The following is a 288,358-nucleotide window of genomic DNA, read 5'->3' on the forward strand; positions in this document are numbered from 1 at the left end:
TCAGGATGATACAAACTTCTTCGATAACATTTATACCAATTTATTGAACTTACAGGCAGGCAACAAATGATCAAATCATTATGGTAGGAGACTATAACACAGCGTTAAGTACCTCAATGGACCGTAAAGGTAATCACTCTACAAACTATCATCACCGTGCCCTTTAGGAAATCACAAATATTATGGACACATTAGAAATAGTGGATATTTGGAGACTAAAAATCCCCAATCTAGTGAGATATACACTGCTCAAAAAAATAAAGGGAACACTTAAACAACACATCCTAGATCTGAATGAAATAAATAATCTTATTAAATACTTTTTTCTTTACATAGTTGAATGTGCTGACAACAAAATCACACAAAAATAATCAATGGAAATCCAATTTATCAACCCATGGAGGTCTGGATTTGGAGTCACACTCAAAATTAAAATGGAAAACCACACTTCAGGCTGATCCAACTTTGATGTAATGTCCTTAAAACAAGTCAAAATGAGGCTCAGTAGTGTGTGTGGCCTCCATGTGCATGTATGACCTCCCTACAACGCCTGGGCATGCTCCTGATGAGGTGGCGGATGATCTCCTGAGGGATCTCCTCCCAGACCTGGACTAAAGCATCCGCCAACTCCTGGACAGTCTGTGGTGCAACGTGGCGTTGGTGGATGGAGCGAGACATGATGTCCCAGATGTGCTCAATTGGATTAAGGTCTGGGGAACGGGCGGGCCAGTCCATAGCATCAATGCCTTCCTCTTGTAGGAACTGCTGACACACTCCAGCCACATGAGGTCTAACATTGTCTTGCATTAGGAGGAACCCAGGGCCAACCGCACCAGCATATGGTCTCACAAGGGGTCTGAGGATCTCATCTCGGTACCTAATGGCAGTCAGGCTACCTCTGGCGAGCACATGGAGGGCTGTGCGGCCCCCCAAAGAAATGCCACCCACACCATGACTGACCCACCGCCAAACCGGTCATGCTGGAGGATGTTGCAGGCAGCAGAACGTTCTCCACGGCGTCTCCAGACTCTGTCACGTCTGTCACATGTGCTCAGTGTGAACCTGCTTTCATCTGTGAAGAGCACAGGGCGCCAGTGGCGAATTTGCCAATCTTGGTGTTCTCTGGCAAATGCCAAATGTCCTGCACGGTGTTGGGCTGTAAGCACAACCCCCACCTGTGGACGTCGGGCCCTCATACCACCCTCATGGACTCTGTTTCTGACAGTTTGAGCAGACACATGCACATTTGTGGCCTGCTGGAGGTCATTTTGCAGGGCTCTGGCAGTGCTCCTCCTGCTCTTCCTTGCACAAAGGCGGAGGTAGCGGTCCTGCTGCTGGTTTGTTGCCCTTCTACGGCCTCCTCCACGTCTCCTGATGTACTGGCCTGTCTCCTGGTAGCGCCTCCATGCTCTGGACACTACGCTGACAGACACAGCAAACCTTCTTGCCACAGCTCGCATTGATGTGCCATCCTGGATGAGCTGCACTACCTGAGCCACTTGTGTGGGTTGTAGACTCCATCTCATGCTACCACTAGAGTGAAATTACCGCCAGCATTCAAAAGTGACCAAAACATCAGCCAGGAAGCATTGGAACTGAGAAGTGGTCTGTGGTCTCCACCTGCACAACCACTCCTTTATTGGGGGTGTCTTGCTTATTGCCTATAATTTCCACCTGTTGTCTATTCCATTTGCACAACAGCATGTGAAATTTATTGTCAATCAGTGTTGCTTCCTAAGTGGACAGTTTGATTTCACAGAAGTGTGATTGACTTGGAGTAACATTGTGTTGTTTAAGTGTCCCCTTTATTTTTTGGAGCAGTATACATGGAGGAGACTTAATTAAGCTAGTCGTCTTGACTACTTTCTTGTGTCTTTCTCACTTGCATCAAAGGTTAAAATAGTTTTAATAGGAGACAGAATGCGATCGGATCATCATCTAATTGACATTCACATAACTCTTATAGATTTTCCACATGGACGGGGATATTGGACATTTTATCAAAGTTTACTAGAGGACAACTTATTTTTAACTAAGACAAAATAATTTATAACTGCATTTTTCCAGTACAATATAGGTTCAGCAAATCCCCTCATTATTTTGGATACCTTTAAATGTACCTTCAGAGGGCATTCAATTCAATATTCATCAATAATGAAAAAAAAGCAGTTTCTGGCTATAGAGACAAGACTAACAATGGAAATCCATGAACTAATAGTACGGGTAGATATCAATAAAAACGATACTACAGAGATACAAAATAAGTTAGAGAAAAAACGAAAAGAACTTGAGGAACTTATTCAAGAACGATCTAATGTAATCTGTTACAAACATAAAGCAAACTGGATGGAATATGGAGAAAAATGCACAAAATTATTCCTGAATCTTCAATACAGGAACGCTAACAAAAATAATTTGCAGAAACTCGTTACTGAAGACGGAGTCACCTATGATTCTCCGAATGACATTTTAAAAGAGGAAGCTAATTATTTTAGGCAGATGTTCCCTTTTCCGTCTCATCCTCTCCCACTGAATGAAAGTTACGGTAAGGAATTCTTTCCAAATAATATACAAAATGGAAAATGTTCAAATGTACAGAAAGATCAGTACGATGGCCAAATTACAGAGGAAGAACTTTTTGAGGCTATTACATCCTTACAGTCTGGAACAACCCCAGGGCTTGATGGCATACCGGTAGAGGTATATCAAGCCTTTTTTGATAAACTAAAAGCTCCATTGTTAGATTGTTTTAACTACTCCTATAGAAATGGTAGTCTGTCAGGTACTCAGCAGGAAGGTCTGATTTCTATATTATTAAAACAAGACCCAGATGGCAAATATAAAGACCCAGTCTATCTAAAAAAACTGTAGGCCCCTTACACTTCAATGTTCTGATGCAAAAATACTAACGAAATGCATAGCACTCAGAATTAAAAGTGGTTTTCCAGGTATTGTTCATCCTGATCAGACAGGTTTTTTTCATGGACGATACATTGGAGATAATATACGACAACTACTAGAAATAATAGAACATCATGAAACATCTAACAAGCCAAGTCTGGTATTTATAGTGGATTTTGAAAAGGCATTTGATAAAGTAGGACTGGATTTTATTTATAAATGCCTGGATTTTGTCCATTTCGGTAATTCTCTTATGAAATGGGTAAAAAAATAATGTATAGCAACCCCAGGTGTAAAATAGTAAATAACGGCTACTTCTCATAGAGTTTTGAATTGTCAAGAGGAGTTAAACAAGGGTGTCCGCTGTCACCATATCTATTCGTTTTGACCATTGAAATGCTAGCTATTAAAATCAGATCCAATAACAACATTAGAGGATTAGAAATCAAGGCTTAAACACAAAGGTGTCCATGTATGCCGATGACTCAAGTTTTATATTAAGTCCACAAGCTAGATCCCTGCAATGTCTCATTGAAGATATAGATAGCTTTTCTGTACTCTCTGGACTAAAACCTAATTATGATACGTGTACAATATTACGTATTGGATCTTTAAAAAATACAACTTTTACATTACCCTGCAGTTTACCCATAAAATGGGCTGATGGTGAAGTAGTCATACTTGGTATTCATAACACAAAAAATATAAATAAGCTCTCCACAATGAATTTCAATATAAAACTTGTAAAACAAGACAAGATCCAGCAACCATGGAGAGGTAAATAACTGTTTATTTATGGAAAAATTGCCCTGATTAACTCCTTAGTCATATCTCAGTTTACTCACTTACCTATGGCGCTGCCTACTCCTGATGATTCGTTTTTCAAATCATATGAGCAAAAAATATTTTGTTTTATCTGGGACACTAAAACGTGCCTATCTATAAAATGAATATGAATTGGGTAGGTTGAGCTGATTAAATATAAAAGCAGTAAATCTCACTCTAAAAGCTTCACTTATTTAAAAGTTTTACTTGAACCCTAAATGGTTTTTAAATAGATTACTAAGAAAAGCTCATCCATTGTTTGTGCAGATTGCCATGTCTCATTTTTGATTAATTTTAAAATTATACTTTTTTCAAAGTATCTCTCTTTTTCAAACAAGCATTGCAGTGCTGGCTACAATTTCAATTTCATCCCCCTGAAAAGAAGGAACAAATATTACAACAAATATTATGGCTGAACTCAAATGTGCTGGTTGATAAAATACCTGTATTTATGGGAAAGATGTTTGAAAAGGAACATTTGTTCTTAAATGATATTGTAAATTGGAATGGCAGAGTTATGTCCTTCATGGAGTTATCAAAATTGTACGGGAAGGTCTGCTCAATCCAAGAGTACAACCAATTGATTACAGCACTACACCAAAAATGGAGGAGGCAGGTGGCAGCGGTCGGAGGTAGGGAACTGGTCTGTCTGCCCAATATAAAGGATTAAAACTGGCGGAGGAATAAAAATAGCATAAATAGGAAAGTACACCAGTTTCATTTGAGGACCAGGATGTTGACAACTGTGCCATAGAGATTTCAAAATAGTTGGGAAGAGATTTTTGATGTACCGATTCCATGGTACAGGGTGTATGAGTTGATATACATTGCTCAAAAAAATAAAGGGAACACTTAAACAACACAATGTAACTCCAAGTCAATCACACTTCTGTGAAATCAAACTGTCCACTTAGGAAGCAACACTGATTGACAATAAATTTCACATGCTGTTGTGCAAATGGAATAGACAACAGGTGGAAATTATAGGCAATTAGCAAGACACCCCCAATAAAGGAGTGGTTCTGCAGGTGGTGACCACAGACCACTTCTCAGTTCCTATGCTTCCTGGCTGATGTTTTGGTCACTTTTGAATGCTGGCGGTGCTTTCACTCTAGTGGTAGCATGAGACGGAGTCTACAACCCACACAAGTGGCTCAGGTAGTGCAGTTCATCCAGGATGGCACATCAATGCGAGCTGTGGCAAGAAGGTTTGCTGTGTCTGTCAGCGTAGTGTCCAGAGCATGGAGGAGCTACCAGGAGACAGGCCAGTACATCAGGAGACGTGGAGGAGGCCGTAGGAGGGCAACAACCCAGCAGCAGGACCGCTACCTCCGCCTTTGTGCAAGGAGGAGCAGGAGGAGCACTGCCAGAGCCCTGCAAAATGACCTCCAGCAGGCCACAAATGTGCATGTGTCTGCTCAAATGGTCAGAAACAGACTCCATGAGGGTGGTATGAGGGCCCGACGTCCACAGGTGGGGGTTGTGCTTACAGCCCAACACCGTGCAGGACGTTTGGCATTTGCCAGAGAACACCAAGATTGGCAAATTCGCCACTGGCGCCCTGTGCTCTTCACAGATGAAAGCAGGTTCACACTGAGCACATGTGACAGACGTGATAGAGTCTGGAGATGCCGTGGAGAACGTTCTGCTGCCTGCAACATCCTCCAGCATGACCGCTTTGGCGGTGGGTCAGTCATGGTGTGGGTGGCATTTCTTTGGGGGGCCGCACAGCCCTCCATGTGCTCGCCAGAGGTAGCCTGACTGCCATTAGGTACCAAGATGAGATCCTCAGACCCCTTGTGAGACCATATGCTGGTGCGGTTGGCCCTGGGTTCCTCCTAATGCAAGACAATGCTAGACCTCATGTGGCTGGAGTGTGTCAGCAGTTCCTGCAAGAGGAAGGCATTGATGCTATGGACTGGCTCGCCCGTTCCTCAGACCTGAATCCAATTGAGCACATCTGGGACATCATGTATCACTCCATCCACCAATGCCACGTTGCACCACAGACTGTCCAGGAGTTGGCGGATGCTTTAGTCCAGGTCTGGGAGGAGATCCCTCAGGAGACCATCCGCCACCTCATCAGGAGCATGCCCAGGCGTTGTAGGGAGGTCATACAGGCACGTGAAGGCCACACACACTACTGAGCCTCATTTTGACTTGTTTTAAGGACATTACATCAAAGTTGGATCAGCCTGTAGTGTGGTTTTCCACTTTAATTTTGAATGTGACTCCAAATCCAGACCTCCATGGGTTGATAAATTGGATTTCCATTGATTATTTTTGTGGGATTTTGTTGTCAGCACATTCAACTATGTAAAGAATTTTTTTTTAATAAGATTATTTCATTTATTCAGATCTAGGATGTGTTATTTTTGTGTTCCCTTTATTTTTTTGAGCAGTATATAAAACAACGCAAGATTCAAGACTTTGTGCTTTTCAGCTGAAATTACTATATAGAATTCTTGCCACCAGCAAAATATTGAATATTTGGGGCATAAAATCATCGAAGGTCTGCAGATTTTGTTGTGAGGACACAGAATCAATAGACCATTTATTTTGGTATTGCCCTCAGGTAGCCTGTTTCTGGTCTCAGGATCAGGAATGGCTGAAAATTCATAGCATTGATCTAAAATTGACCCTAGAAATAGTACTGTTAGGCGATCTGGAGAGACTGGGTCAGTCAATTACTAATATACTAATACTCTAAGTAATAGTTTTTATCTTCAACTCGCAATCTGTTCAAATCAAATGTATTTATAAAGCCCTTCTTACGTCAGCTGATATCTCAAAGTGCTGTACAGAAACCCAGCCTAAAACCCCAAACAGGAAGCAATGCAGGTGTAGAAGCACGGTGGCTAGGAAAAACTCCATAGAAAGGCCACAACCTAGGAAGAAACCTAGAAAGGAACCAGGCTATGAGGGGTGGCCAGTCCTCTTCTGGCTGTGCCGGGTGGAGATTATAACAGAACATGGCCAAGATGTTCAAATGTTCATAGATGACCAGCAGGGTCAAATAATAATAATAATCACTGTGATTGTTGAGGATGCAACAGGTCAGCACCTCAGGAGTAAATGTCAGTTGGCTTTTCATAGCCAATTCTTCAGAGAATCTCTACCACTCCTGCTGTCTCTAGAGAGTTGAAAACACCAGGTCTGGGACAGGTAGCACGTCCGGTGAACAGGTCAGGGTTCCATAGCCGCAGGCAAAACAGTTGAAACTGGAGCAGCAGCACGGCCACGTGGACTGGGGACAGCAAGGAGTCATCAGGCCAGGTAGTCCTGAGGCATGGTCCTAGGGCTCAGGTCCTCCGAGAGAGAGAACGAAAGAAAGAAAGAAATAGAGAAAGAAAGAGAGAAAGAAAGAGAGAAAGAGAGAGAGAATTAGAGAGAGAATACTTAAATTCGCACAGGACACCAGATAAGACAGGAGAAATACTCCAGATATAACAGATTGACCCTAGCCCCCCGACATAAACTACTGCAGCATAAATACTAGAGGCTGAGACAGGAGGGGTCGGGAGACACTGTGGCCCCATCCGACGATACCCCCGGACAGGGCCAAACAGGCAGGATATAACCCCACCCACTTTGCCAAAGCACAGTCCCCATACCACTAGAGGGATATCTTCAACCACCAATTTACCATCCTGAGACAAGGCCGGGTATAGCCCACAAAGATCTCCGCCACGGCACAACCCAAGGGGGGGGCGCCAACCCAGACAGGAAGATCACGTCAGTGACTCAACCCACTCAAGTGACGCACCCCTCCTAGGGACAACATGGAAGAGCACCAGTAAGCCAGTGACTCAGCCCCCGTAGTAGGGTTAGAGGCAGAGAATCCCAGTGGAGAGAGGGAAACCGGCCAGGCAGAGACAGCAAGGGCGGTTCGTTGCTCCAGTGCCTTTCCATTCACCTTCACACTCCTGGGCCAGACTACAGTCAATCATAGGAGCTACTGAAGAGATGAGTCTTCAATAAAGAGTTAAAGGTTGAGACCGAGTCTGCGCCTCTGTTGATTCTACTTGATTAGATAGATTGAAATTGTACGTTAAACATCACAGCATAGTTGAAAGATATGTGTTGTGTAGAAACCCAAAGTGGGTGGCCACCAGAGATAGATGGGATGGGCTGAGGGAAACTAAGGGTTGGGATGTGGAATTGGAGACAAGTGGGAGGGGAGTTGCTGTGTGGGAGATAGAATGATGTTCAAAGATAAAAGTTGTTTTTTTAAAGTCTAAATAAAACATAATAAAAAGTATGTTTGAATGACACTGAGGGGCAGTGTTTTTACAACTAACGGCGGTTTGCCTGAGGCTGATGCCGTGTAGGTGTTTGTACACATGCATATACAGTACACACACTCTTATTCAAATAAACGCAACAAGAACTCACACATACATATAATAGTGCCAGACATGCACACAAACATATACAGTTGGCATTGCTGTTATGATTTTAGTTGTCCTTGATGTCTTTTCTTTAAAAACAAAAATGTTTTCTATTGCATTGTTGTTGACTGTTTTCTTCTGTCTTTTCCTTTTTTCTCTTTAGTTCATTCTCTTGGTTGTTGGTGCATTGGGGGGTTCTTGGGGGTGGGGAATGGAATTAATTGTATTTTCTATTTTTATTTGTATTCTTGGGGGGGGACTGTGGGAGGGGTCTCGAATGGTTGAGGGACAGCTTTTGGGGAACTGTGGGGGGGATCTTGGAGGGTTCGGGTTCACGTTTTTTGGCCTAGTGGGAGATCTGTCAAAGTGCCCTTGAGCAGGGCATTGACCATAGATGCTTCTGTATGTCGCTCTGAATGGGAGTCTGTTGGATGACTGGTATGATGCAGTTGTTGAGCGGCATCACTGCAAGTATATTGTATGTATCGGATATTCAAAAAAAAAAAAGTAAAAAAATACACGAAAAAGAAGCGCTGTTTGGCAGGTCATGTTTCGGAGGACGCATGACCCGACTTTCGCCTCCTGAGCCCGTTGGGGAGTTGCAGCGATGAGACAGGGTTGAAATTGGGGAGAAAAAGGAGAGAAAAACAGAGCTCTCCCTAAAAACAGAGCTCTCCCTTTTTTACCAACCCGCTAAGGCTTTCACTTCAGGTCCTGTGGTTAATACCACCAAGCCAATTGGGTATCTACTGATGTTTTTAATTACAGGTTCATTACTGTTGATATTAGAGCTCTACTGGATTGTTACAGAACATTCTAACCAATAAATGAATTCATTCGAATTCTCTTTTTAAGCGTATTTTTTTGAAAAACAAGTGCAGCACATTAATTCTCTGCGGTAACCTAAGCTCCAATTTCCTGTCTAGAAATATGTTGCAGAGCATCACAAATCCAACCTGGACTCAGGGGTAGACGTAACATATTAACAGTAAATCCAGGAGACTCCAATTAGTATGATATGTTACATTTTGTATTGGTTTGTATTAGTTTGTGGATGTCCATCAATAATTTCATATAATATGTTATGAAGTGCAATTCGTACAAAATGTTACGAATTTGCAAAACATATGATATGTTACTAATTCCAATTTGTTGTGGCTAATGTTAGCTAGGTGGCTAGCTAGGGGTTATGGTTAGGGTTACGTTTAGCGTTAGCTAACATGCTAAGTAGCTGCAAAGTAGCTAAAAATGTAGTAAGTAGTTGCTAATTAGCTAAAATTCTAAAGTTACCCTACTTTTGTTTTTTGCCATAAGTAACCTTCTGTCTTATGTAACCATGCCAACTCACACAATTCTTCACTCAAACACAAAGCAAAGCAATCTTTTTAAAAATGATAAAATCAGCACCATGTGGCTGAACCAAAACAACCAGCAGACTCATACTATCAGTCACATCAGTCTATTCACTCCCACTTTCAGGTAAAATGAGTCAGATGTCTCCGAAATGTTTTTCTAATCATATTTACAGGTCTTCTACCCAACATAAAGCATATACATTCCTTTATAAGTAATCTCATACCTCAGGTATTTCCTGTGTTGTAATTTCCTATGCTGTGTAAGACATCCATCAGAGCAGATGTTGGAGGATGGCGGCAGGTAGCCTGGTGGGGAGCAGCGATGGGCCAGTAATCAAAAGGTTACTGGATCAAATCCCCGAGCTGACAAGGTACAAATCTGTCATTCTTTCCTGAGCAAGACAGTTAACCCACTGATCCCCATGGATGTTGATTAAGGCAGCCCCCTGCACCTCTCTGATTCAGAGGGGTTGGGTTAAATGTGGAAGACACATTTCAGTTGAATGCATTCAGTTGTACAATGTGCAGAGAGCACTGAGACACAGTTACAGCCAGGTCAGCTGTCCCCTGCCCTATGGGACTGCCAATCCCAGCCGAATGTGATTCAGCCTGGATTTGAACCAGGGACTGTAGTGACATCTCTTGCACTAAGATGCAGTGCCTTAGACCGCTGCGCCGCTCAGGAGCCATGGACCATACATAAAATTAACCATACATTCTTAGAAAAAAAGGTGCTATCTCGAACCTAAAACGGTTCTTCGGCTGTCCCCATAGGAGAACCATTTTTGGTTCCATGTATAATCCTTTCCACCGAGGATTCTACATGGAACTCAAAAGAGTTCTACCTGGAACCAAAAATGTTTCCACTTGGAACTAAAAAGGATGCACTTATTTTTTCTAAGGGTGTAGACCCTGGGCCATTCTAACAGTTCTAGACATGTCTTCTCTTCTGATGGGCTCATTCTGATCCTGCTGTCCATTTAAATTCTGCTTGAATGACAGGGGATGTCCCTGTCCTGTCCTTTACTGCACAGTCAGCCGTATGTCTACGTTGTCTAGGTGGGATGTCCACTTGGCGACACTCTGGGGGCAAAGAATCAATTCACCAGTCAGGCATTGATGTAATAAATGTTTGGTATGATAAAACAATGGGTAACTTTACACATTTAACCTGAGCTTCTAAAATCTACAACAAAGGAAACAACAATAAATATGTCAGGAGCAGAACGGCACAGTATTCCAGTGGTGGCTGGTGTCTTTTTAAATTGGAGGACGGGCTCATTTTAATGTCTGGAATGAAATAAATGGGACTTTATCAAACCTATCAAACACATGGTTTCCAAGTCATTGATACTGTTCCATTGATTCCATTCCAGCCATTAATATGAGTCGTCCTCCCTTCACTAGCCTCCTCTGATGTATTCACATTAAGACTTTAGCTGTAACACAACTAGTTTGTGACAGATAATCAAGTTAGGCAATAGTACCACCTTGTGACCTAAATATGTAGATAACTCAACATACAGGGTCATAAGAGATGGGATCATTACGCGTGGACATCAAGACGATTCACTATTACATTGATATGTAAGGGATAATCAACGAGGAATTATGTGTTCTATGGAAAATAAGGAATGACGTGAAAGGTGTTTCACGACGCGCTAGCGGAGTGGAACAGTCCTTCCAGGAGTATGTGCTTAGTCCCCTCCTGTACTCCCTGTTCACCCATGACTGCGTGGTCAAACACAACTCCAACACCATCATTAAGTTTGCTGACGACACAACAGTGGTAGGCTTGATCACTGACAACCATGAGACAGCCTATAGGGAGGAGGTCAGAGACCTGGCAGTGTGGTGCCAGGACAACAACCTCTCCCTCAATGTGAGCAAGACAAAGGAGCTGATCGTAGACTACAGGAAAAGGGGGCCGAACACACCAAGACAGTCGTGAAGAGGGCACGACCAAACCTTTTCCCCCTCAGGAGACTGAAAATATTTGGCATGTCCCCCCAGATCCTCAAAAAGCTCTAAGCTGCACCTCCGAGAGCACCCTGACCGGTTGCATCACCACCTGGTATGACAACTGCTCGACATTTGAACGTAAGGCGCAACAGAGGGTAATGCGTATGACCCAGTACATCACTGGGGCCAGGCTTCCTGCCATCCAGGACCTATATACTAGGCGGTGTCAGAGGAAGGCCCAAAAAATTGTCAAAGACTCCAGTCACCCAAGTTGTAGACTGTTCTCTCTACTACTGTATGGCAAGTGGTACCGGAGCGCCAAGTCCAGGACCAAAAAGCTCATTAACAGCTTCTACCCCCAAACCATGAGACTGCTGAACAATTAATCAAATGGCCACCCGGACTATTTACATTGACAACCCACCGTACTGAAGAGCTCAGTGACTTTCAGCGTCGCACCGTCATCGAATGCTACCTTTCCAACAAGTCAGTTCATCAAATTTATGCCATGCTAGAGCTTCCATAGTCAATTGTAAGTGCTGTTATTGTGAAGTCTAAACGTCTAGGAGCAACAACGGCTTAGCCACGAAATGGTAAGCGAAGCTAGCTCACAGAATGGGACTGCCAAGTGCTGAAGTGCGTAGCGCGTACAAATCGCCTTTTCCTCGGTTGCAACACTCACTACCGAGTTCCAAACTGCCTCTAGAAGCTACGTCAGAACAATAACTGTTTGTCAGAGCTTTATGAAAAGAGGTTTATGGCCGAGCAGCCGCACACAAGCCTAAGATCACCGCCTAGAGCAGTGTAAAACTCACCGCTATTGGACTCTGGAGCAGTGGAAACGTGTTCGCTGGAGTGATGAATTACGCTTCGCCATCTGGCAGTCCGACGGACAAATCTGAGCTTAGCATATGTCAGGAGAACGCTACCTGCCCGAATGCATAGCGCCAACTGTAAAGATTGGTGGAGGAGGAATAATGGTCTTAAAGCTACAGCGTAAAATGACATTCTAGGAGATTCTGTGCTTCCAACTTTATGGCAAAAGTTTGCAGAAGGCCTTTTCCTGTTTCAGCATGACAAAGCCCCCATGCACAAAGCGAGGTTCATACTGAATGGTTTGTCGAGATCAGGGTGGAAAAACTTGACTGGCCTGTACAGAGCCCTGTCCTCAACTCCATTGAACACCTTTGGGATGAATTAGAACGTCGACTGCAAGCCAGGTCCCCAACAACACTATATATATTTTACCTTTATTTAACTAGGCAAGTCAGTTAAGAACAAATTCTTATTTACAAAGACGGCCTAGAGGCACAGGGGGTTAACTTCCTTGTTCAGGTCCAGAATGACAGATTTGGTGGTAACCTTTCGGTTACTTGCCCAAAACTCTGACCACTAGGCTACCTGCCGCCCCAATGGAATGGAACCAAGTCCCACAGCAATGTTCCAACATCTAGTGGAAAGCCTTCCCAGAAGAGTGGAGGCTGTTATAGTAGCAAAGGGGGGACCAACTCCATATTTATGCTTATGATTTGTGATTGAGATGTTCGACATTTGGCCATGTAGTGTACGTTTAATCTGTTTCTGATGATCAATGGGAAATCATATCCCTCCTCTGCCAAAACTACCAATGTATATATTCCCTGGGGATTCATGCGGAAAATAATGAGTATTGATCTGTTTGGATCTGTACAACTTCTGATGGTTACTTTTACATAAGAGTAATTCTGAATTCTAGAGGCTTGATCATAGCATACAGGAAATGACAGTCACCTGGGAACTAGCTGCAAGGGCTGATCTGTTGTACACTGATATGGCCTGATCAACAGCTCCATGCATGCTGCTAGATTAGCAGTAGTCTACCATCTTCAGGAAACCTGGAAACAGAGAGATCGCCTGAGTGCCAGTCTGTGCCAACTCCTTGTCACTCCTGGTCATGCCAAATGTTTGGCTTGACAATGACAGCAATGGAGTTTGCAGGAGCCCAAACAGATCTGGGAACAGGCTAACAGAGAGACAGGTGCTTTATGTAAACTAGCTTTTCCACTAGTGACTCGAGGCTTTGTGATGACATTGTAGTCTGTAAGACAGAAACTCACCAGAGTCATGTGGGGCATAATTCATTGTGGAATGGTTGTAATAGATCCATTGACAGTCATAGCTCTCCTTCATTTCCTGCAATGAAAAAAGAGTGGTAACTCAGGTGTAAGTGAAGGTATCATAATGGCTTATGGTCATTCACGTCCCTTTCTGTTAAGGCCTTGTATGTCTCAAATGAATGCTTCTCTACATCTGAACTAAATTATTTTAGAATAATATGAGAGATGATGTAACTTTGCATAAGAAAATTGGATTTAAAATGCCAGACACCTTACCTCACATAGGTAGGCAACATTATTCTGTGCCACAACCAGACCTGTTGCTGCTGCCAGAGCGTACCTCACCAGAGCCTCACCCCTTTAGGAAGAATAATTACACACACACACACACACACACACACACACACACACACACACACACACACACACACACACACACACACACACACACACACCGTAACATTGGCAATTTGATTTGCGAAATCAAATCAATGTGAGTCAAATTGGACGGATGTTCTAGAGTCTATTTTGCTTCCCTCACCAGGGAGCCCTGGAGGTAGGCTTGGAGAGCCTCTCTGACCACATATCCCAGGTAACCGTTCTGCTCGCAGATCAGTTTTAGCATGCTGGAGGACAGAACAGATAATAAATGATACATGAAAAACCTAATTGAACCACTTAGGAGGTTCATCACATATCGAACTCAGCTAAGTATTGTTATTACATTATCATTATTACCATGACCTACAATAACCTCAGTGATTAAAGGTTTACTCTTGCATCAACTAACTCGTTACTCTTTAGAATCTAAGAAAATGTGTGGGACACTAACTGCTTCATCTGGGGATTCATAAGACATGTGTGCCTCAACAATAAGCAGGGTCATTCTCTCTCTATGCCACACTATGACATGGCACTTATTCTTAGATATGCAAATACCCAAGACCTGTCCTAGAATTAGCTCTTGTCATTGAGTCAGATGACACTTTGCTGCAGGCTACCCTCCGGTGCAGTGGATCAAACAGGAGCTCTCTTCACTCACTGAGCGGATACAATACTAATATCACAGCCCTCTTTGTGTCCTGGGAGACCCTGTCCAGGTTTCCTGTGGACAGGTACCAGGCTGCCTCCACTGCCCCGTCCATGTGGCCATACAGGGAGGAGTACAGGGAGTACAGGAAACACACTGATTATTAGACCTTTCATAAATCTGTCAAAGATGTTCAACTTAAAACTCAAGTTGATTTTAAAAATGAGCTGTGGTCCTACCTCATTCTTCTCTGAGTGGTTTGGGTTCTTTCCATTTGAAGTCCCATCCTTGTATAGGACATGATGCTTACCTAAAGTAATAAGATTGAGTAGTCATACATGGCTGAAGAATCCTCCAGCTCCATGGCACTCTTAGCGTACCACTTAACTGCATTCCTTCCATCCTTAGAGACACCCTTTTCACCCCAGAACAGAAGCTTTGCTAGATGTTTCTGCATAAATGAAGAGTTATGTCATTGTCAAATTTATTCCCTTGGATCTTTCCTAATTTGACATAGAAGACATTTCGAGCTAGTGTAGTCTAGAACTAAAGCTAAATTATGCATTTGTCTTTTGATATACATGTGATTCAACGTCTCCTCTGAAACTGAAAGGTGTCACCTGTCTCATGAGTCAGGCTGTTCAGATGGTCCTCGTTGCTTATATGAATGTGCTGAGTTATAGATTGCTTGGAATGAGAAGAAATGTGTGGTTAACGTTATACTCATCAAACACAGTATAACTTAAGTCCCTCATTTCTCTCTATAAACTCACCTGTTGTTCCAATACCATCCCTTGGTCAATAGTGGTCTGTGCCCCAACATTGGAGTAGTAACCATATGCCATGTCAAAGTTTTTGTAAATTCCTTGTGTGTGTTTGTAGCCCAAATGCATGAGGGCTTAATGGTTGTCTCCCAGTGCACCAATCAGACTGTAAATATGACCCTGAAATACACAGAGGTCATAAAAAGGTCATTCATGGGTCAGGGGTCACACATACAGCTGAGGATAGAGGTGCCATTAGTAGCAATAACAGCAGGTGACTGTTGTGTGGTCCTTACCTGCTGTTGGTCCACAGGGACCCCCAGGCCAGCCATGTGGATGGTAGCCAGTAACAGGGAGGCGTGGTGGTGGAGGTGGTAGCCAAAACAGGAGGATGTCTGGCTCAAATAACTTAGTTATTTGACTGTTGTAGGCTATAGAAAACATAAGCACGACACAAACAGATTGTCTAGCAATTTCATGTAATTTTTTCAGGAGGGGAGTTACATGCAGCTATTTAGGCAAGCTATACATTATGTAGCTTACACAGCATAACAAACAAGCAAGGCACAGATAGGCAAACAAAAGCGATTGAAAGTTCTTTTTTCAATATCATTGCAAACATTGGCTAAACAGGAGGCAGACTCCTGGCTATATGACAGCATAACTATAAAGATTACATCATCACACAAAACACAATTCTTTTTGCCCCAATGCAATGTGTAGACTGCGTATTTTTTTGTGCTATGGCAATATCCGTTACAACAGACAGAGAAGGTTGAAGCCTTCATATATATTTTTGGAAGGTTCTTTCAAATCGCAGCTTTTCATAAATATGAGGCAGAGACATAGGCTATACCATCATATCGATGAAATTGGTTGAGGGTTCAGAAGATGGTGAGTAAAGAGAGAAACGTGAAAGTGTGTAAATAACACATCTGCAGAACGTGATTTGGATCCTTAGATTAGAGAAAGAAGTTTACAGAGGGGTATGGCAGGGTGGAAACTCTGTTTTCGTAGCCTCAGCCTAATTCATTATAAGTGGCAGCAGTAACTGTATGGTGTAAATACTGTACATGTAACCAAGAAAATTGGAGATGCAGTCAAACACTACCTGCAGGTTATGTAGGTTTGAGTAAGGCACCTGCATGAAATGGGCAGCCCATAGGGAATATACCTGTGGTGAAGTCATCTTGCTAGGTCAAATCAAATCACATATTATTTGTCACATGCGCTGAATACAACAGGTGAGGAGGGGACGGCGACAATGCAAATAGTCTGGGTAGCCATTTGATTAGCTGTTCAGGACTCTTATGGTTTGGGGGTAGAAGCTGTTAAGAAGCCTCTTGGACCTAGACTTGGCGTTCCGGTACTGCTTGCCGTGCGGTAGCAGAAAGAACAGTCTATGACTAGGGTGGCTGGAGTCTTTGACAATTTTTAGGGCCTTCCTCAGACACCGCCTGGTATAGAGGTCCTAGATGGCAGGAAACTTGGTCCCAGTGATGTACTGGGCTGTACTCACTATCCTCTGTAGTGCCTTGTGGTTGGAGGCTGAGCAGTTGCCATACCAGGCAGTGATGTAACCAGTCAGGATGCTCTCGATGGTGCAGCTGTATAACTTTTTGAGGATCTGAGGACCCATGCCAAATATTTTCAGTCTCCTGAGGGGGAATAGGCTTTGTCATGCCCTCTTCATGACTGTCTTGGTGTATTTGGACCATGATAGTTTGTTGGTGATGTGGACACCAAGGATCTTGACGCTCTCAACCTGCTCAACTACAGCCCCGTCAATGAGAATGGGGGCGTGCTCAGTCCTCCTTTTCCTGTAGTCCACAAAAATCTCCTTTGTCTTGATCACATTGAGGGAGAGGTTATTATCCTGGCACCACATGACCAGGTCTCTGACCTCCTCCCTATAGGCTGTCTCATCATTGTCGGTGATCAGGCCTACCTCTGTTGTGTCGTATGCAAACTTAATGATGGTGTTGGAGTTGTGCCTGGCCATGCAGTCATGGGTGAACAGGGAGTACAGAAGGGGACTGAGCACATACCCCTGAGGGGCCCCCGTGTTGAGGATCAGGCTGGCAGATGTGTTGTTACCTACCCTCACCACCTGGGGGCGGCCCGTCAGGAAGTCCAGGATCCAGTTGCAGAGGGAGATGTTTAGTCCCAGGGTCCTTAGCTTAGTGATGAGCTTTGAGGGACTATGGTGCTGAACGCTGAGCTGTAGTCAATGAACAGCATTCTCACGTAGGTGTTCCTTTTGTCCAGGTGGGAAAGGGCAGTGTGGAGTGCAATAGAGATTGCATCATCTGTGCATCTGTTGGGGTGGTATGCTAATTGGAGTGGGTCTAGGGTATCTGGGAGGATGTTGTTGATGTGAGCCATGGCCAGCCTTTCAAAGCACTTCATGGCTACCGACGCAGGTTACCTTCACTTCTGGGGCACAGGGACTATGGTGGTCTACTTGAAACATTTAGGTATTACAGACTCAGTCAGGCAGAGGTTGAAAATGTCAGTGAAGACAATTGCCAGTTGGTCCACGCATGCTTTGAGTACACGTCCTGGTAATCCATCTGGCCCCGCGGCTTTGTGAATGTTGACCTGTTTAGAGGTCTCACATCAGCTACCGAGAGCGTTATCACCCAGTCATCCAGAACAGCTGGTGCTCTCGTGCATGCTTCAGTGAAGCTTGCCTCGAAGCGAACATAAAAGGCATTTAGCTCGTCTGGTAGGCTCGCATCACTGGGCAGCTCGCGTTTGGGTTTCCCTTTGTAGTCCGTAATAGTTTTCAAGCCCTGCCACATCTGACGAGCTTCAGAGCCAGTATAGTAGGATTCAATCTTAATCCTGTATTTACGCTTTGCTTGTTTGATGGTTCGTCGGAGGGCATAGCGGGATTTCTTATAAGCGTCCGGATTAGTGTCCTGCGCCTTGAATGTGGAAGATCTAGCGTTTAGCTCGATGCGGATGTTGCCTGTAATCCATGGCTTCTGGTTGGGATATGTACGTATGGTCACTGTGGGGACGACGTCGTCGATGCACTTATTGATGAAGCCGATGACTGAGGTGGTATACTCCTCAATGCCATTGGGTGAATCCCGGAACATATTCCAGTCTGTGTTTGCAAAACAGTCCTGTAGCGTAGCATCCGCGTCATCTGACCACTTCCGTATTGAGGAGTACACTGGTACTTCCTGTTTTAGTTTTTGCTTGTAAGCAGGAATCAGGAGGATAGAATTATGGTGAGATTTGCCAAATGGAGGGCGGGGGAGTAAAGGTGGTCTAGAGGTTCTGAGTGTGGAGTAAAGGTGGCATAAAGATTTTTTTCCGCTGTTTGCACGTGACATGCTGGTAAAAATTTGGTAAAACTGATTTAAGTTTGCCTGCATTAAAGTCCCCGGCCACTAGGAGCGCCTCTTCTGGATGAGCATTTTCTTGTTTGCTTATGGCCTTATAGAGTTGGTTGAGTGCGGTCTTAGTGCCAGCATCGGTCTGTGGTGGTAAATAGACAGCTACGAATAATATAGGTGAGAACTCTCTTGGTAGATAGTGTGGTCTACAGCTTATCATAAAGTACTCTACCTCATGCTAGCAATACCTCGAAACTTCTTTAATATTAGACATCGCGCACCAGCTATTATTGACAAAAAGACACACACACCCAGCCCTCATCTTACCAGACGTAGCTTCTTCTCTGTTCTGCCGGTGCATGGAAAATCCCGCTAGCTCTGTATTTATTATCCATGTCGCCGTTCAGCCACGACTCGGTGAAACATAAAATATTACTGTTTTTAATGTCAAGTTAGTAGGGTAACCGTAACCGTAGGTCATCAATTTTATTTTCCTATGATTGCATGTTAGCAAGTAGAACAGATGGCAGTGGAGTTTACTCGCTCGCCTACGGATTCTCAGAAGGCAGCCCGACCTGCGCCCTCTTTTCCTCCGTCTTTTCTTCACGCAAATGACGGGGATCTGGGCCTGTTCCCGGGAAGCAGTATATCCTTCTCATCGGACTTGAGAAAGGAAAAAGATTCTTCCAGTTCGTGGTGAGTAATCGCTGTTCTGATGTCCAGAAGTTATTTTTGGTCATAAGAGACGGTAGCAGCAACATTATGTACAAAATAAGTTCAAAAATAAGTTACAAACAACGCAAAAATACTAACAAAATAGCATAGTTGGTTAGGAGCACATACATACTGTATGTTGTTGCTGTAGTGTCCCTTGTGGGATTAATAAAGTGTATTCAATTCAATTGTATGGTACCTTAGAGCCTTGTATGAAGCAGTCTAGCCTAATCCATGTCCAGAGAGGCAGAGATGTGAGGGCTCTGAATGCCTGCTCTCCCCTAGACACCACACACACCTGAATTAGGATCTCTCCTAAACAGCAGACATGATGACATGTCCTTTATTAAATCATAAGACATAATGTACATCTCCCATAATGCACGTTGATATCCAATCATACATACCACTACCTATCTCACAAGGACAGCTTCATCACATTCACAGCCTAGCATGGCATCATAAGTATCAAGTGAGAGCAAAACTCTGACAAATACACAGTGACATCCTATCTGGGGAATCCACAACAAGCTGCCATGCTATGCCTCGCCTGGTTAGTGAGCTGCATCAGAGGAGTGTCATATTTACTGTTCTGATCAACGTGATGGAGGACCTTCTTGTCACACCACTACACCAGATAGACCCACATAGACACTGTTACCCTGGGGAAAAGGAGATTAATGACATCTTTCACATTCCATTTCCTGTGTCACTGTCACTGTTCCATGGCTGCCTCAGGGAGGAGATTGAATGAATTTGTGTCATTGTAAACTGTGATTACATCTTGACTTGATCTTAGATTATGCATCCATCCTTAAGCATCCATAAAACACACCCACCCACTGGTATCATCTTCTACATATGTTTTTTTGCTGATCTTTCAAAGCATCTTTTAAAGCATGTAGACAATAAAGTACATTTAAATTTGTACATTTTAGTCATTTAGCAGATGCTCTTATCCAGAGCGATTGGTAAAGAGGATGGCTCCGACAGATATGGCAGCTCTGCTTCTAGCAACTTTGCAGTATCCATTTTTTTTGTGTGTTATTTTTTTTTTACACGCATTTCGCTACACCCCCAATAACATCTGCTAAATATGTGTATGCGACCAATTAAATATGATTTGATTTACAATTAGGCCATTCACCATAAGTTAGCTAGGTGGGACAACCACATATCACAGTCATAGTAAGTACATTTCTCCTAAAAAAAGTAGCTATCAGCAAAATCAGAGCTAGTAAGGGGAGAAAGGGTCAAATGAGTGTTAGTTTATTAAAGGCTTTTTTCTTTTTTTTAACTGTACCATGTGGAAACTGATCTGTTAAGTGAAATCAAAAATGGAAGTGAAATGAGGTGTCAGCCTTGAAACGAGACACAGATCTTAGCCTACTGTAACGGACCTAAGGGGGTTAATTTGGAGTCAGAAACTTTGGATTGCAGATGCTATCATTTTCAAAGTGCTAGTTCATGGCCTTTTTTAGTTTAACTTTAAATGAACCCACTGTGTAAGAGGCCACAAAACGGTATAATTAATTTGGCATTATACCAGTTATAACTATTCATGTTGTGAGTATTTCCAGGTGACATTGTCATTACACAAGCAGAGAGCTTATGGCCCACAAGATTACCCAAATTATTAGCTGTCATGACAATGTAAGGAAGTTTGTCATAAATGTAAAAAAATTATACAATTTAGAGGGAAGTCAGATCCAAACTTGGGCTGCTCCACAGTGAGGAGGCGGCTTCTCTCAAGATCTATGTTGATGAAAGATGGATCTTGTAAATCACTTCAAAACTCTCTCCAGTGCTAACCAGGGCACCGATGACGTGGATGTCGATTAAGACAGCCCCCCGCACCTCTCTGATTCGGAGGGGTTGGGTTAAATATAGAAGACACATTTCAGTTGAATGCATTCAGTTGTACAATTGACTAGGTATCCCCCTTTCCCTTTACCATTGGGAATGTCAACATATCTAGTGTCTACAAATCAATGAAAGGAAAACAAAACATTAGTATACACTACAACTTTAAGGACTGAGGACACCATGTTTAACCAAATAATATGTCAGTGCTTATTTCCAGTCTCAATTCATGGTGAAAGAGAGCATCTCTCTGTTTGGGTTGATCTGTGACCCACTAGAACCTTCTCTGGTAAGAGGGGAATAAGGCAACCTTAGAGTTACACACACGGATACTTTATTTATTTATTTATCACACACTGATAAAATGAACATGGAAAGGTAGTGGAATGGTAGTGGTTCTGAAACAGGAGAAACAGGTAATGAATGCACTGTACACAATACAATAACTTATAGCACAAGTAGAGAAACACGTTTTTTATAACAAGGGAAGGACTGTATGAAAAACATATTACAACACAGCTATACACAAAGGCAGCATACAACAATAGTAAGAACAGCCTAGCCTAGCAGAGGGGGTGGGGAGCCTACTGCAGGAGCTAGAAAGTTGCAGAGTTTGTGTCTCTGAGAGTGGGCTGTGAGATGGTGTGCTGAGAGCCTCTGGTAGGAAATTCATAACACATGGGAACCTTAAACTGTTCAAAGTACAAGTGACAGCCAGGTGAGTTTAATTTAAACACACATAAACAAAAACATGATTGGTTGATTTAGACATGACCGGACTCATGTGGGCAATGGTGGACTCTGCTTCTGGTCAGCTGCCACCTCAGATCAGCCATCCACGAGGGACACCCAAGGTAAGTCTGACTGGACTCTTAGAGGGCGGTACTGCCTGGAGCACCTTGAATGACCTCACCAGGGACCCGTGGTATGTGCTGTTGGTCCCATTGCCTTTGTCTCTATTGGCTTGGTCGAGGTGGTCCAACCAGGCTCGAACCATGACATTACGGACGTCCGATGTGCGCCTGATGAAGAAGTCCTCTCTGTAGGCCATGTCTGGAGGGAATGTGATTTTCTGAATGTGTTCCATCTCCACTTGAAGACCCGGACTCCTGTCTTGGTTTGTGTGGAGACCATCACCTCCACTCCCATCTCACAGGCCCTGGAGCACTGGTACCTAACTCTGACCACTGAGCCATCCGTCATGTCTGGGGCCTAGTCAAACTGTGTGGAATCATCATGTAGCACTGTACTCTCTCCAGCTGGGGATGAGGACATAGACGTGGTGTGGGATGAAGACTTACATAGTGACTGGGAGTATGTCCATCATATGCTCGCTTGGTGTTCATAAGGCCTCTCCTTGAATGGTCTGTTATAACAAACTATAATACATGGGTATTATCCTTTATCAAATCAAGAGAAATAATGAGTAAAGCCTCAGGACTTTTCCTCACTTAGTATAACTTGTTTGTAAGATTCATTCTGAGATGCCTACGGCACTGGTGACTAGCAGTGTGTGGCTGGAATATCATCTATTTTGTTCGAATTTTAAACACTGGTAAGACGCATATGCATTCAGATTTAAATTGATGAACAGTGCCAGAAGGATAGTGGGCCTAGTATGGTATCTACATATTAAACATCATATGTTGAACAAATATCATATTTTAAACAAGGTCCATTTAATGACCAGGAGCTTAATGTGACATTTGTGATATACTGTAAGATGTGAGGAAAATAAAGTGATGTGTGGGGGTAGCCTGTAAACATAATGATAGGAATAGTTGTAATACACACACTAGACAAATATTTACACACGTTTGCAACTTATTTAAATAGACTACCCAGAAATTGTTTGCATTCTTCAAGTTTAAAATTGCCTTTGGACTAATCACTCTACCGCATTTGAATTATATAAGATAGTCAATCATTTGTATTTCTTACAAGCAAGTACAAAATAACAACAGTGATAGCATATCCACAAGGGTTACAACTTTAAAAAACGTTCATTTTCAAGAGTGCACTTCATGCAATGCTTGACATTCTGTCTTCCCGAATTTGTTCCAGGACTGAATCGAATGTTATTGAATTCACAATCAATTCGGGGTTAGAATTCATTGAACTTAAAATAATGTGATATTTTTTTGGTCCAAATGCAGCTGTCTGTAGCCTTGTCTCTACTCATCAGTTCAGTGAGACAGGTGGAGTCATGCGGTGCCACCTGTTCTGCAAATCTATTGTAGTATATGCAGTGCCAGGTAGGCTACCTGACTTTTACTTTTGCAGAGAACACCTGGGCAGAGAGCAACATTTGCATATTCATAGAATTAATCATAGAAATAAAATGAACAGAATGGACTTGGAAGCTCTAACCCTGGCAATTTGACTGGTACACTCATGGGCAAACTCACAATGGCTGCCTGGCATTGTGATGCAACAATACAATCCATTCTCTATCAGCTAATGCTGGATTGCCATGGTAATGTAGAAAGTGAATTCAAATTATGTGAACTGATGAGGCTCATGCAATGGAATGTATTTTTTATAATGTCAGTTGAGTTGACTCAACAAATCACAGCACAGATTGAAAGGTACACTTCCTGCTTTTACTTCCTGTCATAGGTACACTCAAAATAGCTGCCAGTCCATTATGCAATCATTGACTTAAATGGAGACTCCTTTTCTATTCATTACATTTTTATGGAATGATTGCTATAGTCTGGTTGCCTGGCTACCCAATCACAACCCTCTGGCCAAACGCCACGCCCACTAATGTTTCCTGTATGGTGCCAAAAAAATGTCTAAAGAGGATCATTGGCAAAGGTGGTCAAGAACCTCTGTGTTCTTCAGACGTCCCGACTCGGAAGTCACCCAATGACTGTATGTGAATAGTAGTTAGGGGAGAATGACTGCCACCTCTCATTGAAGCCACGAGGTTCAAGGCCAACCGCTGTACTGCAGGAATTGTTTGCAGAAAACAGGATCCCCTATTATAGTGAATGGGAAAATGGCAATCTTCGTGGTCATTCTTCGTGTAAATAAATATATGTTTCGAAGTCAATCATGGTACCAATAATTGATTCAATTACACCAGATGTATGTCTTTGAACTGACTATTTTAAAATCGCACACAGAAGAAGTTACAAGGATAATTGAGTTGCTAATGGCAGCCTGAAGTACAGTGTTGGCCTTCAACTTCAGCTACTCAATGAGAGGGGGCAGCACTGATCTAGCCTGCAACTAAATTTCCCTAATAACTTCTTCAGTGTGCCATTTTAAAATAATCAGTTCAAGGACATACATCGTTCTTGAACTTCATGGCTTCAATGAGGGGGCAGTCGTTCTCCTCTGGAAGTCACCTCATTGAAGTTGAAATTTTAAATGGTTAAAGTAAGGGGGTTTGGTAAGGGTTAAGGTAAAGTTTAGGGTTTAGGCAAGGGAATTTCCCAAGGATTCCGGATAGCACTAACCCAGCGAATTTAAATTCAGGATGAGTCATCAGACAAATAGTCTGCCTCTGTACACAGGCCAATGTGCAGCCTACTTTTTAAACACAGGTGTGCATGTTTTTGGCTCACCAATAGGGGGATAGACTGAACTACAGACACAATCTAATTTCATAAATCTAAATCAACACAAGTACAATCAGCATACCAATATGATTTATGAGACAGGTATCATGTTCAGGCACAGTTTTTGATGACTGGCGTGGTTTACTCCATATTTATTGCATCCCAGTAATGAGGTAACGTAATGCTATTGATATCGCGCTACTTGTTTAGACAATACAACTGAGGGATCATTTACTATTTAAAAATGATCATTTTTATTACATTTAGATCAGTGCATCCCCACTCTCAGAGACAAACAGACCTCGACTGACTCTCATAGACTAAAAACATTAGAATCAATAATTGACATTGGAGAGGAAATAAATAATCAATAAATAAGTTATTTTACATATTAACGGACCCATTTTTTCAATAGCATTACAGGATCTGTATGGTTTCAAGGACTCTTTCCTTGCCTCCAGATGAAATTTTCAGCTTCACTTCAAATAGACCAGGAAAACACCTCCTTGCATTTTGGGAAGAGAACTAGAGATACAACAAGCAGTGACTTGTCGTGGAGCTACAGTTGAAGTCCACTGAATCTTTATATTGATACCTCAGTGAAAGCCCCATACAGTTTGGCCAAATCAACCCAAACATTGCAACAAACCCCATCACGTCTGCCGACTGTGCCCTCTGGAGAAGGATTCTGACTCAGGAACTCCGGCTCTACCAGCTTCGCCACGCCAGGAGACTGTCCACAGCTGGTGCTGCCAAGCTGCTAACCCACATGATGCACCCGTTAAGGGCACTGAGCTGTGTGTGGCGGCCACTCTGTGTGGCTGTGATGGAAGAGAGGTGGAGACACGTCCTCTTGAGCATGGCAGCAGAGGGATGGATCAGGAGAAAAAAATCAATGATGGGGAGTGAAACAGATGATCAGGCAAAGACAACTGCAAGGTGAACCAATCTCTCAAGCAGAGGGACAGGATAAGAGGCAGTGCCTCTCACCAGCCATGAGTGGGCAGCACTGTTCAAGTTTCACATTGTTAATGTCAAGCGCACAAGTACAGTGAAATGTCTGCTGGAGGAAGAGGTAGGCAGGTGCTCTCTGGCCTGAGCCTGTAATATGTCTGCAGTGACGGGTCACGGCTGCAGGGAAAGCTGTTCTCTGTGGGCTCCAGCTCACCCTATGCCTACTCTGTGCTGGATGGAGGGTTGCAGTGGGGGCTGGAGGAGCTCCTCACTGGCCAGTAACTTTGTGGATGTGTACCATGTCACCTCACATGGGTGAACTTGCACGGACAGAGAGGAGCTGAGAGGGGAGTATTACAGAGAGAACAAGTGAAGGTAAAGGAGAGGAGGGACAGAGAGGGGGAAAAGGATGAGGAGATCGGTAGTTAGGGTAATAAAGAAGGCCAGTGTGAGGAGAGAGAAGCTTAGCAGAAGAAAGAAAATAAGAAATGTATATGAGCCAATAATTGCAGCCTTTTAGAGTATTACTGAAATGAAATGTTAGCCTACATTAATGTTAATCATTTTTAGAATCATCAGAGGGAATGTTTTAATTTACTTTAAAACCTAGTGGACCCGCTTGAAAGCACGAGACTCCCCTCTGTTCATAATAACAACATTATTCACATTATGTAACCTAGGAAATCACATTTTAGACTTAGATTAGCTAGAAGTACTTGATTTAGAAATCAGTCTCGGACAACAGTGACAGAGTTAAGAAAATATTTTATTTCTGAGAAGTCATCAGATTGATAATTTCAGAGAATTGATAAGAAGTCTCTGGACTAGAAGCTTCAATGCAAGATGTCCCTGGACTGCAGAAAGAAAATTGGGCCACAACCTGGTCCTCAGATATCCCTAGACTGCAGAAAGAAAGTTGGGCCACAACCTGGTCCTCAGATATCCCTGGACTGCAGAGCAGAAGCTGGGCCACATCCTGGTCTTAAGCTTGCGTCTGCCCCCTTCCCCCTCATCAAAGAGACAAACACGGGGAGTCTGCGGTAAAGCTGAAGGATCTCCCTTGGGGTCGGCTCAGGTTGCATGAGGATGAGCAGGCCTTCTCCATATCGTAACACATGCTGGAGGCTTGGCACTTGTCACTGGGCCCTGTCATAGAGGAACACATGGGAAGTCTGGTTGTCAACGAAGCTCACCTCTGGGGTTGTCTCATCTCCCTTGTCCATATCTCTCCACATGCTGGAGGCTCAGCGCTGGCGATGGGGTGAAGGAGGGAAGCCAGGGGAAGTAAGTCCAGGACGTCTCTGCTGGGTACGCCGGCTCATCAAAGGACATCCATGGTTCCTTGGAGCAGTAGGGTTGAGACTTCCAAGACTCAACAGAGTCAGCAGCAGACAGGTAATCTCTGAAACTTTCCTGATATTTGTCTTTGACATCTTTGTTTGCTTTGGCAGTTATCTGTCTTTTACTGTATGTGCATGGACTCCATCTTGTCTGTGGAGCAACCACACATCAAAAAGTTGTATCGCCACAAGAATGTTGCACTCACACCTTTCCTCTTCATAGTGAAAATTGGAAATTCATTTATTGGAATGACAAGTTTCTTGTCTTTAGAAAATTAGACCTTAGCAGCATAATTGCCAGAGACCAACACTGCTTTTATGACACTAGAATTGTGATGGCATTCATTGTTTAAGTATACTGAGGGAGGGGGTGGGGCGAATACATTTAAGTGACTATGGGTAAATCACAGTGTGTCCAGACAGAGATCTTTAGTAATTGAAAAACTACATGTATTTATCTCAACAAATAATAAATATGTATCTTATAGGCTAACACTGCATCATTGTGAACCATCACATTTTTAAGAGTGTTTCTTTATCAGAGGTAAACAAATGTTTACATAAGCCCATAGTGAACATTTGTAATCGATATTGCGAAGTCAATATTGAACTATTCGGCTGCCATCTCGAAGAAAACTGAACTAGGTGCAAAACTGCAAATCTGTGACGCATTTCCTTTACCGGCAAAACTGTTTTGATAACAACGGAAGTGGTATTTTCATCATTCTTATTTAAAGATGGCTCTTGCTAATGTTTTGCAGAGTGAGTTAGTAGACTTTTCAAACTATGGTCGCAAACGTCGTGGCTTCGCCAGTGGTTTGTATGAAACAGAGTTGGGTTTGGGGTCTGTAGGGGGAGATAGCCTGTCTTTCGCTGTGAGAACCGCCTGCTCTGACGGAGATGGGCCAGAAAGAAAGATAGAATTCCTTCATGGCACAACCACATTAGCCTTCAAAGTAAGTGTACTCGCTACCAAATATGGTGGATAAATGAAGATGTCCCACTCAGGCCGTTTACCACTGGAAAATAAAACATCAGTTAAGGTCTGCTTAATAATGGGTGGTTTAGGCACCAACGCATTAGCGGCTGGTCTGCTTAGTTCAGTTCGTTTACTGTATATAAACCAGAAAGAATTAGGGAGTGGGATGTCTCGCTTCGTCTTTAAACCGTTTGCACGATATGCTAGCTAACAAGTAACCATTGTTTGAGAGCAGTTAATCGCGCGCTCACATAACGTTACAAATGGATTCCCCGTTGGCTAGCCATTTAGATCTTTATATGGACCATTCATCCAGGCTGTATCACAACCGGCCGTGATTGGGAGTCTAATAGGACGGCGCACAATTGGCCCAGCGGTGCCCGGTGTAGGCCGTCATTGTAAATAAGAATTTGTTCTTAACTGACTTGCCTAGTTAAATAAAGGTTGAATGTAAAAACATTTTTTGCAGAATATTAAATACATCGTTCCAAAACAAAGCATTGCCGTACCAACGTGATGTGCATTCCGTAACAAGCGCATCTCACCTGTGCTAACTCTTACTGGTCAACTGTGTACGCAATCACGTTACCAGTGACCTATAACCCTGCGTAAGTGTCCTTAGGCAACTGAAGATATAAACAACACATTAAATGAGCACATAAGCAGGCAAAAATTATTACTTCATGCCAATGGCCATTTTAGCTAGTCAGATAGGTAACTAACTAAGTTTAAACAAGAAGTAGCCTAACATTAAAGGGTTGCTAGTTATTCTGAAAATAACTTTAAACAATGACATCTGAAATAATCAAGTCTATGGTTATATAGGCCTAGCTATTACCCCTTGGCTAGCCATTGTCTAACTTCTGCCTCCATGTCCTTTTCTCCTCAGTTCCAGCATGGCGTGATCGTGGCGGTGGACTCCAGGGCCACAGCAGGCGCCTACATCGCCTCCCAGACAGTGAAGAAGGTGATAGAGATCAACCCCTACCTGTTGGGCACAATGGCTGGAGGGGCTGCTGACTGCAGCTTCTGGGAGCGCCTGCTGGCCCGCCAGTGCCGCGTCTACGAGCTCCGCAACAAGGAGCGCATCTCTGTGGCAGCCGCCTCCAAGCTACTGGCCAACATGGTGTACCAGTACAAAGGCATGGGCCTCAGCATGGGAACCATGGTGTGTGGCTGGGACAAGACTGGACCAGGTATGGATGTGATATGATGCTGTATAACTGGCGTCAATGTGCTAGTTTAGCAGTAAAGCTTCTTTCACTGTCCCTGGCCTCTTACTGGGCTAGAACTAGTGATTCTCTGCTTCGCAAACACATGCTAGCCAGTTGCGTTGCCAAAAAGCTAGCAATTCGGCGACCCGAGTGGAGATATTTGAAGCTGTGGAGTGAGCTTATAGTACGCATAGCCGCAGGAAGTAGTTTGGGGGTGGGGATGCTGGGATGCTGGGATTTTTTGATGTGATGCAGAAATATTTTTTTCTTAACCAGCACTGAAGATGTCTACATCAGTCCGCTAATACAGGACTAGTAAAGGGCCAGTGCACTATTTTTGTGATCATGTTTATAACTGAATTTATTTGTATTTGAGTGTTTACCAGCATTTCTAACTTCAATCTGATAATTTCCTGTACAAAACAGTTAATCTGATAATACTTGTGAAATATAAAAATACTTGCTTGATATGTTTTCCAGTTTCTTGAAATACTTTGCAAATGCAACTTATTTCTATGTGTAAACTGAAATGGTCCATTCATTCCTTTTACATTTTAGTAGATGCTCTTATCCAGTGCAAGTTACAGTAGTGAGTGCATACATTTTCATACTTTTTTTGCACTGGTCCCCCATGGGAATTGAACCCACAACCCTAGCGTTGCAAGCACCATGCTCTACCAACTGAGCCACATCATCACAAACCACTTAACTGTATTGTGCAATTATTTTTCTTCGTGGTAATGGAAGGTCTACAGGTACCAAACCTAGATGACCAGCCTATGTACAATACAGTAATGTACATATTTACATTAAGTGGTTTGTAAGGATGGTAAATTAATACTGCACAAAAAGTGGGTGTTTTCCACGTTATTTGATCAATGTAGTTTTTTGAATTTGATGTGGATGTTTTGTCTATGACCATAACGTTGCAACTTTTGATATAAATGTTTGAGGACAAGGTTTTGTTCTTTCTGTATACCATTAGAATGACAATCGCATGACACAAATTCTGAATTTTCAGGGGGTGCTGCAGCACCCCTACTTCCTGCGGCTAAAATAGTACGATGTTATCGCTGTTACATCAGAGATTACCATAAACTATGTTAATTTGTTTTGACTCTAGTGTTCCATTTTACATGTGTATTTGCAGGACAGAACAAAAATAAACCGAGCCAAGCGTCACAAAGTTCTGCTCGCTAAATTCCTTTTCCACTAGCTCTCACTCAATTGCGTTCCGACCGCTCCCTCTACACATACGTGCTGTGTGCGCCTATAAAAAATGTATCTATCTGATGGGATACACAAGCTACATTCCTTGCCAAATGATGACAGTTTTATCACAAATTCAAAATGGACTGGTTGACTGAAGTAGGGAAATATGTCTTCCAGCAGTGAGCTGCAGTTGTAATAATTGGGTCATTTTCCGCTTAGGCTACTTTGCGATTGTCACTAGTTACCATAACCATAAAGTAAAAATGTCTTGTAAAAATTCATAAAAACCAAAATATGATTTTTAGTCTTAATTAAATGTTAGGCATAAGGTTAACAGTGTGGTTAAGGGTTAGGTTTAAAATCGGATTTTAAGAAGGGAAATTGTAGAAACAGGCTAGGGTTTATTACTTCATGGCTGTGACTACCCTACTTTGCATACGGCTAGTGGCAAAACATTTTAGTGGCCCCCCTCGTGACAGCGAAGATTTAAGAAAAAAAAGTGTTTTAAAGTTAATTTCTTGCAATTCTTCTACAAATGTTTCCATGAGGCAGAGGGAAGATTTTGCTATTGTATAACAAATTTCATGCAATTCTACTCATTTTGCCATGAGGCCGGAGAGAGAAATGATCTGTTTTACAGCTAATTTCCTGTAATTCTACACATTTTGCCATAGGATGGATACAAATATTAGCAGTTTTTTCATATGATAACTGATGATCAATGTGCCCCACCCCGGTCTGTAATTCGACCACACTTACTTCAAGTTTGAATAGCTGACCAGTAGACTAACTTGCCAATCTCAAAAGAATTGCTGACATGTGCTAATTGAGTGACTGCTGATGCACAACCATATTTCCAAATTCAACCTTGTGTATTCTATTATTCTAACTCTTCAACAGTAAGTTGAGACCCCGACTGAGTTCCAAAAAAACCCCCTTTAAAAAAAAATAACAATTTTTTTAGAAGTTGCCGGCCCATCTCTGGCCTAGGCTATTACCCTCTTCTATTTGTTATCTAATGGTTATAAATTAGTTATTGTTGCACACTGTTGGCACATTAACAAACATATTACTCTCAATTGTAAATTTTTAGCTTGACTCGTTATAACTACTTACATCTGCTCCCCGTAATGTTTTGTCAGCCGTCTTTGTTGAAGAAAGCCACCAGGGACGGCTCGCATCAAATTCGTCATTGGAACCACTCGATATGATTGGTCATATAAAAACCTTGGGACCCAAATGCATAATGAGTACTCTAACTCCCCCTTGTGGTGGTCTGGAGCAATGAAGCTGTGATGCTGGATACATCTAAGTCCCGCGGTGTAAACTCGCAACTTTTAAAGGAGGAACCACTGTAGATAAATGTGCAATTTGTTTTTCTAGTGCGGCCATCATTCTAAAAAAATAGAATTTTTTTCCATTTGATGAGTCAAGTACTCTGGAAAAAATCATGTGAGTACTACAGTCAAAAAAGGTCAAAGGCCCATCCTTACACACATGTGTAAGCTGGACAGGGACACCATATAATCCATTCTGTTACACACAGGGGACCAGCCCTGATATACTGTCCCTAGTCTCTATCAGATCATGCTGTCCTAGACTGCAAAATTAGATAACTAGAGATCTGAATTTTGTATTGTACATGTGAGCCACATAAAGCTTGCAGTAGCCTAAATGTCATATTTCCCATGAGTTATGAATGTATGGCACATCCTTCCCCTTAAAAAGGAGAGGTGCCTTTCCTCCCTATCACGCTGCATATTAAAGTTGTTGTGACTAAGGAGTGCAGTATAGACTACAATAATAAGAGACGGGACACACCATAACGACCACAGAACATCAGCCGCATGTCTCTTTCGTCGTGATGTGTGTTGTCCTATATTTTTAACCCCAGCCCTCGCACAAGGTCTTTTGGTAGGCCGTCATTGTAAATAAGAATTTGTTCTTAACTGACTTGCGTAGTTAAATAAGTTAATAAAATGGTATTTTCATTTCCCGGTGATTCTACATGTTGAATTGCCACCGTCTGTTGACGCTCAGCCTGTGATATACCATACACGTCCGTTGGAACCAAAATGCCAAGCATGTGCAAAGCTGTCATCAAGGCAAAGGGTGGCTATTTGAAGAATCTAAAATATATTTTGTTTTGTTTAACACTTTTTTTTTTGGTTACTACATGATTCCAAGTAGCAACCAGGAACCAATACATAAAGTCAGTTAGGAAAGCAAAGGCTAGCTTTTTCAAACAGAAATTTGCATCCTGTAGCTCTAACTCCAAAAAGTTCTCGAATACTGTAAAGTCCATGGAGAATAAGAGCACCTCCTCCCAGCTCCCAGGCTAGGAAAGACTGTCACCACCGATAAATCCACGATAATCGAGAATTTCAATAAGCATTTCTCTATGGCTGGCCATGCTTTTCTTCTGGCTACCCCGGCCAACAGCTCTGCACCCCCCGCAGCTACTTGCCCAAGCTTCTCCACCCAAATCCAGATAGTAGATGTTCTGAAAGAGCTGCAAAACCTGGACCTGTACAAATCAGCTGGACTAGACAATCTGGACCCTCTCTTTCTAAAATAATCCGCTGCCATTGTCGCAACGCCTATTACTAGTCTGTTCGACCTCTCTTTTGTATCGTCCGAGATTCCTAAAGATTGGAAAGCTGCCACGGTCATCCCCCTCTTCAAAGGGGGTGACACTCTAGACCTAAACTGTTACAGACCTATATCCATCCTGCCCTGCCCTTCTAAGGTCTTCAAAAGCCAAGTTAACAAACAGATCATTTCGAATCCCACCGTACCATCTCCACTGTGCAATCCAGGGTCCGAGCTGGTCACGGGTGCACCTCAGCCACGCTCAAGGTACTAAACGATATCATAACCGCCATCGATAAAAGACAGTACTGTGTAGCCATCTTCATCGACCTGGCCAAGGCTTTCGACTCTGTCAATCACCGTATTTATATCGGCAGACTCAACAGCCTTGGTTTCTCAAATGACTGCCTCGCCTGGTTCACCAACTACTTCCAGATAGAGTTCAGTGTGTCAAATCGGAGGGCCTGTTGTCCGGACCTCTGGCAGTCTCTATGGGGGTACCACAGGGTTCAATTCTCGGGCCGAGTCTTTTCTCTGTATATATCAATAATGTCGCTCTTGCTGTTGGTGATTCCTTGATCCACCTCTATACAGACGACACCATTCTGTATACATTTGGCCCCTCTTTGGACACTGTTAACAAATGAGCTTCAATGCCATACAACACTCCTTCTGTGGCCCCCAACTCCTCTTAAATGCTAGTAAAACCAAATGCATGCTCTTCAACCGATCGCTGTCCGCACGCACCCGCTCGCCCGACTAGCATCACTACTCGGGACGGTTCTGACTAAGAATATGTGGACAACTACAAATACCTAGGTGTCTGGCTAGACTGTTAAACTCTCCTTCTAGACTCATATTAAGCATCTCCAATCCAAAATTAAATCTAGAATCGGCTTCCTATTTCACAACAAGGACTCCTTTACTCACGCTGCCAAACATACCCTCGTAAAACTGACTATCCTACCGATCCTCGACTTCGGCGATGTCATTTACTAAATAGCCTCCAACACTCAGCAAATTGGATGCAGTCTATCACAGCGCCATCCGTTTTGTCACCAAAGCCCCATGTACCACCCACCACTGCGACCTGTATGCTCTCGTCGGCTGACACTCGCTACATATTCGTTGCCAGACCCACTGGTTCCAGGTCATCTATAAGTCTTTGCTAGGTAAAGCCCCGCCTTATCTCAGCTCACTGTTCACCATAACAACACCCACCTGTAGCACACGCTCCCGCAGGTATATCTCACTGGTCATCCCAAAGCCAACACCTACTTTGTCCGCCTTTCCTTCCAGTTCTATGTTGCCAATGACTGGAAACGAATTGCAAAAATCGCTGAAGTTGGAGACTTATATCTCCTTCACTAACTTTAAGCATCAGCTATCTGAGCAGCGTACCGATTGCTGTACATAGACCATCCAACCAACTACCTACCTCATCCCCATATTGTTTCTATTTACTTTTTTGCTCTTTAGCACACCAATATTTCTACTTGCACATCATCATCTGCACATCTATCACTCCAGTGTTAATTTGCTAAATTGTAATTACTTCGCTACTATGGCCTGTTTATTGCCTTACCTCCTTACTCCATTTGCACACACTGTATATAGATTTTTCTATTGTTATTGACTGTACTTTTGTTCATTCCATGTGTAACTCTGTTGTTTTTTGTGCACTGCTTTGCTTTATCTTGGCCAGGTCGCAGTTGTAAATGAGAACTTGTTCTCAACTGGCCTACTTGGTTAAATAAAGGTGAAATAAAAAAAAATATGTGCTATTTCATAGTTTTGATGTCATTATTATTCTACAATGTAGAAAATAGTAAAAATAAAGAAAAACCCTTGAATATATGTTCTAAAACTTTGGACCGGTAGTGTATATGTATAAAAACAAAATATGCTTCTTTAGGGGTTCATACACAATAACATATTTTTTGTCACGTTATACATTTAATTCTTTGTGTATATTTTACCATTTGCTCACACCTTGTGCTCACGTCGCTCTGCTTCCTAAAATAAGGTCCCTCCCCCAATTTATATCATACCAACTTTTGCACCTCATTGGATTGGGTACAGACATTATTGTCATGTGTAGGAATACAAACAAAAATATATGGAGGGGTGTGAGGGGCAAACGTTTTTCTGTTGCCTGAGGGCAACGATGTACAGTAGTAGAGGGTTAATATTTCACCTTCTAACGCTTTCCAGGCCTCTACTACGTGGACTCTGAGGGGAACCGTGTCTGCGGGGACCTGTTTGCTGTGGGATCTGGCTCCATGTACGCATATGGCATCGTGGACAGCGGTCTGAAGCAGAAGGACCTGACTGTGGAGGAGGCCTGTGATCTGGGCCGCAGGGCCATCTACCAGGCCACTTACCGCGACGCCTACAGTGGAGGACAGGTCAACTTGTACCACGTACACAGTGAGGGCTGGAACAGGGTGTCCCAGTCAGATGTCTTAATGCTGCATCAACAGTACCAGGCAGAGAAGGCATAGGAGGGGGAGGGATAAAGAATGATAGCCAGAGGGACCATTCAGTTTATAAAAAAGTGTTTACACACATCCAAACTTGGCACAGTATCTGGTCTATTGAAAAAGGACCTTTTTAAAGAATATAAGTAACCTTGCTGTCACTACACGTTCCATACTGTGCCTGGGATAAAGGCATGTTCCTTCTGTTAACCAGTGGCTTTGCTGACTTAACTCAGATTTCTTTCCTTTTGACTGCTCTAAAGTTTTCAATAAATGTTCTCATTCATTCTCATCTTTCTAACGTGTGCTTTTTTTTTATTGGTAGCAGTGAATTGAACAGACCAGTAATCATTTACAGATCCCATTATTGCCATGAAGGATTAAGGCAAAGGAGATGCACTACATGACCAAAAGTATGTGGACACCTGCTTGTCGAACATCTCATTCCAATCATGGGCATTAATATGGAGTTGGTCCCCCTTTTGCTGCTATAACAGCCTCCACTCTTCTGGGAAGGCTTTCCACTAGATGTTGGAACATTGCTGCGGGTACTTGGTTCCATTCAGCCACATGCATTAGTGAGTTCGGGCACTGATGTTGGGCGATTAGGACTGGCTCGTAGTCAGCGTTCCAATTCAGCCCAAAGGTGCTCAATGGGGTTGAGGTCAGGTCTCTGTGAAGGCCTGTCAAGTTCTTCCACACCGAACTCGACAAACCATTTCTGTATGGAGATCGCTTTATGCACGGGGGCATTGTCATGCTGAAACAGGAAAGGGCCTTCCCCAAACTGTTGCGACAAGGTTGGAAGCACAGAATTGTTTAGAATGTCATTGTATGCTGTAGCATTAAGATTTCCCTTCACTGGAACTAAAGAGCCTATCCCGAACCATGAAAACAAGCCCAGACCATTATTCCTTCTGCACCAAAACTTTACAGTTGGCACTATGCATTGGGGCAGGTAGCGTTCTCCTGGCATCCGCCAAACCCAGATTCGTCCGTCGGACTGCCAGATGGTGAAGCATCCCAGAGTCGCCTCTTCACTGTTGACGTTGAGACTGGTGTTTTGCGGGTACTATTTAATGAAGCTGCCAGTTGAGGACTTGTGAGGCTTCTGTTTCTCAAACTAGACACTAATGTACTTGTCCTCTTGCTCAGTTGTGCACCGGGGCCTCCCACTCTTTCTATTCTGGTTGAAGCCAGTTTGCGCTGCTCTGTGAAGGGAGTAGTACACAGCGTTGTACGAGATCTTCAGTTTCTTGACAATTTCTCGCATGGAATAGACTTCATTTCTCAGAACAAGAAGACTGATGAGTTTTTCAGAAGAAAGTTATTTGTTTCTGACCAGTTTGAGCCTGTAATTGAACCCACAAATGCTGATGCTCCAGATACTCAACTAGTCTAAAGAAGGCCAGTTTTATTGCTTCTTTAATCAGGTCAACAGTTTTCACCTGTGCTAACATCATTAGAAAACCCTTTTGCAATTATCAATTACCTAATCCAAGTTTATCATTTTAAAAGGCTAACACAACGTGCCATTGGACCACAGGAGTGATGGTTGCTGATAATGGGCCTCTGCGCGCCTATGTAGACATTCCATAAAAAATCTGCTGTCTCCAGCTACAATAGTCATTTACAACATTAACAATGTCTACACTGTATTTCTGATCAATTTTATGTTATTTTAATGGACAAAAAACGAGCTTTTCTTTCAATAAAAAAACAAGGACATTCCTAAGTGACCCCAAACTTTTGAACAGTAGTGTATATTATTTTTCATTCAGTGAAAACAGCCATAGTGCAACTCTCCCTTTTCAAGGCTGAATTAATGTACCAGGAAAAGTAAGGTTCAGTACACAGACCAGACATAACAATTACAGCCAACAGGGGTTCCATGCACTTGGGAAATTGTGCAGAATTGCTAAAAGTTTTCCCCCTGTGTACACATGTCATGGTTTACTACCACATTAGTATAGGCCTAATATATGTATTCACGACTTCAGTTTTACTCAACTCAGCATTTTCCTTTGTCCCTCTTTCAACAGCTATTGAAGAAAGAGACAAGTGAAGAGTAACTGATGGGGAGAGGACTACTGCTGAGCATTCTTATTTAAGAGTACAAGGCTGCAAGCTGACAGTTTTAGAGCCAGGAAAATAGTCTATTTAACTTTCCCATAACAAAAAAAGACCACATTGTTTACGTTTGGCTGATGCATGCAACCACTGGACTGCAGTGATAATATGTACTGGGTCACAGGCATTAGGATGAGAAAGTATAAGAATACGATACGCAATTCACAGGATGCAAAGCAAACATGCCCACGATTACATTGTGGCATGAAGGCTGAAAAAATAGTAGCCTAGTCTACAATATCCCCAAAAACGAGAATCAAACTGTCAGCCCCGCGAGAAGGATAGGGGTCTGTGAGGATAGAGGGGGAGTGATATGTCATTTACTGGAACAGTCTCACGAGCACCAGAGTGAGAGCGCGCGCTTAAAGGCACCCAGTGAAGAACACCGGCTTCTTTCCCACTTTGGAATCTAGTTGTCTTTCATTCAGTGCGTTCACTTAAATCCCTGGCAGACGAAGGAGCTACCCAATTATATCTATATTAAAAGGTAAGATTGAAATTCGTTTGAGAAAAATGCATCGGGACAAAACGTTTTCTTTTTCATAATGGGATTCAGTTTTATTTGTAGCTTACTTTCACTGTAGCCGATGCATTTTACGGAATAAATGGGGTATCAGTTATTGAATTTATTATAGCTGCTGTTGACAGTCTTATGCATGCGAATAAAATGTTTCTTCCAATGTCGATACATGTTCCATGGTGGTGAATCTGACATATAGCCAAAATTGTGTGGCGCGCGCGCCGATGTCAAATACAATGTGCATAAGAATGTTTGTCTTCAGATGTCAGCTGTTTTAGCAGACATAACAATGTAGACATAATACAGAGTTATCCAGGAGATCCGTTTGAAGGGACCAAACTGCGGATGTTCTGGTTGACTAAACTACGCGCGGAGATTTGACATATGGTACCTATGGGTTTCCACAACCACAAATATCGTAAACATGAATGAATGAATTTTTTTTTGCTTTTTGGTCTTAATTAAGCTTAGGGTTAGGCTTAAGGTTAGCACTGTGGTTAGGTTTAAAACCAGATTTTAAGAAGATAAATTGTGGAAATAGGTGGGCTTTATGACTTTGTGGCTGTGGTAACTATTAACGACTGTTTTAATGTGATAGTCAGCTTCCCTTCCTATCCAGACAAGTCACTATTACGCTGAACAAAAAAATATAAACGCAAAATGTAAAGTGTTGGTCCCATGTTTCATGAGCTGAAATAAAAGATGAAATGTTCCATACACACAATGTTCCATACACATAATGTTCCATACACACAATGTTCCATACACACGATGTTCCATACACAGAAATGTTCCATACACACAAAAAGCTTATTTCTCTCAAATGTGTGCACAAATTTGTTTACATCCCTGTTCGTGAGCATTTTAGCCTTTGTCAAGATAATCAATCCATCCATCTGACAGGTCTGGCATATCAAGAAGTTGATTAAACAGCATGACCATTACACACTGTGCTGGAGACAATAAAAGGCCACTCATGTGCAGTTCTGTCACACAACACAATACCACAGATGTCTCAAGTTGAGGGAGTGTGCAATTGTCATGATGACTGCAGGAATGTCCACCAGAGCTGTTGCCAGATAATTCAATGTTTATTTCTCTAACATAAGCCACCTCCAATGTCGTTTTAAAGAATTTGGCAGTACGTCCAACTGGCCTCACAACCGCAGACCACGTATAACCAAGCCAGCCCAGGACCTCCACATCCGGCTTCTTTACCTGCGGGATTGTCTGAGGGGCGGGGAGCTGAGGAGTATTTCTGTCTGTAATGAAGCCCTTTTTATGGGGAAAACTCATTCTGATTGGATGGCCCTGGCTCCCCATTGGGTGGGCCTGGCTCCCAAGTGGGTGGGCTTATGCCCTCCCAGGCCCACCCATGGCTGCGCCCATGCCCAGTCATGTGAAATCCATAGATTAGGGCCTAATTTATTTATTTAAATTGACTGATTTCCTTATATGAACTGTAACTAGGGCTGTGGCGGTCATGACATTTTTTTTGCATGATTGTCATGCAAATAATTGCCGATCTCACGGTATTTGACTGTTTATTAACAAACACATTTAGCATCTCCGGCTTCCACGCATAGCCTACAAGCCACTGATGCGCACCTATGGAGCGTCAACATTTTAAAAAGTCTAATAAATGCATTTAATATAGCCTACACCATCACAATACATCAATAACTTATTTTAGGCCGGTCTAAAGAAACAATATGATATGAAGAAAATGTAACCTATTTCAGAAGAACAGAATAGAATATTCTGAGTTGTCCTTATGTTAGGCCCTAGTCTGCCAATGCCATATAGCTGTGGGCTACACTAGTTCATTTAGCAGGCAAGAATTGCTTATAATTCCCATGGCATTATTTTATATTGTTTTATAGTGAGAACAATAAAATGGAACATAACTGAATAAAATAGAAAGGATAGTTTCCCCAAACGATTTTCGAAGGAGTGCGCACATGTGGCTATGCTGTGTTGAGCGGTTAACAAAGAAACAGGTCCTCCTATATGCTTCATTTAGAGTTAGTTATGCAACTTTAGTTGTTCTACAAGCGTTAGGCTATATGTTTTGATTTTCTAATACAAAATAATAATTTGAAGAAAAGTTGCATGAAAGGCATGCGCTCTGCTCTGTTTCTTGCACAGGCTGCACATTCTGGGCATCATTCACAAGTGATAGTATTCTCACTCCAATCAGACTATTCTCAATTGAATCTAGTCTGTACATACACTAAATAATATATGTGTGAAATTAGTCTGGATTTAGAATGGGCCATTATTATCTGTTGGAACAGGTGCAGGGGGGAAAACGCATTGTAATCCGTGTGCACTTGAATAGGGAATGGAGGACGCTTTTCCCATGGTTCATTTTCATGCCAGCCAGGTAGGCTACTCCGGCTGTAAAGTGAAACGTGCTTAATATCAGGAAAGATAATAAATAAATATAATAGGCCTAGCGTATAGAAATCTGATTGGATCCTCTTTTTAATAGAGGCCATCAAAACTCTGTTTTGTCATGCAATTGCATAGCATAGCCTATAGAAATGTTGAGCAACATGGGCTTATAGGAACACTTGTTTCATTCCATGCATCAACCAGCTATGAGGAGCTGTCTCTCACTGAGCAACAGGTGATCCTATTCTGCTCAAGCTCTGAATGCCAGGGCTCTCATGAAGTGTTTGATTTGATTTTTGATTGCATTTGCGTTGCTATCAGAGTGATTAGAGAGCGCTGAGTACAAGACCATTAGCAACTGTCGGTTAGAAAGTTTTGTAGGCTACTAATGATTCCCAGTTACCGCCTAGTTACCGTGACTAAACGGTCACATGGAATTTGACTGTGGTCATGACTCGTGACTGCCAGTGTGGCGGTTATATGGTCACTGTAACAGCCTTAACTGTAACTTAGAAAATCTTTGAAATTGTTGCATGTTGCGTTTTATATTTTTGCTTAGTATAGATGTCCATCCATGTCTGAGGACATCAACAGATGAAGTGGAAACCGGCCACTAGGGGCAACAGTGAGGGTGTTGGGGATGGTGGATGGGCGTAAGCATCTGCCTCTGGTGCAAGAGATTTTTGCTATAAGCCTATCCCAAACCTTAACCCTTACCTTAACCATTCAGAGTTAATGCCTAACCTTAAGATTTTGAAGTTAATGGATAAACTTAACCTTAAACACTTGGAAATTTGAGGTTTGGAACAACTTCAAAAGGAAACGTTTGAGAGACATGGATGAACGTCTCATTTTAACTTGAGACTGCGAGAGCTTGTTGTCCTTCCTGGACTCGTGCGTTGTGGAGCGCGCTAAAAACGCTCACCTGCAGACCGAGCTGGTTCTGCACGGATTTGCGCTGGCGTAACGAAAATGATGAGCTCGCCGCCACGTCGCCGGTAGCTCGGAATTGTTAGCGTTGCATTCATTATTATAGTTAGACCAAGTGTGTAAATCACATTAACATGCGTCAGAGGGGTCACAGCTCCAGAATTCTCTAACAAGACAAGGTTATGCTCCAGGCTGTTCAGTGTAGGCCTATCTACAGTATGCTAATGAACAGCTTTGAAGAGTGTGCGTGTGTGTTTGTGTGTGTGTGTGTGTGTGTGTGTGTGTGTGTGTGTGTGTGTGTGTGTGTGTGTGTGTGTGTGTGTGTGTGTGTGTGTGTGTGTGTGTGTGTGTGTGTGACACAAGAGGAGAGGAAGTAGGGAGAGAAATAACAGACCCTTGGAATAAGACACCATGTACCACATTTGCACGTCAACAACACTTTGACTTTGGACATCAAAAAGGAGAAGAGAAGATCATTATCAGCCATTTCCACTCAGCACATAACACACACACACACACAGCCAGTATAGATATTCCCCAGTCCCCACTCACCGGAGTCTTTGTTGAACTCATTAATTTGTCAAGTGAGTGTACAGCTGAGTCATAAACACTAACACATTGTTAGAGCGAGCACACGTCTGCCACAACACAGCACTTTGATTTGGGAGGTTGTCAAACCACTTAGGCTTTGACTGACTGTCTGAATGTCAGATGTTGACAATAGCAAGATGAGTGATGTGCTGAGTACAGTCACAGTGAGGCCTCTCATCAGTTTGGTTTGGACAGAATGGGAGGACTATCTACACACAGAGAGAGAGAGAGAGAGAGAGAGGCAGAGCAGTCTTAAAACATTAAGATGAATGGAAGGAAGAAGAGAATGTCAGGGAGATGCACGGGTGGAGCAGAATCTCTTTGCCTGTCTTCGTTGCTTAAGCCAGCCAAGCTCTCCCTTCATCACATACCCCCCTCTCTCTTCTCTTCTTCCTCTATCTCCCCCTCGCTCCCTCCCTCCCCTCCCTCCCTCCCTCCCTCCCTCCCTCCCTCCCTCCCTCCCTCCCTCCCTCCCTCCCTCCCTCCCTCCCTCCCTACCTCTCTCTGTATCTCTCTCTCTCTCTCTCTGTATCTCTCTCTCTCCCCCTCTACCCCCTCTACCCCCCCCTCTCCTCTCTCTCTATATATGTAAAGGCTTGACATGCACAGTCTATTTTTAATAAAAATGAAACAGCTTTCTTGCAGTGAAGCGAGACACAGAGTGAAGTGAGACTGAAACAGCGATTTGCAATTTAGGCCTGTGTGACACTCATCATCCCCCTCCGAGCCAGCAACAGTAAATTCACCCTCAGTCTTTCATTGCCTATCTATCTCTATCGCTCTGTGTCTCTCCAGCTATCCCCTCACACATGCTTCTCACTAACACTTACATCTCAAATGCTGAAAAATAATATTAAATGACATGTTTTGTTCTGTAATTGTGGAGCAGTAGACATGAGAGCAATATGAACAACACTCAAACGAACTGTTTTAAAATGGGCCAGGAAGTATTATTAATGGATTCAAAGATGCAGCAGAAGAAAGGGAATGATTGTAAAAGCCTTAGTGGAGAAACAGTATATGGGATGGTTTAAAGATGAAGGAGCAGACATATCGGCTCAGAGAGACTGAGTGCACATCTGGCATTAATATTGATGAAGTGGCATTAATGTGTGCAAAATACAAAAAAGAGAGCATTATTCCTTTTAAACAGTTAATTTTTCTCTTCGGCAAAAGAATTCATGTGGAAGGGAGGAGTAGAACAGTCGAATATATAGCTCACATTAGTTCTTTGTTATCAAGCATTAAGAAACTAGGGCAATTGCTGAATGGGAATGAATGAGTATTCTGTTCCTGTCGTAAACATAAAAACATTTAATAAATTAAACATTCTGATAAGTATTACACAGTCATTCTGGGTTAATAGTGTTTTAACTTAGGCCCTCATGTGCATCTAAATGAATGGGTTTTGTAATACAATTGCAGATGTTTTAATTACACAGTAAAATGGAGCTCAGATAAGGTTATTCAATATAAACATAGGATTTGGGCATGCCAAGTCAGGGATTGTAGGTTGGCAGCCATTCTGTTCTTATAGACAGAAATAAATATGTACCATTGTATATGAGTGTGTGTTAAATGAGAGAGAGGTGAAATGTAAAGAGTGACAGTGACAAATTCACACCGCGAGAGAAAGAGACAGAGAGAGAAAGAGAGAGAGAGAGAGAAAAATGCAGAAAGGAGAGGGAGAAAAATGCAGAACGGAGAGAGAGATAGAGGAATTGTGATTACACATTTTCAGTCTTAAGTTGGTGACAGCCTTCATTGCACAAAGCCTGGAAGATCGATGGCTGGGGTCTGACTCTAATACTAACGAAACTCGGATCGTTAAACTTTTGGGAAATGATGACAGAAATTGATTAAAATATGTATGAGTCCAATTAATCTTTGAAGGGGGACTTCTTCCACTACTTGGCATTGAGGCATGAGGAGGCCATCTTTAGGACGACATCAATCATCTGATGGACTGGCAATTGTGTCTGACACAGTAAAGTAGTGGAGCTGTGCCTCACCCTCAGCCCTTCAGGTCCAAACTCAGCCTCCAGAGACAAATCTCCTTTACACGCATTATAATGAGCTCATAACCTAACACAATAGTCTCATTACGCTATGCCCCATTCTGTTAATAAGTATTCAGTGACGCTTTAAACCAAAAGATGTATTGCTTTGTTACCAGTTACGAGCATCTATGAGCCCTTGTAATGTTTTATTATGTTATAAATAGATAATAGGTATTTATATGCTGCAATTTTACAACAGACTGAACATAGCCTCTTGTTTTCTATAAGCTGACGACTATGGTGTCTAATCCTGCAATTCACTAAACACTAAACGATGGACAAATCTCCACATAGACTGTATGCAAAAACACAGTGCAGACAGTTCAGACTATCGCAATATATTCCCCACAATGTGGAGTTGTAAAACGGCAGCCAGTTCTCCTCAGGTCTCGAGGAGTTAATGAGAATAGTGTCAACATCTCTGCATGTCTTCATGCCTCCTGCACCTCGGAGCTGTTTGCTCTCATTTTAATTAAAACAGCTAAGATTACTCTAATTATCTCTCTACTCAGGTAATCCAGCTCCGCTCTGCTGCGGCCGTGGGAGGGAGTCCTGCATCATTTGTACAGCAGAACGGGAATGAGTTAGTGTGAGAGTGAAAAGTAAACCACAATAAAGACTGACCCTGTGGATAGCAAAGGAAATCACAATGTGGGGAGAAGACAAACAGAATCCAAGGAGAGGATCAAAAAATCTCTGAATATATATATATATATATATATATATTATTTTTTTATTTTATTTTTTTATTTTTTTAAACGAGTTGATTAACACACCACCTCCACTATGACCACCCCAACGGTGCTTCTTCTTGTTTTGGTTTGTATGTGGGAGGAGCAGCGAGGACGTAGTTCACTAACTGTTAGTTTACCGATTACAGCTCGGAACAGCCAGGAAGACCTAATTGAACTGAGGGCTGCAGAAAACTTTCTGGTGAATCATGGTCAGAATGCTGAGGTTCCTATGACAACCCACATCCCACTGACTCCTGGATTAACAGACAAAGAAAAGAATGGCATGGATGAAATAGTACAGATATCAACTCAAACTCCAGACTTTACCCTTCAAACCACTTTGACTCGAAAGATATGGAATGTAATTACATCCAAGAGTGACCATGTGGATAATGGGGATAATGTTCACACTCAGTCACTTGAGGCCCAGCAGTCCATGGAGGCAGAGGCCAATGGAGACCCCAATCATCATGTGAAACTCCAGACTGTCTCGCATCCAGAGTCCAGAGTTCTTCCAGAGGGTATCTCTGGGCGGGGCTTAGTCTCTCGGGGGGAGGGGTTAACTCTAACAGGGGTGGGGCCTCACTCTCGTCGTAAGCGGAGCTGGCAGTGGAACCAGTTCTTTGTGATTGAGGAGTACAGAGGACCAGAGCCAGTGCTCATCGGACGGGTAAGACCTCATCACAACCAATGTCATTAAAGTACAGTATGATTTCAGTGTTATCAGAAATATCCATAAATGTATCTTTGGTAAATTCCTAGAACAACAGCCTGAGGATATAGTGCACCAAGGGGTTCCCAAACTTTTTCACTCAAGCCCCCCTTCTAGCATTCACGGTGAACATCCGGCACCCCCGTCTATTTCTATAGGCACAAGCACTGTTTATGACACACACTGTTCTCACCCCTCTTGTTGGCAGAGAGACAATTTTGCAGATTTAAAGCTTATTTCCTACAATTCTACACACGTCTTAAATGAATGTATGTGTGTTGATGTGATGTTTGATTGACCCAAACATTACAACAAAATCTATGGGCTAAAAAACCTGGCTAAAAAGCATTAGCTGACATGGGCTAGTTGATCTGGAAATGATCTCTCCAAGGCCTGCAATGACTGACATGACGAGGGAAACTGCTGATGCACTACCCAATTTGTAAATAGCACCTTGTGCATTCTACTACTACAACTTCCAGGAGTAAGAGGGGCGGGGTGGTCCTTCGCCCCACAGTTTGGGAACCACTTCAGTACACTACTAGTCAGTTGACATACTTTACTTCATTAAGGTTAGCCAATAAGTACGGTAGGTTGCACCACGCCAACAACACCGCAGAGCTGACAGGAAGTCAGTATTCAGCCAGTGTGATGATGAGATGATTGGAGGTGTTTTAAATCAGAGCACACCTGAACCGTCTAGATCTGTGGAAGTTACTTGTAGCACTTCACAGGCAAAGTGTTGGGCTGCTAATGCATCTGCTGGCAGCTTTAGTGTGTGTGTGTGTGTGTGTGGATTATATTAGCTGTGACGCTTATAGGGAACTCTGCCAACTCACAGTAGCAGGCAGCATACTTTATTGTGACACCACAGTTTGGAGCCTCCCCAACCACTGTGTTCACCTCGTAAATGTTTCATCTTCCTCTCTGCCTGTTATTGATACAGTCAGGGAGGGATGTCAGTGCGGTCGGTGGAGACATAATACTCGTTCTTGTTGTTGTAGATCGTGCACAAGTCTGATTCAGGGCTTGAGATGGCTAGGATGTTGTTTGGATGTTATGCCAAACATGTTCCAGCTTGTTAGGGCTATGAGTTTGATAAGATCATACATACATCAATGCCCAGATTCACATACATGTATAGAGTGTATGTGCTATGCCGTTTGAAAGACATTGCTAGAAACGTTGAAAGGGGTAAGATACAGTACATCATGGAAATGAATGAGAATTTTACTGGGAGAGAAAATCAGCAAGGTGAAGATAGACTGAAGATCCCTGCCACACTGTAAGAGCAAGGAGAAGAGAACATTGAGATGAAAGAGAGTGGGGGAGAGTGACAACGGCATGGGGAAAGTAGCCGTCTAGGAATTCTATCAGAGATCATTTCAACTAAAAAAAAAATAATGTTTTTATGGATTGGATAAGTTTCAACCCCACAGAGGATTTTTTTTTGGCCATGGCGACTGATGCACAGCAGGACTGAGCTAGCAATTAGATTGAGACTAGGAGGGTAGGGGTTGGTGAGAGACAGGGTGGGGGCTAGGAAGGAAGGGTGTTAGGAGAGTAAGATAGGGAAGGAGACTGACAAAGATGTCTCTCGTGGTGACGTATGGGATCCGAATCAAAACAGATTTAAGGAGGAAGAATATATAGCATTTCTTACTGTCTGTTATCATGTGTTTCTTTAATCCCTAACTGCACGCTCAACTACACACATACACACACTGACTCGCTCTCTCTGACACACATATCACACTTGCACACAGACACACTTGGCTGTATACACCCAGGGTTTATGAATTACAGTTGACATGTATACCAATGTTTTTATGCACCATTTTGGTATTCTTGGGTAGAAGAAATACACATCTATGTGATTAAAGGCCTAGGGACATAATACTTTCTTACGCTTGCTCTCTCCAGGCTTATGTCACATAATAATATTAACAATTTTCCTTGCCCATGGCTTGGCTTGTTCGTAATTCTCATGTGACAAATATAATAACCACAGAGACCACAAAGCTGTTTCTATATGAAAGAACCTACAGTATATATACAGACCTTAATTGATGTGAAAACCTGCAGTAATATTGCTCAGCAAATATCAAACAACCCATGCTACTCACTATAGTTAAAAGAATGGGTTGTGGTTCATTAGACAGAGGTTGTGTTGGTCTAAGATGGAGGGGAGGAAAGGATGTGAGTAAGCCTAGTGGATTATGAGCATGTGCAGATGTGCCTTAAGGAGAGCGAGATGTGAAGGTTCCTGGTCAGAAAGCCTTCCCTGTGTGATGAAGGCTGAGTAATCTCTTTAGCTTTCTATTTCTGTGTGTCTGGCCTTTTACCCACCAAGCTCCCTGTAATATCCCCCTACTGCTATTAAATACTGAACAAGCTAGCACTCTTCACAGCAAAGTAAAATGGGCAGACACACAGAGACAGGTAGACAGACAGAGAGAGAGAAACAGATGGGCAGCTGGACTGTCAGAGGTACGTTCTCAGAGAGAGAGAGAGAGACAAATTTTACCCCAATAACTACCGTGGGATATCAAATCAAATCACATTTTATTTGTCACATGCACCGAATACAGTGAAATGCTTACTTACAAGCCCTTAACCAACAATGCAGTTTTAAGAAAAATGCCCCCCCCCCAAAAAAAACTAAGAGATAAGAATAACAATAATGTGCATCAACAGCAACCGTGCGTTGTCATTAACAGCAGACTAGAGGATTTCCACAGTGAAACCAATGTACTGAGCAAATGTCAAATTGGCTTTTTACCAAAATACCTTATGACAGACCACATATTCACCCTGCACACCCTAATTGACAAGTAAACAAACCCAAACAAAGGCAAAGTCTTCTCATGCTTTTTGATTTCAAAAAGTTTTGACACAATTTGGCATTACGGTCTGCAATACAAATTGATGGAAAGTGGTGTTGGGGGAAAAACATACGACATTATAAAATCCATGTACACATGTACACAAACAACAAGTGTGCGGTTAAAATAGTCAAAAAACACACATTTCTTTCCACAAGGCCTTGGGGTGAGACAGGGATGCAGCTTAAGCCCCACCCTCTTCAACATATATATCAACAAATTGGCGAGGGCACCCGGCGTCACCCAACTAGAATATGAAGTCAAATGTCTACTGTTTGTTGATGATCTGGTGCTTCTGTCCCCAACCAAGGAGGGCCTACAGCAGCACCTAGATCTTCTGCACAGATTGTGTCATACCTGAGCCCTGACAGTAAATCTCAGTGATGACAAAAATAATGGTGTTCCAAAAAAGGTCCAGTCGCCAGGACCACAAAAACAAATTCCATCTAGACACCGTTGTCTTAGAGCACACAAAAAACTATACATACCTCGGCCTAAACATCAGTGCCATAGGTAACTTCCACAAAGCTGTGAATGATCTGAGAGACAAGGCAAGAAGGGCCTTCTATGCCATCAAAAGGAACATCAAATTTGATATACCAAATAGGATCTGGCAAAAAAAACTTGAATCAGTTATAAAACTCATTGCCCTTTATGGTTGTGAGGTATGGGGTCCGCTCATTAACCAAGAATTCACTAAATGGGACAAACATCAAAATGAGACCATGCAGAGCAGAATTCATCCGATACCCGCTAATGATCAAAATCCAGAAAAGAGCCATTCAATTCTACAACCACCTAAAAGGAAGCGATTCCCAAACCTTCCATAACAAAGCCATCACCTACAGAGAGATGAACCTGGAGAAGAGTCCAATAAGCAAGCTGGTCCTGGGGCTCTGTTCACAAACACAAACAATCTTCACAGAGCCCCAGGACAGCAACACAATTAGACTCAACCAAATCATGAGAAAACAAAAAGATAATTACTTGACACATTGGAAAGAATTTACAAAAAAACAGAGCAAACTAGAATGCTATTTGGCCCTAAACAGAGAGTACACAGTGGAAGAATACCTCACCACTGTGACTGACCCAAACTTAAGGAAAGCTTTGACTATGTACAGACTCAGTGAGCATAGCCTTGCTATTGAGAAAGGCCGCCATAGGCAGACCTGGCTCTCAAGAGAAGACAGGCTATGTGCACACTGCCCACAAAACTGTACACTGAGCACCTCTTTAACCTCCTGCCAAATGTATGACCATATTAGAGACACATATTTCCCTCAGATTACACAGACCCACAAAGAATTAGAAAACATATGCAAATTTGATGAACACCCGTGAAATACCACAGTGTGCCATCACAGCAGCAAGATTTGTGACCTGTTGCCACAAGAAAAGGGCAACCAGTGAAGAACAAACACCATTGTAAATACAACCCATATTTATGTTTATTTATTTTCCCTTTTTTACTTTAACTATTTGCATATCGTTACAACACTGTATATAGATGTAATATGACATTTTGAAATGTCTTTATTAATTTGGAACTTTTGTGAGTGTAGTGTTTACTGTTCATTTTCTATTTTTTATTTCACTTTTGTTTATTTTCTATTGCCACTTGCTTTGGCAATGTAAACACGTTTCCCATGCCAATAATGCCCCTTGAATTGAATTGAATTGAATTGAGAGAGAGAGGGTGACAGAAAGACAAAGGTAGAGATACATAGACAGGCAAACAGATGGACTCAGGGGGGAGCAAAAACAGACAGATGGACAGAACAGAAGACAGACAGAGTGACATTTGGGGGCCACTGTCCACAGTCATGTGCTCTCACCCCCTAACAATCCCCGGTGGCCTGCTTGGTCCAATGAGTTAATTAGCTGTACGCATCAGTACACATTCTGGTCCCCTCTGTCCCCTTCACACCTGGTGCCATTCCATTCACACTCACTGAACACCACATCTTGGACTTGATTCAACCTCTGATTTCACCATCTATTGTTTAGGTAGATGATCAATTATGCTATTGAGGGATGCATTTTCTGAGTCAGTGGTGGCTTGGACACAATATGTCAAACAACAAAGCATAAATTCAACTGTAAACCCTCTTTTTAGAGAAAAGATCATAGAGAACTAAAGCCACTCATTAGGCTAGGCTCAATGCAGAATCCATATATATTTTATGACTTTATATTTCTCTCTCTATACACATATATCTCCTGCAGCTGCACACAGATATGGACCGAGGTGATGGGCGTACCAAGTACATCTTAGAAGGAGAGGGGGTGGGGTCTGTGTTTGTCATCGATGGGAACACGGGCAACATCCACGTCACCAAGTCCCTGGACCGAGAAGAGAAGGACCAGTACCGCCTCATCGCCATGGTAACCGACCGCCAGACGGGCCACGCCCTCGAACCCTCGTCCATGTTCATCATCAGAGTGCAGGACATCAATGACAACCCACCTGTCTTCCAGAACGAGCCATACAGCACCACCGTGCCCGAGATGGCCAATATAGGTATTACATGTGACAGACAGGGCTTCGGTCTTGATCTGTGATTTACATTACAGTCTAGACAAGCTGCCTCGACGGCTTATTATTCATTCCTGAAGTCTCACCAATCCATCTCTCTCTAACAGGAACATCCATAATCCAGGTGACAGCCACGGATGCAGACGACCCTACGTATGGTAACAGTGCCAGGCTGGTGTATGCTGTGACCCAGGGCCAGCAGTATTTCTCTGTGGATCCTCAGACAGGTCTGATGGGCCTACAATGCAGCCTCTTATCAAGCTACATGTTAACCATATGGTAGTCATGCTGATGAACTGACACTACAGTATGCCCCTTTGATCTGTAAAGATATCATATGGTGTACTTCTGTGGTCTGTATGTATTCTGTGTACTCTACATAAAGCAGGGGTCAGCAACAGGCGGCCCGCGGTCCACAATCTGTTATAATAAAAAAAGAGAGATATGTAATCATGTCTTAATGTAAATACAATCTCATTTGGGCTTAGTTGTGTTCAATTTGTAGTCTAAAAATATTATAATTATGTTCCGGCTCCCCAGAACATCCTCTCCGACAAAAACAGCCCGGGGTTGAATCTTGTCGCCTACCCCTGACATAAAGGCTTGTGACATAGCTATATGTGACATTAAAGCAGGTGACTCATCCCACTACAGCATTTAGGTCTGCTTGTCCCTTCAGCTGTGATGTAATGTAATGCATCATGTGCTTATTTACTGTCCTCTCATCGTCCTCTCTGCCAGGTGTCCTGCGTACTGCTGTAACTGACATGGACAGGGAGAATCAGGACACCTATCTGGTCGTCCTCGAGGCCAAAGACATGGGGGGTCACCTGGGGGGGATGTCAGGGACGACCACAGTCACTGTGAGGCTGAGTGACGTCAACGACAACCCCCCTCACTTCAGAAAGAGTGAGCAACATTACAGTTACGGTTTTATTGGCCGGCGTCATGCTATTCCGGTTATAGCTTTCAACTTCTATAATTCCAGTTGAAACATTCTTCGGACATATTTGTGTATTCTCTCTCTCTCTTTGTGTGTGTGTGTGTGTGTGTGTTTCTGTGTGTGTCTGGTCGTGATTTTGCGTGTGTGTGATTTTGTGTGTTTGATTTTGCGTGTGCTTGTCTGATTTTGTGTGTGTGTGTGTGTGTGTGTGTGATTAGAGTGATGAAATGCCTTGCAATGTGGCACTTGTGATGGTGCACTGATCTCTCGCTGCTACTAAGAGTGCCTTTAGGATCTTCTCTGCCAGGATTGTCACACAGCAGCGCTGTGCTTATAGTGGATTTTGAAGCCATTTTATGGAGTGTTCCTTGATGTGTGCATATGACTCGGGTTTCCTCATTGCAAACTAATGAATCAATTCCATGAATGAGCTGCTTATCTCGTCTTCCTCCTCCTCACCATCATCTTCATCACCATCATCAATCTGAGTTGATAACATATTTTGAGATTTCTCTGTTAGGTTTCTCAACACTAAGCTCTTCCTGAAAAACAGTGAGAGATCATGGTCAAGTCTTTTCTTATCCAAATGCTTCTGCATTCTATTCTATTCGTATTTTATCTGCCATCCAGTCGTTTTTGCTCCAACAGACAGTAGAATCACTGCAGAATATAACATTCTCAGTCATACAATACATTCCTCTGTAATATATGCCCCTCTTTTTCTGTCTCACTCTCCCCTTCCTCTCTTTCTTGACTTCACCCCCCCCCCCCCTCGCTCTCTCTCTCAAGCAATTTCATAATTCCAAATGCACAGTATTTATTAGGCACTATAGCTGTCCTCCTACTGTAGCTCACTGTGTGTATGTTCATGATTCTCTATCTGACACTAATGCAGAGTGAGTCTAAACAAACCTTTTTTGTTTCATCTGTGGAGATAGAGACGTGTGTGTTGAATTCGCAAAGCTTTGAATTATTAACAAGTGTCATTAGATGAAGGTGTGTCCTTTCCATACTGTTTAGAGGGAGACCATGGTGTGAATACTACAGTTAGTCACTTACTGTGTAGAATCAAAGAGAGACAGACAGACTCATCGCTGAGAGCCAGGCAACTGCCAAACCCTGCTGTCACAGACTACTGCACTTTGGCTGCCGTTTCCTTGGATACAGGACACTCAGAGAGAAGTTTGTCTTTTGGTTTTCATCATTACTGTAAACATTTTCCCTGAGGACTACTGGAATGACTACTCTCATTTTAGGATCTAAATGGTATGTCTATGCCCTGTCACTCATCTGTGTGGTCTCTCTCTTTCTCTCGCTCTCTCTCTCTCTCTCTTTCGCTCTCTCTCTCTCTCTCTCTCTCTCACACACTCTTTCTCGCTCTCACTCTTTCGCTCTCTCTCTCTTTCTCTCGCTCTCTCTCTTTCATTCTCTCTCTCTCTCACACTCTTTTTCTCGCTCTCTCTCTTTCGCTCTCTCTCTCTCTTTCTCTCGCTCTCTCTCTCACTCTCGTTCTCTCTCTCTCACTAGGTGCCTGGTCATTCTCTATCTCTGAGCTAGCAGCACCAGGGGTGGAGGTGGGTCGCCTCTCGGCCACAGATGCTGATCTGGGAGAGAACGCCATGCTGGAATATACCATTCTGGACGGAGAGGAGGGGGACACATTTAACATCACCGGAAGAGACCAAGAGGCTGTCATTGTGTTAAACAAGGTGGGCAATAAATAAGGGAGACCAGATATATAGCTCTTAATCAGACTCAAGTCAAAAAACATCCACAATGGTGTAAAATGAGAGGCTAAACTAAGCATTACTCCTCCAAGCCACTCTAACCAGGAAGTTAATTCAGTGAAAAACATAGAAAACAGCAGGACAGTGTTGCCTGCAGAGACTTCAGTCAGCAACAATCAGGTCTGATAATAGGATGCTTTGAATAAAGAAATATTTGGTCTGGAAACAGTATTTTAACAGTTTTTCATCAGTCATTTTTCCTAGCAATCCTGTTGTGTGATTGCAGGCAATGTCACAAACTTTAATTCACTTAAACAAAACATTATCTCACCTTGGTTTGCTTGAAAAAAGAGATCCAAATACCCTGGACTTTATGCACAACTATTTGAAAAATGAAAGATTCCATCTAGCAGTTGAATTGAAATCGCCAACCAGAAAATAGTTTGTGAGCCTGTGTTTTCCTCAGTGTGGTGTCAAGTACATGGGGCATCGCAAGCTCCATTTAACAAAGTGTGTGAGATGAGGGTAAGAGTATGAGATAGAATGTGGGAATGATGAATCAACATGGGAGCAAATGAATTATGGAACAAGGGTAGGGGAAGGGGCACGGTGAAAAGAAGAAGAAAGAGAGAGTGTTCGAGCAACGGAGAAAGAGAGAAAAGTGGTTATAGGAAAGGACATAAGTCAAATCTAATTGGTTGTACTGTATTTCTCTCCTCAGCTGCTCGACTATGAGAGGTGCGGTTCCTACTCGTTCTCAGTGGAGGTTATGAATCCCGTAGTGGACGCACGGTTCCTACGAAAGGGTCCCTTTAAGGACCGGGCGACCGTACGGGTCATGGTCCTCAATGCAGACGAGCCACCCCGCTTCTCCCGGTCACGTTACCGTCTAGATGTGCCTGAGAACTGTCCTCCTGTCTGCAGCGTGGGTCGGGTGTCTGCTGTGGACCCAGACACGGGACAAAGCTCCAACATCAGGTAGCCTACACTCAGCCAGTCAGTCCGTCCGTCAGTCAGTCAATCTGTCCTTCATTCACTCACATTTTCTTTTCTCAAACTATTCCCCCCGTCACTCTCTCAGGTACTCTATTGACCCTCAGTCTGACCCAGAGGCTCTGTTCCGTATTGCTTCTGACAGCGGCCTTATCACCACGGTGATGGAGTTGGACCGGGAGCGCGAGCAGTGGCATAATATCACTGTCATCGCCACACAGAGAGGTATGAGGCTCTCCCCCCCCCCCCCTCTCCTCTCAGCTTCAGCCGCCCCCCAGGAAATACACGCACTCTGGCTTAGTAGAGTCATGTTTTCCCCCCATATCACTCATGGTAGCCCTGGGGTGAGAGCTGTGAAAAGCTGTAATGAAGTTGATGTTGAACTCACCAGGCACTCCTTTCCTGTTCCAGACAATCCTAACCTTGTGACCAGAGTTGTGGTTGCCATAGAGACGCTGGACCAGAATGATAATGCACCAGAGTTGGACAGGCAGTACACGACGTCTGTGTGTGACTCCAGTACCCCTGGACAGGTCAGTGCTGCTGCTAACACTTACCTACAGAATGTAACTCTGACACTGCACTTTATCAGTCTATCTATCTATAGCCCCGCATGCTGATAACCATAATGCATTTTTTTTACTCCAACCTTTAGAGGACAATTCTCTTTAGAAGTCTTTGAAGATTTCCTATTCCTTTTATTGTCTAATTTTTATGAAATTGGAACTGATGTCAGATCACTGTGTCCTGTTTCTCTAGCCTGCCATTGGCTGAGTTCTTTTTCTCTAATGCCATTGGCTGACTTCTTTTTCTCCAATGCCATTGGCTCAGTTCTGTGACTGTGAGGTCCAATAGAAGTCCTCCTCTCTCTGCTCTGTCTCCCAGGTTGTTCAGGTACTGCGGGCGGTGGATAGGGACCAGGGAGGACAGGACGCCACAGTCCACTTCAGCATCCCTCCAGAGTCCAGTTCTGCTCTAAACCTCACCATCAGGGAGAGTGGAGGTGCCCTCTAGCAATATTCAACCTCCGTGTCAAACTGTCACCCTCCTCAGCCCTCTGCCTAATGCATGTCAAATCAGAAATTCTGCAGGGGATCATTTCTTTGACATGCTTGATGACAGTGTACCTACATCTTATAGTATATAAGCCTGTCGAACTTCTAGTATTCATTTTAGGACTGACATAGTGCAACTGGAGAATGGCATTCCTGTACCAGTGACCTGACGACTGGCTTGAGTTTCTGGTGTTACTGTCTTATTTAACCCCAGGTGCCACAGCGAGACTGGTGCTCCAGTCGACCCTGCAGCCCCTCGCTGGCTTCTCCTCCTCCCTCCTCACCCTGTACGTGCCCATCGTGCTGCGGGACGGGGCGTCCGGCCTCACCAACACCGGGACGGTCACCGTGACCGTGTGTCCATGTCTGAGAGGAGGCATGCAGGCCGAGGAGAGGGGCAGGCAGAGGGACAGGGGCTGGGAGAGACAGACAGTATGTCTGCCCCTGCCCTCCGCCTCTCCATCACTCATCTTCAGTATGGTCACCTTGCTGGCCCTGCTGGCCTGTGTCACCACGCTGCTGGGTAAGACTCTCTGTGTAGTAGGACAACTGTCAAATCAATGTATAGTACATGCCTGTTTGTACTGTTTGCACTATACTGTATGTCTGTCTGTCTATTCGTTGTCTGTCCTTCTATCTGTCTGTCTGAAGATCTGTATCCCATGAAATGGACAGCAGTGTGTGGTATTTACGATCATGTATCTCTCTCTCTCTCTCTCCCCCCCCCTCCCTCCCTCCCTAGTGGTGTGTGCTCTGTCTCTGTCTCTGCGGCATCAGAAGCGAGACTCCCACTCCCCATTTGAGGAGGATGATGTGAGGGAGAACATCATTACCTACGATGACGAAGGGGGAGGGGAGGCAGACACTGCTGCCTTTGACATCACCGCGCTCCAGAGCATGCACAGAGTACAGCGCATGCAGGATGGCAGGAACATGTGAGCTGTGACGTTGGTTTGTGTAGTGTGTGTGAGGGCATGTGTCTGTGTGTGTGTACTTGCGTGCATGCGTGTTCCTCTGCCTTATGCTCATCTCTTCGCCCAGATGGTACACCCAGCAGAATCAGGCCAGGGCTAGGACGTACAGCTGGAGCCGGACCCCACACTCTGCTTTGGACCCCCGGCATCCAAGCTCAACCCCTGTGTACGGACACCTCTGCTACAGCATCCACACCCTGCCTGTCCTCAGAGACCTTCCCGAGGGGCCCACTCCATTCCAGTCGGGTCTGCAGCTGGCCAAACTGATGGAAACCTATGGGCTTCCTGGCCATCAGATGGGTAACGTTAATAATTCCCAAGTCATCCAGAACCAGAGCACATTTGATCTGCTAGAGTCTGGAGCGGTTCCTCTCAACCCTGCTGAGCCACAGTTCCCCAGCAGAGAAGGACCAGAGAGCATGAGGGCTGACAGCAGACCCACAGAGAGAGAGGGAGGCAGGGAGACCAACACTGACAACCAGCAGCAGCAGCTGCATCCGAACCAGGGACCAATCAGGGTCAGATATGAACTTTCATATATAATGGGTGTAATAATGTTGTTATTATTTTGGTCAATCTCTGACTATTTTTCCTATTAAAGTATTTATAATTCCTCATAAAATCATTGTGTATTTCCTCCCCAGACACAGCCTGAGTCTGTACTGACAGATGAAGCACTAGTTCTGACCTACTCTGTCCCAAATGGCTCATGCTCCCAGAGTCACAGCAGTAGCATCTCTTCCTCAGAGCAGCAGGAGAACAAGACAGAGTCCTCTCCCTCACAGACCACCACCACCACTGGAGCTTCCAGCTCTGCAGTAGATGACACAGACACAGATTCCTCTACTCTCCCCAGCTCAGAGAAGAATGAAAACACTGTTGGTGTTAGCCAAGTAAATAGCAGTCACACCCACACTAACACACTGGCGGAGTCAACATACAGCATTGTGGGTTCACTAAACCAGGGCAGTGGAGGGATACCTGTGACCGGGACTACGTTGTATCCAGGCAGTGCAGAATTCCTGAACATGTACGCGTTTGGTAGGAGCCTCTCTGGAGGCATGCTGGGATACGGCAGGGGGTGGGGCTGTGCCCAGGGACTGGTGTCTAACAGGGCAGGGGCAAAGGGTGGGGCTAACTGTAACCCCTCCCTGCCTTTGAGGATGGAGGACTTCCTGAAGCACCGTTTGGACCAGGTGACTGACCTATCCCAGCCACCCTACGACTCACTGCAAACCTATGAGTTTGAGGGGGGGGACTCCCGGGCGGGGTCACTGAGCTCACTGGAAAGCGAGGGCGAGAGGGAGGAGGAGAGAGGGAGGGACGCGGTAGACGAGTTGGACCAGAATTTCCATAGGCTAGTGAAGATAATCGAAGAGAGAGAACAAGAAAAGGAGTGTGAGAGAAGTTCAGTGGAGGAGACGCCACGGGCAGAAGATAGAAGCCAGGGTTTGGATGTCAACGAGATGAGCAAAACAGAGAGTGTTGATGAAGAGAAAGAGGTCTCAAGGTGGGATTTTTAGAGAACCTGCGAATCAAAGAGACTGAATAGGAGTTTGGAGAGGAGAGACAAAACACTCCAACAGATGCAATTTAAAAGCAATACGGGGGTGTTATGCACGACTTCAGAGAGAAAATGATTCCGTTCTGTTCTGTTCAATGAATAAACTTCCTGCTTGTTGGCTATGCAGCACAGCTGAGACATGTCGGAGGACCCATCATCACATCTCATAAACTCACCCTTGTGTTTATTAAACAGTATATCAAAAATGTAACTTTTAGACTTTCCTTGTAACTGATATGAATAATGCACCTAGGCTTTCTACACTGAAGTTATGAAAAATGCACTTTCTGAAATATTGATTCCCAGCCCTGAAAGCTGCATTGTTGGAAAATAGGCCTCATGAAAAATGAAAGGGAATTGTGATATTTAATGTTGATAGTTAATTAGGTGCACTCTCACTCAGAACACTGTTGTTCCCAAAGGCGACATTTAAACATGGATAACTGAATTGAACTTATTCTAAAAAGCATACCAATTCCACACATCTACACTTGCATACTGTAGGCATACACACAGACACACACTTATAGAGCTAATGTGAATATATAATGGTGAATCTGTGCACATTACATCCAGTCAAATGAAAGCTGTTCAGGTGATGATATTATGTCACAATCAGGAGGGAGCTCTTCAGAATTGTATAGACTTTGACACCCAGGCAATGTATTGTCCCAGTAATTATAATCACGGTAATAGGTTCTATGAAACACTATGCAATTTGCACACTGACTAGACATAATACGTCTCTGAAGAAAGAAGCCTTGTAAAAAGTTGAATATGTTTCCTACTATAGCGACATGATTATGTGCATACTGTAAATATCATCCTCCGCAATGTGGTGATTATTGAGTGGAGGATTTCACACAGACCACAAAAGTGTCCCTTTATGAGAAACACTGTCATTATTTCAGAATTTGTAGTGATTAAATGGTTGGTGTTAAAGAAGATGTCTGTTGTGCCACGTTATTTCCCATGTGATAGTTTTCCTAGATAGTTCAGCTATAAACCTGTTTATTGACTGATCTATTACGAATTTCATCTTTGCAATCCATGGAACTGCACAATCTTGCTCTTTCTTTAAAAACTGACATGGAATTGGGTAAGCTTACGCACGCAATCGTACTGTTTACTATACTATTCATAATTTAACTAAAGAATGATTCATATGACCACCAATCAATATTTCCCCCAAAAGATATTGAGATTGAGATAACACTGTACGGCTCATTTGTACTACTATTGCAAAAACTAATTGCTTTCAGAATTTTTCGATTACTGTGTGATGACTACATTTAGCAGAGACCTGGGGCCTTGGCCAAACTGCTGTTTGTTCGTCCCACCAGGCTAACCAGGGGAAATTAAATCTTAATCAACCAACTATCTTAATGAGAATTCGATTTGAACTTGAGAAATTTGACAAACAATCTATTGCTCTTTGGGGTGAAAAATGAGGTGTGGAGATTGACCCGGGGCTTACAAGAAGAACAGAGATGGCAACGAGAAAGAGGAATAAAAGAAAACTGTGAATGAATAGTCTAGGGCCCAATTCGAGAATGGTCCTAACAGTAAATGAAAGAAAGGACGAGTTGAGTATTTACATTAATACCAAACTAATGACAAAGAGATGACAAAATATGAGGGAAATTATTACCATGACTATGTACAGTTGTGTTTTATACAGTATAAAACACATATATTGCATGGCTCTGGCCAATCTGAACCAATCTGGTTATACACATAAAAAGTGTAGTAATGTTGAAAACAGTGAAGTGCTGATATTTAGGTTTGTGGCAGTGCAACACTGCCCACAGAGGTCAAGTCTATGTATTGCATTAATGCATCAACTCTGTCCTCAAGTACTCATTTTGCACCCTGGGAGAACTGTAGAATCTCTTCAACCACTAGTCTCATAGTCACTCCTTTAGGAACCAGAACACACTGCATACCTGAGGGTAAATTCAAGTAAAGTTACTTGTCTTGTTATCTCCTTTGGGAGTGAACGGTTTATGCAACATACTTGTGTGACGACCCTCCCACTCTGTCTGCCAAATTCTTTCTCTTTGCTCTTGTCGGTGGGCGGAGCCGGGAGGGTCGTCAGCGAAATGGGACACACCTGGGCCCAGGTGTGTTCCAGGGATAAATACACCTTTCCCCCATACATTACTCTCTTCATGTAGACACACTGTTATTTTTGGTTGTGGCATTTGGAGGCTTCTTTATGTTCATTTGTTTTGGCGTCTCTCAACAACCCTCATTATCACCATCTGTGCACGCATCCACTCACACTACTGAGTACACATTCCATTATTACTCGGATATAGTTTACTTTATTTCATGAAAATGTTTGTCTCCCTCTTTGTCACGGGCTACAAGCCGGTGTGTAACAAGTGGGGGCTCGTCCGGGTTCATAAGGTTGGATGCTAGACATTTTGGCGTATAGTATTTTGTTGCATTATGATGGTTTAATGCTAATTGGGATGCGCTTTGGTTGATATTCACTGCCTAGTCTTATAAGTGTTCGGTATAGTGCCTTAGAGATGTATCAGTAATTTTGGTTGTCCGAAGATGTCATCAAACAGGCTTGGAAAGTATGTAAGTAGGACTAATACTAGTGTCGTTAGGCTAACTGGTATGAGTATTTTGTTTGGGAGAAAACGTGAAAGTCAGTGTTTGATAAACACTGTAGGTGCTTTGTTTGCATCTCGTTACAACTTTCTTTGAGTTGCGCTGTTTGGTAGGCCCAGGGTTGGTTGCCTTTGTTTGTTTGGTAAACTTGCCACTGCGGTGGTTAGTTGGTTGTATGCTGCGTTGGAAAGAGTAACATTAGTTAGTTTCCAGGCCCCTGCCTAGGCTGGAAGCTCTTGCTCTACTCGCTGTTGGAACACCGGTCCGAGGAGGTCAGTTCAATCACCTGTGTACCTCAGTGGCAGATTTGGGTAGGGTAGTGCTATTTGCGACCCGGAGCTATAGCCTGTCTTTTCCCCTGTTAGGCTTAGCGACATGTTCCACTTTGGAATACGTTGGGCACCACAAATCCACACCAAGACTAGGGTTGCGTTATTGTAGGATTTGGAGAAGCTCCTGATATATCTCATCTCTCTCCTGTGGTGCCCAGTTTGATTGGTGCTTCTCTTGTTGTGGTTCGGTCTGGTGTGCTCAGCAGAGGGCCAGAGCAAAATCTTTTATTGCAGTTACTTGTGACTATGGCGTCTAATGTAGACGAGTTCATTCGCGTTCCACCAGAGGAACTGTTAGAATTATGTACTAAAGAACAGCTGTTGAAGGTTACTGAACACTACCAGGTTGAAATTAGTGATATACGTCAAAAAATGATGTTAGGTTGATATTGAAGGCCAATCTGATGGAGATTGGCATACTCGTAGGTATCACTGGGGCAGAATCTGCTGAGGAATCGCCACCTCCCCAGTCATCTCCCCACTTCGCTACATTGGCCGCTCCATCTGTTAGCCCTAGTAGTCTTTTTTTTATCAGCTGTTATAGCTAGAGCATGATCGTGTTAAGCATGGAAAGGAATTGGAACTTAAACAGGATTTGGAGCATGCTGATTGTGTTAAGCATGAAAAGGAATTTAAACAGGATTTGGAGCGTGCTAAAATCAAGCTGTAACAAGAGCGGCTAGAATTGGTTAGAGAAGGAAAGCTCTCAGGGGAGAGTTTGCTTAGGGAAGGTGACCCTGATTTAGCTAGGGGTCTCTCGGTCGTGCCCCGGACACATATTATATTGTTGGAAACTTACAGCTGTTGACAAAATTTAATGAGAAGGACCCTAAAACGTATTTTCGTTGTTTGAGTGTGTTGCTGACACTAGGAGTTGGCCTAATTCTGATCTCACTTTAATGTTGCAGTGTGTATTGACTGGTAAAGCGCAGGAAGCATATTCAGCTCTTGGTGTAGCCGACAGTCTCAGCTATGCTAAGGTTAAAATGGCTGTGCTACAGATTTACGAATTGGTTCCTGAGGCTTACCGCCAATGATTTAGAACTTTAAAAAGGGCTGAAAAACAGACTCATATTGCGAGAGTTATCTTCACAGATTTATCGCTGGTGTTCTGCCTCTGCAGTTACGACTTTCCAGGGGCTGTGTGATCTGATTATGCTAGAGCAATTTAAGGACACAATCCCTGATCGAATAGCCAAGTACATTAGCAAACGAAAAGTGAAGTCTCTGAAGCTGCGGTTTTGGCGGGTTGAGTATGTTTTGACTCACAAAAGTGGCTTTGCAGAACCCAGTAGATGTGGCCAGGGCAATAAATTGCAATGTCCGTACTATGAGACACCTAAGACAGTGCTACAGGGAGACAGGATGGACAGCTGATCATCCTCGCAGTAGCAGACCACGTGTAACAATACCTGCACAGGATCGATACATCTGAACATCAAACCTGTGGGACAGGTACAAACCCACCTTCGCTGGACCAGACAGGACTGGCAAAAAGTGCTCTATACTGACAAGTCTCGGTTTTGTCTCACCAGGGGTGATGGTCGGATTCTCGTTAATCGTCGAAGGAATGAGCGTTACACCGAGGCCTGTACTCTGGAGCGGGATCGATTTGGAGGTGAAGGGTCCGTCATGGTCTGGGGCGGTGTGTCACAGCATCATCGGACTGAGCTTGTTGTCATTGCAGGCAATTTCAACGCTGTGTGTTACAGGGAAGACATCCTCCTCCCTCATGTGGTCCTCTTCCTGCAGGCTCATTCTGACATGACCCTCAAGCATGGCAATGCCATCAGCCATTCTGCTCGTTCTGTGCGTGGTTTCCTGCAAGACAGGAATGTCAGTGTTCTACCTTGGCCAGCGAAGAGCCCAGATCTCAATCCCATTGAGCACGTCTGGGACCTGTTGGATCGGAGGGTGAGAGCTAGGGCCATTCCCCCAAGAAATGTCCGGGAACTTGCAGGTGCCTTGGTGGAAGAGTGGGGTAACATCTCACAGCAAGAACTGGCAAATCTGGTGCAGTCCATGAGGAGGAGATGCACTGCAGTACTTAATGCAGCTGGTGGCCACACCAGACACTAACTGTTACTTTTGATTTTGACCCCCCCTTTGTTCAGGGACACATTGTTCCATTTCTATTAGTCACATGTCTGTGGAACTTGTTCAGTTTATGTCTCAGTTGTTGAATCTTGTTATGTCCATACAAATATTTACACATGTTAAGTTCGGAAAATAAACGCAGTTGACAGTGAGAGGACGTTTCTTTTTTTGCTGAGTTTAGCTGACTTTATTTAATAAAAATATATCTCCACGTTGTCTCCCTTTTTGTTACAGGCTACGAGCCAGTTCGTAACACTTGCTAAGTTGCTATACTCCAAAACAGCTGTCATGACACTCTCATTGTATATTATAATTTTGAGATCATTGATATCTTTTCTCTGTTGTGTATGTATTTTAATGACTTTGGAAGTTAGAGTGGACTTCATAAATTGGTTTGAGTTTATATACTTTATGGAGGTGTAAAGTACCTAGTCGAATGACGTCTTTGATGTTCCTATGTTCAGCATCAAAGAAAGTCATCTCACTGAAATTTGAATCCACTGTCTGCCTGGAGCCTGAACAAATACACAATGACAGTGTGTTCCACTACAAACACACTTTGACGGCCAGTTACCCAAGCATAAACACAAACATGAAAGAATGTCGCCGATCCTAACTTTTTTGTACATAATGTTTCTGCCATCGTTTCCTATGACCCAAAACCGCTTCTGGACAGCTGTCACTAACCTCGATTTGAATGAAGATTTCTTCTTGAGTCAGCGACGCAGGAAATATTGCACACCCCGGACCAGGAACTAAACCTCGAGACTCGGAAAAGGAAAAGGCGGCGTAAGAGAGGCCAGCGTGTGGGCACCCTATCGAAACTATGTTGGCGTATAAATAATCTGCCTCTATCCTCCGTTCTATTGGCGAACGTACAGTACAATCGCTGGAGAACAAATTTGACAAGCTCTGTTTGAGACTATTCTATCAATGGGACCTGAACTGTAATATCCTATGTTTCTCTGATTCGTGGCTGAACAAGGACATGGATAATATACATCTAGCTAGTTTTTCTATGCATCGTCAAGACTGTACGGCAGTGTCGGGTAAGGATAGGGGGGAGGGGTATGTCTTTCAGCTGGTGCTCGATATCTAATAAGGAAGTCTCAAGGTTCTGCTCGCATGAGTTAGATTCCGTCATGATAAGCTGTAGACCATAATATACTGGACAAAAATATAAATGCAAACATTTTAAAGATTTTAGTGAGTTACAGTTCATATAAGGAAATCAGTCAATTGAAGTAAATAAATTAGGCCCTAATCTTTGGATTTCACATGACTGGGAATGCAGATATGCATCTATTGGTCACAGATACCTTAAAAAAAATGTAGGGGCGTGGATCAGAAAACCAGTCAGTATCTGATGTGACCACCCCACATCTCCTTCGCAAAGAGTGGATCAGGCTGCTGATTGTGGGCTGTGGAATGTTGTCCCACTCCTCTTCAATGGCTGTACGAAGTTGTTGGATATCGGTGGAAACTGGAACACGCTGTCATAAACGTTGATCCAGAACATCCCAAACATGCTCAATGGGTGACATGTTTGGTGAGTATCCAGGCCATGGAAGAACTGGGAAATTTTTAGCTTCCAGAAATTGTGTATAGATCCTTGCGACATGGGGCCGTGCATTATCATGCTGAAACATGAGGTGATGGCGGCAGATGACAGGCACGACAATGGGCCTCAGGATCTCATCACGGTATCTCTGTGAATTCAAATTGCCATAGATAAAATGCAATTGTGTTCGTTGTCTGTAGCTTATGCCTACCCATACCATAACCCCACCACCACCATGTGGCACTCCGTTCACAACGTTGACATTAGCAAACCGCTCGCCCACATGACATCATACACGTGGTCTGCCAGTTGGACATACTGCCAAATTCTTTTAAATTATGTTGGAGGCAGCTTATGGTAGAGAAATGAACATTAAATTATCTGGCAACAGCTCTGGTGGACATTCCTGCAGTCAACATGCCAATTGCACGCTCCCTCAACTTGAGACATCTGTGACATTGTGTTGTGTGACAAAACTGCACATTTTAGTGGTCTTTTATTGTCCCCAGCTCAAAGGTGCACCTGTGTAATGATCATGCTGTTTAATTAGCTTCTTGATATGCCACACATGTCAGGTGGATTATCTTAGCGAAGGAGAAATGCTCACTAACAGGGATGTAAACAAATGTGTGCGCAACATTGGAGAAATAAGCTTTTTGTGCAGTATGGACAATTTCTGGGATATTTTATTTTAGCTGAAACATGGGACCAACACTTTACATGTTGCCTTTATATTCTTGTTCAGTGTATTTAACAAGAGAGTTTTCATCTATATTATATATCTATTTATCACCACAAATCGATGCTGGCACTAAGACCGCACTCAACAAACTGTATAGGACATAAGCAAACAATAAAAGGCTCACCCAGAGGAGGGGCTCCTAGTGGCCGGTGATTTTAATGCATGGAAACTGAAATTGGTTTTACCTCATTTCTGCAAGCATGTCACATGTGCAACTAGAGGAGACTAAACTCTAGATCACATTTACTCCACACACACAAACGGTTACAAAGCTCTTTCTCCCTCCATTTGGCAAATCTGACCGTAACTCTATCCTCCCACTACGACCTCCGACGAGCCATCAAACAGGAAAAGCAAAAATACAGGACTAAAAACGAATCCTACTACCCTGGCTCTGATGCTCCTCGGATGTGGCAGGGCTAGCAAACTATTATGGATTACAAAGGGAAACCCAGCTGTGAGCTTACCAGTAACCCGAGCCTACCAGATGAGCTAAATGCCTTGTATGGCAGCTTTGAGGCAAGCATGATATAAGAGCAACAGCCGTTCCGGACAACTATGTGATCACGTTCTCCGTAGCCGATGTGAGTAAGACCTTTTAAACAGGTCAACATTCACAAGAACAGACGGATTACCAGGACGCATAGTCAGAGCATGCACTGACCAATGGCAAGTGTCTTCACTGACATTTTTCAACCTCTCTCTGACCCAGTCTGTTATACCTACATGTTTTAAGCAGACCACCATAGTCCCTGTGCCCAAGAACACCAAGGTAATCTGTCTAAATGACTATAGCCCTGTAGCACTCACATCTGTAGCCATGAAACACTTTGAAAGGCTGGCCGTGTCTCACATCAACACCATCATCCCAGATACCCTGGACCCACTCAATTCACACACCACCCCGAACAGATCCACAGATAACACAATTTGTATTGCACTCCACACTGCCCTCTCCCACCTGGACAAGAGGAACACATATGTGAGAATGTTGTTCATTGACTACAGTTCAGCATTCAACACCATAGTACCATCCAAGCTCATCACTAAGCTAAGGACCCTGGGACTGAACATCTCCCTCTGCAACTAGATCCTGGACTAACTGATGGGCCGCCTCCAGGTGATGAGGGTAGGCAACAACATATCAGCCACGCTGACCCTCGCCACCCAAGTCATAGACGGTTCTCTCTGCTACCGCACGGCAAGCAGTACCGATGCACCAAGTCTGGAACCAACAGAACCCTGAACAGCTTCTAACCCCAAGCCATAAGACTGCTAAATAGTTAGCTAAATAGTTAACCAAAATAGCTAACCGGACTATGTGCATTGACCCTTTCTGCACTAACTCTTGACTCATCATATACCCTGCTGCTACTGTTTATTATCTATTCTGTTGCCTTGTCACTTTATTCCTAGTTCTATGTACATATCTACCTCAATTACCATGTACCCCTGCACATCGACCCGGTACTAGTACCCTGTGTCTATATAGCCAAGTTATCATTACTCATTGGGTATTTATTATTACTTTTATTATGACGTGTTATGACTTTTCTCTATTTTCTCTCTCTCTGCATTGTTGGGAAGGGCCCATAAGTAAAGATTTCACTGTCGTGTCTTTGGCTATGCCGGATTAGGTGATATGACATGCTAACCTATAAAATCCTTTCTCTGTAATTAATATTACCTGATTAAGCTAATCATGTAAATGTAATTAACTAGAAAGTCGGGGCACCACGGAAGAACGTTTATAGAGCCGTTATCTTCCGAATAAACTCTTAAAATACTTAGTCATATTTTACATCGATAGCAGTCAATATTAACCCTTATCTTATTTTCAGTCTCATAATGAAAGTTATAAATTCTTGGCTATCTTCACGAACCCTGGCTAGCAAGTTGAATCAGCAATACAAAATTGGGTTTAATTATTTATTTACTAAATACCTAAACTAATCACACAGAATTACAAATACACCGAATACAAATGATGTCATACATGATGGCTGGTTACACAAAGGAAAGGGGGTTGGGCTTGAATGAAAGAGCGGGAAGACTTAGGAACAAAGAAACAGCAGCTATGCTATCGTAAATACATTATCTTATGCATTCTAAATTACCGCCCATTTGGAAAAGGAAAATGCAATAAACATTTACTCTGAGCTGCGCTTCGGTAGATTGGTCGTAGATGCTGGCCGGGTTAGCCAACAGATCTTCCTGTCCTCTGAAGAATGTCTCTGGTGGTAAATTGGATACGTGGTGGTATCTTTGTCTGTCTGTTAGACTGGATCCGTCGTCCGTCCTTTCCTAGCCCCCGTCTACAGTGGCCGCTGCTAACTCAATGGCTAGGAAGTATCACTTCTGTAGTGAATAAGATCAAAGTTCATACCATTCGCCACCAAAGCTCACGCCGAGGTTGGCTTAGTTCTGTACTTGACGTGTGTCCTTCTAACGTAGAGGCTGCAGACCTCACGTACTGGAACCATGGTTATCTTTTCGTCAAAGGCTTATATAGTGGAGAGGGGGAAGGATGTGTTTCATCGTTTATAACCCCTGTCTCTTCACAGGGGTGGGCCACTGATCAAGCAGGGCACTTTCCTTATGAAAACCCAATTCTCTCATTTGGAAGCTAAAATTACATTTAATCTCCTAACAAACAATTTCAATATCAAACATTTCAATTGCATAACAATTCCATGTTACTCTGATAACTAGAGGGTGTATACTTTCTCAGGTACAGTTTATGTCGTCCTGTCATCAGTCATAATGTCTCAGATGACAACCGAACTGACATCCATACTCATTACGTTCCCAAGCATATTTCCAACTGGTTTTATTACCAAAATATGGTTCCTTTTCCCCATTTGTTTGATGTTCCCAGACTCTCTATATTTAACACAGGCCATTCAAGTCCTTCAGTAGGGTCAGAAAGAGAGGGGAAGGGAGAAAGGTATTTATGGGGGGGTCATAAACCTTACCCACAGGCCAACGTCATGACATCACTGTTAGTCTACACCTGTTGTTTATGAAGCACGTGCCTAATAAAATGTGATTTGATTTGAAACACACAAACACACACTTCCATTCTACAACTAACAGTATTCGTGTTGAAGACAGAAGAATCGTTCAGGACAGGTGGCAGTGGTCGTATAATCTCAAGTTTAGATACGTACTTTTTGAAGTAAGGGACCTTTGACCATGGATATATTTCCTTGAAGGATATGTATTGGTTGAGATTCAAGAGGGACAACAGCTGATTGGCTCCATCCACCTCCCCTGTGCTGGGGAATAGAAGGAACATTTAAATAATTTACAATGCTGGCATGTTATTTCAAAGAATTACCAATCTAGAGGCTAATAACAGAAATTGCCATTGTCTAAACAAGTTTTACATAGATATTTAATCAGATTATAAAATAAAATAGCATGCAGTTGATCCCTGTGTGAACTAACCGTGATGCCACTCCAATCTGGATCCCCTGGTCATGTAGAGAAGTGAGTATGTCCATTGTTTCTTGGTACAGTTAGATTTTCTCTCCTCTTGCATCCAACACCACTCCCCTGTAGGGAAAGACGTGATATTATTAGAAATCTGAAAAGACATGGCTGAAATGTAATTTGTGTAAGAATTGGAGAGGATTTAGAGAAGAACAAAGCCTAAAGCCATCACTAGCTTGCAACTCATCAATCAATTTCAAGATTTTTGATCAGGAAACTCCCACATTGCCTTTGAAGTGGTGGGTCCACATGGGTATCTACCCAGAAGGGCCAAAGAGTTTAATCTGAGATAGGGAGAAAACAAAAACAAAGCAGATGAGATGGAGGATGACAGGTACAGAAACAGACCAAAACACATGACAGTTAGCTAGACACTACTTTAGCTGTGACAGTCTTCTTTTTCTGCTCTGGTTTTAGCTAGGTATGATATTTGTCAGTGTTCTTTCTCTTTAACTTTATTTAACATAGCTAGTTAGCTACGTGGCTATCTAATGGTCCCGTGTGGCTCAGTTGGTAGAGCATGGTGTTTGCAATGCCAGGGTTGTGGGTTCAATTCCCACGGGGGAACGGTACGGAGAAAAAATGTATGAAATGTATGCATTCACTACTGTAAGTCGCTCTGGATAAGAGCGTCTGCTAAAAGACTAAAATGTAATGTTAGATATATATCTAGTTAGCTAGCTTTTCAATTTACCCAGGTCAAAAACAACAAACTTTTAGACATAGCTAGCTATTTCCTGAGTTAAGAAATTACATTTTCAACTATATATTAGTGAAATGCTAATAACAATCCTCAAATGTATTGAATCATCAAAATTGTAGGACTAGCTAGCTTATACTGTCAATTTCCAGTGTGGTTGTTGTGGTGTTCTCAAATCAATGAATCACAGAAGCTTTCCCTTTGTAACATGTTGTCCTTTCTAGAGAGGGATCAAAGGCACTTGAGCAGCACACTTGAGTTTGTAGGCCAGCTGCATTAGAGTTGCTGATGCTACATTTGATCAAAATAAATAAAAGGACCTTGTGTGTTCCACTACCAGAGCTGGAACTGGTAGAAGACCTACCCATCAGAGATATTTAAGGAAGATAAGAGCCACCCATTTAGCCATTGAATTATTACTGAGGAACTGGTTTAGAACAGCGTGTAAAATTCAAATCGTCTTACATTTGACACCGCATCTACCACATATGCATGTGTAATTGTGTGTCCATGACAAGGTAAAAATCTGTCGTTCTGCCGCTGAGCAAGGCAGTTAACCCACTGTTCCCCGGAGACCGAAGACGTGGATGTCGATTTATGGCAGCCCCCCCCACCTCTCTGATTCAGAGGGGTTGAGTTAAATGCAGAAGACACATTTCAGTTGAAGGCATTCAGTTGTACAACTTACTAGGTATCCCCCTTTCCCTTTAATCATTCTCCATGTGCTGTGGCTGAATAAAGAGGTAGTCCTTAATGACGTTTAACCTGTTTTAATCTCAACAGACTAGAGAGGTTGGAATAGAGATTCCGCAATAGCCAAGGAAGAGACGTATCTAAATTACAGTTTGTTTGTTTGTATTTCCTCAGATTCACACAATAGATTTTCATAACAAACAATATAAAATCAAAATGGGTGCTCTTTAAAACAGTGACTGGAAATGTACATATTCGACATTTAAACCCATCTGTTCTGGTGTTCTTCTTCATTTGATCACATTGTGCAAAACAAAGCAGTAAAACACTTGAATAGGTGGTTAACACTTAACTAGATGCTGGAGCTACCGAGGACATTACATCAATCATTTATTAGTTACATGCAAATCAATTATCATGGTGGTTCGCCTCCCTCTCAGATATATTTGTGCCTCTCTGTTGCTACATTTTCATTATTTTCAGATTTGTGATTGAGAAGAAGTACTCATGATTTCTAAATGAACAAGACCACTGTTTATTAAGGGATTCTATTATTTGACCATTTGAAATATACATTAAAATTGTTGACCAGATGCCACCTACTCGGTTTGCAGAAATGCTTAACTAAAGCCATGGATAAAACAGAACTGAAAGGTGTTGTGTTCGCTATAGCCTATCTCAAAAGCAGTTTTTACTTACAGTGAGCTCCAAAGGTATTGGCACAGTGACACATTTGTGGTTGTTTTGGTTCTGTACTCCAGCACTTTGGATTTGAAATGATACAATGACTATGAGGTTAAAGTGCAGTCAGCTTTAATTTGTGGGTATTTCCATCACTTTTGGGTGATCCATTTAGAAATTACAGCACTTTTTGTACATAGTCGCCCCCATTTTAGGGGACCAAAAGTATTGGGACAAATTCACTTATACGTATGTGTATTATTAAAAGTAGTCCAAAGTTAAGTTTTTGGTCCCATATTCCTAGCATGCAATGATTAGATCAAGCTTGTGACTTTACAAACTTGTTGAATGCATTTTCTGTTTGTTTTGGTTGTCTTTCAGATTATTTTGTGCCCAATAGAAATGGTAGCATCCACATTAATGTAGAAGTGTTTAAAAACATATTCTATTCATATTTACAATAAAAGTGACTCCAAAATGACACAATACATTATTTACCATTTATTTCTATTGGGCACAAAATCGTTTTAAACACAACCAAAATAAACAGCAAATGCAGTTTTAAACTGTAGACACAGTGCATAAAAGTCTATTTGTAATCGTTTTTAATGTCTCTTGGCCCATCCTGTGCTTGCTTGGTAGCATTTTACAGGGGAAGCCTTTACAGCGTTGTGAAGCGATTGTCATCTGTGAATCCTTTGTTGTAGATGCCGTCCAGGACGTTGCCATTGTCCACTCCTTTCATCTGCCTGTCCTCTTCATCCTGTCCATCCTCCATCATCCCTTTATCTTTCCTAGGTTAGAATGAGCCATAGTTCAATAACAAAACACAGCATTATCAACAGAGAGACAGAAGTATTGTCAAAGGGTGGACTCACCGTCTCTTTTGAAGCAGAGAGGATACGAGCAGGACGATGATTCCTGCACACACAGCCCCTATGACCACTCCAAACACGATGAGCCAGGGAGGGGTGTCAGGGTTGACTGGCCCTGCCAGTGTGGGGGGGATGCCCAGAAACTCCAGGGTCCTATCTGTCAGGAGGAAGGCGTTGTTGATGCGATGCCTTGACATGCTGTTGGACATAGAATGGGTTACTTTAGGTCCAATTGGTGAATCTCACCTTTTACTGGTCTCTGAATCTGTGTAAATACCACTTGCCTTGTGGTTCAGATTGTAAGCATAATATCTATTTTCTGTTTTATCCATCAGATACTCAGGTGGCTGTTTACGTTCACCTTTCTACTTCAGAGTTCAGTTCATCTACAGGTGTATACCAGGATATTTTCCTTTCAAAGTAGACCAAGAAATTACCTCACAGCTTTCTCCACATCTGCCTTAGGAATAAGCATGGTGGAGTTGTCTGGTGATGTCACCACAAACCAGAAGGACACCCTCAGAGTCTGATTACACACGATAATGTTGTCGACACTGGAAAAGTCCCACAAACATCATAATGCCATAAATGCCATGTTGTCAGCATTACACCAACACACCAGGAATACATTTTTATTGACTTGAACAGAAGTCATAAAATATGCACACAGGAACGCTGGAAATTAATCTTTGCCGGAAGTGAAAAAACATTATGCTGTACTACACTGTGCTTTTATTTCAGTTTAAATATATGGCACAAGTTTTTAGGGAACTGTAGATTTTCTTACTTGTAAGTTTCTGTTTTGTAGTACCTCCTCATAGTAAAGGCCATAGTTGCTCGGAAAAGGAACATTTCATTCTCATTCCATTCATACTGCAGACAAAAAAAGGACATTTCATCACCCAGCACAATGTAGTTCTAAATGTTGTATTTAAAACTTTTCATATAGGACCCATGATGTGAGAGAACACTTGTAAGCATGGTACGTACAGCCTGATTTCCCAAAGCAGTTTTGATGCTGATTCGCACTCTGTAGCCATTTGATGCATCTACAGACAGAATAAGACTTATCTTGATGAGTGATTCTCACCCCCGTCTTAAACACATTTGAATAATCTTTGGATTCACCATGAAACACTGAGCGTACAAGAACACACTTTCTTTTAGAGGACACAAACATGTGAGCTTGAATCACATGGGTCGATAGATACAAATAGTCAAACAAAAAAAAGAAACAGTACAATGAAACAAACAGTAAATAGGACATCCCTCACAAAATGTTCTTCAAACCGTCCTGATAAAGAACTATCTGTACAACCATACAGTATTTACTGTGTGTCCACTCAAACATTCACTGTTGAACTAGAAACCTCTATGTAGTACATGACAATGCATAAACAACAGAACAACATCAAAGACCATTTGAATCATGAAAATACTCATTATAACCATACTCATTCACGTGAACTTCTTCCTCGAGAAAACTCTGATCAGCTGACAAGTATTGCACAGTCTCTCTCTCCCTACGTTAAACTATAGATATTTGGCGAACTAGCTAAAAGAAACATTCAGGGACACAATAAGAAGTTGTAAACAAAACGTTTTGTAACACTAATATAAACTAAAGAATGACAACCAACCAAACACAAAACCAATAAAACAGGTAGAAATTGTGAGGACATAAGCGTCTTCTTTAGATCAATCTGAGTAACTTACTAGGCTGGCAGAGGGTTTGTGCTAGGGCTGGTGCCCCCGCCAGGTAGAGCAGAACCAGGATCCTCACCAACATCCTCTATGGATAAGAACACAACTAAGACAGAATCTCCTGTGCTGCTGGCTCAGTCAAAGTCCCAGTGGTCAGACATTAATGAGAAGAACAAAGTCAACGATGGAACTGGAATCAAACAGGAGGTGGCCACTATGGTTTAATGGTTAAACGATGACACAGCTGCAAGCTACAACTCTCCCTGCCCAACTTTAAATAAAAGGTGATCAGCCCTATAATAGTCATCCCCAGCAGTACAGTTAGCTTGCCCAGAGAGAAGAATAATACAGCAGCAGTAATGTCTGGGCAGCTGTGTGGGCAGCAGTGAAAGCACTAGCTACTGTTTGTCCAAGCCTCGGAGAAGTGGAAGAGGTTTGATAGAGTGAGAGGGAGGCAGATGTCATGAATATAAACAAACAGACCCAGTCTGCTTCTGTTTACCCAGTGGGCCTGCTGTACAGCATATACACCACCTTTCTGTTTGCCTTGCTTGGAGCTTTTCAGTTCCAGTAGCAACCCCTTCCTATCATTTCCTTCTATTTTTTTTATTTGTGTCCATGTTGGGGTGTAAGGGGTATTTGGCCAGACACAGGAATATATTTCACATTAATTAATGAAACAATATATCCTAGCTAACAAACCACAAGTAGGACGTTTGTAGAAACTATGAACATATTTGTACTACCTTTTCTAACCAGGGGAGCTAACACCTTCAGACTTACTCTCCACCACAGGTCACAGAGAGGTCAAGAAAGATAGCGCCTCTCTTCTGGGTGTTAATAGTTAATAACTTTCATAGTGTCAGTGTATGTCCCAAATTGCATTCTATTCCCTACATAGTGCACTACTTTTGATCAGAGCCCTATAGGGCATAGGGTACCATTTGGGAAACACACTCAGTATCTGTCTTAGGAATTCTTCTACAGTGCCATGAAAGTAAACCTAGTGTAATATGACACTTTTACGATTCAGGCAATGTGCCATGATTAACCATTCACACTTCCCTGGATACATTACCTATAAATGTAGTCCATTTTTCACCAGTGAAGGTTTTTGTCAACACCATTTTTAGTTCAATAATTGATTGTTCATGAGAAACATGGGTTTACACATTACACTTGCTCTGCCTGTTGAGGATCTACTGATTGCCGGCTACAAACAACAAATTAGCTTCAAACTGGAGTACTGCAGGGGGCCTGCAATTTCTTGATTTTGTTTAATATTTTGTGGGATTTTTTGGTGAAAAATAATTATTTTATGAACATCGCTAGCTGCAACAGAATATTATTGTGGATACCGTTTTTATGTCTCTGCGTCCAGTATGAAGGATGTTATAGATAGTTTCATGAGCCAGTGCTAACTAGCGTCTACAGAAGTCTAAACTGTCACATCCTGGCCAGTATAAGGGTTAATTGTTATTGTAGTTTGGTCAGGACGTGGCAGAGGGTATTTGTTTTATGTGGTTCGGGGTGGTGTTTTGGTAGAAGGGCGTTTGATTTATTATTTCCGGGTTTTTGGTTTATGGTCTATGTTTATGTAGTTCTATGTGTAGTCTGGTTAATGTATTTCTATGTTAGGTTGATTGGGGTTTGGGACTCTCAATTGGAGGCAGGTGCTTCCTCGTTGCCTCTGATTGAGAGTCCTATATATGGGTAATTGTTTGGTGTAGGTTTTTGTGGGAGATTGTTTCTTGTCTAGCGTGTGTGACAGGTTAAAGGAAATACTCATAGCCTGTTATACATTAAAAAGTATTAGTAAGTTCATAGTATGTGAGGATCTTAAAACATCTAAGGTTAAAAAGATCATGCATTCTGTATTAGTTGATAGAGATTGATAACATTCATAATTGTGTTAAAGTTAAAATCCATCAAGCGTACAAAAGGTAAGAATTGTAAAAGGAATGTGTAAACGTTATATTGATTACTTTATTTTGTGGTGCCTAACTGAAGGGGAAAAGTGTTAATCTGTGATCTACTAAATGCTCTTTAATCTATGAGCCTGAGATCGATTGCTCTGGTCTCCACCCAAGTTCGCGGGGAAATCGCGGTCTTTTCCTCATTACAGTAAAAGTTCTCACTGAGGAAACAATACCGTATCACTCTCGTGATTATTTCTCCCCTTTTTCAGGTACGTTATTGATGAAAACCGAGTCATTTAAATGTAATAATTCGCTAACATGTCAAGAGTGTTTAAGGTGTGTCTTAGTAACATCTTGAGGAAGTTAGAGTTAAGTTTGCAGAGTAATATGAGCCCTGCTCGGTTGCAGCTAAAGCTAGCTTCGTACTGAGAGTAGCTGCCATTTTATGTCGATCGTGAATGAACATGTGCGTTGCTAATAAGATATTTTGCGATGTTATTTGTGTAAGGGTTTTTCAAACACTTTATTGACTGTTGATAAATGAAGTTATGGTTTACTGAGTTAAAACGTTGTGCTTGACAGTTATATTGAAATGAGTGTATGTTTCAGTGAATTACAGTGTATACTGTTGTGACTTGAATAAGCCTTGTACCCTACAACACTAGCTCTTTCCTGTAGATCTGTTTTGTAAAATGTGTTACTTTTGTAAAATGTGTTACTTTGGTAAAATGATTACAGTAAAAGTTCTCACTGAGGAAATAATACCGTATCACTCTCGTGATTATTTCTCCCCTTTTTCAGGGGCGTAACATTTTTGGAGGCTCCGCTGAGATTGCTGCTCAGATGTCCAGTTTCCACATCCTGGTCGCTGAATTCCGAGCCAGCTAAATCTCCACTTAACAACTCAGGCAGGCTGCAGTGAGGAAAGTGTTGCTGTTCGAGGGGAGCTGGAAGTTGGTGGTTAAGTACGTGTCAGCTGAGGCCATTGATCGACCATCAGAGACAGTAAGGACCATCTAATTCAGAGTCAACTCCTGCACAGTAAAAGTTCCTCCTGTTCTGTCAACATGACGACCGCCTTGGAAGAACTACAGGAAGAGCTAGTAGGAGAATTGCACACCCTGACTAAAGACAAGTTACTAGAGATATGTGATTTCCTTGACATCTCAGGCGAACCGAGAAGAGATGTTCAAGACAAATCCCGCATATCATTGATGACTCACATTATGAGGTTCCTTGAAAGAGAGGAAGCTGCAGAGTTAGAAGATGGCGGCATGTCGGAATTGTTGCTACTTAAAGACAAAATGACAGAGATGATCAGTGGCATAGATAACAAAACAGGGCAAACTGACCATGATATTGAAACAGCCGGAACACATCACAGAATAGAGGAACTGAGAACTGCAACCCCACAACAAGGGGTGGGAACTGAGCAGATTACTGCAGCCAAAGCCAGTGATTCTCTGCGTCAGCCCCAACCCCATGCTAATCTCCAGGTGAGCGTGCCGCTCTCACCCAGTGCACAGCCCAGCTCATACTGGCGCAAAGAGTTTAACATTTCTGGTCAGATAGGTGAACCGGGCCAGAAAGATAAACTGATTTTTTTTCCAGCCTTGCCCATCAGATCGAGAATGGACTTAACAGAGGCTATCCTGAGGTAGAAATAGTAGACGCAGTAGTCAGGGCTATTTCTCCAGGCTCACAGCTACGCAGCTACTTGGAGGGTAAACCCCAGCTAACTCTTCCCACACTTAGATGTATCCTGCGTTCCCACTTCCAAGAGAAGAGTGCAACAGAGCTTTACAAACAGCTAGCTTCAGAAGCACAGCATAGCAAGGAGACCCCTCAAAGCTTCCTGATGCGCGTCTTAGATTTGAGGCAGAAAGTACTGTTTGCATCCCAGGAGTCAGAATCAGGGCTTAAGTATGACCCTGCTCTAGTCCAGCGCATGTGTTTACACACAGTCCTTACAGGTCTCCAGAGTGACAGTATCAGGATAGACATGCAGCCTCTCCTGCTAGATAGCGAAACATCAGATGAGGTTTTGCTAGAGAAGCTTAACATTGCTTGTGCTAATGAGATAGAAAGACGAAACAAAAGGCGGTTTAATTCCCCACAGCCTGCTACAACGGTAAGTGTAGTCCAGTTAGAAGATACGCCATCTGCAAAGTGCCCTGTGAAGGAAGCCAAAGCTAAGATACCCGCAGAACTGTTAACAGAGTTAGCTGAACTTAAGACAGGTGTAGCTTCTCTAAAAGGTCTCAGTGCAGAGATTGCTCAGATTAAGGAGACATTACAGCAGCCTATGTTTCAGTCACCGCCTTGTGTCTATGCCCCACCTCCAGTTAGGAGGCCAGATAGGGAACCCCAGCCACCTGTTTCCCAGCAGCACTATTACAGCAACTACAGTCAGCCCCAAGCACCTGACCCTGCGCAGCATCAATATGCACCTAACCTGTATACCAACCGTTCTGCTCAAGCTCCAAGGAGGTGTTTTGTCTGCCAGCAGGCCAGAACAGATGCACGCTGCACACACTGCTTCCGATGTGGGAGTGGAGAACATTTTCAAGCTGGATGTAAAATCCGGGGAGTCAGACCATCAAGAGAGGCCCCTTTAAACGGGGAAGGGTTACCGCTGAGGGACAAGTGTTAACCGTAGCTACCAAAAAGTCCCAGAAATGTGCAAATTGTGCCAGAGAAGATTCATTTGAGAACCTGAAACAATGTTCATCATGTAAAGAGACACTGCACTGTTCCAAAGTATGTCAAAACCAACATTGGACTGAACATAGGGAAAAATGCACTCACCTGAAAATTGACTCTACCAGGGAAAGGTTTTCCTGCACAGAGGAAAATGCCCACTCTTTACCATCCCTAGCTCAAGGTTGCCACCCCCGTAAGGTCACCTCGCTAGTCGGCAGACAGTGCCTTATTGAGTGTCACCTGAATCGCCACCACCTCCAAGCTCTATGGGACACAGGCTCTCAGGTATCGGTCATTGATGAACGATGGAAAGAGGAATCTCTCCCAAACGCAAGGCTGAGAGATGTTTCAGAAATCCTGGACTCACCTGATGGTCTAATGTTGACTGCAGCAAATGGGACTGAAATGCCGTACCTGGGATGGATTGGAACAACTTTTCGGCTAGCCTCTGAAGCTGACCAAACAAAGGAACTGATCATCCCAGTGCTGGTAATGAAAGGCTGTCACCTATCTCATCCCATCATAGGTTTCAATGTTATCGAGCACATCCTGACAATGACCGACAAGACTAAACAATACAGTACAGTAAAAACAGCTTTCCCAAGCCTCAAAAGAAACAAGGTGAGAGCTTTTATACAGGCTGTTAGCGCAGAACAGACAGATGAATATGCAGTGAAAACCAAGAAAGAGAAGGTTGCTGTACCAAAACACAGTAGCATTCCGATTGAGTGCCGTGTAGCTTCCCAGCCTTTCAAAGAGGACATGACAATGCTTTTCCAGCCAGACCTGAACCCGCAGTGGCCAGACGACCTTCAGTTCTTTGACACACTAGTCAGAGTCAGGAAAGGTGTTTTTCCAGTTATCATGCTTGATGTCTCTAACCCCACTGACCACGACATTGCCCTGCTAGGACGCACAATAATCGGTACAGTACAAACCATTATGACTGTGTTACCTGCCCAGGTCTTTGAAAAAACTGTCACCCCAGCCACAGTGAATCACACCAGCGTTCGAACCCCATGTACTGCTACTGAACAGTGGGATCCACCAGTAGGTTTAAATCACCTAACCGAAGAGCAGAGAGAAGTTGTTAGGCAAATGCTTAGAGAAGAGTGTCACTCCTTCTCCAGATCAGACAATGACATTGGCTGTATTGAACGATTGAAAATGACTATTTCGCTAAAGGACTCTGAACCAGTCAAGCGCACATACATGTCAGTGCCCAGGCCACTGTATCAGGAGATGAAGGGTTACCTTTATGACCTCATAGCCCAGGGCTGGGTTAGGAAGTCAAACTCTTCATATTCTTCACCTGTCGTGTGCGTTCGGAAGAAGGATGGGACCCTCCGGTTGTGTATAGATTACAGAGACCTGAACAGAAAGACACATCCCGACCGCCAGCCCATCCCTCGGGTCCAAGACATCATGGACAGTTTAGGTGGTAATTCCTGGTTCTCCCTCTTAGACCAGGGAAAAGCGTATCACCAGGGGTTCATCTCTGAAGAAAGCAGACAACTGACAGCATTTGTGACCCCATGGGGACTCTATGAGTGGATACGTATGCCATTCGGCCTCATGAACGCTCCTGCAGCTTTTCAGCGGTGTATGGAGGAGTGTTTAGAAGGGCTCCGGGATAACATCTGCATTCCTTATCTGGACGACACGCTAGTTTTCAGTAAAACATTCGACAGCCATGTGAATGATGTGCGAAAAGTTTTGCAGCGTCTCAGAGAGTATGGCATTAAACTCAAACCAAGTAAGTGTGATCTCTTTAAACCCCAGGTCCGTTATTTGGGCAGAATAGTGTCTGCAGAGGGCAGCCGAGTTGACCCAGCCGATTTTGAAGCAGTAAGAGCATTGAAAGAAATCAGACCAGAGACTGTGGGCCAGCTCAGAAAAATGCTTGGTTTACTCACTTACTACAGACAGTACATCAAAGACTTTTCTAGGAGGGCCAGCTGCCTGTATGACCTCCTGAAAGCAGATTCAGAGAAATTACCTCACCACCCACGGAAAACAAAAACAAACAAAGTAAGTAATGTGGTGCCCTCAAACAAGCCAATCCTGTGGACTGACCAGCATCAACAGGCACTTGAACAGCTGATTGAGTGTTTGCTTCACCCACCAGTCTTAGGTTTCCCTGATTTCACTCAGCCATTTGTTGTACACACTGATGCGTCACACCAAGGCTTGGGAGCAGTTCTGTATCAAAAGCAAGATGGGAAGCTTAGGGTCATTGCTTATGGCTCTCGAACCTTAACAGCAGCTGAGAAGAACTATCACTACCACTCGGGCAAGCTAGAATTTCTAGCTCTAAAATGGGCAATCACTGATAAGTTCCGTGATTATTTGTACTATGCTCCGACCTTCACTGTATACAGCGATAACAACCCGCTCAGCTACATTCTGTCTACTGCAAAGCTGAACGCAACCACTTCCAGGTGGGTTGCAGAATTGGCTGATTTCCACTTTACAATAAAGTACAGGCCAGGCAAAGAGAACGGTGATGCAGATGCTTTGTCAAGGATGCCACTGGATGTAGAGTCACTGATGGAAGAATGTTCTGAGGAGCTTCCACCAGACACCATTGCCGCCACGATACAAGCAGTTGAGGTACAGAAAGAGGCTGTTGTACCTTGGTCACTTTCAGCTGCATCTATGTCAGTATCAGCTGAAGGTGAGACAACCACTGCAACAATCAGCTCGATCCCAAAAGATGGGATAAGAGAAGCACAAGAATCTGATCCGGTCATCTGTCCTGTGCTCAATTTCAAACTGTCTGGTTCCAAACCGCCAGTTAAAGAGCAAAAGGAATGCAGTCCAAAGACAAAATGCCTATTCAGGGAATGGGACAAATTGACAATAGACAGTGATGGCATTCTGTACAGAATCACTACAGCCCGCAAGCAGTTAGTTCTACCAGAGCAGTACAAAGGTAAAGTAATGGAAGAGTTGCACAATAACATGGGACACCAAGGTACTGACCGCACTGTATCACTAGTACGTGACCGCTTCTTCTGGCCATATATGCAAGCTGACATCGAGCACTATGTGACTAAAACTTGTAGCTGTGTCAAGCAGAAAAAGCCAGCCCATGAAACAAGAGCTCCTCTGACAAACATTGTGACGACACAGCCATTTGAACTGGTATGTATAGACTTCCTTCATCTCGACAGATGCAAAGGGGGATATGAGTACATCCTCGTGATTGTTGATCATTTTACACGTTTCACTCAAGCCTACGCCACCACATCAAAGTCAGGTAAAACTGCTGCAAATCTCATCTTCAATGACTTTGCCCTGAAGTTCGGGTTCCCGTCCCGCATCCACCATGACCAAGGGGGAGAATTTGAAAATCAGTTGTTCCATCAATTAAAGAAACTCAGTGGCATGGCGGGGTCCAGAACAACACCCTATCACCCGATGGGGAACGGTCAAGTGGAACGCATGAACAGAACAGTGTTGCAAATGTTAAAGACACTAACTGAGACACAAAAGTCAAACTGGAAGGAGTCTCTGAACAAACTGGTTTATGCCTATAACTGCACCCGTTGCGAAGTGACTGGCTATTCACCATTTTATCTTCTGTTTGGGAGATCACCCAGGCTTCCAGTTGATATGCTCTTTGGATTGTGCACAGAGGCAGGTTCCAGTAACCAGCGAGACTACGTGGAGAACTGGAAACGAGGGATGGAAGAAGCATACGCCATTGCAAATGAAAATGCTCAGAAAGCCGCTGAAAGAAGTAAGAAGTACTATGACACTAAAGTTAGGAGTTCAGTGCTACAGCCTGGCGAGCGAGTTCTGATTAAAAACCTGACACCAAGAGGAGGACCAGGAAAACTCCGTAACTATTGGGAAGATACAATTCACACAGTAGTGAGACAAATGGGTTCAGACCTGCCGATTTATGAATTGAGACCAGAAAAGGGTAGGGGATGCTCCAGGGTCCTGCACAGAAACCTGCTCATGTCCTGTGACCACTTACCTTTTGAGACACAACCAGAAATGACCAAAGATGACAAAAGTCAGAAAAAAAGGAGACATCAGCCTGAATCAGAGCCTCTAGATATTGATGAAGACAGCGGGGATGAATATGACCTTCATCATGAGCCGCTACAGGTTCCCACATCTCCTACAGTACCCGAGGAGAGGGATGCTGAACCAGCGAGAGAGTGGGAACACAGGCCCCCACCAGTGAAACAGACAGTTGCAGTGCCAGTACCTGATACGCAACCAGCACAGCCTCTGGTTGAAAAGCGGCTGGAGGAGACGACAACAGTTAAAGACCTGCCTGCTGAGGAGATGAACTTGCCTGGTGATCGTCCACCAAGTGCCTTTCCTTCATTAACTGCTGCTGCTGAACCTGAGGAACCAGCCTACCAGCTGCCACAAAGAGAGAGACACCCTCCAAGACGTATCACCTATGATCAGCTTGGTATCCCTTCCTGCTACAGTATCCAGCCACAGTTGTTCCCTGTCTACTCTGCACCAGGAATGGTTCCATGGCTGCCATCACTACAGCAATGTTACTTTCAGCCACCTTACATGTATGGGCTTCAGCAAACATGAGGCTACAGAGTTGACATGTTTGACCATGGACTACTGACTGATTTCACAGACTGTCACAAGAGACAATTTGCAGACTATGCATATAGATCATTAAAATGGATGGACTGTTGATCAATAGTATGAGAAAAGACTGCTTATGGACTGTTTATACAGCTGGTCAACAGATATGGACTGTGAAAATAACTTGTTTAGTTATATTTGAACTGTGACCCTTGACCTCTGCTCAAGTACTACCTTACAGAAGAGGATTTCCTAGGTCCAGTGCAGACAGACTGTTGAAGAAGACGATGTTGGTAATGTTGGGACAACATTTATTTTGTCGGGGAGAGTGTGACAGGTTAAAGGAAATACTCATAGCCTGTTATACATTAAAAAGTATTAGTAAGTTCATAGTATGTGAGGATCTTAAAACATCTAAGGTTAAAAAGATCATGCATTCTGTATTAGTTGATAGAGATTGATAACATTCATAATTGTGTTAAAGTTAAAATCCATCAAGCGTACAAAAGGTAAGAATTGTAAAAGGAATGTGTAAACGTTATATTGATTACTTTATTTTGTGGTGCCTAACTGAAGGGGAAAAGTGTTAATCTGTGATCTACTAAATGCTCTTTAATCTATGAGCCTGAGATCGATTGCTCTGGTCTCCACCCAAGTTCGCGGGGAAATCGCGGTCTTTTCCTCATTACAGTAAAAGTTCTCACTGAGGAAACAATACCGTATCACTCTCGTGATTATTTCTCCCCTTTTTCAGGTACGTTATTGATGAAAACCGAGTCATTTAAATGTAATAATTCGCTAACATGTCAAGAGTGTTTAAGGTGTGTCTTAGTAACATCTTGAGGAAGTTAGAGTTAAGTTTGCAGAGTAATATGAGCCCTGCTCGGTTGCAGCTAAAGCTAGCTTCGTACTGAGAGTAGCTGCCATTTTATGTCGATCGTGAATGAACATGTGCGTTGCTAATAAGATATTTTGCGGTGTTATTTGTGTAAGGGTTTTTCAAACACTTTATTGACTGTTGATAAATTAAGTTATGGTTTACTGAGTTAAAACGTTGTGCTTGACAGTTATATTGAAATGAGTGTATGTTTCAGTGAATTACAGTGTATACTGTTGTGACTTGAATAAGCCTTGTACCCTACAACACTAGCTCTTTCCTGTAGATCTGTTGTTTTGTAAAATGTGTTACTTTGGTAAAATGATTACAGTAAAAGTTCTCACTGAGGAAATAATACCGTATCACTCTCGTGATTATTTCTCCCCTTTTTCAGGGGCGTAACACGTGTACGAGCATGAGAAGACTGTTCGGTGATTGTGAGTTTGTTTTGGTGTTCATTTTGAGTTTAATAAATGTTCAAGATGAACAAACACAGTCCTGCTGCATTTTGGTCCTCCTTTACCAGCGACAACCGTGACATAAACTAGAAGTCTACAGGAACAGTAAGCATGCTTGTGTCTTGAAGTCGTGCTAGTGCTAGCCAACTTCTTTCGCCAATTAGCTTCCGTCGGCTGGTGTGCAACTGTGACTAAGTTTTATCTCTGGTGCTAATTAGAGACTGTCAATACATTATGCAATGTAAATGTGACAATATTTTCATGGTGGACATCTTTTAGTTGAGTCATGAAATACTTTATTTTTACATTAATTTCTATATATCTCATGACTAAGCAATTAGCCTACTAAAATGTTAATCTGACTCCATAAAGATAATTAAAATACACAAGCAAGCATTAAGCTATGAGTTGGCGTTGACTAGCAAGAATTTGGTCTGAGAATTGTCTATATCAAAGGCAGATATTTAATTAATATTGTACAATGAATGAATTCACATACAAGGCATAAAGCTTAAGTTACAAACATTACAAGGCATTATTTAAAGCATATAGAGTCTAAAGTTAACTTAAAAGACAACGCATGAACAAAGAGAGGCCTCTGGCCTAGGAAATGAGAATTGATCATACAACCTTCCTCCATGGATGGGATACAGGATAACAGATACAACAAATGCATTTTATTCCATTTATAACATCTGAAGGTGTAACTCTTCAACCAAAAACCAACCACCATTGACCAATCACACGATAACAAGTTTACAGAGTAACCAGGCCCAATCTCCACAGGGTGTAACAACATCTAAAGGCTTGTGTGGGGGAAGAGACCAGTGTAAATAAGACAGAATTCCTGAGAGGAACATTAAACCCCTTTGCATAGAGTAATTTAGAGTTCGACTTGTACAAATACAAGTTACCACAGAGATCATATACAGTACCAGTCAAAAGTTTGAACACACCTACTCATTCAAGGGTTTTTCTTTATTTTTACTATTTTCTACATTGTAGAATAATAGTTAAGACATCAAAACTATGAAATAACACATATGGAATCATGTAGTAAACAAAAGTGTTAAACATATCAAAATAGATTCTTCAAAGTAGCCACCCTTTGCCTTGATGACAGCTTTGCACACTCTTGGCATTCTCTCAACCAGCTTCACCTGGAATGCTTTTCCTACAATCTTGAAGTAGTTCCCACATATGCTGAGCACTTGTTGGCTGCTTTTCCTTCACTCTGCGGTCCAACTCATCCCAAATCATCTCAATTGGATTGAGGTCGGTTGATTGTGGAGGCCAGGCCATCTGATGCCAGACTCCACTCTCCTTCTTGGTCAAATAGCCCTTACACAGCCTGGAGGTGTGTTGGGTCATTGTCCTGTTGAAAAACAAATGATAGTCCCACTAAGCGAAAACCGGATAGGATGGTGTATTGCTGCAGAATGCTGTGGTAGCCATGCTGGTTAAGTGTGCCTTGAATTCTAAATAAATCACTGACAGTGTCACAAGCAAAGCACCCCCACACCATCACACCTTTTCCTCCATGCTTAACGGTGGGAACCACACATGCGGAGATCATCCGTTCACCTACTCTGCATCTCATGGCGGTTGGAACCAAAAATCTCAAATTTGGACTCATCAGTCCAAAGGACAGATTTCCACCAGTCTAATGTCCATTACTGGTGTTTCCTGGCCCAAGCAAGCCTCTTATTTTTATTGGTGTCCTTTAGTAGTGGTTTCTTTGCAGCAATTCGACCATGAAGGCCTGATTCACGCAGTCTCCTCTGAACAGTTGATGTTGAGATGTGTCTGTTACTTGAACTCTGAAGCATATATTTAGGCTGCAATTTCTGAGGCTGGTAACTCTGATGAACTTGTCCTCTGCAGCAGAGGTAACTCTGGGTCTTTCTTTCCTGTGGCGGTCCTCATGAGAGCCAGTTTCATCATAGCCCTTGATGGTTTTAGCGGCTGCACTTGAAGAAACTTTCAAAGTTCTTGAAATGTTCCCAAATTGACTGACCTTAATTAAAAAAAATATATATATATATTATTTAAGCTTTATTTAACTAGGCAAGTCAGTTAAGAACAAATTCTTATTTACAATGACGGCCTAGGAACAGTGGGTTAACTGCGTTGTTTAGGGTCAGAACAACTTATTTTTACCTTGTCAGCTCGGGGATTCCATCTAGCAATCTTTCGCTTACTGGCCCAACGCTCTAACCATGAGACTTCCTGCCACCCCTTAATGTCTTAAAGTAATGTAGAAAATAGAAAAATAACGAAAAACCCTGGAATGAGTCGGTGTGTCCAAACTTTTGATTGGTACTGTACACATAGTTTCCGAGTCCTGTTTAGGGGACAAGTTTCAGATATATACCAGACATGGATACTAGCATTATTCTATCACACATTCAATAGTCAGTCCTCTGGATACTGTAACAGAGATACATTTTGGGCCCTCAGAGGGGGAAGAGCTGACTAGGTTTTAGGGATTGTCCTTTGTGCTTTTGTTGTGTTCTTGGACTATTTGCCATGCAGCTTCAGGTGACTGAAAACACAAATTAGGGCCTAGCCTACAAATCCCCCCTGGACCTACCTAAGCTGTACATGCACAGCCTGTGTCCAACTCAGAAAGAAACGGCCCGCACCACATGCCTGTTCCTTCTTGAGTCTTCAGTCCAATTTATGGAACCCAACTTCTAGTCTTGGGCACATGACATCAGAAGTGTCATCTGGGAGATCGTTGACAATGCACTTTAGACATGCAACTGTCTCTAGGTACATACCAAGCTCAATAAAACGTCATTCTTTGTTAACGGCAGAAAGATTACAACAGTTCAATCAGTTCTCAACATTTGATGAAGCATTATTACAGTCAAGAGTTACTAGTCAATGTTTGGCTTTGTGTGTTGGTCAGATTGGTTGGCATGGTCAATGGTATTCTCAAAGTTTATTAAGTATGAATCAGATGGATATAAAATTGAAGGAATGGCCATTAAATGCATAATTAAAGTAGCACTATCACAAGTGTTAAATTGTACCTTCTTTTTTGAAAAACAGAAAGTTCAATTGAAAAAGCATCTCCCCTCTGGGAGAAAGTTTGCCTTGAAAATATGAAAAACATATTTATGAAAACAAATCACCCCAAGATCAATTCTTGAGCTTATATTATTAGAAACAGAACATAATATTAAGACTTCATGTTAAGCCACAATGCAATAACATTTTCTGTAAGACAATTGAATAACAACATTAAAGGTAGTGACACATATGCCTTTGTGTAATAAGAATTAGCATCAATCAATATTAGCCTAAAAAAATATATATTTTGTTGCTAAATGATCTCCATGTTCTCGGCTGACATGTCATATTCTCTGACAATAGGTCTTAAAAGCAATTGCAATTTCGAACTGGTTTCTAAACCAGCATAGTAAATGTGTTGAAATGCTTTTAGACCCAATCAGGAAGTAGAGATTTAACTGAATCTTTAAACATGGATTAAATGGAATGTGACTAGTCACTGTTCTGTCTCTGGAGACAGAGCTGTCATATTTAACTAAATGTATTTCAAACCTGACAAAGTCACATTCAAAGATGAATTAAAAAACGATGCTATCTTTAAGTCACCTTCTATCAGATGAGGAAAATAAAACTTGGGAGTGAGATCCAAAACTCACCCAGTGCTTGTGTGTCACGACTCCTACCGAAGGTGGCCCCGCACCTGTTCTGAGTTGGGATGATTAGCGGGCTTTATTCGCCAGTAGGCCCGCCTGCTCTTTGTGCGGGATTGTTTCATTGTATGCTGTGCGTGGTGACACGCTGTTTGTTGTACATTTTCAGTGGTGCGTGTGTTTTGCGCAAGCTGTGTTTTGTCCCTTGTGTTTGGGGCACTTTGTTTTGTAGTGCGCTCTGAGCGCTGTTTGGGTTGGCTTGTCGTTTAAGCCATTGTGCCTATTAAAGCCAATACCCTGAATCGCTGATTCCTGCACTTGATTCCTCGTCAGCAAACACCCACGCCTTACATTGTGCAATTCAAATATGAATAATTCAGTAGTTTGTAAACCCAATCTGTCAATATCTTTCCAGGATACCTGGGCCAGGTCGATTAGAAAGGCCTGCTCGCTGAAGTGTTTTAGGGAGCGTTTGACTGTGATGAGGGGTGGTCGTTTGACCGCGGACCCATTACAGACGCAGGCAATGAGGCAGTGATCGCTGAGATCCTGGTTGAAGACAGCAGAGGTGTATTTAGAGGGCAGGTTGGTCAGGATGATATCTATGAGGGTGCCCGAGTTTACGGATTTGGGGTTGTACCTGGTAGGTTCCATGATAATTTGTGTGAGATTGAGGGCATCTAGTTTAGATTGTAGGACGGCGGGTGTGTTAAGCAAATCCCAGTTTAGGTCACCTAACAGTATGAACTCTGAAGATAAATGGGGGGAAATTAATTCACATATGGTGTCCAGGGCGCAGCTGGAGGCAGAGTGTGGTCTATAACAAGTGGCAACAGTGAGAGACTTGTTTCTGGAAAGGTGGATTTTTAAAAGTAGAAGCTCAAACTGTTTGGGCACAGACCTAGATAGCATGACAGACCTCTGCAGGCTGTCTCTGCAGTAGATTGCAACTCCCCCCCCTTTGGCAGTTCTGTCTTGGCAGAAAATGTATACACATACATAGAGGCATTTTTCAGCTATGATTTTACCACTCAGAATCCAGAATGGATATGACAATGGGGCCAGCACAGGACGTAATACACCCTTTACAACAATCTACTTTTTGATCTTTTTTACTTCTTATCTGGTAAACTGCTACTGTGTTAAGAAAAGAGCCCCAATTAGGGGTTAGTGTACTCCAGTAAAAAAAGGGCTGGTTTAGATTAAAAACTATTGCCCTGTGTCCCTGTTTATAGGGGCATGAGAGACTAGTCAGTGGTAGAATTGAGTTAGTACTTTATTGGCCCAAACATCCATAGACCCACAAGGTTGAGGTTACTCATGGACAGTAATTAGTAATACAAAAGTTTTTGCATTGATGCATTGTCTTCTACCTGTCCAAGAATAGGATCCAAAGTGTTAGGAAATATTTGTTCCCATAAATACAAAGGAGGATGTCTCTCCTCATACCTCTGGCACTTTAGCCAGACTGTGCACCACAGAGCCAATCAGGAGAGAATACATACAGGTCAACAACTGAAAGTCAAGGGGTGTGTCTGTGCCTTTTGGATTACTCTCTCTTTACAGAGAACCCCTGTGGTTCAAGTCTGCTCTGCGCATGTCTGAAAGTGACAGAGCCAGCAGCCAAGAGAGTTTTTCACAGTATGTCATAAAAAAGTATTACACTTATGAATGTATGTAAAATGCTAATATGTATTAGATCCAGTACAATGGAATAACTAAGACCTGAATTTGAATGCAGCGTGTTCCGATTCCTCCCTCTCTTTCTGTCAAGCAGGGTCAACCAAAAACACTTGGCCTGATGGTTCATGCAGATACTGGGGAAGCAATATAGAAATGTATTGATCTCTTAAATGACCCATATCACAACCCTCATACCTCTTCACAAAAATGTACCTAAATCAATTTTGGAAAAAGGATTTTACTCACAAAAAATGTGGGAATTTATTTTTCCAGTTAGAAATAGTAGGCCATGCATCAAATAACTATTTTCATCAGAAAAACGAACCCTCAAATGCGCTATTGCATTTTGTAAGTTGTCTGCAGGTGGCTTGTTGTGAATGCACTCAAATATCAAGTCATTATCAGGTTATGTAAACTGCGTTGTAATACTCAACGTAGAAGGATTTGTCTTAATGTACAGCGATGCTATGAAGAGGATTCTTTCACCTTATCAAGCTCACTGTGACTGACAAATCCCTGCCTATTACTGTGATTAAAAAGAGCATATGAAACATTGTTTTCATGAGGCCTACCTGTGCTCCTTCCTTTAAGCACCTCTGTTCGAACACCTCTCCTTTCCTTGGTCCATACCACATACAGCCATTTGCGGATCTTTTCAGTGTCCATGTGAAAGACAGTTATTGCGAGGATGGAACATTTGTTGACTTAAAACATTTTTTTTTAACACCCATGTAAAATGAAGACCTGCAAAGCTTACAGATTTAAGTCTAATAGCATGAGATGAAAGTAGACAAACATCAGAGTGTGCGATATGAAGGTATAGTCAGTGGACATTCTGAACCCTGATTGAGGTCACTAGGTCACATGACCAAGGAGCTATTGACATTTTAAATTAGACATATTCATGTAAAAACATGTGAGATGAAAATGGACAAACTAAAGGGTGTGCAATGTGTAGGGCCACTGAGTGGACATTCTGAACCTTGTTTGAAGTCATTAGGTCGCATGACCAAGGAGCTATTGAAATTCAAAATTTTGAAAAGTTCATGTAAAAGCATGTGAGATGAAAATGGACAAACTAAAGGGTGTGCAATGTGTAGGCCCACTGAGTGGACATTCTGAACCTTGTTCGACGTCACTAGGTCACATGACCAAGGAGCTATTGACATTTTACATTTGGGAAAATTCATGTAAAATCGTGTGAGATGAAAATGGACAAACTAAAGGGTGTGCAATGTGTAGGGCCACTGGATGGACATTCTGAACCTTGTTTTAAGTCACTAGGTCACATGCCCAAGGAACTATTGACATTTGAATGTAAAAAAAGTTTGTAGTTTGTTTACGCTCCCTAACTAATTCAACTTGGAATACAAAATGCTGCTCACATCTCCTCATGTTTATTAGCTTTGGAATGCGAATTAATGTCCAAATCGTGAAAATAAGACCTTTGCAATGTTGTGCGCAATTTTTCCAACATCATGATACTTATTTAGAGTCTGTGGCTCAAGTGGTTTGAAAGCTCGAATATCTGTTGAATATCCAACTTCAAACTGGCTTTACCTCCGTGCTACACCGAAGTCCTATTCAAGTCTGAAACATTTGCTTTGTGTCTAGTTTAAGAAGCATAAAGAAATGTGGATTCCGGTATCCAGGGTTCCAACACTTCGATGCTAGATGACCCGTCATGGGAGTGTAAGAGTCTACACCTTGGTTGAAATGCCTGGGAGCACGACCCCTCCCCAGATCCCAACACGTTTTCACTACATGTCCCGTTCGTTTGTGAGTACACTGTTTATTGTACTGTTTAGAGACATTGTTAACGTTAGATGCAACGGAACATGCCTTGAATCTAGGACACCGTGGTGTGAATGAAGATTTCACTGGGAATGTTCCAATAACATTTAAGTGAGGTGGTATCGCTGCATGTTAACCTGCGCGAAATGACAGACTCTGCGTCTGTGTTGTTTGTCAATGTCCTAATGACTGAAACATGAGCTGCCATTGCCCTAAATGGACTCGCTAGTCTACGAGGAGTGCGACAACGGCTGGGAGTTCGAATATGCGGGCGCCAAAACGTGCGTTTTGGAGTGTGGTTGCGCTCTCCTCAATCGTCTGTAAAGCCAACACCACTATCAGTGTCTGAATGGTCTGCCTCAAAGCAGAGCTGTGGGCCGGGTGTTCAGCGTCTAGACACTTTTTGTAGCACTTCACATTGCTGCTTCAAAAGTGTCACCTCTGGCTCTAAGGAGGCAACATCAGAGAAGAGTTCCAAAATGCATATATTTCTCTTCAATTCACCGTTTTGGTGTTTGCAGAGCAAATACGCACTAACCTCTAGAATTTGGTTTTTCTCTGCCTCCTTTTTTTGCATGTCAATTGTGTGCAAGTATTCAAATTGTTTCAAACCTAGTCTAATCAAATGTGAGACATTGTTTGCCTTTTTTGATCAAATCATTAATGCGAGATGATTGCAATAAATCAAATAATCTGTTGCGTGCATATTTTTTATTTTATTTAATGTTAATTTAACTAGGCAAGCCAGTTAAGAACATTCTTATTTACAATGACGGCCTATCAGGCCACCGGCGGGTACTGGGCTGGGATTTAAAAAAATCTATCATAAAACAATATAGAACAAAACACACATCACGACAAGAAAGCTAGCGGCTTGATGTCCTTTATCATTCGGTCGTCAATGCTCCTTAAAAGGACACATCACTGTACTCTATACTCCTCTGTAAACTGGTAATCTCTGTATACCCGTCACAAGACCCACTGGTTGATGCTTATTTATAAAACCCTCTTAGGCCTCACTCCCCCCATTCTGTCAGTCACATTCTGTTAAAGGTCCCCAAAGCACACATCCCTGGGTCGCTTCTCTTTTCAGTTCACTGCAGCTAGCGACTGGAACGAGCTGCAACAAACACTCAAACTGTACAGTTTTATCTCCATCTCTTCATTCAAAGACTCAATCATGGACACTCTTACTGACAGTTGTGGCTGCTTTGCATGATGTATGTCTCTACCCAGGGATGTGTGTGCTTTGGGGACCTTTAACAGAATGTGACTGGCAGAACGGGTGTTGTATGTAGAGGATGAGGGCTGCATTAGGTATCTCAGATAGGGGGGAGTGAGGCCTAAGAGGGTTTTATAAATAAGCATCAACCAGTGGGTCTTTTATTTTTTACCTTTGTTTAACTTGGCAAGTCAGTTTTTACAATGATGGCTTACCCCGGCCAAACCCGGACAATGGTAGGCCAATTGTACGCTGCTCTATGGGACTCCTAATCACGGCCGGTTGTGATACAGCCTGGAATCAAACCAGGGTCTGTAATGATTCCTCTTGCACTGAGATGCAGTGCCTTAGACCACTGCGCCACTCGGGTGCCCCCTTGCGATGGGTATACAGAGATGACAAGTTTACAGAGGAGTATAGAGTGCAGGGATGTGCCCCATAAGGAGCATTGGTGGCAAATCTGATGGCCGAATGGTAAAGAACATCTACCCCTGAATGTGAGCAGCATCAGCTTACTAAACTGTTGAAAGGGCATGGTAAGAGGGTTTGCCTTTTACACCACCTAACTTCTTTCCTCAATGGAGGCCATTGGCCGACTGAAGATTGGACATTCTACGGCCACCTATCCCCCTGGGTCAAAGGTGTGGTTGGCCAATAAGGGCAAGCTACCTAGGAGGAGGCCAGGTAGGGATGGTAGTGAGAGAGGCTGTGGCTTCAGCATTGGAAGCGTTGCTGGAGCTGCAGTATGGGTGGTGCCCCTGGTGGCATAGCAAGGGACTGCAGTATGGGTGGTGCCCCTGGTGGCACAGTAAGGGACTGCAGTTTAGGCAGTGCTCCTGGTGGCACAGTAAGGGACTGCAGTTTAGGTGCTGCCCCTTGTGACACAGCGAGGGACTGTAGTTTTGATAGCACCTCTGGTTTCACAGGGGGTATTGGCCAGACTCAGTCTGGCTCTCATGCCGGACATGAGGACACCTTGGGCCAAGGAGACAGTGGCAGCTCCTTGGAGTCCCCTTCAGCATGACAGGGCAGCAGGTTGACTGCTTCAATGGGGAGGTCAGCTTTGGCTTGGCCTCCATTGGGCTGAAGGAGGCTGAGATTTAGAAGACAGCAGGGTGGCTGCCTCAGGGCTGGAGGGTGGCGATGGCTCGGCCTCCGCAGGGCTGGAGAAGGGCCCCAGAGTTTGGGACATGCACGTTGACCTCCTCAGGGCTGGAGGGTGGCGATGGCTCGGCCTCCGCAGGGCTGGAGAAGGGCCCAGAGTTTGGGACATGCACGTTGACCTCCTCAGGGCTGGAGGGTGGCGATGGCTCGGCCTCCGCAGGGCTGGAGAAGGGCCCAGAGTTTGGGACATGCACGTTGACCTCCTCAGGGCTGGAGGGTGGCGATGGCTCGGCCTCCGCAGGGCTGGAGAAGGGCCCAGAGTTTGGGACATGCACGTTGACCTCCTCAGGGCTGGAGAGCGGAGTCAGTTAATGAGGATGTTACAATGATTACAGATAATCTTTAATGAATCGTGAATAATGAAGAGTGAGAAAGTTAGAGTTATCATACCCACCCAAAAATGCTAACCTCCACAGTTATTGTAATGGTGAGAGATTAGCATCTATCTATCTATGCTTCATTATCATAACATGGCACTTAAGTTTAGTTTAAGTTTTCTGTTAATGATGTGTGTGTTTATGTCAGCAGAGGCGGTCGGGACCGGGGTCATATGATTCTGCAGGCTGTGGGGACTGACATAGCGGGCCAAAGGGCAGGGGTGGCACAGGGCCCAGTAGACAGCCAGTCATGCAGCCATACCCCACCTTCTCTATAGGGAGGCCTGGGAGAACAAATTCTTCCTGGTGGGTCACAGTCACATGCACACAAACACATACCTGACCCCTGACCCCTAACCTCTGTCTGTCTGTGTGTCTGTGTGTCTGTCTGTCCTGTAGAAAACGACAGTGGGTCTATGAACCTACAGAACAGCAGACTTTATAGAGGAGCTGCAGAAGAAACCAGGCAGCGTGAGAGGAGTGTGTGACAGAAGAGTAGAGAGGTTCAGAAACACACGGGTACCACTAGAGGGCAAGAGAACACAATATGTTATACTCAGCACACTGGACGATATGCCCCATGGTAATACCATGTTCATAGCAGGTATCAACTGGCTACAATCAATCAAGGTAGATTAGATTTGGATCAATCTTCCTCTGTGATGCTCAAAGCGCCTTACACCACAACTCCGCCTCAACATATGTGCGTACAGAGCTGGATGCCAGGCACTGGTTGCTATGGTAAAGGGAGTGTTCCATGGGCAGCGCTGGAGAAGAGGGCAGGGTCAAATGGAGCACCCATAATGCACCTCAGCTCCCCGGTAACATACAGACACTAAAATCACACCCTTACATCCTGGCTCACACACACAATCTCCCACCATCACAGACACACCTTAGAACATATTAAACTGCGAGTGACCCCCACCAACCGTTTTCTCTCTAGCGTGCAGAAGTGTATGAACCAGACTCCAAGGGAGTACCCTGGTGTGTATGTGGGGTATGGAGAGGAGCTGTGTCGTCATGAGACGCAGAACCACAGTGTGTTTGGAATGTTGGATCAGTACCCAGACGTTCCAACAGAGAGAATCTCCCACAGTACCCTGCTCCAATGCCCTCAACCTGCCGCGAGTACCCTAACCACTGAGCCCTAACCCTGCTCCAATGCCCTCAACCTGCCGCGAGTACCCTAACCACTGAGCCCTAACCCTGCTCCAATGCCCTCAACCTGCCGCGAGTACCCTAACCACTGAGCCCTAACCCTGCTCCAATGCTCTCAACCTGCCGCGAGTACCCTAACCACTGAGCCCTAACCCTGCTCCAATGCCCTCAAACTGCCGCGAGTACCCTAACCACTGAGCCCTAACCCTGCTCCAATGCCCTCAACCTGCCGCGAGTACCCTAACCACTGAGCCCTAACCCTGCTCCAATGCCCTCAACCTGCCGCGAGTACCCTAACCACTGAGCCCTAACCCTGCTCCAATGCCCTCAACCTGCTGCGAGTACCCTAACCACTGAGCCCTAACCCTGCTCCAATGCCCTCAACCTGCTGCGAGTACCCTAACCACTGAGCCCTAACCCTGCTCCAATGCGCTCCAACCATTCTAGGTAACCTGTAACATCCAACCCGACCCAAATGGTGGAAGAGAAAATAATACCCTTCTCTTCTCCCCGTCTATTTGTCCTCTCCATCGCTCTCTCCTCAATGTTCCTAGTCCCGTGCACTTCTCTGACAGTCACACCCCTCCCCCTTACTCTCCTCTACCCCCCTGTTAAACCTAACCCTTCACCTCTGACTTCTAACCATGACCCCTGTATTCCTTTCCTCTCCTCCAATCAGAGCACGGTTGGTTCTGGTTGTTATGACATTGCAGAAAAGGGGTGGAGTAAGACTGACAATGGCCACACCTCCTCCTTCAGATCCCAGACACGGAGATACGTTCACAAACCTGACAGACACACACACACACACACACACACACACACAGTAAGACACACACACACACACACACAGTAAGACACACACACACACACACAGTAAGACACACACACACAGTAAGACACACACACACACACGACACACACACACACACACACACACACACACACACACACACACACACACAGTAAGACACACACACACACACACACAGTAAGACACACACACACACACACACACAGTAAGACACACACACACACACACACACACACACACACACACACACACAGTAAGACACACACACACACACACACACAGTAAGCACACACACAGTAAGACACACACACACACACACACACAGTAAGACACACACACACACACACACAGTAAACACACACACACACAGTAAGACACACACACACACACACACACACACACACACACACACACAGTAAGACACACACAGTAAGACACACACACACACACACAGTAAGACACACACACACACACACAGTAAGCACACACACACACACACACACACAGTAAGACACACACACACACAGTAAGAAACACACACACACACACACAGTAAGACACACACACACACACACACACAGTGACACACACACACACACACACACACACACACAGTAAGACACACACACAGTAAGACACACACACAGTAAGACCACACACACACAGTAAGACACACACACACACACACACACACACAGTAAGACACACACACAGTAAGACACACACACACACACACAGTAAGACACACACACACACACACACACACACACACACACACACACAGTAAGACACACACACACACACAGTAAGACACACAGTAAGACACACACACACACAGTAAGACACACACACACACACACACACACAGTAAGACACACACAGTAAGACACACACACACACACACACAGTAAGACACACACACACACAGTAGGACACACACACACACAGTAGGACACACACACACAGTAGGACACACACAGTGATACCCGACCTGAAATGACAGAGTCCTTTCTCTGACAGAGCTTGTGCGTTTCAGGGAGTTTCCTGGTGCCGCCCAGCAGGAACGCTTTGATGACAGCTGCAAAGACGCACAGCATACACACAAGCAGCACGCCCCAGACTTAGGATTCAACCATCAGATTTCAAAGTTTGGTTTTTCAACTATACTCAAATCTATATTGATTCACATGAGATGTCTATGTTTGGTACCGTAGAAAGTAGTAGAGAGATTTACTGTTGACAAATCAAACTTTATTATCATGCATCAACTAAAACATTTATGTGGACAAAAGCAGTGACATCCTTTCTCTCTGAACACACACACGCGCACGCACACACACACGGACTGACAGGTGACTGTTCTTCCACAAGCCAGAGGAAAATGTGATTGATTAAATACCACAGATGATGTGCGAACCAATAATCATCAGATGAGTTTAAGGCGGAGTGATGTGATCACAGTGGACACAAAGAAACATGTTGTACAGTGGGGGAAAAAAGTATTTGATCCCCTGCTGATTTTGTACATTTGCCCACTTACAAAGAAATGATCAGTCTATAATTTTAATGGTAGGTTTATTCGAACGGTGAGAGACAGAATAACAACAAAAAAATCCAGAAAAACGCATGTCAAAAATGTTAGAAAATGATTTGCATTTTAATGAGGGAAATAAGTATTTGACCCCTCTGCAAAATATGACTTAGTACTTGGTGGCAAAACACTTGTTGGCAATCACAGAGGTCAGACGTTTCTTGTAGTTGGCCACCAGGTTTACACACATCTCAGGAGGGATTTTGTCCCACTCCTCTTTGCAGATCTTCTCCAAGTCATTAAGGTTTTGAGGCTGACGTTTGGCAACTCGAACCTTCAGCTCCCTCCACAGATTTTCTATGGGATTAAGGTCTGGAGACTGGCTAGGCCACTCCAGGACCTTAATGTGCTTCTTCTTGAGCCACTCCTTTGTTGCCTTGGCCGTGTGTTTTGGGTCATTGTCATGCTGGAATACCCATCCACGACCCATTTTCAATGCCCAGGCTGAGGGAAGGAGGTTCTCACCCAAGATTTGACGGTACATGGCCCCGTCCATCGTCCCTTTGATGCGGTGAAGTTATCCTGTCCCCTTAGCAGAAAAACACCCCCAAAGCATGTTTCCACCTCCATGTTTGACGGTGGAGATGGTGTTCTTGGGGTCATAGGCAGCATTCCTCCTCCTCCAAACACGGCGAGTTTAGTTGGATTTCAGTCCTTCACGGCGTAGTGTGTTACCAATTGTTTTCTTGGTGACTATGGTCCCAGCTGCCTTGAGATCATTGACAAGATCCTCCCGTGTAGTTCTGGGCTGATTCCTCACCGTTCTCATGATCATTGCAACCTCACAAGGTGAGATCTTGCATGGAGCCCCAGGCCGAGGGATAGTGACAGTTCTTTTGTGTTTCTTCCATTTGCGAATAATCGCACCAAATGTTGTCACCTTCTCACCAAGCTGCTTGGCGATGGTCTTGTAGCCCATTCCAGCCTTGTGTAGGTCTACAATCTTGTCCCTGACATCCTTGGAGAGCGCTTTGGTCTTGGCCATGGTGGAGAGTTTGAAATCTGATTGATTGATTGCTTCTGTGGACAGGTGTCTTTTTTACAGGTAACAAGCTGCGGTTAGGAGCACTCGCTTTAAGAGTGTGCTTCTAATCTCAGCTCGTTACCTGTATAAAAGACACCTGGGTGCCAGAAATCTTTCTGATTGAGAGGGGGTCAAATACTTATTTCCCTCATTAAAATGCAAATCAATTTATAACATTTTTGACATGCGTTTTTCTGGATATTTTTGTTGTTATTCTGTCTCTCACTGTTCAAATAAACCTACCATTAAAATTATAGACTGATCCTTTCTTTATCAGTGGGCAAACGTACAAAATCAGCATGGGATCAAATACTTTTCCCCCCCACTGTATATGTCAGGATAGATTCTAAACACATGATAGATGGAAGAGCAGACTGGATATGTATTGTACAACAGGAAGATGTCCAGTCATTTGAACTAAGGAACTATACCCCTTGATAGTCAAATTAAGGAATGATAAAATAAACAAATGACAGCACAAGTCTCACCTAGGGTTATGAGCTAGAGGTCAGGGCAGGTTGGGGTTAGGGGTCAGAGGTTAGACATCAAAACAGGCAGGTGTTAGGGCTGTGTTTGCTTCATCAGCACATTCACATTCAGTGGAATTTACAATACAAACAGGCTGAGAACACTGTGCAGACACTCCTTAAAGGCTCTCATCTTCATATTGTTGCTGGTGGGATGGCAGAGTTGAAAGGATCAGAGGTTAGAGGTCAGTGTCGTGCAGCTTTGCAGATCTTGTCGTAGACCTCGGGGAAAGCGTCCTGACAGCCAAGCTCCTTCCTCAGACGGTGATACAACGTCCCGTCAAACATCTCCCAGAACTCACTGCGCTCCATGTACACATCAGCATACAGCATCTGGAACCTGGAGACACACACACGTCAACACGATCTGAACCCTAACTCCCTACTCTCTATAGCCCCTGTACGTGTGTGTAAGGGTTGGTATGTTTGTGTGTGGGTGTGTGTGTGTGTACAGAAACTCACCCGTGCACCTCTCTGACAAACTGCTCCAGCTGTCTACACGAGGCTTTAGCCTGGAAGTGTTTAACTCTGGGTTCTCCATACGCTCCGATGTCCACATACAGCTCTGCCTCCTCACCTTTAGGATGAACCATCCCCCGGCCCGGGGGGAGCACGAACGGACACAACCACAGAGGGTACACCTGCAGGGAGGGACATACCAACTCGGTCACACCCCTACAACGAGACATACCAACTCGGTCACACCCCTACAACGAGACATACCAACTCGGTCACACCCCTACAACGAGACATACCAACTCGGTCACACCCCTACAACGAGACATACCAACTCGGTCACACCCCTACAACGAGACATACCAACTCGGTCACACCCCTACAACGAGACATACCAACTCGGTCACACCCCTACAACGAGACATACCAACTCGGTCACACCCCTACAACGAGACATACCAACTCAGTCACACCCCTACAACGAGACATACCAACTCGGTCACACCTCTACAACGAGACATACCAACTCGGTCACACCCCTACATCGAGACATACCAACTCAGTTACACCGATACAACGAGACATACCAACTCAGTCACACCCCTACAACGAGACATACCAACTCAGTCACACCCCTACAACGAGACATACCAACTCAGTCACACCCCTACAACGAGACATACCAACTCAGTCACACCCCTACAACGAGACATACCAACTCGGTCACACCCCTACAACGAGACATACCAACTCGGTCACACCCCTACAACGAGACATACCAACTCAGTCACACCCCTACAACGAGACATACCAACTCAGTCACACTTGAGTTTGTCTAATTTATTAGGGTATATGTTACGCTGTGGAATCAAGCAAAGTATGTGTCTTACATGGATGTCCTGGTGGAAGCGTGCGATAGCGGTCTGGATGTGTTTCATGGGGACCAGCATGTCCTGGACAACATGGTGCTGCTCATACAGCTGTCTGATGGTCTCTCCCTGGGTCAGCTTCAACAGAGAGATCTTAGGAGGAACCATCCAGCCAAACAACCAGCGGAACACTGGGTGGTTACCAAACGGGATGATGTCCTGGAGAGACACATTCATGTTGACAGGAATCAGCTTTCCAGCAGTGCAGTGGTGTCCAGTACGTTTCAGAACGTTTAGCTATTGTAATGTACGCCCTACAGACCACCACCCTCAATAAGGATAAAATATCAGGAAGCTGTAAAACTGCCTCCTTACCCATCCTCTCCCCCAACAACAACATCCTCCGTTTGCCAGAGAAAAACTACATTATTTAGAACATCATTTAAGGTTAGGAAAGAAACAATTACCAGCAAACCACACATGACTTCCTAATGGCTGTGTGTGTGTGTGTGTGTGTGTGTGTGTGTGTGTGTGTGTGTGTGTGTGTGTGTGTGTGTGTGTTTGTTCACATTAGGGAGACTAATGCATGAGCTGGGGGAGAATATGATGACATGCTGAAATCTGCAGGATAAAAGGGTCACTTTGTATCATCTGTCTAATGCATTGTGTGAATGTGTATGTGTGTGTGTGTGTGTGTGTGTGTGTGTGTGTGTGTGTACCTGGAGCTCCCAGAAGATGGATCGTGTGTGTCTGTGGTAGTAGTGGCGTAGAGGGATGTACTCTACTGCTTTCTTGTTCTCTGTCAAGTATCTCTCAACGTGCTTGAAGAACCAAGGCTTATAGTGCAGGCCGATCCGGTTGATCTGAAACACACACACACACACACACACACACACACACACACACACACACACACACACACACACACGAGGGTTATGGTTAGATCTTGCAGACAGAGCACTCTCCTCCTCTCTTGTCCTTCTCAGTGTACCCCGTCATTCTTTCTCGCTTTCCCTCTCTCACCTTGTCGGGTTCAGCGGTGTCAGTCATAGTGCCAGTCATGATAACAGCTTCATCCAGTGAGTACTGCAGTCCTTCTACAAATGTGTTGTTCTTGTCCTCAGACGCCTCACTGAACCGACGGCAGATGTTCTCCAGCCCTCTGATTGGCTCATACTGCAAACGAACCCACAACCTCGCAGGGACGATCTTTATTTCCGCGGCAACCAGGAACCCCAGAGTTCCACAGGACCAAGGAACCGCGTGGAACAGGTCAGAATTCTGCTCCTGTTAGAAAACCCAAACACACAGAACAACAGTTCCCCTCCTGTAAGAGAACCATACAGCAGAGGACAGAAACAATCCTCCTCCTTCCTAACTCTCTCTTTGCTTCTCTCTCTCTTGTTGCACTGTGAAACCTTTGTTTCCAGATTAGCTGTAGCTAGGTGTTGCCTTGTGTTTACTAATGGATTGGAGGTCTGTAGTATTACTATGTTAGTTATAGAACTGGAGGTCTGTAGTATTACTCTGTTAGTTATAGAACTGGAGGTCTGTAGTATTACTCTGTTAGTTATAGAACTGGAGGTCTGTAGTATTACTCTGTTAGTTATAGAACTGGAGGTCTGTAGTATTACTCTGTTAGTTATAGAACTGGAGGTCTGTAGTATTACTCTGTTAGTTATAGAACTGGAGGTCTGTAGTATTACTCTGTTAGTTATAGAACTGGAGGTCTGTAGTATTACTCTGTTAGTTATAGAACTGGAGGTCTGTAGTATTACTCTGTTAGTTATAGAACTAGAGGTCTGTAGTACTACTCTGTTAGTTATAGAACTGGAGGTCTGTAGTATTGCTCTGTTAGTTATAGAACTGGAGGTCTGTAGTATTGCTCTTCTCCGACTACAAGGTTCTCTCAAAGAGTCGAACAGTAAAGAGAGATCTGCTCACCTCAGTACAGCGGACCAGGCTGCCATCAGCCAGCACCAGCTCAAAGGCAACACAGATGTGCTGGAAGAGTCCATAGATATGAGAGGACGACTCAATACCTGTACCCATCACAAGACCTCCTAGAGAGAGAGAGAGAGAGAGAGCGAGAGAGAGAGAGCGAGCGAGAGAGAGAGAGAGATAGGCTTGATTATTTAGTAAACTAAAGACAATGGGGGAATACAATTTCTTTTATTTAACCTTTATTTAACTAGGAACGTCAGTTAAGAACAAATTCTTATTTACAATGACGGCCTAGGAACAGTGGGTTAACTGCCTTGTTCAGGGGCAGAACGACAGATTTTTACCTTGTCAGCTCGGGGATTCGGTCTAGCAACCTTTCGGTTACTGGCCCAACGCTCTAACCACTAGGCTACCTGCCGCCCTAATGCTCAGGAACAGTCAAGATAAAACAGTGCCATGCCTTAAGATGGAAGCCCCCACATACACTGGCATGTCTCCAATGGGTCTTCTAGTTTTTAGATATTGTTATTTTGGAATTGTCCACTTCTCATTCTCAAGGTGACAATGAAAGAACCTTGTTAATGTGGTGAAATGCAGCTAAAAGTGTAAGATATCTTGCTATGAGGCGTTAAATCAAAAAGGGTCACTCGGGTGGGATGGGGTGTTTTTTGGGGGGGGTTTATTTTCTAATTCATCCTATTTTTTTGTTTTACTTCTAATGTTGGAATCAATTAGCATAGCATCTATTGTTGCTTGCATGTACTATGAATGCTCCTGACAGTATGTTATTGCTAAGCATGTAATGATTATTATTATGTGATATGGACCTGCACTGACGAGGTATTTGTCAACCGCTGTTTATTCTGACGATTCATTGAAAACAGAATAATAATAAAAACTGTCAATAAAAATACAAATAATAATAACAACATAGAACAACAGCACAGGACAACAAAAACAACAGAAGTGAGGACACTTTAGGGATTCGGGGAACTCAATACCCTCACAGGTGAAAAAGCAGAGAGCAGGGTAAACACTCAAACAGTTCCTCGGTTGTGTGTGTGTGTGTGTGTGTGTGTGTGTGTGTGTGTGTGTGTGTGTGTGTGTGTGTGTGTGTGAGAGAGAGAGAGAGAGTGAGTCTCGGTGGAAATCCAGATTAATCTACAGCGTGCTGATGGGAAAACATTAAGCTGTTGATCTAACATTCATGGATCCGGAAAACCATTATGGAATCTGATCCAGGGGCGCTGTGCACTTCCGAAACCATTTCCTTTGAGTTTCACCTTCGGAACTCTACCATCTGTAAACCATGTATCATCCAATCCAATAAGATGGTTATCACAACCCGAAATAAACAACCCTGATGGATGATATGCCATGGAAATGCTAAGCTACAGAGGAGTATACTACAATCAATGAGTTAGCCAGCTAACGTTGATAAACAACCAGAAATAACTACTGATTTTCAGGTTCAACCTCTTAAGGATCTGACCCTTTTTTCAATTTCGTCTAAAATGACATACCCAACTCTAACTGCCTGTAGCTCAGGACCTGAAACAAGGATATGCATATTCTTGATACCATATGAAAGGAAACACCTTGAAGTTTGTGGAAATTTGAAATTAATGTTGGAGAATATAACACATTAGATCTGGTAAAAGATAATAGAAACAAAAAAACATGAGTTTTTTATATTTTTTTCTCATTTTTTTCTCAGAGGTGAATGTATCAAACCAGTTGCCATGATAAAAGTTTTTTGTTGTTGTGCACTCTCCTCAAAACAATAGCATGGTATTTTTTCACTGTAATAGCTACTGTAAATTGGACAGTGCAGTTAGATTAACAAGAATTTAAGCTTTCTGCCCATATAAGGCATGTCTATGTCCTGGGACATTTTCTTGTTACTTACAACGTCATGCTAATCAAATTAGCATGACGTTAGCTCAACCGTCCCAGTATAGGGAAACCGATCCCGTAGATTAAGAAAGCTAAACATAGATATGTGTTTTTGGTTGTTGAGTGAATTAGACCATGCATATTTCACACTCATCTTTAAAAAAAAATAAAAGGTTATTTCAGAATATTTTGGCTTTGTAGTATACCCCTCTGGATGACAATTTGACAGTCACTCAATTTGACAGGACAACGACATATCCCACCATTCACTGAGTGTACAAAACATTACAAACACCTGTTCTTTCCATGTCATAGACTGACCAGGTGAAAGCTGTGATCCCTTATTGATGTCACTTGTTAAATCCACTTCAAATCAGTGTAGATTTGGATTGTTTTTCAAGTTGGCTGGATGCCCTTTAGGTGGTGGACCATTCTTGATACTCACGGGAAACTGTTGAGTGTGAAATAACCAGCAGTGGTACAGTGCTTGACACAAACCGGTGCCCCTGGCACCTACTACCTTACCCCGTTCAAAAGCAATTCAATATTTTGTCTTGCCCATTCACCCTCTGAATGGCACACATACACAATCCATGTCTCAGTTGTCTCAAGACCTAAACATCCTTCTTTAACCTGTCTCCTCCCCTTCATCTACACTGATTGAAGTGGATTTAACAGGTGACATCAATAAGGGATCACAGCTTTCACCTGGATTTACCTGATCAGTCTCATGGAAAGATCAGGTGTTCTTAATGTTTTGTACACTCAGTGTATATACTAGAGCTGGGTGATATGGACAAAATTCCATATTGCGATAAATTGCCTGAATTGATGCGATAACGATAAATAGAACGATAATTTTATAACATTAATGTGTACCACAGTTTTTTTAATTACCCTTTAAAATACTACTACTAGTTTGATTGTTGTAGCTATCAATTGTCCCATTAACAATCACCCATATTAGCAAACTTAAAAAAATATATATAAAAAAAAATCTAGCATGTAACATAGCCATACAACAATATATACTACATTATAATCCCAACCCATATACCTAAGCAATAAGGCACCTCAGGGATATGTGGTATATGGCCAATATACCACGGCTAAGGGCTGTTCTTACGCTTGTCGCAACATGGAGTGACTGGATACAGCCCTTAGCCGTGGTATATTGGCCATATACCACAAACCCCTGAGGTGCCTTATTGCTATTATAAACTGGTTAGCAACGTAATTAGAGCAGTAAAAATACATGTTTTGTCATACCCATGGTATACTGTCTTATACCACAGCTGTCAGCCAATCAGTATTCAGGGCTCGAACCACCCAGTTTGTAAAATAACATATACCACCACACAATATAACCTGAGCCATATACAACCAATATATGAGGATGATATGACAACGAGATGCGTAGCGTACCGACAGTGAGGTCGTCCAGTTCTGGCAGCACAGGCAGAGTCCAGCCCAGGGAGTTGAGGAGAGCAGTTATCTGGCCCATGTTGACCAGGGGCTCCACACGAACCACCTGTTATACATGCACATATCCAGGTCATAAGCGTTTACACACACACACTTTTATATACAGAGCTACAGTGTGTGTGTGTGTGTGTGGTGTGTGTGTGTGTGTGTGTGTGGTGTGTGTGTGTGTGTGTGTGTGTTTGATCTCCTACCTGTCTCTGTGTGTCCACCTCCAGTATGTCCATCATGTTGATCATTATGTTCTTATTGGTCTTCTTGTATTTCCCCACTCTAAGAGAGACAGTCAGCCAGCCTGGACGACCTGTACACATGTGGGTTTTCCCCCCCTCCTTCCTCCATTCGCGCACCTGCAACACACAGACAGTATTATACTCTAAATTAAGATTAAGCTCAATTTTTTCGGAAATTGCACACAAGGTCCAACCAAAATTTGACTTCCGCTTTTAACCCAACCCTTCGAAAGACACACGTACATACACATACAGGTTTTGGAGTGGTGAGGTGGGGGCTGCCACACAGGGCGCCCGGGGGAGCTGTTGTTGTGGGGGGGTTAAGTACCTTGCTCAAGGGCACAACGGCAGGCAATGGAATCTAGGATTTGGTACCAGAAACCATCCTGTTGCCAGCTCACTTCACGCCTGATTTTTTCCCATCAGAGTATATATATACTTCCGTTCAAAAGTTTGGGGTCACTTAGAAATGTCCTTGTTTTTGAAAGAAAAGCAAAAATGTTTGTCTATTAAAATATCAAATTGATCAGAAATACCATGTAGACATTGTTAATGTTGTAAATGACTATTGTAGCTGGAAACTGAAGATTTTTATGGAATATCTACATCGGCGTACAGAAGCCCATTATCAGCAACCATCACTCCTGTGTTCCAATGGCACGTTGTGTTAGCTAATCCAAGTTTATCATTTTAAAAGGCTAATTGCTGATCATTAGAAAACCCTTTTGCAATTATGTTAGCGCAGCTGAAAACTGTTGTCTTGATTAAAGAAGCAATAAAACTGGCCTTCTTTAGACTAGTTGAGTATCTGAAGCATCAACATTTGTGGGTTTGATTACAGGCTCAAAATGGCCAGAAACAAATACATTTCTTCTGAAACTGTCTATTCTTGTTCTGAGAAATGAAGGCTATTCCATGTAAGAAATTGCCAAGAAACTGTAGATCGCGTACAGCGCTGTGTACTACTCCCTTCAAAGAACAGCGCAAACTGGCTCTAACCAGAATAGAAAGAGGAGTGGAAGGCCCCGGTGCACAACTGAGCAAGAGGACAAGTACGTTAGAGAATCTAGTTTGAGAAACAGACGCCTCACAAGTGCTCAACTGGCAGCTTCATTAAATAGTACCTGAAAAACACCAGTCTCAACATCAACAGTGAAGAGGCGACTCCGGGATGCTGGCCTTCTAGGCAGAGTTCCTCTGTCCAGTGTCTGTGTTCTTTTGCCCATCTTAATCTTTTATTTTTATTGGCCAGTCTGAGATATGGCTTTTTCTTTGCAACTCTGCCTAGAAGGCCAGCTCCCGGAGTCGCCTCTTCAGTGTTGACATTGAGACTGGTTATTACACAACGGTTATTATGGCCAAACAGTTCTATTTTGTTTCATCAGACCAGAGGACATTTCTCCAAAAAGTACGATCTTTGTCCCCATGTGCAGTTGCACACCGTAGTCTGGCTTTTTTATGCGGTTTTGGAGCAGTGGCTTCTTCCTTGCTGAGTGGCCTTTCAGGGTATGTCGATATAGGACTTGTTTTACTGTGGATATAGATACTTTTGTATCGGTTTCCTCCAGCATCTTCACAAGGTCCTACCAACGGGACATATCCTAAAAACTGCAACAACAAAAAAAACTGTAATATCCTATGTTTCACGGAATCGTGGCTGAATGACGACATGGATATTCAGCTAGCGGGATATACGCTGCACTGGCAAGATAGAACAGCACACTCCGGTAAGACGAGGGGGGGGGCGGTCTGTGCATATTTGTAAACAACAGCTGGTGCACGCAATCTAATGAAGTCTCTAGATTTTGCTCGCCTGAAATAGAGTATATTGTGATAAATTGCAGGCCACACTACTTGCCTAGACTATTTCAGCTATACTTTTCATGGCTGTTTATTTACCACCACAGACAGATGCTGGCACTAAGACCGCACTCAGTCAGCTGTATAAGGAAATAAGCAAACAGGAAACCACTCACCCAGAGGCGGCGCTCCTAGTGGCCGGAGACTTTATTGCAGGGAAACTTAAATCAGTTCTACCAAATTTCTTTCAATGTTAAATGTGCAACCAGAGGGGACAAAATTCTAGATCACCTGTACTCCACACACAGAGACGCGTACAAAGCTCTCCCTCGCCCTCCATTTGGTAAATCTGACCACAACTCTATCCTCCTGCTTACAAGCTAAAATTAAAGCAGGAAGCACGTGTGCTGACCAACTGGCAGGTGTCTTCACTGACATTTTCAACATGTCCCTGATTGAGTCTGTAATACCAACATGTTTCAAGTGCACCACCATAGTCCCTGTGCCCAAGAACACAAAGGCAACCTGCCTAAATGACTACAGACACATAGCACTCACGTCCGTAGCCATGAAGTGCTTTGAAAGGCTGGTAATGGCTCACAACACCATTATCCCAGAAACCCTAGACCCACTCCAATTTGCATACCGCCCAAACAGATCCACAGATGATGCAATCTCTATTGCACTCCACACTGCCCTTTCCCACCTGGACAAAAGGAACACTTATGTGAGAATGCTATTCATTGACTACAGCTCAGCGTTCAACACCATAGTACCCTCAAAGCTCATCACTAAGCTAAGGATCCTGGAACTAAACACCTCCCTCTGCAACAGGATCCCGAACTTCCTGACGGGCCGCCCCCAGGTGGTGAGGGTAGGTAGCAACACATCTGCCACGCTGATCCTCAACACTGGAGCCCCCCAGGGGTGCGTGCTCAGTCCCCTCCTGTACTCAGTCCCCTCCTGTGCTCAGTCCCCTCCTGTGCTCAGTCCCCTCCCCTCCAGAACAGCTGGTGCTCTCATGCGTGTCAGTGTTATTTGCCTTGAAGCGAGCATAAAAGTAGTTTAGCTTGTCTGGTAGGCTCGTGTGACTAGGCAGCTCTCGGCTGTGCTTCCCTTTGTAGTCTGTAATGGTTTGCAAGCCCTGCCACATCTGACGAGCATCAGAGCCGGTGTAGTATGATTAGATCTTAGTCCTGTATTGGCGCTTTGCCTGTTTGATGGTTCGTCGGAGACCAGGTGTAGCAGTGGTAAGGTGTTGAGACTGCTGTTGGGACAGCTTTATGTAGGCCCTAACAGTTTGTGTGCACCGTTTGTCACCGTTATAGTGCAATTAATGCATTGTTTTGTGTTGTGGCTTTGCTGGCATGCTCCACATTACATTTTTTTACCCCACCAAGATTTACATGCTAAAATCGCCACTGCATAGAAGATAGATAGGTAGTAGGTAGTGGACTTTTCCTGGGTTCAATCGTTAAAGCCGTACTGCTTTTCCCTGTAAATTAATCCCTACAGAACATTACACATGGAAGCAAGAATTTGAACTTTGCACCGACACAAGGGAAATACAATATCTGATACCATGCTGAAATGCTGAGCTCCCAGAATACACTCACACACTGGCACACATTCCGAGATCTACGCAGTGAACCCTGCACAGTTTGTTATCTCTTCCATTCCCAAATCCCTTGTTCTTTCCAAAATCCCTTTAGGAAGAGAGGGATTAAGGTCCCTCACCCCAGGAATTTCACAGCACAGTCACAAACACACACACACACACACACACAAAATGTATTATAATTTGATCTGTTATCATCTGGTGTTATCACGGATCTGTGTTTAGGAGCATACACACACACACGCATCTGGGGTTATTATCAGGAACCTGTGTGAAGGTTCAGATAACATACCATGTTTGAATTTAGACTGTAATAGCACTGCACAAGTTATCAATTAATAGGCCTTTACATGTAGGGTAGTAGAGTAGAGGCCCAACGGGCCACCAGATGGCACTGTCTGGCTCTATTATTCCTTCTATGTTGTTTAATCTGAGTTTGACTTCAATGTGCCCAGCCGGCTATGCTATTGTTGCCACCAGCGACCGGCTCATACATAAAACATCCTTCATTCAGGCTGCAAAGGCGTCGGTTTCCTCAACTCGATTTAATGGTCCACCGACCTAAAAGAACTGGGAAAATATGCGTACTGTCTTAATGAAACAATATTTTCCACCACCATGCTAGAGTGGCTAATGCTACATCCTGATGTTGCTGCACTGTGTTCTGGCAGGTGTAAACAACAGACTGCTGCAACCTGATTGTCTGAACGCGGTGTGCAACATCTGGAAATGTTGATGATTGTGTTTTATTAAGACAGTATGGTCCTACGCATATTTGCTTGCGATACGGCTTTCAAAACATATGGCCCTTATCTTTCTTTTATTTGAAGAAACAATACTTCAAATAACAGCTAGTGTTTGCACAGATCCATTCAGCTATGGGTGTGTCCATCCGACGAAACGACACTTCTGCTACACTTCCTGAGTTACACTTACACACATACTAGATAACTAATTAGCACCGGTGGTCGCCTCGTCTTCCGTCTGTTTTCCTTAAACAAGCGCTGTAGCATGGAGATACGGCCGTGTGGGAACACTAACCCTATCAAGGTGTGTATCAATTTAAACTTTTTTTTTTATGATTTCTCGCTGATATGAAAGATAAGGTCCTTATGCTTCCAAAACTGTACAGCAAGCGATGCATATTAATGTTCAGACCGAGCATCAGGGATCTTAACAAAACTCTCCCCTACAGAAGACACCTTCGTCCAATGACTCTTATGTGTAATGTCATGGAATTGAGAGTCCTGATCAATGACATTTGAATTAAACCAGATCAAAGTACAGTATGGTGACCAAATTATAAAAAATGACTTGCTTCTACTTTGATAACGTTTGATCAAAGTTACTGGTCCCCTCCCCAATGTCAAACGCTTCGATTCAGGAGCCGGGATTATTAAGGGGTTAAGGTGACATCACCCTAACCCTCATTTTAATACACCAATGATAACATGATGTTCTCTTACCTAATTTAAATAAGTACCGCTTTGTAACCAACATTGAAGGCGGCGTTTGCAGAAGGGGCGTGGTTTATATAGCTAGATAGCTCCTCTACCGGTGCCAACATTTTACAGTAGGGTGTCAGCAAATATATTTAAACGTTTACCCTATTCATCTATAGCAAAGATACTTACATGTTTCCCCTTTCATCTGTGTCTGGTGTTAGCTAGTTACCGGCTACCTAGGGCTTCAGCCAGCATAGAACAAAAGGGGGAGGGTCGTTCAAAACTCTGATGCAGTTGTCAAGTCAACACATCAGTCAGTGTTGCTGTGAACAACATAACAAGAGACATGCCAAACGGGAGATGTATTAAAAAAAAAGTTGACATCATTGATGCAATTTCAATGTTGTTTGAGTTGCTTTGTGTATCACCAAATTTTCTTGATGATTACTGCAACACTACATCCAAGTTGCTTGACATAGGCGTTTTAGAGCTGTCAGTCAAGGCAAGCTCATGAATTTAAGCTTCCCGCCCACTCACACTGTCTTTTCAAACTTCCTGGTAGTTTGTAATTTTTCTAAAAGAAATTTCCACTCCTATCCAAAACAAATATTATGGGTGATATTTTAGTCACCCAAGAGGCTATTTTGCATGGGAATCAGAATGACTGTTCGGGGCCTTTAATGTTAACAATTTATTTAAATAGAGTATAATCACAGGAGTGCATACATAATTGATATTCAGCCTCGTGCCCTTACTTGTCTCTGGATGTTCCGTACGCGCTGGTCGTGCTGTTTAGGCGCAGAACACATCTTGAAGATGAGCCACGCGCGCAGGTAATAATACACATCAAATATGACTGAGAGCGGCAGCAGAAACAGACAGACGAATATCCATCTCTGATGAACGATGACGTAGTCTAAGCCTTTCACCTTGATCCACAACAGAAATAGTACTACCAGTCCACCAAGATACAGCAACGGATCCATCTTTACCGCTCTGTTGGTCTACTTGGCCTGATGATGGTCCAGTTGGACTTTTCCAGAGAGAAAATCCCTTCCAGGAACAATCGATCTTCTATGACCTTTAGTTGGGAGCGAGTGATGCAAGATTAAAACGCTTCTGCTTTTAAAATCCAACACAGATTCTTTATGCCAACATATGCACACACATAAATTCACACACACTTACACACATAGATAGGTGTGTAAATTTTGAAGTTAGAATCCAGCCACTCCTGTCGTTCTCTCTGATATGCGAGTCTGGCTGGGTGGTCGGCTAGCCCCGCCTCTGGCCGGTGCTCATTGGCGAACAATGCGTCAATCGGGATAACTCCAGTTGCTATGTCGGCGCGCTTCGTCCAATCAGAGAGCAGAAAGCTCGTCACACCATTCACCCCCTGCTCATGCCTTCATTAACATACAACAGTTAGGTAATACAGTGGATACATGATATAAATCAATAAAACGTTGTAAAACGAATAAACAAAAAAACGAAACTGATATTAAACTAGGCCTACAGTATTTCAATATCCTATTGTATGCATGATACAATTATTAAACTGTATGAAAAACATAGGCTATATTAATTAAACTATAACAAACTTTTATAACTTCCATATAATTACAATAGTAGTTATTGCGATCATATAGCCAGGCAATAAAACTATACCAATTACTACCGTAAACAGGTAATACAACTACATTGATTATTAGGATACATGAAACCCTAACCAATGAAAAGAAATTGAATTTGTGAATACAGTGCGAATACATCCTTAAATATCCATAGTTAACTATTAGTCTGAAATCAAACTAGATAAATAATACCATATACCCTATCCATACAGTGAGGTAGGTCTGGATACATAGCTTTAGCCACATCTATGAACGGTCACAGTGACAGGAGCCGTCCTTGACTTGGGTAGGAGGAGCTCACCGGAGCTGAGTACCAACACCTCAAATGTTCTACTGCTTGAGCTCCTGTTCCTCTTATAGAATAGTAGCTCAAAAGTATTGTGGAGCTCCTGCACCTAAATATAAACAGTACCGGTACCCAAAATGAGTACTGGAACCTATTTCAGTCCAAGTCAAGCACTGGCACAGGAGAGATTTCTGACTGATTGTTTTCAGTTTAATTCACTTTCAATTGTTGGGTCATATGAAAAGGAGTGAACATGCGAACACAGATACACCGAGGCATGCAAACATGCACACACATGAATGGAGCATTACTAGGCTGGTGAGTTGTACACACACATTAGACAGAGGGTGGGGCGCCAGTAATTAATGGGCTCTGCTGTCAACTCGTCTGTCTCTCCTGCCCGGAACACACACACCACACACTAATTCTCTCTCTTTCTCTCTCTCTCTCTCTCTCTCACACACTCACTCAGCCCTCCCGGATCATTCTCTCCTGCTTTCAGTGTCTTCATTTAAGAAACTTATGATATTGACAATTTTTTATGTGAGCTTCTGGATATCATTGGAAAATGGGTCTCTATTATTTTAAAAGAAATTGATGGTGATCACCTCATCTTTTGTCTTCATTTCATCATCCAGTCTGGAAGGAATAAAAGAAAACTAACATTTCCTCCATTTCATTTGTATTTCTACTGCTGTAGCTGAAGATAATGGGACTCTGTGCAAATGTTTTTCAACTTTAACTCTCATTTAACTTCAAATCCATTCATCATCTTTGCTTCTTGAATCCAAATAACCCAGACGGACCTGGGAACCACACTTGGAATGGGACCTGGTCCCATGGAACTGACCAGAACAGAGCACGCCTAACGGGTTATTTACCAGGGGGTTACATCCCTGGTGATCCCATAGAGAGGGAGATGCCTTCCCTGAACCACAGAAACTAACACACACACAAACCTCATCCCCGGAGGTCCCAAAGCGATGCCTTCCCTCCACCACGGCGCCATCTTCCTCGGAGTCTTTCTCATCGCGACAGGCGGTTCCACTGCCTTTCTCACCTCCTCACAAGTGGGTACTATAAAGAGATACAATGTACAATCTATTATTATTACTGTTATGATTATGGTTAATAATGAAATAATGTTATTTATCATTATTACAGAGCCGCCTGCAGGCGTTCTCTCTGTGCTGTGTGGTGCTGGGAGCCGTTATGCTGATCCTGGGGCTTCTCTGGGCCATGAGTAACAAGCACCAGGTAGAGTACAGCCAGGGAGAGTACCCCAACTTCCCCCAATACCCCCACCAAGGAGAACACCCCAACTATCCCTACCCACACCCAGACCTCAACTACCCTGGCCAGTACGCCCATCCTGACCTGGGACACGTCCTCTTCAGTCCCCGTGGTCCTGTTGGACACTTCCCAGAGTCCCAGTCAGCCCTACTGCAGAGGTAACGTATCCTTCTTGAATTGTTATTGTTGAATTTAAAGTACATAAAAGGTAAATGAAAGGTTACAATGCACTGTAACTGTCCTTTATGTGTGCGTGTTTGTTTGTGTCTAGGACCGAGCACCAGCGGCGAGGTGTGTATGGGGCTAATGATGTGGACTACCCCCCACTCAGCCCCCCTCCCCGCTACCCCCCCGGGCTGGGTCCCCCACCTCCCTACGAGGTCGCCATAAAGACCACCTGTAGCTCCACCCACCTGCGCCGCTCCTACTCAGACACACACCTGGCCTCGGAACCCCTGTTTGGCCGATCACGGGAGATCAGCTTTGAGGTGTGACATCACTTCAGACAGGCCCACACACTGCCTCCACCCACCACACTGGAGGAGGAATACTGTGGCCACACCCTTCACTCAGGCTCTTCCAATCAGCTGTCAGCCCATAGGAAAAGGCAGGAATGGGAGATTGCCCTAAAGCAACACCCTGAGCAGCATATTATCTGTCTGTCTTCAACAACCTGTAGTTGAGCATGTTTTCACAAGCTACCTTTTAAAGGAGACATTGAGTTTGCCTGGTGCAAAGGAACCGATGGAATAGCCCAAAAGTGCAAACCACACTCAATGTCCGCAGTGCCTCTCCCTGCCTCTGCTAGCTCTTTACAGTATATGCATGTGTAACAGAATATAAAAGTTAAATATTGTTTAATTATGTCAAGTTCCACAAAAATAGTCTGAATACTTGAAATTATTTATTGTCATCGAGGAGTCCTTTTGAAATCCAAATGTGATACATTAATGTGTCTGCGAGGACATCTAGTGTTCAGTCGACATGCTAGACAACTAAAACCCTACAAATACCCCATCCATTCCCTCGAAAGGGTTTTGTCTAGAAGGGATACAGCTTTAGTCAACATAGACTTTTCATAGCAGGTTTAAAGGCGATGCATGGTCAATCTGTCATCTGCCGTGCAGCATTTACGGTGAGACGGCCTCTGCAGAAATCAGGGCATGCATACTTCTTGTGCTTCGCGGATCAGCGCAGAGCTGTTGTGAAGTAAGTTGTCAAGGAAGTGAGTTTGTGTTTATACAGGACCTCCCGCCCCCATCTACCGTCAACCAATCATGTCAATGCAGAGCTATACAGCGCTATATGGATCCCTCCACATTGTTACAAAATTTGGGAGGCGCATGACGATGCGGTATGGAGCTCAATTTGGCCTCTGCATGACCACGGAGGCCACGAAATTGCGTCACACCCTCCACATGGTGTCTCCTACCACATTTTCAGATCAAGCGTATAATTTACGCAGTGGTTTAGGATCATTAATGTAGCAGGTTGTTAAGTTTAGGAAAAGGGTTAGCTAAAATAAGAAATAAACGTGACGTCAGATTTGACAAAAGCTGTATCCCAGCTAGACATGACCCTTAAAGGCTCTGCATGGTCAATCTGTAACACATGACTCCCCTGTCCTGCCACAAGGAGAATGTAGTATGTTGAAACAGGCTCCACATACACAATCAGCCCAGAGGTGTATCTCCTTGGCTGATTAATGATTAAAAATATGGTACTTTATAAATGCACATATTGTTATTCTGTGCAATTTGGTTGTATAAGACTATGAATTTAGGAATTAGATTCCAGGGGCCTCATTTATCAATAATGCATAGGCACAAATCTGTGTGTAAACAATGCTTGGGATAATTTCCACGCAAAGTGTGAGATTTATCAATATGAACATTGGATTGAGTCTGCACAAATTTAAGCACATCCATGACATTGCGTATGCACAGTGGCAAGCGGTGGAATAAGGGAACTGCTTGTCAAGTGTAGAATGGGGAAAATATATGTTGAAAATGTGTGAAGTTGGGAGAGTAATCATTAAATAATGTTTTTTATTCCATTGTATTTCCACTGTGAATTCATGCAACATACACTACATGACCAAAAGTATGTGGACACCTGCTCGTCAAACATCTCATTCCAAAATCATGGGCATTAATATGGAGTTGGTCCCCTCTTTACTGCAATAACAGCCCACATTAATCTGGGAAGGCTTTCCACTAGATGTTAGAACATTGCTGCAGGGACTTGCGTCCATTCAGCCATGAGGATTAGTGAGGTCGGGCGATTAGGCCTGGCGTGTTCCAATTCATCCCAAAGGTGTTCGATGGGGTTGAGGTCACGGCTCTGTGCAGGCTAGTCAAGTTCTTCCACACCGATCTTGACAAACACTTTCTGTATGGACCTCGCTTTGTGCACAGGGGCATTGTCATGCTGAAACAGGAAAGGGGCCTCCCTCAAACTGTTGCCATAAAGCTGGAAGCACAGAATGTCATTGTATGCTGTAGCATTAAGATTCCCCTTCACTAGAACGAAGGGGCCTAGCCAAGGACTCCCGAGTGGCGGAGAAGTCTAAGGCACTGCATCTCAGTGCTAGAAGCATCACTACAGACCCTGGTTCGATCCCGGGCTGTATCACAACCAGCCATGATCGTGAGTCCCATAGGGCGGCACACAATTGGCTCAGCATCGTCTGGGTTAGGGGAGGGTTTGGCCGGCCTAGTTAAATAAAGGTTAAATAAAAAATAGGAATTCCCCGAACCAGGACTGCCAGATGGTGAAGCGTGATTCAACACTCGAGAGAACTCGTATCCACTGCTCCAGAGTCCAATGACAGTGAGCTTTATACCACTCCAACCGACGCTTGGCATTGTACATGGTGATCTTAGGGATGTGTGCGGCTGCACGGGCCATGGAAAGACATCTCATGAAGCTCCCGATGAACAGTTCTTGTGCTGACATTGCTTCCAGAGGCAGTTTGGAACTCGGTAGTGAGTGTTGCAACGGACAGATGATTTTTTTTGCGCTACATGCTTCAGCACTCGGAGGTCCCTTTCTGTGAGCTGTGTGGCCTACTACTTCCCGGCTGAGCCGTTGTTGCTCCTAGAAGTTTCCACTTAAACAATAACAGCACTTACAGTTGACCGGGGCAGCTCTAGCAGGGTAGAAATTGGATGAACTTACTTGTTGAAAAGGTGGCATTGCATCCTATGACGGTGCCATGTTAAAAGTCACTGAGCTCTTCAGTAAGATCATTCTACTGTGAATGTTTGTCTATGGAGATTGCATGGCTGTGTGCTCGACTTTATACTCCTGTCAGCAACGGGTGTGGCTGAAATAATGAAATGGCGCCGACAGAGAGGGCTGCCGTGCTTCTAGCTCTTAGGAAACTTTGCTGTATTTAGTTTTTTATTTATTTATTATTTCTTACATTATTAGCCCAGAATTTTGGGGTTGTTATTACATAAAGCCGGGAAGAACTATTGGATATCAGAGCAGCTGTAACTCACCAGCTCTACCAGCATTACGACCAGGAACACAACTTTCCTGAATCGGATCCTTTGTTCGCACCCCCCCGGGCAAATTAGCTGATTCCAGAGGCCAACCCAAAACACCGCTAGCAGAGGTACTCGGAGTGGTCTTCTAGTCCGATTTAGGAGGCGCGCACATCACCCACCGCTTCCCAGAATATTACTTGCTAATGTTCAGTCTCTGGATAATAAAGTTGACGAACTCAGGGCGATGATTTCTTTCCAGAGAGACATCAGGGATTGTAACATACTCCGTTTCACAGAAACATGGCTCTCTCGGGATATACTGTTTGAGTCAGTCCAGCCAGTTGGGTTTTCAGTTCATCACGCAGACAGGAATAAATATCTCTCCAGGAAGAAGGGCGGAGGTGTATGTTTCATGATTAACGACTCATGGTGTGATTATGATAACATACAGGAACTCAAGTCCTTTTGTTCACCCGACCTAGAATACCTCACAATCAAATGCCGATTGTATTATCAAACAGTAATCACCCGTGCTAGGACTATTCTACGCTTGTCTGACCAATCGGAATCCACGCTTCAAGATTGTTCTGATCACGCGGACTGGGATATGTTCCGGGTACCCTTCGACAATAACATTGACGAATATACTGATACGGTGACTGAGTTTATCAGAAAGTGTATAGGTGATGTTGTACCCACTGTGACTATTGAAACCTACCCTAACCAGAAACCGTGGAGAGATGGCAGCACTCGCGCTAACTGAAAGCGCGAACCACCACATTTAACCATGGCAAGGTGACTGGGAATATGGCAGAATACAAACAGTGTAGTTATTCCCTCCATAAGGCAATCAAACAGGCAACATGTCAGTATAGAGACAAAGTGGAGTCGCAATTCAACGGCTCAGACACGAGACGAATGAGGCAGGGTCTACAGACAATCACGGACTACAAAAGGAAAACCAGCCACGTCGCGGACACCGACGTCTTGTTTCCAGACAATTAAACACTTTCTTCGCCCGTTTTGAGGATAACACAGTGCCACCGGAGTGGCCCACTACCAAGGACTGTGGGCTCTCCTTCTCCGTGGCTGACGTAAGTAAGACGTTTAAGCATGTTAACCCTAAAAAGGCTGCCGGCCCAGACGGCATCCCTAGCCGCGTCCTCAGAGGATGCGCAGACCAGTTGGCTAGTGTGTTTACAGACATATTCAATCTCTTCTTTATCACAGTCTGCTGTTCCCACATGCTTCAAGATGGCCACCATTGTTCCTGTACCCAAGAAAGCAAAGGTAACTGAACTAAATTACTATCGCCTCATAGCACTCACTTCAGTCATCATGAAGTGCTTTGAGAGACAAGTCAAGGACCATATCACCTCTACTTTACCTGTCACCCTAGACCCACTTCAGTTTGCTTACCACCCCAATAAATCCACAGACGATGCAATCACCATCGCACTTCCCTATCCCATCTGGATAGGAGGAATACCTATGTAAGAATGCAGTTCATTGACTATAGCTCAGCATTCAACACCATAGTACCCTCCAAGCTCATCATTAAACTTGAGGTCCTGGGTCTGAAGCCTGCCCTGCGCAACTGGGTCCTGGAATTCCTGACGGGCCACCCCCAGGTGGTGAAGGTAGGAAACAACACCTCCACTTCGTTGATCTTCAACACTGGGGACCCACAAGGGTGCGTGCTCAGCCTTCATAGACTTGAAATCACTGGCCACTTTAATAAATTGAACACTAGTCACTTTAATAATGTTTTACATATTTTGCATTACTCATCTCATATGTATATACTGTATTATATTCTAATGTCTTAGTCTATGCTGCTCTGACATTGCTTGTCCATATATTTATATATGCTTAATTCCATTCCTTTACTTAGATTTGTGTATATTGGCTATATGTTGTGAAATTGTTAGATATTACTTCACTATCGCTAGAAACACAGGCATTTCGCTACACCCGCAATAACATCTGCTAAACACTTGTATGTGACCAATAAAATTTGATTTGAAGGGGTGTCCACATACACTATATATACAAAAGTATCTTGACCTGCTATAGCCTATAATTTGACCACATCAGTGCATTTGTTAAGATAACAATCCATATAAAGTAGAATTTGTTAAATTAGAGGTAGGCCTGTGCGTGAAACTGAACTATTGTTGAAATACTATAAAATACTGAGATAATGGGTAATCGAATGAGAGATGGCTGATTTTGCTTTTGGAAGATTTGGCACATGCTGCATTTTCCAGAGAGCAAATTTTTAGAGACAGGTGGGAGTTTTTCTGCAAAGTACAGATTGGCTCATCAGATATTTTTTTCCCAAAACCAATGTTATAGGATTTTTGTGGGGATTTAATACCTACTTTAAAAAAGGCAAACATATGCCATTCCGGTGTAGATCCAAGTGCTATCCACAACAGGCACTTTTCAAAACAGGCACTTTTCAGCGGGAGCTTGCTGATTGGCATCTCACAGCCCGCGATGGGCCAATGTTTTGTATGCAATCCTCAGCAAAACGAACAGTAACACATACAATTTCCATACACAATTGCAAAACGGTTCGAAGTCAAGAGATTTATTTGCAAAGATGGGTTCCCAAATATGAACGGAGCAATAGACGCACCCACATAAAGTTGAAGTCGGATGTTTACATACACCTTAGCCAAATACATTTCAACTCAGTTTTTCACAATTCCTGACATTTAATCCTAGTAAGAATTCCACAGCCTTAGGTCAGTTAGGATCACCACTTTATTTTAAGAATGTGAAATGTCAGAATAATAGTAGAGAGAATGATTTATTTCAGTTTTTATTTCTTTCATCACATTCCCAGTTGGTCAGAAGTTTACATACACTCAATTAGTATTTGGTAGCATTGCCTTTAAATTGTTGAACTTGGGTCAAGTCTTTCAGGTAGCCTTCCACAAGCTTCCCACAATAAGTTGGGTGAATTTTGGCCCATTCCTCCTGACAGAGCTGGTGTAACTGAGTCAGGTTTGTAGGCCACCTTGCTCGCACACGCTTTTTCAGTTCTGCCCACAAATTTTCTATCGGATTGAGGTCAGGGCTTTGTGATGGCCACTCCAATACCTTGACTTTGTTTTCCTTAAGCCATTTTGCCACAACTTTGGAAGTATGCTTGTGGTCATTGTCCATTTGGAAGACCCATTTGCGACCAAGCTTTAACTTCCTGACTGATGTCTTGAGAGGTTGCTTCAAAATATCCACATAATTTTCTTTCATCATGATGCCATCTATTTTGTGAAGTGCACCAGTCCCTCCTGCAGCAAAGCACCCCCACAACATGATGCTGCCACCCCTGTGCTTCACGGTTGGGATGGTGTTCTTCAGCTTGCAAGTCTCCCCCTTTTTCCTCCAAACATAACGATGATCATTATGGCCAAACAGTTCTATTTTTGTTTCATCAGACCACAGGACATTTCTCCAAAAAGTACGATCTTGTCCCCATGTGCAGTTGCAAACCATAGTCCGGCTTTTTTATGGCGGTTTTGGAGCAGTGGCTTCTTCCTTGCTGAGCAGCCTTTCAGGTTATGTTGATATAGGACTCGTTTTACTGTGGATATAAACTGAGCAAAAAAGGAAATGTCCTCTCACTGTCAACTGCGTTTATTTTCAGTCCACTTAACATGTGTAAATATTTGTATGAACATAAGATTCAACAACAGACATAAACTGAACAAGTTGCACAGATATGTGACTAACAGAAATTGAATAATGTGTCCCTGAACAAAGGGGGGGGGTCAAAAACAAATGTTCCAGTCAGTATCTGGTGTGGCCACCACCTTCATTAAGTACTGTAGTCTCCTCCTCATGGAGTGCACCAGATTTGCCAGTTCTTGCCGTGAGATGTTACCTCACTCTTCCACCAAGGCACCTGCAAGTTCCCGGACATTTCTGGGGGGGAATGGCCCTAGCCCTCACCCTCCAATCCAACAGGTCCCAGACGTCCTCTCTTTCCTGTCTTGCAGGAAATCAGCCATACTGCTCGTTCTGTGCGTGATGGCATTGTCATGCTGGAGGGTCATGTCAGGATGAGCCTGCAGGAAGGGTATCACATGAAAGAAGAGAATGTCTTCCCTGTAACGCACTGCGTTGAGATTGTCTGCAATGACAACAAGCTCAGTCTGATGATGCTGTGACACACTGCCCCAGACCATGACAGACCCTCCACCTCCAAATCGATCCCGCTCCAGAGTTCAGGCCTTGGTCTAACGTTCATTGCTTCGACGATAAACGCGAATCCGACCATCACCCCTTGTGAGACAAAACCGTGACTCGTCAGTGAAGAGCACTTTTTGCCAGTCCTGTCTGTTCCAGCGACGGTGGGTTTGTACCTGTGGGTGAAGTTGTTGCCGGTGATGTCTGGTGAGGACTTGCCTTACAACAGGCCTACAAGCCCTCAGTGCAGCCTCTCTCAGCCTATTGCGGACAGTCTGAGCACAGATGGAGGGATTGTGCGTTTCTGGTGTAACCCAGGCAGTTGTTGTTGCCATCCTGTACCTGTCCCGCTGGTGTGATGTTCGGATGTACCGATCCTGTGCAGGTGTTGTTACACGTGGTCTGCCACTGCGTCGACGATCATCTGTCCGTCCTGTCTTCCTGTAGCTCTGTCTTAGGCTTCTCACAGTACGGACATTGCAATTTATTGCCCTGGCCACATCTGCAGTCCTCATGCCTCCTTGCAGCATGCCTAAAGCACGTTCACGCAGGTGAGCAGGGACCCTGGGCATCTTTCTTTTGGTGTTTTTCAGAGTCATTAGAAAGGCCTCTTTAGTGTCCTAAGTTCTCATAACTGTGACCTTAATTACCTACCGTCTGCAAGCTGTTAGTGTCTTAACGACCGTTCCACAGGTGCATATTGATTAATTGTTTATGGTTCATTGAACAAGCATGGGAAACAGTGTTTAAACCCTTTACAATGAAGATCTGTGAAGTTATTTGGATTTTTACGAATTATCTTTGAAAGACAGAGTCCTGAAAAAGGGACATTTCTTTTTTTGTTAGTTTAGATACTTTTATACCCGTTTCCTTCAGCATCTTCACAAGGTCCTTTGCTGTTGTGCTGGGATTGATTTGCACTTTTTGCACCAAAGTACGTTCATCTCTAGGAGACAGAACGCGTCTCCTTCCTGAGCGGTATGACGGCTGCGTGGTCCCATGTTTATGCTTACGTACTATTGTTTGTACTGATGAACGTGGTACCTTCAGGCATTTGGAAATTGCTCCCAAGGATGAACTAGACTTGGAGGTCCACATTTTTTTTTCCTGAGGTCTTGGCTGATTTATTTTGATTTTCCCATGATGTCAAGCAAACAGGCACTGAGTTTGAAGGTAGGCCTTGAAATACATCCACAGGTACACCTCCAATTGACTCAAATGATGTCAATTAGCCCATCAGATGCTTCTAAAGCAATGACATAATTCTCTGGAATTTTCCAAGCTGTTAAAAGGCACAGTCAACTTAGTGGATGTAAACTTCTGACCCACTGGAATTGGGATACAGTGAATTATAAGTGAAATAATCTGTCTGTAAACAATTGTTGGAAAAATTACTTGTGTCATGCACAAAGTAGATGTCCTAACTGACATGCCAAAACAATAGTTTGTTAATTTGTGGAGTGGTTGAAAAATGAGTTTTAATGACTCCAACATAAGTGTATGTAAACTTCCGACTTCAACTGTATATCCCCAAACAATTTCAACTATGTGCACAGGTTTCCATGCTTAATGTGCAAGTGATAGGTTATGTGATGCGCAAAAAGACGCTGCTGAATGTCGTGGCCAGGTGGAACGCACTACTCGGTAATTCTACAGAACAGCAATGTTAACATGTTTTTATTTTTACTGGTCACACCATAACTGAGCGAGCCAAAAACAACATTTTGGTTTTACTCAATCTCTGACACTAGCACCTCTACTTCAGTCTTGGAAAAGTGTTTTTTCTTTGCTTTGTTTGGGCGTTGAATTTCATGGTACAAAGTTGTATATTCCCCTTGGGCTTTAATACTCTTAAGGATTGGCCCCTTTTTTTTAAATTATCGCCTAAAATGACATACCCAAATCTAACTGCCTGTAGCTCAGGCCCTGAAGCAAGGATATGCATATTCTTGGTAGCATTTGAAAAGAAACACTTAAGTTTGTGGAAATGTGAAAGGAATGTAGGAGAATATAATACATTAGATCTGGTAAAAGATAATACAAAGAAAAAAAACACTAGTTTTATTGTACCATAATCTTTTGTACCATAAAGAGAAAGGCCATAATGTATTATTCCAGCCCAGGTGCAATTTAGATTTTGGCCACTAGATGGCAGCAGTGTCTGTACAAAGTTTCAGACTGATCCAATGAACCATTGTATTTCTGTTCAATATTTTGCATCGGGACTGCCCAACTGTGTCTAATTTGTTTATAACTTTTCATGTTCAAAACGGTGCACTCTCCTCAAACAATAGCATGGTATTATTTCACTGTAATAGCTACTGTAAATTGGACAGTGCAGTTAGAATAACAAGAATGTAAGCTTTCTGCCAATATCAGTTATGTCTATGTCCTGGGAAATGTTCCTGTTACTTATCGCATTAGCCTAAATTAGCTCAACCGTCCCATAAGGGACCCACCAATCCTGAAGAAGTTTTAAAAGGATGATTTTGACCAAATATGGTTAATTTGGGGCGTTTCGAAATGCAACTAGCCAAGGTCGAGCACACCACTGAGGTTAAGAACAATTGTTATTTATCAATTGTTATCTCCTTCTGGTGTGCGTATGACGCTCGTAGGATTGTTTGATAAATCACAAATGTTATATGCGCATGAACGTTCTAAATACCGTTCGGAAGTAGTGTTAGAATAGTTTCTACGCAACGTTACATTGATAAATGAGGCTCCAGGTTCGGCTCTCTCGATCAACACATTCTGGTAATAGAGATGACTGACTGGCCAGTCAATCATCACATTTTAATCATTGAAGATTATAGGTTTGCTTGTTCACTGAAACAATTTGAACCAAAGTGATCTGCTTCAGAGATAATAACCTACACTGTCCAACTAATTTAAAACTAGTGTATGGATAATTAATTACACCACACAATAGGAATGGCATATATCCTCCCACCCTCCTCACACAGCTTCGTCTAGATAAATCAACAGCCAAACATGTTTCTGATAAAACACTGACGATATCCAGATCTTTCTCTTCTCAGCCACTGCCCCACCCTGTCTCTCTCCGTTCCCGCCCCCTCTCTCTGTCTTGATCCTTTCCTCCTACGGTCACAGAATAACATTCAGAAACCGACTTCCTTTTACCACGCGCAGGGGCTGTGTGACTACCGGGGGCGAGTGTCCTGCCCTGTCCACAACTCGACACACATTCAATGTCGACCGCGATGCAACGTTATAACGGATTTAAAGGATCGATCAAGATTACCTCTGGCAAAGCAAGCAGGATGAGTTTTAAATTATACTCTCGGTCGAGTAGAATCATTTGATTCTTGAGATTCTTAATTTTTGTTTAGATAACAATCACAACCCCGCATGCCACATGGAAAGCATAAAGGAAGTTAAACTAGTTGAAGAAGAGAGATTAGTAAAAAAAACAACGGAGATGTTTAGAAACTAAATAATATTCTCCTTCTTTTATCCCCGGCTGGGCAACTGGAAGCCTCTTCAGAAGGTAAAGTAGTAAAATGGTATGCCCTAGTTCAATCAACAAGTGATCATCTGATAACTCTCTAACCCTCTTCTTTGATAACTCAATTTAAATTCAATTTAAAAGGGCATTATTGGCATGGAAAGCATATGTTTACATTGCCAAAGCAAGTGAAATTGACAAGAAGCAAATGGGAAATAAACAATACAAAATGAACAGTAAACATTACTCATTCATCTTTCTCCTGCAGATTGCGTATGATGGTGTTGCAAGAGGAGTGTGGTGTGTGTGAGCCAAGTCAGGGAGTAACTCCAGGCAGACAGGGGGAGAGGAGGAGGCCATCTCCCCAGGGCATGCTGCTATCTCTAGGCCCAGTGATGATGGTAGGAGGGTGCAGCGTTCTAGCTGCGTGTGTGTTTATGTAGTTAACAAGTATATAGATGGTGTCCTGGCTTACTGAATGTATGTATGTAGGTAGTAGGGGGTTTCCTGACTCTGCAAGGTCCAGCCCTCTGGCTTGGGGTGCTGATGGCTGTTACCGGAGCAACACTGACCACCGCGGGACTCTGTATTGTCATGACAACGCTACAGGTGTTGGACGTACCTGGACACTTCCTGTTACACCCCCGCACAGGAACACGCTACAGCCCACACCAGGCCCTGGCCATCCAGAGGTAAACACACACACACAGGGCTGTTATGGCAGTCATGAGTCATGACCGCAGTAAAATTTCGAATGACCGTTGAGTCACGGTAATCTCCTCTTATGCACTCCTCGTGTTATCTATTTTTCATCTTTTTTTTTCTACCTGCATTGTTGGGAAGGGCCTGTAAGTAAGCATTTTACTGTTAGTCTTCACCTGTTGTTTAGGAAACGTGACAAATCATTTTTTTTTTTGATTTGACATGCATTGGTAGTACCAAACACACTAACGACCATCAGGTCCTAATGGCCTGGTACTTTACTGTACCTGTAACCACTCTGACATCAATGCATAGGCAATGAAAAATCACATCAAACTCATCATCAACACAGTATTGTGCGTTTAAAACTCACCTCACCGTGATGATCAATTTGAAGAAAGACGTTCAACAACGGGTTGAAACTGAGTGGAAAACATGGTCCATGTGGGTGTGGTTTCAAAGCCTAACAAGGAAATGGACAGCCCTTTCTAAGGTGAGGATTAATTAAAAACATACATGCGTATGTTAGAGCTTATGCATACACATAGGCCTATATATGAGGCCAAGCCTGAACCCCGCAAATTAAAATAATAATTGTGCCATTTGTTACACAATGCATAGCCTATCGCATATTACGCACAGCAGAAAAACATAACAAAAAAACTGATTTAAGATGTCTTTGGTAAATAATTGGTCTAGCCTATACTCCAAAATCAAACAAATTCTAGTATTCGCCTTTGAGTGTGGAATGTATTATTATGCATACTGGATGGTGTCACCCTGATCTGTTTCACCTGTCTTTGTGATTGTCTCCACCCCCGTCCAGGTGTCGCCCATCTTCCCCGTTATACCCTGTGTATTTATACCTGTGCTCTCTGTTGGTCTGTTGCCAGTTCGTCTTGTTTGTCAAGCCAACCAGCATTTTTTTTTGTCAGGTCTTGCTTTTCCCCAGTCTCTCTGTTCTCGTCCTCCTGGTTTTTGACCCTTGCCTGTCCTGACCCTGTACCCACCCGCCTGACCACTCTGCCTGCCCCTGAGCCTGCCGTCCTGTACCTTTGCCCCACCTCTGGATTACCGACCTCCGCCTGACCCTGACCCTGCCTGCCGTCCTGTACCTTTTCCCCCTGTTGCTGTAATAAACATTGTTACTTTGACACGGTCTGCATCTGGGTCTTACCTTGATACCTGATAGATGGACTGGTTACCTTATGCTACGCTCTCAACTATCTATCCATAAGTCTGGGAAAGAATGTATAGGACTAAGCGATGCGGTTGGTTCATTGATTGTGCAGGGTGGTTTACAGAGTTAGCTTACAATTATTGTGAAATTGTATTAATTGGACATTTTCCTTTCCGAGTGCGCATAGGGGCTGTCAACAGTTGAATGAAATATTTTTAGCTGTGAAAACATGTTACTATCAATGTTCCCGAATAGATTTCACTTGGTTTCCCAAATGAAGCACTGGGTAGCTGCAGGAACAGGGTTTGCCCGTGGAATACAGAGTACTGGGTAGCTGCAGGAACAGGGTTTGCCCGTGGCATACAGAGTTTGGGCAGAATATCACCTGTCGAGAGGCTGCATGCGCCTCAAACAGTGGTTGATGGAAGGATTAAAATAACCAGAGTAGCTTACCCTTCCTGATTGAAAAACAAACGAGCAGGAAAGTGGCCTCCATTCACTATTCCAGTGCATACAGAGTGAATGTCTTTTTCCCTCTGCCTCTGTTCTTGCCTATTTGATAATGGGCCAATCTAAACGAATTTGACATATTAGAAAAGACAAGATTAAATTGAAAATATGACCACTTGATGAGAGAACAGCTGTGCAGCCTGAGACAAGGAACAGAGCACAAGCTTTTTTTGTGACTTTCTCAAATCATCAATAGCCTATAAGCACATCATTCAGCCAATATAAACTCAGCAAAAAAAGAAACGTCCCTTTTTCAGGACCCTGTCTTTCAAAGATCATTCGTAAAAATCCAAATAACTTCACAGATCTTCATTGTAAAGGGTTTAAACACTTCTTCCCATGCTTGTTCAATGAACCATAAACAATTAATGCACCTGTGGAACAATCATTAAGACACTAACAGCTTACAGACGGTAGGCAATTAAGGTCACAGTTATGAAAACTTAGGACACTAAAGAGGCCTTTCTACTGACTCTGAAATACACCAAAAGAAAGACGCCCAGGGTCACTGCTCATCTGCGTGAATGTGCCTTAGGCATGCTGCAAGGAGGCATGAGGACTGCAGATGTGGCCAGGGCAATAAATTGCAATGTCCGTACTGTGAGATGCCTAAGACAGCGTTACAGGGAGACAGGACGTACAGCTGATCGTCCTCACAGTGGCAGACCACGTGTAACAACACCTGCACAGGATCGGTACATGTGAACATCACACCTGCGGAACAGGTACAGGATAGCAACAACAACTGCCCGAGTTACACCAGGAACACACAATCCCTCCATCAGTGCTTAGACTGTCCGCAATAGGCTGAGAGAGGCTGGACAGGGCTTGTAGGCCTGTTGTAAGGCAGGTCCTCACCAGACATCACCGGCAACAACGTCGCCTATGGGCACAAACCCACCGTCGCTGGACCAGACAGGACTGGCAAAAAGTGCTCTTCACTGACGAGTCACGGTTTTATCTCACCAGGGCTGATGGTTGGATTCGTGTTTATCGTTGAAGGAATGAGCATTACACCGAGGCCTGTCCTTGAGTGGGATCGATTTGGAGTTGGAGGGTTTGTCGTGGTCTGGGGCGGTGTGTCACAGCATCATCGGACTGAGCTTGTTGTCATTGCAGGCAATCTCAACGCTGTGCGTTACAGGGAAGACATCCTCCTCCTTCATGTGGTACCCTTCCTGCAGGCTCACCCTGACATGACCCTCCAGCATGACAATGCCACCAGCCATACTGTTCGTTCCGTGCGTGATTTCCTGTGAGATTCGAATGTCAGTGTTCTGCCATGGCCAGCGAAGAGCCCGGATCTCAATGCCATTGAGCACATCTGGGACCTGTTGGATCGGAGGGTGAGGGCTAGGGCCATTCCCCCCAGAAACGTCCGGGAACTTGCAGGTGCCTTGGTGGAAGAGTGAGGTAACATCTCACAGCAAGAACTGGCAAATCTGGTGCAGTCCATGAGGAGGAGACTGCAGTACTTAATGCAGCTGGTGGCCACACCAGATACTGTTACTTTAGATTTTGATCAGGGACACATTATTCCACATTATTCCATTTCTGTTAGTCACATGTCTGTGGAACTTGTTCAGTTTATGTCTCAGTTGTTGAATCTTGTTATGTTCATACAAATATTTACACATGTTAAGTTTGCTGAAAATAAACGCAGGTGACAGTGAGGACGTTTCTGTTTTTGCTGAGTTTCTGTTTTGATTTCTAAGGTTTGTATCATTCACAATTAAAGTTGCCAAATATCTCTAAATCTAGCGTATAAGACCTGTTTCAAATGATCACTTTTACACTCAATATAGCCACTTCATATGCGCAATTGCTCCAGAATGGGAAAAATATCCTTTATTTTATTCAGCTATCAATTATATTTTTACTATAAAATCGTATAATATAAAATAATGGCACGGGATTTACAAGCATATCTTACCTGTTAAATGAACAAGCCTATGGCATGGCACATGACCTACTGTATGTTATCTGGCTAACTCATATTCTGTTCTTCTGAAATACATTATATTCATATCATAATGTTTCTGTAGACCTGACTAAAATAAATAATAGATTTATTGTGATGTGTATTAAATTGATTTATTATACTTTTTTTTTTTTAAATGTAGATGTTCCAAAGGCTAAATGTGTTTGTTAATTAACGGTCAATTACAGTGAGCAGGATGGACAGGAGACAAGGATTCTTGGAGACAATGAAACAATGCAATTTGAGCGACATGGGAGTTTGATTATAAAGTATCTTGACATAAAGTAACAGTCTCTCTCTCCCTAGGAGGTTGGACCGGATACGTAGAGAGATGTCAGAGGACTCTGTGCGAGTGACCCCCTCTCTACACCTCCCCTTGCCCCCCACCCCTCCTCCCTGGGACCTGGAGGCACCCCCCTCCTACGACTCTGTCATGAAGAGCCGAGGTCCTTCTGACCTCTGAGGGCTAGGATGGGACTACTGTTCTTTGACTCTGGTGTATTCCCTTGCTGCCATTACACAGTGAGCTAAATAAAGCACACCCGTGCTGGGAGAGACATTGTTCGGGATTGGAGGGGAACGCAGAGGCTGTGAGGGGTTGGACCCACCAACATTGTTTACATACTTGTTTGAAGAATGAGTGCGTTATAATGCTACTATTAAGACTACTACAGCGTAATACACTGCACTCCTGTTATGTAATTTAGCTTTAAACTATCAACTTTACACCACCTAAAATTGTTGTTGTTTCTGTTACTTTTTAGTATAAGACTGCCCGGCAGCCATATATTTCGACTTTGTAGTGGCATCGTGCTACACCAGGCGACGAGCCCAGCACACCGCCAGCACTAAGCCTTCACTACCAGTCTCAATGGAGCCAGCCTTTAAAACCCCAATTTGACTTTCTTGCGGCCTTGGACTCCATTAGATGTGTGCTGTGACTGTGGAGGGAGTTAAGTGTCATTCCCTAGTGTGAGTGAGGTGGTGTGTGTTTTTTGACAATGTAATAAAATTTGGGCAGAGATGATTTCAACCAGAAATGCCTTGTTGTTACAGTAGTAATCGCTTGTAACAGTTTTTTTTTTCTCTCTCTCTTCATGTTTTAAATGGGATGTCATGATCAACTTTAGTAAATGAATAACCAAAGATCTCTGAGTCGTTTGTGTCTTAGTTGTGAGTTAAGGTATTGTTATAGCATACCCTGCATTCGAAAGTATTCAGACCCCTTGACTTTTTCTACATTTTGGTATGTTTCGGCTTTATTCTAAAATTGATTAAATTGTTTTTTCCCCTCATCAATCTACACACAATACCCCATAATGACAAACAGGTTTTTAAACATTTTGACCAAATGTACAAAAAAAAAAACGGAACTATCACATTTACATAAGTATTCAGACCCTTTACTCAGTACTTTGTTGAAGCACCTTTGGCAGCGATTACAACCTTGAGTCTTCTTGGGTATGATGCTACAAGCTTGGCACACCTGTATTTGGGGAGTTTCTTCCATTCTTTTCTGCAGATCCTCTCAAACTCTCAGGTTGGATGGGGAGCGTCGTTGCACAGCTATTTTCAGGTCTCTCCAGAGATTTTCGATCGGGTTCAAGTCCGGGCTCTGGCTGGGCCACTCAAGGACATTTAGATACTTGTCCTGAAGCCATTCCTGCATTGTCTTGGCTGTGTGCTTAGGGTCGTTGTCCGGTTGGAAGGTGAACCTTCGCCCCAGTCTGAGGTCCTGAGCGCTCTGGTGCAGGTTTTCCTCAAGTATCTCTCTGTACTTTGTTCCATTCATCTTTCCCTCAATCCTGACTAGTCTCCCAGTCCCTGCCGCTGAAAAACATCCCCACAGCATGAGGCTGCCACCACCATGCTTCACCGTAGGGCTGGTGCCAGGTCTCCTCCAGAGGCGACACTTGGCATTCAGACCGAAGAGTTCAATCTTGGTTTCACCAGAGCAAAAAATCTTGTTTCTCATGGTCTGATAGTCCTTTAGGTGCCTTTTGGCAAATTCCAAGCGGGCGGTCATGTGCCTTTTACTGAGGAGTGGCTTCTGTCTGACCACTCCACCATAAAACCCTGATTGGTTGAGTGCTGCAGAGATGGTTGTCCTTCTGGAAGGTTCTCCCATCTCCACAGAGGAACTCTGGAGCTCTGTCAGTGTGACCATCGGGTTCTTGGTCACCTCCTTGACTAAGGCCCTTCTCCCCTGATGGCTCAGTTTGGCCGGGCAGCAAGCTGTAGGAAGAGTCTTGGTGGTTCCAAACTTCTTAAATTTAAGAATGATGGAGGCCACTGTGTTCTTGGGGACATTCAGCATTTTCAGAACCCTTCTCCAGAACTGTGCTTCGACACAATCCTGTCTCGGAGTTCTACGGACAATTCCTTCGACCTAATGGCTTGGTTTTTGCTCTGACATTCACTGTCAACTGTGGGACCTTATATAGACAGGTGTGTGCCTTTCCAAATCATGTCAATCAATTGAATTTACCACAGGTGGACTCCAATCAAGTTGTAGAAACATCAAGGATGTTCAATGGAAACAGGATGCACCTGAGCTCAATGTCGAGTCTCATACCAAAGGGTCTGAATACCTATGTAAGTAATGTGCAAAAAATTCTAAAACCTGTTTTCACTTTGTCATTATGGGGTATTGTGTGTAGATTGATGAGGAAAAAAATATTGAATCAATTTTAGAACAAGGCTGTAACGTAACAAAATGTGGAAAAAGTGAAGGGGTCTGAATACTTTCCGAATGCACTGTATGTTTGCTCAGTTTCTTTGTTCTGTTCTAACCTCAGTTACACTTGAAGTAAATGCTTTCAAGGAGAGAGAGAGATGAAGGGGAGAGGAAAATAGGATGGTGGAGAAGGAGGAGTTGTGGGCCTCCTAGCAGAGGCACCCTGACAGCCTTCTCCCCTTCATCTCTCCATGAGAAAGCATTTACTTCAAGTAGAACTGGAGGTAGGACAAGGTAACCCACCACTGGCCACCACACACAAACGTTTTATTATTCTTGTGGGGACCAAACAATTGATTCCCATTCAAAATCATAGTTTCCCTAACCTTTAAAACTAACTCTAAGCCTTAAATAGCATTTTTCCTTGTGAGAACTGGCAAAATATCCCCACTTGTCAGAACTGTACTTGTTTTACTATCCTTGTGAGGATTTCTGATCCCCACAAGGATAGTAAAACCACACACACACACACAGTCTTGTATAACTGACCTTGTTGGGACAAACAATTCAGTCCCATTCAAAATTATATTTTCCCTAACCGTAACCCAAAAACCTAACCCCAGAAATAGCATTTGACCTTGTGGGGACTAACAAAATGTCCCCAGTTGGTCAGATTTGTGTTTGTTTACTATTCTTGTGAGGACTTCTGGTCCCCACAAGAATACTTAAACGTCAACATGCACACACCTTATTCTGTCTGCAGGCTGTAATAACCAGCAGAGTGGAACTCTGTTGCTGAATTACAAATCTTGAACCTCCTCCTCTCCTCCTCCTTCTCCCTCACCTTCAGTAGTATCTGACCCAGAGCATAACATAGCCTTAGCTAAGCTACATACTAAGGTGGAGTGGGTTTGGTTCAGACTTCATTGGTCAGGGTAGCAGCATGGCGGAGGGTAAGCCGTACCGGTATGGTCTGATCGCGGCGGGGATGTGTGTGTTGTTAGTCGGTCTGTTCGTTATGACTCAGGAGCGACCTCACATCTACGCAACACTCTGCTCTCTGGGGATCATCATGGTCACCCTTGGCACCGCGTGGAGCCTCTGCCAGTGCTACCCTAAGGTAAGGACAGGTGTGTGTGTATGTTCAAGTTTAAACTTACCTCAGGGAGCCAGCCAACGCAAGTCTTCAGGTCCCAGGTAAGGTTATCAATCAAGTAATCAAGAACCACCTTACATCTGTGTAGGAAAGAGATAAAGTGTTAGTGTGTGTGTTGAACAGGATGGTGGTTTGGACAACTGTGATTTATACTGAACAAAACTATGAACGTAACATGTAAAGTGTTGGTCCCGTGTTCATGAGCTAAAAGAAAAGATCCCAGAAATGTTCCATATGCATGTTTACATCCCTGTTAGTGATTATTTCTTGATAATCCATCCCCCTTAACAGGTGTGGCATATCAAGAAGCTGATTAAACAGTATGATCACGGGGACAATAAAAGGACACTCTAAAATGTGCAGTTGTGTCACACCACACAATGCCAGACGTCTCAAGTTTTGAGGGAGTGTACAAGTTTTGAGGGAGTGTACTGACTGCAGAAATGTCCAATAGAGCTTTTGCCAGAGAATTGAATGTTAATTTCTCTACCATAAGCCACCTCCAACGTCATTTTAGAGAATTTGGCAGTACATCCAACCGGCCGTACAACCGCAGACCACGTGTATCCACGCCAGCCCAGGACCACATCCGGCTTCTTCACCTGCAGGATCATCTGAGGGGGAGAGGGGTGCTAACAAGTATTTCTGTCTTTAATAAAGCCCTTTCGTGGGGGAAAAAAAATAATTCTGATTGGCTGGGCCTGGATCCCCAGTGGGTTGGCCTACTCCCACCCATGGCTGCGCCCCTGCCAGTCGTGAAATCCATAGATTAGGACCTAATTCATTTATTTCAATTGACTGATTTCCTTCTCTAAACTAACTCTGTAAAATCTTTGAAATTGTAGCATGTTACATTTATATTTTTGTTCAGTATAGTAACAGGACGTGCAATCTGTCTCCACTCGGTCTCTCCCAGAGCCATAATAAACACAGAATGAGTGTGCATGGAATAAACAGGGTCATTAAATCTGTGTTTCTGTGTCAGGTGGTGTTGATCTCTCAGAGCCTGGAGGAGAGGGGAGCCAAGGACAGCATGGATGCTGCTGCAGGAGATAAAAACATCAGGTACTGTATATATACACACACACACACACAGACTCCAGTAATATACTGATATGTAGTATTACTAGGAAGTAATGTGATCATGAATGTATATTTATGTGATGGAGCGTTGAGATACAAGACTGACGTATCTCCCCCTTTTCTCTCTCTCTCAGTGTTACACTGGCTGGTTTCCATGATAAGAAGGTCAGCCCTGCCCTGTCTGTCCCTCTGGTCCTCCAGCTCCACTCTTCCCACAGCTGTCCCATACTACACCTGGCTTGACCTAAAATAAACATATTTTATATTTTACTGTGATCACTCCTGCTTCACAGACACACAAAGAACAAGACAAAGTTTACAAAAAGGTTGGCCATTCCAGTTTATTTTATATCAATTTTCCCCATAATCAAACTGAGGTACAAATGAAAACTGGGTTTCAACATGAATGGTCCTGCCTCGGACTGGCCTTCAGCAGGAGTGATGCTCAAAACAGAATGAGACAGAATAAAAACCTGGATCCATGTCATTCTGTAATTCCCTCCCTCCCCCCCTTAACCCCCTCACTACACACCACAGATACAAATAAATGATTGATTGGTTGGTACTGTTCTGAGAAATACTACAGGTGCTGTTGAGGGTCAAACTGAGCAGTAAGCTCTGAGTGCTGTGTCACTGGCACACCAGACCTAGAACACACCTGAAAGCTCTGACACAGCCTTCTAAGACCAGGACGAGGGCCCGGTCAGTCTGCTGGTCAATACGCAGCATGGTAACATGCACACAGTTCATTATAGCAAGTCATCTGTTGCCAGGTAGGGGATTGGTGTGAGAGGGACAAGGGTGAGAAGTGTGAGGGGGAGGAGGGATGCTTAAAAATGGCGCCGACAGAGGGCTGCCTCGCTTCGAGCTCTTAGGAAACTTTGCACAAGCATTTCGCTACACCCACAATAACATCTGCTAAACACGTGTACATGACCAATAAAATTTGATTTCAGAGAGGTGAGGGGAGTTGGGAGATGAAGGCACTAGAATTCTCCCAGGAGTTGGGTTAGGTCAAGAGGTTAGCGGTCAGAGGTCCAGGTGGGGTGGGGTTTGGTATCAGAGCTTAGGGGTCAGAGGTTATGACCCTCTGTGTCCAAAGGCAAACCTGAACAGACAAAGATAAAAAGGCAAAAAAAGAAAAACCCAGTGCCAAATAATAATGATAAAGCACAGAGAGTACAGTGTGTGATATATATATATATACACACACGCATACATACACACACAAGAGGGGAAGACCGTGTGTGTGTATTTCATTGGCACCCAAAGTAAAACTTGCTCCTGATCTCTCATCTGGTTGGCACGATGACCCTCTCTCTGGTGTGTGTGTGTGTGTGTGTCACAGGGCAGTGGTGGTGGCATAAGGCATGAGTACAGCGACGTCAGGAGAAACCAAAAACAAAGAAATTAAAAATACCTAATATCCAGCGCTGTGATTCGCTGTAGGGGAGGAAAGAGTGCTGAATGGTTGGTTGGCTTGGTTCCGTGTTCCAGAACCCTCCGTAGATGGCGTCATCCTCGATACCACTGTGGTTACCGGAGCAACAGACATAGCCATAGGAGTGCGTGTTCTCTACGGTGGCATCGGGTGTGTGTACAGTGTGTACTGTGTGTAACAAGCCGAAAACTCAGTTTGATGTGATAACAAGTGCTAAAACCCAAAAAAGACAGGTGCGTGTGATGGTGTGTGTGTTGAGGATGGTTAAGCTGCTCTAGTGGACCTGATCACTATTGCTCTACTCCACTATAGACTGGGGTGGACTATAAAGTGCATACTTAAAAACCCTGGTTAAACATGTGTGTGTGTGCGTCTCTGTGTTCTTCCAGAGCAGGTCATACCGCGGGCTCACACATACACACCTCTACAGAGTGGAGCACAGCAGACTTTAAAATATTATCTTACATTTGAAATTACAGCTATCGAACAGATCTTTACAATAATTAATATGGTCTGTTTAGTTACATTGGCAAATATGAGCAACAACTTACAAAACAAACCCATCCCTTCCTTGTGAGACAATAGTGGCTACATCTGAAATGACACCCTTTTGCCTATACAGTATAGTACACTAGCTGTCACTGATCCTTTGGCCAAAAGTAGTGAACTACATAAGCAAAAGGGTGACATTTCTGACTCAGCCAGTAAGAGAAGAATAAACTGCACTGTAACCCATTAGTCTGGTCTCAAAACTCTCCTCCATCTCTGATTCCATTAGTCTGGTCTCAAAACTCTCCTCCAGCTCTGATTCCATTAGTCTGGTCTCTAAACTCTCCTCCATCTCTGATTCCATTAGTCTGGCCAGAAGTCACTCAAGATATTTCACGCATCCTTTGTTGCTCTGCCGACCAGGCTGTAGCGGGCCTCTCCCTCCATACTCTGGCCAATCAGAGGTGAAAAGCACTCTTTTGATTGGCTGTCTGGAGCCTTCTCTCCATTGGAGGGATTGTGTCTGGTAGGAGGAGCTAAGGGTCGACATCCTCCAGATCACTCTTTGAATCACCGAGCATCATGGGAGACTCGGAACCCTGAGATAAAAAGAGAGAGGGGAGAGCGAGAGATTACAGGAGACGTGACATCTCAGAGTAAGAGATCTTTATAGAGTTTCTATGAAACCGATTCATACAAAAGTCTCCAAGCCAAGATTTTGAGCTCAGCCCAGTTCTGAGAAGTGACAATACCCTGACAAGGGTCCATTCTAGGACCGCTACTGAGCTCTTCATACTCGCTACCTCTCTGTGAAGCTGTACCTGTCGGAGGCTGCGATCTGCGTTCTCGTTGGCTGGGCTGCCGTCAGAGCCGTTGCTGCTGCCAGATGGCTCCTTCTCGTTGAGCAGTGCTGTGGCGTAGGCCAGCGTGTCCTGGGCTGAGATGGTGCGCTGGAACGTTTTGGCTGTGGACGTCTCATTGGACACATTGCTCTGAGGAGTCCAGTAGTGTTCTGACATCTGACCGAGAAACACACACTGTTACACTATCCCATACTCTACACACACACACACACACACACACCTGAAATTGTGTGTGCGTTATAATGTGCTTGATGCTTGCCTTTTTCTGCAGCCACTGCACTGCCCAGCTCCAGTGACCAGACAAATCTTTAAAATAGTCCTTAGCAGGAGCACACCTGAAGAAAGAGACAGACAAACACTTGATGTGAAATCGGGAAGTATGAAATGAGAGGTTTTAACTGAACTGAATTGTTTTTGTTACTTTCATGTACTTGCTGCAACGGTCAAATCTACTTCCATTCAATATTTTCAGCCTGAGACAAAAGGGTGGCGACATGAACATATTTCCTGGTCTCTGGAGGAACTCACTTCTGTGCCAGGGTAACCAGGAACTTGACACACTGGTAGCAGCGGCTGCTGTCCACGTTGTTACTCTGGTGCATCAATGCTGCAAACAAGAGAAGTGTATCACACACCCGCTCTGCACACGCCTTACAAATACACACACACACACACACACACACACACTTCCAGTGGAAGGTAGCCTACCTAGCAGGCCTTTCTCTGACTCAAAGGCGTACTTCAGTCTCTGGGTCTGGAGAGGGTCCTCTACCACCTGAGAACACACGTTACACCGTGTGCATTACACCGCCTCGTCGGGGCATGGATTCCCCATCCCAAACAAATTATTTTCTGTTAATCGCTCAACCCTAATGCACAGACAAGTTTGATTGACAGCGGTCACTCACCAGCAAATCTTGTAGCAGCTGGAACACGTTCTTCAACTCATGGGGTGGAGCGGTCTCCAACTGGGTCTATATACATAAACACACACAGATCAGAATAGTAATGATGTGTTTTGTGCTGGGATTTGGAGTCATCTGTGGAAATGGATTTGTTCAGAACTGGTAGTTGTAGTTCTTACCTTGAGCAGCTGTAGTACTCCGAGGGAGAAGGGTTCGTTACAGAAGGAGCAGTATGTCACCATCTCTATCAGCACAGTCAGAGGGCCTGACAACTCCCGCATCGCAAACATCACCTACAGCCACACAGACAAACAAACAAAAAACACGTTAAAAAAATAATACCTAAATAACTCAAATAATAAATAATAATAACTAAAATAATGCCTCTTCCATATACACTGAACAAAAATATTACAATTTCAATGATTTTACTGAGTTACAGTTCATATAAGGAAATAAGTCAATTGAAATAAATGAATTAGGCCCTAATCTATGGATTTCACATGACTGGGCAGGGGCGCAGCCATGGGTGGGCCTGGGAGGGCACCCACTGGGGAGCCGGTCCAAGCCAATCAGAATGAGTTTTCCCCCACAATAGGGCTTTATTACAGACAGAAATACTCCTCAGTGTGTGTGTGTGTGTGAGAGACCGTATGTATGTTACCTCTAGCAGGTAAGGCTGTCCCTCGGGGCTGAAGAGCGAGGCCATGATGTCAGCGTTGAGGGGGAGGAGGCGGGAGGAGGCAGGGATACTGCTCACAATCAGCTTACACACACCTTGATCTGAGAAACGCACACACAATCACGTCAGCTTAGACACACCTTGATCAGGTTACACACATCAGCGTATTATGGAACCATCCTAACTGCGGTAAGGCGAGTGTGTTTGTGTTACCATGTGTGTGCTGTGTGTTGAGGTCTGAGTGGAGAGTCATCAGGGCCAGAGTGGAGTGGAGGTGCAGGAACTCTCTGGCCTGGGCTGGACTCCACCTCCGATTCTAGGGTGGGAGAAGGAATCACAGGAACAGGGAGCGAGAGAGTGGGGGAAAAGGTCATTAGCTTCCAGAACCATCAACAACAACATCCTGTCATATTCATTCCTCTGCAGCGGAGTAGGAATTGAGTGTGTGTGCTGTGAGTACCTGGTTGTTCTGTCTGTTGGGTCCGAGGAGAAAGATGAGCATCCTGCGATACGCTGAGTGTTTCAACAACAAATGGCACGGACCAGAGCCTCTCTGAGCAAAGTTGCTGAAGAGGCTGAAGTATTGGTAGCAGTGTTTGACGTTCTCAGGAACGTCTTTGTCCAATAGGGAGAGGAGCGCGTCGGTCAGGCTGTCCAATCCAGAGTCAGCGAAGTGGAGCGCACTCTCTAAGGTCTTCTCCAAGATGGCTGCCACTACGACCCTCACCTCCCTCACCCCACACTCCAACAGACACACTCTGGAAGGGGGAGGAGAGAAAAAGAAGATCAGTTAGATTGATGAGTAGAAATGTAAGATATAAGTAGTAGTACTGCTGTGTAGAGTAGTAGTATAATAGTATTTCAAAAAATATTTCACCTTTATTTAACCAGGTAAGCTAGTTGAGAACAAGTTCTCATTTACAACTGCGACCTGGCCAAGATAAAGCAAAGCAGTGCGACAGAAACAACAACACAGAGTTACACATGGAATAAACAAGCGTACAGTCAATAACACAATAGAAAAAAAAGAAAGTCTATATACAGTGTGTGCAAATGGCGTGAGGAGGTAAGGCAATAAATAGGCTATAGTAGCAAAGTAATTACAATTTAGCAGATTAACACTGGAGTGATAGATGAGCAGATGATGATGAGCAGATGATGGTGTGTAAGTAGTGATACTGGTGTGCAAAAGAGCAGCAAAGTAAATAAAAACAATATAGGGATGAGGTAGGTAGATTGGGTGGGCTATTTACAGATGGACTATGTACAGCTGCAGCGATCGGTTAGCTGCTCTGACAGCTGATGCTTAAAGCTAGTGAGGGAAATATAAGTCTCCAGCTTCAGTGATTTTTGCAATTCGTTCCAGTCACTGGCAGCAGAGAACTGGAAGGAAAGGTGGCCAAAGTAGGTGTTGGCTTTGGGGATGACCAGTGAGATATACCTGCTGGAGCGCGTGCTACGGGTGGATGTTGTTATCGTGACCAGTGAGCTGAGATAAGGTGGAGCTTTACCAAGCATAGACTTATAGATGACCTGGAGCCAGTGGGTCTGGCGACGAATATGTAGCGAGGGCCAGCCGACTAGAGCATACAAGTCGCAGTGGTGGGTGGTCTATGGGGCTTTGGTAACAAAACGGATGGCGCTGTGATAGACTGCATCCAATTTGCTGAGTAGAGTGTCGGAAGCTATTTTGTAGATGACATCACCGAAGTCGAGGATCGGTAGGATAGTCAGTTTTACTAGGGTATGTTTGGCAGCTTTGTTGCGAAATAGAAAGCAGATTCTAGATTTGATTTTGGATTGGAGATGTTTAATATGAGTCTGGAAGGAGAGTTTACAGTCTAGCCAGACACCTAGGTATTTGTAGTTGTCAACATGTTCTAGGTCAGAACCGTCCAGAGTAGTGATGCTGGGCGGGTGCGTGCGGGCAGCGAACGGTTGAAAAGCATGCATTTGGTTTCACTAGCGTTTAAGAGCAGTTGGAGGCCACGGAAGGAGTGTTGTATGGCATTGAAGCTCGTTTGGAGGTTAGTTAACACAGTGTCCAAAGAAGGGCCAGATGTACACAGAATGGTGTCGTCTGCGTAGAGGTGGATCAGGGAATCACCCGCAGCAAGAGCGACATCATTGATGTATACAGAGACCGCCGGGGTAGGGGTAGCCAGGAGGAAAGCATGGCCAGCCGTAGAGAAATGCTTATTGAAATTTTCGATTATCATGGGTTTAAATCGGTGGTGATCGTGTTACCTAACCTCAGTGCAGTGGGCAGCTGGGAGGAGTAGTTAGTATTAGGGCTGTGGCGGTCTTGACATTTTGACAGCTGGTAATTTACCATTAATTAACAAATATATGTTTAGCATTTTCAGGTCTCTACACATACAAATAAAATGTTATTTGTCACATGCACCGAATACAACAGGTGTGGACCTTACATTGAAATGCTTACTTACAAGCCCTTAACCAACAATGCAGTTAAGAAAAGTAGTTTAGTGAATACTTTAACAAACTTAAGTAAAAAATAAATAAATAATAAAATAATTAAAGAGCAACAACAGAATAACAGTAGTGAGGCTATATACACCGATACAGAGTCAATGTGCGGGGGCACAGGTTAGTCAAAGTAATTGAGGTAATATGTACGTAGAGGTAAAGTGACTAAGTATAGATAATAAACAGAGCAGCAGCAGCGTAAAAATGGGGGGGGGGGTCAATGCAAATAGTCCGGGTAGCAATTTGATTAGTTGTTCAGGAGTGCATGATGCGACTATAGGCTATTGACTATTTGAGAGTTTGCATAAGCTCTAATATGCAAATTAAGGTTCTACATGCAACGTCCCATGGGGGACCAGTAGGGGGGGGGAAAAATAAAATAAAAAATGTATGAAATGTATGCATTCACTACTGTAAGTCGCTCTGGATAAGAGCATCTGCTAAATTACTAAAATGTAAAAAATGTCTTAAACACTGACTGAATCATCACCTTAGAAAGGGCTGTCCATTTCACTGTGTTTGGCTTTGAAACATCCACAACGACCATGTTTTCCACTCAGTTTCAACCTGTTGTTGAACTTCTTTCTTCAAATTGATCATCACGGTGAGGTAAATCATTTTTGCCCAATGGTGAGTTTTAAAAGCATGATACTGTGTTTGATGTGATTTCTGACTTCATGTGCATTGATGTCAGAGTGGTTAGAGGGACAATAGGGCCCCGAGTACCAGGTCATTATGACCTGGTGGTCATTAGGGAGCTGGTTACTACCAACATGTCCAGAGTGCATAACCCTGACTCAATGGTCACGTTGGATTTGATTGCGGTCATAACTCATGACTGCCGGTGTGGCAGTAATACGGTCACCGCAACAGCTCTAAGTAGTAGAATAGTAGTATTATAGCAGTATAATAGCAGTACTGACTTGGTGATCTCTCGTCCCTCAGGTCCCACCAGGTACTGAGCCATCCAGTGACAGGCTTCACTGCTTTTAGACAGCAGCACCTCCACCGTAGCCATCCACTCCTCGGTGTCCACCCGCAGCTTCTTCTTGGTGTGGAGGTAGGTGTGGAACAGGAAGTGGACTGCTAGCTGGAGACTGACTCTGGCCATGGCCTGATAGGCTGGGTGCTTCAGCTTTGTCTGCAACACACACACACACACACACACACAATAAGAACAGTTTTAAAAGAGTCAGGCATAACTTTGAATTATGCAGACACGTCTCTGTTTATCTTACACACACACAAACACATACCGCATTGACGGAGGCCAGTGACAGAGTGAAGTTGAAGTAGTCGCTGTTGTACACATCTCTGTTCTTCATAAACTTCAGGTTCTCATCTCTCACCATCTATAGACAGAGAGAGAGAGAGAGAGAGAGACACAGAGAGAGAGACACAGAGAGAGAGACACACAGAGAGAGAGAGACACAGAAGTGGAGGGGGAAGGGAAGAGGAGTTTGTCTGTGCGCCACAAGACAGTGTTATACTGCACTGTTGGAGCTAGGAACAAAAGCATTTCGCTACACCCGCAATAACATCTGCTAAATATGTGTATGTGACCAATAACATTTGATTAGCGAACTGAGCTAAAGCCTAGGAATTAAGACAGGGGGCTTTTTTAAAGTCCTCAGGTCTCAGGCAAGCTCCACCGAACCAGTCCAGCGTAGTTACCTGGTAGATCCTAGCAGGCATCTTCTCCACAAACAGTCCTTTCTTCTCTCCCTTCCGTACGAGGCGGGTCAGGACAGAGAGACGGTCATTGTTGGCCCTGGCAGGGCGAGGGGACGACTGGGGACTGACGTCTGGGCTAGAGGGCGCCGAACTACATGGAATAGAGAGGGTTACAGTGTGAGTCGTGTGTGTGTGTGCATGAGGTTTGTGTATGTAGGGTGTGTGTGTGTGTGTGTGTGTGTGTGTGTGTGTGTGTGTGTGTGTGTGTGTGTGTGTGTGAGAGACTCACAGCGTGAGGTCTTCTGCCTCTTGCCTCATGACGCTGACTCTGCTCTTCTTAGGGAGAACAGGAGAGTTCTGGTCACTGATCCTCTGGTAGAACAACATGTAGGCATTCCAATACCGCCGCCGCACATCCGGGTAGGGGTTAGCTACACACAAACAAAGTGATGTTATGTTGGATATTTTATACGTTTGCCGTTAATGTACAGAAGGAACTGAAAAAAAGGGGACCAAGGACACTACCCAGAGGGACCCCAAAAATGTTAGCGCTGAGAATGTTCCATTTACATCCACTATTTGGTCTACCTGTTAAATAGGACTTACACTGATCATAGACTTTAGGCCGGTACTCTCCTCCAAAGCACTCGTATTCCAGTGTCTCGTCGTTCATGTCAAACTCCTCGACCACATTGTCATTAAACTTATACCACCTTCCTCTAGCACTTCCCCTACAGGAGAGGAGAGGAGAATGGTAAGATGACTATTTATGATCAATGTAATTTCCTTGTCTTTAAAATGTGATATTTGTTTATAACACTTAAGTGTTAGTCTCTCACCGTCGGTCCTTTATGAAGGAGTAGTAATGTCCAGCGTGTGCCTGTCCGCTGTGGACTACGACTCCCACCAGCTCGTAGTTCTCAGAGATAGTGACCTTCTTCCTGGGTGAGCCACCTGCCTCCCCCCGGCCCTCCCCCCCCTCCGCCCCCCCATCCTGACGAGCCATGCCAGACACTGTGTAGGGCTCCATGTTCAGCACCCAGGGAAACCTGATCTGCTCGTCGTATTTGATGGAGCGTCCGCTCTCCCAGTCGAAGCCGAAGCGCATCAGATGGATACAGAGAACACTGGGCAGGGACTTTATGCAGGTCCGCTTCACCGTGGTACGCTGGAGAGATACACACACCAAGTTAACATACATGTACACCAACACTGGACATCGACTTAACCTCTTGTCGTTCGCCTAGGATAGGGGGCGCTACAGCGATTTTTGAAAAAAATACGTGCCCATTTTAAACGGCCTCCTACTCAAACTCAGAAGCTAGGATATGCATATAATTAATACTTGTGGATAGAAAACACCCTAAAGTTTCTAAAACTGTTTGAATGGTGTCTGTGAGTATAACAGAACTCATATGGCAGTCAAAACCCCGAGACCGATCGTAACAGGAAGTGGAATTCTGAATTGCGGACTCAACTTCATCAGTTTGCCTGTAAATCACACAGTGAGCAATGGTTCATTGAGCACTTCCTATTGCTTCCACTAGATGTCCCCAGTCTTTACAAAGTGATTTGAGCCTTCTACTGTGAAAACTGAATGAATGAGACGCAGTGGAACGTGGTCACACGGAGAGGGCCATCACCATTATGACGCCGGCGCCCCTGGCTACCCTCCCCTTTCGAAACGTTTTGAAACACAATGCAATCGTCCCCCTTGAATCTTATTGAAGCTCTGGTTGAAAAAGGCCCTAAAGATTTATGTTATACAACGTTTTACATGTTTGAACGAACCTAAATTAAAAAAAAATGCATTTTATTGAAAGAGGAGTCCCGCGGCCGACGGAACTTTTGGTGCAGCCTTCAGAACGCGCTAACAAGAACAAGCTATTGGGACGTAAAGGATGAACTTTTTAGAACAAAAATACATTTGTTGTGGACCTGGGATTCCTGGAAGTGCTTTCTGAGGAAGATAATCAAAGGTAAGGGATTATTGACAATAGTATACAAGACTAGATTTGATATGCGATTGTTCCAAGATGGCGCTGACCTGTAACGGTAGCCTATTTTTCTGAGTATCGCATCCCCCTTTTATCGCAAAGTGTGATTACCCAGTAAAGTTATTTTTAAATCTGGCATTACAGGTGCTTTCAAGAGATATTCATCTATAAATCTTAGAATGACAATATTACATTTAAAAAATGTTTTTGAATAGTAATTTAGTAAATTGTAGCGCTGTTCACCGAATGCATTTGAGGGAAAATAGTTAGTCAACGTTACGCGCTGATGTAAAATGCTGTTTTTATATATAAATATGAACTTTATCGAACAAAAGAATGCATGTATTGTGTAACATGATGTCCTAGGAGTGTCATCTGATGAAGATTGTCAAAGGTTAGTGCTGCATTTAGCTGTTTTTTGGTTATTTGTGATGCATGTGGTTGGTCGGAAAATGGCTATGTGGCTACTTTTACGATATACTCCTCTAACATAATCTAATGTTTTGCTTTTGCTGTAAAGCCTTTTTGAAATCAGACAACGTGGTTCGAGTCAGGAGAGGTGTATCTATAAAATGATATAACATAGTCCTATATTTGAAAAAAAAAAATATTACATTTCGTTATGCTAATGGCGATAGGATTTTTCGCTGGATGTCCGGCCCGCAAACGGGGAGCCCGACCAGGGGTTAATAAACATCCTGTTTACACACACATTAATACACATCCCCTTTATGCATACATTCACACACACACACACACACACACACACCTTCTCCTTGCACTTCTCGCAATAGTAGGCGTTGGTTCCTTCTAGCACCTCCCCCCTGACGAACTGGTCCAATGAGATCTCCAGACTCTGACACGAAGTCACACCCAGGTTCAGCGCCATAAACGTCTCCTCTCGCTCATATCTACGATCAGGGGTCAGAGGTTATAGTTTAAGGGTTTAGAAGTGATGGCTGTGTGTGTGTGTTCGCGTGTGTGTGTGTGTTCGCGTGTGTGTGTGAGCTCACCGGTGAGGACAGTCTTTGCAGATCTTCTGATCAGAGAAGATTCCCTGGAAAGTGTTCTTAAAGATCTGCTCACGGCCGATTTTCTAAAGAACAAAACAGACAACATCTCAATATGTCAATAATAAAAGGTGTGTCACATTATAGTACAAATATGTGTGATAAGTAGATGTGAATGGTGGAGTGTGTGTAACCTTAAGGTGCTCGTCCAACTGGTCCACCAGTGAAGTGAAGAACTCATAAGCATCCTGTTGCTCTCGTACATACAGCTCCTTATTCCACATCTTAAAGATCTACAGAAACAAAAACATTCGTTATTTTCGAAGGAAACACGGGTAGTTAGTCGAGTATGTACTGTGTAGTGTACTTGAATGAGTGTGTGTGCACGTCTGCGCATGTTCGGATACCTTCCAGAAGTTCTCAGGGACGTAGTACTGCAGCTTGCTCTCCATCAGGTGTCCGAACAGAGACTGGACCTGACAGAAAACACTCTCGTCTGGCTGCTCCGTGTCGTCCTCTATAGACAGAAAGGCCTCAGCCAGGCCAGGCTGCATGTACAGCTGCTGGAACACAGCATTCATATAGCAGGTGGCTCCACCGTTCTTTAACCCTACGAACCCCGACACAGAACGACTGTCCACCGGCGGGAGGAACTGGGAGAGGGGCACGGAAGGAGGGAATAGGAGAAGAGAGTTAGACACTGAAGTTAGAACTGTGTTTACAGGTATGTAATGTTTCTATCAAGCATTTCTCCATTCACGTGTGTTTGTTGTGTGTGGGTGCACACCAGGGTAGTAACGGTACACGTATTCATGCCGAACCGTTCGGTACGGAGACCCCGTTTGTTCCGCACTGTGAACCCGAATGAATACATCAAAACCAGAACAACACTAGGCCTATAGGCTGTGCCTACGCTGCATGGTAGGCCAATGTCTCCAGTAAATCTGAGCTGAAAAGATATTTCAGGCTATTCCGTTAACACAACTAGAGCCTATGCACACGTTGTAATCCAAATTCAAATCTTAACTGCCGCATTTCAAACTGTCCTGGGGTCGATAAATCAGGATTGGACGTTCCCACCATCGTTTAAATCTCCCTTTTGGAAACATTTTGGCTTCCCAGTAGATTACAACAACGATGGACAACGCCTCAAATATGGTTGACACATTTACGCCGACATCACCCCAGTATACCGGAGCAAGACGGAAACGCAAAGAAAACAACGCATCGTCTCCCCTCTGCATTCAAGTAGCCCTTGGCAGCTGATTGCGACAGAGCCAAAGAACTTACAAGAGCGACAGGTAGACTATTCTCTGTGGTTGAGAATAGTTTTTTTTCCCCACAGCACCTCGTGAAAGTACTTGAGCCAACGTTAGGAATTTCCCTCTCGCACCCATTTCAGCAAACAGGAAGTAGACTACCCACTCTATATAAGCAAGCCAAAGCTTTCCATGAATTCACCAATGTACACTGTGTTGGTCTTACTTAACCGGTAAAGCCCATCACATTACCCCGGAAGGAGATGTATCATGCTACAGACACTTTATGAGTCACAAGTACCCATCTGGCACTGAAGGAGGCAGTGTCACGGTTCGTTCGTAACCGAGATGGAAGTGGGAATTTACCATATACGACTGGGGGGAAAAAAATCCACTTGAACGGTCGTCAAACTCATAATTACTAGTGGGAAACTAGTCTATCATCCTGAGAACCCACTTCTCTCACATGCTGACCTCTGACGTCACCTACTAAGGAAATGTACAACAGCATTTCTGGCAGTTAAATGCAACAAAACATTATTTATAAAAAAAGCTATCTATTTATGTGGTTTTTGAACTCTATAATTTGTTTGCAAGCATGATAGCTGTTCTTTTAGTTTATGGTTGATGCAGCGTTGTTGGCCATTAGCCAATCGGCGTTTCTCAACGAGTTCAAAAATCACATGAACGCATCCAAGTGGTATTTACGACTTCATAACTGGCAAACATCCACCTCCCTACAAATGCAGCATCAGAGCGGAAACTTAAGGCCCAACATGACAATCCAGTCACAACAGACAACGTCAGGAACATTGTGAAACGTGAATGCAAAACGTACCAAAACGCGGGTTTGGTGAACCGTTACACCCATCTGTGTGTGTGCGTGCGCATGAGAGCAAAAATGTGTGCGACTCACGTCAAACTCCTTGCTGAGCGAAGGGTCTGACTGGTGGTGCATGGACAGCAGTTCTCTGGTGATGAGCTGTAGGTTGGCCACAGAGCTGTCTGCCAGCATCACCAGCACCTCGTAGGCTGCCAGTCTGCTGCTGGCCGTGCTGCACTTGGGGAAGAAGTCGTGGCTGGGGGGGGAGCTGGAGGCAGGGTTAGAAGTGTTCAGGATGATGCGGGACGCTCGGAAGAGGAAGTCATCTAACAGCTGCTGGATCAGAGAGGGACCTGCAGAGAAAACGCACATGCTGTAAATGTGAAAGCATTGTATTTAGCGACTTTCAAAGCCGAACTGCCTGGACTGTGTTGTAATGTTTGAAGACAGGAAATGATACTGAACAAAAATATAAAAATGCAACATGCCAAAAATGTCTAACATTATACAGTTACAGTTCATATAAGGACATTAGTCAATAAAAATAAAAAAAATCATAAGGCCCTAATCTATGGATTTCACATGACTGCGAAAACAGATATGCATCTGTTGGTCACAGATACCTTGAAAAAAAATTCTTTTTAAAAAGGTAGTGGCGTGGATCAGAAACCCAGTCAGTATCTGGTGTGACCATTTGCCTCATGCAGTGCAACACATCTCCTTCGCATAGAGTTGATCAGGCTGTTGATTGTGGCCTGTGGAATGTTGTCCCACTCCTCTTCAATGGCTGTGCAAAGTTGCTGGACATGGGCGGGAACTGGAATACACTGTTGTACACATCAATCCAGAGTATCCCAAACATGGTGAATGGGTGACATGTTTGGTGAGTATGCAGGCCATGGAAAAACTGACATTTTTAGCTTCGAGGAAGTGTACATATCCTTGCGACATGGGGTTGTCCATCATCATGCTGAAACATGAGATTATGGCGGCCGATGACAGGCACGACAATGGGCCTCAGGATCTCGTCATTCAAATTGCCATCGATAAAATGCATTCTTTGTTGTCCGTGGCTTATGCCTGCCCATACAATAACCGCACCGCACCATGGGGCACTCTGTTCAAATCAGCAATCCACTCGCCAACACGACGCCATACGTGTGTCTGCGGTTGTGAGGCCGGTTGGACGCACTGCCAAATTCTCTAAAACGATGTTGGATGCGGCTTATGGTAGAGAAATGAACATTAGACATTCATGCTAATTATACTCTCCCTCAAAACATTTGTAACATCTGTGACATTGTGCTGTGTGACACAAAACTGCCCATTTTAGAGTGGCCTTTTATTGTCCCTAGCACAAGGTACACCTGTGTAATGATCATGCTGTTTAATCAGCTTCTTGATATGCCAGACCTGTCAGGTGGATGGATTATCTTGGCAAAGGAGAAATGCTCACTAACAGGGAGATAAACAAATTTGTGCCCAAAATTTGAGAGAAATAAGTGCGTAAGGAACATTTCTGGGATCATTTATTTCATCTTATGAACCACGGGACCAACACTTTATATGTGGTTTATATTTTTGTTCAGTGTAACTTACAACTGTGCTTGGTGCTGTAGCGTCTCCCTACCACAGCAAAGCATTCGGAAAATGTAACCTTAAAGGATCTGATCTGTATGTATGGCTGTCTGTGTTCTGATGTGTGTACAGACTGGCTGTCCAGGTGTGTGTCCAGGTGGAAAGGCGCACACACACACACACACACACACACACACACACACACACACACACACACACACACACACACACCTGTCTATATAAGGTCCCACAGTTGACAGTGCATGTCAAAGCAAAAACCAAGCCATTAGGTCGAAGGAATTGTCCGTAGAGCTCCTAGACAGGATTGTGTCGAGGCACAGATTTGGGGAAGTGCACCAAAACATGTCTGCAGCATTGAAGGTCGCCAAGAAGACAGTGGCCTCCATCATTCTTAAATGGAAGAAGTTTGGAACCACCAAGACTCTTCCTACAGCTGGCCGCACGGCCAAACTGAGCCATCAGGGGAGAAGGGCCTTAGTCAAGGAGGTGACCAAGAACCCGATGGTCACACTGACAGAGCTCCAGAGTTCCTCTAAGGAGATGGGAGAACCTTCCAGAAGGACAACCATCTCTGCAGCACTCCACCAATCAGGCCTTTATGGTAGAGTGGGCAGACGGAAGCCACTCTTCAGTAAAAGGCACATGACCGCACGCTTGGAGTTTACCAAAAGGCACCTAAAGGACTCTGACCATGAGAAACAAGATTCTCTCTGAAACCAAGATTTAACTCTTTGGCCTGAATGCCAAGCATCACGTCTGGAGGAAACCTGGCACCATCCCTACGGTGAAGCAGAGTACAGAGAGATCATTGACAGACTGGGGCAAAGGTTCACCTTCCAACAGGACAACGACCCCAAGCACAAAGCCAAGACAACGCAGGAGCAGCTTCGGAACAAGTCTCTGAATGTCCTTGAGTGGCCCAGCCAGAGCCCGGACTTGAAGCCATCGAACATCTCTGGAGAGACCTGAAAATAGCTGTGCAGCGACGCTCCCCATCCAACCTGACAGAGCTTGAGAGGATCTGCAGAGAAGAATGGGAGAAACTCCCCAAATACAGGTGTGCCAAGCTTGTAGCGTCATACCCAAGAAGACTTGAGGCTGTAATCGCTGCCAAAGGTGCTTCAACAAAGTACTGAGTAAAGGATCTGAATACTTATGTAAATGTTATACTTTTTTTTTTTAATTACATTTGCAAAAATTCATAAACAGTTTTTGCTTTGTCATTATGGGGTATTGTGTGTAGATTGATGAGGAGGAAAACTATTTAATACATTTTAGAACAAGGCTGTAACGTAACAAAATGTGGAAAAAGTCAAGGGGTCTGAATACTTTCCGAAGGCACGGTATATGAATGTGTGTGTACTCACCCAGCTGTTCCTTCTCTGTGCCACAGAGTGACAGTAGTGTTTTGATGAGGCGGAGGTGTCCAGCCTGCAGGATGTTGTCAGCCTCACTGGTCTCCATCTCAGAGCTCCAGCTGGGCTCAAAGTTATCCAACCAGCTGATCTCATCTTCCAACATGGCCACCGCACTCACTGACAACACCTCCATCTCCGAACCTGGAGTGGGACAGGAGCATTCATCATGCGTCAATGAGTGTTGGAAAACTGTTGGTGTGTGTGTGTGTGTGTGTGTGTGTGTGTGTGTGTATAAACTTACTGGTCAAGTCATCCAGTAGTTGACATCGCAGGTCAAAGTACTCAGTACACTGTGACAGCAACCTGGATAGACAGAACAATATTACTCAGATATAGACAACAGACAGGACAAAACAGGCTGTGGCGCTGTACATCCATATACACTTACAACTAGCTACAGCTATATGACGCTATACATCAGCTTTTAAGTGATATTTTCCAGTTACATGCTGACTCGACCGGGCGCGAGCGGGCATCCGCACGCATGTTGATTTTGTCCAGACGCGATCAGGACACGCAGGTTGAAACGAACTCTGAACCAACTATATTAATTTGGGGACAGGTTGAAAAGCATTAAACATTCATGCTAATTTAGCTAGCTAGATAGATGTTGCTACTAATTTGTCCTGGGATATAAACATTAGGTTGTTATTTTACCTGAAATGCACAAGGTCCTCTATTCCGACAATTAATCCACAGTTAAAAGGGTAAACCGAGTTTGTTTCTAGTAATCATTCCTGCATCAGTCTTCTTCTTTGGACGTTATATGGTGGTTGGCCACCAACTTTAAGGTGCATTACCACCACCAACTGGACTGGAGTGTGGACCTCAGTTCATCTTTCAATCACCCACGTCGGTATACGCTCCTAAAAACCAATGAGGAGATGGGAGAGGCGGGACTTGCAGCGCATCAGGAGTCACGAATAGAACCAAGTTCTATTTTAGCGCCTGGCTACGCAGACGCTCGTTGACACACGCGAGCAGTTTGGATGCAATGATTGAATAACATGTATGTTATTCAAATCATTGCAAGCGGTGTGGTCAGCATGTTAGTCCATCTATCATGGATAATTTGGCGCCATCTGCTGTTTAACATAACTTACTACTGCCTCCCAGTAGCAATGACAACAACACGTGTGTGTACCTCTGGTTGACTCCTCTCATGACAGACGTGGGGCTCCAGAGGGGCAGCTGGGAGCTGAGGACGACTCGGAGCAGGAACACGTTGGGTTTGACGATCTCAGGGAACGCAGAGCTGTCCGATTGGCTCAGAGTGTACAGCTGGTCACATGCCACTCGCCGGATCTGACAGAGACACGGGTTAGAACCCACACACACACTCACTCAGTCTCACACACCGACACACATCCTAGTTACCTCTCCACTGGCTGATCCTAGCAGGATGTCGATGATGAAGTCACTGACACAGGGGAGGATGTAGAATGAGCCTGGAGAGACAAACACACTGTTAGCATTCCGTCTTTACAAAACAGCGTCTGTGTGTCAAATCAAAGCCACAGTCTACATCTGTTGTTTACCAAGCATGTGATGAATACAAACAGTGAAATGCTTACTTACGGGCCCTTCCCAACAACGCAGAGAGAAAGAAAATAGAGAAGTAATAGAAAAGTAAAACCCATAATAATAAATACACAATGAGCAGCGATAACTTGGCTCTATACGCGGGGTACCAATACCGAGTCGGTGTGCAGGGGTACGAGGTAATTGAGGTAGATATGTACATAGAACTAAGAATAAAGTCACAGATAAACAGTAGCGTATGGAATAAGACAAAAAAAGTTAGTGCAAAAAGGGTCAATGCAGATAGTTAAATAGTTAACCAAATAGCTACCTGGACTAACAATTTAGCTGTTTTATGGCTTGGGGGTAGAAGCTGTTCAGGGTTCTGTTGGTTCCAGACTTGGTGCATCGGTACCACTCGCCATACAGTAGCAGAGATAACAGTCTATGACTTGTGTGGGTAAGTGACCATTTTTAGGGCCTTCCTGTGACACCGCCTGGTATACAGGTCCTGGATGGCAGGGAGCCTGGCCACAGTGATGTACGCATTACTCTCTGTAGTGCCTTGCGGTCAGGTGCCAAGCAGTTGCCATACCAAGCGGTGATGCCGCCAGTCAAGCTGCTCACAATGATGCAGCTGTATAACTTTTTGAGGATCTGAGGATCCAAGCCAAATCTTTTCAGCCTCCTGAGAGGGAAGAGGTGTTGTCATTCCCTCTTCAAGACTGTGTTGGTGTGTGTGGACCAAGATAGATCCTTAGTGATGTGGACCCCGAAGAACTTGAAGCTCTCGACCCGCTCCACTACAGCCCCGTCGATGTGAATGGGGGCGTGCTCGGCCCGTTGTTTCCTGTAGTCCACGATCAGCTCCTTTGTATTGATCACGTTGAGGGAGAGGTTGTTGTCCTGGCACCACACTGCCAGGTCTCTGACCTCCTCCCTATAGGCTGTCTCATCGTCGTTGATGATCAGGCCTACCATTGTCGTGCCGTCAGCAAACTTAATGATGGTTTTGAAGTAGCACGTGGCCACGCAGTCGTGGGTGAACAGGGAGTACAGGAGGGGACTAACCACGCACCCGAGGGGCACCCGTGGTGAGGGTCAGCATGGCAGATGTTTTGTTGCCTACCCTCATCACCTGGGGGGCGGCTCATCAGGAAGTCCCGGATCCGTTCAGTCCCAGGGAGCTTAACTTAGTGATGAGCTTGGAGGGCACTATGGTGTTGAACACTGACCTGTAGTCAATGAACAGCATTCTCATGTAAGTGTTCCTTTTGTCCAGGTGGGAAAGGGCAGTGTGGAGTGCAATAGAGATTGCGTCATCTGTGGATCTGTTGGGCCGTATGCGAATTGGAGTGTGTCTAGGTTTCTAGGATAATGGTGTTGATGTGAGCCATGACCAGCCTTTCTAAATATTTCATGGCTACAGATGCGAGTGCTACAGGGCGATAGTCATTTAGACAGGTTACCTTGGCATTATTGGGCACAGGGACTATGGTGGACTGCTTGAAACATGTAGGGATTACAGACTGGGTCAGGGTTTGAAAATGTCAGTGTGTGTTACCTAGCTGCAGTGTTCGTAGCCACGAGACCAGTAGAGACAGTGTGTGTGTGTGTGTGTGTGTGTGTGTTACCTAGCTGCTGTGTCCATAGCTGTAGACAGGTGACCCGTAGAGACAGTGTGTGTATGTTGTAGAGACAGTGTGTGTGTGTTACCTAACTACTGTGTTCGTAGCTGTAGACAGGTGACCAGTAGAGACAGAGTAGTGTGTGTGTGTGTGTGTGTGTGTGTGTGTGTGTGTGTGTGTGTGTGTGTGTGTGTGTGTGTGTGTGTGTGTGTGTTACCTAGCTGCTGTGTTCGTAGCTGTAGACAGGTGACCAGTAGTGACAGGGCCTCTCTAGCGATGATGCAGTCTTTAATAGAAACACTCTGCTGCTTCACGCATATGCCAGCATGCAGAGCTGTGGGTGGCGCTTCACCCTCACTGCTGGAACTGCAGTTACTTCCTGTCGAGAGAGAGAGAGAGAGAGAGAGAGAGAGACAGAGGAAGGGAGATGTATAAAGAGAGAGAGGAGAGAGAGAGAGAAATCCTCAGTATAAGGCTAAAGAATCAGAAGAGCGTAACAGACCATCCATTTCATTGCTCACAATTCAGACTGATGTGTGTGTATGTTAAATGTGTGTCAATATATTCCACCAGTGCCTTGTATGCGTGTGTCTCTCACCAGTGCTGCTGACACGGGTGCGGACCCCAAGTGGGAGGAGCGAGCTGTGCTCAGGTCTGATTGGCTGTGGACTGCCGACGAGGTCCAATCGGCCGGCGGCTGCTGCCCATGTCAGACGCATGAAGCACGCCAACGTCGAGGTGAAGTCCCCCACCTCCATCGTCTATGGAGGAAAGACATGGTTAGAGGTGTGTGTAAGATGTGTGTGTATTAGGGTGTGTGTGTGTGTGTGTGTACCTGTATAGCTACGCGTGCTGCAGGGATGATCTCCTCTACTCTGATGGAGGAGCGTTCAGACAGAGACATCTGTCTATAGGAGCTCTTCTCAGGCGTCCCACACAGCGACAGCTGTCTCCCCGGTCGCCCCGCGTTACGGAACGGCCGACTAGACAGCGTGTCGCCCTCTCGGATGACATCATCATCCAGCAACGACGGCATACTCTGGCCAACCAATAGGAACCTGCAGGGGAAAGAAAGTTCCAATCACATTCAACCTCTCTAACAACTTATCTAAACGTGTGTGTGTGTGTGCGCACGCGCGCAGTGGTGGATTTAGGTATAGTCGACAATAAAAGCAGTCTGCACACCACCAAGGTGAATTGGTTTAGTGTTGACTCTTGGTTGACAGTGTTGGGGGATGGGTAATGTATTGATGCTCGAGTGCCAAATCAACACACATTTGTTTCTATTTGTTACTTATTTTTGATATTTATGACTTATTTTGGTTTATATTTTATATTTATATAGTTTAAATGGTATGATTATTTATGTGTTGTTCCAAATGTCTGAATAAAAATTACAGTTAGTGTAGAATGGTCGGTGGGGGTTCGCCCAGGGAGCCATACAAGCTAGAACCGCCACTGTGTGTGTGTGTGTGTGTGTGTGTGTGTGTGTACCTGGCCAGTTGTAGACAGATGGAGTAGACTCCCTGTCTGGTCTCATAGTCCACCTCAGAGGGAATAGAGTCTCGCTGCATCACATTCACCACCAAACTGAGACCTCCAGCTTTCAGGAAGTTCTCACAGAAAGACTTGACACTGGTCTTAGCCATCTCATCATCTGAGGTTGGCATCAACTTAGAACTCAACACCTTGAGGAAGAAAGAGAGAAAGGAGAAGAAAGAGAGAGGTCACAGAAAGAAGTGTGTCCGTGCACAAATGTGTGTGTGTGTGTATAGGAGTGTGTGTACCTCTAGGTTGTAGAGGACTCTGAAGGTGGACATCCCGGGAGCAGAGGATCTGAAGAGTGATTCTAAGATGGAGGCAGCACTGGGCTGGTGCTGCTGCTTAGAACCCAGAGACGGAGACCGAGAGCCTGACCCCTGACCCAGGGTGAACAGCGTCTTCTACAGCAGACACACACAGGAAACGCATACACGTTATCATCCTGGCTCTGGTCAGAGGGGTTGAACTGTCCTCATCATTTCAACCCAAACACAAACTAACCCACCGGGTCTGACCTGATGGTTGCTAGTACAGGGTTAGATTATTATAGTACTGAAGGGTTAGTCGCTATAGAACTAAATGTAAATGTACCTGGTGACTCCAGACACTGGACTCTTTGGGAACAAAGTTATCTAGAGCGTCCTGAACCTCTGGGTCTGTTGGGATCAGCAGCAGCAGCTTACGTACACGCAGGGTTGTCCTGGAACACACACACACACGCACACACACACACGGAACGTCATACATTCAGGTCCAGGTCCTTGAAGGATCTGTGTGTGTTCGTGCACAACTCACCGGGGTTCGTCCAGGTTGGCCAGCTGGTAGAGCATCTCAAACACGTTGCACACCAACGCCATGACAACACCTGGAAGGGACTTCTCCTACAAACACACCGTTAGCACATAATCAGACCCAAACATGAACTCAGTGTGTTCGTATATGCATGTCAGTGAGTGATTGTGTGTGTGTGATTGTGTGTGGTTTACCTGTTCCATAGCGTAGGCCGAGTTGAAGACCGCAGAGCTGGAGGAGGACGCGGAGGCGGAGGATTCAGAGCTGCCACCAGAGGGCGTGCCGGTGCCAGAGCTCTTCACTGTCAGAGACTGCTCATCACTGAACCCCAGCTGGGACAGCAGCTTCTGGTCCCGGTTCATTGTCAACTACAGACGGGGAGAGGGAGAGAGTTACACAAAACGCACAGATACATATGATACACAGTCACACACACACACACACTTCAATTTTTTGGCTTACTACGCTGTTACACACACTGTTCAGTCAACAAGACACACAAATAACACACACTCACCACGCTGTCATTGGCAAAGATTTGGACATTGTCGACTGGACAGCTGAGGTGCTCAGCGATCTTCCAGCGGACGCTGCCTACAGTCTCGTTACTGTGGGCCTCCAGGGTGAAGCTGTCTTTGGTGGACTCATAGGTGACGTGTAGAGAGACAGGGTGGCCGTTGAACGACGCTCCGTGAGGTAGAATGGTACGAGGCACAGAGTACAGATCCTACACACACACACAGTCATTTTTCTATCTTTCCATGTCACGCTCTCATCCCCCAAATAGAAATGGTTTATAAGGACATGTAGGTGAAAGTAGTCTAACGCTTAAAACTAAAATTGTAAATGCCGTGTTACATATTTTGGTCGGTGTGAGGTCTTACCTCGATAGTGATGACGTAACGCTCAGCCAATAGCAGCAGCCTCTCAATGATCACCAGTTTGGTGGACCTGGAAGGTGATTGGACCGACGTAGCAACAGTTGGCATGGCGGTGGCCGTCAGCATCTTGGTTGCCCTGGTAACAGCATGAGTCAACGTGGGGCCTCCTAGAGCTGAACTGGCTGCCTCCAGTCGTTTGTAACAATCAGCAATGAACTTCTTGTGTAAAGACACAGAATCCTACAGACACACAGAGTCAATAGCAGAGATCGTAACCATGACCCACACAGGTTTGGGTACTAACGGATTGCATGTAACAGGGATTATGTAATCGTATTACAAAAATGAAGTAACTTTCAGCCCAGATTGCTTAAAATAAAAATGGCGTAATCAAATTAGTTATATTGTTAAAAACAAGTAATTACTTCATCTAATATCAAGATGTGTGCTGCAATAGAAATTGCAGGTTTTTGAGAGCTGTGCTGAGTGTCACCTTTTAGTAGAAATGGATACTTCTCCTTTCTGTTCGGATCTATTTAAAATCTCCAAAACTGCCAAAGACTTTCCTTGGTTGTTTCTACAGAAACTTTCTTTAAACAAAAAAACATCAGACCCCCGCTTACTGAGAACTAAATCATCCCCCATTTCATCAGGATCTTTCTGTCAAAAGGACACTTTAGATTAGTTAACACAGGTCCATCCTGTTTGTTCACTTCCTAAGCCCTGAGATGACACACACGACAAATCAGATGCTTACACAGCCAACCCTCTAGTTTCAGTGGAAATAAGTACACTGAAATATACCTGGTCAGTCTTGGCAGACAGATCTACGTGTTTTTGCAAACTGAGAATAGTACACATTCAGAATATTTGCACAATTGATCATCCAACTCCAACTTAAATAATCAGATTTCTCTTGGATCCGTTACATATGTCTACTTTATCATTCCAGACTGTTATGCTAAAGGTGGGCCAGACATTCCAATGACCATTTCCTCTTTTACTGAGCACTATCTGCTTGGCAGCTGGGTGCAGTAGGACTATAACTGCACAATCAAAGAATGAGAGTTGGGTATGTTTTCCCTACAACTTGACAATGAAACTGACTTTTTAGCAGTGATGCCATTTCATCAAGAAGATGCAACAGGCATCTGAGCCAGCAATTGCCCAAAAATGCTGGTGAGTTGGGTGGGCAAGAGGAGAGACAGGTGTGCAGAGAGGTCACTCATCAGTCTGCAGCATAAACTGATGTTGCAGATGCTGGCTAACCAAGTAATCCAAAAGTAATCAGATTGTGTTACTCATTCCAATGGATTATATTACAAATTACTTTTACGGTCATGTAATCTCTAATCAGTAACTGATTACCTTTTTCAAGTAATCCGCCATCAAACCCTACACGCGCGCGCACACGCACACACACGCACCTTCTTCATCTTTGGGTTGAGGTTGGTGTAGCTATAGGTGATGATGAGCTGGATAGCCTCGTTAGCGATCTCCTCGTCAGGCGTTTCCATGGCAATGCGCCAGATAAAGTCCATCCCAGACAGGTCCAGCCGCTCCACAAACTACACACACAGGACCGTAATGATAAAAGGGTTAGGGTGTTTAGGTCCCTCAGGTGCATTAATCCTAACTGTCATGCTAGTGTTAGCCTCATATGCTGAATAAATTGACAGAAACTGTCAGATTGTTGGAGTCCATAAATTACTTTCCAGCTCTGAAAATATGTCTCAATGCTGATATGGAGATGAACGACTGTCTAGACATGTCATGAACCAAATGATTTAATAAAAAGGGTCATTCCACCATGTCGGTGCCTTAAATAGATGTCACCTCATTTTAACATTGTTATATAGAGCACATACATGTTCAACATAAATGTTTTTTAAATAAAAAATAAAGACTATAGTAGTGGTTCCCAAACATTTTTATAGTCCTGTACACCTTCAAACATTCAACCTCCAGCTGCGTACCACCTCTAGCCTATGGGGGACGAATTCGTCCCACCTACGTAACAGCCACTGCTATCCTGTGGCGCGATTTTCAAAACCTTAAAAATCCTATTACTTCAATTTCTCAAACATATGACTATTTTACAGCCATTTAAAGACAAGACTCTCGTTAATCTAACCACACTGTCCGATTTCAAAAAGGCTTTACAACGAAAGCAAAACATTAGATTATGTCAGCAGAGTACCAAGCCAGAAATAATCAGACACCCATTTTTCAAGCCAGCATATAATGTCACCAAAACCCAGAAGACAGCTAAATGCAGCACTCACCTTTGATGATCTTCATCAGATGACAACCCTAGGACATTATGTTATACAATACATGCATGTTTTGTTCAATCAAGTTCATATTTATATCAAAAACCAGCTTTTTACATTAGCATGTGACGTTCAGAACTAGCATACCCCCCGCAAACTTCCGGGGAATTCGCTAACATTTTACTAAATTACTCACGATAAACGTTCACAAAAAGCATAACAATTATTTTAAGAATTATAGATACAGACCTCCTCTATGCACTCGATATGTCCGATTTTAAAATAGCTTTTTGGTGAAAGCACATTTTGCAATATTCTAAGTACATAGCCCAGGCATCACGGGCTCGCTATTTAGACACCCGGCAAGTTTAGCACTCACCATAATCATATTTACTATTATAAAAGTTTCATTACCTTTTGTTGTCTTCGTCAGAATACACACCCAGGACTGCTACTTCAACAACAAATGTTGGTTTGGTCCAAAATAATCCATCGTTATATCCGAATAGCGGCGTTTTGTTCGTGCGTTCCAGACACTATCCGAAATAGTAAAGAAGTGTCACGCGCATGGCGCAATTCGTGACAATAAAATTCTAAGTATTCCATTAGCGTACTTCGAAGCATGTCAACCGCTGTTTAAAATCAATTTTTACGACATTTTTCTCGTAGAAAAGCGATAATATTCCGACAGGGAATCTCCTTTTCGGCAAACAGAGGAAAAAAATCCCAAAGGCGGGGGCGGTCGGGGTCACGCGCATAAGCCAGTGTCCCTTGATCGGCCACTTGAGAAAGGCGATAATGTGTTTCAGCCTGGGGCTGGAATGACGACATTCTGTTTTTTCCCGGGCTCTGAGCACCTATGGACGACGTGGGAAGTGTCACGTTAGAGCAGAGATCCTTAGTAAATGATAGAGATGGAAAAGAAGTTCAACAAATGGTCAGACAGGCCACTTCCTGTAAAGGAATCTCTCAGGTTTTGACCTGCCATTTGAGTTCTGTTATACTCACAGACACCATTCAAACAGTTTTAGAAAATTTAGGGTGTTTTCTATCCATATGTAATAAGTATATGCATATTCTAGTTACTGGGTAGGAGTGGTAACCAGATTAAATCGGGTATGTTTTTTATCCAGCCGTGTCAATGCTGCCCCCTAGCCCTAACAGGCTAGCATCAGGGTCAGCGCAATATCAAATGTTGTTTTTTGCCATCATTGTAAGTCTGCCACACACACACACACTATATGATACATTTGTTAAAACTTCTTAAGGCTAGAGGGCAGTACTTTGTTGTCCGGATGAAAAGCATGCCCAAAGTAAACTGTCTGTTACTCAGGCCCAGAAGCTAGGATATGCATATAATTGGTAGATTTGGATAGAAAACACTCTAAAGTTTCTAAAAATGTTAAAATAATGTCTGAGTATAACAGAACTGATTTGGCAGGAGAAACCCCGAGGAGAAACCATCCAGGGAAAAGAGAAATTGAGGTCATAGGATTTTCCAATGGTTTCTATGAGATACACTAATTATTAGGAACCTGGTTGCAGTTCCTATGGCTTCCACTAGATGTCAACAGTCTTTAGAAATTGGTCGATGTTTTTCTTTTGAGAAATGAAGAAGTAGCACTGTTCTTTGTACGTGTCACTCTGAACGTCCCCCATCTTTTGTTGCGTGTGAACAGGAGCGCGCTCCTAGATGGTTTAATTTGATTTTTGCCAGTGAAACGAGGCTACTCAGGCGAGAGAAAAAACCTCACACAAATGTATATTCCCGTTGGAAAATATAAATGTACTGTTTGAAAATGTTATTTTTTTTTATAATTAAATGTGAATCACATTTTTATTTGGCGTACCCCCGACGGCATTGCGCGTACCCCCAGTTTGGGTATACCTGGACTATAGAAAGTATTAGTATTATTAATGCCTATTAAAAGGTGCACAATGCAGATATCGCTCTGCCATTTCCTGGTTTCTAAAATTCTAGTAGTTTGCTTCATTTCAGTTAGTGACAAAACAAGCAAGTATAGTGTAGAGATTCATTGTATCATCTAAACAGCTGTAAAAAATATTTTCCATATCCAAAATACTATATTTTCAGCTGTTTGAAGCTGGTGTACAAAACCGAAAGTAAAAAAAAAATCTAAAATGAAACTTCTGACAGATCTTTAACTCAAATTTCTATGTCAATTTTGTTGGGTCGCCCCAAAAGTTATATGTTGCCGCTTTAAGTGCCAAATAAAGTCAGAGTTGACTGTAACAGGTCTGATGATTTCATCTTAAAATCAGCCATATATTATTTTATGACAGAAGAAATGGAAGCTTGTTTTGTGCAACAGGCAATTGAATGCAAGCTTCACAAAAAAAAAGAAGACATTTCTAAAACATTTCTAGCCTGTCTATATATGGGTAACAAGGTTGATGTGTTAAGCTCGACCAACTCAGTTTTCCACTACAAAACACTTTATTCAAAATCAGTTTTATTGAATTCTCCATGGGGTCTATATTAAAAAGGGCACTTATCTGAATATAACAGGTTTTTAAAATTCTATATTGGAGCACAATTTCTAATTAAAATACCAAATGGACGCATAAGGCACTCATTTCGTGTAATGACCTAAAAAGGGCGGTGTGTAGACAAATGTAACTATATTTGTGGGAACAAAAAAAAAATACAACCAACTGGGGACATTTTGGCGATCCTCATAAGGAAAAAGGCTATTTCTAGAATTAGGGTTAGATTTAGGATTAAGTTTTGGGGTTAAGCTTAGGGTAAGGGAAAATAGGATTTTGAATGGGAATCAATTGTGTCCCCACAATGTTAGTAAAACAAGACTGTGTGTGCATGTACTGACTCACCAGTTGAGTCCCCTGGCGTTTCAAGCGATGGTCACATAGGTTGACGTTCTCAAAAAAGGTCTTGAACAGATTGAAGCCTGAAAAATCCCCCAAAAAACCCTGGTTAAAGCCACTACGTAAGATCTACATGCAGTGCATTCGGAAAGTATTCAGACCCCTTGACTTTTTCCACATTTTGTTAGGTTACAACCTTATTGTAAAATTGATTAAATTGTTGGTTGCCCTCAATCTACACACAATACCCCATAATGACAAAGCAAAAACTGGTTTTAAGAAATGTTTGTAAACATAAGTATTCAGACCCTTTACTCAGTACTTTGTTGAAGCACCTTTGGCAGCGATTACAGCCTTGAGTCTTCTCAAACCTGTATTTGGGGAGTTTCTCCCATACTTCTTCGCAGATCCTCTCAAGCTCTGTCAGATTGGATGGGGAGCGTCGCTGCACAGCTATTTTCAGGTCTCTCCAGAGATGTTCGATCGGGTTGAAGTCTGAGCTCTGACTGGGCCACTCAAGGACATTCAGACTTGTCCCGAAGTCACTCCTGCGTTGTTTTGGCTGTGTTCTTAGGGTTGTTGTCCTGTTGGAAGATGAACCGTCGCCCCAGTCTGAGGTCATGAGCACTTTGGAGCAGGTTTTTTAAATCTTTTTTTCTTTGCTCCGTTCATCTGACTAGTCTCCCAGTCCCTGCTGCTGAAAAACAACCCCACAGCAATCTCAGCCACCACGCTTCACCGTAGGCGTGCTGCCAGGTTTCCTCCAGACCTGACGCTTGGCATTCACTTGGCCAAAGAGTTCAATCTTGGTTTCATCAGAAAAGAGAATCTTGTTTCTAAATGGTCTGAGAGTCCTTTAGGTGCCTTTTGGCAAACTCCAAGCGAGCGGTCATGTGCCTTTTACTGAAGAGTGGCTTCCGTCTGGCCACTCTACCATAAATGTCTGATTGGTGGAGTGCTGCAGAGATGGTTGTCCTTCTGGAAGGTTCTCCCATCTACATAGAGAAACTCTTGAGCTCTTGGTCACTTCCCTGACCAAGGCCCTTCTCCCCCGATTGTCAGTTAGGCCGGGCAGCCAACTCTAGGAAGAGCCTTGGTGGTTCCAAACTTCTTCTATTTAAGAATGATGGAGGCCACTGTGTTCTTGGGGACCTTCAATGCTGCAGACATTTTTTGGTACCCTTCCCCAGATCTGTGCCTCGACACAATCATGTCTTGGATATCTATGGACAATTAATTAGACCTCATGGCTTGGTTTTTGCTCTGACATTCACTGTGGGACCTTATCTAGACAGGTGTGTGCCTTTTAAATATTGTACAAGCAATAGAATTTACAACAGGTGGACTCCAATTAAGTTGTAGAAACATCTCACAGATGACCAATGGAAACAGGATGCACCTGAGCTCAATTTGGAGTCTAATAGCAAAGGGTCTGAATACTTATGCAAATAAGGTTCTGTGTTTGATTTGTAATAAATATGCAAACATATCTAAAAACCTGTTTTTGCTTTGTCATTATGGGTATTGTGTGTAGATTGATGAGGAAAAATATTAATTTAATCAATTTTAGAATTGTTTAAACAAAACTTGAAAAAAGTGAATGGGTCTGAATACTTTCCAAATGCACTTTATGTCAATGAGTGGGCTGCCAACAAAAATGTAAACAAAAGATACATTGTGTGTGTGTGTGTGTGTGTGTGTGTGTGTGTGTGTCTCACCATTCATAGTAATCTCGTAGGGCTCCAATTTGAGGATCTTCTCTTTGAAGAGCTGCTGCTGAACATCACTCTCCAGATCATGCTGGCCCTTAGTGAACCATTCAAAACACATCTACACACACACACAGGTAAAGTCAGAGTGGTGGAAAAAGTACACAATTGTCATACTTGAGTACAAGTAAAAATACCTTAACAGAAAATGAATTAAGTAAAATCCTACTAGAGTAAAAGTAAAAAATTATTTTGTTTTAAATATACTTAGGTATCAAAAGTAAATGTAATTCCTAAAATATACTTTAGTGTCAAAGGTAAAACTATAAATAATTTCTAATTCCTTATATTAGGCAAACAGCACAATTTCTTAGTTTTTTTATTTATTCACACACACACACACACACACACACACACACACACACACACACACACACACACACACACACACACACACACACACACACACACACACACACACACACACGACTATGTAACATGTGTAGGTACCTCTCTGTCCAGCTCGCAAACTTCAGGCCCAGAGACCAGGCAGTCCCATAGTTCTTTGGCTCTGTTCCAGACCAGGTAGAGGCTGGCCTCCTGGAGGAAGAAGGCCAGGAACCTCAGGTGGCCGTCTAGATACTGAGAAGGGGAGGGAGAAAGAGTCAGAGGCTAACATGTACTTCAAAACACAATCATCCCTGTTCCGAGGAACTCTAAGGCTTCGTGCCACAATGATTACCACCCTGTAGCACTCACTTCTGTAATCATTAAGTTCTTTGAGAGGCTGGTTATGGCAGACATTAACGGCACCATCCCAGCCACTCAAATTTGCATACCACCCCAACAATCTCAATTGGTCTCCACACTGCCCTCACCCACTGAGATAAGAAGAATACCTATGTGAGAATTCTGTTCACTGACTACAGCTCAGCACTCAACAACATTATCCCCTACAAGCTTGTCACCAAGCTTAGGACTCTGGGTCTGAATACCTCCCTCTGCAACTGGATCCTGGACGTCCTGACGGGCCGACCCGAGGTGGTGAGGGTAGGCAACATCACCTCCACCAGGCTGACCCTTAACAGAGGGGCCCCACAGGGATGTGTGCTTAGTCCCCTTCTGTACTCCTTGTTCACCCACGCACGACCCCAACACCGGCGACAATGAGTCAGCCTACAGGGTGAAGGTCAGAGCAACAATCTCTCCCTCAACGTCAGCAAGACCAAGGGGCTGATCGTGGACTAGAGAAAACGGGGGGCACGGACGCCCCCATCCACATCGACGGAGTGGCAGTGGAGCAGGTAGACAACTTCAAGTTACTCGTTGTCGAAACCACTAAAGACTTAAAATGGTCCAAATACACACGCACAGTCTTGAAGGCGCGACAGTGCCTCTTCCCCCTCAGGAGGTTGAAAAGGTTTGGAGTGGGTCCTCAAATCCTTAAAAAGGATCTACAGCTGTACCATTGAGAGCATATTGACTGGCTGCATCACTGCTTGGTATGGCAATAGCACCGCCCTCAATCGCATGGCGCTACAGAGGGTTGTGCGAACAGCTCAGTACATCACTGGGGCCGAGCTCCCTGCCATCCAGGACCTCTATATCAAGCGGTGTGAAAAGAAGGCCTGGAAAATCACCAAAGACCACAACCACCCAAGCCGTAGACTATTTTCTCTGTTGCCGCACGGCAAGAGGTACCGTTGGATCAAGTCTCACAACAGGCTCTTGAACAGCTTCTATCCCCAAGCAATACGACTGATAAATAGCTAACAAAATATTTTAAACGGACAGAGTTTACCTTTATTGCCGTTTCCTTTTATATTTGTCTCTTTGCACACTCACAGGGCCCTACACACAAACATTCACTCCATCATTTGCTCATTCACATATAAAATGCATATACATTTATACTGACTCTACACACGCACTCACATGCAACCTGCTGCTACTTATATCCTGTTGCCTAGTCCCCTTACCCCTGTACACACACACATACATACATACATATATATTTATTATTAGCTTTTTTCTAGTAATACATTGTTTTTGATTATTGCATTGTTTGGTTTAGAACTTGCAAGAAAGGCCTTTTGCTGTACTTGTGACATTAAAATGTCAAAATCTCAGAGGTCAAAATCCTCAGTCCATCATCTCAACTAGGGCCGGGACGATACGAGTATCGTGATATTTAGTATCGTGACAAGGAAACAAAACACGAAAGCGGATTCAACGTCTTTAGAAAAACAGCCCTAATGTTGGAAACAAACATCCTTATTCTGTCATCCAGTCACATATTTTCCAAGCTATATCACACAATATTTTACATACAGCAGATTGTTTTGTTGTTGTAATTTTTACTCCCCAATTTCGTGATTACGATCTTGTCTCATCGCTGCAAATCCCCAACGGGCTCGGAAGAGGTGAAGGTCGAGTCATGCGTCCTCCGAAACATGACCCGCCAAACCGTGCTTCTTAACACCAGCTTGCTTAACCTGGAAGCCAGCTACACCAATGTGTGGAGGAAACACCGTTCAACTGACAACTGAAGTCAGCCTGCAGGCGCCCGGCCCGCCACAAGGAGTCGCTAGAGTGCGATGAGCCAAGTAAAGCACCCCCGGCCAAACCCTCCCCTAACCCGGACGACGCTGGGCAAATTGTGCGCTGCCCTATGGGAGTCCCATTCATGGCCGGATCGAGCCCCAGGCTGTAGTGACGTCGCAACACTGCGATGCAGTGCCTTAGAACGCTGCGCCACTCTGGAGGCCGTACAACATATTTTTTAAGGACAAAAGAGTTTGCTTGGTGTTCTTTTTTGCCATAGAAAAAATATTGCAATACTGGTATCGTCACAGCTCTAATCTAAGCCACATAAACTCACACACACACACTGTCGTGGACGAATCAGAATTAGTTGGGTAACATAGATAATTAAGATGTTTTATTAGTATAATATGCTTACTTGAGGTACTTGTCATTAGAAAGTGTCCATTGGACTCTGGTGTCTTTTCAGTTGCACGTCTACCTTAGCTGGGGCTCAGACACTTTGGGCCCAGAGATGGGAGAGGTCAGACTTGTCGTCATGGGAATGTGTCTTTACCTATTTCTTAAACCATGTGAAGGGATGCGTGATTAATAAGGAACCAATGACTTGTCTCCACAATGTCTGTGAGCAAGTCACTCCCTCCTTTTCTTTATTGTGGGGAGGATTATGGCAGTAAATGGACCCTTGTATGTCCTCTCTTAGATCTCGCACTTATCCTGTGATAATATATGGCCTAGAGGCTCACTCCCCCCAGTGAGCCTGTCCAGGAGTAGGGTCAAGAGGGGGTTTGCTTGAGATGGGAGTATCTAGAGTTGACAATTGATATATGCCATTGGATGAAATAGTTCTGTTCAATACCGTACCAGGGAGGGACGGTTCTAAGGAGACCAGATACTGGGTTATACCATTAATCCTGTTGACATAGCAGTTACTGTCTGATGTGTTTTATTGATATCTGTCATACAAAACTTAACCTTTGTGAACTGTTACTAAGTATCTGTGGTTTGTCAATGTACATTGAAGGGGTTGTATCGTTGCTATAAAAGATCCCTGTAGCCATTCTGTAATCACCTCATTCAATGATTCATTCGAGAGAGTGCATTATTGGGGTCAAGAACTTTTGCAAAAGTATCTTAAGTATTAAAGATGTAGTTTAACTCAGACTGGTGTGTTTGTAACTCTTCTCATTTGGTAATGCAGAAATTAGCCACCACATCACACACACACACACACACACGCGCTGTGGTACCTCCTGGTAGGTGTATCGTCCATCTACCAGTGTGTGTCCGGCCAGTCCGTTACTCCCAGCTGCAGACACAGCCAGTCGATGACAGACCACCAAAGATCCTGTGATCAATTTGACGATCTCAAAGTTCTTCTTCAAGTCCTGGATGATGCTCTGCTGGGGAAGCACATGTGCTATGAAGATGTGTCTGTTCATTTTAAAACGTGTCATGCAATGTGTTCATGTACTTTTAATGCTGTCGACTGCTGCCATCTTGGATAAGGTCTCTCTTGCAGGGGTAATGTGTGTGTGTACCTTGTCCTGTTTCTGGTAGGTCTGTTTGATGAAGGAGCGTGTGATCTCATGGAGCTGCCGCAGAGCTGGAACCACCCAGACCGCTTGGGGGCTGCCCTGCTGAGAAGACTACACACACACACACTAGATGAGCAGTACCGTCTGATTCCTTCAGCTCATCCAATCACATGACACAGAACACCAGAGCCACCCCCGCCCCCACACACCTTAATGCCCAAACACAAACCTTATCCAATCAATACCTCACCCCTTGACTCATACACCTGGACTTCCCCCAACACACACAGGCCTTATAACCTCAATGAAGACCGGCCCATTCCACAGAAAATTAGACACCTGATGCAGTACTGAAACAGCTCATGTTACCCTGCGTCCTTAACCAAGTGGGAAGGTGGAATTTACCACATAAACCTAGGAAAAATCCACTTGAATGCCCCTCCAACTGGTAATTACTAGTGGGAAACTCGTCTATCATCCCTGAGCTCCGACTTCTCCACATGCTGACCTCTGACGTCACCAACTAAGGAAATGACCTCGATAACAGCATTTTGGGCAGTTAAATGCAACAACAAAAGCAATCTATAAATATGGTTATTGAACTCTATAATTTGTTTACAAGCATGATAGTAGTACTTTTAGTTAATGGTTGACGCAGCTGGTTGGCCATTAGCCAATCTGCGTTTCTCAACGAGTTCAAAGCACGTGAATGCATCCAACTGGTATTTACAACTTCACAACTTGTAATTTACACTTTCCCACTTGGTTATGAATGCAGCATTAAAATCAAGTGCAGCAATCCTTCACAGTGACCAATCAAATCCCCCCCCCCCCCCCGTGATCCAGCACTCCTCCAGAATTGGTTGGTGTGTAGCATTGAGAAGATTGTAGGTGAATGCTGACTGGTCAGTAGAGTTGGAAGTGGAGGGGCTTCTCTTACTTTGGCCAATGAGTTCTCTTTGGCTTTCTTCTTGCCCCAGGAGCCAGTAAGAAACGAGCTCTGAATGTCGCTGGTTTTACCCTCCTCCTCAGTCTGAGTCTACAAACATAAACTGGCTTATTTAGGGCGTGTGCGTGCATGTAAAAAAAAAAAAAACGTACATTGATATTCAAAGGCTGTGAGTGACAAAGCGCTTCAACCTACGGAGAAACAGAAAGTGTGGGTGTATCTCACCTTCTTGATGTCTTCTATACATTTGATGATGTAGCAGCGCTTTACAGTCTCCTTCACAGCGTATGCGTCAGTGAGGATGGCCAGGTGTTCCTCAGACGCCTGCTGTACCAGGGAGGTAGGCAGGATGGGCAGGTGGGCTAACTCCCACAGCACTTCCAGCACCTTCCCTGTGGTGGCCTCAGACCGGGCTTCTCTACCGATCCTCCCAATCAGACTCAACAGCTTCTGCCTCACACGGTCACTCTCTACCTCCCAGCTCTGGAACACACACACACACACACACACACACACACACACACACACACACACACACACACACACACACACACACACACACACACACACACACACACACACACACACACACACACACACACACACACACACACACACGGCCTAAAATTCACTTTTTGTTCCACCAGCTATGGTGGCAGGTAGATGAACAAACAAACAAAAAATCTACCAGCTAAAATATTTTTGTTAGAATTACATTAAAAAAAAATAAACGACCACGCTTTGTAATTTTTCGGAAACAAGAAATGTATTAGAAAGAAGTAAATGTGGTAATATTGCTCAATTTCATTTCATTTTTTGTGACCCGAGTCTTTTACCCAAAATATCAGATGAAAAAATGTTCAGGGCAGGAGGTTACCGTGGTAACATGGCCACTCAAATCATTTGACTTGTGTCTGTGTGAGATTTGGGATGTGACTAGTAGTAGACAGCATCTACAGCGTCTCTGCTATCAGTTGAAGCAGCAGATTCAAACGAACATTGAAAAACAACCGAGCTTGTGAACAAAACAATGTAAATAGTCAAGAACAGGACAAAGTCTCACTTTGTTGACTTGAGTAAATTAAACCAACTTTTATGCCTGTGCCAGCACCCCCAAAAATGTATCTATCAGCGCTTCACTCACAGTGCGCAAAGCTGTTGCTGCGCGAGGTGATATATAGGATTTGTATTTCTTTGTGCGATTAGCAGCTATGAAACAAAACAGCAGAAATACTTAGAAAACTCACACATATGTTCATACTTGACTTCTGACTCTAATTTTTATTAACAAATGTGAATGTAATGCTTGCACTCTAGAGCCTGCAAATTGACCACCCCCCCCAACGTGGCTGGTGAAATAGACATTCTTACCCGCCAATAGCTAAATCTACCAGCATTTGGTGGGTGTTAGTACTATTTAACACACACAGAGACGTTCCGAAGCACACATACAGACCTTCTGTATAAGGACAAACAGGTGGCTGAGCTGGTCTAAGTTGAACTTGACGGCAGCCGCAGCCATGATGGTGTGGATGTTCTCAATCACCGTGGATGACTGTCCTGCCTGTATCATCCAGATCTTGGAGAGCTCGTCCAGAGACAGTTTACTGCCCAGCAACTCAATGATGCCTTTTATTCGATCACAATACTGGGCCTGGTCTATGTTACCTAGAACACACACACACACACACTTCTATTACTGCTTTCTGATACCTGGAATCACATGTCAAGATAGATAAAAGTACAAAAATGTTGTTCCAGCGCTAACATTAACATTGTCTTTACCCTCCAGTGCTATTGAGAGGACAGAGTTTTCCACCAGCCAGTCCAGCAGTCTGTCTGTGTCAATGGCATTCTTCACCGTCTTAGACACAGTACTCTCCTCAATCAGCTTAGTCACCTAGACACACGCATAAACACATTTCGTACAGTTTATAGCAAGAAGCATCCACATGGACAATCGCATAACAATAAGGAGAGCGACACCAGTTTGATTTGGCCCTGCTGAATTTGGCAAAGGCTTCCTGTTTTACCTCTAACCGTGTAACCCCTGACCTCTCACCTCTTTGAGGGAGTTCATCTTGGTAGAGAAGTGAGGAGTCTTCAACATGCGTAGCAGAGTGTCCAGGCGCAGGTCGTCCACCACAGTGACCAGGGCGGTCTGGAACCTCATACACAGCAGCTTGATGGCCGACAGCAGTTCTGGGATGCTCACCAGCCTCTACAGGAGGGACGGTAACAATCAGCATCTGATGCTGTGTTCATAGGAAACTCTGTACAGTCTGACTGTTCGCTTCAGACTTTAAAGCTCTGAATGAACAGTTTTAGATGTTGGACACTGATATTTATAACATTTCCGGGAGCATCCCAATGTATGTAGAGCAGAGCCTTGTGGGTATACAAGGCAGGGGGGTATTGTGGTACCTTGTCCTTCAGGTCCTTCTCCTCCAGGTTCTGAACATAGGTGATCATCTTATGGATAACAGGATCCAACATGGGCTACAAACACACAGACGTTATTATTAGTCTCATGAACTAATCATCATGCTGAGGATGTACCATACGTTGCGTGTCTTAGTGTGTGTTGGAGGGAAATGTCTTACCTGCACCAGGCTGGAGTTGAGGTATTCTGCACACACAGATAGAGGCTGGACCAGAGCAGACACACACTGCAGAGAGACAGACAGTTACATACACACACACACATAAAAAACTAAATGGTTGTCTCCCACGGGTAAGGGGGTGAAGCTGCAGTCTCCGGTGCCAGAGAAAGATTAACATGCTAATGGTGGAGATGGTCTAGGCTGCGAAAGGGATCAATGTGTGTGTTGTTCCGGTTAGAATCCTCAAAAAGTAAGGACTCACACAAGGAGATCTAAGAGTAGCCACACAAGTATGCATGTGTGTCCTTACCCCAATTTCTATCTCCTGTGTATTGAGTTTAGCCTGGATAGCAGTGAACCCTCCCATCTCTCCAAACTAGAGAGAGAGCAAGAAGGGAAAGGACATTGAGAGAAGAAGAGACCGCAACACACAGTCACATCACTGAATACAGAGACGCCGACAAAAATTCTATTAGACTAACGGAATTACACTCAGACTTTTCACTTTAAAACGGCAAACAAAAAAACACTCATTTCAAAGTTGAACATGCCATACAGCTCTATGCACAATGACTACGTTGAAGAATTTACATAGTCATTTAAAAAAAAAATACGTTTACTGAAAAAACTGCAGATGCAAAGTTTGGTAAAATAATTACGGTAAAATCCACTTTTTCGAGCTGAAAGACGTTGCACAACAATTTAAGTCAATAAGTAATCGTTTTAGTCAAACGTATGATACTGTATATTAGGGCTTTAAGTGACAAATTCAAACTGCGCACTTCATGGAAATCCGCATGAATGCGGTATCTTTTCCTATGATATGACATACAAATTATTGTCAGCCTACGTTTTGTTTCAGGACTGGGTTTTATTTGAACGATACCACCCACCAGCATGGCATTGTATATTAATCAGAAACAGCTGCAATGTTATTCCTCTTCGCGTCTGAAATGATCCAAACAGTTCACTGAGCCATGGAGCAAATTAAAATAAGGGGTGAAAACTTGTTTTGTTAACAGAAAATTTATCAGAATCCTTTAGATCATTTGCAAATGTTCACTGATTTGTTAGCAAGTCTGTATAAAAATATACAAACACACACTCAGTGGCCAGTTTATTAGTTACACCACCCCGTTCACGAAAATGGTTCGCTCCTATAGACAGTGAGTCACGTGGCCGTGGCTTGCTATAAAAAGCAGGCAGACAGGCGTCGAGGCATTCAGTTACTGTTCGATTGAACGTTAAAATGGGCAAAACGAGTGACCTAAGCAACTGAGCGTGGTATGACCATCGGTGCCAGGCGCGGCGGTTCCAGTTTCTCAAAAACATCCGACCTAGGCTTTTCACGCAGGACAGTGTCTAGGGTTTACTGAAAATGGTGCGACAAACAAAAACATATCCAGTCAGCGGCAATCCTGTGGGCGAAAACAACTCGTTGATGAGGGGTCGAAGGAGAATTGCAAGAATCGTACAAGCTAACAGGCGGGCCACAAACAGACAAATAACGGTACAGTACAACAGTGGTGTGAAGAACGGCATCTCGGAACGCACAACTCATTGGTCCTTGTCACAAATGGGCTAATGCAGCAGACAACCACACTGGGTTCCACTCCTATCAGACAAAAACAAGAAGAAGTGGCCACATTGGGCATGCGATCACCAACACTGGACAATTGAGGAGTGAAAAAACTTCAGCCTGGTCTGACGAATCCTGGTTCCTGTTGCGTCATGCTGATGGCAGAGTCAGGATTTGGCGTAAGAAGCATGAGTCCATGGCCCCATCCTGCCTGGCGTCAATGGTACAGGCTGGTGGTGTAATGGTGTGGGTAATGTTTTCCTGGCACACGTTATGTCCCTTGATACCAATTGAGCAACATTTCCATTCCCCGAAGAATTCACACTGTTCTGGACGCAAAGGGGGATCCGACCCGGTACTAGATGGGTGTACCTAATAAACTAGCCACTGAGTGTATATCTGACCCCTTTATAAATGGCATAATGGCGTGATGTGATAGCATTTTGAAAACCCGCTCCCCCGTCGCCGCAAGATTAATGGTTTTGACCTCTCATGTTTTGCTACACTACACGCTCCACTGCTTTGACTGGTGTAACAATAGCTAGAAACCACAAGTCTCTATCCAGATAATGAAAAGGCACACGCGAAAGAAAATTCAAGGAATTTAGTTAATTACATGTCACTTGCAGCGTGCATGATCATGAGCAAAGTCATTGTAGCCTATCATTTCACTTCCCGTGAGAACCATGAGCATTGTTTTTGCTGTACCGCAGCCGAAGCCTGACCGCACACTCGTGCACGCTGTTAGTCTGATCGCAATTATAGAATTGAACCAAATCAAGTCTATAAAAGGTTGGAATAGTTTCTTTCTTGACAGCATTCCATTTACACATATGGTAAAAGTCACTAACAAGATGTAATTAGAAAGAACACAAGGGGCCTTTATTCTTGGAGTTTTTTTTATTTTATTAAACAAATAATAACAAGTTATTTGTCTAGGTACAAAATGTACAAACGTCTTATCCACGAGAATTAAAAAAATTAAATAAAATGTAAACTCTGATATGATAAGAACAAATGTTTGAAGCAAAGCATCAGTATCAAATAAACATGTTATCCATAATAAAAAGGAAAAAGCTATGATAGGAAACAGTGGGTGAGAACAAATCTTCTGGAGACCTTCAAATGTTCAGGAAATCCTTTCCTAGACAGATTTGCCTGGTAGCTAGCAGATTTAGCCTTACACAGCATAGCATCAGGGTAGACTTCTCTGTGGCAAACAGTTCCTCTGGCAATAATAGAAACCTTCTCGGTAACGAGGGCACTCAGCATGTCTGTACTGAGGGAGGCTCTGTACTGGGTTTTGTTCTTGGAAAATAGACTGAATATTAATTCACAGTCTGCATTGCTGGGGATGTTGGTGGAATATGACCAATATCCCCAGCATCACAGCCAAAAGGTGGGAGTAGACCAGGCTGCCCCCCCTTTTCATTGTGCCGATTTCTCTCCAGGCCTGATCCGTGAGCATGTTGACCAGACTCTGCTCAAAGGTTGTTGCCTGAGAGTCTAAACTCATCTTCCAACAGATCAACAGATTAAATCAGGAATAATGCAGGGAAAGCGTGCCATGAAAAAGTTGAGGGATGAGAACTTGGCAGTCTGCCTGTTGGCAATGTCAGCAAGCACTGCATGCTGGAGGAGCACATCACCAAATGGAAATTTCAGCAACATGTAGTCTACTGCAGAAGAAAATACGTTTCTGACATCTGCATAGGTCTTCAGATCCAACTTGCCTTGGCCCCCAGGTTTAGTCTCTATAGCAGAGGTACGCTTGTCACCTCTCAAACAGGGCCAGCTCACAATTATTGGCTTTTTAGACATGGTTCCTAATCAACACTAAAAGCAAAATAATTTTGAAAACATAAAAACAAATGATCGCATCAACACAGACTGCGAACTGGCTACACAAAGCTTAAGTAGGCTACCGGAAAAGGAATCTGTTCGCTAGACAAGTCCGGTGTTTCAGCCTATGTAAAGGTGCCTATTGTATTTCTTTGCAGCGCATACATCATTTCAGATTTTCAAAATTAATAAAATCTCAAATCTAGTGCAACGGTATTTTAGAAGAATTGCCTCTATAGCTAATACTGGACACTCATTCATTATCGCTCACTCGTCTAAACTCCCGACTCCTTTTAATGTCAAGATGTGTATATTCATTTTTGATTACCGTAAATTCCGGACTATAAGCCGCAACCTTTTTCCCAGCTTTGAACCTCGCGGCTTAAACAATGACGCGGCTAATATATGGATTTTCCCACTTCCAATTTTTTTTCTCCCAAAAAAACACATTCTGTGACGTGCTCAGTTTTTTGGCGGCATGATGCTTTCATTAGACCAATGAAATTGCCGAACGGGTTAAGGTCAAACAACTTTTTTGTTTACCGTTTAGATTAAATCGAGCGCTCTCAAACTTCCCATCATTCTGATTACGGTAGTCATTTTGTCACCCTCATGGCAAAGACACGGAGAAATGCATATGATGCAGCTTTCAAGTTGAAGGCGATTGATCTGGCTGTTGGAAAAGGAAATAGAGCTGCTGCACGGGAGCTTGGTCTTAATGAGTCGATGATAAGACGTTGGAAACAGCAGCGTGAGGAATTGACTCAGTGCAAAAAGACAACTAAAGCTTACTGCTAATTATTTTTTTTTTGTTACAAGCCATGTTTCGTTAAAGCCTATTTATTTTTGTTACAAGCCGTGTTTCGTTAAAGCCTATTTATTTTTGTTACAAGCCGTGTTTCGTTAAAGCCTGTGTAAAGTTAATTTGTTTCAATGTACCGGTAGGCACCTGCAGCTTATAGACATGTGCGGCTTATTTATGTTCAAAATAATAATTTATTTTAAATTCAGTGGGTGCGGCTTATATTCAGGTGCGCTTAATAGTCCGGAAATTACGGTATACTTTTGTAATGCTTTTTGTGACGTGGATCAGAATTACAGTTACAGTCTATCAGGTTGCATGATTTTCATAATGTTACGGGGGAAATACAACTAAAGGGACGAGGAATTAAATGTATATCACACTCGCACAAATGAGACCAGTTTTTTTTCGGATTTGCATTTAATTTCTTTCACTAGGAAATGTGAGTGAACTGCTGTCACTTTAGAACCCACTGAATGTCCATCTTATGTTCGCTAACGTTAGCTTGAAACAATTAGTGTTTACCTTTCCACAACACACAGTCAAAAAGGGATTTGTCCATGTGTTTACGTACAGCTGACAGTCGGCAAACTCAGCATCACAGCAAACAGGAGGGGCAGACTCGGGTTAGCTACGTCCAATAATGATGTATTAATCTGCATGTCCGTTGACACAAACTCCGTACATGTCTGTCGGTTGCAGCTCGAGAATCAGGATGTTAGACTGACTTTTTATTCAAATGTACATCAACAATAAAAAAAAATACAAAAATCAGGCCCTATTTATTGCTGCGTACTTTTAACTCGGATCTCGTACACGGACAGAGAATTACATAGCTGGTACGCAAAATGCAAGCACGTTGGCAGGTTTGTTATTTTATCGAGCTATATCTATGGTGGATTCGCAATCGCAATTTATGGGAGATGACAAAACTTTAGAGAAAACAATAGATGGCGAAATCAAAGACAGGCCAGTGGTTGCAATCTGTGGCGAAGTCTTGACAAAATACTTCTGCATTTCCAGCTGTGTAATCACATTGAAAATAAGCTCACAATAACTCCTGATAAAGTTAGGTAGCTGATATTCAGATCTTAAATAGTGGGCCTACCACATGGATGGGAATTCATAAAAATCCATTGAGGGCTGATATTGTAGGCTACACCCCTGTCCGCAAGTCTTTTGGGGGTGTTTTACAAACGGTAGGCTTACCACATAGATGGGCATTCATAAAATAACATTTCAGGCTACACCTCAGTAAGTACAGTCTGACGCCGATGACTTTTGGACTTTTTTGGTGCAGTCCGGACCGGCCTTGATTTCCACATCCACGGACATTGGTTTTTGGTCCGGTTCGGACCATCCTTGATTTTGCCCAAAAATAGATGTCTATAAATTACTTATTTTCAGCTTTCATTCCGAATCAAAACTTTGCCAAATTTCAACATCCGAAAATACACATTTTCAACTTTCATTCAGAACCAAAAATGAACTGGATTTCAACGTCCGGAAAATACATATTTTTCAACAACTGGAAAAAGACACCTTTTCAATGTCCTGGAAATTATGTATTTTAAACATAAGGAAAATACTTTTTCACCTTTCATTCAGAACCTACATTTAACCTAACTTCAATGTGCATGGAGAGATATGGTTTGTTAAACCTTGAAATCAGTGGGGGTTTTTTGGTATACATTTTAAAGTGAAAAATATGAGTTCTCAGCATAATTCTGTTACCATGGAACTGCCCTGAAATATCAGAGGTGTGTGTAGGTGTGTGGGAGGGCTTACCCGATTGACCAGGTCTACCAGCCAGCCATGAGGCTCCTTTAGAAACAAAAGGCACACACACGTGATCAGTCACACATACATTTTCTCTCTGTTTTTTATTTTATACTTGTGCTTTAGAGCCACGCCCATATTACAGCCTCACCTTCTGGTAGCTGTTGCTAGGTGACACAGCAAACATGGCTTCCTCTCCAAACACCTCGCTCCAGTTCCTCTGACACGTCTTCATACGGTTCTTAAAGTGGTACTCATTGTCTGGGTTGAAGGCCTACAGACAGACAGCTAATGGTTTAAGGGGCGAGGTGTGTGAATGTTATTTCATGTGACGTGGTGTGTGTGTGTGTGTGTGTGTATATACTGTATGCATGAAGTGTGTGTGTGTACCCACAATAGTCAGTACACCCATCACGCCAACAGGTATGGGGTCCCGTTTGACTCTCTCAGCCACCAGCTCCACCAGTAACATCAACATGTTGTAGATCCCCTCATGGATCTCTGTCCCCCACTTATGGACCGCACTACTGGTCAGGAGCTGGAGAGGGATGGGAAGAGCAAGCAGAGTGAGTGAACGTGTCAATATTCCACCAAACAGTCCTGTTCAAATAGGCCTCCTTTCTTGAAGATGAGGGAAACTGGCTTTGAAACAGGTTCTACATCGCTCACTTATAAGTGTTATGCACACCCAAAAGCCACCCAACTTAAAAGGCTTCATTCACGCATACACACAAATCACCTTTTTAAAGGCCTCGTGCATACACCTGTCCATAAACTGCTTACAGTTTTCATCCGCATCCGCCAGACCTGAGAGAGAGAAAGTGAGAGAGACTGTAGTTATTGATTGACAACTAGGTGTAAAATAATGTGTGAAAAGCATCCAACAGTTACAAGTCACAAAACCCACAACAACAAACAAACCCCACACACTTACTCGCTCTCTCTTACCGTGTTTGGCGAGGCAGGTGGCTGCGACCAGACATTTGCCCAGTGACTCCTCTCTCTTGTAGGGGATGGACCAGTGGTCAGTGAACACTCTGTTCTCCAGTTCATACAGGTTAGTGGTGGGGAACTCCATACTGCTGCCTGAACAATTCCCATTCTCATCACTACTCCTCTGAAACACACAAACATTTTATAGTTCTACCAGTGTTGTAGTACTCGAGACCGGTCTTGAGAGTCTAGGTTTCGGATAACAAAAGAAATGATATATATATATTTTTTAATAATTTAATCTGTCTTTACTCCATCTCGGACATTGAGGACTCGTAATTTCTTTGAGACCAGCGGAGTAAGAAACTCAATTACCAGCTACTCAATTACCAGCTCCCATTCAGTCAGACATTCAGTCAGAGCGTATAAAACTGCTTGGTCAGGCCAAACATCCACTCTCCTTTCATGACACATTAACATCTTATCGCCTATTGAAACCTGGGCTTCCTTCTTTACTCGTAACATTACTGTCCTTTAATTTCATTGAAAAATATCCTCAAACTGTCACGCTCGACGGAATGTCCTTTGATTCGCTGGCATGAATGAGGTAAATGTTTGAAAGTTGTGTGCTCACAATTATTTGGAGAGATGGGGAAGTTGGAACATATGTCATCTTTATCTATTATAGACCTGCTTGGGTTAGTGATCATCTGTAGTGGTTCTCTGCCATCAGCACGCATTTTCTCACCATTCTGACTGTCTAAAGAATCAATATGTTCTTCTGAAACAAACACGGAAATACTGGACATTTTGAACTCATTATGGTGGTTATTTGACACAATTACAATCATGGTCTTGAATTGGACTTCATTTTTTCTGATCTCGGTCTTGACTCGCCCCCCTCCCGGTCTTGGTCTTGACTCAGACTCGATTTGCTCCGGTCTTTAAAAATCGGTCTCGCTTTGGTGGTCTTGAACACAACACAACAGGCTGTGAGAGCGGTGGGTGTGTGTGTTCAATAACCCCTCTGCCCTTTCAGTACAGCATACCGATATATGATCGATGGAGGATGAAGGGGGAGAGAAGGAGGGAGAGAGAGAGAAGCATCAGGTTTCAGCTATCTTCCTTCATAGAAAGGATTGGAAAGAGAGATGAGCTCTAGATGGGTGGATGGAGGGAGTCAGAGATTAGCGTTTCTCTAAGACAGAAACGTTAACAGTCAAACATTTCACTGCTGGGGAGCACCTGCTAAATCAGAAGCCTCTGAACAGCACAGTCCAATCAGAGACCTATTTCTGAGGTCAAGAAGACAGTATGAACTGTTGACCTGTCTCTTAACAAATAACTGGGGTCAGGATCCTAGATTGAGATGACTCCAGGGCTACAAAGCATGTGTATAGGAGAATCTCATTAGAAATATGTTTTAGTGTAGAAATGGAATAATCTGGGTGAATAGATACTACCTGGGGAGGTTTCTAGCTACTGCTGAACCAATAGGCAGTTATCACTGTTTCCTCTCAGCATTATTAACACAGTAACAATAACAGTACTAGTTCTGTTTTCCTGCCTGAGTGGAGATAAGGGGAGGACTGGAGCTCTGGGCTTCTCTCAGGAGGACAGGGTGTGGTGTGTTTGTTAGTGTGTCTACGTCTTTCTGGTGTGCGTGTGTTTTTAATAAGTGTGCTGCTGTGTTTATGTACGCATGTACGTATGTTGCGCAGGGAAGCTAGGTAACCATATGAGAATGTAGGGATGTTTGTGTGTGTGGCGCTATATTTAGGATGAGAACGCAGGGCCACAGACCCGTGACATGCCTCCTAAGGCACAAACAGCAGAGACGCAAAAAACAAGCTGGAGAGAGAGAGCGAGATGGAGAAAGAGTGGGACGGAGGGATTTGTCTGGCACAATGGTGCGAATGTGAACAATTTGAATATGTAACCCGGAAAGACATGTTTTCAATATAAAAACAAAACAAGGATGCTTTTGATGCAGACTGTTCCTGGAAATTGGGGTACATTTGAAAACATTTCGCAATGCTGTGACCTACTGAATGCAACCCGGGTGTCAGACACTCACACATGCCCACACTCTGGTGATCAATGTCAACATACACACGGTTTCACACAGCAATGAAGACAGCGGACGCAATCTGCTGTGTGTAGAGAATGGAGATGGTACCCTAATCGCTAGACTAGAGAGCTACGGCTTACGATCGGATGCCAAGCAGTTGCCACACCAAGAGGTGATGCAGCCAGCCAAGATTCTCTCAACGGTGTAGCTGTAAAAAAAATATTAAAAAAAATAGGATCTGAGGATCCAAGCCAAATCTTTTCAGCCTCCTGAGGGGGAAGAGGTGTTGTCATTCCCTCTTCAAGACTGTGTTGGTGTGTGTGGACCAAGATAGATCCTTAGTGATGTGGACCCCGAAGAACTTGAAGCTCTCGACCCGCTCCACTACAGCCCCGTCCGCTCCACTACAGCCCCGTCGATGTGAATGGGGGCGTGCTTGGCCCGTTGTTTCCTGTAGTCCACGATCAGCTCCTTTGTCTTGCGTTGAGTGAGAGGTTGTCATCCTGGCACCACACTGCCAGGTTTCTGACCCCCTTATCAAAGTGCAACATTCCAAAATGTAGCTGACTGTCCTGGAGGTTGTCCTCTAACCAGTGATGTAAAAATACAGCCTATCCAGTTCCATGTGGTTTTAGAGTTGTGGTAGTTTAAACAGTGCATACCCCCACCCCAATTGATGAGTGATTTATTGCCACTTGACAAAACAGGGTTTTGGAGCTTGTGCAGTTTCTAAGTAGCTCCTTAAAAAAAATACATATGATTACTATTGTTGCACATGTAGATAGTACATTTCATGTTTTCAATATATCACAAACTGTTATTGGTTCTTGATTTGGACACTTTAAAACCGTTTTGACATTGGACTATTATTCATCATTAATGAATATATTGACATCCTTAATGTCAATATGCCTTGTCCATTGCTGTTCTGGTTAGTGTTTATTGTAGAGGTCGACCGATTATGATTTTTCAACGCCGATACCGATTATTGGAGGACCAAAAAAAAAAACGCTACCGATTATTCGGCCGATTTTTTTACATTTATTTGTAATAATGACAATTACAACAATACTAAATGAACACTTATTTTAACTTAATATAATACATCAATAAAATCAATTTAGCCTCAAATAAATAATGAAACATGTTCAATTTGGTTTAAATAATGCAAAAACAAAGTGTTGGAGATGAAAGTAAAAGTGCAATATGTGCCAAGTAAGAAAGCTAACGTTTAAGTTCCTTGCTCAGAACATGAGAAAGCTGGTGGTTCCTTTTAACATGAGTCTTCAATATTCCCAGGTAAGAAGTTTTAGGGTGTAGTTATTATAGGACTATTTCTCTCTATACCATTAGTATTTGATATACATTTGACTATTGGATATTCTTATAGGCACTTTAGTATTGCCAGTGTAACAATATAGCTTCCGTCCCTCTCCTCGCTCCTACCTGGGCTCGAACCAGGAACACATCGACAACAGCCACCCTCGAAGCAGCGTTACCCATGCAGAGCAAGGGGAACAACTACTCCAAGTCTCAGAGCGAGAAGTTTGAAACGCTATTAGCGTGCACCCGCTAACTAGGTAGCTATTTCACATCGGTTACACCAGCCTAATCTTGGGAGTTGATAGGCTTGAAGTCAGAAACAGCGAAATGCTTGAAGCACAGGAAGGACTGCTGGCAAAACACACGAAAGTGCTGTTTGAATGAATGCTTACGAGCCTGCTGGAGCCTACCACCGCTCAGTCAGACTGCTCTATCAAATCATAGACTTAATTATAATATAATAAACACACAGAAATACGAGCCTTAAGTCATTAATATGGTCAAATCCGGAAACTATCATCTCATAAACAAAACGTTTTTCCTTTCAGTGAAATACGGAACCATTCCGTATTTTATCTAACGGGTGGCATCCCTAAGTCTAACTATTCCTGTTCCATTGCACAACCTTCAATGTTATGTCATAATTACGTAAAATTCTGGCAAATCTATCCTATCTATGTAGTTCGCAACGAGCCAGGCGGCCCAAACTGTTGCATATACCCTGACTCTGCGTGCAATGAACGCAAGAGAAGTGACACAATTTCACCTGGTTAATATTGCCTGCTAACCTAGATTTCTTTTAGCTAAATATGCAGGTTTAAAATATATATACTTCTGTGTATTGATTTTAAGAAAGGCATTGATGTTTATGGTTAGGTACAGTCATGCAACGATTGTGCTTTTTTCGCAAATGCGCTTTTGTTAAATCATCCCCCGTTTGGCGAAGTCGGCTGTCTTTGTTAGGAAGAAATAGTCTTCACGGTTCGCAACGAGCCAGGCGGCCCAAACTGCTGCATATACCCTGACTCTGTTTGCAAGAGAAGTGACACATTTTCCCTAGTTAAAAGAAATTCATGTTAGCAGGCAATATTAACTAAATATGCAGGTTTAAAAATATATACTTGTGTATTGATTTTAATAAAGGCATTGATGTTTATGGTTAGGTACACGTTGGAGCAACGTGTACCTAAGCGATTATATGCAACATAGGACAGGCTAGATAAACTAGTAATATCATCAACCATGTGTAGTTAACTAGTGATTATGATTGATTGACTGTTTTTTATAAGATAAGTTTAATGCTAGCTAGCAACTTACCTTGGCTTCTTACTGCATTCGCGTAACAGGCAGGCTCCTCGTGGAGTGCAATGTAATGCAAGATTGAATCCCCGAGCTGACAAGGCAAAAATCTGTCGTTCTGCCCCTGAACAAGGCAGTTAACCCACCGTTCCTAGGCCTAGGCCGTCATTGAAAATAAGAATGTGTTCTTAACTGACTTGCCTAGTTAAATAAAAGGTGTAAAAAAATATATATTTTTTTATAAATAAATTAAAAAACATTCATTCAAAATAAAAAATAAAACAATTTTGGCCAAATCGGCATCCAAAATATCGATTTCCGATTGTTATGAAAACTTGAAATCGCCCCTAATTAATCGGCAATTCCGATTAATCGGTCGACCTTATTTCACTGTACAGCCTCTAGCCCTGCTCATTATACCTTACCTTTCAGTTCCACCACCCACACATGCGATGACATCACCTGGTTTCAATGATGTTTCTAGAGACAATATCTCTCATCATCACTCAATGTCTAGGTTTACCTCCACTGTATTCACATCCTACCATACCTCTGTCTGTACATTATACCTTGAAGCTATTTTATCGCCCCCAGAAACCTGCTCCTTTTACTCTCTGTTCCGGACGTCCTAGACGACCAATTCTCATAGCTTTTAGCCATACCCTTATCCTACTCCTCCTCTGTTCCTCTGGCGATGTAGAGGTGAATCCAGGCCCTGCAGTGCCTAGCTCCACTCCTATTCCCCAGGCGCTCTCTTTTGATGACTTCTGTAACCGTAATAGCCTTGGTTTCATGCATGTTAACAATTGAAGCCTCCTCCCTAAGTTTGTTTTATTCACTGCTTTAGCACACTCTGCCAACCCGGATGTCCTAGCCGTGTCTGAATCCTGGCTTAGGACGACCATCAAAAACTCTGAAATCTCCATCCCTAACTACAATATTTTCAGACAAGACATAACGGCCAAAGGGGGCGGTGTTGCAATCTACTGCAGAGATAGCCTGCAGAGTTCTGTCCTACTATCCAGGTCTGTACCCAAACAATTTGAACTTCTACTATTAAAAAACAAGTCTCTCACCGTTGCCGCTTGCTATAGACCACCCTCTGCCCCCAGCTGTGCTCTGGACACCATATGTGAACTGATTGCCCCCCATCTATCTTCTGAGCTCGTGCTGCTAGGTGACCTAAACTGGGACATGCTTAACCTGTTATGGCTAGGGGGCAGTATTTTCACGGACGGATAAAAAACGTACCCGATTTAATCTGATTAGTACTCCTGCCCAGAAACTAGAATATGCATATAATTATTAGCTTTGGATAGAAAACACTCCAAAGTTTCTAAAACTGTTTGAATGGTGTCTGTGAGTATAACAGAACTCATTTGGCAGGCCAAAACCTGAGAAGATTCTGTACAGGAAGTACCCTGTCTGACCATTTCTTGGCCTTGTTGATTATCTCTATCTATTACAGGGGATCTCTGCTCTTACGTGACACTTTCTACGGCTCACATGGACTCTCAGAAGGCGGCAAAATGCTGAATCGTGGCTTTGCAGGCTCTGGCTGAAACAAAGTAGCGCGTTTGGATAGTGGCTGGTTACAGTACTGTGAGACTCAGGCTCGTGCCCGCGTCGACCGAAAGCTTTGTTTTCTTTCCTCTGTTTAGCTAAACGGAGATTCCCGGTCGGAATATTATCGCTTTTTTACGAGAAAAATTGCATAAAAATGGATTTTAAACAGCGGTTGACATGCTTCGAAGTACGGTAATGGAATATTTAGAAATCTTTTGTCACGAATTGCGCCATGCTCGCGACCCTGATTTACCATTTCGGATAGTGTCTTGGAACGCACGAACAAAACGCCGCAATTTGGATATAACGATGGATTATTTTGGACCAAACCAACATTTGTTTTTGAAGTAGCAGTCCTGGGAGTGCATTCTGACGAAGACAACAAAGGTAATGAAACTTTTGTAATAGTAAATCGGAGTTTGATCAGGGCTAAACTTGGTCGGTGTCTAAATGGCTAGCCGTGATGGCTGGGCTATCTACTGAGAATATTGCAAAATGTGCTTTCACCGAACATATCGAGTGCTTAGAGGAGTTCTGTATCTATAATTCTTAAAATAATTATGTTTTTTTGTGAACGTTTATCGTGAGTAATTTAGTGAATTCGGGGGGTATGCTAGTTCTGAACGTCACATGCTAATGTAAAAAGCTGGTTTTTGATATAAATATGAACTTGATTGAACAAAACATGCATGTATTGTATGACATAATGTCCTAGGAGTGTCATCTGATGAAGATCATCAAAGGTTAGTGCTGCATTTAGCTGTGGTTTTGTTTTTTGTGACATTATATGCTAGCTTGAAAAATGGGTGTCTGATTATTTCTGGCTGGGTACTCTGCTGACATAATCTAATGTTTTGCTTTCGTTGTAAAGCCTTTTTGAAATCGGACAGTGTGGTTAGATTAACGAGAGTCTTGTCTTTAAAATGCTGTAAAATAGTCATATGTTTGAAAAATGGAAGTTTTCGGATTTTAGAGAAATTTGTATTTCGCGCCACGCCCATCATTGGATATTGGAGCAGGTGTTCCGCTAGCGGAACGTCTAGATGTAAGAGGTTAACACCCCAGCCACCCTACAATCTAAGCTTGATGCCCTCAATCTCACACAAATTATCAATGAACCTACCAGGTACCACCCCAAAGCCGTAAACACGGGCACCCTCAGATATCATCCTAACCAACTTGCCCTCTAAATACACCTCTGCTGTTTTCAACCAAGATCTCAGCGATCACTGCCTCATTGCCTGCATCCATAATGGGTCAGCGGTCAAATGACCTCCACTCATCACTGTCAAACGCTCACTGAAACACTTCTGCGAGCAGGCCTTTCTAATCGACCTGGCCCAGGTATCCTGGAAGGATATTGACCTCAACCCGTCAGTAGAGAATGCCTGGTTATTACATATTTTTTTTTAAATGCCTTCCTCACCATCTTAAATAAGCATGCCCCATTCAAGAAATTTAGAACCAGGAACAGATATAGCCCTTGGTTCTCTCCAGACCTGACTGCCCTTAACCAACACAAAAACATCCTGTGGTGTTCTGCATTAGCATCGAACAGCCCCCGTGAGATGCAACTTTTCAGGGAAGTTAGAAACCAATATACACAGGCAGTTAGAAAAGCCAAGGCTAGCTTTTTCAAGCAGAAATTTGCTTCCTGCAACACAAATTCAAAAAAGTTCTGGGACACTGTAAAGTCCATGGAGAATAAGAGCACCTCCTCCCAGCTACCCACTGCACTGAGGATAGGAAACTCTGTCACCACCGATAAATCCACTATAATTGAGAATTTCAATAAGCATTTTTCTACTGCTGGCCATGCTTTCCACCTGGCTACGCCTACCCAACAGCACCTCGCCCAAGCCTTCCCCATTTCTCCTTCTCCCAAATCCAGTCAGCTAATGTTCTGAAAGAGCTGCAAAATTTGGACCCCTACAAATCAGCCGGGCTAGACAATCTGGACCCTTTCTTTCTAAAATAATCTGCCTAAATTGTTGCAACCCCTATTACTAGCCTGTTCAACCTCTCTTTTCTGTTGTCTGAGATTCCCAAAGATTGGAAAGCAGCTGCGGTCATCCCCCTCTTCAAAGGGGGGACACTCTTGACCCAAACTGCTACAGACCTATATCTATCCTACCCTGCCTTTCTAAGGTCTTCAAAAGCCAAGTCAACAAAGAAATTACCGACCATATCGAATCCCACCGTACCTTCTCCGCTATGCAATCTGGTTTCAGAGCTGGTCATGGGTGCACCTCAGCCACGCTCAAGGTCCTAAACAATATCTTAACCGCCATCGAATAAGAAACAATACTGTGCAGCCGTATTCATTGACCTGGCCAAGGCTTTCGACTCTGTCAATCACCACATCGGCAGACTCAATAGCCTTGGTTTCTCAAATGATTGCCTCGCCTGGTTCACCAACTACTTCTCTGATAGAGTTCAGTGTGTCAAATCGGAGGGCCTGTTGTCCGGACCTCTGGCAGTCCCTATGGGGGGGCCACAGGGTTCTATTCTTGGGCCGACTCTCTGTATACATCAATGATGTCGCTCTTGCTGCTGGTGAGTCTCTGAACCACCTCTATGTAGACGACACCATTCTGTATACTTCTGGCCCTTCTTTGGACACTGTTAACAATCCTCCAGACGAGCTTCAATGCCATACAACTCTCCTTCCGTGGCCTCCAACTGCTCTTAAATACAAGTAAAAGTAAATGCATGCTCTTCAACCGATCGCTGCCTGCACCTGCCCGCCTGTCCAGCATCACTACTCTGGACGGTTCTGACTAAGAATATGTAGACAACTACAAATACCTAGGTGTCTGGTTAGAGTGTAAACTCTCCTTCCAGACTCACATCAAACATTTCCAATCCAAAGTTAAATCTAGAATTGGCTTCCTATTTCATAACAAAGCATCCTTCTCTCATGCTGCCAAACATACCCTTGTAAAACTGACCATCCTACCAATCCTCAACTTCGGCGATGTCATTTACAAAATAGCCTGCAATACCCTACACAATAAATTGGATGCCATCTATCACAGTGCCATCCGTTTTGTCACCAAAGCCCCATATACTACCCACCACTGCAACCTGTACGCTCTCGTTGGCTGGTCCTCGCTTCACACTCGTCGCCAAACCCACTGGTTCCAGGTCATCTACAAGACCCTGCTAGGTAAAGCCCCCCCTTAGCTCAGCTCGCTAGTCACCATAGCAGCACGCGCTGTAAATGACACCCCCAAAGCCAATTCCTCCTTCGGCTGCCTCTCCTTCCAGTTCTCTGCTGCCAATGACTAGAACGAACTACAAAAATCTCTGAAACTGGAAACACTTATCTCCCTTACTAGCTTTAAGCACCAGCTGTCAGAGCAGCTCACAGATTACTGCACATAGCCCATCTATAATTTAGCCCAAACAACTACGTCTTCCCCTATCGTATTTATTTATTTTGCCCCTTTGCACCCCATTATTTCTACTTGTACTTCGCCACCATGGCCTTTTTTTGCCTTTACCTCTCTTATCTCACCTCACTTGCTCACATTGTATATAGACTTATTTTTCTACTGTATTATTGACTGTATGTTTGTTTTATTCCATGTGTAACTATGTGTTGTTGTATGTATCGAACTGCTTTGCTTTATCTTGGCCAGGTCGCAGTTGTAAACTTGTTCTCAACTTGCTCAACTTGCCTACCTGGTTAAATAAAGGTTAAAAAAAAAAAAAAATTATCATTATGTCTTAACAGTAAGCAGCAACAGCCTCATTTTCAACTTAAGTATTAGAAATATAAACTGATCTTTCAACATAAAATGTCCAATGGTATTTTACTTAATCAGGTAAAAACCGCTGAATGGGATCAAACATTTATGCGATCGAGTTATTTTGATGATACCCAAATCACCAAAACGGTTTTGCCCTGCCCCTACTTGATTCTCTCTAGCTAGCTTGCAGCTGCTGTATGCTGGAGTTTAGTTAGACATCACGTTGTCACTGGACTATAAACAATTTAAAGTACTTTTTTTATTAGACAATATTTAAAGCACAAGATGGCCGTATCAGGTTCACGGGCGATTGCGAAATCTCAGCTTCCCTTAATGTACCTAGTTATAGCCAGCTTAGTTCGCGTAGCTAACGTTGGCTAGCTACATTTTAGTCAGTTATCAGACGCTCTTATCCAGAGCCCATTAATGAGCAATTAGGGTTAAGTGCCTTGCTCATCGACGGATTATTCACGTAGTGGGCTCAGGGATTCCAAACAGTGACCTTTCGGTTACTGGCCCAACGCTCTTAACCGCTAGGCTACCTATTGACTTCGTCTCCGGCCTAACAACACCGGTGCCAATATCAAACAAACACCGGCTTCTCGGGCATTATCACTAGCCACATTACATTATGCTAAGATGCATACAGATGTGCATTTCCCCAAGATAATGAATGCTAAGATCGTAATATCACCACAGTCACTCTGCAAACCGGCTTTATTAATAACTATTGCCAACACTAGTTAGTTGGTTAGCAAGTTTGCCCATGTAACGTTAGAGATTCGCGCATTCCCCATCCCCAAGCGCTAGCCTAGTTAGCTAACTACCTAGTTAGCTGTCTAGCAACAGCTACATTCTGAATCGGATGCTGGCTAGTGTGCACCCAACTTCAATACAGATGATGAAAGTATCTAGTGCTGTATTTACAACTCAACTAGCCGGGTGTCGAATGTATGCAGACCGAGATTGAGCTAACGTTAGCTAACTAAATTGAGTTATGCATGCCGCGGATTTTCCTTCTATATTTTGACAGCCAGGCATGAGCGGTGCGCGCTATGCAATATTGTAGGGCGAGCCCTGTCTGGCCACCTAGCCATCATCATCGCTAGATTTGATAGCGCTAACGACGTTAGCTAGCTTGTGTTCTAGCTTACGAAGCCAGCGAACTAACGTTACTATCCTTCTTCGCCCTTACCTCGCTCTCCACCACATCGTGGTATGCGGGAGGTGGGTCGAACCCTCCAGTCCCAGTCCGCCCGCTGGACTCCCCGTCTCCACTCGGGCCTGGGGCAGGTCCACTCTCCATCGGCTCATATCCATACCCAAGACCGGGGCTTTCGTTGGTCAGGAGCGCCACAGCCTCGTTGATGTCGTTCTTCGCCAGGCGTAGCGCCTTGCGTATCGCCACTGCATCTGGGAAACCCATGCAGAGGAGAGTTGTCATATGTTGCTCCTCTTCTGTCTCCATGGTTAAGTTTTGTGTCTCAGGCTAGCTACAAACGGGATGTAAAACAGCACAGCCCTGTAGCGGTGCATGGCGCCATGTTTACAATCACGCAGGCTGTCACGATGGTTCACTGGACACTTCCTGCGTAGAACGTCAGCACCCTGACCCACCCATATGAACCGAAGAGAGGACTGAGGATCCCCTTTATTTTACCCCAAAACATCTAACATGTGGCTGACTAGTTAGCTCTGCAAACACTAATATTATGTTTCACACTGATTCGAAGTGTTCATAATGCAACACGACTACAGGCAAAACAGCATGGACAGCTCGAGCTCACTACACTCGAACAACGATAAAACAATATAAATATAAAACTATCAATCAATATGAATAGGAAAAATATAAATGAATCGTGATATTTTTGTTTGTGTGGTGATGGTGAGTGGTGACAACCACACGACGTAGCACGCACCTGTCAAGTAAAAGGGTGTAGCTCGAATTCAGAAGAGGGGGAATAATTTATTTGTATAATTTTATTGAACCTTTTATTTAAAAAAATATTGAACCTTTATTTAACTAGTTAAGTCAGTTAAGAACAAATTCGTATTTACAATGACTGCCTACCAAAAGGCCTTCTGCGGGGACGGGGCTGGGATTAAACATTACAAAATGTAATAAAAATATAGGACAAAACACACATCATGACAAGCGAGACACCATAACACTATATACAGAGGGACCTAAGATAACAACATGGCATAGCTGCAACACATGAAAGCACAACATGACAATAGCGCAAAAGGCAAGAAGGTAGAGACGACAATAAATGTCACGTGAAGCTCTCCATCATGTGACTGGCGGAAAGGCAAAATGGCGGCCACGGGAGAGGAGGCTGCTGCGATGGATAGCATCTCCAGAGTACCCCCGGCCCATCCTACCGTCCTCAGCCTGGGAGGGAGCTCCGAACCCCGGGGAGAGCCTGGTGAGACTGCTGCTGACGGCCAGGTTATGCCCGCGGCGCCCAAGAAGCCTATCAGCAGCAGTGAGTGGCGCTTGCTAACTTCAAATTCCAGCTAACCGTAGCAGGTCGACAAACACAAATGGGTCAATGGAGACGCCCTGGCTGCAAGTTGATGCGGTATTTTAGTTATTGAGAGCAAGAAGATTAACAATTTGTTTGTTGTTTACTCTGGCCATCTTCTGATATGAGACTGGTGTTAGTACCTTAAGGGCTGGCTCTAGACTTTTGGGCCCTGCAATTCTACACGTTTTGCCATGATGCCATGTTAATTATACAGTAACTGAGTGAGAGTGACTCACAAAATCAATGGGGGTCCCATGGAGGTTAGTGCCCCTGGGTGGTATTTGGCCATGATAACTGACTAGACTAACATACCAATCTAAAAATTGTTAGCTGACATGGCTAATTGAGTGACTGACTGACAAAACAAGAGCGAAGCTGCTGATGTAACAACCACATGTTGAACTTGCACCTTGTGTATTCTAACTCTAAGCAGTAAGTTGAGACCCCAACTGAGTTAATATATACACTACATGACCAAATGTATGTCGACACCTGCTCGTTGAACATATCATTCCAAAATCATGGGCATTAATATGGAGTTGGTCCCCCCCTTTGCTGCTATAACAGCCTCCACTCTTCTGGGAAAGCTTTCCACTAGATGTTGGAACATTGCTGTGGAGACTAGCTTCCATTGAGCATGTGTTGCAACCCGAGGACAGACGATTTCTATGCGCTTCAGCACTCGGTCATCCCGTTCTTTGAGCTTGTGTGGCCTACCACTTCGTGGTTGAGCCATTGTTGCTCCTAGATGTTTTAACTTCACAGTGACAGAACTTACAGTTGACTAGGGCAGCTCTAGCAGAGCAGACACTTTATGAACTGACTGAAAGATGGCATCCTGAGCTCATCAGTATGGGCGATTTCACTGCCAATGTGTGTCTATGGAGATTGCGTGGCTGTGTGCTCGATTTTATAGACGTGTCGGCACAGATGTGGCTGAAATATGCGAATCTGCTAATTGGAAGGGGTGTCCACATACTTTTGTGTGTGTACGGTACCAGTCAAGTTTGGACACACCTACTCATTCAAGGTTTATTTTTACTATTTTCTACATTGTAGAATAATAGTGAAGACATCAAAACTATGAAATAACACACATGGAGTCATGTAGTAACCAAAAAAGTGTTAACCTCTGAGCTAGGCGGGACGAATTCGTCCCACCTACGCAACAGCCAGTTGAGTCCCGTGGCGCGATTTTCAAATACCTTAGAAATGCTATTACTTCAATTTCTCAAACATATGACTATTTTACACCATTTTAAAGACAAGACTCTCGTTAATCTAACCACACTGTCCGATTTCAAAAAGGCTTTACAACGAAAGCAAAACATTCGATTATGTCAGCAGAGTACCCAGCCAGAAATAATCAGACACCCATTTTTCAAGCTAGCATATAATGTCACAAAAACCCAGAAGACAGCTAAATGCAGCACTAACCTTTGATGATCTTCATCGGATGACACACCTAGGACATTGTTATACAATACATGCATGTTTTGTTCAATCAAGTTCATATTTATATCAAAAACCAGCTTTTTACATTAGCATGTGACGTTCAGAACTAGCATACCCCCCGCAAACTTCCGGGGAATTTACTAACAATTTACTAAATTACTCACGATAAACGTTCACAAAAAACATAACAATTATTTTAAGAATTATAGATGCAGAACTCCTTTGTGCAATCGCATGTCCGATTTTAAAATAGCTTTTCGGTGAAAGCACATTTTGCAATATTCTCAGTAGATAGCCCAGCCATCACGGCTAGCCATTTAGACACCCACCAAATTTAGCCCTGACCAAAGTCAGATTTACTATTACAAAAGTTTGATTACCTTTGTTGTCTTCGTCAGAATCCACTCCCAGGACTGCTACTTCAATAACAAATGTTGGTTTGGTCCAAAATAATCCATCGTTATATCCAAATAGCGGCGTTTTGTTCGTGCGTTCCAGACACTATCCGAAATGGTAAATCAGGGTTACGAGCATGGCGCAATTCGTGACAAAAAAAATCTAAATATTCCATTACCGTACTTCAAAGCATGTCAACTGCTGTTTAAAATCCATTTTTATGCAATTTTTCTCGTAAAAAAAGCGATAATATTCCGACCGGGAATCTCCGTTTAGGTAAACAGAGGAAAGAAAACAAAGCATTCGGTCGACGCGGGCACGCGCCTGAGTCTCACAGTACTGTAACCAGCCACTACCCAAACGCGGTACTTTTTTTCAGCCAGAGCCTGCAAAGCCACGATTCAGCTTTTTGCCGCCTTCTGAGAGCCCATGGCAGCCGTAGGAAGTGTCACGTAACAGCAGAGATCCTTTGTTTTGGATAGAGATGGCAAAGAAGGCCAAGAAATGGTCAGACAGGGTACTTCCTGTACAGAATCTTCTCAGGTTTTGACCTGCCATTTGAGTTCTGTTATACTCACAGACACCATTCAAACAGTTTTAGAAACTTTGGAGTGTTTTCTATCCAAAGCCAATAATTATATGCATATTCTAGTTACTGGGCAGGAGTAGTAACCAGATTAAATCAGGTACGTTTTTTATCCAGCCGTGTCAATACTGCCCCCTAGCCCTAACAGGTTAAACAAGTCAAAATATGTTTTAGAATCTTCAAAGTAGCCACCCTTTGCCTTGATGACAGCTTTGCACACTCTTGGCATTTTCTCAACCAGCTTCACCTGGAAGGAGTTCCCACATATGCTGAGCACTTGATGGCTGCTTTTCCTTCACTCTGCGGTCCAACTCATCTCAATTGGGTTAAGGTCAGGTGATTGTGGAGGCCAGGTCATCTGATGCAGTGCTCTCCTTCTTGGTCAAATAGCCCTTACACGGCCTGGAGGTGTGTTGGGTCATTGTCCTGTTGAAAACAAATGACAGTCCAACTAAGCACAAACCAGATGTGATGGCGTGTCACTGCAGAATGCTGTGATGGCGTGTCACTGCAGAATGCTGTGATGGCGTGTCACTGCAGAATGCTGTGATGGCGTGTCACTGCAGAATGCTGTGATGGCGTGTCACTGCAGAATGCTGTGATGGCGTGTCACTGCAGAATGCTGTGATGGCGTGTCACTGCAGCATGCTGTGATGGCGTGTCACTGCAGAATGCTGTGATGGCCATGCTGGTTAAATGTGCCTTGAATTCTAAATAAATCACAGACTGTGTCACCAGCAAAGCACCATCACACCTCCTCCTCCATGCTTCACTGTTGGAACCACACATGCAGAGATCATCCGTTCACCTACTCTGCGTCTCACAAAGACACAGCGGTTGGAACCAAAAATATAACATAGACTCATCAGACCAAAGGACAAATTTCCACTGGTCTAATGTCCATTGCTCCTGTTTCTTGGCCAAGCAAGTCTCTTCTTCTTATTGGTGTCCTTTAGTAGTGGTTTCTTTGCAGCAATTCAACCATGAAGGCCTCATACACGCAGTCTCCTCTGAACAATTGATGTTGAGATGTCTGTTACTTCAACTCTGACGCATTTATTTGGGCTGCAATTTCTGAGGTTGGTAACAAATTAACTTATCCTCTACAGCAGAGGTAACTCTGGGTGTCATGAGAGCCAGTTTCATCATGGCGCTTGATGGTTTTTGCGACTGCACTTGAAGAAACTTTCAAAGTTCTTGAAATGTTCAATATTGACTGACCTTCCTGTCTTAAAGAAATAATGGACTGTCGATTATCTTTGCTTATTTGAGCTGTTCTTGCCATAATATGGACGTGGTCTTGTACCAAATAAGATTATCTTCTGTATACCACCCCTACCTTGTCACAACACAACTGATTGGCTCAAACACATTAACCTCTATGGGCTGTCCCACCTACTCAACAGCCAGTGTAATCCCGTGGCGCGATATTCAAATACCTCAAAAATGCAAAAACATCAATTTTTCAAACATATGACTATTTTACACCATTTTAAAGACAAGGCTCTCGTTAATCTAACCACACTGTCCGATTTCAAAAAGGCTTTACAACGAAAGCAAAACATTAGATTATGTCAGCAGAGTACCCAGCCAGAAATAATCAGACACCCATTTTTCAAGCTAGCATATAATGTCACATAAACCCAAACCACAGCTAAATGCAGCACTAACCTTTGATGATCTTCATCAGATGACAACCCTAGGACTTTATGTTATACAATACATGCATGTTTTGTTCAATTAAGTTCATATTTATATCAAAAACCAGCTTTTTACATTAGCATGTGACTAGCATGTGACTAGCATTCCGACCGAACACTGCCGGTGAATTTACTAAATTACTCACGATAAACGTTCACAAAAAACATAAGAATTATTTTAAGAATTATAGATACAGAACTCCTCTATGCACTCTGTCCGATTTTTAAAATAGCTTTTCGGTGAAAGCACATTTTGCAATATTCTAAGTAGTTAGCCCGGCATCACAGGGCTAGCTATTTAGACACCCAGCAAGTTTAGCACTCACCAAAGTCAGATTTACTATAAGAAAAATGTTATTACCTTTGCTGTTCTTCGTCAGAATGCACTCCCAGGACTTCTACTTCAATAACAAATGTTGGTTTGGTCCCAAATAATCCATTGTTATATCCAAATAGCGGCGTTTTGTTAGTGCGTTCAAGACACTATCCGAAAGGGTAAATAAGGGTGACGAGCATGGCGCATTTCGTGACAAAAAAATGCTAAATATTCCATTACCGTACTTCGAAGCATGTCAACCGCTGTTTAAAATCAATTTTTATGCAATTTTTCTCGTAAAAAAGTGATAATATTCCGACCGGGAAATCGTTTTTTATTACAAAGAGAGTGAAAGTAAAAGCATGCTATCCCCTCATGCACGAGCCTCAGTCTAATGGCCCTCTGATAGAGCACTTGCCAAACCCGCTAATGTGTTTCAGCCTGGGGATGGAATTACATCGTTCAGCTTTTTCCCGCCTTCTGAGAGCCCATGGGAGCCGTAGGAAGTGTCACGTCATGCCAGAGATCCCCTGTATTTGTTAGAGATGATCAAGGAGGGCAAGAAATGGTCAGACAGGCCACTTCCTGTAAGGAATCTTCTCAGGTTTTGGCCTGCCAAATGAGTTCTGTTATACTCACAGACACCATTCAAACAGCTTTAGAAACTTTAGGGTGTTTTCTATCCAAAGCCAATAATTATATGCATATTCTAGTTACTGGGCAGGAGTAGTAACCAGATTAAAACGGGTACGTTTTTTATCCGGCCGTGCAAATACTGCCCCCTAGCCCCAACAGGTTAAGAAGGAAAGAAATTCCACAAATTCACTTTTAACTAGGTACACCTGTTAATTGAAATGCATTCCAGGTGACTACCTCATGAAGCTGGTTGAGAGAATGCCAAGAGTGTGCAAAGCTGTCATCAAGGCAAAGGGGGGCTACTTTGAAGAATCTCAAATATAAAATATATTTTGATTTGTTTAACACTTTTTTTTGTTACATGATTCCATGGTTCTTTAAAAGTAATTTCCTCACCATCTTAAATAAGCATGCCCCTTTCAAAAAATGTAGAACTAAGAACAAATATAGCCCTTGGTTCACTCCAGACCGGACTGCCCTCGACCAGCACAAAAACATCCTGTGGCGTACTGCACTAGCATTGAATTGTCCCTGCGATGTGCAACTTTTCAGGGAAGTCAGGAACCAATACACACAGGAAAGCAAAGACTAGCTTTTTCAAATGGAAATTTGCATCCTGTAGCTCTAACTCCAAAAAGTTCTGGGAAACTGTAAAGTCCATGGCGAATAAGAGCACATCCCAGCTGCCCACTGCACTGAGGCTAGGAAAGAAACACTGTCACAACCGATAAATCCACGATAATCGAGAATTTCAATAAGCATTTATCTACGGCTGGCCATGCTTTCCTCCTGGCTACCCCGGCCAACAGCTCCGCACCCCGCAGCTACTTGCCCAAGCCTCCCCAGCTTCTCCACCCAAATCCAGATAGTAGATGTTCTGAAAGAGCTGCAAAAACCTGGACCTGTACAAATCAGCTGGGCTAGACAATCTGGACCCTCTCTTTCTAAAATGATCTGCCGGCATTGTCGCAACCCCTAATACTAGTCTTCAACCTCTCGTTTCGCCCGAGATTCCTAAAGATTGGAAAGATGCCGCGGTTATCCCCCTCTTCAAAGGGGGTGACGGTCTAGACCCAAACTGTTAGACCTATATCCATCCTGCCCTGCCTTTCTAAAGTCTTCGAAAGCCACGTTAACAAACAGATCACTGACCATTTTCGAATCCCACCGTACCTTCTCCGCTGTGCAATCGGGTTTCCGAGCTGGTCAAGGGTGCACCTCAGCCACGCTCAAGGTACTAAACAATATCACAACCGCCATCGATAAAAGACTACTGTGCAGCTGTCTTCATTGACCTGGCCAAGGCTTTCGACTCTGTCAATCACCGCAGGGGCGGCAGTTAGCCTAGTGGTTAGAGCGTTGGACTAGTAACCGAAAGGCTGCAAGATCGAATCCCCGAGCTGACAACGTAAAAATATGTTCTGTCCCTGAACAAGGCAGTTAACCCACTGTTCCTAGGCCGTCATTGAAAATGAGAATTTGTTCTTAACTCACTTGCCTAGTGAAATAAAGGTTAAATAAAAAAAATCTTATCGGCAGACTCAACAGCCTTGGTTTCTCTAATGACTGTCTCGCCTGGTTCACTAACTACTTCTCAGATAGAGTTAAGTGTGTCAAATCGGAGGGCCTGTTGTCCGGACCTCTGGCAGTCTCTATGGGGGTACCACAGGGTTCAATTCTCTGGCCGACTCCTAGCTCTGTATATATCAATGGCCCTTCTGGCCCTTCTTCTGGCCCTTCTTTGGACACTGTTAATAAACCTCCAAACGAGCTTCAATGCCATACAACACTCCTTCCGTGGCCTCCAACTGCTCTTAAATGCTAGTAAAACTAAATGCATGCTCTTTAACTGATCGCTGCCCGCACCCGCCCGACTAGCATCACTACTCTGGACAGTTCTGACTTAGAATATGTGGACAACTACAAATACCTAGGTGTCTGGCTAGACTGTAAACTCTCCTTCCAAACTCATATTAAGCGTCTCCAATCCAAAATGAAATATAGAATTGTCTTCCTATTTTGCAACAAAGCCTCCTTCACTTACGCTGCAAAACATACCCTCGTAAAATGTACTATCCTACCAATCCTCGACTTCGGCAATGTCATTTACAAAATAGCCTCCAACACTCTACTCAGCAAACTGCATCCAGTTATCACAGTGCCATCTGGTTTGTCACCGAAGCCCCATATACTACCCACCACTGCGACATGTATGCTCTCGTCGGCTGGCCTTCGCTACATATTCGTCTGCTAGGTAAAGCTCCGCCTTAACGCAGCTCACTGGTCACCATAGCAACGTTCCAGCAGGTATTTCTCACTGGTCATCCCCAAAGCCAACACCCCCTTTGGCTGCCGTTCCTTCCAGTTCTCTGCTGCCAACGACTGGAACGATTTGCAAAAATTGCTGAAGTTGGAGACTTATACAGTTGAAGTCAGAAGTTTACAAACACCTCAGCAAAATACATTTAAACTCAGTTTTTCACAGTTCCTGACATTTTAATCTAAGTAAAAATTCCATGTCTTATGTCAGTTCGAATCACCACTTTATTTTAAGAATGTGAAATATCAGAAAAGTAGTAGAGAGAATGATTTATTTCAGCTTTTATTTATTTTATCACATTTCCACTGGGTCAGAAGTTTACATGCACTCAATTAGTATTTGGTAGCATTGCCTTTAAATTGTTTAACCTCTTGACGGTCGCCTAGGATAGGGGGCGCTACAGCGATTTTTGAAAAAATGTGTGCCCATTTTAAACGGCCTCCTACTCAAACTCAGAAGCTAGGATATGCATATAATTAATACTTGTGGATAGAAAACACCCTAAAGTTTCTAAAACTGTTTGAATGGTGTCTGTGAGTATAACAGAACTCATATGGCAGTCAAAACCCCGAGACCGATCGTAACAGGATGTGGAATTCTGAATTGCGGACTCAACTTCATCACTTTTCCTATAAATCACACCGTGAGCAATGGTTCATTGAGCACTTCCTATTGCTTCCACTAGATGTCCCCAGTCTTTACAAAGTGGTTTGAGTCTCCTACTGTGAAAACTGACAGAATGAGAGGCTGTGGAAAGTGTTCACATGAGGAGGGCCATCACCATTATGACGCCGGCCCCCCTGGCTACCCTCCCCTTTCGAAACGTTTAGAAAGACAATGCAATCGTCCCCCTTGAATCTTATTGGAGCTCTGGTTGAAAAAGGCCCTAAAGATTTATGTTATACAACGTTTGACATGTTTGAATTTTATTGAAAGAGGAGTCCCGCGGCCGACGGAACTTTTGGTGCAGCCTTCAGAACGCGCTAACAAGAACAAGCTATTGGGACGTAAAGGATTAACTTTTTCGAACGAAAATACATTTGTTGTGGACCTGAGATTCCTGGAAGTGCTTTCTGATGAAGATAATCAAAGGTAAGGGATTATTGACAATAGTATACAAGAGTAGATTTGATATGCGATTGTTCCAAGATGGCGCTGACCTGTAATGGTAGCCTATTTTTCTGAGTATCGCATCCCCTTTTATCACAAAGTGTGATTATCCAGTAAAGTTATTTTTAAATCTGGCATTGCAGGTGCTTTCAAGAGATGCTAATCTATAAATCTTAGAATGACAATATTACATTTTAAAAATGTTTTTCGAATAGTAATTTAGTAAATTGTAGCGCTGTTTCACCTGACGCATTTGAGGGAAAATAGTTAGTCAACGTTACGCGCCGATGTAAAATGCTGTTTTTATATATAAATATGAACTTTATCGAACAAAAGAATGCATGTATTGTGTAACATGATGTCCTAGGAGTGTCATCTGATGAAGATTGTCAAAGGTTAGTGCTGCATTTAGCTGTTTTTTTGGTTATTTGTGATGCATGTGGTTGGTCGGAAAATGGCTATGTGGCTACTTTTACGATATACTCCTAACATAATTGAATGTTTTGCTTTTGCTGTAAAGCCTTTTTGAAATCGGACAACGTGGTACGATTCAGGAGAGGTGTATCTATAAAACGATATAACATAGTCCTATATTTGAAAAAATAATAATATAAAATTTTGTTATGCTAATGGTGATAGGATTTTTCGCTGGATGAGCCCGACCAGGGGTTAACTTGGGTCAAACGTTTTGGGTAGCCTTCCACAAGCTTCCCACAATAAGTTGGGTGAATTTTGGCCCATTTCTCCTGACAGAGCTGGTGTAACTGAGTCAGGTTTGTAGGCCTCCTTGCTCGCACACACTTTTTCAGTTCTGCCCACAAATTTTCTATAGGATTGAGGTCAGGGCTTTATGATGGCCACTCCAATACCTTGACTTTGTTTTTCTTAAGCCATTTTGCCACAACTTTGGAAGTATGCTTGGAGTCATTGTCCATTTGGAAGGCCCATTTGCGTCCAAGCTTTGACATTCTGACTGATGTCTTGATGTTGCTTCAATATATCCACATAATTTTCTTTCCTCATGACGCCATCTATTTTGTAAAGTGCACCAGTCCCTCCTGCAGCAAAGCACCCCCACAACATGATGCTGCCACCCCCGTGCTTCACGGTTGAGATGGTGTTCTTCGGCTTGCAGGCATCCCCCTTTTTCCTCCAAACATAACGATGGTCATTACGGCCAAACAGTTCTATTTTTGTTTCATCAGACTAGAGGACATTTCTACAAAAATTACCGTCTTTGTCCCCATGTGCAGTTGCAAACCGTAGTCTGGCTTTTTTATGGCGGTTTTGGAGCAGTGGCTTCTTCTTTACTGAGCGGCCTTTCAGGTTATGTCAATATAGGACTCGTTTTACTGTGGATATAGATCCTTTTGTACCTGTTTCTTCCAGCATCTTCACAAGGTCCTTTGCCTTTGTTCTGGGACTGCGTTGCAATTTTCGCACCAAAGTACATTCATCTTTAGGAGACAGAATGCGTCTCCTTCCTGAGCGGTATGACTTCTGCGTGGTTCCATGGTGTTTATAATTGCGTACCATTGTTTGTATAGATGAACATGGTACCTTCAGGCGTTTGGAAATTGCTCCCAAGGATGAACTAGACTTGTGAAGGTCTACAATTTATTTTCTGATGTCTTTGCTGATTTCTTTTGATTTTTCCATGATGTAAAGTGAAGAGGACCTGAGTTTGTAGGTAGGCCTTGAAATACATCCACAGGTACACCTCCAATTGACTCAAATGATGTCAGTTAGCCTTTCAGAAGCTTCTAAAGCCATGACACAATTTTCTGGTATTTTCCAAGCTGTTTAAAGGCAGTCAACTTAGTGTATGTAAACTTCTGACCCACTGGAATTGTGATACAGTGAATTATAAGTGAAGTCTGTCTGTAAACAATTGTTGGAAAAATTACTTGTCATGCACGAAGTAGATGTCCTAACCGACTTGCCAAAACTATAGTTTGTTAATTAACAAGAAATTTGTGGAGTGGTTGAAAATTAGATTTAATGACGCCAACCTAAGTGTATGAAACAGTTGAAGTCAGAAGTTATCTCCCTCACTAACTTTAAGCATCAGCTATCTGAGCAGCTTACCGATCTCTGCAGCTGTACACAGCCCATCTGTAAATAGCCCATCCAACTACCTACCTCATCCCCATATTGTTTTTATTTACTTTTTTTGCTCTTTTGCACACCAGTATTTCTACTTCAGTCAATCAAATGTATTTATTAAGCCCTTCTTTCGTCAGCTGATGTAACAAAGTGCTGTACAGAAACCCAGCCTAAAACCCCAAACCGCAAGCAATGCAGGTGTAGAAGCACGGTGGCTTGGAAAAACTCCCTAGAAAGGCCAGAACCTAGGAAGAAACCTAGAGAGGAACCTGGCTATGAGGGGTGACCCAGTTCTCTTCTGGCTGTGCCGGGTTCGATTATAACAGAACATGGCTAAGATATTCATAGATGGCCAGCAGGGTCAAATAATCGAAGGTGCAACAGGTCAGCACCTCAGCAGTAAATGACAGTTGGCTTTTCATAGCCGATCATTGAGAGTATCTCTACCGCTCCTGCTGTCTCTAGAGAGTTGAAAACAGCTGGTCTTGAACAGGTACCACGTCCGATGAACAGATCAGGGTTCCATAGCTGCAGGCAGAACAGTTGAAACTGGAACAGCAGCACGGCCAGGTGGACTGGGGACAGCAAGGAGTCATCAGGCCAGGTAGTCCTGAGGCATGGTCCTAGGGCTCAGGTCGTTCGGCAGAGAGAGAATTAGAGAGAGCATACTTAAATTCACACAGGACACCGGATAAGACAGGAGCAATATAACAGACTGACCCTAGCCCCACAACACATAAACTACTGCAGCATAAATACTGGAGGCTGAAACAGGAGGGGTCGGGAGACACAGGACAGGGCCAAACAGGCAGTATATAACCCCACCCACTTTGCCAAAGCACAGCCCCCACACCACTAGAGGGATACCTTCAACCACCAACGTATCATCCTGAGACAAGGCAGAGTATAGCCCACAAAGATCTCCACCACGGCACAACCCAAGGGGGGGGTCGCCAACCCAGATACTTGCACATCATCATCTGCACATTTATCACTCGTGTTAATTTGCTAAATTGTAAATACTTGCTACTATGGCCTTTTTATAGCCTTACCTCCTTACTCCATTTGCATACACTGTATATATATTTTTCTATTGTGTTATTGACTGTACTTTTGTTTATCCCATGTGTAACTCTGTTTTTTGTCGCACTGCTTTGCTTTATCTTGGCAGTTGTAAATGAGAACTTGTTCTCAACTGGCCTACCAGGTTAAATAAAGGTGAAATAAAGTGTTATTTCATAGTTTTGATGTCTTCACTATTATTCTACAACGTAGAAAAATACTACAAATAAAGAAAAACCTTTGAGTAGGTGTGTCCAAACTTTTGACTTGTGTGTGTGTATGCACGCACACACTCTTTTGGTCATGTATGTATGTATGTATGTATGTATGTATGCATGTATGTGGACACCTGCTCGTCGAACATCACATTCCAAAATCATGGGCATTAATATGGAGTTGGTCCCCCCCCACTAGATGTTGAAACATTGCTTTTGGGACTTGCTTCCATTCAGCCACAAACGCATTAGTGAGGTCTGGCACTGATGTTGGGCGATTAGGACTGGCTCGTAGTCAGCGTTCCAATTCAGCCCAAAGGGGTTGAGGTCAGGGCTCTGTGCAAGCCAGTCAAGTTCTTTGACACCGATCTCGACAAACCAGTTCTGTATAGATCTTGCTTTGTGCACGGGGGGCACTGTCATGCATAAACAGGAAAGGGCCTTCCCCAACCTGTTGCCACAAAGTTGGCAGCACAGAATTGTCTAGAATGTCATTGTATACTGTTGTTAAGATTTCCCTTCACTGGAACTAAGGGGCCTAACCCGAAATATGAAAAACAGCCCCAGACCATTATTCCTCTAACACCAAACTTTACAGTTGACACTGCATTGGGGCAGGTAGCGTTCTCCTGGCATCCGCCAAACCCAGATTCATCTGTCTGACTGCCAGATGGTGAATTGTTGTTCATCACTCCAGAGAATGTTTCCACTGCTCCAGAGTCCAATAGCGGTGAGCTTGACATCACTCCAGACGTCTCTTGGCATTGCGTGTCTTAGGCTTGTTTGCGGCTGCTCGGCCATGGAAACCCATTTCATGAAGCTCCCGATGAACAGTTCTTGTGCTGATGTTGCTTCCAGAAACCGTTTGGAACTCTGTAGTGAATGTTGCAACTGAGGACAGACTATTTTTACGTGCTTCAGCCCTCGGCGGTCCCGTTCTGTGTGCTTGTGGGGCCTACCACTTCACGGCTGAGCCGTTGTTGCTCCTAGACATTTCCACTTCACAATAACAACACTTAAAGTTGACCAGGGCAGAAATGTGACAAAATTACTTGGTGTAAAGTTAGCATCCTATGACGGTGCCACGTTGAAAGTCACTGAGCTCTTCAGTGAGGCCATTCTACTGCCAATGTTTGTCTATGGAGATTACATGGCTGTGTTTTTTATAAACCTGGCAGCAATGGGTGTGGCTGAAATAGGGATGTCCACATACTTTTTTTCTATATATTTATGAGTATATACTGAACAAAAATATAAACGCAACATGCAACAATTTCAAAGAGTTTAAAGAGTTACAGTTCATATAAGTAAATCAGTCAATTGAAATAAATGAATTATGCCCTAATCTATGGATTTGACATGACTGGGCAGGGGGGCAGCCCTGGGTGGGCATAGGCTCACCCACTGCGGAGCCAGGCCCAGCCAATCAGAATGAGTTTTCCCAACAAGAGCTTTATTACAGACATAAATACTCCTCAGTTTCATCAGGTGTCCTGCTGGTTGGTCTCAGATTATCCCGCAGGTAAAGAAGCCGGATGTGGAGGTCCTGGGCAGGCCACATGGTCTGCAGTTGTGAGGCCGGTTGGATGTACTGCCAAATTTTCTAAAATGACGTTGGAGGCAGCTTATGGTAGAGAAATAAACATTCAATTATCTGGCAACAGCTCTGGTGGAAATTCCTGCAGTCAGCATGCCAATTACACGCTCCCTCAACTTGAGACATCTGTGGCATTGTGTTGTATGACAAAACTGCCCATTTTAGAGTGGTCTTACTGTATATTGTCCCCAGCACAGGGTGCACCTGTGTAATGATCATGCTGTTTAATTAGCTTCTTGATATGCCACACCTGTCAGGTGGACGAATTCTGGGCAAAGGAAAAATGCTCACCAACAGGGATGTAAACAAATTTATGCACAAAATTTGAGAGTTATTAAGCAACTGCTTATGCCTGGAGTCGGCCATGAGTACTTTTATTACATTAGAATGCAGTAGCTAAGCCGACTATCACAGCATCATGCCAAGGGACTGGCAAATTGGTCCTGCATCTGAGGTAGGAGCCAGCTGAATCCTCCAGACTACGGATGATGGGATGTTTCTACAACATGTCAATGTTGTGTAACTGCTGTGTGTGTAGGTGACGGTGGGGTGGAGACTGCAGAGGAGGCTGTAGAACCAGACATCAATGAGCTCTGTACAGACATGTTCGATAAGATGGCGGTCTTCCTACAAGGAGAACTCACAGGTGTGCCTGTCTATCGGTCTGTATTCCTGCACGTCTGTCTCCCCTGCCTGTCTCTGACTGTCTTCTGTCTCTCCCTCTACATTGTCTATACAGTTGCATACTAGTATATGCTGAGTGTACAAAACATTAAGAACACCTTCCAAATATTGAGTTTTATTACACTCAGTGAATACTGTCATGTCTTCAGCATAACAACAATGTCATAATCTCCTGTTGTGGAGAAAGTTTCATGCTCCCCCGTTTCCCTCTTCACCCAGGCACCTGTGAGGACTACCGTCTGCTGGAGAATATGAACAAGCTGACCAGTCTGAAGTACATGGAGATGAAAGACATCAGCATTAATATCAGCAGGAACCTGCAGGACCTCAACCTCAAGTGTATGTTTATTAGCCTTTCAAACGTGAGGGGGACGCTTGCGACCCTTTATGAAAATGTTTTTTTTAACCTTAATTTAGCTGAAAAATATATTGTTTTGTGTGTTACAGATGCCAGCCTCCAGCCCTATCTAGACCAGATAAACCAGATTGAGGAACAAGTGTCGTCTCTGGAGCAGGCTGCTTATAAACTGGACACCTACTCCAAGAAGCTTGGTAAGACAGAAACACACACACAGAGACAGAGTAGCATGCCTGTGGAAACATATCTTAGCTTCATATTGCAAGTCTATATTTATACCAGGGCTGTAAGTGGAAAAGGGCCTACTGAGTTCCAGTGTGTAACCTTAACCCTCACCAGACTGACTGGGGGAGAGAAGTGGTAGATAGAAATAAATATCTGTTAGCTCGGTCACTAGGGCTTCTCTATTAGAATCTGCTAGCAGTCTCTATGGCAGATGTGCTAAGAATAGCCGTGCTGCAGTGTTCAGCTCAACATTAAAGCCCCATGCAGTGTTTATGTATTTTTTTTAATCATCACTGTATGTCTATTAAATCACTGTTTATTTAAATGACTCCTAAATATATATTTGTATCATTTATTACCCTGTTCCTCTTTTGGCCATTGAAATGCTCAGTCTGATCATGTGGGCGTTAGGAAAGAAGTTTGAAGATATTCACATACACAGCCCTGATAGGATGATCTAGAGTCCACCCGCTTACCCTGATGAACGGTTATTGGTCTTTTATAATCAGATCAGATTGTGACGTCATGATCTGGGCCGAAAACTCCATCCCACCTGAACAGGCTGTGTTATTTCGACCTCATAGTGTCATATTAAAAATGCACTGGCCCTTTAATGTTAGGAACAGCCTTATGGTGCCCTCTGCTGTTTAAGTTCACCTCTATAGCCTGAGCTCCAACAGCAGAGAGCGCTAGCACACTGTCCCAAATGAACAGCTACAAATTCACTTCCCTTGGACACTACTCCTAAGTGTGTGTGAGACTAACTAACCTTCCTGCACAGTCAGTCAATCTGTCTGTCTCTCTGCAGAGGCCAAGTTCAAGAAACTGGAGAAGCGATGATGAGTAAATATGGAAGAAGAATATAAGGAAAGGAGGAAGAGGGGTTGATGGAGGGGGGTACTGGTCGTCTTTCTCCCCGTCTGTTAACCCATTTGATCTGAGGAAGCAAGACCCACATCTTTACAACACCAGCCTTTATATAGAGAGGTATGAGGTAGCCTGGGGTTGGAGGGATATCCCAGATGTTAGACCTAGTATTATCATTTTTGTTGGATCATTAAAGTTGCTTGTAGATGGGGCTTTAGGTAGTCTGAGTCCATATTCCTGTTAGCAACATTCCAGGCCGCTCTGTCGTCCTGTCGCTATGGCAATTTACTTCCTGGATTTAGTGAATTGACCCCTACCTTGGTGCACACTACCCTAGAATCACCAACCTCCTAACCTTGAAGTTACACCGGTAAGAAGATGACAACCAAATTCACTTTTCTATTGATGGACTTTAGCTTCTTTAAATGTTTTCCTCTGCTGGCATCATGAACTGAATTCAAACTTTTTTTATAATCTTTATAATACTTTTTTGCTTGTGTATACTAATGTCCCTTAAAAGCATTGCCATACATGTTTGATTGCAGCATGTGTAAAATGTATCTTCTAAAAACATTAACTAATAATAAATCTGTGAAGGAAACTGATGTTGTCATTTGGCCAGCAGATGGAAGCGGTACTCCATGTTCATAATGAAGTGTAGGCTGTGTATGTGAGACTAGGGTGTGATCTCCCAGACTACATTGTTGATTCACATTTCCACTGAAACATTCTCCCAGACCCCCTCTGCACCCTAACTAACCACAAACCCTCTCATATCCAGAGCAACTTACAGGAGCAATTAGGGTTAATAGCCTTGCTCAAGGGCACATTGACAGATTTTTTCACCTCGTCATCTCAGGGATTCGAACCAGTGACCTTTTGGTTACAGGCCCAATTCTCCCTCTGTCTTTCTCTTTATCCCCTTCCCTTCTCTCCCTCTTTTGTCCTGGAGCAAAGCAAATCTGATCCCATTGCCAGGGGCAATAGATTATCAGAGTGGATGCCGATACGGCCTCCTGCACTGCTCTCCTGTGTGTATGTAAGTGGCTGCATGGGGGTTCTGAGTTTGTGTGTGTGTGTGTGTGTGTGTGTGTTTGTTTGTAGGGGCTTAATCTAAAGCAGGTCTCTGTCATTAGGCCAGTGAAGGCCCAGCTCATTATTCATAATGTAACATTATTTACCTCTTTCTCTCTCTCTCTCTCTCCCCTAGTCGATAAATGTTTCAACATGGTGTTTTCTCTTGTTGCTACAACTTACAATCTTCAGGGGGTACAATATATGACAAACTTCGGTTTGAACTCAGGTTGACTGTGCGCCACAGGACGGTCAACTCGCTGAGACAGCATCGTGAGTGTAACGCTGCGTATGGGGGGGTTGAATCCGATACGTAGGGGAACGGGACAAGGGAAGGAGAATTAAATGAGGCTCTGGTTTCTTTCCCCCATCATCCGACTCTATTGCTCAAGAAAGAGTCTTATTTTTATCTTTGTACTTTTACCCATTTTTCTCCCCAATTGGTAGTTAGTCTTGTCCCATCGCTGCAACTCCCGTACGGACTCGGGAGAGGCGAAGGTCGAGAGCCATGCGTCCTCCGAAACACGACCCTGCCAAGCCCCACTGTTCTTGACACACTGCTTGCTTAACCCGGATCCAGCCGCACCAATGTGTCAGGGGAAACATTGTACAACTGGCAAGTGAAGTCAGCTTGCAGGCGCCGACCCACCACAAGGAGTTGCTAGAGCGCGATGGGACAAGGACATCCCGGCCGGCCAAACCTTCCCCTAGCCCGGACGATGCTGGGCCAATTGTGCGCCGCCTCATAGGTCTCCTGCTCACGGCCGGCTATGACACAGCCTGGGATCAAACCCAGTCTGTAGTGACGCCTCAAGCACTGCGATGCAGTGCCTTAGACCGCCGCGCCACTCGGGAGGCCCAAAGAGTCTTATTTAAAGGGAGGCGTGATCGAGGCCTGCTACAGTCTATCAGGAGGCTCTGAGGACATCCCTTCAAGTGCCAATACAGTTTACTCTGATTTATTATATGAATCTGTGTAACCACTGAAAGACCGACACAAAGCCTGACAATCACACACTCTAGATCAGGGGTTTTCCCACCTCTCCTCTGGGACCCCAAGACGTTTCACAATTTTGTTGTAGCTCTAAACCAGCTCACCTGATTCACCTATTTAAGGGCTTGATGATTATTTAAAGTTGATCAGGTGTGCTAGCTGTCGATAAGTTAAAATACATGGAACGGCTGGGGGCCCCCGAGGAGGGGTTTTCAAACCTCTCCCTGCTCTAGATGGATAGAAAGATAGATGGGACACTAGCCAGTATTGGCACATAAACATATTATGCGTACGCACAGACTGTTCTTACTGGTACTGACCACAAAAGTCCCTGAGAGAGTCCTTGAGAAATATGATTTTAGAAATATCAAACATCAATCAAGATGGCCAATTACAATAGCAGGGCAGGATGCCACACCACACTGTTGAGTAAGTGAGGGGTTCTGGAAAAGCTCAGTTGTATTCATGAAGTGTGCATGCGCATGTTTTTTTTAAATTTTCTGCTTTGAAATATGGTACGTCTCTGTTCTCAGCACCATGTCTAACTGGTACCAGGTCACTGCAGGTCCCACTGTCTCCCAGACCCACAGGTACCCGAGTCCCTATGGGGAGACTGGTGAGGGGTCAGAGGAACGACAATGTATCTTATCTTCGCCGCCGACAGAGATGGCCGCCTCGCTTCGCGTTCTTAGGAAACTATGCAGTATTTTTTTTTTTTATGTATTATTTCTTACACTGTTACTCCAGGAAATCTTAAGTCTCATTCCATACAGTCGGGAGGAACTATTGGATATAAGAGCAACGTCAACTTACCAACATTACGACCAGGAATACGACTTTCCCGAAGCGGATTCTCTGTTTGGTCCACCATCCAGGACAATGGATCGGATCCCAGCAGGCAACCCAAAACAACGGCGCCGTAGAAGGGGCTGACGAAATGGTCTTCTGGTCAGGCTCTGTAGACGGGTACATCGCTCCCGAGTATACTACTAGCCAACATCCAGTCTCTTGACAACAAGGTAGACGAAATCCGAGCAAGGGTTGCCTTCCAGAGAGACATCAGAGATTGTAACATTCTCTGTTTCACGGAAACATGGCTCACTCGGGATATACGTTATCAGAGTCGGTACAGCCACCTGGTTTCTTCACGCATCGCACCGACAGACACAAACATCTCTCTGATAAGAAGAAGGGCGGGGGTGTATGCCTTAGATTAACGAGTCGTGGTGTGATCATAACAACATACAGGAACTCAAGTCCTTTTGTTCACCTGACCTAGAATTCCTTACAATCAAAAACGACCGCATTATCTACCAAGAGAATTCTCTTCGATTATAATCACAGTCGTGTAATTTCCCCCCCACACACATTTTATCAGCATATCGAATGCCAAACCCGGGCTGGGAAAATTCTGGATCATTGTTACGCTAACTTCCGCGATGCATACAAAACCATCCCTCGCCCTCCTTTTGGCAAATCTGACCACGACTACATTTTGTTGCTCCCAGCCTATAGACACAAACTAAAACAGGAAACGCCAGTGCTGAGGTCTGTTCAACGCTGGTCGGACCAATCTGATTCCATGCTTCAAGAATGCTTCGATCACGTGGACTGGGATATGTTCCGGATAGCGTCAAACAACAACATTGATGTATACGCTGATTCGGTGAGCGAGTTTATTAGCAAGTGCATCGGTGATGTTGTACCAACAGCGACTATTAAAACCTTCCCCAACCAGAAACCGTGGATTGATGGCAGCATTCGCACAAAACTGAAAGCGCAAACCACTGCTTTTAATCAGGGCAAGGCGACCGGAAACATGACCGAATACAAACAGTGTAGCTATTCCCTCCGCAAGGCAATCAAACAAGCTAAGCGTCAGTATAGAGACAAAGTAGAGTCGCAATTCAACGGCTCAGACACGAGAGGAATGTGGCAGGGTCTACAGCCAATCACGGACTACAAAAAGAAAACGAGCCCTGTCTTGGACCCCGACGTATTGCTCCCAGACAAACTAAACAACTTCTTCGCTTGCTTTGAGGACAATACAGTGCCACCGACACGGCCCGCTACCAAGACCTGCGGACTCTCATTCAATGCAGCCAACGTGAGTAAAACATTTAAACGTGTTAACCCTCGCAATACTGCCGGCCCAGACGGCATCCCTAGCCGCGTCCTCAGAGCATGCGCAGACTAGCTGGCTGGTGTGTTTATGGACATATTCAATCAATCCCCATCCCAGTCTGCTGTTCCCACATGCTTCAAGAGGGCCACCATTGTTCCTGTTCCCAAGAAAGCAAAGGTAACTGAGCTGAACGACTATCGCCCCGTAGCACTCACTTCCATCATCATGAAGTGCTTTGAGAGACTAGTCAAGGATCATATCACCTCCACCCTACCTGACACTGTAGACCCACTCCAATTTGCTTACCGCCCCAATAGATCCACAGGCGACGCAATCACACTGCACACTGCCCTAACCCATCTGGACAAGAGGAATACCTATGGAAGAATGCTGTTCATCGACTACAGCTCAGCATTTAACACCATAGTACCCTCCAAACTCATCGTTAAGCTCGAGACCCTGGGTCTCGACCCTGCCCTGTGCAACTGGGTCCTGGACTTTCTGACGGGCCGCCCCCAGGTGGTGAGGGTAGGGAACATCTCCACCCCGCTGATCCTCAACACTGGGGCCCCACAAGGGTGCGTTCTCAGCCCTCTCCTGTACTCCCTGTTCACCCATGACTGCGTGGCCATGCACGCCTCCAACTCAATCGTCAAGTTTGCAGACGACACTACAGTGGTAGGCTTGATTACCAACAACGACAAGACGGCCTACAGGGTGAGGGCCCTCGGAGTGTGGTGTCAGGAAAACAACCTTGCACTCAACGTCAACAAAACAAAGGAGATGGTCGTGGATTTCAGGAAACAGCAGAGGGAGCACCCCCCTATCCACATCGACGGGACAGTAGTGGAGAAGGTGGAAAGTTCCTCGGCGTACACATCACGGACTAACTGAAATGGTCCACCCACACAGACAGCGTGGTGAAGAAGACACAACAGCACCTCTTCAACCTCAGGAGGCTGAAGAAATTTGGCTTGTCACCAAAAACACTCACAAACTTTTACAGATGCACAATCGAGAGCATCCTGTTGGGCTGTATCACTGCCTGGTATGGCAACTGCTCCGCCCACAACCGCAAGGCTCTCCAGAGAGTAGTGAGGTCTGCACAACGCATCACCGGGGGCAAACTACCTGCCCTCCAAGACACCTACACAACCCGATTTCACAGGAAAGCCATAAAGATAATCAAGGACAACAACCACCCGAACCACTGCTTGTTCACCCTGCTATCATCCAGAAGGCGAGGTCAGTACTGGTGCATCAAAGCTGGGACCGAGAGACAGAAGTTGTTTTTCAATCTCAAGGCCATCAGATTGTTAAAACAGCCATCACTAACATTGAGTGGCTGCTGCCAACATACTGACTCAAATCTCTAGCCACTTTAATAATTTAAAATTGGATGTAATAAATGTATCACTAGTCACTTTAAACAATGCCACTTTATATAATGTTTACATACCCTACATTACTCATCTCATATGTATAAACTGTACTCTATGCCATCTACTGCATCTTGCCTGTGCCTTTCGGCCATCGCTCATGCATATATTTATATGTACATATTCTTATTCATTCCTTACACTTGTGTGTATAAGGTAGTTGTTGTGAAATTGTTAGATATTACTGCATGGTCGGAACTAGAAGCACAAGCATTTCGCTACACTCGCATTAACATCTGCTAACCATGTGTATGTGACCAATAAAGTTTGATTTGAAACTACACTGATCAAAAATATAAATGCAACAATTTCAACGATTTTACTGAGTTACAGTTCATATAAGGAAATCAGTCGATTGGAATAAATTCATTAGGCTCTAATCTATGGATTTCACATGGCTGGGCAGGGCCGCAGCCATGAGTGGGCCTGGGAGGGCAGAGGCCCACCCACTAGGGAGCCAGGCCCAGCCAATCAGGAGTTTTTCCCCACAAAAGGGCTTTATTACAGACAGATACTCCTCACTTTTATCAGCTGTGCGGGTGGCAGGTCTCAGACGATCCCGCAGGTGAACAAGCCAGATGTTGAGGTCCTGGACTGGCGTGGTTACCCGTGGTCTGCCATTGTGAAGCCGGTTGACAAATTCTCTAGAATGACATCGGAGGCGGCTTATGGTAAAGAAATGAATTTTTAATTATCTGGCAACAGCTCTGGTGGACATTCCTGCAGTCAGCATGCCGATTGAACACTCTCTCAACTTGAAACATCTGTGGCATTGTGTTGTGTGACGAAACTGCACATTTTAGAGTGGCCTTTTATGGTCACCAGCACAAGGTCCACCTGTGTAGTGATCATGCTGTTTTATCAGCTTCTTCATATGCCACACCTGTCAGGTGGATGGCTTATCTTGACAAAGGATTAATTCTCCCTATCGGGATGTAAGCAAATTTGTGCACAAAATTTGAGAAAAATAAGAACATTTCTGGGATCTTTTATTTCAGCTCATGGAACATGACTAATTACATGTTGCGTTTATATTTTTGTTCAGTATAAATACCCCCAAACACTGTCTCATGCACAGAGACCAACAAACCGCAACATAAATACTGAACACCACCAACTTCAGAGTAAACAGCATAGTGCCTTGCTTGGCCTGCAGAACCTAGCAGCTATCTTCTGTCCAGATAGAGTGCTGGTCAGTCAGTGGTCATGTCATTGTTGTGGTTGACACTTCATATGGGTGACCGAGAGAGACAGAGCACTTCTTTGTTAAATTAACAAGTCCCAAATTTCCTGTCTAATAGAATAAAAATATCTGAGTAGTTTGGCGTTAGATCATAGTTTAGAGTTGGTGTGTGTGTCATAATGAGCACATTTTCTTGTTGTAAATATGTTTTCTGGTTGAGAAGATGGCATAACTAGATGACAACTATTGGTAAAGGAATCTTTTTCATGACGATGAAATATTTTGGTCTTTCTGTAGTTATTTTTTATTTTTAATATGTTAATAAAATGTCATACAACCTGACTATGATGTCATAAACCAACCAATTTTGCGCGCTAGGCTGTTAACGCTATCTCTGCAAGGTAGGGGTAAATACCTCCCCCTACCTGCCGGCCACAGCAGGGTATGTGTGTACGTGCGTGTGCACCACCATCTCCAAAGTGTGTGTGTACCACTATGCTTCTGATTGATGGCATGGGCCCCCAGCTTCAGAGATATTTACACACAATAAATAGAGCACATCTAACATGGTCCAGATGCCTGCTGTGTGTGTCCTCCCCTAGTCCGGACCCCTGCTCTGCTCATGTCACAGCCCTCCTCAAGGCTGGATGGCATTACCAGCAACTACATCCATGTGGTTCACATTGTGGCTGTGATAGATAAGGGATGTGTGTGTATGTGTACCACAAAAACATCCACCTCCATGGGGTGACTCCTGTTTGGGAATCCACGTTTTGTGTGTGTGTGTGTGTGTGTGTGTGTGTGTGTGTGTGTGTGTGTGTGTGTGTGTGTGTGTGTGTGTGTGTGGAGGTGGGGGGGTGAACTAACTGTATACATCCATGTGTTGTTATGTGTTAATAACATTTAGACTACGTTACCCAGCAGGCTATGCGGGAGGCGGATGGTTGAAGAATGCCCTGCATGGCTAAACATGGAGTTTTCTAGCTGAAGTATATGTTCATTAAAAGTAGTTAAACCTACGCCCCGGTTTGTCATTATATAAGAAACAAACATAACATGGTGTCAGATTCGTAGTCGCTATGACGAGACAGAGAAAAGAAAGTAACTCTGCAAATTTCCGCGACGAAAATTGAACATTCTACCACAAGTCAAGTGACGTGAGTAGTCGAAGATGCTAGCTTGCAAGAGCGAGGACAACGAGCCATACTGAAGTAAGAGAAATTGACTGTTCCTGTTCTCCGTCATGGATATGCTTAGTCCTCCTACTCCTATGCAGTTAACAGGCAATCTAGCTGACAATTGGAAACGTTTCAAGCAGAGATTCAACATCTACTTAGCAGCCAGTGGTGCAGGGGGAGATGATGACAAATTGAAAGCTTCCATTTTTCTGCATGTTATTGGACATTTACAATAGCTTTCAGCAAGACGAGGCAAACTTGACATTGACTGTGCTAATGGCTAAATTTGAAGAGTACTTTGGACCAAGCCAGAACGTCACGTTTGAGAGATACAAGTTTCTCTCGTGATCAGAAACAGGGAGTCAGTTTTGACCAGTATTTGGCTGAGCTGAACACACTGAGCAAAACGTATGAATTTGAAAATCTGAAAGACTCACTAGTGAAAGGCAGGATAGTCTGTGGCATACTTGATAATGGACTCAAGGAGAGATTGCTGCGTGAGCAAGATTTAACTTTGGATAAAGCGGTGAATATGTGTCGAGCAGCTGAAACCACCAGAGCACAAGCTAAAGAGCTGTGCAGGGATGAGACGTCAGTGCATGCAATAAAAAGAGAGGAGCACCACACACAACACCTTACAAAACAAAAACAAACAAAAGAGAGAAATCAAAACACTACATGTGGAAAATGTGGATTTATCCACAAGCCAAAAAAATGCCCTGCATATGGCAAATCATGTAACAACTGTGGGAAAAATAATAATTTCTCAAAATGCTGCAAAGCTGAGGCTACAAAGAAAAAGGTTCACACAGTCGAGGAGATGGAAGAATTCTTTGTTGATTCTGTGGAAATATGCAATGCAGTAAATGCTGAATGGATTGTGCCATTGACTGTGAATGAAACTATAATACCATTCAAGCTTGATACTGCAGCACAGGTAAACCTGTTGTCGCTGGATGACTACAAAACACTGAAGGTGAAGAGCAAAATACACCCGGTGAAAATTAAGGTTACTGGTTATACTGGGGAGAATGTACCAGTCAAAAGTAGCTGCATAGTAACTTTACAGCACAAAGGAAAACAGTTCAGAGCACAGCTGCTGATCGTGGAAAAGAGTGTACAGCCTATTCTAGGACTCAATGCATGTGAAAAGCTCAATTTGTTGAAAAGAGTGTATGTAGTGACATCACAGACTGAAAATGACCAAGAATCACTACTGGCTGAGTATGAGGATGTGTTTGAGGGTCTTGCGTGTTTACCAGGAGAACACAAAATATGTACTGATGACAAAATTACTCCAGTTGTGCATGTATGCAGAAAAGTTCCATTTGCACTGAGGAAAAAGCTCAAAGAGGAACTCGGATGCATGGAAAAGATGGACGTCATCACAAAAATGGATGAACCTACAGACTGGGTAAGCTCACTGGTTATTGTGGTGAAAAAGAACAGCGATCTCTGGATATGTCTAGACCTGAGAGATCTCAACAAAGCAATCAAGAGAGAGCATTTCAAGTTGCCAACCAGAGAAGAGATAATGTCGCAGTTTGCTGGAGCAAAGTGGTTCAGTAAGCTTGATGCCTCATCAGGATTCTGGCAAATGAAGCTAGATGATACAAGCTCAAGGCTATGCACATTCAACACACCTGAGGGCAGGTACAGATTTCTTCGTCTACCATATGGGATTCTCTCAGCGCCAGAGGTCTACCACAAGACAATCCACATGATCTTCGAGCACATTCCAGGAGTGGAGACTATGATGGATGACATCATCGTCAGGGGGTCCACAAAAGAAGAACACGATGCGAGTGTGAGACAAGTGCTGGACCTGACACGGAAAGTCAACCTAAAACTAAACAAGGACAAATGCGAGTTTGGTGTGTGTGAACACTTACCTTCGTGGGAGACATACTTTCAGAGGACAGAGTCAAACCAGACCCGAGGAAAACATCAGCCATCAACAACATGGAGCGCCCGAAGAACAAGGACGATGTGAGACGCTTCATGGGCATGATCACCTACCTTGCAAAGTTCATACCTCAACTGTCAGCACAGTCCGCTCCACTCAGATGTCTTCTGGGACAGAACAATTAATGGGAATGGTCCCATGAACAGGAAAACTGCTTCAAAAACCTAAAGAAAACAATCACAGAAGAGCCAGTGCTCAGGTTCTATGATCCAGAGAAAAACACAAGGATTTCTGCAGACACGTCAGTTTGGCCTGGGAGCAGTTCTTCTGCAACAGCATGATGACACATGGCAACCCGTCGCTTATGCGTCCAGAGCCTTGACAGGCGCAGAGACAAGGTATGCACAAATGGAGAGAGAACTACTGGCGAGCACATATGCTTGTAAAAGGTTTCACCAATACGTCCCCGGACGAGACTTCGAAGTAGAAACCGACCACAAACCATTGGTGTCAATCATGTCTAAGCCACTGAATGACTGTCCAATGAGAATCCAGAGAATGTTAATCAGACTGCAAAAGTATGATATGAAGATGATCTATACCCCGGGAAAGTTCATGTTCGCCGCCGACACTCTTTCTCGAGCAGTCGACAAGAAGGAGAGCTTCGACACACAGAAAACACTGAGATTCAGGCCTACGTCGACATGATCGTAACATCCCTTCCTGTGTCTTCTGAGAGAATGCAGCAGATCAAAAGAGAGACCACAGCTGACCAAACAATGACAGAGTTGAAAGAAACAACACTTGATAGGATGGCCCGCACAGAAAAACAACTGTCCAAGGAGAATACAGGATTACTGGATGTGCAGAGCAGAGCTCACCGTTGTGGATGACATAGTGTTCAAAGGCAACACGATTGTCATTCCCATGACACTACGCAAAGAAATGCTACAGAAAATACACGAGTGCCACTTGGGTGAGGAAAAATGCAAACGACGAGCACAAGAAGTAATGTACTGGCCAAGAATGAACCAGGAAATCAGCCAGACCACTGCTTTATGTGAACTGTGTTTGACCTACAGGCCAAAGCAGCAAGCAGACCCTACTACAAAGTTGGAGTTTACCTTTTTGACTGCAATGGCTAAAGTCACATTGTTGTTACCGACTACTACTCAAACTACCTTGAAGTAGCAACACTGCCAACCATCTCCAGCAAAGCTGTAATCACCTACCTGAAATCAGTCTTTGCAAGACATGGGGTTGTGTCTGAACTGTACTCGGACAATGGGCCGCAGTTTTCAAGTTCTGAATTCCGATCGTTCGCTAACGACTGGGGATTCCGACACAACACCTCCAGCCCCAACTACCCAAGGTCCAATGGCTTAGCAGAGAGTTCAGTCAAAATTGTCAAAGGTCTGATGAAAAAGGCACACGATGGAAAGGAGGATTTCCTAAAAAATCTGATCTACCGCAGCGCACCGCTGCAGAACGGACTTTCACCTGCACAAATGTTGATGGGACGTCACATCAGAACCAAGCTACCCATCCATGAGGACTTGCTAACACCCAGAGGTGCTCACAAAGTCAAACTCGCAAAGGAAAAACAGAAAGACAAACAAAGACAGCGACACGACAAAAGTGCAAGACACTTACCTGAACTGAAACCTGGAGATCATGTACGAGACATCACTACAGGAACCTGGATGCAGCAAGGGTGGGTGCAGAGAGAAGTTGCACCGCGATCCTATGAGATCCAGACGGAGCATGGATCACAACTGAGACGAAACAGAGTGGATCTAAGGCTTCAGCCATTCACTCGAGGGACTGAGGATCATCAGGAGGATACTGCTGAAGCGTCAAATGCCTTTAGAATGGACAATTCAGTCAGAACACCCTGACTGACATTGAATGCTGTCCAACTGTTTCAGGAAGCACTTCAGCAGAATGACCAAAAAGGACTGTTAGAGCCCCTGAAAGGCTTATAGAGAATTGCTAACAAATACAAAAAAGGGGCACCTGGACTGAATGTTTGGTTTATGTGAAAAGAAATAGAGCCACAATAGAGTATTGTTGGACAGATTATATTTAGTTGAAAAAATATAATTATTTTTAAGAAAAAAAATTGGGGGAAAGAAATGTGTGTTATTGAAAATTGCATGTTATGCAGGTTTGTAACGCCCTGGCCATAGAGAGGGGTTTTTGTTCTTTATTTTGGTTAGGCCAGGGTGTTACATTGGGTGGGCGTTCTATGTTCCTTTTTCTATGTTTTTGTATTTCTTTGTTTTGGGCCGTGTGTGGCTCCCAATCAGGCACAGCTGAAGCTCGTTGTTGCTGATTGGGAGTCACACATAAGGAGCATGTTTTTCCTTTGGGTTTTGTGGGTAATTGTTTCTGTTAGTGTTTTGCACCTGACAGGACTGTTTGGCTGTCGGTTTTCTTGTTTTGTTTGTATAGTGTTCTTTCTTTATTAAAAATTATGATGAACAATAACTCCGCTGCACCTTGGTCTACTCTCTCTCTCTCCCGACGGCCGTTACAAGGTTGAGCCCCGGCTTGTCATTATTTAAGGAACAAACATAACACTCCATGCCTCCTTTCTCTGGCCCTCACCCCCCACGGCATGGCAGCTTCATACAGAAACAAACAGGTTGAGATAGTGTTACGTAATATCAGCTACAGGGCCACTTTGTCCCAGCATCTATACTAATGATGCTGGGTTGGCGTTAACGCGGCGCTAATGTCAAACGCACGTTAGTTTGCAATTTCGTCTTGTAAAAACTGCCACACTGGCATTTTCCAGCCCTAACGCCAGGTTCGGCAAATTTAGCTGTCTTATATCAGCTCTCAGATGGACAGGGCAGAGATATTTGAGACGTGTCCTTAAAAACATGATTCAAGGTGGTAATTTCAGGCAGCGCTGATAAGGATATTTAAGCTCAACCAAAAGCTCGTTTTAGCAGTAGTGCAGTTGGTTATGGCATGGAACAAGAGTAGCCTAATGTGGTTTTGGTGCCTATATAGCTACTTCATATTTTGAACCGTACCAAAAAACACATTTTTTAATAACCATTTTATTTGATTAAAAACCAAGCACCTCTCAATTAAGATGTAAAACCCCATCCATGATGCAGACATTGTATTCATGCCCATCATGAAACGAGAGAGAATTTCTTGTTTTCCGTTTAATTGTATTACAACCAAATGTAGGATGATTCCTCTTCCTGGTTTTATGGTGATAACGTCCGTGTCGCGTCCAATGCAATTTATGGGATCTGATCTGTAAAGTGGTTACAATTCTGTTCATAAAACATATTACTAATTTTGGAGCAGTATAACGGTGAGTTGACGTTCTCCCATTCTATTTATATTGGATCAATGTCCAGCAACTGTTGGTCACAAATACCTGTAAAAAAAAAAGTAGGGGCCACCATTTGCCTCATGCAGCACAACACATCTCCTTTGCATAGTGTTGATCAGGCGGTTGATTGTGGCCTTTGGAACGTTGTCCCATTCCTCTTTAATGGCTGTGTGACGTTGCTGGATATTGGCGGGAACTGGAACACGCTGTCATATACGTTGATACAGAGCATCCCAAACATGCTCAATGGGTGACATGTATGGTGAGTATGCAGGCCATGGAACTGGGACATTTTCAGCTTCCAGAAATTGTGTACAGATCCTTGCGACATGGGGCTGTGCATTATTTCAAAAATCCACTGGGGCTGATATGCTTTATTCATTTTTGCTGCAGCCCGCTGCCCCCCTGATTGCTGAATCATTAGCCCATATTTTTAACTTGACGATTATATATGGTACTATCCCCAAGGTTTGGAAGGTGGCCCATGTACTCCCCCTTCACAAAGGTGGTGACCCTTGGGACCTAAATAATCATTGCCCTATTTCTAAACTGTCTTGCCTACCTAAAATATTAGAATCCTTGATTAATTCCCAGCTAAGATATTTCTTATCCTTGAAATGTATTCTAAATGTACATTATTTGGGTTTTAGACCAGGTCATATTACTATCTCTGCTGCATCCTTATTTATACATTGTGTTTAACTGTAAGGATAAAAGGAAATATTATGCTGCCCTCTTCATTGACCTGTCAAAAGCTTTTGATACTGTTGATCACTTACTGCTAATTCAGAGGCTTTCCTCAATTGGCCTAGACCAGGCTGCATGTAACTGTTTTTTTTTAATTACTTGCAAATACAGTAGCTTGTGAAAGTATTCACCCCCTTGGCATTTTTTCTATTTTGTTGCCTTACAACCTGGAATTAAAATAGATTTTAGGGGGGTTTGTATCATTTGATTTACACAACATGCCTACCACTTTGAAGATACAAAATATTTTTTATTGTGAAACAAACCAGAAATAAGTCCAAAAAACTGAAAAAATGAACGTGCATAACTATTCACCCCCCCCCCAAAGTCAATACTTTGTAGAGCCACCTTTTGTAGCAATTACAGCTGCAAGTCTCTTGAGGTATGTCTCTATAAGCTTGGCACATCTAGCCACTGGGATTTTTGCCCATTCTTCAAGGCAAAACTGCTCCAGCTCCGTCAAGTTGGATGGGTTCCGCTGGTGTACAGCAATCTTTAAGTCATACCACAGATTCTCAATTGGATTGAAGTCTGGGCTTTGACTAGGCCATTCCAAGGCATTTAAATGTTTCCCCTTAAACCACTCAAGTGCTGCTTTAACAGTATGCTTAGGGTCATTGTCCTGCTGAAAGGTGAACCTCCGTCCCAGTCTCACATCTCTGGAAGACTGAAACAGGTTTCACACAAGAATTTCCCTGTGTTTAGCGCCATCCATCATTCCTTCAATTCTGACCAGTTTCCCAGTCCCTGCCGATGAAAAATAACCCCACAGCATGATGCTGCCACCACCATCCTTCACTGTGGGGATGGTGTTCTCGGGGTGATGAAAGGTGTTGTGTTTGCGCCAGACATAGCGTTTTCCTTGATGGCCAAAAAGCTACATTTTAGTCTAATCTGACCAGAGTACCTTCTTCCATATGTTTGGGGAGTCGCCTTTTGGCGAACACCAAACATGTTTGCTTATTTTTTTCTTTAAGCAATGGCTTTTTCCTGGCCAGTCTTCCATAAATCCCAGCTCTATGGAGTATATGGCTTAAAGTGGTCATATGGAGAGATACTCCAAGCTTTGCAGCTCCTTCAGGGTTTTCTTTGGTCTCTTTGTTGCCTCTGATTAATGCCCTCCTTGCCTGGTCTGTGAGTTTTGGTGGGCGGCCCTCTCTTGGCAGGTTTGTTGAGGTGCCATATTCTTTCCATTTTTTTAATAATGCATTTAATAGTGCTCTGTGGGATGTTCAAAGTTTCAGATATTTTTTATAGCCCAACCCTGATCTGTACTTCTCCACAACTTTGTCCCTGACCTGTTTGGAGAGCTCCTTGGTCTTCGTAGTTCTGCTTGCTTGGTGGTGCCCCTTGCTTAGCGGTGTTGCGGACTCTGGGGCCTTTCAGAACAGGTGTATGTATGTGTGTGTGTGTGTATGTATATATATATATATATATATATATATATATATATATATATATATATATATATATATATATATATATATATATATATATATATATATATACTGAGATCATGTGACACTTAGATTGCACACAGGTGGACAGGTAATTGGTTGCACCAGATCTTATTTAGGGGCTTCATAGCAAAGAGGGTGAATACATATGCACGCACCACTTTTCCATTTTTTCCATTTTTTTAAACAAGTTATTTGTTTCATTTCACATCACCAATTTGTACTATTTTGTGTATGTCCATTACATTAAATCCAAATAAAATTCAATTTAAATTACACATTGTAATGCAACAAAATAGGAAAAACGCCAAGGGGGAGGTGAATACTTTTGCAATGCACTGTAGAACTCAATGTGTATCTACTGATGGTGTTAAATCAATTTTCCTGGATATTGCGAAAGGTGTCCCGCAGGGGTCGATTCTGGGTTTTACTTTTTACTGTTTACATGAACAATATCAACTTTCCTGTAGAAAATTGTAACCTGCACTTGTATGCTGATGATACTGTTGGCTATGCAATTGCCCCCACGTTTGACCAGGCTCTATTGAACTACAGTCTGCCTTCATTGTATTACAGAAAAACTTTATTGACCTGAAATTAGTATTGAATGTTTTCTAGAGCGAATAAAATAACTCTGATTTATGCATATGTACTTTGATTGTGTCCATATTGATCGTGTCCCTGCTTACAAATATCTGGATAGATGAAAAGCGGGCTTTTAAAAAGCATTTTAATTAATTAGTTAAAGAAACTGAGAATAAAATGGGCTTCTTCGCTAAATAGTAGAAAGCAAATTATTCAATCGATGTTCCTATCGGTCCTAGTCTATGGTGACATCTATATGAACACAGCTGCCACTTCATTAAAGCTGTTAGATTCAGTTTATCATAGTGCACTGCGCTTTATTACAGGTGACAATTTTAGTACTCATGGCTGCATTCTCTACCAGAAAGTTGGTAGGCCCTCTTTGATGTCGCGTAGGTTGATACATTGCTATGTTTTCGATTATAAAGCCCCTTTCCTAAAAGTCACACTGTACCGAACATCTTTACTAAACTTTAGACATACGAGTTACCACACCCGGTCTTAGGGATGCAAGCATACCTATGACATGATGCAGCCACCACTATTTTTGAAAATATGGAAAGTGGTACTCAGTAATGTTTTGCATTTGATTTGCCCCTCTAACATAACACTTTGTATTCAGGACAGAAAGTTAATTGCTTTGCCACATTTTTTGCAGTATTACTTTAGTGCCTTGTTGTAATCAGGATGCAGGATTTTGGAATATTTCTATTCTGTACAGGCTTCCATCTTTTCACTCTGTCAATTAGGTTAGTATTGTGGAGTAACTACAATGTTGTTGATCCATCCTCAGTGTTCTCCTATCACAGTCATTAAATTCTGTAACTGTTTAAAGTCACCATTGGCCTCATGGTAAAATCCCTGAGTGGTTTCCTTCCTCTCCATCTGAGTTAGGAAGGATGCCTGTATCTTTGTAGTGACTGGGTTTATCGATACACCATCCAAAGTGTAATTGATAACTTCACCATGTTCAAAGTGATATTCGATGTCTGCTTTTTTTTATTTTTACCCATCTACCAATAGGTGCCCTTTGCGTGGCATTGGAAAATCTCCCTTGTCTTTGTGGTTTAATCTGTGTTTGAAATTCACTGCTCTACTGAGGGACCTTACAGACAATTGTATGTGTGGGGTACAGAGAGATGAGGTAGTTGCTCAAAAATTATGTTAAACACTGTTATTGCATTATTGTACTTTTAGTGAGTCCACGCAACTTATTACGGGACTTGTTAAGGAAATGTTCACTCATGAACTTTTTAGACTTGCCATAACAAAGGGGTTGAATATTTATTGACTCAAGACATTTCAGCTTTTAATTTGTAATTAAAATGTGTGTGTGTGTGTGTGTGTAGACCTTGTACTGTGAGTTCCCAGGGTGTGTCAACCATGCCACAAGTTGACCCTCTAGTTCTCTATGTGCGACGTCATCTTTCTTCCCCCCTTTGTTTCCCCGCTCAGGAGGAACTTCTAAAATTGTATTTTTGTTTCAATGTTCACAACAGCCCTGTTTTCTCTGGCGTCGGGCTGTGTGTGCGTGTGTGTAATTGATACTCTATAAAGTACGTCCTGAAAACAGGAACTGTATGGAAATAGGCAAGGATGTGGATGGGTGTGAGTCTTCCTCTCTGATATTTTATTTATATATATATGTATGTATGTATGTATGTATGTATGTATGTATGTATGTATGTATGTATGTATGTATGTATGTATGTATGTATGTATGTATGTATGTATGTATGTACGTATATATATATGTATATATATGTTATTTAAACAATATATATATATATATGTATATATATGTTATTTAAACAAGAGGATCCTGTTTCATAACTGTGTCCCTTTTAATTAGATCCACAGTCAGGCATTACTAGTTCCAGGCGTTTTGGTCGTTTTTTTTCCTACCCAGCATTTCAATCATCGGACCTCGAGGCCGATATAGCACCTTCTCACGCCATGTGTGAATTAATTGTCACGTATGCATACCATGATCTTCTAACATAATTATCCATAATTATCCAGATGCTTCTACACCTGCATTGCTTGCTGTTTGGGGTTTTAGGCTGGGTTTCTGTACAGCACTTTGAGATATCAGCTGATGTATGAAGGGCTATATAAATAAATTTGATTGGATTTGAATTAGTCCAAAATAAATTCCGAACGATGTGGATTGATTTGTTTGCCGAAAATTATTCTCATCAGCAGTCTATGCTTTAGCGTAATGCACAAAATGATTAGCCCATCTTAAGGACACTATCAACATAAATATTGCATTTATGAATTGTCTGTTATCAACATATGCCCTGCATTTTATCTAAGAAAATGTAGTCTATTTCCAAATAAAGTAGCAATTATCATTCGCTATAGAAATATATTTAAAAACGTAAATGCTGAAAAAATGTACAATCCCAAAATCTGCACATTCATTAACACCAATGTAAAGAATAGAGGCGCAGTCTGGTGAAAAAAACTGAAAGCATCTCCATAATAACTGATGAGTCCACTGATACACAAGCAGTGGCGATTTTAGCACGTAAATCTTGGTGGGGCAAACTCAATTTTTCTAAATGTATTTTTATGCATGCCAGCAAAGCCGCAACACTAAACAATACATTAATTGCACTATAACGGTGACAAACGGGGACGACGAACGGATAAGAGGTCATTTCGATTTAGACATTAATGAGCGAGCTAGAACGGACGGAGTCAATATAACTATTTGGTCAGCACTTTTGAAATGTACAGCGACAGAATTCAGAACATGGGCCGTTCTTACAGTATTCTCCCTGTACACCAAGTCAGAACCGTAGGATAAATAAACGTGGCATATAAGCAGACAATGAAAGCTCTTACAATATTCAATGAGGACATTTCTCTAAAACAGGCTATAGGCTAAATGTGCACCACCAAGTCAGAACAGTAGGCTAAGGTATGAGGGGAAAGGGGACCACATTATTAGGGTTAGGCACATGGGCTACCAACAGCTTTACACAGAAAATACACTTCGTATTACTTTCTTAGCTACCGTATACATACAGTGAGGGGAAAAAGTATTTGATCCCCTGCTGAGCTCTTCCCCGTGACAGAACACTGAGCCAATCACGGCACAACTAGAGAACATTACCAACCCCTACGCTCCATATTTTCCGCTGGCTGCCCCACCACCACAGAGAGCACTGAGCTAGGCTGAAACACCTGCATTTTGTAGCTGCCTTACTCAAGAAAGCAAAAAACGAACTAACAATTAACTTAATTTTTTTTTTTTGTAATATTGTTTGCAAACTGATATGTGACATGTATTAATGGCAAAATAACATTAAAAACAGGAATATATTTTTTACATAAAATAACATTTATTTTTTTGCTAAACAGGTTGGGCTGCGGGTCACCGCTGCAAACAATAACAATATGTTATTCAAACTGTATTTTGTGGGAGAGCTGGGTGAAGACGTTACCGTTGTTCTGGCTGAGTGTATTTACAGGCAGAGAACTATTCAAGTGTCAGAATATAATTCAGAGTAACTGCATATTTTAGAGTGGCCTTTTATTGTCCCCAGTGCAAGGTACACCTGTGTAATGATCATGCTGTTTAATCAGCTTCTTGATACACCACACCTGTCAGATGGATGGATTATCTTGGCAAAGGAGAAATGCTCACTAACAGCGATGTAAACAATTTTGTGAACAAAATTGGAGAGAAATACTATTTTTGTGTGTATGGAACATTTCTGTGATCTTTTATTTCGGGACCAATAGGACCAACACATAGGACCAACACTTTACATGGTGTGTTTATATTTTTGTTCAGTGTAAATTGCAGGTTTTGCAGAATATATTTTCGTCTGTAATGCGTCCCAGTGGGGTATTGGCGCTCTTTTTTTTTTTCTTCGATATTGTGAATTTACATTTTTGATATTTTCACAGATAACATATTTTTTCTTAACGTTCTGGGAAAGTTATGAAGTTGGGAACACACACACACCCGGGGTTACACAATTTACATATGAACAATTAACACAATTATAATTGCAGTTATCAATTTGTTGTATATCACGGGTTCGGAGAAATCTGCAATCTGATTTACATCTAATTCAGCCTCACTCTCAATTTCCTTCAGTTCTTCCAAAAGTTCTGTGAAGTTCCTCATTCCATATTACTTCATAAACATTTCCTCTGTTCTCCTTTTTTTCTTGTACATCATCTTTACCTTCACCAGATCTTTCAGAAGCCTGTGTAATCCCCCACTCCACGTTTAATATGTTCAACTTTTTTTGGTGGAAGAAAAAACAAGTTATTTACAAAATGATGTGCACTCACCTCCACACACACTTTATCTCCTCTTTCAGCAGTTTGATCCAATAAGGCCCTTAGATATGCAATGTTCCCAGAACTTTTTCTCTTCCATTAACCAAACGGGAACCACAGAACTTTCACTTAACGTTCCCTAATTTACCAAAAAATAACATTATTGTATTTGAACGTTCTCAGAACAGTGTTTCTACCTTACCAAAATAGCAAAGTTCCCTGTGAAAGTTATTTTTCTAAGAGCCAAAAGAGAACCTTTAGGAAACGTTACAGGAATGTTCTGTGCTAGCTGGGTTCTGGTTGGATTCATAGTCTCTCCCCATTTACTGTCCTAATTGCCCCATTCTTATAACCTCCGATGATCAGGGATTGAGTCTATTGGAGAGGATCAGCTTGAGCAAAGTGAGGTGCAGAATCACTGATCTACAAATAGTATTCCCCCCCTCCCCTAGTTTAGGCAATCCCCCACCACCAAATACTCATGCACAACCAGACATGAAATAATTGATTGGAGACTACTTGTGTCAATAAAAGAGCGTTTCCTAGGATTTTTGGACTGCAGCAAACCCAGTGCTGGAAATAACGGTCAAAGAAAACCCACAAAAAACAACCAAAACCCCTGGCTCTAGACATTACAGGTGCAAAGGACCCACATATTTCAGAGATCTTAGAGATGCGTGGTCTAGCTTTTCACGTGGCGCCGACTGGTAAGATACTTCAGGAGGGTGGTCATGTTTGCTAGTAAGGCAGAAGTCCTGGGTTTGAGCCTCGGCGTGAGCTGATTCAGGAGGAAGTGGTACTCGCTAAGCAAGCAGCGTGACATCCTTTACGCATGCATGCTTACACACACACACACACCTCTCTGCTGGTGTACAGCTCATGTAGGATTGACCTCTTGTACAGAGTAAACTCTTCCCCAGACCACCATAAGCATTATGGGATTGATTTTTTTCCTTGGGGGTCGTTAGCGACATGTTCTCACTGCGTTTCAGCTGTCAGTGTATCAGTCAATAAGAAACTATTGTAATGGTTGCAGTTACATTATGAAAACATTGTAGTTGTCCCTATCCTGTGATAGGTTATATTGTTAAAGCATTGTAGTTACGTAGTTTTTGAATTGTACAGTATAGAAAAAAGGCTTCCAAAAGGGTTCTTCAGCTGGGTTTTCCTGTGGGGACAACCGAAGAACCCTTTTAAGTGCTAGACTGCACACACACACACACACACAGATTTCCAACAGTGGAAACACAGATGCTTTTCTCCTCAGTGGAAATTGCCGTACTCAGCGAGGTAAATATGAAGCTTCCAGTAAACACTCGGAGCCAGTAGTAGAACAACGATGTGAGAGAGAGGAAGAGAGAGTCGGTGCTTCAGAGCTCCGGATGGGTCAGAGTGCTGATATCCGTCCCCCAGGGATAACCCTGGGGCCTGACGGGAATCTCTCTGGGAACGCTGATTACTCAAACAGTGTGTGTGTATGTGTTCAGGTTCAGGTGCTCAGTAGCAGTAACAAGATGGCAGCAAACTCCTACTGTCTCATCTCCTCTCCTCTTCCTGCTCCTCTCTCCAGGAACAAGATCATCAAGAGTCCATCAGCGCTATTTACAGTCCACCCATTGTGTGTGTGTGTGTGTGTGTGTGTGTGCGTGCGTGCGCGCGCACGCGCACGCGCGGAAGCAGTTCTAATATAGCGCGTTAGAGAGTGCCAGGAGCCAGAGTGGCACCAGACCACAGACACACACATCTGTCTCTGTCAGCCTCATCCCTCCCCACCCCTCCTCTTCCTCCTCACCCACTGCCATTAACTGACCCACTCTCTCAAAGGGGCATCATCGTATATAGGAAATGAGAACACCCTTGATGTGTCTACAGCTGAGTTGGCCATGATAGTTCTGTCCCGTTATGGTATATTTACCAGCCTACTGGTCATTATGGATCGTTGGCCTATCACGGCTCTGCGATGTTGAACTATGAACTGTAGACCTTCTCCGGCCCCCAACTCTGTCCTGCTGATGACTGTTCCTGCTGTCACATCTCCTGCCAACACACACATAAGCACGCACAACACTCTCTCATATACACACAGCGAGAGAGAGAATGAGAGCTGGCATGTGTACCTGGCTCAGGAACAGAGAGTTGTACTAGTAGTTACCTTCAGATCAATAGCATCTGGTAGGAGGATAGGGTCCAGTACACACACACACACACACACACACACACACACACACTCCCCAGCAGTCATAAACAGAAAGCGCCTGATGTTTGGACAAACAACAGGCAGACTAATGACTCAACAACAAAAACATGCTGCAACCCTTTCTTTCTATTCTCAGTTGTTCCGACCTGTCGGTCTGCTAGCCATTACTGTTGGAGGGAGAAAACAGCAATCAACTCTCTGGCCACAATCCTGCCACACACAAGTTATAACACACATGCATATTTGTGTGTGTGTGTGTGCATGCGGATGTATGCCAGGGCTCGATAAACTGATGTCAGGTCAACGAGACAGAGAGAGCAATACTAAGAAGGAGAAGGATGAAACAGAGACGAAGAGGAGGAAATGGGGAATAGCGATATGTGACTCAGCAATAATCCATAAAACACACTCCACATTTTGTGTGTGTGTGCGCGTGCATTAGCCAGGGCAGGCCTGTTAGTCCACTCAGCTGCAGTTTATCCCCCAGCATGCTTTGCAGCATGCCAAGATCAACAGCAGAGGCTTTGGAGCTGGAGAGGCTATTTCCTGCCTCCACACCCCCCCCCCCACCAACGTGCGTATGCGTGTGTATGAGAGAGAGAGAGAGTGTAGGAGGATGCAGGTACATGAGGCAGTATATGATCTTGGCTGTTTTAGTTCACTGGTCAGGAGAACACTGAGTGCATGCGTGTGTGTATGTATACTGTAAGTGTGTGTGTATATGTGTGTTTGTGCAAGGGAGACTGCAGGGATGTTTATATTGAAGGATAAGCCAGGAGCAGCCAGCTGGTTTGAGTTGAAGACAATAAGAGAGATTCAACCTGCATGTGGTTTTCATTTAACCTTCCCTTCTCCCTCCGCCTCCATCCCCCCTTCTCTCTCTCCTCCACACTAAAGGCTGAGTTATCTGCCCCTCTTTGTCATCTCTCGCTCCCTCCCTCCCTCCCTTGATCGCTTAATTTCCTGGGCAATCTCTCCTCACCATTCAGAAACACATGAGCGAGCCACATGTCTATCAATAACCCATTCTCCAGCCTGTTTGCTGTGTTGTTGTAATGTCCAGTGTATTACGTCATGTTTACATTACCAGCAGAGCCGCAGACTGTCTGCTGTTCCCCAACGCCTCATCAGAACACCATCTCTGTCAAAGTAACTCACACGAATTTCATCAAACTCCTCCTCTGGACACATCTCAGCAAAAAGAGGGGAGAGGGAAGCATCTTTGCTCTGTTCAGCAATCAGCTGCTTCCTAGACATTGAAGTGTTAACTTTAGGGACCCTCTCTTCTTTCAGAGGTCCTAGAAACTCGCTCACATTTGGTGTTTTCAAAGGAGAGGTCAACTCAGGAGGTTTACCGAAATCAGAACCACACATAAATGTCTCAGACAGATCGAACATGGTGGGATCGCTGACGTCCTCCTCAACTCTAGACTTGCTCTTCTTAGACATAGCAAGTGTAACCACACACGCAGGGGACACTCTAGGGTACCTTTCTGATAACACATCAGGTTCCTCTACTCTGGGTTCCTTACAAATAACAGGACTTGACACGACCTTCCCACCAGCCAAATCGTTGCCCAAAATTGAGACTCCCTTCGCCGGTAGGCTAGGCCTCACTCCAACGACGATGGACTGACCCAGTAGCAAGACCAGATTTGAGTTTGACATTATAGAAAGGAACTTCCATGCAACCCATCTCCACGCCTTGAACTAACACACTGTAACCAGTTGCTGAAGGGTCAGACAAAGGATAAACAAAATCAAGGATTGGGCTGCCCAAGTGTCTTGCAGTATCTTCACAGGCTGTTCAGCAGCATCACCACTCTGCAGAGACACTAACCCGTCTGAAACAAAGGCTTCATACACATCTGATCCAAAATCTTGTCTAGGAGATAATCTATCCCAACCAGAGCCTTAACTGTCTGGAGTGCTCCCACAAGAAGAAATAGCTTTTTCTCCCTCATTTACCTGTTTCAACTTAGGACACAGAGACAATGTGTCCTTTCTCACGGAAGTAATGACAAACTGGCAGATACAAAAAAAACTGGGTTTGACAATCCTTATCTTTGGGCACTGCGGAACAAGACTGAAACCTCGTTGTAGGAAGTGACTCCTCTGGATTGCTTTTTGTGTAGGGATAACTACTGTGTGATTTGTTTGTAGTTTTGTGTCAACACAAACTCATCTGCAACGACTGCAGCTTTCTCCAGAGTGAGATGCTTCCTGCTGGGCAAACACTGGTTGAATCAATGTTGTTTCCACGTAATTTCAATGAAATTGGAATAGACTTTGAGTTGTTGTCTGTGCCCAGTGGGTTGTGCTCATGAATGAAGGCAATTCTTGAACTGCTCGAGTTGAGTGTCTTTAAATCCTCAAGGCCCCTGACCTCTTGAGAACCACACCACAGAGCAAAAAGACATGCTTGTTCCCTTGAGAATCTCCTCCTCCTCGACTGTGCTGTGTGACCTGGGTGTGTTCAGCAGGACACGATGTAGAAAAAAAACGAGTGTTTCTTATTGGACAAGTTTCACCTAGTTTTTTCCCCCGTTTTATTTTTTGGATGAAGTTACGCAGATGACCATGCGGTCCACATTCTGTCATCACTCCCCAGGATGTGGTCGATGTTGGTCAGTGTGTGTGGCCATTGAGTGGTTGATCTGTGGTCATGATCTCCAACAGTAAGTAGTAATGTGGAGGTTTCTTGAAAGGCTCATTAAAACTGCCAACAGCATGATGAGTAATCAGGTCAGCAAATGAATCAGAGTACAGAGGGATGAGAAAGATGAGAGGGAGAGAAAGAGAGGGGGAGAAGGGGAGGAAGAGAGATGGAGGGGTGCAGAGGGAAAAGAGAGAGGAAAATTTGAATATACAGTACCAGTCAAAAGTTTGAACTCACCTACTCATTCCAGGGTTTTTCTTTATTGTTACTATTTTCTACATTGTGGAATAACAGTGAAGACATCAAAACTATGAAATAACACATATGGAATCATGTACTAACTAAAAAAGTGTTAAACAAATCAAAATATATTATATATTTGAGATTCTTCAAAGTAGACACACTTTGCCTTGATGACAGCTTTGCACATTCTTGGTATTCTCGCAACCAGCTTCATGAGGTAGTCACCTGGAATGCATTTCAATTAACAGGTGTGCCTTGTTAAAAGTTAATTTGTAGAATTTCTTTCTTAATGCATTTGAGCCAATCAGTTGTTTTGTGACAAGGTAGAGGTGGTATACAGAAGATAGCCTTATTTGGTAAAAGACCAAGTACATATTATGGCAAGAACAGCTCAAATAAGCAAAGAGAAACGACAGTCCATCATTACTTTAAGACATGAAGGTCAGTCAATACAGAACATTTCAAGAACTTTGAAAGTGTCTTTAAGTGCAGTTGCAAAAACCATCAAGCGCTGTGATGAAACTGGCTCTCATGTGGACCGCCACCGGAATGGAAGACTCAGAGTTACCTCTGCTGCAGAGGACAAATTCATTAGAGTTAACTGCACCTCAGATTGCAGACCAAATAAATGCTTCACAGAGTTCAAGTAACAGACACATCTCAACAACTGTTAAGAGGAGACTGTGTGAATCAGGCCTTCATGGTCGAATTGCTGCAAATAAACCACTACTAAAGGCACCAATAAACTGTTATTTCAAGTTTATCAGATGCATTCAGATTCAGTTTTAAAATGCACTTCTCTAATTCAGATTCAAAACCAGGGACAACATCCTAGTACTTTGCCAGCCAGGAAACAGATCTAATCAAACTAGCGGTTTCTGAAGCCAATGTTGCATGTTGAATGTATTTCTACCTATGAATTTGGTGATGCGGTCGCTCAAGAATGTTGCCTGATAAAGGGGTGTGAGGGCTGCCTGTACACACTTGCTAAATGGTCAGGGAGCTAGCGCTGGCCTGAAAGGGACGGTAAGGTATTCGTAGGTTGTGCCTTGAAAAGCAAACCTTAGAAACCTCCTTTGTGCTGACAGGATGCTTATGTGAAAATAAGTGTCCTGCAGGTCGACTGTTGTGAACCAGACGCCTCAACAAATAGAGCAAGACAGCACGTTGAACTTAAGCATAATGAACGTGAACTTCTTCAGATAGTTGTTGAAGCCCCGTAGGTCCAGAATGGGATGAACACTTCCCGTTTTTTGGGAACCAGAGAGTACCGGGAGTAGAAGCCGAGGTGTCTCTCTGCCACTGGTATTGCCCTGATAGCCCCTTTGCTTAATAGAGAGGAGATTTCCTGCTTTAGTATGCATGCTGAGTCGCCAGTTGCTTCTGATTCCAAAAGGACGTTGAAAACGGGTGGTCTCAGAACAAACTGCAGTCTGTACCCCTTCGTAACTGTGGACCAGACCCAGGGCTGGACTGCGCATGCGTGCCAGTTCCCTGCTCTGGTGTCGAGTAGTCCACAGGTCGGTAGACTCTCGCTCACCATTGGTGCCGGATAATCCTCTGGTGGCAATGGTGCAGGTGTCCCTTTCAATTAATTTTTTGCTCTGTGACCTTAGCAAGACGCCTGGATACAGCAGTACTTTGTTATTGAAAAGGGCAGTGTTGACACACTGGAACATGTGGACAGTGCATGGTGACGACTGACAATTAGTCTTCATGCACAGGCTGCTTGAACTAGAGCCAGAGGGAGAGCCGTGGCACAGAGGACAATAGGGGGTCGATTACCTCAAATCAAATCAAATGTATTTATAAAACCATTCTTACATCAGCTGATATCTCAAAGTGCTGTACAGAAACCCAGCCTAAAACCCCAAACAGCAAGCAATGCAGGTGTAGAAGCACGGTGGCTAGGAAAAACTCCCTAGAAAGGCCAGAACCTAGGACGAAACCTAGAGAGGGACCAGGCTATGAGGGGTGGCCAGTCCTCTTCTGGCTGGGCCGGGTGGAGATTATAACAGAACATGGCCAAGATGTTCAAATGTTCATAGATGACCAGCTGGGTCAAATAATAATAATCACAGTGATTGTCGAGGGTGCAACAGGTCAGCACCTCAGGAGTAAATGTCAGTTGGCTTTTCATAGCCGATCATTCAGAGTATCTCTACCGCTCCTGCTGTCACTAAAGAGTTGAAAACAGCAGGTCTGGAACAGAGGTAGGGTGGCCAGCAGGCCAGAGGTGGGACCTCAATGCAAAACAGAAAATAAAATAAAAAAATCCCAGGTGATTTTATTTATAACAACGTTTCGACCCTTAGGTCTTCATCAGGCATTTCAATGTGCCTGCAGCAAAGGACCGTTTTCCCCACTGTCGGCCCCTGTTTGGGGATCCAATCTGTGTGATTGATGCCTGCTGCGTTGCTGGGGGATTCCTGCGGAAAGCCCTGGTGACACCGAATTGCCTTCTCCCTGCCACAAAGCCTTGACTTGTGGAGAGCTCGACCGGGCATCCACGATTCCTGGGTCTACAGAGGATGCAGAAGTTGAACGCTTCACCCTCTTATTTTCAAAGTTTACCCTTCTGCCGCATGGCGTTGACAGCTGGCCCAAACAATTCCTTTGGCTAGACAGGAGCGTCAATGAAATCTGCTTTCTCCTTATCCGACAGGCTGGACAATCTGACCACAGGGCTCTCTCCCCTACCACCGCAAGGCTCATGGCACAGTCACAGCCTTGAATGGTGCCCCTGGATGCTCAGAGGTCTGTGATTACACAGATCTCATCCCAAAGGTCTGGGTTAGACATGTCGATAGCTAAGCGATTGTGTGTCTCTAGCCTTAAATCAGCCTGGTAAGCCGGCAGTTCAACACCCATACAGAAAGTGGGACAGACATGTAAAACTTTTGGTAGATGGACTCGGAGAAACGGTTTGTCTGTCAGTGACGAGGCACTGGGGTTGAGGTGGTTAGCCAGTGACTGCTCGACCACCATTGGCTTGATTCTGAGTCTGGCCGCTTCCTGTTTGAAGACGTCGATGAACAAATATCTGTCATCCGCCACAGATGCCACGCTAAGGGCGGAACTGGGAAAAGGGGTAACGGTTTGTGTCTCCTCGTCCTCTTCCTCCTTCGCTGCCTGGAGGTGGTCTGTCATGCCCTCGCCATAAACTTTGTCGATGACGAGGTCCCCTTTCCCCTCCTCTGAGGCCAAGCCCTGGAAAAGTGGGTGAAGGTCCTCGGTAACATCTGCCCATGATGGCTGGGTAGGTGAGGCAGTCTCCTGCTTGAAGGCAGAACAGAAGATGAACCACTTTGGGCTGCCTTGTGCACTTTCAGACAGAGAGTGTTAGCAGAAAAATCCCAATAATGGACTGGGGACTGGGGATCGTCGAACGTTACATCAGTCAATCAATCAATTTCTCAAATGTATTTATAAAGCCCTTTTTACATCAGCAGTTGTCACAAAGTGCTTATACAGAAACCCAGCCTAAAACCCCATAGAGCAATGCAGATGTAGAAGTACGGTGGCTAGGAAAAACTCCCTAGATAGGCAGGAACCTAGGAAGAACAGGTCAGGGTTCCATTAGCACAGGCAAAACAGTGGAAACTGGATCAGCAGCATGACCAGGCGGATTGGAGACGGGTGCCGGCCGGGGATCGTCAGGCCAGGTAGTCCTGAGGCAGGATCGTAGGGCTCAGGTACTCCGGGAGGAGGGGGAGATGGAATAATTAGAGGGCGCATACCTAAGATCACACAGGACACCAGATAAGACCGGAGAATTACACCAGACAGGACAGACTGACCCTAGCCCCACGGCACATAGACTATTGCAGCATAGATACTGGAGACTGAAACGGGGGGTGCTAGTAGCCTAGCTAGTTAACACAATGTTAGCCAAAGGAAGCTAACACTATGTTGGTCTTGTGACAAACAAAAGCGTGGCTCTCGACTGAAAAGCAGTGAAGCTAGGATGGTCAGTCTAATCAACGTGAAACTACAGTAGGTTGAGCTAAACGAAAGAGCGACCAAGTAATTACACCCTTCCAGGAAGAAAAACTAGTTAGTAGGATAGTTAGTCTTTTGGCGAGCTAGCCAAGTTAGCTAAGCCTTGCAGGTAAGCTAGCTAAGTCTCAGTAACTAACCACAGAAGACAAACGGAAGAAAAAGTTGTATTATTTTTTATATATTTCACCTTTATTTAACCAGGTAGGCCAGTTGAGAACAAGTTCTCATTTACAACTGCGACCTGGCCAAGATAAAGCAAAGCAGTGCAACAAAAACCACAACACGGAGTTACACATAAACAAATATACAGTCAATAACACAATAGAAAAATCTTTGTATAGTGTATGCAAATGTAGAAGATTAGGGAGGTAAGGCAATAAATAGGCCATAGAGGCGAAATAATTACAATTTAGCATTAACACAGGTGTGAAAGGCGTGCAGATGATGATGTGCAAGTAGAGATACTGGGGTGCAAAAGAGTAAAATGATAAATAACAATATGGGGATGAGGTAGTTGGGTGTGCTATTTACAGATTGGCTGTGTACAAGTACAGTGATCGGTAAGCTTCTCTGACAGCTAATGCTTAAAGTTAGAGAGGGAGATATAAGTCTCCAGCTTCAGTGATTTTTGCAATTTCATTCCAGTCATTGGCAGCAGAGAACTGGAAGGAAAGGCGGCCAAAGGTGGTGTTGGCTTTGCGGATGACCAGTGAGATATACCTGCTGGAGCGTGTGCTACGGGCGGGTGTTGCTATGGTGACCAGTGAGCTGAGATAAGGCAGGGCTTTACCTATCAAAGACTTATAGATGACCTGGAGCCAGTGGGTCTGGCGACGAATATGTAGTGAGGGCCAGCCAACGAGAGCATACTGTACAAGTCGCAATGGTGGGTAGTATATGGGGCTTTGGTGACAAAACGGATGGCACTGTGATAGACTACATCCAGTTTGCTGAGTAGAGTGTTGGAGGGTATTTTGTAAATGAAATCGCCAAAGTCCAGGATCGGTAGCATAGTCAGTTTTACGAGGGTATGTCTGGCAGCACGAGTGAAGGAGGCTTTGTTCCGAAATAGGAAGCAGATTCTAGATTTAATTTGGGATTGGAGATGCTTAATGTGAGTCTGGAAGGAGAGTTTACAGTCTGACCAGACACCTAGGTATTTGTAGTTGTCCACATGTTCTATGTCAGATGCAAAAATATTATTTTCGGTAAAGTCACCCAACACCAAAGTCAAGAGCTGAAAAGCCTGCGCTCGGGGCGTAACCTCGCAGCACACCTGTGAACAGTTGAACAGGAAAACAGATCAAGTCGTGCTGAGGAGAGCTCAGTAGAACTTTTCTGGGAGGAAGAGAGGTGAGAATTATCAAAGGGCGGGCAAATGGCTGGTTAGTATGAGAGGAGGGGCTCCCTCATTTGCCACTCAACCTGTCTGTCTCTGACAGACGTGTGTGATTGGTTCTTCGAGCTTCTTACATATTCTGGTTAATCCAGCTGTGAGATATCAAAAACAAATAATTGAAAGAGATCTCCCAAACACATATTGAGAGTACAAATGCACGCATGCACACCCTGTTAAAGCTTGACTTGGACTCCAACTACTGCCTTTGGGGGACAGGGAAGGAAGTTGCAGTGGGACTGTGTTGTGTTTGTCTCCAGAAATGATTGTCTGAAAAGTTTTCAATTAAATTACATTTGTAGGTCAGCTTCTCAGAGTCCTTGCAGAATGTCAGAAGTTAGACACAAACGCACTCATTCACGCTCGTACACACACACACACACACACACACACACACACACACACACACACACACACACACACACACACACACACACACATACCCCTCAGGTCCACTTTGGACAGAGTATATATAAAGCAAACATGGACATTAGTCCATCTGTATTGAATTAGAGGCCACGGTATGGATAAACTCATTACTGTAATGCAGAGGAGAGGAGAGGGGAGGGGAGGCAGAACCAAAGGACTGGGTTGTGTTCCTATCAGTGTAAATGGTGGTTTGATTCCAGATCACATGTGGATCTGATTCCGTTGACATATATTTCCCAAACATGTTGTTGATGGCGCCGGAGAACAAGGCTGACATTTTACATACTCCTAACCAATTGTGTTTTTTTATTTGTTTCTTTGTGTTGTTTGTTACTTATTTTTTTGCTTATTTTGTACATAATGTTGCTGCTACCATCTCTTATGACCGAAAATAATTTCTGGGCATCATAACTTCGATTACTCATCACGGACTGGCAGAATCCTTTTTTTCCTTTAACCTGTTTAGGATAGGGGGCAGTATTTTCACGGCCGGATAAAAAACGTACCCGATTTAATCTGGTTATTACTCCTGCCCAGAAACTAGAATATGCATATAATTGTTTGATTTGGATAGAAAACACCCTAAAGTTTCTAAAACTGTTTGAATGGTGTCTTTTAGTATAACAGAACTCATATGGCAGGCCAAAACCTGAGAAGATTCCAAACAGGAAGTGCCCTCTCTGACCATTTCTTGGCCTTCTATAGCCTCTTTATGGAATACAGAGGATCTCTGCTGTAACGTGACATTTTCTAAGGCTCCCATAGGCTCTCAGAAGGCGCCAGAACGGGGAATGATGACTGCAGTCCCTGGCTGAAAAACAGTAGCGCATTTGGATAGTGGTTGATCTGAGAACAATGAAATGGGTCCGCGCGTGCACGTGAAGAGTCCATTTTACATTTTCAGTCTTTGAACGAAAACGACGTCTCCCGGTTGGAATATTATCGCTATTTTACGAGAAAAATCGCATAAAAATTGATTTTAAACAGCGTTTGACATGCTTCGAAGTACGGTAATGGAATATTTCGAATTTATTTGTCACGATACGCGCCGGCGCGTCACCCTTCGGATAGTGTCTTGAACGCAAGAACAAACGCCGCTATTTGGATATAACTATGGATTATTTGGAACCAAACCAACATTTGTTGTTGAAGTAGAAGTCCTGGGAGTGCATTCTGACGAAGAACAGCAAAGGTAATCCAATTTTTCTTATAGTAAATCTGAGTTTGGTGAGTGCCAAACATGGTGGGTGTCAAAATAGCTAGCCTGTGATGGCCGGGCTATAGAACTCAGAATATTGCAAAATGTGCTTTCACCGAAAAGCTATTTTAAAATCGGACATAGCGATTGCATAAAGGAGTTCTGTATCTATAATTCTTAAAATAATTGTTATGTTTTTTGTGAACGTTTATCGTGAGTAATTTAGTAAATTCACCGGAAGTTTCGGTGGGTATGCTAGTTCTGAACGTCACATGCTAATGTAAAAAGCTGGTTTTTGATATAAATATGAACTTGATTGAACAAAACATGCATGTATTGTATGACATAATGTCCTAGGAGTGTCATCTGATGAAGATCATCAAAGGTTAGTGCTGCATTTAGCTGTGGTTTTGGTTTTTGTGACATTATATGCTAGCTTGAAAAATAGGTGTGTGATTATTTCTGGCTGGGTACTCTCCTGACATAATCTAATGTTTTGCTTTCATTGTAAAGCCTTTTTGAAATCGGACAATGTGGTTAAATTAACGAGAGTCTTGTCTTTAAAATGGTGTAAAATAGTCATATGTTTGAAAAATTGAAGTTTTGGGATTTTTGAGGACTTTGTATTTCGCGCCACGCCCTATCATTGGATATTGGAGCGGTGTTCCGCTAGCGGAACATCTAGATGTAAGAGGTTAACGAGTCCGACAAGCCCGACGTGAATGTTATACTGGTTCCCCGGGAACAGGCCCAGATCCCCGTCATTTGTGTGAAGAGAAGGCGGAGAAAATTGGGCCAGATGGCTGCCTTCTGAGAATTCGTAGGTGATCGAATAATCCCCCACATCCTTCCATTCTACTAGCAAACGTGCAATCCTTGGAAAATAAAATCGATGACCTATGCGGAAGATTAAACTACCAACGGGACATTCAAAACTCTAATATCTTATGCTTCACGGAGTCGTGGCTGAACGACGACATTATCAACATACAGCTGGCTGGTTATACGCTGTATCGACAGGACAGAACAGCGATGTCTGGTAAAACAATGGGCGGCGGACTATGTATTTTTGTAAATAACAGCTGGTGCACGATATCTAAGGAAGTCTCAAGGTTTTGCTCGCCTGAGGTAGAGTATCTCATGATAAGCTGTAGACCACACTACCTACTGAGAGAGTTTTCATCTGTATTTTTCGTAGCTGTCTACATTCCACCACAGACTGATGCTGGCACTAAGACAGCACTGAATGAGCTGTATTCCGCCATAAGCAAACAGGAAAACATTCACCCAGAGGTGGCGTTCACTCTGTTCACTCATGACTGCATGGCCAGGCACGACTCCAACACCATCATTAAGTTTGCTGATGACACAACAGTAGTAGTCCTGATTACCGACAACGACGAGACAGCCTGTAGGGAGGTGGTCAGAGACCTGGCCATGTGGTGCCAGGACAACAACCTCTCCCTCAAGTGATCAAGACAAAGGAGATGATCGTGGACTACAGGAAAAAGAGGACCGAGCATTCTCATCGACAGGGCTGTAGTGGAGCAGGTTGAGAACTTCCTTGGTGTCCACATCACCAACAAACTAACATGGTCCAAGCACACCAAGACATTCTTGAAGAGGGCACGACAAAACCTATTCCCCCTCAGGAGACTGAAAAGATTTGGCATGGGTCCTCAGATCCTCAAAAGGTTCTACAGCTGCACCATTGAGAGCATCCTGACTGGTTGCATCACTGCAAGGCACTACAGAGGGTAGTGCGTACGGCCCTGTACATCACTGGGGCCAAGCTTCCTGCCATCCAGTACCTCTACATCATGCGGTGTCAGAGGAAGGCCCTAAAAATTGTCAAAGACTCCAGCCACCCTTGTCATAGACTGTTCTCTTCTCCCGCATGGCAAGCGGTATCGGAGCGCGAAGTCTAGGTCGAAGAGGCTTCTTAACAGCTTCTACCCCCAAGCCATAAGACTCCTGAATACCTAATCAATTGGCTACCCAGGCTATTTGCATTGCCCCCCCCCCCCCCTCTTTTACACCGCTGCTACTCTCTGTTGTTATCATCTATGCATAGTCACTTTAATAACTCTACCTACATGTACATATTACCTCAACTAACCGGTGCCCCCACACATTGATAGTGTACCGGTATCCCCCTGTGTATAGTCTCGCTATTGATATTTTATTGCTGCTCTTTAATTACTTTTTACTTTTATTTCTTATTCTTACTCATATTTTTTTTAACTGCATTGTTGGTTAGGGGCTCGTAAGTAAGCATTTCACTGTAAGGTCAAATACAAATGACCTGTTGTATTTGGCGCATGGGACTAATAAAATTTGAATTTATTTGATTGTGTTCATGCTCAGAATGAAAAGTGAGTAAGTAATCACAGATACAGAGCCATTGAACAACAAATTATTAAAAGTAAGTTTATTTGTATGCCTAACCAGAAATAACCTGAGTAGGTCTTCGCAACATTTTCACTCTATGGAATAAAGTAAGCCATACTGCTTCTCTTTCCTTTTCTGGAAATATGCAGGACTTGTTTTACATCGTTCAATTGGAGAAAAAAAAACTGGGATATGTTTTTGACAAAACAAAGCATGTACCTTTGATCTAAGAGATAAATACAGTATTTACATAATTTTAATTTCCAATCACCATCTAGAGGACAGCTAACACCTCCCACTAGATACATGTCTGAAGAGGAAGAAGTGAGAAACATTTGAAGTAAATCAGGTTATATTTTATGGGAAGATTCTTAGTTGTGGTAATTTGGAGTCCTAATAGCTACACAAAGAAAATGTATGACTATGGGCAACACATGCTTCAGAAATGATGGGAATGAGAGTAAGTTTTAAAATAATATTTTATGCACAGAAAAATACAGCAGTGTTAGCTAACAATATGTGAATGGGTAACCCTTTATTTGGATAGTCCATCTGTAGATGCTCTACAGACTATCAGTAACATTTCATCCAACTATCTTCTAACCCTAACCTTTACCCTAAACGTAACCCTTACCCTTACCCTAGCCCTAACCTTAACCCTTATTCTTAACCTAACCGTAACCTTAGCAAGCAGTTGCTTATCAACAGATAGTTTGTTGATAATATGACCATTTGTAAAGGATCTGTAGATGGAAAATCTGGACTATCCAAATAAAGTGTGACCTGTGAATGTACTGGCTCTGCCATGGAAATAGTGGGGGACAATGTGGGTAAATCTTATACCTTTTTTCTCAAAAGCTCATTTAATGTGGGAAGTGAAATGACATATGGTACAGGTGAGTAGGCTACATCGATTTGACTGACGGTGGTTTCCTGTATATCTTTATATCTGATAAGTTTGTCGTTTATCAGCATTGCTTTGAATCCCAGCCTAAAATGGATCTCTAACCGTAAATAAATGTAATCAAGCTAACAACCTAAATCAAAATAAAAATGACACAAAACAGTAAATGACCACTCCTCTCTCTGCTAGCAACAGAGACACTCCTTCATGCTAACTCCTTCATACTAAACATTGCCAGTATGAATGATATATATATGGTGATATTATTTATCAAAGTGCAGCTGCTACTGCTCTTAAACCTTTGGATGCCATCTACCATAGAGCCCTTCTTTTTTTGTTACAATTTTGATACTCATCACTGCATCCTGTATCAAAAGGTTGGCTGGACTTTGCTAAAGACTCGTAGATCTCTTCACTACTCTCTTTTTGTTTACAAGGCCCTACTTCATAAACTTCCATCTTATCTAACTTTGCTGTTGAAGTATAGACGCCTGACCTGCCTAACCCGTTCACAGGATTGGTTAACTCTTGAGGTTCCTAGGGTCTCCATTGAGCTAGATAAATCTGCTTTTAGTTTTAATGCACCGTATTGCTGGAACAAAATTCAAAATGCATTTCATCTTGATATTCTGGTGCCGTTCGGGCAATTTAAACTATTGATTGGGGATTTATTTGTGGAGGAATGTAACTGTTTTTCTGGGTGATTTGTGATGTTTTATTTGTGCTTCTCATAACTGTGTTTTGGTATTTTAATATAAGCAAAAATATAAATGCAACATATAAAGTGTGCTGAAATAAAAGATTCCAGAAAGGTTCCATATGCACAAAAAGCGTATTTCTCTCAAGTTTTGTGCACAAATGTGTTTACATACCTGTTAGTGAGCATTTCTCATTTGCCTAACATAATCCATCCACCTGACAGGTGTGGCATATCAAGAAGCCGATTAAACAGCATGAGCATGACCATTTTTATTATTTATTTATTTATTTCACCTTTATTTAACCAGGTAGGCCAGTTGAGAACAAGTTCTCATTTAAAACTGCGACCTGCCCAAGATAAAGCAAAGCAGTGCGACACAAATAACACAAAGTTACACATGGGATAAACAAACGTACAGTCAATAACACAATTGAACAAAAATCTATATACAGTGTGTGCAAATGTAGTACGATTAGAGAGGTGGCAAAATAATGACAATTTAGCATTAACACTGGAGGGATAGACATGCAGAAGATGATGTGCAAGTAGAGATACTGGGGTGCAAAGTAGCAACAAAGAAAGAACAATATGGGGATGAGGTAGTTGGGTGGGCTATTTACAGATGGGCTGTGTACAGGTGCAATGATCGTTAGCTTCTCTGACAGCTGATGCTTAAAGTTAGTGAGGGAGATATAAGTCTCCAGCCAGTGATTTTTGCAATTCGTTCCAGTCATTGGCAGCAGAGACCTAGAAGGAAAGGCGGCCAAAGGAGGAGTTGGGTGGGTGTTGCTATGGTGACCAGTGAGCTGAGATAAGGCAGGGCTTTACCTATCAAAGACTTATAGATGACCCGGAGACAGTGGGTTTGGTGATGAATATGTAGCGAGGGCCTGCCAACAACAGCATACAGGTCGCAGTGGTGGGTAGTATATTTAGTAAATGACGTCGCCGAAGTCGAGGATTGGTAGGATAGTCAGTTTTAGGAGGGTATGTACGAGGGTATGTTAAGCAGCATAAGTGAAGGAGGCAGATTTAATTTACAGAGTCTAGGTGTCTGTCTAACCAGACACCTAGGTATTTGTAGTTGTCCACATATTCTAAGTCAGAACCGTCCAGAGTAGTGATGCTAGATGGGCGGGCGGGTGCGTGCAGTGATCGGTTGAAAAGCATGCATTTAGTTTTACTTGTATTTAAGAGCAGTTGGAGGCCACGGAAGGATGGAATTGACGCTCATCTGTAGGTTTGTTAACACAGTGTCCAAAGAAGGGCCAGATGTATACAGAATGGTGTCGTCTGCGTAGAGGTGGATCAGAGAATCACCAGCAGCAAGAGCGGCTTCATTGATATATACAGAGAAAAGAGTCGGCCCGAGAATTGAACCCTGTGGCATCCCCATAGAGACTGCCAGAGGTCTGGACAACAGGCCCTTTGATTTGACACACTGAACTCTATCTGAGAAGTAGTTGGTGAACCAGGCGAGGCAGTCATTTGAGAAACCAAGGCTGTTGAGTCTGCCGATAAGAATGCGGTGATTGACAGAGTTGAAAGCCTTGGCCAGGTCGATGAAGACGGCTGTCTTTTATCGATGGCGGTTATGATATCGTTTAGGACCTTGAGCGTGGCTGAGGTGCACCCATGACCAGCTTGGAAGCCAGATTGCATAGCGGAGAAGGTACGGTGGGATTCGAAATGGTCTGTGATCTGTTTGTTCACTTTGCTTTCGAAGACTTTAGAAAGGCAGGGAAGGATAGATATAGGTCTGTAACAGTTTGGGTCTAGAGTGTCTCCCCCTTTGAATTTTTAGGGATCTCAGACCATACGAAAGAGAGGTTGAACAGACTAGTAGTAGGGGTTGCAACAATTGCAGCGGATAATTTTAGAGAGGGTCCAAATTGTCTAGCCCAGCTGATTCATAGGAGTCCAGATTTTGCAGCTCTTTCAGAACATCAGCTATCTGGATTTGGGTGAAGGAGAAGTGGGGAGGCTTGGGCAAGTTGCTGTGGGGGTACAGAGCTGTTGGCCGGGGTAGGGGTAGCCAGGTGGAAAGCATGGCCAGCAGTAGAAAAATGCTTATTCAAATTTTCAATTAATGTAGATTTATCCTAGCCTCAGTGCAGTGGGCAGCTGGGAGGAGATGCTCTTATTCTCCATGGACTTTACAGTGTCCCAAAACCTTTTGGAGTTTGTGCTACAGGATGCAAATTTCTGTTTGAAAAGCTAGCCTTTGCTTTCCTAACTGCCTGTGTATATTGGTTCCCTGTTGCACCTTGTGCTGAGGACAATTAAAGGCCGCTCTAAAATGTGCAGTTTTGTCACACAACCAATGCCACAGATGTCTCAAAACGTTTTGAGGTAAAATCTTTGAGATTGTTGCATGTTGCATTTATATTTTTGTTCAGTGTATATATATTTTGTGTATATTGTGTATATTTATGTTGTATTATAAAAAAAAGAGACCCAGGTCTCAATATGTCTCCCCTGTTAAATAAAAAAGAAATGCTGTTTTTAAATACATTTTAAATGTTTATTTGGTTTCACAGAGTCAGGGAAACCCTCTGAAATAGAAATCATTCTGGTGGGTAAGACTGGAGTAGGGAAGAGTGCAACAGGAAACACCATTCTGCAGAGAAACAATATGTCAAACGGATTTCTCCTCTTACTCTAACTTCCCATTGTTAAAAACCGAATGGAACTGTGAATGGGAAGATTGTTAATGTGATCGACACCCCGGGTGCCTTTGATACATCATGGAAGAAATAAGATTTCACAAAAAGAATTGAGAAGTATTTCAAGCCAAACACAACCCATGCAATTCCTCTGGTGGTCAGGCTGGGGAGATTGAGAGGGGAGGAGAAGAAAGCTGTGCAATGGATTCTGAAGTATTTTGGAAAGGATGCTGCGTCACATACTATTCTACTGTTCAGACATGTTGATCAGTTTAAGGGTCAAACAATAGATGATTATCCAGGAAAATAATCTAACTCTAAAAGCCCTCAACAAGTGCTTTGGGGATAGATATCATGCATTCTAATGATAATATGGAAGACCATGATCAGGTTACAAATCTGTAGAGGATGATGGAGCAGATGATTGAAGAAAAGGCTACAACAGTGAGGTGTTTAAGAAGAGCCAGAGAGAGGTAAAACAAATGAAATAAAAAGATATTGGCTATGGCGAAGAAAGGGGCTATAGTCACAGGAGCAGGTATTGCTACTGGAGCAGCGACAGCCTTAGCTTTCACACCTGTAGAGCAATAAGTGGAGAAGTAGGAACTGTGGCGTCAGGATGGACAGGAGGAGTTCTAGCAGTGTCAAGGGTCAAAACTACTGTAGACACTAACGTCAACACTTAGATTGTAGAAAAGCTTCATTCTGAAAAGTAGATTCTGAGTAGAGTAAAATGTTTTTAAAGCATGGCTAAGTGTATTCTATCAGTTTCAGAACAGGTTGTGCTGGGCTAGGTATTGCCCACATTTAAGTTTTTTTTCTATTATCAGAGCATTAACAATGAATTAATAATGATATCTACTGTGTCCCTTTGATTTCAATAAACATGATACCGCTTCACATTAAATGTATTTTTACTGCAAGTGTATCACAGTCTTTTTTAAGCTAAGATTAAGATGGGTCAATTTGATTTCAACAGCCAATACATACAAAGAAAGTAACATATGGTCACATTTTACAAAACAATCTAGGAATTGTGCAAATATTCTATACAAATTAAAAAGTATGGGATAGCTTGTCAAGGAGGGCGATCACATGTGTTAGTAAAGCTGAGGTCCCGAGTTCGAGCCAGGTATGAGTCGAATCAGGGGCAAGTGGTAATCGCTAAACAAGCAACGTGATGTCAGTAACACTTGTGCATAAGCATGAAATAATTCCACTTAGCAGTTCACCTATAAAAGAATGATGGTTGGTGTGCTCAGGGATCCCACATGATGCAGCCAGCAATTAAATCACCAAATTAAATTCCAGTGGTATATTATTCTCAAAATAAAGCTACTGCTCTGTATGTAACGCACACACACACATACGGTGCATTCGGAAAGTATTCAGACCCCTTCCCTTTTTCAACATTTTGTTACGTTACAACCTTATTCTAAAATTGATTAAATTATTTTTTCATCAATCTACATACAATACCCCATATAGACAAAGTGAAAACAGGTTTTAGATATTTTTGCAAATTTATTACAAATAAAAAGCAGAAATACCTCGTTTACATAAGTATTCAGACTGTTTGCTGTGAGACTCGAAATTGAGCTCAGGTGCATCCTGTTTCCATTGATCATCCTTGAGATGTTTCTAAAACTTGATTGGAGTTCACCTGTGGTAAATTCAATTGATTGGACATGATTTGGAAAGGCACACACCTGTCTATATGAGGTCACACAGTTGACTGTGCATGTCAGAGCAAAAACTAAGCCATAAGGTCCTAGGAATTGTCCATAGAGCTCTGAGACAGGATTGTGTCGAGGCTCTGATAATGGGAAGTGTACCAAAAAATGAGTGCAGCATTGAAGGTCCCCAAGAACACAGTGGCCTCCATCATTCTTAAATGGAAGAAGTTTTGAACCACCAAGACTCTTCCTAGACCTGGCCGCCCAGCCAATCTGAGCAGTTGGGGGAGAAGGGCCTTGGTCAGGGAGGTAACCAAGAACCTGATGGTCACACTGACAGAGCTCCAGAGTTCTTATGTGGAGATGGGAGAACCTTCCAGAAGGACAACCATCTCTGCAGCACTCCACCAATCAGGCCTTTATGGTAGAGTGGCCAGACGGAAGCCACTCCTCAGTAAAAGGCACATGACCGCCCGCTTGGAGTTTGCCAAAAGGCAACTAAAGGACTCTCAGACCATGAGAAACACGATTCTCTGGTCTGATGAAACCAAGATTGAACTCTTTGGCCTGAATGTCAAGCGTCACGTCTGGAGGAAGCCAGGCACCATCCCTACGGTGAAGCATGGTGGCGGCAGCATCATGCTGTGGGGATATTTTTCAGCAGCAGGGACTGGGAGACTAGTCAGGATTGAGGGATAGATAAACGAAGCAAAGTACAGAGAGATCTGAAACCTGCTCCAGAGCATTCAGGACCTCAGACTGGGGCGAATGTTCACCTTCCAACAGGACAACAACCCTAAGCACACAGCCAAGACAACGCAGGAGTGGCTTTGGGACAAATCTCTGAATGTCCTTGAATGGCCCAGCCAGAGACCGGACTTGAGACCTGAAAATAGCTGTAGCGACGCTCCCCATCCAACCTGACAGAGCTTGAGAAGATCTGAAGAGAAGAAGGGGAGAAACTTCCTAAATGTAGCTGTGTCAAAGTTGTAGCGTCATACCCAAGAACAGTCGAGGCTGTAATCGCTGCCAAAGGTGCTTCAATAAAGTACTGAGTAAAGGGTCTGAATACTTATGTAAATTATTTTTTATATATAAATGAGAAAACATTTATTAAAACCTGTTTTTACTTTGTTATTATAGGGTATTGTATGTAGATTGATGAGGGAAAAATAAATAATTTGTAATGAATTTTAGAATAAGGCTGAAACATAACAAAGGTGGAAAAAGTGAAAGGGTCTGAATACTTTCGGAATGCACTGTACACACGCACACACACACACACACACACACACACACACACACACACACACACACACACACACACACACACACACACACACACACACAGTAGTAGAAGACTGAGTTACCATTCCTGATACCAGGAGACTGTTTTAAAAAACCCTAGAGTCGAAGTCACCACTCCCGTAGAAATCTAATTAGCTTAATTTAAAAAATCCCCATAAAAATCTGTCTGTTTAAGGTAGAGATATCAGAAGGTGGCAGAGCTACAGGAGTGTTTGGTAGACCAGGAAACATCCCGAAAATCTTCCTCCGAATGGTTTGGCCAACTATTATGACCCCCCTATGGAAAGATAATACTCTGACAAACCCGATGGAGTTCTCCAGGTTATAAAATCCAGTTGAGCTGACAGGCGTTTTGCACTGTTTCGCTATGGTTTTAGTCATCAATCTAGCAAGAGGGCAATATTTTATTAACGTAGTAGAACCCCCCCAGAAAGCTTTGGCTTTCACCTGGAATTGGATATTTATGTCTGAGAAAAAAAACTTTTCAACCCATCTGGTCTAGTACACAATAAAAGTATAATAATATATATACACAAATATGCAAAAAAAAATGTTGAATGAATAAGTCTTTTCATACTTTACAACATGTCCATATCTAGTTATAATCTGTTTAGGAGCATCTACCCAAAATATTTCACCTTTTTATTACTTTACCAAACGTATTGTATCATGACATTAGTGATAATGAAGATCTGTTACATTTGTGAACATCTAAATCAACATTTGGGCCATTTAAACAGCGTGTTTCCCTCCTATAGACAAGGGGAGAAGGGCTATGTAAAGCACATGCAATGTGTCTGCCTCCTACGTAAAACAAATGTTTGACTTCCACACAAAATTACTTCTTTACTTCTTTAAGTTTAAAGGAAGTGTGTAGGCCTCATTCTTTATCGTGGAGCTATGAACGTTATGTATTTAGATCCACCTGCTCGAGACAAATTCAGCGATTGCGTTGCATGAAGTCGTCGAGCTGGATAAAATGTTTTTCTAAGCACCAGCCCTTTGACTTAACGCTGCAGTGAAGTGATATAAATGGATGTAATGATGCAGCCGACCATCAGAGGGAGGCAAATACACGTTTACATGGTCCTAGGAATGTCTGTCTTCTGACTTATAAAACAGTGGGAAATCAATAAAATGTCATGTAAAAAAAGTGATTCATTATCTCTGTAAGCCAACAAAAGTCTTAAAGTCTCAGGTTTCCTGTCTCTTACCCTGTTCACAATACATCATCTATCTATTTTATCCCTCACTCCATTTCTCTCTTCCTTCCCTACGTACTCTCGTTCTCTCTTCCTCTCCTACCTCTATCTTAATCTCCCTCTCTCCTCCTCTGAAGAAGGAAAGTTATGCGAGGGCTGTCCAAGGGACTTTACAATACAGAGTAGTGTGTGTGCACGCAGGTGTGTGTGCGTGCGTGCGTGCCATAAGGGACTTGACAGCACAAAACATTCCTGGCTCATGGAGAGCCAGTGGGGTCTCTCCCCCTTCCTTCTCTCTCTCGTGCTCTCATGCTCTCTGCTCTCTCTGAGTATAGTGGTGTAAAGTACTTAAGTAAAAATACTCTAAAATATACTACTTTTGTTTTTTCGGGCATATGTACCTTACTATTTATATTTTTGATTACTTTTACTTCACTACATTCCAAGGAAAATAATGTACTTTTTAGTTCATACATTTTCCCTGGAACCCAAAAGTTCTCGTTACATTTTGAATGCTTAGCAAGACAGGAAAATTGTCCAATTCACGCATCTATCAAGAGAACATCCCTGATCACCCCTACTGCCTTTGACCTTGCGGACTCACTAAACACAAATGCTTTGTTTGTAAATGATGTCTGAGTGTTGGAGTATGCCCCTGGCTATCCATAAAATAAAATAAACAAGGAAATGGTACCGTCTGGTTTCCTTAATATAAGGATTTAAAAATGATTTTTACTTTTGATACTTAAGTATATTTAAAACCAAATACTTTTTACTCAAGTATTATTTCACTGGGTGACTCACTTTTGCTTGAATCATTTTCTATTAAGCTATCTTTACTTTTACTCAAGTATGATATTTTGGTACTTTTTCCACCACTGCTGGAGAGTGAGTGTAGACGTGGAACCAGGTTCCAGAGGGGGTTCTTCTGCTGGTCAGGGATCAGTGAGAGGACAACAGAACCAAGCAGAGAGTTCTGAGACACGGAACGATCATAACTCAGGAATGAAAAACACAAAACTCTTCCACCACTGGGAGGTAGAGAGTGAGGGAGGGAGAGAGAAAAAGAGAGGAGAGAAATAGAGAAAGAGAGAGGGGTGGCGAGAGAGACGAGCTAGTCCCTTTGGGTTGACGTGACTAATCAGTCATATTTTACTACCACTGTGTTTCACAGTTGTTAATGTCACAGCTTCACAATCATATTTCATGCATTCCGGACAGCTGTAACAGCATTTGCTTTACGGCATGAAAACCATTCTTTCTCTCCCAAAACTAGGTCTGAGGTCATTGCTAAGAGAAAGATCTAACTATCAAATGGGGAAGAACATAAAATAACTCCAGAAATAAGATGAGTACTAGAGCCTAATCACCAGAACTACAGTTGGATCAGACCAATAACAGCGAGGGCTAACCAGTTAAGTCCCTGTTATTGTAGGGAGCCCGGTTAGTTTGCCGAACTGGAGGCTGCAAGGAGCTATGCCCATTGAACAGAGACAGAGCCTTATCTTTCTTCCTGACTGGAGAGTGATGTGTATGGTCTTATGAATAGAGTATGGCTGTGTGACTGAGCCGGGTGACAAACACATTTTCCGCCCTGATAGCCTGAACAGTGGGAACATCCTGCCTCCAGCAGACTCACAGGCGTACCTCTATACAGACTAATCAGGCCTGATATACAGACTAATCAGGCCTGATATACAGACTAATCAGTCTTCATACAACCTGCAGGTTTACAATACCTCTATAGGCTAAGAGCCCTGATATAAGCATGGAACAGCCACAAGATAGTTGCTTAGTTTTATGGCTGAGTTGAAATATACTTAAATAAACTACACCTCATGGCTATCGGGTCAATCTAATGGGTGAAATATATATAGTGCCTTCAGAAAATATTCACACACCTTGACTTTTTCCAGATTTTGTTGTGTTACAAAGTGGTATTAAAATGTATGTAATTGTCTTTTTTTTTTGTCAACGATCTACACAAAATACTATAATGTCAAAGTGGAAGATAAATTCTAACATTTGTAAAAAATAAATATGAAAAATAAACCACTAATATATCTTGATTAGATAAGTATTCAACCCCCTGAGTCAATACCTTTTGCAGCGATTACAGCGGTGAGTCTTTCTGGGTAAGTCTCTAAAAGCTTTGCACACCTGGATTGTACGATATTTGCACATTCTTTTTTAATTCTTCAAGCTCTGTCAAGTTGGTTGTTGATCTTTGCTAGACAGCCATTTTAAAGTCTTGCCATACATTTAATGTTTTTTATTTAACCTTTATTTTAACAGGGAAAACATATTGAGACGTATGTCTCTTTTACAAATGTGCCCTGTGTATACTACATAAATATACACATTATACCCAAACATATACACATTAAAATACAAAAACACAGTCATGGGAAGCAGAAATAAAACATCACAAATCACCCAGAAAAACAGCTACATTCCTCCACAAATAAATCCAGCAGGAAATGAATATCTTGTGGCTGTACTATTTTCAAGTCATTGCCAATAAAACACACAGTGACAAAGGATTCATTTTGCACTTCCTATGGCTTCCACTAAATGTCAACAGTCTTTATAAAGTTGTTTGAAGCGTCTATGATGAACAGAGACCGGATGAGAAGGAAGGGAAGTTGATGTCCCTGGGATGTCGTCACTTCATTATTGCGCGTTCATGCGCATTCATGTGAGATGAGACCTTGTATTCCAAACGTTTTTCAAGACACAGGAAAGGTCCGGTTGAAATATTACTGATGTTTCACGTTAAAAATGGCCCTAAAGATTGATGCAAAACAACGTTTGACATGTTTGAAGGAACGTAAATAGATTTATTTTTTTACTTTTCGTCGTAACTTTTCCCTCCCGCGCCCTACATTTTGAGTAGCCTACTGAACACGCTAACAACACGGAACAACATGGAGTTATTTGGACATAAATTATGAACTTCATCGGAAAAAAAAACATTTGTTGTGGACCTGGGATTCCTGGAAGTGCCTTCTGATGAAGATTATTAAAGGTAAGGGAATATTTCTAATGTTATTTATGATTTTAGATGATTCCAACATGGCGGCTATCTGTATTGCGTAGTGTATTTTTCTGAGCAGAGTACTCAGATTATTGCAAAGTGTGCTTTCCAAGTAAATTTATTTTGAAATCTGTCAATGCGGTTGCATTCAGGAGATGTTAATCTATAATTCTTTGAATAACAGTTTAATACTTTAACCACGTTTTATAATTAGTATTTTTTGTAAATTCACTGGCAGTTTTGGGGGAGACACATTTTCTCAATGACACGCGTCGATGTAAAATGCTGTTTTTGGATATAAATATGAACTTGATAAAACACAAAATGCATGTATTGTCTAACATAATGTCCTAGGAGTGTCATCTGATGAAGATTGTCAAAGGTTAGTGTATAATTTTAGCTGGTTTTCTGCTTTTGGTGACGCCTGTCCTTGAATTGAAAATGGCTGTGTGTACTTTTTTGGCTATGTACTCTCCTAACATAATCTAACTTTATGCTTTCGCCGTAAAGCCTCTTTGAAATAGGACAATGTGAGTCGATTAAGGAGATGTTTATCTTTCAAATGGTGTAAAATAGTTGATTGTTTGAGAAATTGAAATTATTAGATTTTTGCTGTTTTGAATTTCGCGCCATGCTAGCAATCCCGTCCGTGGGATTCTATCCCCAAGAGGTTTTTTAAGCAAAAGTTTTAAAATCAGCAAGGGATTCCTGCATAGCTAGCTATACAATCTGACTGTAGTTTTGACACAACCAGATCAACAGTTGGGGCAATAGCATACATAATACTATCATCCACATATAGATTAAATTGACCGTTTTTGACAGATTAGCCAATGGTGTTTATTTAAATAGTTAAGAGAATAGATCCCAAAATCAACCCTTGTGGTACACCTCTATGTACTTCATGAAATTCAAACCCCGTCAATCACGATGGACTGAGTTCTGTCACTAAGATAATCATGAAACCATGAACAGGCATCAGAGCTCAGGCCTATCGAGGACAACTTATTCAATAAAATAGCATGATCAACAGTATCAAACGGTCCACAAACAAAGCAACACATTTCATTTTAGTGTCTAAAGCATTGACAAAATCATGAACAACTAAAGTGATTGCTGTAATAGAACTACGGCCTAAACCCTGATTGATTTACATTCAAAATACATTTCTCAGATAAAAGGATTGACTAATCTTAGCTAGACAGGAAGCCTTGAAATGGGCCAATAATTATTAAGGTCACTACTATCCCCGCCTTTATGGAGTGGCAGCACAATAACTCATTCTCATACTTTTGGAATATTTCCTGATAATGTTAACTCTTGTGTTGTTTTAAGGGTCAAAAATGACCATCCACTATGTTTAACAGCAGAGAAAACCCCCTAAATTATATTTTTTCAACTTGAAATGTGATGACATTTCCTAGAGTGACCCCAACATTAGAAAAAGTGAAACATCGCCTTTGTTCATATTTCCATGAAAGCTGTACACCACCAGGGTACAAAGATTCTCTTAGGGTCATTTTTAACCCAGCAGTCATTTACAAACCACAAAGACACACACACACACACACACACACACACACACACACACACAAAATGAGACATTGAGATTATGTGTGCTACTGATTGAACTCAGCCAGCAGCTCCTGAAGAGGAAGATCACCATGGTTGGCACAGTTAGAAAGAACAAGCCTGAGCTCCCCCCTGCACTCCTCGCAACAAGGGGGAGAGAGGCCTTCTCATCAAAGTTTGCCTTCACCCCCACCACCAGTCTAGTTCCTTACCTCTCAAAGAGAAACAATAATGTGGTCCTCCTGAGCACACTGCACAAAATGGCTGAGATCAGTGGGCATGAGGACAGGAAGCCAACCATCATCCTGGACTACAACCACAACAAAGGAGGCGTGGACAACCTGGACAAGGTGATTGGAACTTACAGCTGCAGGAGGATGACTGCCCGCTGACCCCTGGTCATCTTCCATAACATCATTGGTATGTCCTCATACAATGCCTTCATGATATGGAACAAGATCAAGCCTACCTGGATGCCTGATAAGCGGAACAAGAGGAGAGTGTTCCTGGAGCAGCTGGGAAAGGCACTTGTAACCCCATACATTCAAAGAAGGGAGCGCCTCCCCCGCACAGCAGCCTCTGCAGCACTTGTGAAAGCTGTTCAGGGGGCTGAATCTTGTCCTGATCCACCTGAGGCTGCAGCTGGGGCAGGCAAGAGGAGGAGATGCCAATTCTGCCCCCCAAAGAAGGACTGTAAAACAAATACTATGTGCTGCACATGTGAGAAATACATCTGCAAAGTCCATGCACACACACTTGCGTACTGTCCTGCATGTGCTAATCAGAGTTGATTGATTTATGTTCTTCACGTTTTTGTTTTGTAACTATTATCTTATTTTATTCTTATTTATTGTTGTTGTTTATACACCTTGTGGGTGGGGGCAATGATTCAAAAAAATGGGAGAAGACTAGTATTTTGTAGTTGAATTCCTCATTGTACAGTATATGTCACATGCGTCGTAAGGGACAGACCAAGGCGCAACGGGTATAGTGCTCATCTTCTTTCTTTATTTTCAAAGAGAACACTCAAACAAAATAAACAAAACGACGAAACAGTTCCGTAAGGCACACAGGCTATACAGGAAACAACCACCCACAAAAACACAGGAAAAACAGGCTGCCTAAGTATGGCTTCCAATCAGAGACAACGAAAGACTGATTGGAAGCCATACTTGGCCACACATAGAAAAAGAAACATAGAAATAGAAAACTAGAACCCAAATCCCCTAGAACCAAAAAAAAAAAAAACACACAAAGCAAACACCCCCTGCCACGCCCTGACCATACTACAATTACAAATGACCCCTTTACTGGTCAGGACATGGCAGTATATAAGAATATATCACTATGTTGCCAAAAAAGTTCCCTTCAATAAAATGCATTCTAAACTCCTTTCTGCACATTTCTGCTACTTTCTCAGGCTATACAAGTGCTATCTCTTGCTACAAAATGTATGTTTACACCTATGCAGTACTTTTAGCAATAATAATAATAATAATAATAATAATAATAATAATAATAATGAACCTCTACTTTAGTAAAGAAAACAATTATGACAGCTGTGTTGTAATAAAAATGAGTGGTGTCCACTGATTAAATGCAGTCTTTCTGCATTGTGAAGAGGGAAAACGCAGATATTCACAAAGTTTGTGATGAATGACAGGTTGTTTCTTCATGCAAAATAGATTTGTGGTTTACAATTCAATTAAGCTGCATTGTTTTAGGGGTTTATTGAAGGTGAGTCATTTTTTATCCTTAGGACAAGGGGAGTATACAGAAGGTTAAGACTACACAAGGGTTAAATAAAACATGTGGGTTATTGAGCCAACAATGATGGGCGCTGCACACATAAACAGACCGGGATCCAGTTGGTCGGCCGCTGTGGATGTCTTGTTGTCTATTGCTAGCAAAGCATCCAGGACTTCTTTTTCTGTAAATAGCCTAAAATAAAGGCTTTGACTATCATTTCTCAGATCATTCAGCAAGTTTCCCCAAACAGCATCCAGCCGAATATCATATTGAATAGGATTTGAATTTATTTCAAAGAGATGAACCACTGAAGTAAAATGGTGATTAAATGCATCAATGATGGCATTTTTATTCCGTAATGAATCCAGTGTCTGAATTAATTTGTGGTGGCAGAGAGGAGGAAGGTCAACCCTTCAGGGATTTAACAGTTTTCCTGAATTTAGCCAGGTTCCCATAACAATCCGAAAGAGGGTTTACAAAGTAATCAGATTGAGCCATTCTGATTTGTCTTTTCCAATGATTCCTCAGTTGCTTAAAAGCTTGCCAGTCCAGGGCTAAGCCTGTGTTCCGGGCCTTGACCCAAGCATCATGTCTTTTATGAATGACTTCTGATAATTCCGCTGTGTAGCAGGCATTCGATTTACCTTTAACAATTCATTTTTTGAATTATCCACAATAGTATTGAAGACATCTGCAAAATGGCTGAAAGCTAAATCAGGTTCAGGGATATCTGAAATAGAATCAAAGTCACAAAAAAAATACTTTTGTATTCCCACATCTCTAATACAAACAACTGGGCAATGGTCACAATGTCTTGGGCGAAGACACCGGTAGAAACATATTTATCTGGTGTATTTGTTAAGATAAGAACAATCAGATTTGACTTTGAAGGATCTTTAGAGTTGGGCCGTGTAGGCTTAGTCACCAGCTGGGCTAGTTTTAGATCATTACACGTCTTTTAGATTGTCTGAAGCCTGCATTTCCCAAACATAATTTAGGTCACCCAGGATAATAACTTCTGATTTAATAAGACAACAAACTAGTTAACTCTTCAAGTACACAAAGGTTAGCCGAGGGAGGATGGTAGACTACAGTTATGGATGCATTTTTTCTCACAACAAAGGCTTGAAGATAGTAACTCACATGTTTGGGAAATGGATTTCAGTAAAGAGACAGAGAAATCGTTTTTATTAAGAATGGCCACTCCACCACCTCTAACCTGTCTGACAGCTCTGAACATATTATAACCCTCAATATTAATATCATAGTCCAGAATGTCCCCAGAGATCCAAGTTTCAGTCAATACCAGAATGTCCGGATTCGTCTGCATAGCCCAGATCTTGATGTAATCCAGTTTAGGAAGAAAGCTCCTAATGTTCAGATGCATCAACTCAAGTCCTTTACAATTTTTAAAGTCACATGGAGTCTCCAATTCAAACATGCTACATTCAATAGGCAGTTGTAAACCCTGTATGGCGGTTGATATTGATATAGTTGGTATGGCTATAAGATTGCACCATTTGGTCTATCCCTATTAGAAATAGAGGAAGGAATAGAAATTGGAATTACTTTTCCAACTTTACCACCATAGGGCGTGAGGCCGCAGCCGATGTCAATATGGGGAACTCTTAGAGTAACCAATGATGGAATGTTATAAACTGACTTACATGGGCTTTGGTTGCTATCGTGCAACAGCCAAAGCCCACTACGTGATTTGAAAACTGAGGGGGTATTCAAGTTTATGGGATTCACATTTGTAGTAAAAACACTGGGTGAGCAGACCACAGTGGCTTCTCTATTGACCTAACAATAGCAGATCTAAGAGTGGAGTTCAAGATTACAACTGACAACACCCCTGGCAGTATAGACAACAGTATGTCGATAACGCTGAGAAAGGATGGGAGGTATTACTTGAGCAGGGCTTGGTCTGTCTCTGAGTCTGCCTTGAAATGTGAAGAGAGGGTCCAGACTCATCTCTATAGAGCATCTTTTGTTTCCAAAAAGTGTAAAAATTGTCAATAAAAGTTATGCCAACAGAGTGGCAGAAGTCTTTAAGACAGATATGAAGAGCTAAGAGCCTGCTGAACCTTTTGCAGCAACAATCCAGCAACGACGGCATGGGAACAGAGATAATCAGCTGCTTTTCAGTGCCTTTCAGTGTGTTGATCAGTTCAATAAAATCCTGTTTCATTAGCTCTGATTTACCCTTTTTGATATCATTTGATCCCACATGCACTACGACAGCAGCAGCCCCCGGGTAGCACAGGGTTTTTGCTCCAGGAACAGAAATGTGCCTCATCATGGAGCTACTAATGATGATGGCTGAGGAGGAAGACGAGTGGCCATGGACATCCGGCCTTTTCTGAGGAAAGAGCGAGTGAGATGGGAGGAGAGAGGTGACTTCATTAGGGAGGGGTCTCTGCAGGGCATCCCTTGCCAGTCAGTCGGAGATGGGTGACACGGTGGCGAGGCAGTACCACGACGACCAGGCTGATGAGTAGAAATTGAAAAAGTCTTAGAGTGGGACCTATCCAGGATACACTCCAATGTCTCAATTTGCTTATTCTGGATGTCTAGCTCAGACATATATTCCTCAATAAGCTGACAGTTTCCACATTGGAAATTTGTCCGGTCGATATTATCCCAGAGCTGTGGAAAATAGGTGCAGCTCCTACATGGGATGAAACGATCACCATAGTCTCTTAAGGTGGTAGCCGCCAATCTGGAAAAATACATTTTCCCCATATGGCAGACAGTGGTATACAACATTTTGAAAAAAGTCAGTTAAAATCCACACAAATAAAATAGGTTGGCGAGGAATCAGCTAATAGTCAATCAATCCACACAGTGTGATAGTTAGTTAGATTGAAACACACAGTTTGTAGGATCACCACAGTTAAAGGCAGCAAGCCAGAACCCAACCACAGACTAGAAACCAGCCAGCACTAGGAACCACAATAAACACAACCAAGGGACAAAACTCACCAGCATAACAACAGCAAGAAGAGAGCAATGACTTACTCAATGCGATTAAATGCTGAGGCCCATCAAAACAGCAATGCAATGGAGGCCGTGTTACTAGTATGATAGCCAGGAGAAAAGCACCTTGGAAGGGATGTAGTTTCCAGTACAGGCCAGTGGAAGCTGGGAGGGAGGGAAGCGCTACACCGGGCTGCGGGAAAGTAAAAAAAAGTAAATCCAAGTAAAACCAAGTGGAGTTCAAGTTTGACAGTAGTCCAAAAACATCCAAGGCACAGGGTAAAGTGGAAGCAGTAGGTAGGTGTCTAATTAGATAATGCCCCAGTGCCTAGTAGGGTGCCCAGGTATATTCAAGTAGGCCTCAAAAGTTTCAGCAGACCTGTTTCTTTATGTCTCCTTAAAAACTCTTTATGCAATATTTCACTATTGTCCAATGTGTTCACAGCCACTTGAAACAAAGCTAAATGTAGACAAAAATCCAGTAAAAGCTTTTCAATAACAGACACTGATCAGAGAAAAAGAACATGATTGCCGTCCTTTTGAAAAGTGGGTGTGGTGTACAAATAAAAATGTTAAGCCGATTGAAGTCAAAACTGTAATTAGGCCACTCATGAACATTCAATGTCATTTTGGTATGCAACTCCCGGGTATATTTGGTTTTGTGTTTTAGTTTATTGTCCTGCTGAAAGGTCAATTTGTCTCCCAGCAGACTGAACAAGGTTTTCCTCTAGAACGTTGTCTGTGCTTAGCTGTATTCCGTTTATTTTTATCCTGAAAAACTTCCTAGTCCTAGCCGATGACAAGCATACCAATAACATGATGCAGCCACCACCATACTTGAAAATCTGAAGAGTGGTACTGAGTGATGTGTTGGATTTGCCCCAAACATAAAGCTTTGTATTCAGGACATAAAGTGAATTTCTTTGCCACATTTTTTTAAGTTTTCCTTTAGTGTCTGATTGCAAACAGGATGCATGTTTTGGAATATTTGTATTCTGTACAGGCTTCCTTCTTTTCACTCTGTCAATTAGATTAGTTTTGTGGAGTAGGTACAACATTGTTGATCCATCCTCAGTGTTCTCCTATCACAGCCATTAAACTTTGTAACTGTTTTAAAGTCACCATTGGCCTCATGGTGAAATCCCTGAGCGGTTTCCTTCCTTTCCAGCAACTGAGTTATGAAAGACGCCTGTATCTTTGTAGTGACTGGGGTGTATTGATACACCATCCAAAGTGTACTTAATAACTTCACCATGCTCAAAGGGATATTCAATGTCAGTTTATTTTTATTTTTGAATCTGTGTTTGAAATTCACTGCTCGACTGAGGGACCTTACAGATAGTTGCATGTGTGGGGTACAGAGATGAGGTAGTTAATCAGAAATCATGATAAACACTATTATTACACAAGAGTGAGTCCATGCAACTTATTATGTAACTTGTAAAGCACATTGTTACTCCTGAACTTATTTACGCTTGCCATAAATGGTGTTGAATTCTTATTTATTCAATACAATCAGCTTTTCATTTTGAATTAAATATTATTTTTTTTTAAACATAACTCTACTTTGACATTATTTGGTATTGTGGGTAGGCCAATGACAAAAAAATCAAAATGTAATCAAATTTATATTCAGGCTGTCAAGGGGTGTGAATACTTTCTGAAGGCACTGTAGATGTTTCTTTGATTTTGTTTTCATGGTTCTGCTTTGAGTCATTGGCTGGGAGGCAGAGAACAATGTTTCGCAAGGCTCTAAACGTGTGTCAGGGTCCTCGGTGGGGGACAAAGCCTCACTGGGTTCTCATTGGCTAGCAGAGTCAGGCGTGTAATTTTTGGCCTCTAGTGTGTGTTACTGATCTCTGTGTCTAAAGAGGTTAAAACTCTGCTCTGATCACACACACACACCGCTGTTCTAACTCAGTTGGGGTTCTGTTCCGGCTTAGTTCTGGTTCCTCAGAGGGAACAGAGAGAACTGCAGCAGATGATAGTTACCAGCAGAGCAAAGGAGAGCCATATTGTATATCTCACTGTGATTACCAGCAGAGCCATATGTCTCACTGGGATTACCAGCAGAGCCATATATCTCACTGTGATTACCAGCAGAGCCATATATCTCACTGTGATTACCAGCAGAGCCATATATCTCACTGGGATTACCAGCAGAGCCATATATCTCACTGGGATTACCAGCAGAGCCATATATCTCACTGGGATTACCAGCAGAGCCATATATCTCACTGTGATTACCAGCAGAGCCATATATCTCACTGTGATTACCAGCAGAGCCATATACCTCACTGGGATTACCAGCAGAGCCATATATCTCACTGGGATTACCAGCAGAGCCATATATCTCACTGTGATTACCAGCAGAGCCATATATCTCACTGTGATTACCAGCAGAGCCATATACCTCACTGGGATTACCAGCAGAGCCATATATCTCACTGGGATTACCAGCAAAGCCATATATCTCACTGGGATTACCAGCAGAGCCATATGTCTCACTGTGATTACCAGCAGAGCCATATATCTCACTGGGATAACCAGCAGAGCCATATATCTCACTGTGATTACCAGCAGAGCCATATATCTCACTGGGATTACCAGCAGAGCCATATATCTCACTGTGATTACCAGCAGAGCCATATATCTCACTGGGATTACCAGCAGAGCAATATATCTCACTGGGATTACCAGCAGAGCCATATATCTCACTGTGATTACCAGCAAAGCCATATATCTCACTGGGATTACCAGCAGAGCCACACTATATATCTCATTGTGATTACCAACAGAGCCATATATCTCACTGGGATTACCAGCAGAGCCACACTATATATCTCAGTGTGATTCCCAGAAGAGCAAAAGAGAGCCATACTGTATATCTTACTGTGATTACCAGCAGAACCTCGCTAAATGATCTATCCAAATGTCATCAGCACCGTATTCATGAAACACATAGTGGAACTTCATAAGTCAACAACACTCTTTCAAATAGAAATCACCTAAAGAGAGGCACCCCGCATATATAACATGGCCCACCTTTGCCATGGCGGACTACATAAGGTGTGCGAACAACCCTTTTTTCAAATGGAAGTCAATATTAACCAACGACATGTTGAAGAGAATTACAGACTGTCCTCACCGTGGAGACCCCTTGACCTTAAAGACACGAGCACAGCATAACACATACCTCAGCTAATGCACTTGACATTCTGTAGGTAATGTAAAGCACAGGACACATGTTATGCTCAGTTAGCAGTTTCGGGATATAAAAAATAAAAGAATCTCCAGGACCAGCGATAGGACGTATACAGGCAACTGCCAAAATAAAGGAAACACTTGATGAGGGATACAAAGTATATTGAAAGCAGGTGATTCCACATAGAATTGGTTCCTGAGTTAATTAAGCAATTAACATCCCATCATGCTAAGGGCCATATAAAAATGCCCAGTTGCCCATTATTTTGGGTACCATGGCTAGAAGAAGAGATCTCAGTGACTTTGAAAGAGGGGTCTCAAAGGAGCATGGGGGTGGGGTGTGTGTGTGTGTGTGTGTGTGTGTGTGTGTGTGTGTGTGTGTGTGTGTGTGTGTGTGTGTGTGTGTGTGTGTGTGTGTGTTGGAGCTCTGCTACCCAACCCGGGCCTGGACATCATACATCTGTTTAGGGCCGGGTAGGGTCTGTTTTTTCATCAATAACTAGGGTGCGGGTAAGACTCGGGTGTCACTAAATTGATCACAAACATTTTGAAGCTCAGCCATTTGCACGTGCTCTGCTGCGTAGTACAGTCATATCTGACTAAGATCATGACATGGTGTCAGAAGTGCTTCAACCTGGTCAAATATAAGACAAGAAAATAATCATGTTCTTTGTATTTATTATGGATCCCCCAGCTACTCTACCTGGGGTCCAGCAAAATTAAGGTAGTTTAAACAATTTTAAAACATTACAATACATTCACAGATTTCACAACACACTGTGTGCCCTCAGGCCCCTACTCCACCACTACCACATATCTACAGTACTAAATCCATATGTATGTATAGTGCATATGTATGGTCCCCCATACCAGGAGAGGTTTGGGAAACACTGTATTAGTGAATTAGTGTGTTGGACCCAGAGTCCGGTGAATGATGCACCCAGAAATACATCTGGGCAGGCAGTCAGACCAGCATTCATATCCTCCCACATAACACTTTATGAATAATGACTGCAAGTGTGTGTGTGTGTGTGTGTGTGTGTGTGTGTGTGTGTGTGTGTGTATTTGTCTGTGCCAATGTTTGTGCTGCTTCACAGTCTCCGCTGTTCCATAGGGTGTTTTTTTATCTGTTTTTTAAATCAAATTTTACTGCTTGCGTCAGTTACTTGATGTGGAATAGAGTTCCATGTACTGTGTGCCTCCCATAGTCTGTTCTGGACTTGGGGACTGTGAAGAGACCTCTTGTGGCATGTCTTGTGGGGTATGCATGGGTGTCCGAGCTGTGTGCGAGTAGTTTAGACAGACAGCTCGGTGCATTCAACATGTCAATACCTCTCATAAATAAAAGTACTGATGAAGTCAATCTCTCCTCCACTTTCAGCCAGGAGAGATTGACATGCATATTATTAATATTAGCTCTCTGTGTACATCCAAGGGCCAGCCGTGCTTCCCTGTTCTGAGCCAACTGCGTGTGGCAACTGTGTGGCAACTGACCACACGACTAACCAGTAGTCAAGGTGCGACAAAACTAGGGCCTGTAGGACCTGCCTTGTTGATAGTGCTGTTAAGAAGGCAGAGCATCTCTTTATTATAGACCGACTTCTTCTTAGCTACTACTGCATCAAAATGTTTTGACCATGACAGTTTACAATCTAGTGTTACTCCAAGCAGCAGCACTCACGTCTGTAGCCATGAAGTGCTTTGAAAGGTCGGTAATGGCTCACATCAACACCATTATCCCAGAAACCCTAGACCCACTCCAATTTGCATACCGCCCAAACAGATCCACAGATGATGCAATCTCTATTGCACTCCACACTGCCCTTTCCCACCTGGACAAAAGGAACACTCATGTGAGAATGCTATTCATTGACTACAGCTCAGCATTCAATGCCATAGTACAATCAAAGCTCTTCACTAAGCTAAGGATCCTGGGACTAAACACCTCCCTCTGCAACTGGATCCTGAACTTCCTGACGGACCGCCCCCAGGTGGTAAGGGTAGGCAGCAACACATCTGCCATGCTGATCCTCAACACTGGAGCTCCCCAGGGATGCGTGCTCAGTCCCCTCCTGTACTCCCTGTTCACCCACGACTGCATGGCCAGGCATGACTCCAACACCATCATTAAGTTTGCAGACGACACAACAATGGTAGGCCTGATCACCGACAACGATGAGACAGCCTGTAGGGAGGAAGTCAGAGGCATGGCCGGGTGGTGCCAGAATGACAACCTATCCCTCAACGTAACCAAGACTAAAGAGATTATTGTGGACTACAGGAAAAAGAGGACCGAGCACGCCCCATTCTCATCGACGGGGCTGTAGTGGAGCAGGTTGAGAGCTTCAAGTTCCTTGGTGTCCACATCAACAACAAACTAGAATGGTCCAAACACACCAAGACAGTCATGAAGAGGGCACGACAAAGCCTATTCCCCCTCAGGAAACTAAAAAGATTTGGCATGGGTAAGAGATCCTCAAAAGGTTCTACAGCTGCAACATCGAGAGCATCCTGACTGGTTGCATCACTGCCTGGTACTGCAATTGCTCGGCCTCTGACCGCAAGGCACTACAGAGGGTAGTGCGTACGGCCCAGTACATCACTGGGGCTAAGCTGCCTGCCATCCAAGAGACACCAGGCGGTGTCAGAGGAAGGCCCTAAAAATTTGTCAAAGACCCCAGCCACCCCAGTCATAGACTGTTCTCTCTACTACCGCAGCGATACCGGAGTGCCAAGTCTAGGACAAAAAGGCTTCTCAACAGTTTTTACCCCCAAGCCATAAGACTTCTGAACAGGTAATCAAATGGCTACCTAAATTATTTACATTTTGTGCCCCCCTCCCCCAACCCCTCTTTTACGCTACTGCTACTCTCTGTTCATCATATATCCATAGTCACTTTAACCATATCTACATGTACATACTACCTCAATCAGCCTGACTACCCAGTGTCTGTATGTAGCCTCGCTACTTTTATAGCCTCGCTAATGTATATAGCCTGTCTTTTTACTGTTGTTTTATTTCTTTACCTACCTATTGTTCACCTAATACCTTTTTTGCACTATTGGTTAGAGCCTGTAAGTAAGCATTTCACCTGTTGTATTCAGCGCACGTGACAAATAAACTTTGATTTGATTTGATCTCAACTTGCTCATTTTCCACATTATTTATTACAAGATTTAGTTGAGGTTTAGGGTTTAGTGAGTGTTTTGTTCCAAATACAATGCATTTAGTTTTAGAAATATTTAGGGCTAACTTATTCCTTGCCACCCACTCTGAAACTAATTGCAGCTCTTTGTTAAGTGTTGCAGTCATTTCAGTTGCAGTAATAGCTGGCGTGTATAGCGTTGAGTCATCCACATACATAGAAACTCTGGCTTTACTCAAAGTCAGTGGCATGTCGTTAGTAAAAATTGAAAAAAGCAAGGGGCCTAAACAGCTACTGTGGGGAATTCCTGATTCTAACTGGATTATATTTGATAGGCTTCCATCAAACAACACCCTCTGTGTTCTGTTAGACAAGTAACTCTTTATCCACATTATAGCAGGGGGTGTAAAGCCATAACACTTACATTTTTCCAGCAGCAGACTATGATCAATAATGTCAAAAGCTGCACTGAAGTCTAACAAGGCAGCCCCTACAATCATTTTATCATCAATTTCTCTCAGCCAATCATCAGTCATTTGTGTAAGTGCTGTGATTGTTGAGTGTCCTTCCCTATAAGCATGCTGAAATTCTGTTGTCAATTTGTTTACTGTAAAATAGCATTGTATCTGGTCAAACACAATTTCTTCCAGAAGTTTACTAAGGGTTGGTAACAGGCTGATTAGTCGGCTATTTGAGCAAGTAAAGGGGGCTTTAATATTCTTCGGTAGCGGAATGACTTTAGCTTCCCTCCAGGCCTGAGGGCACACACTCTCTAGTAGGCTTAAATTGAAGATGTGGCAATATCGTCTGCTATTATCCTCAGTAATTTTCCATATAGATTGTCAGACCCCGGTGGCTTGTCATCGTTGATAGACAACAATAATTTTTTCACCTCTTCCACAGACTTTACGGATTTCAAAAGTACAATTCTTGTCTTTCATAATTTGGTCCGATATACTTGGATGTGTAGTGTCAGTGTTTGTTGCTGGCATGCCATCCCTAAGTTTGCTTATCTTGCCAATTAAAAAGTCATTAAAGTAGTTTGCAATATCAGTGGGCTTTGTGATGAATGAGCCATCTGATTCAATAAATGAAGGTGCCGAGATGGCATTTTTTCCCAAAACTTAATTTAATGTGGCCCAAAGCTTTTCACTATCATTCTTTATATAATTTATCTTTGTTTCATAGTGTAGTTTCTTTTTCTTTTTATTTAGTTTAGTCACATGATTTCTTAATTTGCAGTACGTTTGCCAATCAGTTGGGCTGCCAGACTTAATTGCCATACCTTTTGCCTCATCCCAGTTTCATAAATGCATCAAGTGTAGCGTTTGGTTGCTCCTCATTACACACCAGCAAATATTCTTTACATCATCAACATATGAATCACTACAAAACATATTGTATGACCTCTTATACACTATATTAGGCCCAGCCTTTGGAACTTTGGTTTTCCTAGATATGGCTATTATATTGTGATCTTTACATCCTATGGATTTGGATACTGCTTTAAAGCAAATATCTGCAGTGTTAGTAAAAATGTGATCAATACATGTTGATGATTTAATTCCTGTGCTAATTTAGCTAACAGCTCACTGCTCTCTTATGTCTCGTCACTGAGCAGAACAGCCCGAGCGGAGTCGTTTGGGCTGCAGCCCAAGAACAGCCATGAGCAGAGTGCATGCAAAGCGAGCTGGATGCAGGGAGTGTGTGACAGACAGAGAGGAGCAGCTAATGGATTTATTAACGGAGAAAGCTATTTCTGGTTTCTGGCAGGGCGGGCTTTAAATTTGCAATCGGGCCTGGGTAGCGTAGGGCCTGAATGTCGCGGGCATGGGTAGGGCTCAGGCTTAAAATTAATGCCCATGCAGGGCTCTAGTGTGTCAGTCACCAGATCTCAACCCAATTGAACACTTATTGGAGATTCTGGAGTGGTGCCTGAGACAGCGTTTTCCACCACCATCAACAAAACACCAATTTATGGAATTTCTGGTGTCGTATCCCTCCAATAGTTTTAGACACTTGTAGAATCTATGCCAAGGTGCATTAAAACAGCTCTGGCTCGTGGTGCCCCACTGGCCTATTTAGGCCCTTTATGTTGGTGTTTCCTTTATTTTGGCAGTTACCTGTAGTTATATATGACTGAACGTATCAGTACCCCTGGTTCTCTCACACATCTACGGACCTTTTGAAGAAGTGTATGTGCGTGCCTGCGTGTTTGCATGTGTGTGTGTCTCACATATTCAGGCCCTTTGAAGATGTGAGATGGGTTCTGGGGGTCAGGAAGCTCAGGCAGTCAAGACAAACATGATCTAAGCATTTCTTCAAACTCCATTCTCACACACACACTCTGTTAGCAATGAACAGAGATCCACACACACACACACTCGCTCAGATTAAAGATGACAACCCTCTGGTTAGGAGTGAGAAAACAGACCCTTTCTCTTGCCACACTAAGACCACTCAGTTACATAACATTGCTGCGGAAGTCTGTGTCCAGGCCAGTGTAGAAGTAATTTTATATAGTTTCAGCAGATATTTAGATTTCTTAATGCTTTTTAAAGGTAGCTTTTCATAGTAGCAGCACCCACAAACATGTGTGTCGGTTCAGTATATGAGACATTTGGCTTCTAACTTGAGTTTGGAAAACGTCCATTGTATGCAATATGCCTTGGATCTCTACAGTGCGTTTGGTGAATGTACAGTAAGTCAATGAAAGGATTATTATCTATTCTGGTTAATATTATGACAACGGTTTGACCTGACAAGTGTAAAGAAAGCTCAGCGATAGAGCTGGACATCTGAAGAAGGAAAGAGAAGAGCGGAGAGAGAGAGGAAGGGGAAGCGGAGAGGATGAAAGCAGAGGGGAGAGAGAGAGAGAGATTGAGAGAGAATGAGAGGGAGGGGAGAGGAAAGGATGAGAGCGGAGAAGAGATAGTGAGAGAGGAGAGAGGGAGGGGGAGCGGATGAAACAAAAGCTGCCTTCAATTATGAACCAATTTTAGAAACTTCACTCCCTGAGGCCCATGGATGGATGGACTGCTCCAAATCAGACATCCTGCATACTGGTTAAATCTGACCACTGAGCCCACAGTCTCTCTCTGTCTCCATCCCTAACCACGTAAACCATATCCCCCCAAACCTCAGCCCTCAGTCTCACTCTGTAACTAACCTCTATCTCCTGAATCCTAACCTTAAGATAACCCCTTAAACCTCAGCCCTCAGTCTCACTCTGTAACTAACCTCTATCTCCTGAACCTTAACCCTAAGCTAACCCCTTAAACCTCAGCCCTCAGTCTCACTCTGTAACTAACCTCTATCTCCTGAACCTTAACCCTAAGCTAACCCCCTAAACCTCAGCCCTGTCTATGCCTGTCTCTAACCCCTAACAGCCTCTTTCCTGGTGTTTTTACAGTAACTCTCAATTTCATTGTAACTAATTCTGAACAAATTCTAAAAATTATAATATACAGTTGAAGTCGGAAGTTTACATACACTTAGGTTGGAGTCATTAAAACTAGTTTTTCAACCACTCCACATATTTCTTGTTCACAAACGATAGTTTTGGCAAGTTGGTTAGGACATCTACTTTGTGCATGACACAAGTAAATGTTCCAACAATTGTTTACAGACAGATTATTTCACTTATAATTAACTGTATCACAATTCCAGTGGGTCAGAAGTTTACATCCACTAAGTTGACTGTGCCTTTAAACAGCTTGGAAAATTCCAGAAAATGATGTCATGGCTTTAGAAGCTTCTGATTGACTCAAATGATGTCAATTAGCCTATCAGAAGCTTCTAAAGCCATGACATAATTTGAGTCAATTGGAGGTGTACCTGTAGATGTATTTCAAGGCCTACCTTCAAACTCAGTGCCTCTTTGCTTGACATCATGGGAAAATCAAAAGAAATCAGCCAAGACCTCAGAAAAAAATTGTAGACATCCACAAGTCTGGTTCATCCTTGGGAGCATTTTCTAAAAGCCTGAAGGTACCACGTTCATCTGTACAAACATTAGTACGCAAGTATAAACACCATGGGACCACGCAGCCGTCATACCACTCAGGAAGGAGATGTGCTCTGTCTCCTAGAGATGAACATACTTTGGTGCGAAAAGTGCAAATCAATCCCAGAACAACAGCAAAGGACTTTGTGAAGATGCTGGAGGAAACAGGTACAAATGTGTCTATATCCACAGTTAAACGAGTCCTATATCAACATAACCTGAAAGGCTGCTCAGCAAGGAAGAAGCCACTGCTCCAAAACTGCCATATAAAAGCCAGACTACGGTTTGCAACTGCACATGGGGACAAAGATCATACTTTTTGGAGAAATGTCCTCTGGTCTGATGAAACAAAAATGGAACTGTTTGGCCTTAATGACCATCGTTATGTTTGGAGGAAAAAGAGGGATGCTTGCAAGCCTTAGAACACCAGCCCAACCGTGAAGCATGGGGGTGGCAGCATCATGTTGTGGGGGTGCTTTGCTGCAGGAGGGACTGGTGCACTTCACAAAATAGGAAGGAAAATGATGTGGATATATTGAAGCAACATCTCAAGACATCAGTCAGGAAGTTAAAGCATGGTCACAAATGGGTCTTCCAAATGGACAATGACCCAAAGCATACTTCCAAAGTTGTGGCAAAATGGCTTAAGGACAACAAAGTCAAGGTATTGGATTGGCCATCACAAAGCCCTGACCTTAATCCCATAGAAAATTTGTGGTCAGAACTGAAAAAGTGTGTGCGAGCAAGGAGGCCTACAATCCTGACTCAGTTACACCAGCTCTGTCAGGAGGAATGGGCCAAAATTCACCCAACTTATTGTGGGAAGCTTGTGGAAGGCTACCCAAAACATTTGACCCATGTTTAACAATTTAAAGGCAATGCTACCAAATACTAATTGAGTGTATGTAAACTTCTGACCCACTGGGAATGTGATGAAAGAAGTAAAAGCTGAAATAAATCATTCGCTCTACTATTATTCTGACATTTCACATTCTTAAAATAAAGTGGTGATCCTAACTGACCCAAGACAGGGAAATTTTACTAGGATTAAATGTCAGGAATTGTGAAAAACTGAGTTTAAATGTGTTTGGCTAAGGTGTATGTAAACTTCCGACTTCAACTGTATATGTGTCTCTCCCAGAGAAAATGCATTGTTTTAGTCAATAAGAAAGCACATAACCTTGGCTTTCAGAGGCAAACATCAACATGAAATACCATACCATAGCTTCAACTCTATTTCACAATCTAATAAAGATTTAACACCATTCCCATGCAGTGTGTTTTATTCCACATCAATTAACTCTTCATATCCACTATATGACGTGGTGTGTTTGTTGATACTTGCTGGGTTTCCAGACTGATAGACATTCCTCACACACTCAGAGCATTGAGGGTCCATATAGGTTATGATCAGGGGTTGGGGTCAAGGGTGAAAGGTAAAGAAGTCATGCTCTGATCGCCATGGGAACTTCAGGAGCCCAGCAGTAGAGCAGCTTCCTGTTAGTGTTGGGGTCTGTCTGGCAAGTCTCCTTCTCTCTCTCTCTCTCTCTCTCTCTCTCTCTCTCTCTCGCTCTCTACCCCCTCTCCATCTACTGAACTCCTCTCCCCTGTTGCCCTGTCCATCTCCCTCCCCCTTTACCCTCCATCTCGCACTTTCTCTCTTCATTCCCAAAATTGCCTCCCCTCTTTCGAGTCAGATAAACAATGAGAGTAGAGGATCCTTTTACAGAAGGTGACAGTCAACAACATTAAATCTGTCCTCTCCTGTTGGATTTCACTGTCTGCTGCGAGCTGGTCAGTCATTCCTTTAATAATTACCTTTCTGCTCTCACTACCTGACACTAATACAATCTCTGTTGCCTCAACTGGGTGACAGCATCCCATCCTGGGGAGGGAGGGAGGGAGGGAGGGAGGGAGGGAGGGAGGGAGGGAGGGAGGGAGGGAGGGAGGGAGGGAGGGTATGTGTGTGTGTCTTGGATGGGGAGGATGAGATTGGAGGACATTTCAGATGTTAACGTTTCAAAAACATCTTCTGGGAGCTGCATTCCTCAAAACATGCAGGAAAAAAGAATACAAACACACACACAGACACACAGACACACAGACACACACAGACACACACAGACAACCTTCAGGAACTTCCTTGTTTTGTCTGAAACCTGGCCAAGTTAAATTGTGTTTTCCATCCTATACTCCAGGGAATTGGTGAATACGTGTGTGCGTGTCTATGTTTGTGTGTGTCATAGGAGAGAGCGTTAGTTTCATCACACCTCTCCTTTCTACATTTACTTCAACCGGGGAAAGAGACGCGCTGTCAGTCTGCATGATGCTGGTTAGGTCACACAGGTGACACACAGGGTAAACTCTGTCCACCTAAAGGAGTGACTCTATCTCAGAAACATGTGTCTGGAATCACAAACCCACTCGCGCACACATATACGCAAACAATAGATGTTGTAACCCAGATGAGGGTTCTACACTACATTGTGTTTGTCTTGAGAAATACTGTTTGCAGATAATTGACTTCTTATTGGTACTTTCTCAAATGAAAAAAAACACAACGTAGAACAAGAGAGGTCTTCAAGATAATGACACTATTTCAGTTCAGATTGTTTAATTGAATGCTCACATTTCAGCTGTTGCCAAATGTCTCAGACCTGCTAGTAATGATGGATGTATCCTGACCAGTATAATGATCCACTCCACATATTACAGTATAACTACGTCTGTCTACACAAAGCTGCTCGTTGGGAAATACAGACCATTTCACTGAAATAAGCACCAAGTAATTACAGAGATTTAATCACAACTACAGAGGATCAAGCCAAACAAACATTCATATTGGAACTCCCTGTGGGTGCTTGAGTGGTCTTGCTGTGTTTGAGTGGGTATGCGTGCGTACGTGAGTATGTATAGTGCCTTCAGAAAGTATTCATAACCCTTGACTTTTTCCACATATTGTCTTACAGCCTGAATTTAAAATAGATTACAATCAGATTTTCTTTTTTTTTTGTCACTGGCCTACTGGCCTTTGTCACTTCCGCCGAAGTCGGTCCCTCTCCTTGTTCGGGTGGCGTTCGGCGGTCGACGTCACCGGTCTTCTAGCCATCGCTGATCCACCTTTCATTTTCCATTGGTTTTGTCTTTGTTTTCTACACACCTGGTTTTCATTCCCCAATTACATGTTCATGTATTTAACCCTCTGTTTCCCCCATGTTTTTTTGTGCGTGATTGTTTTTATGTTCATGTCGGTTCATGATGGCTGGTTTTTTGACGGGTGCTGTTTTCACCCATGCGTAATATTTACCGTTTGTATTTGGTCAAGTGTATTTGTTACCTTGTGCCTTGATTTATGAGTAAAGTAAGTTGCTCACTCATTTCTGCTCTCCTGCGCCTGACTTCATGCACCAGCTACACTCACCTTCTGACAGTAACTTTAAAGTGAAGTTGTGTTTTTCAAAAGTTTTACTAATTCATAAAAAATGAAAAGCTGAAATGTCTTAAGTCAATAAGTATTCAACCCCATTGTTATGGCAAGCCTAACTAAGTTCAGGAGTAAAAATATGCTTAACAAGTCACATAATAAGTTGAATGTATTCACTCTGTGTGCAATAATAGTGTTTAACATGATTTTGGAATGACTACCTCATCTCTGTATCCCACGCATATAATTATCTGTAAAATCCCTCAGTCGAGCAGTAGATTTCAAACACGGATTCAACCATAAAGACCAGGGAGGTTTTCCAATGCCTCGCAAAGAAGGGCACCTATTGGTAGATGGGTAAAAAAAATAAAAATACATGAAATATCCCTTTGAACATGGATAAGTTATTAATTACACTTTGGATGGTGTATCAATACACCCCAGTCGCTACAAAGGTGCAGGCGTCCTTCCTAACTCAGTAGCCAGAGTGGAAGGAAACCTCTCAAGGACTTTAAAACAGTTACAGAGTTTAACGGCTGTGAGAACACTGAGGATGGATCAACAACATTGCACCTACTCCACAAAACTAACCTAATTGACAGAGTGAAAAGAAGGAAGCCTGTACAGAATACAAATATTCCAAAACATGCATTCTGTTTGCAACAAGGCACTAAAATAATGCTGTAAAAACTGTGTCAAAGCAATTCACTTTATGTCCTGGATACAAAGTGTTATGTTTAGGGGAAATCCAATACAACACATTACTGAGTACCACTCTCCATATTTTCAAGCATAGTAGTGGCTGCATCATGTTATAGGTATGCTTGTAATCATTAAGGACTGGGGAGCTTTTCAGGATAAAAAATAAACGGAATGGAGTTAAGCACATGCAAAATCCTAGAGGAAAACCTGGTTCAGTCTTCTTTTCACCAGACACTGGGAGATGAATTCACCTTTCAGCAGGACAATAACCTAAAACACAAGGCCAAATCTACACTGGAGTTGCTTACCAAGAAGAGAGTTGTCACGTCTACTCCCGCTCTCGGGCGCTTGTTGTCTCCAGTTTTCTCATTATTACACACACCTGTCACCATCGCTACGTGCACCTGCGCCACATGAGACTCACCTGGACACCATCACCCTTCCTGATTACCTCCCCTATATCTGTCACTCCCTTTGGTTCTTTCCTCAGGCGTTATTGTTTCTGTTTATATGTTTCATGTCTGCACACTACTCGTGTTTCTCGTTTTGTTCCATGTTCGTTTATTTATTAAATTCACTCCCTGTACTTGCTTCCTGATTATTAGCGTACACGTTACAACAGTGAATGTTCCTGAGGGTCCGAGTTACAGTTTTGACTTAAATATCCTTGAAAATCTATGGCAAGACTTGAAAATGGTTGTTTAGTAATGACCAACAACCAATTTGACAGAGCTTGAAGAATTTTGAAAAGAATAATAGGCAAATGTTGCACAATCCAGATGTGGAAAGCTCTAAGAGACTTACCCAGAAATACTCACAGCTGTAATCACTGCCAAAGGTGCTTCTACAAAGTATTGACTCAGGGGTGTGAATACTTATTTCTGTATATCATTTTCAATAAATGTGCAAAACAATTCTGAAAACATGTTTTTACTTTCTCATTATGGCGTATTGTGTGTATTTAATATATTTTGAATTCAGGCTTTAACACAACAAAATGTGTAGTAAGTCAATGGGTATGAATACTTTCTGAAGGCACTATGTACAAGTGTGTGCTTAAATTACATTGACCTTATCGCAATTACTTGAAATATCAGGTGCTGAAGAGGATAGTGTTTAGGAATAGACAGGGTAGTATAGCTTGTTTCAGTCCTGCTGCTCTGTTGGCTGTGAATTTATGAGGTTTAAATCAGGAAGTAATGTGTCCTGTAGACGCTACTGCTCTCAGGTTTAACCAATGAGACAACAGACGCCAGACACACACACACACACACACACACACACACACACACACACACACACACACACACACACACACACACACACACACACACACACACACACACACACACACACACACACACACACACACAATTCTGTCCTGGTGCTTCCTGTCCTGACTGACGCCACCATTTCAGCTGTTCCAGACAGACCTCCTACCCCCTACACTCCTGCTACCCGTCAATCAACAGGAACTTCTCTTTCTCGCACGTGCTCTGTCTTTCTCTGTCTCTCTCTTGGTCTCTGTCTCTTGGTCTCTGTGTAAGTAACTATGTGCAGTCCGTTGCTGATCCCCAGGGTTAGTATGTTGTGGGTTCTGGACTGTTGAAGAAGACGTCAGAAGCTGCTTGGCGCAGGTCTCATCTCACTGACACTGCTCCTCTTTGATGCTCAAATAAACCTGCTATATATAACTGATAACGAGGGCTATGCCAGCTCCCTGCTTACGCACACCGCATACACTCAGAAATGCATGCACACTGTGTAAGCATTTCACTGGAAGGTCTACACCTGTTGTATTCGGCGCATGTGACAAATAAAATTTTATTTAATTTGACACACACACACAAACACATATACACATACATGCATGCACGGACACACACAAACGCACACACACTTCCCAGGCCAGTCTATATCTGCCAGCCTTCACACCCTCTCTCCTTACCACCAGGCACTCCTGGTCTGAAATCTGATCCACCTGCTGATTGTTGCCAAGGAAACACTGACCTAAACACTGTTTAAGGGAATAGGGTTTCATTTTTTCCATTTCAGACACAGTCAAGATTCTGTACCTCACTACAGGTCATCTCATGCTATTATTCCTGATCAGAAGTACAGGTTTCATGTCTGACCAGATGCATCACACCGTTACTGTGACTACTTCCAGTAAGTGTTTCAAACTGGCCTGAGAGAGAGCTCTGCTGCTTCTAGATATCACAGCTTCCCTGACAGCTGTGTGTGTGTGTGTGTGTGTGTGTGTGTGTGTGTGTGTGTGTGTGTGTGTGTGTGTGTGTGTGTGTGTGTGTGTGTGTGTGTGTGTGTGTGTGTGTGTGTGTGTGTGTGTGTGTGTGTGCGCGTGCGCGTGCGCATGTGCACACACATATTTATTTCAGATCCGATTCACACAATCTTGAAGAACTCTGGGAAAGCACTCTTCATAACCTTACGGAGTATGGAAAGGGAGAGTACTAAATGTTATACTAGTGAAATTGTATTTCATTTCATTGAATTGAGAGTATTTGTGGGGTAGTGGTATGGTTTCAGTGTGTCTTAACACTGCCATTAGATGTAGTGTTGAGTTGTAAGTCATTTTTATGACAACATTACAGCATGTAGTGCATACAGACACATGTCTCCTATAACCTCAGCTGGATCCAGGAGGTCATTTCCACCCCTCGCTGACTCAGAAAGAGTTCTACCCCAGGGCTCACACACACACACACACACACACACACACACACACACAAACGTGTGCACGGCAAGCATTACTGATGCACCAAGTCTGGAACCAACAGGATCCTGAACAGCTTCTACCCCCAAGCCATTAGACTGCTAAACAAGACTGCTAAACAAGACTGCTAGATAGCTAATCAAATGGCTACCAGGACTACCTGCATTGACCCTTTTTTGCACTAACTCTCTTGCACTGAATCTATGCACACACACTGGACTCAACCCACACACACTCACACATACTTACATTGACATCCCAACACATACATACACGCACACACACACTACATATGCCCACACACACACACAGCACGCGCACACGTGCATACCGACGCCACACACATACACATTCACCACATAAGGTGCTCCTACTGTCTTATCTATCCTGTTGCCTTGTCACAATACCCCCTACCTATGTGTACATATCTACCTCAATTACCTCGTACCCCTGCACATTCACTCTGTACTGGTACTCCCTGTATTTGGCCATGTTATTTGTACTTTGTTATTGTTATTCACTGTTTATTTATTTCTTGTCACTATTTAAATGTTTTCTTTAATTGTTTTTATTTATCTTAACTCTGCATTGTTGGAAAGGACTCATAAGTAAGTATTTCACTGTTATTCTACACCTGTTGTTTACAAAGCATGTGACAAATAAAATGTGATTTGACACACACAAACACACACAAATGCAGCACGCACACGCCCACGCACAAACTCACACACATTGATTCATTCAGCTTCTCTCTGGTGGAGACCAGCAGCTCTGCGTTGGTCCTCTTCCTTCCCAGAAGCCTCACTGCCTGGGGGGCCTGATTACATGGGGGCTCTGTAAGGATCATGAGCTGTATCCCTGCTATTACCGCTGTGTGTGAGTGTGTGTGTGTGCGTGTACACGTTTTACTATACCTGATGAAGACAGCTTGGCTGTCGAAACATTGGTATTAAATGATTGCATCTGAGCTCCTAGAGTGTTCAGCTCTCCTTTTCTTTTTACAAAGTGTTCTACTCCATTAGCCAGCACCTCACCTAACCAGGTGTGCATTTCTTCTGCTTCCAAACTATACTTGTGAGTACCAGAAGTCTTCACAATAACACAAAAGCAACTAAAATTCAGAGAAGTGAAGACATTTTGCCGGTCCTCACTTGTAAAAAGGCTATTTTAGGGTTAGGAGTTAGAGTTATAATTAGGGGTTACGGTTAGGAGTTAGGTTTAGGGTTAAGGTTAGGAGTTAGGTTTAAAGTTAGGAGTTAGGTTTAGGGTTAAGGTTGCGAGTTAGGTTTGGGGTTAAGGTTACGAGTTAGGTTTAGGGTTAAGATTAGGGTTAGTGTAAGGTTTAGAGTTAGGAGTTAGGTTTAGGGTTAAGATTAGGGTTAGTGTAAGGTTTACGGTTAGGAGTTAGGTTTAGGGTTAAGGTTAGGAGTTAGGTTTAGGGTTAAGGTTAGGAGTTAGGTTTAGGGTTAAGATTAGGATTAGAGTAAGGTTTAGGGTTAGGGATAGGGGAAATAGGTTTAGGGTTAGGGGTTAAGGAAAATAGGATTTTGAATGGGAATCAATTGTTGGTCCCCAGAAAGTCCTCAAAATTATAGTAAGACATGTGTGCGTATGTGTGTGTGTGTGTGCGTGTGCATGTGCATGTGGGTGTGTGTGTGTGCGTGTGTGCGTGCGTGCGCATGTGGGTGTGTTAGTGTGTGCGTGTGCATTTGAACTCTCTTGGCAGGAAGGGGGATCAGTTGTTTAATTTTGTGTCAGGAAGTTAACTGAAACCAGAATCTGGCCAGCAGTATACACACTGCAGGAGCTTGTGTGTGTGAACAGCTCCACAGTAAAGCCAGGGAGTAAAACATATGGACATGTAGGACTGATCAACTCTTTGTCTTGAATTACTAACTTTATCTCCCGGAGTCGTCATCCATCATCTGCTGTTGAACCGACTTGTGAGTCAGATGAGTGGAGGAGAAACAATGACGCCTCTGACAGTGGACTTACGCACATACTCCTCTCTCTGACGGTGCTTCTGACATCGGTGGTTTGAGAAACAATATTACTTCCTGATCTTTAGTGTATTCTCTCTCTGTGCGCTCTGGGCTGATAGGGGTGAACGGTAAGTAGGCCTCTGTGACTGTCAGTGCTGTAGTATCTTTGACTTAACCATCCCCATATCAAAACTGAACCAGCATCTGAAGCCCTGTCATATTGGTGTTTTTTGGGTGTCTTTTGCCTCAACTTACTCTGATCTACTGATACTCACTATTTTATCCATGTTTCTCTCATCTACTGGAAACTCCTCAGAGAGGATGGAACCACTCAGCCAGGCGTTATGGTTAGTTAGTTAACAACCTGCCCTCATCCTTCCCCTCCTCCCCTCTCGTCTCTCTGTAAGATGGTGTAATTGGTACAAGACATAAAATCCATCGGTGTTCCAGATGTTGCTGTCGCCTGTATCCCCTTTCTCTAACCCTACAGTCCACTCCTCTCCTCCTATCTACACCTCTCCTCCCCTCTCCAGGTAGCCTATCGGTTAAGAGTGTTGGACCGAAAGGTTGCCGGTTTGAATCCCTGAGCCGGCAAGGTGGGAAAATCTGCCGTTCTGCCCTTGAGCGCCAATGACGTGGACGTCGATTAAGGCAGCCCCCCGCATCTCTCTGATTCAGAAGAGTTGGGTTAAATGCGGAAGACACATTTCGGTTGAATGCAGTCAATTGTGCAACTGACTTGGCATCCTCTCTTTCCACTCTTCCTGTAACTCTAGCCTGTCACAGGACTGTTTTCCTCTCTGTAAACTAGATGTATGGGAACAATGAGAAACAAACGTTTGCAATTAGTTTGAAACAGTTGAAAAACAGGGAAAATGAGAGAGAAAGTCAACATTGGAAAATGAGAAACAGGTTTAGAGTTCTCTCATGAGAGAGTGATAACTGAGTTTGGGTGGAGGGGAGAGAATGGATGGAAGGATGGAGATGTAATGAAATGAATAAAGAAAAGTGGCAACAAAACGTCGTGTCTCGCTTCAGTTGGTCAAACTCTCGATAGGCCTACAGTAACGTTATAAAGGACTCCCAGTCTCGGTTCAAACACTTAATGTCGGCTGGTATTAGGTAATACCGGACTGACAAAGGACTGACGTCTGCACCCTGACTGAGTGTGTGTGTGTGTGTTTTCTGGTTTCTCCTCAGGAACATGTGGAGACAATCTTTACAGAATGTAGAAACAGAGGCACAGTACAGGGCAGGGGAAGACGGGGAGAAAAGGTGGAAGTGGGAGGACGAGGTTCATTGTTCCGTCCTTAAAAGTCGTGATGTATGTGTGTGTGTTTGTTTACAGCATGTGTGTATGGCTGTTGTGTTAGTGTGTATGATTCTCTTGACCTGGTTCGATTATATTGGTTAAATTGAACTGACACACCCATCCAATGGTCCCTCAAACAGAAAACCAACCATGAATCTGTCAAATCAATCACTTGTAACGATAAATGATCAAATATGAATTGGTTGATGAAATCTGGAACATATGGGCCATTAACTTATAGGGTACTTATGGTTTGGTACAGCTCATATTTCCGCAGATGAGTTTGTTTTGCTCTCAGCACATTAAAAGGGACATAGCGACAAGGAGAAAAAGAGAGGCACAGAGGTTGGGAGAGAGGGAGCGGACACACAGACACACACACACACACACACACACACACACAAACACACATCTATGTCTTACTATACTTGTGAGGACTTTTTGTGGACCAACAATTGATTCCCATTCAAAATCCTATTTTCCTTAACCCATAACCCTAACCCTTACCCTAAACGTAACCCCTTATCCTAACCCTAAACCTAACTCCTAACCTCTAACCCCAACTCTAACCCTAATTCAAACCCTAACCCTAAATCTAACCTTAACCCTAAGCCTTAAATAGCCTTTTTACTAGTGAGGACCGGCAAAATGTCCTCACTTCTCTGAATTTTAGCTGGTTTACTATTCTTGTGAAGAGTTATGCTACTCACAAGTATAGTAAATCATGTACACACAGACAGGTCTCTGTGGACCAAACTGGGCTACGGTACATTGGGTGTGTTTTACAGTTGATTACAACTACCTCTAGCTTGTAGGCCGGAGAAGAAACGCGGCAGAACATTAAAGAGAAGTTAATCCTCCTATCATCCCTCTGGAACCAAATGGCCTTCCTTTTTAACAGTAGTCTTCAACCCAGGGATAGTATAGTTCAACCTTATTCGTAAACATACAGTACATTAAACTCCCCAGCCACACTCATAACAGTCATGTACACACACTCAGTTGTGCACATAGCAGATGGCATTAGTAGTAATTATACTAATAGCGTCATGAATACTTGTGGACTGTGTCATGCTGCAGTAAAGACGTTTAACTCACAGATGTTAATACCAACAGACTTCATCATCACACTTGGGGTCTGTGTGTGTTTTTGGTTTTACTGTTCTTGGAGGGACCAGAAGTCCTCAAAAGGATAGTAAAAGAAGGAACATTTGGACAGGTGGGGACATTTCACCGGTCCCCACAAGGAAAAAGGCTATTTTAGGCTTAGGGGTTAGGTTTAGGGTTAGGGTTAGAATTAGAGTTAGGAGTTAACCTCTCTGGGGTATGTGGGACACTAGCGTCCCACCTGCGGGACACACTATTCAACAGCCAGTGAAATAGCAGGGCGCAAAATTCAAAACAACAAAAATCTCATTATTCACATTTCTCAAACATACAACTATTATATCCCATTTTAAAGATACACTTCTCGTTAATCCAACCACATTGTCCGATTTCAAAAAGGCTTTACGGCGAAAGCATGACATTAGATTATGTTAGGACAGCGCCTAAACAAGAAAAACCACACAGCCATTTTCCAAGCAAGGAGAGGCGTCACAAAAACCAGAAATACAGCTAAAATTAATCACTAACCTTTGATGATCTTCATCAGATGGCACTCATAGGACTTCATGTTACACAATACATGTATGTTTTGCTCGATAAAGTTCAAATTTATATCCAAAAACCCCATTTTACATTGGCGTGTAATGTTCAGAAATGTTTTGCCTCTCAAAACTTCCGGTGAAAGAGCACATCAATTTACAGAAATACTCATCAAAGACGTTTATAAAATATTCAACTGTTACTCAAAGAATTATAGATACACTTCTCCTTAATGCAACCGCTGTTTCAGATTTCAAAAAAGCTTTACGGCGAAAGGAAATGTTGCAATAATCTGAGTACAGCACTCAGATATCAAACAAGCCATACAGATACCTGCCATTTTGGAGTCAACAGAAATGACAAAAATTACATTATAAATATTCACTTACCTTTGATGATCTTCATCAGAATGCACTCCCAGGAATCCCAGTTCCAGAATAAATGTTCATTTTGTTCGATAAAGTTCATCTTTATGTCCAAATACCTCCATTTTGTTCACGCGTTCAGTCGAGTAATCCAAATCCACTGTGCTCGCACAGTGAGTTCAGACGAAAGTCAAAAAAGTTATATTACAGTTCGTAGAAACATGTCAAACGATGTATAGAATCAATCTTTAGGATGTTTTTATCATAAATCTTCCATAATATTCCAACCGGACGATTCCTTTGTCTTCAGAAATGAAAAGGAACACAGCTAACTCTCACGTGAGTGCACGCGATTGAGCTCATGTCATTTTCTCAGTCATCTGATTCCAATGGCTCTTATTCTCTCCCCATTCACAGTAGAAGCATGAAACAACGCAAAATGACCCCATTGTCACGGTATACTGGATAGGGAATCACTTGAAAAACTACAAACCTCAGATTTCCACACTTCCTGGTTGGATTTTTTCCTCAGATTTTTGCCTGCCATATGAGTTCTGTTATACTCACAGACATCATTCAAACAGTTTTAGAAACTTCAGAGTGTTTTCTATCCAAATCTACTAATAATGTGCATATCCTACCTTCTGGGCCTGAGAAGCAGGCAGTTTACTACGTGCACGCTTTTCATCCGGATGTCAAAATGCTGCCCCCTACCCCGATGAAGTTAATGTTAGGTTTAGGGTTACAGTTAGGGGTTTGGAGTTAAGGTTAGGGTTTGGTTAAGGGTTAGGGAAAATAGGATTTTGAAAAGGAATCAATTATTTGGTCCACACAAGGATAGTGAAACAATTGTGTGTCTGTGTGTGTGTGTGTGTGTGGCAGTGTTGGTACTGTTAGTCATGCTGCGAACGACCTAACCAGGTTACAACCCACTGATCAACACTAGGCCAGAACATGCACTGATTTCTCAGCAATACTTAGAACTAATAATCTAGCAATACTTATAACTAATAAACTACCAATACTTATAACTAATAGCTTAGTTTAGCCGTTATATATTCATGTTAAATTAATATGAGAGAGGTAGATCTGTTATACTGGGCCATCAAAGGCGGAGGTTTATCTCTGTGTCTTCAGTAACCCATCTATCTCTACGTGTGTGTCTGGTCTCTCTCTCTCGTTCTCGCTTTCTCGCTCTCATCTGTAGTCAGTAACCAGAGCCTGAGGTATTGTTATGACAGCCAGCCATCAAGCCATCATCATTTCTGTTTATGCAGACTCTATGACATGTACCCATCTCTCCCCCTGTCTCCCTCTGCACCTGACCTTTCACCCATGGGGAGTCCTCACTTCAGGGAAACCCTCTTCAAAGAGACACCCTGATCAAAGAGACATACAGTACTAGTCAAAAGTTTGAACACACTTACTCATTCAAGGGTTTTTCTTTATTTTTACTATTTTCTACATTGTAGAATAATAGTGAAGACATCAAAACTATGAAATAACACATATGGAATCATGTAGTAACCCAAAAAAGTTTTAAACAAATCAAAATATATTTTATATTTGAGATTCTTCAAAGAAGCCACCCTTTGCCTTGATAACAGCTTAACACACACTTGGAATTCTCTCAACCAGCTTCATGAGGTAGTCACCTGGAATGCATTTCAATTAACAGGTGTACCTTGTTAAAAAAAATGAATATTGTTTAATACTGTATTTCCACCACATATTTAACATACATTTCAGGTAGGGGAACGGCTAAAAGAGAGAAAGAGAGCTGTGAGCATCTGTGAAGAACATTGTTCTGCTGAGAAACGCAAGGAGGGAAGATTAAGTTTTCTTTGGTTGTAGAGGAATCTTGTAGAACAATGACTGAACTGAGAGCAATATCAGTAAATATCAATGAATGACTGAGTCACCAGGCGGGTTCTGGGAACACCACTCTTTTTTTCTTTATTTATACAGGTTTTTCTCATTGAGATCAAATCTCTTTTTCAAGAAAAACCTGGTCCAACAGCAGCAGGGGGAACAAAGTTTCAGACAAAACAACGTACATACACTGACACAACATTGAACAAAACTGTAGACACACATACAGTACAACAATTACATATTACGTAAAGACTAAAAAAACAGCGGTCCTAAAGACAATTACACTCTTCTATGATATTTACATCGACCAAGTGTTTAAACTCCACCATCGTGACAAGATCATCACATTTTTAAATGTTCAAGAGAGAATTCCAGGACCACGGAGCTGAGTAACTAAAACTATTTCTACCATGACCTGTTCTAAATCTTGGTACTGTTAAAGACAAATGAGAATGGGACCATAATTTATATTATTTACTGACCTGATTTAAAAAGAACAAAGATAAAGTAGCCTTTTACCCAGTATGGCCTTTTACCCAGTATGGCCTTATAAATCAGTGTATACCAGTGTTTAAGCCTACAAAAGGTCAATGATGACCAGCAAACAACGTTTTTGATTGGTAATGAACCTGAGGGCTGCATGATATACTGAATCAAGTGCTCTCAGGGTACTGGTTGAGGCCTGCATATACAGTGGCTTGCGAAAGTATTCACCCCCTTGGCATTTTTCCTATTTTATTGCCTTACAACTTGGAATTAATATTGATTTTTGGGGGGTTTGTATCATTTTATTTACACAACATGCCTACCACTTTGAAGATTTCTTTTGTGAAACAAACCAGAAATAAGACCAAAAAAAACAGAACACTTGAACGTGCATAACTATTCACCCCCCCAAAGTCAATACATTGTAGAGCCACCTTTTGCAGAAATTACAGCTACAAGTCTCTTGGGGTATGTCTCTATAAGCTTGGCACATCTAGCCACTGGGATTTTTGCCCATTCTTCAAAGCAAAACTTCTCCAGCTTCTTCAAGTTGGATGGGTTCCGCTGGTGTACAGCAATCTCTAAGTCATACCACAGATTCTCAGTTGGATTGAGGTCTGGGCTTTGACTAGGGCATTCCAAGACATTTAAATACAGTGGGGGGAAAAAGTATTTGATCCCCTGCTGATTTTGTTCGTTTGCCCACTTACAAAGAAATGATCAGTCTATAATTTTAATAGTAGGGTTATTTGAACAGCGAGAGACAGAATAACAACAAAAAAATCCAGAAAAACACATGTCAAAAATGTTATAAAATGATTTGCATTTTCATGAGGGAAATAAGTATTTGACCCCCCAAGGCAAAACCCTTGTTGGCAATCACAGAGGTCAGACATTTCCTGTAGTTGGCCACCAGGTTTGCACACATCTCAGGAGGGATTTTGTCCCACTCCTCTTTGCAGATCTCCAAATCATCAAGGTTTCGAGGCTGACATTTGGCAACTCGAACCTTCAGTTCCCTCCACAGATTTTCTATGGGATTAAGGTCTGGAGATTGGCTAGGCCACTCCAGGACCTTAATGTGCTTCTTCTTGAGCCACTCCTTTGTTGCCTTCGCTGTGTGTTTTGGGTCATTGTCATGCTGGAATACCCATCCACGACCCATTTTCAATGCCCTGGCTGAGGGAAGGACGTTCTCACCCAAGATGTGATGGTACATGGCCTTGTCCATCGTCCCTTTGATGCAGTGAAGTTATCCTGTCCCCTTAGCAGAAAAACACCCCCAAAGCATAATGTTTCCACCTCCATGTTTGACGGTGGAGATGGTGTTCTTGGGGTCATAGGCAGCATTACTCCTCCTCCAAACACGGCGAGTTGAGTTGATGTCAAAGAGCTCCATTTTGGTCTCATCTGACCACAACACTTTCACCAGTTGTCCTCTGAGTCATTCAGATGTTCATTGGCAAACTTCAGAAGGGCATGTATAAGTATTCTTGAGCAGGGGGACCTTGCGGGCACTGCAGGATTTCAGTCCTTCACGGCGTAGTGTGTTACCAATTGTTTTCTTGGTGACTATGGTGCCAGCTGCCTTGAGATCATTGACAAGATCCTCCCGTGTAGTTCTGGGCTGATTCCTCACCGTTCTCATGATCGTTGCAACTCCATGAGGTGAGATCTTGCATGGAGCCCCAGGCCGAGGGATATTGACAGTTCTTTTGTGTTTCTTCCATTTGCGAATAATCGCACCAAATGTTGTCATCTTCTCACCAAGCTGCTTGGCGATGGTCTTGTAGCCCATTCCAGCCTTATGTAGGTCTACAATCTTGTCCCTGACATCCTTGGAGAGCTCTTTGGTCTTGGCCATGGTGGAGAGTTTGGAATCTGATTGATTGATTGCTTCTGTGGACCGGTGTCTTTTTTACAGGCACTCCCTTTACGAATGTGCTCCTAATCTCAGCTCGTTACCTGTATAAAAGACACCTGGGAGCCAGAAATCTTTCTGATTGAGAGGGGGTCAAATACTTACTTCCCTCATTAGAATGCAAACCAATTTATAACATTTTTGACATGCGTTTTCTGGGATATTTTTGTTGTTATTCTGTCTCTCACTGTTCAAATAAACCTACCATTAAAATTATAGACTGATCCTTTCTTTGTCAGTGGGCAAACGTACAAAATCAGCAGGGGATCAAATACTTTTTTCCACCACTGTATTTCCCCTGAAACCACTCGAGTGTTGCTTTAGCAGTATGCTTAGGGTCATTGTCCTGCTCGAAGGTGAACCTCCGTCCCAGTCTCAAATCTCTGGAAGACTGAAACAGGTATCCCTCATGAATTTCCCTGTATTTAGCGCCATCCATCATTCCTCCAACTCTGACCAGTTTCTCAGTCCCTAACGATGAAAAACATCCCCACAGCATGATGCTGCCAACACCATGCTTCACTGTGGGGATGGTATTCTCGGGGTGATGAGAGGTGTTGGGTTTGCTCCAGACATAGCATTTTCCTTGATGGCCAAAAAGCTCAATTTTTGTCTCATCTGACCAGAGTACCTTCTTCCATATGTTTAGGGAGTCCCACATGCCTTTTGGCAAACACTAAACATGTTTTCTATTTTTTTTCTTTAAGCAATGGCTTTTTTCTGTCCATTCTTCCGTAAAGACCAGCTCTGTGGAGTGTACGGCTTAAAGTGGTCCTATGGAGAGATACTCCAATCTCTGCTGTGGAGCTTTGCAGCTCCTTCAGGTTTATCTTTGATCTCTTTGATGCCTCTCTGATTAATGCCCTCCTTGCCTGGTCTGTGAGTTTTGGTGGGCAGCCCTCTCTTGGCAGCTTAGTTGTGATACCATATTCTTTCCATTTTTTTAATAATGGATTTAATGGTGCTCCGTGGGATGTTCAAAGTTTCAGATATTTTTTTATAACCCAACCCTAATCTGTACTTCTCCACAACTTTGTCCCTGACCTGTTTGGAGAGCTCCTTGGTCTTCATAGTTCTGCTTGCTTGGTGGTGCCCCTTGCTTAGCGGTATTGCAGACTCTGTGGCCTTTCAGAAAATGTGTATACATACTGAGATCATGTGACAGATCATGTGACACTTAGATTGCACACAGGTGGATTTTATTTAACTAATTATGTGACTTCTGAAGGTAATTGGTTGCACCAGATCTTATTTAGGGGCTTCATAGCAAAGAGGGTGAATACATATGCACGCATCACTTTTCCGTTCTTATTTTGTATAATTCTTTTAAACAAGTGATTTTTTTTTTTTCACTTCACCTATTTGGACTATTTTGTGTATGTCCATTACATGAAATCCAAATAAAAATCCATTTGAATTACAGGTTGTAACAAAATAGGAACAAAATAGGAAAAATGCCAAGGGGTTGAATACTTTTGCAAGGCACTGTA

At 43.2% G+C, this 288,358-nt stretch overlaps 8 protein-coding genes and 1 pseudogene across 11 annotated transcripts; 5 read left to right on the forward strand and 4 right to left on the reverse strand.

Annotated features, from left to right (window-relative positions):
• Positions 1-27,776: 27,776 nt before the first annotated feature.
• Positions 27,777-35,883, forward strand: LOC106584215 (proteasome subunit beta type-5). Its single transcript, XM_014169252.2, has 3 exons — positions 27,777-28,070; positions 28,983-29,289; positions 35,326-35,883. The coding sequence occupies exons 1-3, from the start codon at positions 27,852-27,854 to the stop codon at positions 35,613-35,615; spliced, it is 816 nt and encodes a 271-aa protein (XP_014024727.1). The 5' UTR covers positions 27,777-27,851; the 3' UTR covers positions 35,616-35,883.
• A 1,762-nt stretch (positions 35,884-37,645) lies between these two features.
• Positions 37,646-59,287, forward strand: LOC106584214 (cadherin-20). The gene is made up of 14 exons (XM_045706411.1): positions 37,646-38,208; positions 44,732-45,623; positions 50,780-51,074; positions 51,197-51,316; positions 51,831-51,998; positions 53,560-53,741; positions 54,481-54,737; positions 54,841-54,977; positions 55,164-55,285; positions 55,638-55,755; positions 56,022-56,330; positions 56,550-56,742; positions 56,849-57,299; positions 57,426-59,287. Exons 2-14 carry the CDS (start codon positions 45,006-45,008, stop codon positions 58,302-58,304), a joined length of 3,849 nt encoding a protein of 1,282 aa, XP_045562367.1. The 5' UTR covers positions 37,646-38,208; positions 44,732-45,005; the 3' UTR covers positions 58,305-59,287.
• A 918-nt stretch (positions 59,288-60,205) lies between these two features.
• On the reverse strand, positions 60,206-70,174 carry LOC106584202 (magnesium-dependent phosphatase 1-like; annotated as a pseudogene).
• Positions 70,175-70,651: 477 nt separating this feature from the next.
• On the reverse strand, positions 70,652-74,002 carry tmm27 (Collectrin). The gene is given in 6 exon segments (NM_001139840.1): positions 70,652-72,065; positions 72,150-72,344; positions 72,584-72,700; positions 72,934-73,019; positions 73,137-73,195; positions 73,863-74,002. Coding segments are annotated over 6 exon segments (663 nt in total). The 5' UTR covers positions 73,936-74,002; the 3' UTR covers positions 70,652-71,932.
• A 25,548-nt stretch (positions 74,003-99,550) lies between these two features.
• Positions 99,551-112,422, reverse strand: dhcr24 (24-dehydrocholesterol reductase). Its single transcript, XM_014169247.2, has 9 exons — positions 111,903-112,422; positions 106,246-106,401; positions 105,995-106,100; positions 102,674-102,792; positions 101,753-102,016; positions 101,449-101,592; positions 100,751-100,948; positions 99,867-100,045; positions 99,551-99,744 (listed from the first exon to the last, which is right to left on the reverse strand). The coding sequence occupies exons 1-9, from the start codon at positions 112,131-112,133 to the stop codon at positions 99,591-99,593; spliced, it is 1,551 nt and encodes a 516-aa protein (XP_014024722.1). The 5' UTR covers positions 112,134-112,422; the 3' UTR covers positions 99,551-99,590.
• A 169-nt stretch (positions 112,423-112,591) lies between these two features.
• On the forward strand, positions 112,592-116,416 carry LOC123729821 (uncharacterized). Its single transcript, XM_045706141.1, has 3 exons — positions 112,592-114,137; positions 114,232-114,518; positions 114,632-116,416. The coding sequence occupies exons 1-3, from the start codon at positions 114,051-114,053 to the stop codon at positions 114,852-114,854; spliced, it is 597 nt and encodes a 198-aa protein (XP_045562097.1). The 5' UTR covers positions 112,592-114,050; the 3' UTR covers positions 114,855-116,416.
• Positions 116,417-133,397: 16,981 nt separating this feature from the next.
• Positions 133,398-135,082, forward strand: bsnd (barttin CLCNK type accessory subunit beta). Its single transcript, XM_014169246.2, has 3 exons — positions 133,398-133,693; positions 134,715-134,794; positions 134,947-135,082. Exons 1-3 carry the CDS (start codon positions 133,517-133,519, stop codon positions 135,053-135,055), a joined length of 366 nt encoding a protein of 121 aa, XP_014024721.1. The 5' UTR covers positions 133,398-133,516; the 3' UTR covers positions 135,056-135,082.
• A 45-nt stretch (positions 135,083-135,127) lies between these two features.
• Positions 135,128-190,827, reverse strand: usp24 (ubiquitin specific peptidase 24). Of its 4 annotated transcripts, none has more exons than XM_014169243.2 (55): positions 190,434-190,827; positions 179,240-179,408; positions 179,031-179,098; positions 178,686-178,829; positions 178,443-178,565; positions 178,301-178,336; positions 172,600-172,665; positions 172,290-172,355; positions 172,111-172,185; positions 171,749-171,907; positions 171,472-171,586; positions 171,143-171,354; positions 169,912-170,169; positions 169,678-169,776; positions 168,741-168,848; positions 168,450-168,599; positions 165,166-165,297; positions 164,665-164,776; positions 162,953-163,029; positions 159,254-159,394; positions 157,830-158,066; positions 157,463-157,672; positions 157,140-157,313; positions 156,949-157,034; positions 156,745-156,853; positions 156,399-156,554; positions 156,106-156,299; positions 155,447-155,669; positions 155,210-155,372; positions 154,829-154,990; positions 152,840-152,910; positions 152,607-152,767; positions 151,704-151,765; positions 151,412-151,603; positions 148,539-148,798; positions 146,771-147,016; positions 146,558-146,656; positions 146,367-146,449; positions 146,123-146,264; positions 144,196-144,524; positions 143,963-144,087; positions 143,646-143,787; positions 143,357-143,507; positions 142,939-143,034; positions 142,606-142,823; positions 139,653-139,950; positions 139,406-139,508; positions 139,175-139,293; positions 138,690-138,803; positions 138,514-138,579; positions 138,314-138,380; positions 138,134-138,212; positions 137,865-137,940; positions 137,564-137,761; positions 135,128-137,341 (listed from the first exon to the last, which is right to left on the reverse strand). In XM_014169243.2, exons 1-55 carry the CDS (start codon positions 190,704-190,706, stop codon positions 137,279-137,281), a joined length of 7,857 nt encoding a protein of 2,618 aa, XP_014024718.1. In that variant the 5' UTR covers positions 190,707-190,827; the 3' UTR covers positions 135,128-137,278. The 4 variants fall into 4 exon arrangements, with proteins under 4 accessions (XP_014024718.1, XP_014024717.1, XP_014024720.1 ...); XM_014169242.2 differs by having other exon boundaries at positions 168,450-168,602; XM_014169245.2 differs by lacking the exon at positions 169,678-169,776.
• Positions 190,828-191,546: 719 nt separating this feature from the next.
• On the forward strand, positions 191,547-208,003 carry bloc1s2 (biogenesis of lysosomal organelles complex-1, subunit 2). The gene is given in 5 exon segments (NM_001140822.1): positions 191,547-191,730; positions 205,810-205,917; positions 206,175-206,294; positions 206,403-206,507; positions 207,347-208,003. Coding segments are annotated over 5 exon segments (537 nt in total). The 5' UTR covers positions 191,547-191,558; the 3' UTR covers positions 207,379-208,003.
• Positions 208,004-288,358: the final 80,355 nt, after the last annotated feature.

Source organism: Salmo salar, chromosome ssa23 (genome assembly GCF_905237065.1).
Source record: "Salmo salar chromosome ssa23, Ssal_v3.1, whole genome shotgun sequence".
Classification (NCBI taxonomy): Eukaryota; Metazoa; Chordata; class Actinopteri; order Salmoniformes; family Salmonidae; genus Salmo; species Salmo salar.

What these genes read in the sequence shown, in the direction of transcription:
- bsnd (XM_014169246.2), top strand. Translation starts at nt 133,517, where the DNA reads ATGGCGGAGGGTAAGCCGTACCGGTATGGTCTGATCGCGGCGGGGATG. An exon ending in TCTGCCAGTGCTACCCTAAG is followed by an intron (nt 133,694 to 134,714) that starts GTAAGGACAGGT and finishes TTTCTGTGTCAG; the next exon opens with GTGGTGTTGATCTCTCAGAG. An exon ending in GCAGGAGATAAAAACATCAG is followed by an intron (nt 134,795 to 134,946) that starts GTACTGTATATA and finishes TCTCTCTCTCAG; the next exon opens with TGTTACACTGGCTGGTTTCC.
- dhcr24 (XM_014169247.2), bottom strand. Translation starts at nt 112,133, where the DNA reads ATGGATCCGTTGCTGTATCTTGGTGGACTGGTAGTACTATTTCTGTTG. An exon ending in TACGGAACATCCAGAGACAA is followed by an intron (nt 106,402 to 111,902) that starts GTAAGGGCACGA and finishes TGTGTGTTGCAG; the next exon opens with GTGCGCGAATGGAGGAAGGA. An exon ending in GCCTGGTCCGCTGTACTGAG is followed by an intron (nt 102,017 to 102,673) that starts GTGAGCAGATCT and finishes GTTTTCTAACAG; the next exon opens with GAGCAGAATTCTGACCTGTT.
- LOC123729821 (XM_045706141.1), top strand. Translation starts at nt 114,051, where the DNA reads ATGCCTTCCCTCCACCACGGCGCCATCTTCCTCGGAGTCTTTCTCATC. An exon ending in CCTTTCTCACCTCCTCACAA is followed by an intron (nt 114,138 to 114,231) that starts GTGGGTACTATA and finishes TCATTATTACAG; the next exon opens with AGCCGCCTGCAGGCGTTCTC. An exon ending in CAGTCAGCCCTACTGCAGAG is followed by an intron (nt 114,519 to 114,631) that starts GTAACGTATCCT and finishes GTTTGTGTCTAG; the next exon opens with GACCGAGCACCAGCGGCGAG.
- LOC106584215 (XM_014169252.2), top strand. Translation starts at nt 27,852, where the DNA reads ATGGCTCTTGCTAATGTTTTGCAGAGTGAGTTAGTAGACTTTTCAAAC. An exon ending in CAACCACATTAGCCTTCAAA is followed by an intron (nt 28,071 to 28,982) that starts GTAAGTGTACTC and finishes TTTTCTCCTCAG; the next exon opens with TTCCAGCATGGCGTGATCGT. An exon ending in CTGGGACAAGACTGGACCAG is followed by an intron (nt 29,290 to 35,325) that starts GTATGGATGTGA and finishes AACGCTTTCCAG; the next exon opens with GCCTCTACTACGTGGACTCT.
- usp24 (XM_014169242.2), bottom strand. Translation starts at nt 190,706, where the DNA reads ATGGAGACAGAAGAGGAGCAACATATGACAACTCTCCTCTGCATGGGT. An exon ending in AGCTGCTACAAGATTTGCTG is followed by an intron (nt 138,381 to 138,513) that starts GTGAGTGACCGC and finishes GTGTGTTCTCAG; the next exon opens with GTGGTAGAGGACCCTCTCCA. An exon ending in CTGGTTACCCTGGCACAGAA is followed by an intron (nt 137,941 to 138,133) that starts GTGAGTTCCTCC and finishes CTCTTTCTTCAG; the next exon opens with GTGTGCTCCTGCTAAGGACT.
- LOC106584214 (XM_045706411.1), top strand. Translation starts at nt 45,006, where the DNA reads ATGACCACCCCAACGGTGCTTCTTCTTGTTTTGGTTTGTATGTGGGAG. An exon ending in CCCCCCTCACTTCAGAAAGA is followed by an intron (nt 51,999 to 53,559) that starts GTGAGCAACATT and finishes CTCTCTCACTAG; the next exon opens with GTGCCTGGTCATTCTCTATC. An exon ending in ACTCCAGTACCCCTGGACAG is followed by an intron (nt 55,286 to 55,637) that starts GTCAGTGCTGCT and finishes TCTGTCTCCCAG; the next exon opens with GTTGTTCAGGTACTGCGGGC.